The sequence below is a fragment of the Ursus americanus genome, chromosome 11 (assembly GCF_024610735.1).
Source record: "Ursus americanus isolate L20-20 chromosome 11, mUrsAme1.1.p, whole genome shotgun sequence".
NCBI classification, from domain to species: Eukaryota; Metazoa; Chordata; class Mammalia; order Carnivora; family Ursidae; genus Ursus; species Ursus americanus.
Window position 1 is genome coordinate 60,763,176 of NC_142137.1, and position 235,714 is coordinate 60,998,889.

The window sequence follows — 235,714 nt, forward strand, 5'->3', positions numbered from 1 at the left end:
AAAATAAAAAATACTTCAGCAGAGAAGCTGTGGCTCTAAAGAACCCATCAATAAATCAGTTTATTAGATGACTACCTTCAATTATATCAATTTAAAAACAAAAAATCATGTACATGCAAGCTGACCATTATGAAATTGGATGTCTCGCCTGCCTTAGTCTATCATTGTCAATAATTACACTTTGAGTGCATAGCAGGTCAAGGATTTTGGTCCTCGTTGCAGTTTGCGGGGAAGACAATAGAGGCAAGACATGGTTTGGACATTCTGAGTGAGGAACTGTCCCCTGGGATTTTAGGAAAACCTAACACAAGAAGAGGAACTAGAACCACTCTTTGGAGGAAGAGTACATCTCCTCAAAGAACACATGGGAAAGCACATTCCAGCCACAAACATAGAAAGTCACGTGCTAATGATATGCTCTGATATGGGATTACTACTTATTGGTGGATTTGGTTGACTGAAAACTTTTGGTGGAAGAAGAAGTAAAGGCAGGGGTGCCTGGGCGGCTCAGTTGTTAAGCGTCTGCCTTTGGCTCAGGTCATGATCCCAGCGTTCTGGGATCGAGCCCCGCATTGGGCTCCCTCCTCAGTGGGAAGCCTGCTTCTCCCTCTCCCACTCCCCCTGCTTGTGTTCCCTCTCTCACTGCCTCTCTCTTTGTCAAATAAATAAATAAAATCTTAAAAAAAAAAAAAGGAAAAAGAAAAGGCAAGATGGTCTGATACGGGCTAGATTAATTGACCTTGAATATTGGACTAAGAAATTTGAGCTTGATTCTAAAACTAGGGAGCCACTGAAGTTTGTTCAAGGAGTGGCTGATATGCATGTAACTGAGGTTCACCCAGCCCTATGAGGGCAGTTGTCCCCGACTTTACCTGTACACTCCGAGTATCAAGTTGAAGAGTGGGGTCCCCATGATTTAGCATCTTCCTTTAACAGTCCTGAGGGTTACTATGAATACATAATATTGTGACATCATCAAAAAAGAAATTTATTGAAAATTAACCCATCCACGTTATAGGATATGCATGTACAGTTTTTAAGAACAATGAATGTGGGCGCATGGGTGGCTCAGGCAGTTAAGCGTCTGAGTCTTGATTTTGGCTCAGGTCATGATCTCAGGGTTGTGAGATGGAGCCCTGAGTTGGGCTCCACACTGAGGGTGAAGCCTGGTTAAGATTCCTTCTTTCCCTTGCCTTCTGCCCCTCCCCCATCTAAATTAATTAATTAATTAAATACAAGCAATGAATGTAAGTAAATATATAGACAACATACTGCCAATAATATGCAGAAGTCCCAGCGTTTGAACCCATCTTACGAAGAAATCTGTGAAACAAGACTGATGGTGTGAGGATTCACAACCATCACCTTCTTTTAAGGGAAATATCTTTGCTCCGAGCCTGTCAAGTTCTTCTTTTACCTTTCTGCTTTAGGATAATTAGGTGGTCCTTGTAGGTGTCTCATGGGTCCACTTTCCATGATAATCCACAGTGGGTTATTTCCTTACATCAGAAATAAAACAGTATAATTGAAAGATCAATTCCCAGTCAAGCCTGCAATTACTCAAAGCTAAGCTTTGAGCTAAGAGCCACTTCCTCAATTATAATCCCAAACTCTAGCTACATCTTTTTCCACTTAACCCCTGTGCGAGTCTGGACAACACTGACATTTAATTAGATGTGTTCTCCTCCAGTGTGTGCTCCACGAATCCACTTGTCCCAGCCCCAAGTGACTACCCAGGGAATAGCTTCCCTTCTGGACAGCAGTGGTAGGAGTGGGGGACTGGGGGGGGGGGCGATACACCTCACACCTTGGGAAGAACAGTGGCCAGGAGTTAGCATCATAGAGAGAGAAAATGCACAGGCTGCAGGCCACTGGGCAAGTCGCCCCACTACTCAGAAGTCTTTGAGTCTTTGCTTACTCTCCGGGTCACACTCTCAAAGTCCTTCCTGAGCACACAGTCTGGTTTTGCTTTTAACCATTTGGGGGCCCTTTATGTGTTGTTAGCTGTGCAAACAGTATCCTGCGGAGATCGGGCTGGCAGCAGGTTATGTAAAGAACAGCGGAGCCAGAGAGCGGACATACCCTGGTCAGGGAACTACTTCATGAGGACTTGAACTAAAGCGGGAGGACGAGGACAGAAAGAAGAAATAGACGTGGGTGCTCCCAGGAGGTATGTGGTTATTTCTGCTTTCTGTATTCTATTTTGCATGGTAAGATTACAGTTGCTTGTTAATTTAATTAGCCCACAGCAAGGCTATCTTCTTCTTTGATGGGTAGGTTTGTTTGTTCGTTTGTTTTTACTTACCGAATAGTTTTAAAAGACCCTTTCTGTTCTTGAAGGGATTCATTTCCTAAGAGAAATAGGAGCTCAAAACATCTTGCTTGGAATGTGGGAATCAACTCTCAGGGAAGTATTTGGTTGCTGGAAAGTGATCATGAAATTGGGTTCTTCATAAACAAAGTCCTGTAATTTCAGAAAAAGTTACTTTGAAACTGGTATATGGAATGTGCCTGAGGTTAATCGCGTTACAAAGGACTTGAATCTACAGAGGCAGCTGAGTCCCTGTAACCCGTGAGGTCTCTACCTTCTATCGAATCTCTGTCGAGGTATTTGGCAAGCAGTTTTCTTCTATACCCATGCCTGCTATCCTGCTAAGGTGAATAAGTCAAAGGAAATTTTAAAAATAAGAAATTAATTTTTAAAAGAATGACCTTTTTTTGAGATAAATTGAGAAAAAGCATGATGTTTCTTTGGCTTCTGGTTTAATTTATTCTATCACAAAATTCCAAAGAAAAGTGCAACATCTCAGAATTTATATGCAACGTGTTAATATTATGTAATCAGGTTTTGCTGAATTCAGCTGGAAGAAAATGCTAATGGGAATAAGGATTTTATAATGTGAATGAAGTTGAGCCTGTTGGCAGAAGCGGGCTCAGAAATTAAGAGAAAAAAGAGAAAGGAAGTCTAGAAGAATGGACCTGTACAAAGAGGCACAAATACGTATGCAAATGGGATTTATTTCTGTTCTGAGAAGGCTGATACAAGCGAAAGAGCTAGATCTCACCAGTCTTTAGTTGATGCAGATGTGATTCTCCATATTTGGGGTGTATTCACTGAATGAGCATGAGGAACTAATATGTAGTAAGAATCTTTCATTTATTCTTACTAAGTTTATCCAAGATCCTCCATATTAACAGAGTCTGATTGCTAAAGGTGATGAATAAAATTGTTCCCAAGTTTAATAACAAAGAAATTAGGAGAAAAAAATGAGTTTGAGATATTTTATTATAAATTGCCTCTATGACAGGGCGCCTGGGTGTCTCAGTCGGTGGAGTCCCAACTCTTGGTGTTGGCTCAGGTCATGATCTCATGGGTTGCAGGATCATGGCCTGCATCGGGCTCTGTGCTCGGTGGGGAGTCTGCTTGAAGATTCTCTCCCTCTGCCCCTCCCCCCACTCACTCATGCTCTCTCTCTCCCTCTCTCAAACAAACAAATTTTTAAAAATAAATAAGTGTGTGTGGATGACAAAAACTCAGTCCACCATATTTTACCAAATCAAGAATCTTGGTCATGCTCACTTGAAGAAAGGATCTTGGGGTGAGAAGGATACTGTCTCCAATCCTCTCTTTCCAAGGAGCTCCCAGAGATGAAAGAGAAATCTTAGCTTTCTCCCTTGGCTGTTTAATCACCCTTCCCTTGCTCCCCATATTGTCCCGCTGTTCTTGCAAGACTGAGCACTATCAGCCTACTGATAACTTCTTCCTTCATCACTAAACTCTGTTTAAATTTCAGGTCTTCATATTTCCAAGTACCAATATTCCCCAATCAAGATGAATTTTCCTTTTTTTTTTTTTTGAGAATATCGTAGGACTTAGTTTTATTTTTAATCTTGCATTTGTCTTAAAGGACTGGGCTACATTGCACTATATTTCAAAGTTTATGTTTTAACTTAGTATATATGTAATATGAAAACCCAGTTCTAGATCATTGTATTCCTATTACCAGATATTTGAAAGAACATTTTGCAGTTGATGTGAGAACAACCTCGAAAGCCTGATTTCACTGGAACTTTGCTTAGAATAAGGTATGTTTTATTCTTCAGGAAACATAGCCTGCCATCACTTAAAATGGAAATGAAATAAAGGAGTAGCATTTCATTGAATATCGCAAGTCTCTAAATTTACCAGTAGCTTCTAAAGAATTGTTGTAGAGACCTCAGTGATGGCCCTAGATCATTATTTCTGAGATGATGGTGTCTGAAAGAGCACTGCCAACTTATAGTCTCAAAGACCTTTTTTTGGTGTAAATGAGTGAGAATAATTATGGGGCTTTCCCCCTTTCTGCCGATCTCTTTGTTCTTCCTAATTATTCAGTTCCCTTTTTATTCCTTTCTGCAGCATGTGCGTTCAGATCTTGAGTGTAAAATTCCTTTCCTTTCAGGTAGCGGAGTTAGCCTAATGATGTAAAAAAAGGAAAACTGGATAATCACTAAACTCCATTTGAAGGTAGCAGTGTAGAAGGGTTACTTTGGGCTAAAAATCTTTTCCCTCCAAATTTGTGTTGGTTCCTGTACGAACTGAGCCTCCCACGTGCTCTTGCTTCAATCCATACGCTCCCCGTGGCCCATAAGGTGTAAACATCTTGCCTGGTCGAGTGCAGGAGGCGTGGGACCCACAGAACCCTTGTGACTGGCAACTTCGTGAAGCCTTTGCTCCGCCTCTGCACACACTGCAGAGTCCCTGCATTTCTAGTGGTTTTTGGTGAACCATCTTTACATGGTAAAACCTTAATTTGACTATTTTTCATGTCTTCCTTTAAAAGAGGCAGAGAGGAGGACGAGGAGAAGATTCACACCTCGATCTTTATCACAAAACTCGTAAAACTGAGATTGCCCCAACATGGTAGTAATAATTTTTCACATCAGTGAATTCCCTGGGGAGAACTTGGATGGCCATTCTAAGGCAATTCCACAGGATCTCCTTTTATTGATGTACCAATAAAATGCACCTCAAATACGTAACTCCTTATTCCCTTGTATCTCCAAATTCCTGCTGCGTCTTACTTGTTATGAAGCCTTGGCCACGTTACCCAAGCCTCTAAGCCCTTGTTTCCTGCTAAGTCTCAATCAATGCACTAACAGCCTTGTTCAGCACTGTTGAAATTATCCCCAAGACAAAAAGATTAAGAGAGTCTATGAAAAGTGTTTTGCTCCCACGAAACCAACACAGCATTTTCTCTTCATCCTGGACCGTCCCTTAACACCTTCCAACTTGCAGGGAGGGCAGACTGGGAAGAGCTCACAGCGTGTCATTTTCCCCCCTCTTATCTCATCCCTACTTCATTGGTGTGCTGGTCAATGCTTAACAATGAGTTTGAGGGCAAGACAGGAGCTTTGGGGCAAGGCAGAGGAGGGAAGTCTGATCTGTAGCATTTGCCACTTTCTGCAGTGTAAATATTCCTACCACGGCTGATTTCAGGCTACCAACTTGACATCCACTGGCTTACAAAATTCTGGAAATGTTAACAACCAGCTCTTGCAAACTAGTACAAACCAACTCCAACATGCCCCTGCTTCTCACCATTCAGAAAACAGAGTTTTAAGAGTATCTATTCAATATAATGTGGGTTTTTGAAGCTCCAGATTCATTATCCCTAATTCAAGATTTTAGGGGTTTTTTGATGGGGACTTTTCGAAAGACAGTACAGTGCATATACCATATATTATGGAGTAGTCTTGCAGGAGTCTGGGATGGCACCCCGAAATCCATCACCCTCATATTTCTGCAGCTAAATGAAAAATGCATACCCAGTGGAATTCAAGCAAAAACTACAAATAGTCTCCAGTCACTGAAGGTGAGGCTTTACTGCATAATGAGTTCAGGGCAGGGCAGGGCAGGCTTTGGTACAAAGGATTTCAGAAAAACTTCCATTTGCAGAGTTGTTGGATTTCCAGTTGGGGGGGAAAGATTTTGAATTGCAGTTGTTTACAGCACCTCCTTATCGGGGCACGTGTGTGCACTAGCCCATGAACTTCTGTGTAGAAGCCATAGACGTCATGGCCACTGGTCGTGAACTTATAGAAGGTGACCAAAATGGAGAGACAAAGATGGCTGATGCACGGAGAAGCTCATCTCAGTGGTACGTGGCCCTTCATGCTGGTTTGGGGTCACAGACCTGGTTCCACATTCTCGTGCTGCATCTTACTATTTATAAAACCTTGACCACATCACCTGAGCTCTCTAAGCCTTGGTGTCCTCACTTATAAAATGGAGAAAATACACTTAATTGTGAAGATTAAATAAGATGCAGAGCATCTTAGAACACACTAGAAGCCTCTGTCATCAGTTAATTATTTAAATTTTTAATTAATTTTTCGTGGTTACAAATAGTCTGATTTCCCCCCATTTTATCATTTCAATTATAGCATCCATGGCATTGAATTCTTAGAGGAGAAAAGCATTTTCTATCAATCTTTCCCCATGCAGTTGATTATATGTCTTTTAAAAAGATGCAGGAGGAGACACAGAGGAGGGAAGAAAGATCTTTTCTTTCATTTTTGTCTGAAAAGTTATCCAAAGCAATGGAAATGAAAGGGAAAACAGAGGTCCTCGAGAAGCTCCTGGATTTAGGGAGTGTATGTTTGGCCAAAACAGTGTTTAAGAAAATTTGAATGATATGTCTGAAGTGTGCACTACATCTTAACAATTCTGAGCTGCTGAACAAATTTTTTTACTGGCCTGGCCCCCGAAGGCATTTAAATTTGTGATGCCCAATCTACAGGGACTCCTCAACAGTGAGTGCTTCAGGAGACGCTATTGGTATCGAGGATGGGACCACCCTTCACGGTGCAGGACTGTCCTAGCATTGCAGAAAGTTTATCGACCATGGCACCCTCCCACCAGTAGACCCCAGCTCCCATAGTAACAACCGAAAACACTAACCCCAACACATACATTTCTAGAAGATTCCAAGGGCTGTGGTAGTGCTCTTGTGGAGAACTTCTAAACATCATATTTTTGAGAAATAAAGTTGTAAGCAGCTCCTCCCTCAAACACATCCGACATAGAGAAAAAAGCTCAAAAAATTTTAAAAGCTTCCATACCCATACTGTTATAAACTTGAAAATACAGCTAATTTTGAAGCAGAAGTGTAAACTGTTCAGTATTTCTTTATTTCATATAACACAATGAAGAGTGTTCTCTAAAACAAAGATGCTCCGGCCATGTGCCAAAAATAATACTGGATTTCATTTAACCAAGACAGATAAAAACTTTCAAGTTTGGGGGGAATTTTTTTCTGCAAATATGAGTATTTATAAAGCATGTACACATATGTCTTACTTTGTTATATTAGTCAAAATTGAGGAAATTTAGGCCAGTAGAGAAATAGATAAAATTATGATGTTGACTATGAGCAATTTACATTCTGCTCACAGGTTTCTGTCCTCCGGACACATTTCTGTTGTCCTTTTCGGCATTCGTCGGTGCCCCTTTGCTCTCTTCTACCCTGACTGGTAGCTGGGGTCCTCTTCTTCCCTTGGGGCCTTCTTTCCCAGCGGGAAATTATGCTTTTTAAGAAGATCTGGTTCACTCAATAGACTAGTTCAGTAATGGGCAGGATAATCCTTCACTATATTATCCTTTGATAGAAAATGAATTTGCACTTGCCTCCTGGACACCAGGTCTTAATCCACTTGGCTTCTAGGGAGGGGAATTTTAGAGACTGTGCTGCAGGCCAGCCATGGAGATATTATTAAATGTCAGGATTGCCGAATGGCCTCAAAATCCGCTACGTACTTTTAGACCCAATTCAGCAAGCTTCTAATAATCATGGACATTTCTTATTTTATCTTTCACTCTTTTGAGATCAGCAGAGTTTCTTAATTTTTAAATCTTCTAGCTAATTTAAAGCTTGAGAAGGATCAAATTAAGCATCACCAGCACCAACACAGACACTGATCTCCGCTCCTGGCTGGAGAGAATTTGAAGGTGCGTGTCTCTCTACCATGAACTTACACTCTTGGTTTTCTGTCTTCCCTACATGAGACTCTATACCATAAGACCCATTGCTTACCCTGATCTCTCTAACATGACCAGAATATTCTAGACCATTTCCTGAAAGCCTCACAAAATCAAATTTAAATTGAAATCACTTTTCAAAAAAAACAAAAAAGAATGAATCAATGATACCTATGTTTTTCCTGAGGTACTTCGATAATCCAATGGACACGATGTTTCTGATCTTGTGGGATCATAAATTCAGCACAACCATCATCAGCATCGTAAAAGTTATCACCATAAGTCGTAAAATAAAAGCAAAGGCGTGATCCAGCCTTTTAACTCTGTAAGCTTTGCAAACATTAACTCCCATATGTGCGTGGACTGGTGACCCTGAAATGTGATTCCGTATGAGACTGTGGATGAGTGCACTGCTTTTCATTAGAAACAGCTGAGTTAGTGGGACACGCAGGAGAGCTGAACAGGCTCTGCCATGAATGGCTGTGTGGCCTTGACCAAATCACTGAAACTTCCTGAATCTCTGTAACCTTATGTAATTTAGGGATTTTAGTATCTATCTCATCAGATCTGCGTGAGGAATGAATGAGATGCTATGGGGGACACTCAGTAATCTCAAAAAGCAAGAGCATTTCTTCTGCAGAAGTATAACCGGTAGACCCAATCTTATTTGAGAAGGAAGAGGTAGGCGTTGGGGGATATGCTAGGCCTAGGCTGGCTGTCCTCAGATCCTCCTGGCCCTTTCTCTGCTCAGTATCACAGGATTACAGGGGTGGCAATGGGGCACCCCTACATGCTGAGTGTTCCGGGTTCCCCTGTCAGCTGGGTTCAATCCATGTTGGGTTATGGGGCAAAGGAAGGGAAAAAACAGGGTGTTTCTCCCCCTCTCTGCAAGCGTCTAAGGGAGTGGCTGTTTCTCCGGCTCTCAAAGACCGCTTCCATCTGTAACAACCCCCTCCCTGCCTCTCCAACCTGGGGGAGTGAGGCGTGGCTTTCTGCTGTTGATAATTTCTGGACTACCTCATCATCTCTCCTTTTGAGTTCTTGGTTCTTCCATCACTTGTGGAGTCAAGTCCTTGCATAAAATCTCTCTCTCGTAAGTACTTCAAGTGGTTTCTTTTTACCTCTTTTGACCTTGACTGATATTGGAATTAATAATAAGAAAACCTCTCACCCAAAGAATTTTCCTGATATTAGATGTGCCATTAGAAAGTCATTCCATTGGATCCTTTTCCTTAAAGGGGAGAGTAATATTACTAACATGGAAGGCTACATAGCAGCATGTTCACAACTCTTGCATTGCCCTTCCTTTCATCCATCCATCCATCTACCCACCCACGGAACTTGTTATATCTGTTGTGTTAGGAGTGGAACCAAGTGCTGGACACATGCAGATAAACTAGATATATAGTGTGATAGACCAGGTGATTTCAAGACCGCTCTTTCGTCATCTGAGAGGTGGAGTGCATTCGTTTGGGAAATCAGGAATGACAATGCAGATTAGGTGCCTCGTGCTGTACTTGGCACTCAGTATCAATAGAAGAGATTTCATGCACCTGTTTCTACTTCCTACCTCCCACCTCTCACCTCATTAATAAACTGAGGTGAAGGGAATCATAGCCATTCCATAGATAAAGAACCAAAGTTCACAACTCTTATCTGCCTGAGGGTGAGCAGCTAGTAAGTGACAGAGTCTGCGGCTGGTGGTCAGATCACACTGGTTCTGTAAGTCATCTGTGCAGAGAAACGTGTGAGTATGTGGGGGCAGGGAGCAGAGCAACAGAGAGCATGTTCCAGGAATCAGGAAAACCTAGTTCTCGTCCCTTCTTTTCCAAGTTGTCCCCAACACCCTATCCAGCACACACACACACACACACACACACACACACACACACACACACACATCCATTAGCTGCTTTGAGCCTGAGGCCCCTTCAGTGTCAAGTGAGACCACAGGAGTGATAAAGACCATCAGTGTGGTACCAGTTCACAAATGTGTTGTATACGTGTGAGGTATTCCTGCTCACTTCTGTTGTAACAACGGAGAGAGATGGGGGGATAGGCACGGTTTTGTGTGAGCTCCACGTACTGGAAAGGGTCCTGATTAAGCCTCCTGAGCCTCCATGTCCTGTCTGGGGAAAGAAGCTAGCACCTGTCCTGTTGACCTCACAAGGTTATTGCAGGACCATCTGAAACGATGCTTTGAAGATGGCAAAGATCTGTTTGAGTCCCATTGCAAATCTTCCGTGGTAGCGTAGTCCAACCATAACCCAGCCTCATCGCTTTAGGTCATACAAGTCAGTCGCGGAGACAAAATAAATTGTAAAACTGAACATAAACTGGGCCTTGTAGGGAGAGAACTGTGACACTGGATAGCCTTACTGCACAAAACCTTATTTTGTTTCAAATCTTTATGACAATCTCCACAATCATGTACATGCATAAAAGCAGACCAAAACAGAAAATCAACAACAATAACTAATATGTATCTCGGCTTTATTATCCAGGCTTAGACTCTTAAGCCTTTCCTGTGCATTACGTTGTTTAAATCACATGCAGCAGCTCTGGGGTAGACACTACCATTACTCTCCCCATTTTACAGATGAGGGAACTGAGGCACAGAGAGGTTAACTGATTTGCTCAAGGTCACACAGCTAATAACTGGTGAAGCTGAAGGTCTGTAAACAAGTAATGGGAGAATGCAGTCCTGCAAATTGCAAAACCTAATGGAGTCAATAGGCAAACAGGATAGGTCTACTTTTGACGGGATAAGTGTTAAGAAATCACTTTGTATGCCTTTGACGGTCATAATTTTACTACGGAGCTGGTGCCTTTCAACATTCATCAGGCTATTACAAAGGTTAGTCTTCTTCGCTCCTTTTCACTTTTACTTTCTCTAAGCAAAGGTTATTTGGTACATTAACTTAGGTGGTTAGGGTAATGATGCCTGAAAACCTGAGCTTCCCCCCTCTTTTTACATAGTATTACCCCAAAACTTCTGTACAATACTAGAATGCTGACTTAAAAAAATGATTTTTGGTATTGTTTTAAGGAAATGGTATGGGAAATTATCACATCCAAGAGAAAGCTAGACCCAAGGATCCCGGAAAATGAAGAAAAATGATGTGTCTGCGAAAACGGTAGCTGGGATTAAAAAAAAAAAAAAATTCCCCCAGGGGTTGTAATTTGACTGCGCTGTTTGGCAACGCTCCAGTGACAAGTCCAAGTGCTTAATCTGGCTCTTCGGCTCTCCCCCTCCTCCTCCCCACCTTGCTCGCCCGGGGGCCGCGGGGAGGAGGGACCGAAGATCCGCTGCTCTCCGCGGCAGAGCCGGCGTCTCGGCGCTGGGAGGGGCGGGCCGGGGCGCGGCCGAGCCGGGGAGTGCGGCGGAGCGGCGGGGCCGAGCCGAGGAAGAGGAAGTCCGAGCCCGAGCGGCGGCGCAGGGCGCTCGGCGGGCGCGGGAGCCGGAGCCCGCGCAGCGCAGCCGCACCTTCCCCGCCGACCTGCGAGCGCGGCGCCCGCGCAGGAGCCGCCCCTCTCCGGGTAAGCGCCGGGTTCGCCCCGACACCCGGGGTCCTTTTCCAGGGATGGGACCGCTCGCCGGGAGCCCCGGGGAACGGGGAGGGGACCAAAGGACCCTGGTCCGGCACCCCAATCCGCAGGTGGCGGCGGGCGGAGCGTGGAGCCCGGGCACCCTCTCCCCTGCGCGCTCCCTCCGGGGTGGGGGCAGACGGTGTTTCCCGGAGCGCGCCCCCGCCTCCGGGACCGGGGCCCGCCGCTGCCCGCAGCCGCCTGGAGGGGGCGACCCACCGCCGCCCGGGCCCGCGGCTCTGGGTCCAGGAGTCCCGGCCCCAGCCCCGGCGCAGCCTCTCTCTGCCGGCCCTGCTCTCCCTCCCCTCCACCCGCTCCGAGAAGGGGTTTCTGCGAGCTACAAAACCCAACCCCACAATTCAAACAGGATCGTCCGAAAAACGGGACGCGACTGCCAGACACCCGAGGTCACCTTCCCAGCACCGGTGCCGGCGCCTGGCCTCCCAGGACCGGCGAACCGCGGCGGCAGTCGGAGGCTAGGGCGCTGCGTTTGGCTTGGGGGACCCCTGCCTTTGTAGGAACTAGCCTCGGTGCCTCGGCTCCGCAGATATGCTCTCTGGGGGTGGGGGGCGGGGGTCGAAGTGGTTCCTCCGTCATGGGGGTAAATGGTAGCACCTGGTCCGCTGGGACTTTGCCGACCTCCTGGCCTCGGAGGACAGCCGGGGTCTGCGGGTGATGCCCGAAGCCCAGCCCCTCTTTGTGTCCTCTGTTGAGAGTCTGGTTCCTAAACCAGAAGCCTAAGGACGTTCTAACTGGGAGAAGTTAAGCTGTTCCATTTCTTTCGGTTCCTTGGGAACAATGAGGTGGATGACTTTCTTAAGCGCGCGCGCCGTGGAGTCTTGTTTGCAGAGCCGGTATTGTGTTAAGTGCGGGTCCTTAACTCTCCGTTTGTACCAGCTCAGGTGGCCCGGGCTGCTGCACAGAGTTCTGAAATCCTTGAGTGGAGTCCCGCGGAAAGGCTGTTTCCAGCCGGCATCTATGTGGAGCGCAGGGGGGAGTTGGTGTGGGGGTTTTCCGACGGGGTGGATCCCGAACTACCTCGCGTTTCGTATTTGAACCAGGAGTCCAGAATGTTGACTGTAGGTCAAATTTGTCATCTCACAGAATTCCAGGCCTAGATAGGTCGTGTAATGCTATGAAAATAGTTATCAAGTGTTAAAATCGGCTTCTTCGGGCTTCTCAGTTTCTGTAGTTGGCTGACTTTTAAAGAATTTATAGGCTTTGGACTTTGATTAGACGCTATTAAAACATTTCCAAGCCGGTCGTGTCCAGGAATAAGAAAACTCCGTTCTAACTTGAGCCCTGAGCAGGCTTCCCTGAGTACAAAGCGGTGTACAAGAACTAGGTAGTTTCTAAAGCTTCGTGCTCTCTCTCCCTGGCGCCCCCACCCCCCGTGACATTTACTTGGGCCACAATATTCAAGACTTACATAGAAAAGTGATGGTTTGACATATGACCCTTTACTGCCTCTGAGTCTGAATTCCTAATTCTTCACTTTCCTTTTTGTCCTATTTGAGGCCCCTGTCAGTCCACCAAACCACCTGAAGAAGTGTGGTCCCCAGAGTTGTCCATCTCGCTGACCTCATCATCAGTCCCTCATCCATAGCCGTCACTGCCTGACCTTCCCTTTCCGTCCTGCGTCCGCGCTCCGAAGCTCCCTGTTGAGGGGCAAAGTGAGAAAATACAGATGGCAGTCCCATCTGTGACCTCATCATGCTTTCTTTCCTCAATCCGTTTTCCCTGCTCATCTCCCTCTTTACCATGGGCACGGATTCTTTCGGTGACTTGAATATGGGTGATGCTACCAGATAGAAGCTTAAATATTTCCATGGGGGACTCAGTCTGTGCTTCAGAGAGGTTAAGCAATCACTTTTAAACAAATCAATAGAAAGCAGCAATGTGTTTTTTCAAAATCAAGAATAACTCATACTATTTTGTTCTCCTTTGAAGATATGACTTTTGAGTGATTTAATTAAGATTTAATGGTTTGTAGTCTGACATATGCATATGGGGAATGCTTGAGGGACACTGAATCTTTTGAGCTCTTAGTAAACTAAAAGCGATTCCTGGATCTATGCTCTGATTCTTTTTCTTTCTTTCTTTTTATTTTTTTAAGATCTTATTTATTTAACAGAGAGAGCACAAGCAGGCAGAGGGAGAAGGAAAATCAGGCTCCCCGCTGAACAGAGAGCCCAACTTGGGGCTTGATCCCAGTACCCTGGGATCATGACCTGAGCCAAAGTCAGACGTTTAACCAACTGAGCCACCCAAGCACCCCTATGTTCTGATTCTTATTGGCTGCAATCCACTTTTTGCAGGCTTCTCCCTCCTGTTTTCATTGCTAGTGATTGGTCTTTCAAACAATTATCATCTTGTAATTCTCCTGCAGGGATGTTTAGATGCATGGACTATTAAAGCTAGAATGAATCCTGGATGATCTAGGTCAGCCCCTGCATCTTAAAGATTTGGGAAAGCGTGAGTGATGAAGAACCAGGTGGTCTGGAATTAACTGACGTGTGAATGAAATCGGCCTCTCTGCTGCTCATTAGCGCTGAGACATTGACCCCTCTAAGGAAATTATTTAGACGTAGATTATTTTATAATCAGGAAAATGTAACAATTATAGGTGGTCACTCTCTCTGGATTATCTCACCTTTACTCATTTCTTCCTCTGTAAATTTAGGAAATAATGACTCTTCCCTTGGAGTCATGCTGAGCATTGATGATTATTAATGAGACACTCCATTGTAAGTGTTTGCCCCATTGTATGCTTTAAAGGTAATTGTTGATAAACCAAGTCCCAAGACTGAGTGTTTTTGCTGGAGGTTACATAGCTCTCTACTAGCACAACTGTGATTTAACCCAGGTTCACTTGTGTTTACCCCAGACTGTACCACCTAGAAATGATGGTGGCATAGGCACATATTTTTTATTAAATGTAATGGTTCATTCTTTCAGAAAAAAAAAAATCACTTGTCTCTTTTGTCTTAGGAAAAACATGGTTCCTAAAGCAAAATGGTCATGTATTCAGCAGGGATGGCAATGGAAACATTTTCTAGGCAAGGCTGTAAGCAGCCAAGTACTTGTAGGTGGCAGGCATCTCAACTACTAATGTTTCATCATAGCCTGCATCAATCTTGCTTAATAAAATGAAAAGCTGACCCCAAACCATTTGGGCAGTCAGAGCTGTGGGTGTCTGTGCCAAGTAGAACCTATGACCCTAGAGCCAGCTTTCAAGTCATTAAGAGACGACTACACGTTCGGCTTTATATTGCTCTCGCTGATGTAGAGCGGCAGATGTTTTGCAGAGATGATGGAAGCGTAGGCTAATCCTCCGAGTGAGGGGGCCCAGGTTTGTTCGTGGGATAACTGGGCCACAGGGTCCCTACATGCTGCAGAACTTCCAGTACGCCTGGGTGATTCCTCTCCCAGTGATCAGGAGTTGACTGTGTATCTAGAATAGTTTTCAGGTTTGAGTCATGCTTTGCTATCTTTTCAATCTGTATACACAAGGTTACCCAAAAAAATGTTTTTCTGATGAGATAGAAGCCAAGTAAAAATTTCCAAGCCTAAACATCTTCTTTTGGTAAATATTGAATTCCTGATTGATGGAAAGCTGAAGTATGTTACATTCGTGGATCCACAAACCCATAACGTTCTTCTTCCTTCCCTCGTCCCATACAGTCCTAGAGAAAAAGTCAACTTGAAGCACGCGAGGCTAAGTTTTGAATAAGATTCCAGCTACACCCGCTTGATGTACTAACCCAATGGGAGGAGAGGCCAGGTTTTCACGGGTCTTTAATTAAGAAAGTTGTTTTGGTAAAGCTTTCATAACCAGGCTGCAGCGGGGCATGGGGAAGGTTAAACCGTTCTAGCAGTTGGCCAAAAACTAGCAAGCCCTTAAGTGGAAGGAGGACATCTTTTCAAAATATCAAAGGCAAAGTTGAGATAGGTGTGAATCTAACAATTGGCTAAAAATTTAGAATTCTCATAAGAGGAATTACTAAAGCAATAAATTATCATACCATTGAATTGGCTTTCATTTTTGAGATGGTAAATAGATCTAGTTCTCGACATGTCTGGTCACATTAGACACTAACTCAAATGACCTGTATCAGATAGAGCTGGAGGAGGACGATAAGAAGTTCAGATGGTAAACCTTTTCCCATAAAGAGCCAGATAGTAAGTATTTTCTGGTGCCTGTATGCCTCTGCCGTATATTCTTTTGGGGGGAAGGGGAGTGCTGTTTGTTTACAGTCCTTTTAAAATATAAAAACCGATCTTTCCTCGACTGCCACGTAAGACAGGCTGCAGGCTAGCCCTGACCTGTAGCCATGGTTTGTCACTTCTGTCCTAAACGGAATAGGCTATTTTTAGTCTCCTTCAGTATTTTTGCAGAAACCCAAAATAACAAATGTCATAGGTTCTATCTAAGATGGCTCAATAGAAATGGACTTAAAATCAAATCTCCTTTGCCATTCCTTTTTCCAGGCATTCTCTATTTTCTCTTTACACTAGTCTTAGAAGCCTATCCGACAAAGCCATCAATTGACATGGGAATGGCAGTACCAAATTTCAGTATTTTTCCTTGAGTTGTATGTTGAATGGGAGAGAAGCTCGGCTGAGATGGAGTAAAGCCCACATTAAAATGGGTTATTAACGAAGAGTATTGATCATATGAAGTGAAGTTCAAACCTCCCAGCATGGCACCCAAGGCCCTTGTACCTACTTTTCTTCTAGCACCTGCCATGTATACTCTATGTCCCTATCAGTGCAGGTAACTCACAGAGCCCTAAGTGGGCTATGCTGTCCCTTGTCAATGGTGGAATCCTTCCATGCAAAGTTTAGATATCCATCACTCCCATGGAGACTCTTCTTATCAGGCAGAAATGTAGACACATGTACTTCTTATTAACACAGGACCTTACACATGAAGCACTTGGAAGGTCAGAGGATTGCGGTGATCCCCAGTAGACAAATAATACTTTTCAAGGGTAGGGGAAGTTTTATTTTTCTCTGTAGCTTCAGGGATCTTCCCATATAGCTTTGGACAAGCACAGAACGGTTTCCAGACTTTGTATGTGTCACACAGAATGGCATAGTCCTTATGGGTCTAGTTTTTGAAGTCAGGATGTGCCGAGGTCTAGTCCTTGCTTTTCCACCTAAATTGCTATCTGCTGTCCCATCTTTTAAGTAGATAATAAGAATGACCTCGAAATTGCTAGGATTAAATGAGATTTGCCTCTGAAAAGCATTTAGTTCAGGGTCTGACATACAGTAATTGCTCAATAAATGGTAACTTTCCTTCATTCCAAAGCCAGTTATTCAGAACTTACCATGTCTAGAATGATGCTTGATCTGGTTCTGGGCATAGCGGTGAACACAAGAGATGTAGTATCCATGAAGATGGGATGACCGAGGGGGAAGAATCAGGGTGATGGGTGGGCCACCTTAGACCAGTGCTCCAGGAAGCTTCTCAGAGAAGGCAATGTGTGAACTGTGACTTGAATGATAATTGAGTTCCTGTCTCAACAAATCTAAAATACTTGTGAAATATACCATCTTTTAAGGTCCCACTAAGAGGAAATGGTGTCAATAACATTGACACCCTCTCCTCTAAGATACATCTGTAAGTTGTGAAAAATGTATGTCTTCACATCAATGGAATTTATTGATACTTGTTGCTAAGTAAATATCCATTGAATACATTAGTGATACTCTATGGTTGCATACAAGATTGGGCTCCAGTGGTTTACATTCTTTTTTTTTTTAATATGTATCTTTTATTTTATTTTTTAAAGATTTCATTTATTTATTTGACAGAGAGAGAGAAAGACAGCCAGGAAGAGAGGGTACACAAGCAGGGGAAGTGGGAGAGGAAGAAGCAGGCTCCCAGGGGAGGAGTCCTATGCCGGGCTCGATCCCAGGACTCCAGGATCATGCCCTGAGCCAAAGGCAGATGCTTAACAACTGAGCCACGCAGGCACCCCTCCAGTGGTTTACATTCTAACTGAGTTTCTGTCTTCTGTTTCATAGCTCGGAAAGGTTGACTCGGATCCACCAAAGATAAATTAAGAATATGGTAAATTAAGACCTTGTGAGACATGTAAGACATTTGTGATCTGATGTGTTTTTAAAATAGTTTAGAACTTTCACTTTGGTCATTTAAGTGAACAAAGCATATTAGAGAATCCTGTCTATGTGGAATTGACCTACACATACCTTGGGTAGGAGTGAAGTCGAGCAGCTTCTGCATCTGGATAATTCCTTTTGGCAGCTGTCTGCAGGGCTGTGTGAATCTTTAATGCACATAAATGCCTTTCTAGGGGCAATGAAGGCATTAGCTGGAGCTTATGTCCTTCTGTTTTCTGGAGTTAATTTAACATAAATACTTCTCTCCTCTGTCTCCCAAGGGGCTGATCATTGCTCTGACCAACTAGGTCCTTTCTGATAATGAAGTGCAAGGGGCTCCATTTAGAATCAGCCCCCTTTTCCCCTCTGGCCAGTCTCCAGGTTTTCACACTCCAAGGAATGTTCTGTTCTCTTCCCATATTTCCCCACCCCACCTCCCTGTTCAGAGAGTAAAATACTGCTTAAGTCTTTGCTTTCTGACCACCGTCTGAACTCTGAATCCTCGCTCATCAAGGTCTATTTCTGCACCCAGTATGGACCCTTCCTGTCTCTCCTTATCCAGCTCTCCCCATCTGTCCAAGATTCTTTTAATTCCTTGGTTTCTGAATGGGTGACTCCATGGGAGCTTTGACAACACGTGGCTGTTTCTAGCTGTCGTGAAAGTGTGCTTTCATGCTGTTTGGTATGAGTTTCATCATGTCACCCAAATCCGTAGCACTCAGCAGCAGGCTGTTCCCCTGCACACAGTACCTTCCTGGGGTCTGTTCCTTTGGGCTCTACCCTCTCCCAGTGGTTGGCTGAAGCCCCAGCAAAGTCCCCTTCCATGTTCCGTCTGACTGGGAGGGGTGGTCAGTGCTTGGCCAAGGAGGAAACAAAGTGCAGACCTTTTTCTCTTCCAGAGCCACCCTCTTCCTCCCACCAGCTTCTCCTGGGACAGAAGCCCTCATGTTTTAGGAGGTCTTCAGAATCGACACCAACTCTAGCTGAAATATGAGTCTTCGCAAACAAGTAGATGCAAAGGAAAGGTCATCCGTAGGCATTCCAGGGATGCACATTAACCACAGTGAATCTTAGGATGATTTAAGGCCGCTGCAACCTGGGACTAGAAAGCTGGCTGGGGTGGAGGGGGAAAGGGGGGAGATGTGAGGCCACGAGGAAGGGGTGGGGGTGCTGAACTGAGGCCGTCACAGAGTTCAGCTTCCCGGGGCTGTGTGATTACACGTGGTCCTCAAACACTAACATCTGAGCTTCTCTGACGTGCTGGCAGAGAGGGAAAACTATAATCGCAGCGTAAATATACGATCCTCTGTGTGTTCCCTTTAAACCATGTAAACCTGTTATTAGTTTAAGCATCTGTGTTGTGCTAAACTATGATCGCTGCCTCAAAGGAGGATGCGGTAGCTGGTCTGAAGCAGCTTACGGTCTAAATAGTCAGGTGCCTCACACTTCTTCAAACGTGAATCAGCTGAACACGTGAATTACGGAGCCTAAGAGTCAGACTCCGGAATATACGATTACTTCGTGGGGGACAGCAGAGCATAACAGAGACATAGACGTTAGAAGTTAATGTTTTAAAAAGAAAAACCTTATCTTACCATATGCCTTTCCCATCATAGATCAGACTTTTTAGAGATTCATTGGGGAATAATTAGGGGGAGGCTCTAAGGGTGTTGAAGTGGGCAGGAGACAGATGGGAAATGGGCACGTGGATGGGTTGCCTGGGATTGGCCGTGTCTAGGAAAGTGCTTGGGGAAATATTTGGAAGCTTTCGGAATATAGTTATGGAGCAAAATCTTGGTGGTCTTGGCTTTTTTCCACTATTCTTCACTGTGTATATGAGATAAATGCTTATTTTCCCCTCTCTCCTTTAACTGTTGTTTGGGTTAAGCTCTAAGGAATGCCATTTAATCACAATATTTAATGATATCTGATCTTGAAGCTAAAATGGTAAGGAAAGTAATGTGAAAATGATGTTTTTGTGGACATGGAACCCTGTGGCCCCTGGCGCACCCTGTCACAACAAGGCATTACCTCTAGCAACTTCCAATCCAGATGACGTCCAGAAAGTGTCACCATTATAAAGCACCCTTTTGTTGTTATTTCTTTCTTTTTAGAAGTTACCCTGATATGAAAGCAAATATCATGAAGTTCTAAGAGTTAATTTGTTATGAGCCCCACAACAGCAATGCCTTTCAAAATCCAGAATGCCCCTGAGGAGCAAAAAGAGATTTATTTCACTTTATGGTCTGCCATATTAAGATGCAATACCATCTAACCTAATACTATAGTTTAAGAAATTTCCAAATAAGAAGTCAACAGGTATTTGTTTTGACCTTCTTATATAAATGAAAAGAACACAGGTCTGTATGAGCTAAAGACGTAATAGCTAGCAACAGCTAGCCTAAAAATCCCTTTGGCTTTGGATTACTAATATATGCAATAAACATATTTTGCAAATGTTCAGAAACTGTGTACCGTATACCAATGAGAAGATTCTTATTTGATACTCTAAAATGCAAAATAGAAATGGCAATCAAATGTCATACTTTTCTTGCTCTCTTTGCTTCCTTATTGTAATACTAGTTCAAACACTCTTTATGTGGCATCAAATATGGGAAAAATGGTGTGCATGGAAAAGATTAACTTGCTTTTCTAAGGTTTAATTCCTCAGAGTTGAGATGGGGGAATAGCCTGGAAGTGGGCACTCTACGTATGTCATTTAGAAGTTATTTGAAAATGCCTTCAATAATGGGAATAAAACCATGTAACAAAGGTGTTATGAGATTTAAACGTGCAATGTATGTACACTACCTAGTAAATAATAAGCCCTTGCTCTTTTACTGTGTTCACTGGGTATCACTCTTCAGTTTTATTCCCTGCTACTAGACGCTGGAACAATAAACCAACATGAGTAACCGAAGCAAAAGTCAATGCTAAGACAGAGGGAAAAAGAACACATTTTTTTGGTTTGTTTTACTGTAGCAGAGACATGATACTCATTATACTTGAACATTCCAATGAGAATTCGTTTATTCAACAAAGATAATTTCCTAAATTTGGGGGATACATTGAACAAAACAGACCAAATCTGGAGTGAAGAGAAAGCTCTAAAGACAAGAAGATAGGAAAAATGGGATGGGGGTGGGATGCTGTCTTTGCCTGGTGGCCCAAAGGGCCTGTCTGAGCTGGTTACATTGAGCCAAGACTTAAATAAGTGACCCTGAGAAGATCTGAGGGAAGAACATTCTAGGCAGAGGGGGAAAAAAAGTGAGGAGGACCTAAGAAAAATAAGCTTGGTGAGTTCTAGGAAAAGAAAGGCAGGCTGTGTGTGTGAGATAGGAGAGCAGCAGTAATGGGGAGATGAAACTGGAGAGTAGGCAGGACCTGGATTGTGTAGATCTTTATATTATCAGAGGTCTTTACCGTGGCTTAAAAATGCAATGCAAAGCCACTGGAAGGTTTAAAGTAGGGAAGTGACATATGATTAATGCCCAATTATCACTCTGGCTGCTGTGCAGAGAAATGACTGCAGTGGAAAGTTCTGGAAACAGGTAGAACAATTGGGGCGCTATCACAGTGGTACAGAGGATGCTCGCAGAGCAGGTGGTGAGAAGTGGGTTGGTTCAGAACCTGAATGTGAGCCAAGATGGTACAGCTCAAGGAGAAGGAATTTATGGGGATTAGGAAGCATCCTGGCTACTGTTACTTGTGTTGACCTACGGTCTTACCAGTCCCCATCTTCAGTTCCTTCACCCTCTCTTTTTCGACTCCCCTAGGTGGGGTGACCAGAGCTGCACATGGCTGCTGCTCTCCGTGAAGCCATGATCGATCAGCTCACCTCCCTCTGAAGCTCTTCACAGCCAAGTACCCCTTCCTCACAGCTCCTTAGTATCCTCATTACCTCATTTCTAGCACTTGCAATGTGGTATTTTTGATAACCATTTAGTTGGTCTGTCTTCCCTCACTAAACTGTGAACTCCTTGGGAGCAAGTATTTGAACAAAATAATTTTTCTTCTACTGGTTGAGATGAGCATTAAGAAATCTGGGCAAAAATCTTTGTTTTCACAAATTAGTTGAAAAAAGGAAATTCTGAGTAGGTGGCTAAATATTTGAAGGAAAAGGAGGAAGGAAAGGAGAAAAGAAGAAAAAATGAAAGGAAGAGGGAAACCCACTGGAGAAATTCAGAGGTTTTCTGATTTAACACTTCATGAAGTTTTCCTTAGGAAAGTGTTTGTGTTCAAATGATTTTCTGCAAGAGGAGTCCAGTAGCTATTGGTTTGAAAGCTGCATGGGTCTGCAGTAAATGTGGGGCTCTATAAATATGTATGTCCCTTGCCTGCCTTTCACTGGTTTATAGTGTACTTGTAAGCTCAGCCGTGTTTATTCTGGAACAGAAACAACTATCAGAGAAATTGTAGTGGTAAGAAGTCTCTCTAATGTTCCAGCAGTTGAGTGATGGCTCTGCATTTCCAGACCTGATATCAACCCTATGCCAACTCTATAAACATGCTTCCTAATGCATGGGGAGGGTACCTCAGACCTTTTGGTAGGTCATAAATCTCCTGGGGCATAGAGATTCTGCTGTATTTATCCTGGAATTCCCCGTACAGAGCATGGTCAGTAGGCGCCCTTGACTTTTAATCAATTAATTGTTCATCTTGAAGTTTGGTCCAGTTCTTGATTTCCACTGTAAAGTGGGATTGAGAAGTCTGATGTTCAATATTAATATGTGGGTTTTGGATGAAAACCTTAATTCTGGTTTACCAACTTCAAGCTTAGACATGTAAAAACAAGTTTGAGAAGTCTATTTGTTATTCTCATATTCAGAATTTATTACTCTTACTGGAAAAAAAAAACCAATATGGCTAAACCACATTGTTTTGTGTTATTTTAAGTGGTGCAATGATTGTTCTGTTATTTGCAAATTTAACTTATTAAGACAGGTCTTCGAAGGATCCTGTCATGTTAGAAGGGAATGGAGTCTGGTAGCCTCATTTTAATGACTAGGCCTATTAGGAAATAATCAAATGAAATTTCTTTTAGAATATTCTGATTTAAATTTTCTGACTCAGATAGGGAGGCCTTATTGTGTTTCAAAAGAAATCAAGAGAAAAACTGCAGTGGGCCTGTCCAAACCTCCCACTTATTTGCACGCCTCCTGGGATTTATCTGTTAGCTTTTGCACAATTGATTCAAAGTCACCCACCCAGAATCGGGCTCATAATCTCTGTTTCCAGACCCACCTCCAACTTCCTGGGGTTGTTTTTTTCCCTCCTTTTCCAATTCTTAGTTAATAGCACTCTAACTCACTGGTCACGGCAAGCCATTTCCTTCTTTCTCCTGCCTTGTCCAATCAGCGATGACTTCCTATAAAGTTCTCAATCTGTATTCACTTATGCATGTCCCCATCCCATCCTTTTAGACACTTATCTCTTGCCTAGACCATTAGAATAATTGTTGAGACAGCATGGATTGGTGTATCTAGAACACAAATTTGACCAGTGAATGCATTGTCATTGGGGCCCCTTCTAATGGTTTAACCCAGAGGAAGTGTTGATGGTAGAACTTAAGGTTAAGATGAAAGTCCCAGATAGAGAGCCTTTAGCATTTCTCTGGTCACATTCCCCCCCTCCTATCTCAGGTCCAGTAGGCATGCCCTGCAGGTTCCACCTCCAGAACATCCAGAATCCTACTTCTCACAGACTTCACTGTTCCCACTGGGTCCAGTTCCTTTGCCCTGTCTCCCTGGATTAGTGGTCTCCTTGCTTAGATCCATGCTCTCTATTATCTCTTTTCTACATACCAGCCAAAGTGATCCTGTCCATAGGTTGGCCAATTCAGACTCCCCTCGTGGTTTCCCAACTCACTTGGAGTCCAAAGCAAATCTGTGAAACAGCCTCCAAGAACCTTCCAGTTGGCCCCTGCTCCCCTCTTTCTCTCTGATCCCATCTCCTGCTCTTCCCCACACACTCACTCTGCCTCAGCTCACTGGCTGCGTTGCAGTTCCCACCTATGCCAAACAAGCTCCAGCCTCAGAGTGTTTTCATGACCTCTGCCTAGAAAATTCTTCCCTGGATATCAAAGCCTTACTGTCTCTCTGCTTGCAATTCCCTGCTCAAGTGTCCCCTTATCAAAGAAGTCTTCCTCATCATGCTTTATAAAATAGGAACACCCACACCTTGCAAGCCATATCCTTCTTACCCTACTTCATTTTTATTCATAGCATTTATCAACACCTAACAAAGGATATATTTGTTTCTTATCTGTTCTTCATGGGCAGAGAGGCTTTGTGTTGTTTTCACTGTATTTCCAATGTTTTAGAACAGTGCCCAGCACAGAGAGAAGCTTATACCTTTTTCAAATAAATCAATATCACCATTGCCATCTCTTCCCTCTAAGTAAGGCAGGTTCTGGTTGTCTGATACTGTTATTCTAGAACGAGATCAGCAGCCTAAGGTGTTGTGTGTGAATGTGGGTGAGTGGGTAGGTGAATACTTAGGAGTAGAAATGGTGAGATCCTGCCCTGTGATTCCACCTTTTTCCATTCCTACACTCATGCTCTTGGGCTTCCAAAGATATTTCCTTAGGAGGTCCCCCTGGGCCAACTGTCTGCCCTCTAGCGCCATCTTACCCAGAAAGCTTTACTCTTGGCTCTTCTCCCATATCTGCCCTCTACTCCGCCCAGGTTGCTTCCCCACGCCTAGCCTTCCTCCTCCGCAGTGCCCACAGAACCAAATAACATCTCACGTGTCGCAGACACTCAAAAAATACCAAGTCACTGCTTGATATCTAGGTCCATTCATTTGCCCTTCATTATCCAAAAGCTACATATCCACCAAAATAGGCAGTCTGGTATGACAGCTAAATGTTTAGACTCTGGAGTTGGACTACCTGGTTCCACACTGGGTTCCCCCACTCAGAGTTGGCATGACTTTGGACAAACTATCTGGCCTCCCTAGCTTAGCAGCAGCACCTCACAGACAAGGGAGACAGTACCAGCTCCCGGGCTTAGGATGAGGATCAGATCCGGTCATTCTTCAACATGCTTGCGAAACCTAGTTCTAGCATCCAGAAAACGCTAGTAAGTTCTAGCCATTCTTTTCTTTTTTTTTTTTTTTTAAGATTTTATTTATTTATTTGACAGAGACAGAGACAGCCAGCGAGAGAGGGAACACAAGCAGGGGGAGTGGGAGAGGAAGAAGCAGGCTCATAGAGGAGGAGCCTGACGTGGGGCTCAATCCCGGAACGCCGGGATCACGCCCTGAGCCGAAGGCAGACACTTTAACCGCTGTGCCACCCAGGCGCCCCTAGCCATTATTTTCATTAGCATTTCTTTAAAACTGACATCTTTCAGAAAACTCAAATTGCTCTCTTTTTTCTCAGAAAACCAGATGTCCTTTAATTACTGTGTTAATCAGCTTCATATATATTAATGCCTAAGCCTGATATGGATTACCAACTCCTCCATGTCTTATTAATTTATATATATATATATAATATTACATGCATTTAGAAATATTTTATTTATCCACCTCTTCTCAGCATTTCCTCCTCCCTCCCTTCCTTTATTTTTTCTGCATAGCACGTATTTCTGTCTGATTGACACGCCGTAAATTACTGTTTATCTTTTTAAGCTCCTCAGGGAGGAATGTCTCTTCTAATTGAAGAAATTTCCAAATAAACACAAGTAGAGAAAATAGTATGATGAACCCCCATGTACCCATCTTGCAGACTGAACAATTATAATGGCCAATCTTGTTTCATCTGTTTCCCTATGATTCTCAGCAAATCCTAGATATCATGTTCTTTAACTCGTAAGTATTTCAATATGTATTTCCAATGGATAAGAACACTTCCATAGTAATCACCAATTAATATGCCTACTAAAAATAGCAGTAGTTCCTTAATATCTATTCTTATTCTGTCTGTACTCGAGTTTCCCTGTGGGAGCAGGGGCGGGGTGTGTTATGGCGTTTTTTGCCTGTTTTGTTTGCTGCCACATCGCAAGTACCTAAGAGGCCCTGCAGTATTTAACTGAATGAGTAGAAAAGTTGTATTCCTGAATTTTATTTTTGAAAGACAACGCCATAAAGATATTACAAATAGTGATTGCGATCGTGGGCCAATCAAAGAAAGCCCACTAGACTCCTAATGTAGCTGAGGCATAATTCTGTCTAATGTTTGCACGTCCTATAGAACTAACACCGGTGTCTTTAATGAGTTCTCAGTTGGGATGGGCCATCTTTGAACCCACAGCTCTTGCCTCAGAGGATGTGAAATTCCATCTCTCTTCGCCTTCTTGAACAGGGAATGAAGATGGCCTGGTTCATACTTCTCTATCTCAATGAACTGTCCATGAATGTGGACTGTACTACTTACCTGCTGTTTCTTCTTCCACAAAGTGGGGATAAGGAGAAATACTACATAGGATTATAAGGAATAATTAATGATAGTAGATAAAGTGTTAACATGGTGCTTGGCCTTTAGCAGCTGTTTAATGAACAATCGAGATCGCTCCCTCATCACCAAGCCACTGTTGTTGGCAGTCTCCAAGGCAAGAGTCCCCAGGAGAGAGAGAAAGGACCCCAAGGGCTGACTGGGGGCAGGCGGCTACTGAGTGGAAGCTGGTCCTCAGCAGTGTTGCTTCCCCAGGACTTCCGGCCCTTCCTTCTGGACTCTCTCTCTCTCCTGTTCAGGTTGGCCCTTTAGGGTTTCTTACTTCTGCTGGGGTCTCCCGCAGAATGGGAGATTTTCAAGCACAGTGGTCTCCCTCATGAATTTGGAGCCACAACTGGTCTTGTCAATGACATGTTGGCAAATCACTTCTCTTAATGAGTTTAGATACAAGATCAGTTCTTCTCTCCATCATTCACCTAATACATGGACATGTCTTCTTGGTTTCATGATTTGAAGTAGTTTCCCTTCATTTCCAGGACTGCACCTTGCCCTAAGGCAGATTAACTTGGTATTTGAGGTGAATGAGGCTTTGTATAACCTACAACCTCTGTAAAGCTCAATCTCTCTCCACAGCAGAGAGAGGTTCAAAATGTTATATCCAACACTGACGGCTTTACCAGAACATACAATGGTGAGCCCTCTTCTGCATTCTGCGTCTGTGGTCCCTCCCCTCACACCAACCCCAAAGTACAATCCAGAATCTTCTGTTTGCTCTCATTTAGCCAATTTCACCCTCTGAGAGCTGGCATCTGCTTTATTTCCTTCCTCCTCCATTGCAACGTTCGTCTTTTCCAAATCTCAGTGGAAATTTTGTAATATGCATATATTTAAATTCTCACAACAGGGAAAATATACAGATGTAAATTCACAAAGGCTTGAATTTGTTATGAGAAGAATCAGAATGAAGAGGGATTACAGTGGGCGAAGTCTCCTATGAGGAGTAGAATGGAAATTCTAAATAAGCAGGAAGAAGATGGGAAGGGCAGGACATCTGGGGAGTGAGCATGGGGGGGAAGGTAAGGTAGTGCAAGGGCTAAGGTGATGGGGATGAAGCTTTGCCTCCTGATTCCCATTTGCCTCCTGTTAGAGCGAGGAATAGCAGACCCTGGAGGGACGGCCGTGGTGGTGGAGGTGGCAATGGAAGTGATAGCTAACATTGACCAAGCACTTACCAGCCCAGGGGAAGTTCCAGAGGCTTTGCATACGTTTACTAATTCCATGCTCACAAGGGCTCTGTGCACAATCATTCCCATTTTGAAGAGGAAGAAACAGGCGTCAAAATAGTTAGATTTCTGGTCCAAAGACACCTAACTCATCAATGGCAGCACTGGGGTCAGTGCCCAGAGACCGACTCCAGATCTCATGCGCATAGTATGCTTGGTGTGTGGGTTGGGATTGGATTCAACTGCCAGTGAGGGTGGGGGACACAGATCTGAGTAAGTCCAAGATCAGTAGGTAGCTGTCTACTCATAGAGACCCAAATTCCTTCTATCTTATTGTGCTGAAAGATATCATCTTAAGCCTGGGCAGCCATATGCCCAGTTAAAATTGAGGATTGCATTATTGCAGAAGAAAAGAGTGGCTAGTTGGGGGACAACTCAGCTGCTAAGAGAAAAGGAAGGTGACATTTGCAAGGTGTGGCATACCAGAGGGAAGGAGCGCCTATGGCCAGAGTCACTGAACTCTCCAGCTCAAGCGCCTTGCCTAGCTGTGGCTCACAGAAGCTACTAAAGTACTTGGGTGACAACTGAGGTATTTTCTCTAAAAACCAGAACCGTATCTAAAATATTTACCATCTGGCAGGATGCCTTACTTAAGTACAAATAAATCGTAGATTCTGGTGTTTGATGAACAACTTGGCATTTCCAACGAACACTTCATTTTGGCAAGGGCCGTTTACTAACAGGGTCAGAAGCAGTTTCTCCGGGAGAGGAAGCGTCTACAGATGCTAATCGTCATAGGGTGTCAGTCATTCATGGTGACATCAGGAAACACCTGAAAACTGATACGGGCTACTTACTGCCATCAGCTTAATGTCTCATACGAACTTGACTTCCTGTCAAAGATCTAGACGAATCAGACACTTGCTGGAAGGGCTCCACATTTGGAATGAATCAATTAACCAACGAAATGATTGCAGTTTCAACACTCTCGATTTACTGTGGTAAATGCAGAACTTCACTAGAATTAAGACCCCCGTTGAGGGTGGGATGATTTCGATGTTATTGACAGGATTAGAAAGAAAATCAGAAAATCCAGAATGAGGATAGCAAAGATTTTTGCCAAGAGGAGGCATTTGAAGAAGTATAGTCGAGTTAAATTGTATATTCTCAGAAACGTAGATTCTGTGCATTTTCTTCTATTGCACATCCCCAGAGAATTACAGGAAATCCTTTGTTACAGGGTATCCTGAGTTGGAAGGTTTGTTAAGTTAAAAAAAAAAAAACAACCACTCATTTGGTGGCAGGCGTCTGGTGAAGATTATAGAATCCGTTTCTGCTCCGCTGAGTTTGAGGAACAAAGCACTTTCATCACACTCGTGTGCACGGCGGCCCGGAGAAGAATTAAGAGACTTGCTTTTTAAAACGTTTTTGCGAAGACAGCACTTTTCTTTTCCAGTTGAGTCAATGGGATTGTCTTCTATTGGCATTCCAAAAATCAAACTTGATGTCCCAGTGAGATTTAAAAGTCAATTGATGAGACGTCATTAACTAGTTAATGACCAGTGTGGCAAAATAAATGTGTGCTTTAGAAGTTGTGAAATTACTCAAATGGCTGGGACTTTCAGGAGAAGGTTGTTTGCTGATGTCACGAAGCCTTTGGCAGGACTGCGAATGCCCTTGGCGACGTTTCCTGTAGAACTCAGTACGGTTTTCGGTCTACTTTAAAGGTGTTTGTCTCCGTCCAAGCTGCCCAAGAAAGTTAAGAACGGTGATGCTGATGGTAAGCGGTGAACAAAGCTGCCAGCTGGTGTGTGGGCCTATGAGGCCGGTGCAGAGCGCTCACCAGGCCGTCTAAATGCAAAGGATTTCCTTCCATTCTCTGAGGCCTTTTGACAGACAAATGATTACAGCTTACGGAGGGGCATATCAGCGAGCATTGTTTCGTGGAGGGCCTGGGGTGTGGGAACAGGTCTTAGGGGGCGAGGGAATATATCCAAGGACAGGAGGATGGAAAGCGAATATGGTGTGTGTGCTGGTCAATGTTTAACAACCTGCTGGGGTGGGGGTGGGCTTGGGGGGCTCTGTGTGTGTGTGTGTACAGTACACATCGCACAGTTTGCAAATAATAATACACGTGCAAAATGATTTTCACAGAATGCTTTTGTTAATGTTTGCCAAACTTCTTACATTTGTAAGCAACCTGTTAATAAGCGAATAGAGTCTCGATGTGAATATTGTTATTTTCTTTCACATTAATAAGACAAAAGTGAAACAGCGAAGATGTGTGTCAGAGTGTCACTCACTCATCAATGACGTGAGTGACTCGTCTAATCGACTGAATTGAAAGCTGGATGAATATTTCCACATTTTTTGTGCTATTTATATAACAGCTGTAGACCCTTTTACGTTTTCATCTGCATTATTAACATTTTCTTCAGCGCTTTCTTAGACAGGAAGAGAACAAATCGAGCCCAGATTTGTAGTGTTTGCCAACTTCCAAGGCGTAACTATCCCCACTGTGGCTACTTCCCTGCTACTGATGTGACATCATTGAAAGCAGCCTGGGGCAGAAAGGGGCACTAGCCCACCGTTAATACAGGATTTCTGCCGTACAGACAAACTAGATGTCAGTGACCTCAAAAGCATAGGTAGCAGTAACATAATTAAGAAAGGATGAGTTTGGGGCATTTATATCTTTGCTTTTAATACAATTTATTTAATTTTAAGTTTCTATTATTTGTTTTTACTGCTGCCTCTAACCATGGGCTCGCAACATTCCTGAGAATTAACACTGGGCACTGGCAAGCTGCTGAGGAAGAGTCTTGAAAAGGAGAGTGCCTCCTCTCCCAGTCTAGGGAAGAAGGGAGGAAGCATAGCTGGTCATCCACACAGTTTTTGGCCTGACAAAACATATTTGAAAAGCAGCGGCTATTTCCCTTCAAGTGTGGGGCAAACTAAATAAAGGTGGCCTCTAAATGACTAAGGGCAACTCAGGTCCAAAGGGTGGTGCAGAGCCTCTGCCCAGCCACTGCTAGAAGTTTCCCCACTGGTTACCCCAGGCTTTTTACTTGGGAGAGAGGGTAGCAGAGCAAGAGGAGGGAGTGTCAACATTGTGAAAAACCTACCAAATCAGAAATCAAAGGGAAGAAACTATGGAGAGCAAAAACACAGTTTAAACGTGCTTTGGGAACTGATTCTAGATAATTTGACTCAAGTGATGACTTTTCTCAAAATTCTACCTATTTGAGAGATCCAAATGATTCAAGACTCAGGGGTGGGGTGGGTTCAAAGGTCACATCTGTTGGGTGCCCAGAATTCCTCCACACTCCTGCTTGCTTTAGCAGGTCCCCCCTCCACACACTCCTGCCCCCCCCAGACCCCCAGAAATTTCTCACATTCTTGCAAATTCTCCCTTCTTCCATCCTTGCAGACAGATGTTCAGCTTTTCCTGCCCTTGGTTGGCTTATACTCATCACCCAGCTCAGAGTAGACCCTCAGAATCCATGCATCCTTCTAAGGCAAGAGAAGATTGTAAAAATAGCCATATTTCTGACACATTTTCATTTGAATTAATTCAGTCGTAACCGCTTTATTCCTAATGCCCACTGAGACCCTCCATACTAAAGGAGCAGATAGGTAAGTGGGAAGGGAGCAGGGAACTTTGAGGAGCCAAGGGAAGCTTCCCTGGGACAGTTGGAGGGGTAAAGAAAATAAGACGCGTGCTTCTAGATGCTTTCTCTCCTCAGACTTGAAAGAAGAAATGTCTTTTTTTTTTTTCTCCCTCCTACTTTTTGCTGCCCGCAGCTGCTCCAGACTTGGGCTCCAAATAGCACCATTCTCCTTCTCATAGGAGCAAATCGTGAAAACCAGCTCTGAGTTCTAGGTGGAATGACAGAACTTGGACAGGACAACCCATTTGCTGCTTGGACTGCTTACAGGTTTTAGCATCAACTGATCTCTTTTTCCCAAAGGATGTGTTTTGAGAGGAGGAGCGTGGTTTGTAACATTAACACAAGCATTGATGCCACCACATCTTGGGTATACGTTATGTTTGGTCACAATCACACAATCATTATCATCTTTATATTTTTATGATGCTTGTTTATTTTTTTGGCCTTTGTGTTTACTTTCACTGTTTCTTTATTGTGCGTGTTTTTACAATTTTTACCGACTTTTTAATCTGAAAGAAGAATTTCATGTATGGGAAGGGAAGGGAAAACACTGATTCAGGTTGCATCATTAGAAGTCATTCCAAACCTGTACTCCTGAAAAATCCTTGTCTGGCCGTTGGCAGGTAGCCCCAAACACGGGGCAGCCTGACTGCACTCTCATGACAGGAAGACACCCTGACTCGGTGGCCCCTCTGCTCTGCCCGTTCCCGGCCGCACCCGGGCCAGACCTGGCAGGTCCTGATCCCACAGGAGTTTGCTGCAGCTGCCTGGCCTGTCCTTTGTCCCTCCAGACCCCTTCAGTATTTGTGCAAGTGGGGAAGGGCTCTATGTAAACACCGTCACTCCCTCTGTGACCACTGGGCATTCCACACCCACTTCATCCCAGTGAGGGTGAACAGAGCCAACTGTGTGCTCTATTTTGCTTGTCTTTTAAATTGCCAGATCTTTTTGACTGACTTGGCTATTTTTTTTGAGGTTGTCTAGACTTCTGCTGTAATGATGAGTATGTGTGTGTGTTCATTCAGTAAATATCTGTGCGCCTGCTCCGTGCCAGGCGTCATTCCTCTGTCATGTGGGCACAAGGGTGAGCAAGGCCGAGGATCTGCCCTCTCGGAGTTTGCATTCTCTGCAGGAGACAGATACCAACAAGTAAACATCAAATGCTATCGGGACAATGGAGAAAAGTAAGACAGGCTGACGGGACAGAGAAGGAATACGGATTGGGAAAGGAGGGCACTTTTTCTTAGTGTTACCCAAATAAAGCTCATTTGTCGATGTTAAAAAGTGGTAGTCAGGGAAAGTAAATAAATCTGTGCAATTTATCCTGCCTCCATAAGGAGAAGACCTCTGGCTTCCCTTTCTCAGATCGAATCTCCAGAATTGTGTTTCTGTGCCTCAGTTTCCTCGTTGTAATATGCATTAGTAACACACCCTTGGAGTCGCAAGGAGTAATTGAGTGAATACTTGTAATGTGGTTAGACTGGCACCCGACAAATGGCAGGTCCTCAAATGTTACCTCTGATTCTGTACGATGGCGTTTAGTGGGTGTCTAGCGTTCTCGCAAGGAGGCTCTGTCCCAGAAGGGCAGGACGCCGGAGCTGCTGCTTCACTGGGGGATAGGAAGTGAGCCACAATCCCTGAACCTCAGCTTCCTTCTTTGTAAAATAGGTCCACCTCGCCACGCAGGGGTTTGTTGGGCTGATCAATTGAAACAAGATGAGAGCACAATTTGAAAAGTGGGAGATAACATGACTGTCGGTGGTGGCATTGATCACTACTAAGGACCAAGAATGGCCTATTTAAAATACCTAATTAGGAATGCTATCAAAATGCCCATCTGTAGACATTTATGCCCCATGTCTGTCCTCCTTAGTTTCTGATGCCTGTTTTGTATTTCGCTTTCCATCTTGTCACTTGCACACCTGACAAGTCACTGTGGGGTGGCAGGTGTCCCACCTTATCATGCTGTGCCTCTGGCTGTCCGTGGCCAGCTGTGTTGCATCAGTGCCGTTGACCCTGAGCTGCAGATGAGAGCGGCACCTCTGAATCCAACTCACATTTGAGCCTCTGTTTCCCTTCCGTGTCCCTGGCACGATCCCCTCCTCTGACAAGTCTGTCAACCTCCAGCCAGCACCTCACATTATACCAGGTGGAAGGAAGCAAAGAGCTGCGTGAGAATATCATATGATGGGGCGTCAGAAGGATACTTTTGTTAAATGAGCAAATCTCCATGAAAGCACAAATGTTATAGGAGCATTTATTATGTGTGAAGCACTATCCTAGCTGCCATAGGGTGAGCGGAAACGTTAGCCCAAGGGTAAAGAAGAATAGTTTGTTATATGACCTATAGTAACAAAGGGGAAGTCTTCCTGGTGTCAGACTTTTCTGGAAATTTTCAAAAATTAAAATAACTGGAGATACCAGGCTGTGTTCCAGTGTCGGTGGAGCACTCCCCCAGGCCCTGTCTCCCCGGCTCACCCCACCCATCATGAGGCAATCTTTGGTACCAGATCCTCTCAGGCAGAGTTTCCCCAAGAATCCTCCCCACTGTGCCACACTTGTTGAGCCAGAGGCCTGAGTGGGACCCGGGGAGCCCCCTTCAGGAAGGCCAGTGAGGTATATATTCCTCAAGGCATTCCACACAACCCCCCCCCAGCCAGCTCTCCTCACCGGAGTGTAGAGTCCGCAGGAACCCCTCTCGTATCCTCTCCAGACAGGTTTTGTTAAAGGAAGTTATTCCCAGAGGATGTGTTACTGGGGGCTCTTGTGGTGTTTTATCGCCACAGAAAATTGGAGACTTTTCCCTTAAATTGAAGGAAGAAATCAACAACTTTTTGTTGTAATACCTCCCAAATGCTATTTGTAGTGTATAAGTGTCTTTTTGGGGATTGAAGAACAAAGCAGCAGACCCTCTTCTAAGCCGCACACCCAGTCAGGGCCATTGTCTCAGCCCATCCGTCAGAGAGGAGCTGGCACTTCCTTCTGTGTCCAATAGATATGGAGGCTTCACTAGAATCTTTTTCTGTTGTTGTTCTGTAGGAAATGAGTGAGCAAGCTTGCTGAGGCCACTTCTGTCATCTGTTAAGGGTCCTGTGTGTCAGGGACACATTCTTACAGTTTCACTTCTTTTTACCCCAAACCTCACTCCAGTGTAATTCATCAAGTGGCACTGAGGTCACATTTGATGTGATGGTGCCTTCAGCCGCACAGGTGCAGCCAGAAAGAGGAAGACAGATGGGAAGATTTTCCTCCCCCATTTTGCAAGTTAAATAACCTTGGTGGTGGTGGGGACAGGGGGACATTATATCGTTTTGTGAGAGCTTGTGCTGTTGAGGTCAATGACAGTGCCATCTTTTGACAGTACTGTGTTAGGATGTAGGCACCATTTTATTTTTTTAAAGATTTATTTATTTGAGAGAGCATGCGCACGCGCACCTGAGTTGGGAGGAGGGGCAGAGGGAGACAGTCTCCCACAGACCCCCACTGAGTGTGGAACCCTATGTTAGGGCTCCATCTCATGACCCATGCGACCATGACCTGAGTAGAAACCAAGAGTTGGAGATACTTAACCAACCCAGCCACCCAGGCGCCCCTGTAGGCAACATTTTAAATACTCCTTCATAAAAAGCATTAACAGGGCATTTTGGGTTTTGTTTGTAGTCAAAGTTCCCCCACTCCCCATCCCCTAGAATCATTAGGTTCTAGATCAGCAGTCTTCAAAGTATGGTCTGTGGTTCACATGTGGGTCCCTAAGACCCTTTCAGAGGGTCCATAAGGCCAAACTATTTTTATAATAATACTAAAACATTATTTGCCTTTTTTACTCCTTTCTCTCACAAAGGTCCTGTGAAGTTCTCCAGGGAGTACATGCCATAGGATATCAAAATATATTGAATGCTGAGGTAGATATGAGAAGCCCTCTGTCTTCTTTCTATAAAGCCAGACATTCAAGACACTAAGAAGACTGTAAAACAACACCAGTCTTCTCACTAAATGTTTTTGGCTTAAGAATTTTTATGTTCCATTTAAATGTTATTTATATCAACATGTAATGGGTTCGTGAAGGTTATTTTAAAATAAATTAATACATATTAAACCCCAAAATTGGGTTTAGTTTCTAATATGATAGATATTAGAATGTATAAGCCACATAATCAAGAGCTCTTTGGGCTTCTCAGGAGTTTTTAAAGATGTAAAAGGGATCCTGAGAAAAGTTTGAGAACCACTGATCTAATACAAGAGCTCTTAACAGAAGAGTAGGGAAGATCTGTTTTCCACAGCCAGCAGTGCCTACGAGGGTATGATACTGGCCTGAAACCTGTGCTGATTGCCTCTGTCTGCAGAATGCATTATAGATTTTTCACTCCAACCCTCAGCCCCTGAGATAAGAGCTTTGCCTCTCCTTCCAGCCCTTTCTCCTCTTTCTCCCATCACTGCCCTGTGCTCCAGGTGGGCTGGAAAAGCCTGTGACTTGGGCGTGCTGATGCCTTCCTACTTTATTCATCACTGCTCCTTGTTCTTGGGTCCTGCCCTGCACCCCAAAGACACCACTGCAAGGGAACCCTCCACCTCCCCCATACCCTCAATACTTGAACCTCAATTTGCCTCCCTGTTGTGCCCCTATAAGGAGAAAACAGTGCCTATCTCACAGAGTTGTTGCAGAGAACAAATGAGCTCATTTCCAAGGTGTTTGACACGGGATCCGACACAAAGGGAGTACTCAAGTATTACCTTCTGTTATGAATAAAAATGCTTTTATCGTGTACATTTCGCCCCCATTCAGATTATAACTCCTCGTGGGGAAAGGAGGCCGGTGGCACTGTGTGGGACCTGGCCCAGCGAGTGCTGGAAGGCAGTCTCTTGTAAGAAACCCAGCCAGGAAGGTGGTAGTTTGCAAAAGAAAATGGAGGAGACTCTGTTATCATCATCATGATTCTTATAGACACAGTGATCTATTCTTCACCCTTCCTTCAGACAGAAATGTTGGAATTTCTGTTTGAATTAAGGAATGAGAAGGACACTTACTGCAAACTTCCTATGCACCAGACACTTTCTGTAATTTTGGGGTTTTTTCTCTAGTTTTTCCCACAATCAGCCTAACCTCAGCAGTGGCAGGCAGTGTTTGCTGTGCGCTGATGAAAAAGTGAAGCCCAGAAATAGGGACCTTGCTTCAAAGTGTCCTGCACCAAGAAGCAGCTCTGTATTTGAAATCCAGATTGTCTCCAATAATTGCCCATAATTTTTACATAATGGGGTGCATGGGTGGCTCAGTTGGTTGAGCCACCGACTCTTGGTTGGGGCTCAGGTTGTGATCTCAGGGTCCTGAGATCGAGCCCTGCATGGGGCGGTACTCAGCACAGAATCTGCTTAGGACTCTCTCTCCCTCTCCCTCTGCCTCTCCCCACTGTGCTCCCTCTCTCTAAAATAAATAAATAATTTTTATTTTTATTTATTTATTTTTTTTAGATTTTATTTATTTATTTGACAGAGAGAGACAGCCAGCAAGAGAGGGAACACAAGCAAGGGGAGTGGGAGAGGAAGAAGCAGGCTCCCAGCAGAGCAGGGAGCCCGATGCGGGGCTCAATCCCAGGACCCTGGGATCACTCCCTGAGCCAAAGGCAGACGCTTAACTACTGAACCACCCAGGCGCCCCAAATAAATAATTTAAAAATTTTTTTCCACAACAACCAGATGCGATGAGTGAAACTTGATTGAGTCATAGATCAAAAAACTATAAGATAATCTTAGGATAGTATGTTAACTTGTTAAGGCTGCCTTAAATTACCATAGACTCAGTGGCTTGAACGAACAGAAATTTATTTCTCACAGTCTGAAGGCTAGAAGTCCAAGATCAGGGTGTTGGCAGGGTCGGTTTCATTCTGACCTTAGCTTGTAGATGGCCGTCTTCTCCCCACACCTTCATGTGGTCTTCCCACTGTGTGTGTTCATCCAGATTTCCTCTTTTTACAAGAAGAGGGGTCGTATTGGATTAAGGCCCACCCTAATGACCTCATTTTAATTTAATTACCTCTTTAAAAACCATGTCTCCAAATGCATCACATTCTGAGATACTGGGGGTAGGACTTCAACCTATGAATTTTAAGGGGACACAATTCTATCCATAACAGACAACCAGGTAACTTTGGAAATGGACTGCGTATCAGATGGCATTATGGAATTGTTGCTTTTCCCAGGTGCAACAATGGGTTGTAGTTCTGTAGGAAAATGTCACTTTGGGGGATGCATGATGACATATGTAGAGGTAAGGTGTGACATCTGTACATTACTTTCGAACAGTTCAACAACAACAACAAATGTTGTAAAGGCAATGAAAAACCTGCAAAAGACACCAAAACAGGGGCAGACTCAGAGGAAGTGTCTGCAACACAGGCAATGGACAGGGGTGTAGTGTCCCAAATATGTCACAATTCCTGCAAGTCATTTAAAAAGGGGAGGGAGGGGACATATTTTGTTTCTGGTAAGGAAAGGTGTGTATTTTATTTTATTTTATTTTATTTTATTTTATTTTATATTTTATTTTATTTTATTTTATTTATTTTATTATTTATTTTATTTTATATTGCAAATTCGCCCAAAGAGAGAGTGTATTGTCCTCTCTAGAGGTCTTCAGGCAAAGGTTCAGAGTTCCCTGGCCTGGCTGAGTGTCACTGTGGTCTTCCCTGAAGGCTAAGGATTGAACATGGAGGCCTTGAAAATTCCATCCAGTGTCTTGTGATCAGGAGTCAGTATTGATCTCCTGTGTGTTTCCAGCTATGAAGGGAGGTGATGGGCACCTGGGAAGTCAGTTCCGTTCACTGCTTGTGCTTTTGAGTGAAAGGGAAAGCTTCCACAACCACTGCATCCATTTTGGCAAACTCACTTTTTCTGGCCTCACAAGACTCGGACGTACCCTGTCAGCAAGCATTCTTTATGTTTTCAAGGTTCAGCCATGACCCCAGCCAAGTATTATGGGATATGACTCAGATAAGTAAATCTCTTTAAACAGGTGCTTATCCATTCCATTTCAAAAGGCTCTCAAAGCCCAATATCGAAGAATTCAAGCCCATTGTTTGGTATGCCTGAGGGATAATATTCTATCAAGTATCAGGCGTAGATCCATTTTCATCCTGAAACTCTGTGTGCGCGCGTGTGTGCATATGTGTGTGCAGTATTTTTACCCTCCATTTAGGTCAAGGCTATAGAAAACTATTTAAAGTTAAATATCTTTGTGCTCAACTGTTTGCAAACTCAGGAAATCTTATGAAAGAAAAATAGCAAATCAACCATGCTTTATGGTGAATGGGACATTTGAGAGGAAAGCAAGACAGAAAAGCCACTGTCTAGACTCCGCGGTGGGGCAAGTTCCCTTGTAATAGATCAAGGGAAGGGTGTGCTCATGGAGCCCAGTTCTAGAGATGTGATACAACAGGTCAAATCAGCAAGTCCATAAACAGACATGTTTGTTTATACCATGTCAAATTCTGGACAAAATATTTATTTGAAAAAAGGAAAATATTTATGTCTTGAAAGGTGTTTTTGTGGCAGACAGAGATGGAAAGAAAGTTTTTAATCATTTTTCTTCCCCAGGCTCTATTATAAGCTACAGAATCTGCTCTTAAGTAACGTGCACTTGCAAGAGACTCAAAGACATCATTATCTCCACTCCTGAATTTTGCTAACATCGCAACAATCCCTGCTCCAAATTGAAATTTTTCCTTTGTTCAAAAATCAGGTTATCGTGGTTTCTTCCTTTAGGACAGTGAACACTTCCACGGATGCAAATCTCAGGCGTAAAGAGAAATGAAACTTAAGCTTACAAATGATAGTAGTCTTTTTTTTTTTTTTTAATCAACACTAACATCATTTTTGAGAAGAAAACTTAAACATCTGGTTTCCTTCTGGGAAATTGCACTGGTTTTTTTGACCTTCATCTTAAAAAAAAAAAGTCTTTCCTCGTCTAGTCTCAAATATGAAGTTAAAATAATTACCACATACCTGAAAAACGCAACGTTGACACATAGATTTTGTTTATTAAGATGACAGGTTTAACAAAATTGGATATAACATGTGCCCTGCCTGGCAAAATTGAATATAAATATTTGTGTCAACATATGCTTGCCACAATTAGAAAAGATTTCCATCACGCTCTTGCCTTGAGCACTTTTGAGGGAGTTGATTGCCATCTGCGATCATTAGAAACTTAAATCCCAGATTAGAGAGATAATAATGAACAATTACCGCTTTGTTGCCTTCCAAACATGTTGCTGTATGAAATGCAAGGAGTTTTGTGGAATGCAGGCTTTATTCTGTTTTAAGTACAGACATAAGCCTCCATTAATATTGATTTTTAATGATATCCTTGTAACCACATGATAATGGGATTTTTAAATAGAACCCGTCCTTGTGCAGCATCAGTATTTGCAAATTTAACTATTCTTGCGTCTGACATGTGGGAAACAGATTGAACCCACAGTAAATGTTTTAAAGGTTTGGTAATATTGGAATGATGGAGGAAATGCTGTTTCTGTAGTAAAACTGAACAGTGAAGCAATGATTAAGGCATTTGCACTCCCACTTCGAGAGGCTTGAAATGTAATATGTTTCAGGTTGTTTTCTTCTCTGAGTGGGATTTTCTGTTTTACTGTAAATTGCCACTGTTGTTTAATATGTGTGTATTTTTCTTGGTATAAACTTCAAAAAGGATGTTGACCTCGTAGAAAACCCCTCGCCTGAAAGAATAGCTTAAAGTAGCAGCCTTCCACCCATAGCATTTTCATCCTGGTTTCTCCTCAGATTCCTTTGAGATCAGTTTTCAAAGAGCCCTCAGCAAATGGATGTTGGTTTTGGGCTCGTATGGAGGTAGGAAAATACACATGTACGCACACACACACACGTAGTTGTCCTTGCTCTGCTGTGCTGTACCTTCTATATCTAGATTATGCATTAACTTGACTCAATTGGAGGGACTTGGGGTTGAATTCATTTAGTTTGGTAGGGTTGGTTAATATTCTGCCTCTGCTATTAATGGCCTTACAATCCAGCAGAGACGGTAAAATGATTGCACAGTCATTGTCTTTACCTGTGGAATAAGGGGCTGTATGGTAACGATATCCCCAGGTGACTGTCAGGCCCATAATGGTAGAGAAGTTCTTCCACTGACAAGTGGGCATGTGGTGCTGTCACCCACGTGCAGATCATGAAGCCTCGAAGGAGACTGGGAAGCAGTGGAAATGGAGCCATTGATCCAAGAGAATCATGTGTGTACATGTGTGTCTGCGCATGTGTGAGACCATTCTTCGATCTGAGCGGCACTGTCCATAATGCCCTCTTTGAGCAGCCTCTACCTTGTTCAGCTGGGAGGCCACGGGAAGAGTGGGACTCAGGGACCAAACAGGTCCTGGTTCGGAACTTGGCTTCACTCTGGGTGTGGTGGAAAGCCCCTGGAGGGGCTTGAACCTACAAGTGCCATGATCTGGCATATGAGTGGATTTGCTCTGGCTTCTGTACACAGAACCAGGCATGAGCATAGCAAGATTAGTTACAGGAGGCTTGTAGCAGTCCAGAGGAGAGATGATGGGTGCCGGGACAGGGTAGGAGCTGTAGAATTGGGGCACCATGGTTGAATATGTGCTGAGAGTGGACCCAGTGGGATTTGAGGGCAGCTTAGTTGTGGGGTATTAGAAAAAGAATAAAGGATGAAGCCAAGGATCAAGCCTGTAATCAGAGTGCTTTTGGCATCATTGGCTGAGGTGGGGAAGATCTGGGAAAGGCAGGTTAGCAAGAGTGAGAAGGTAGGAGTCTGTGGTCATGCTGGACCTGGAATGGGCATTTCAGCTCTAAGTAGTGATATCAAGTAGGCACTTGGAAGTGTGAATCTGGTGTTCCAGAAGGAGGTCCAGGAAGGAGACATACAACTGGAAACTGTCAGCAGATCTATGGTATTTACAACCACAGGGCTATATACGATCTCTTAGAGTAGGCGGAGAAGAGGCAGAAAGGCTGATCCTGGGCCACCCCAACACTGAAGATGGATGAGAAAGAAGACCCAGCCCAGGAGACTGGGAAGGAGCAGCCAGCAGGGGAGGAAAGCCAGGAGTCTGTGGTCTCCTGAAAGCCAAGTAAAGAATGTAGATCGTAATAACTGCAAAGTAAAGCAAGATTCTGAGAGTTGATCACTGCATCTTGTGGTGAGGAGGTCAAACAGTTGAACAGTTTCAAGGTGATGGACAGTTTCATCAAGACAGCATGGAGGGAGTGAAAGCCTGATAATTCCTCTTACTTGCAAGAGAAAGCTGAAATTCTCAAAGATTTTACAAACCACTATGGAAGAGTAAGAAGGGCAAAGAAAATCTCATATGCCCAGGAATTCAAAAGCTCATGGAGTACAGGTTTCTGGATTTTTTGTGGTTGTGGCTTCCCAAGCCTGTGATCACACCACCTGCTGACCACCACGATCTCTTTTCTCTTTCCCAATTAAAACCACGAAGCCCATTCCACCTGCCCTCCAGCCAGCAGCCTCCTTGCCAGGTCTGCTTTCGGGTGATAGACAGGACCACGGGGAGTGACTCAATGGATATGTTACTCTTTTGGGAACACCCCGTCCCCTATACACAGGGCATAAGTGGACCCCTAGGGGCCCAGCACGACAGCCACACCTTACACCTAGTCTCGTCTGATCAGGTCTCGTGGCCACTCACATGATAATGACAGCATCTTTAGGTCACCTAGCAAGATGCCCAAAGTTACTGAACTGCCATATGCAGAAAGAGTGCTAGGAGAACACAACTTCTGAGTTTGCATTTCATAACTCTTGTCCCCCTGTGACAATGGATTTGGGGCTTCCCTTTCCTCTTGCTGCAACTGCTCCCCACTCGGCTGGCAGGAGACTCACAGATGCTTCAGAGCATGGGTGGAGGCTTCTGAAGATGGGGGTGAAGGGTTGAAGTGGCTGGTAAAAAGAGGATTTGGGCTTGTGGAGGGAGTGCCTCTAAGGGGAAGGCCCCTAGGAGCAGGAAACAGGGCTTCGGAGGGGTCAGCCTCCTGCCAGGGCTTCTCTGCCACAGGTGCTCCCAGGGGCCAGCTGCCTGCTTTCTCTGCCACCACCGCCAGGCTGTCCACCAGCTTCCCGGCTCTCGGGCCCACTGAGAAGGCAACAGTCCCTCCACTCACAGCTCTCTGATTCCTAAAACAAGCATGTGGCATTTCTGATATTTTCGGAGGAGTTTTTGCTGCAAGTAGCAAAAGGTCAACGGTTTAAACTTCTCAGAAATGCCTCTGTTATAATACTCAGTGGGGGAAGAAAGGAAAAAAACGTCAGAGTGCACTAAATTATTTCATCTCCATTCTCCTTATAAACAAACAAACAAACAGGCAAGACTGGAAGGAAAGTACCCCAGGATTAGCCATGATTGTCTCTGAGTTATAAGTGATGCCTTTTCCTCGTTTTTCTTTACAGTGTGCATCTATTATTTGTATAACTAACAAAATGAAAATTTAAAGATCTCTTCCAAAGTTCAGCTCTCTGTTTGTACACTTTTACCATCTGCCTTGGCCACGTGGGCGCCAGCAGGCTCCTATCAGAGTCTCGGGTGCTATAGCGGCCGGTCAGATGGTTAGCGGACACACAGAGCTGAAGCTGCTGCCCAGGCCGGCTCTGCCTCTCCTCCTGGCTTCTCCTCCATCCTGCTCCATGCCTTGTTCCCCACAGGGTGGCAGGGGCATGTGCCTGGGGTAGAGAAGGTAGTCCAATGGCCATCATCCATTAGGGACATAAATGGCAGGACTAATGTGCATTTTCTGTCATGATCGCCAGGTAGCCCTGCAAGGTAAGCAAGGAGGATTCTCTTGTAGAATCTATGTAGAAACAACATTTTGCGTGAAAAATTTTATATGCATGTAAAAAACATAATATTGAACTGTTTGGAGCAGGGGTGAGAAGTAAGGATTCCCCTCCTCCACAGGGAAGGGCACTTTGTGATCGCCAGCGCTCCGGCGGCAAAACTGGAAGCCCACTGGCTCAACCCATGCTGAGCACTGATGATGGAAAGAAGCCACCAAAGCCAGCAAAGGACTTGGAGAAGATAATAGAGCCCTGGGAATGCTTCAGGCAAATTCAGTGTCACACAACTCTAGAGGAAACTTTCGTGAGGCTTAGTGTTGTTAAAGGATGTCTCAGAAATGTGTAGATTGAAAATTCTCTGCTCGTTCAGTGCTTTCCTTTAGAAACAAACCGAAATAGGACTAGCCAGAAGGAAGAGCAGGCATTAAGACAGGGTGGCACTGAGTCCGATTTGGGAGTTGAAGAGAAAGAGACTCATGAGAGGAACCAGATGAGGGACTGGGGGAGTCACTGGGGAGACAAGAAGAGGTGTGTATTTCTGTGGCAGGGCGTGCTTTCTGACTCACTGTGATGGAGAGAGAAACCCCTTCCTGTGAGAACACCTGTAAGGATAAGTAAAACTGGAGGGTCTGTTTGTTGAGGCAAGGTCCAGGGTGCCCTGGCCTGATCTTGTCTGAAGTCAGAAGTGAGCGCATTCACGGAAGACAGGTGTGCAGGGGGAGACATAGAAGTATTGAGGCCTGAGGTTCTCCAGCATGTTAGGACGTCCAACACAGCTTTCTTCTGCCCGCTCAGCTGGACAGAATTTATGTGCAGCTCCGCTAGCTTGTCACAGGTCTCCTCCCACCCTGTGCATCCTCAGGCGGGAGGCTGTGTGTTTGTGTGTGCCCACGCAACTAACTCAAAGGCAGCTTCCAAAGCTTTGACTGCGGGTATCCTTGACGCATGTATCCTTGACTCTGTCCTTGACGCATTTATCCTTGACTCTGTCCATTTATTGAATTCCAGATGTGTGCTGAACCCATTGTCTGTCCCAACCTCCAGAAGCTATCCGTTTTTAAACTCTCAGCTGACTCTGTGACTCCCTGACCTGTTTTTTCCCTAGCTCTAAGTTCCTTCAGATACCTTATCTTTGCAGAGCCTGGCTTATTAATCATCGCTAGTGCTTTGGTCTCAGGCCATGTTGGAGGCCATAATCCCCAGTCTTGACTATGGTCTGACCTCTGCTTGCAGAACTCACTGTGGCCACCAGGGCCCCAGCAGGAGACAGGCCTTCTTCCAGGGGATCAGCGCAGCCTGGGAGCCCAAGGGAGGGAGGGTGGCCCAGGACTGCGGGTTGGCCTTGTAGGTTTGGCACTAGGCTGGGTGCTGCCTGAGCAGCATTACAGGAAGTGGAAGGAAGGTCTGTGATGGGCTGTGTAAAGGGAGATGACTCTTGAGTTCTAGAGAAGAGAGCGAGTAGATATCTGGGTGTATCATGTGCTCGGGGTTTCTGTGAAGAGGTTGTGGTTAGAGAGTCTACTTTGGATCTAGGGGCCACAGATGAAGCCCCGTCTCATGTGGAAAAGTCTAGAACAACACTTCTCCACTTTACTGTAGGTCAGAAGTGCCTGGGGAGCTAGGAGAAATGCAGGTTCCCATTCAGGGGGCTGGGGCAGAGCTGAGGGCTGCAGCTGTCACTGCAGCTGACGACGCTTGTGCCGGATGACCCTTGGAGGAGCAAGCCTCTGAGGGCACCCTGAGGCGTGGCCGGTCCCTCAGTGGAGGCCTGTCTTCAGTGTGGGGGCTGAAGCTGTCCAGCAATGGCTGGAACCGGATCGGAGAAACAGGGGAACCCGAGTGAAGAAGGCAGAGGGTGCCCATAGGAGCCCTTTGGTAGGGACCTGGACTGGGAACATACATTTCCTCTGACTGGGGAGTTGTAGGAACTTTCTAAACACTCGTGTTCTTCATTACAGTCGTGATTCCTTTTTGACCAAAAGTCACACAATGAAGCTCCTTGGCTTGTGTGCGACTCTCCATTATTTCGGTGCAGAGTAATACTGTCACGGGGGAGCCCGTTTATGAGTATAAAGAGCTTGTTATTGCTGGAGACAAGCTTGTGCACGCTGCCGATCCAATGTCCTGACTTTGAGACAAACCTCTTGGCTGTTTGTGTCTGTACCATAAGCTTTGACTTTCAGAGAAGCAATATAGTTGCGTAGATATGTGGTATGTAATATTTAATATATGTAAATATTTCTACTTTTATATAAATATTATATATACATAAGCACCACAGTATATAAATCCCAGCATCTTGGAGCTAAATAGTAATTTACAGATTAGTCCAATCCTCTTATTTTTATAGGAACCATTAAGGTACGAGAAGAACAGTCAGGATCATGGGCACACTCGTGTTTAGAGGTCTTATTGGCTCATTTAAGATGTAAAGGACTAACCTAGACCTCATTATCACATTCCATTATGAATGGGATGAAGAGGGGTCACTTTCCTTTTGAGAAAAGAAAAAGCGGGTTGAGTGTCACATTTCCAAGGTCTCCATGTGCAGGTGGCCCCAGCGTCGAGTCCCTGTGAAGGGTCATCTTTTGCACAAATAGTATACACAGGCTGTGATATTGTAATTTTTAGTATTTTTTTTAAAAACCTTACTATTCATTCTTATAAATACTTTTCCACAAAACCTCTCTTAAATGATTACAAAACAAAACAGTCCTTTATTTGTGTATAGAATGGACATTTGAGAGCAACAAGGGATCTCCTGGCTCTGATTTGCCCTGAGGTTTGTGTCCGCTCATGAGTGTCAGCTGCCTGGGAGGACGTGACTCAGAGAACAAGATCTGTCTTTTGAATAGTTTCCTTCTATTTACTTGCTTTTCATTAATGGCAACAAAGCTGTTCATGGTTGCAAGCACAGTGTGAAGTTGTTCTAATAAATATATGCAGGGCAACTAAATGAATAAGTGAGAACTCCTGACTGTTTAGCCGGCAGAGATTAGGGGGAAGGTAAGGAAGGAGACGCCTCTTTGACAATAGTTCTGCCAACACTGAGATGTGACTTACCCACCAAACAGATCCAGAAACCATGCTGGTAAACTCACTAGGCTTCTAACAGGCATCACAAGGCTTATGTAGGAAAGCAGGAATGGTGGCTGGCAGAGGCAGCCTGCTCAAGTGCCACGTGCCCCTTGATCCAGCAGAGCCTGAAGGTGCATCCTTGACTATGAAAACTGCCCTGACCAGGGTTCTGAGACCCAGCAGCTGCACGGTTCTGTAATAAGCTTTTGACTCTTGCATGTTAGGTGAGATTCCTGTTCAGATGTGAATCAGCCCAACATGTTTGAATGCTACCATGTGACTGGCACTTTGGAAACCCCCCAAATTATAGTTACAACACTGTTCTCTAGCATATAGATAGTAGGATAAAGGACATACCACACATATCCATCTAGTAAATAACACAAGGGTATTGAGGGGCACACATGGTTTATAGGAAGCATAGACAGTGTGTAGAAAGTGAATTCTGAGTTAGATGGGAGAGGAAATCCCTGTTGATCTGAAGAGGAATGACACAGTCCCGGCTCCACGAGTTCTCCATGCAAGAGGGGGCAAAGATGGAGAGAATAAGGACCATAAAGGCAGTGGAGGAATTAGGCCAAGAGGGAAGCATGAATTAGTCTGGAGAGATGTGTAATCTTCTTATTTGTGATGTGTCTTCATCTCAAACACGCTGTTTTTTCCTGCCTCTGAGCCTTGCTGTCAACATTCTCCTTCTCGAGGTTCTTCTCCTTTCCATCTTGAAGATCTGCATGAGCTGTCAGACACACCCCTTTCAATGCCTTCCCATGGGCATTGCTGGGCTATCTCAAGCTAATGAAAAGGCCTCCTGCTCGTTTCATAGACCAGCCCGTTGGGTGTTCTGTCCCCTTTGCTTCCTGGGAGCCAGAGAATGCATACTCATCGTGGAAGGGCAGCCCCCACTGTACCCAAGATTGAGCAGAGTACTCTCTATGGGTGGCTTCATTCAGTTAGTCAATGCCTACTGAACATCTAGTACCACGTGTCAGGCGCTGTTCCTGTCGGGTGATGAGCAAAAGAGGAAAGAGAACCCCCTTGTCACAGAGAGTCTAGCTGGGAATACAGACAGGAAGGACTAAGTTGTTGCAGTACAGTGCAGGGAATGCCCGACTCGTAGAAGTGTGCAGAGTTCAAATCACATAGGAGGGGCACTTAGCTGAACCCAGACTGAGTGCGAAAAGATTCCCAAAAGAGATCACATATGGACTGAGTCTTGATGAGTTAGACATTACGTATAGATGAAGAAATATCCATTGAACATGTAAAATGCATTTAGAAAATCTTGCCAGGCACACATACGTAAATACGTGAGTTTCAATCCCTTTCCTACACTATTACATTAAGCCTTTGCAGCCCGGAAATATTGTCACTGTTTTCTTATGGATCCAGCTGCTCTCAGGCTGATCTCAGGGCCCAGGCTGATGCTCCTCCAGTGAACGGTGCGAGGAAGGCTTAGAGGGGATCAGAGCTTCTGAGGTCCATGAAATGTATCTCAGGTTACTTATTACTTAAAAGACTTTTAATGAAAAAGTATATAAGGGATACATGATGACTGGGGACGGGAAGGGGGGGAGCTCATACACCTAAATCCCACCAGCCAGAGGCCAGCACATGTACATTTTTGTTTTCCAGGCTTCAAGATATTTTCCCGAAAACATGTCTTTTTTTGAAAAATGGGATCCTACCTACTATACATCCTAGTCTGCAGCCACTGTCTTGGGACCACATTGAGCATTTCTTGGAATATAAGCTTTGTATAAAGTATCTTAAGTACCTCACCCGTCATAATACCTACATTTAGCTCTGTGAGTCCAACTTCGGGAAGCAATAAATGGAGATACAGAGAATCATTTTGCAAACTTTTTATCCTGACATATGCAGTGTTGGTGGTCAGGACATTGGCGGTAAAAAGACTAGGCAGAGGAGAATAAAGAACTCCACTTCGAAGTGATGTTTTCAAGAATACTTTCAAAACACTTTGTGATGAAATGATACATATCACTGATGGCTGGTTTTATTTACCAAAAAGTTTCTGGGGAAGCTAGCTGGCTTTCAGTTAGAGGTTACCAAATACTAAAGTTTGCAGGCACTTCTATGATTTCATTTGAATTTCCTTTTTCCAACTTAGTTGATATTTTGCTAATGACTTACTTATTTATTTAGGCTTTTAAGCCATTCTGTGCAAATACCTTATGCAATGCTTTTTTCTTTCTTTCTTTTTTTTTGTTTCCAAAGTTTATTTATTTTCACTAAGCCAAAAAACACAACTTCACATCTGGGAGCAACTGACAGATGGATTTGCTCTCCTTTGAAGACTCATAATTCAGCTTCACATTTTTGAATAGTGACTCTGGGCCTGAGGTCCCACAGATGAGACCGTGGTTCTGCCCTTGAGCTCACAGTTCTAGCGAAGAGACAGAACAGCAGCACCCCCGGGAAATGCACTGTGTGGAGGTGTCCTCCTGAAGGAGGTCATTGGTGCTGGAGCTGAGCCATGAGTGAGAGAGAGCAGGCTGGGCACAGAAGGCGGGAGTGGCTGGCGGGCAGAGGCGAGGGCAGGACAGGGCCCAGAGAGGCAGGGGAAGGGGCATGAGGCCACGATCCAATGAGGTGGGGGTTTTTCCCCTACTGGGGAGTCAGCCGCACGCTGTCCGGGAGCTGCTGCACTGGCAGCTGGAGACACAAGTCTGAGGACTTTGCGTAAAGCCGTAAGGAGAGTTCAGGAGCCCCCAAACACCCGGGCTCACCCATTTCTCTTTGCTCATTTCGGTGGCAGAACAAGAGAAGAGAAGCATGAGCAGAGTCATTGAGAGGCGAAGAAACAGGGATGCTGGGGGCGCCTGAGTGGTTCAGTGGGTTAAGCGTCTGCCTTTAGCTCAGGTCATGATCCCGGGGTCCTGGGATCGAGCCCCATCTCGGGCTTTCTGCTCAGCGGGGAGCCTGCTTCTCCCCTTCCCTCTGCCTGCCACTCTGCCTGCTTGTGCTCTCTCTCTCTCTCTGTCAAATAAATAAATACAATCTTAAAAACAAAACAGAACAATGACCCTAAAAAAGCATGGTCAAGGAAGGAAGACGATAATAGCCAGGGAGCAGGGGTACAGGATCCAAAGGGGATAGCTTTTAGCAGAGTTGAGATGCCATCGTATGCATGGGCCAAGAGAAGATAGGCGATGGAGAGAGAGAGAGAGTTGGCTACATGGGAGACAGTGAGGACCAGACGAGGGGGTCAGTGCTGGTGCTGAGGTGTCCCTGCTCACTTCTGACCACCCCCCCTCGGAGCTGGGGGAGCCTGGGGGAAGACTGCAGAGCAGAGTGAAGCCACAGGTGCACTGTAGTGCCAGGCACGGGCAGCAGAGAGAGTTCATTCCTGATGGCCTCATCTTCCTCAACGTGGGGGAGCGGGCTCTTGTCTGACAGGAGGGGTTGGCGTGAGCGACAAGGGCTGAGGGACTGCAGAGAGGAGCCATGGAAGGAGGTGACCAAGGATAAAGGCAGGACCAGCCTATCCCACCATAGAGTCTGACACACAATAAATGTTCAATTAATATTCAGTTAAAAAATGATGTCAAGGGGCGCCTGGGTGGCTCAGTGGGTTAAACGTCTGACTCTTGATTTTGGCTCAGGTCATGATCTCATGGCCCTGGGAGGGAGCCCTGTGTGGGGCTCCTCACTCAGCAGGGGGTCTGCTGGAGATTCTTCCCCTCTGCCTCTCCCCCACTCTCTCTCTCTCTCTCTCTTAGATAAATAAATGAATCTTTTTAAAAAAACATGTCAAAAGATGGATGAAGAGCATCAGGAACCCAAGTGAGGTTGGCAACTGTGGATTCATCGTGGTGTCATTATGCGTGTGTGGTTGGTCTTCAGTTTTCAGCCTCGGAGATACATTACTTAAAATAGGAAGATGGAAATTACCCCCGTGTGGGTCTTTTCCTGGGCAGCTGCAAAATTCAAGAATGGAAGGGAGGGAAGGATATCATTCAGAGAGTGGTTAGGGGTGAGCCAGGCAGGATCTGACCCACTAGGAGAAAAAGGAGGGGTTCAGGGTTTGAGGGAATGAAGACAGTAAGGGTTGGGAAAGTGGGACTGTCACTTTTTATTATATACCCAAAATACATACCATAAATACAAAAGTTTCCTCATTTTTTAAATGATGATATTCATATGTTGTTCATTCTAGGCTCTGTAAGGTAAAATGAGAAGTAGTCTAAACTTCCAACAACAAAATACAAGTTCAAGGTGGTAGTGAGAGAAAACCACCCATGGTATCTTTGGGAATCAGTGATGGTATCACATTTGACTCAGGTAAATACATGTGGCTGGGAGAAGTGTCAATGTCCAGCACAATTAACAATCAGATCTGGTGTTTTCTCCCTCTGAGAATCAAGGATTGTGCTGACTGCAGAATGATGGCTAAGATATGCACTCACCCATTCAAAAACATGTGGACCTACTATGTGCCGTTCAGTGTCTGGGGTACCATTTATGTTCAGAGTGCCACGAGTAAAGAGAAGCCATGGGAGAGACTCCCTGACCATCAGGCTGGTTTCCCATGTGATTTAGGAGAAAGGGTCAACTAACCTATATGCCTTTTAAAACAAAGCGTGTGATCCAGTGGCCTCATGAGCGCTGGAGCATAAGTACTGTAGGAAGAACGTGTAGTCTAGGAAAACCTGATGGATTTGGAGAAATGTTAAACAGTAGCTGGAGAGAAAAAGGACGGGAAGCTCAGAAGGCACACAGTCTACCCCCGGTTCATTACCCATTGCCACGTTGACTTCTGTCATTGAACCACATTCAAGGCTAACTTGAGAACTGCACAGAAGTCTAAAACTTAGCTTTGGGATAAAGTTTTAAAATAATAATAATAAAGTGAATAGAAATAAACACTTAGAATATCTTAACTGAAAGAGTAAATCAGTTTTTCCATGACTAGATCAAGTGGTTTAAATTCAGACATATGGAAAACATTTAACTTTCAATTCCAGATTCAAAGCCTAATTCAGGGAGAAAACCCATTAAAGTGATGAAGCAGTTGAACAATAAATCTTTATTTTGTAGAGAATACAGTGAGTGCTTGGAGGTGTGTCATCATTTCCGTGCTTCGGGATTATTACAAACACCAGCATCTTTTCCTAAGAGTTACAAGGCTGTGATTTGTAACTGACTTCAGGGCAAGGGTGGGTAGGAATTTATGGGATGTTATCCTTCCAAGAAGAATTAGGACATTTTTTTTTTTTTTTGGATGAAGATACTTAACCCAGGTTTTAAAGTAGTTGAGTGACTCTTCCCCTGGAAAAATAATTAGTTCTAAATCCTGTTGAATTTGAGCATTCAATAGAGCTGTCACTGGAAATGGAAGGAAATGAAAATGTGGACAGATACACTCCCTCCCCAGGAAGGGTTTATAACAGAATACTTTGGATTTCACACAAATGTTTTACATTATTTCATTAAGTTAACTCCAGTACATTTCAATTTGTTGCCCAGAGTGTGAGTAAATTGCAGCTTTTACTGCTTTAAAAAAATATATTTTTTTTGTTTGGGGGAGTCATGGAGACTTAATGCACTGCAAATTTCACTTTTAATAAATGACACTGAACTATTTTTAATGCCCTGAAATAATTGAATGAGCATTTTAAGAGTCCTGTAATTAAAATAAGAAATATGAAAGCCATGGGTGGATATGGTAAAGCAATCGTGGTTCTGTTGTTTTTTTCTTGCTGGAACTTGTGGATTAACTGTACGCAATTTGTAGTCACAAGAACTGGAAAGTGTGTCTGTTTAGGTCTGATTTTGTCCTTTTTAATGTTTCCAGTCTCAGTGTCTTCACTCATATGACCAGCATCTCAGCTTCTCTGGAGCTATATTTTTTTATACTCCTTTCAAGGGTTCAAACATGTTTCCAGGGGCGCCTGGGTGGCACAGTGGTTAAGTGTCTGCCTTCGGCTCAGGGTGTGATCCCGGCGTTATGGGATCGAGCCCCACATCAGGCTCCTCTGCTATGAGCCTGCTTCTTCCTCTCCCACTCCCCCTGCTTGTGTTCCCTCTCTCGCTGGCTGTCTCTATCTCTGTCCGATAAATAAATAAAATCTTTAAAAAAAAAAAACATGTTTCCAGCGTGTTATGGAAGGGATATTTTTGGATTTTCTCAGTTTCTGCACTCTGGGTTTTTACGAGACTCAATGGATCGAACAGCTTCAGGGAACCTAAGTAAACCCAGCCACGTTAAATGTTCATGTTGATTATAAGCTATGTCTTGATTTCAGGTATGTTTTTAAAATGTTAAATCAGTCTTAAAATAAGGAAATTTGATAGATGTGTGGTGATTTGGGAAGCACCCAGTAGCTGTTACACGCATCATGGGCCCTCGTTCCGTGCACGGGATGCCACTTATAATGGATTTTGATTATGTGCTTGGTAGGTAGTGACTTCCAGAAGGCAGGATTATGGGCTTTTTCCATTTTAAATTTTAAATAATGTATCTTTGAGGTGTTAACAGAGGGCATTCATAAGTGGAAAGGAATGAAACAATCATTATCTTTCAGGGTTGTGTTATCCTTTGTAGATAAGTCAATAGCTTCCTGTGTAAATAATCGACTTCAGTATACCTAAGATTTGCGTTCTCTTTAAAGACAAAAAAAAAAAAATCTATAGATATGAATCCCTCTTCAGGGTCATTAGACAAACTTCAAAGTGTTAATGCTCATGGAAAGAAGCCCTATTTTGAATTTTTTAAAAGATTGTATTTCTTTATTTGAGAGAGAGTGAGCACGAGAGGTGGGGGGAAGCAGAGGGAGAGGGAGAAGCAGACTCCCTGCTAAGCAGGGAGCCCGAGCGATCCCAGAAACCGGATGTCATGACCTGAGCCGATGGCAGATGCTTAACCCACTGAGCCACCCAGGCGCCCCTTGAATTTTTTATATGAGTTAGATTTTTGGCATAAAAAAGCCAGATCATGGTATATCATTCAGGCTTTTCTTTTTTTCTGAAGTTAGTGTAATATACACCACCCATAAATAGTCACACTTCTAGAGAGGGAGCAGAATGTCTCTTGAGCAGCTGTTAGGTGGAGGGACCAGGCTATGAGGGTTCACCCAGCAGCAGTGTGGCTTCTAATGGCCTGTTACATGATTAACTCGGCTCATTCGGTCCCTTTTTCTGGTTCACTGAAGACTTCCTCCTCCTGTCCTTTCTTGTGACCATCCATTCTCCACGAGAGGACAGGCACTGCTTCTGGACAAGGGAACAGATCTTCCCGTCCTCAGCTTTGTTTATACTTTGGCTTTCCTCTGGGAGTTTGGATAAAAATCCCTTGTCTAATCATTCTTAGTTAGCTCCCCATGCTCGGAACCTGAGGTTTTGCTCATTTTGAAACGTCCTCTTTGTTAGAAGTTAGATGGCTCATGAGTAAGACTTGACTTCTTCGACTCTAAATGGATGTATTGTTTTAAAAATCTAAATCGTTTGGAAGGGGTTGAAATCAAATATAAAAACCTCATTTGCAAGTTCGGCCACTGCTAACAGTTGCTATATTGATGTTGGTTGTCACCAACTTACTTCTTTTCTAAAGCCTCTATTGAGCCTTGACTCTGCAAAATGGGGATATTAGCATCTTTCATTCACCCCTTCTCCACTATGATTGAGGTGACAAACTAGTCCTGACTTACCCTGGACTTTCCCCGTTTTAGCACTGGAAGTCCCATGCCCGGGAACCCCCTCAGTGCCAGGAGGGTGTCAGCCCCCACCTATAACCTCCCAGCGTGTTAGACTATAATTTTTTATAGTATCATGGTTTAATACTTCTGTTATACTTAATGTCACAGAATAACTGTGAATGTTTATTTTTTCTATGGATTGTTTCTAACCATTGAAAGCCAATATGCAAATATTATTCACTGTGGAGCCAAGTAATATACCCAGATCTAGAGAGAATGCAATTCCATTCTGGATCACTGAATTTTGCTGTTTGAAGGAGATTTTTTTCCAACAGTTTCATTTATACACTCCTCTACTTTGTGGTTATATTCGGCTCCTACTATTTTTTTCATGCCATGTTCTCTTCCTTAGATTCCCGTCTTCATTTGGTAGACGATTCCTTGGAGTACTTTTTATATATAATATGTATGGATGGTGAGCTCTGTTACTGCATGTTTGAAAATGTCTGATTTTGCCTTCACACTTGATTGATAATTTCAGTCTAGATTCAAAATGATAGTTCTTCCACTTTGAAGGCATTGCCCCTTGGATACCTACAATCTAGTGCAGCCAGTGATCTGGTGTTGGATTGATTCTTACAACTTAGTTGATTGTTTACGCCTCTGTCTGTTTACCTCTTTGAAGCTTTTGGGAATTTTTACTTTATCCTTAGTTGTGATATTTCACCAATGATCTTTTTTCAATGAATCTTTTTTGTTGACCTTTGCCATCTGAAGGCTGCTCAGGCTTAGCATATTTTCTCCCCACTAATACTTATGCAGTCTTCATGGAGAATTCCAGTAGATGGGTTTAGGACCTCCTGGAATCAATTCTCCATATCGTTCATATTTTCTTTCTCTTTGTTTTGGCTATATGTTCTGGAGATTTAAATTTTGCAACCTACTGGGTGCGTCTTTAGCCATATGAATTCTATCATTGAGGCCATTGGTTTTCTGTTTTAGTGCTTATTTATTTAATAATCTGAGAACGTTCCCATTCTTGTTCGTCTTCCCATGAAAGGAATATGAATACGTGTGAGCATTATTCCAGCTCTTGTGAAAGTATTGTTCTTGACAATGATGAACTTAACAGATGATCTTGGATTGCTTAGAATTTTTCGTTTCTTTTCCAGCCTCAAACACTCCTTTGTTAATTTTTAGGTAGAACATATTACTGTTTCCCACCCAAACCCTAGCTCTAACTAAGTTACCTATCTTGTTTTTTTTGGAACAATCTGGGCTTTCCTACCTTCCTATGCTCTCTCGTTGCTTGTGAATGGCTTTCCTTTCCTTCCATTTCCCGACTCTTCCCTAGAACTTACTCTGATTGCCCTCCCTCCACTCCATTTACATAAAAGGGTATGGGGCCCTGTCAGCCACAAGCAGTCTCCTCTTTCTCTTAATACTCCTTGGCCCTTGCTTGAACCTTTCTTGTCACTGCCTGTCTCTCTTGCTGAGGTCACCACTGCTTCTGTGTGATTCCTGAAATGAAGGCAAATAAGGGTGTCAAGAGGACAAGCAAATGCCCAGGCATGGGAGGGAGAAGATGGGGAGTTCTAGTGACCTGGGTAGAGGCTGTCCCTGCCGGGTACCTCTTGTGTAAAAACAGCTAATCGGTGGTTAGGGGCTTACATTTCCACCTCTCACGTAGAAACTTCATTGGTTTCAACAGTTTTTCAGATTATTTCATGTTGCAACATTCTTTTAAGTAACAGTTAATCAATAGATGACCAAAATAGAAACTATTGAGATTTCCTTTATATAGCTGAGAATAGAATAATACAACCTGGATGCATTCCTGAAATTTCTCTGTGGTTCGGCTTCAGTAAATTACTACTTTACATACAGCTTTTAAAATATATTTAGATTTAAGTTTAAAGAGCAAGAACCACTTGTGTAAACATCATTGAATACCATTCTTTTAATGAACGGGTAATGTTATTTATATTCTTTCTTCACTTCCTCTGGAAAGTCCATTTCTTTTAGGAAGGCTTTAACTTATATTGTACTCACCTTGAAAAGTGAAAGGAATTCACTTTAGTGTATTTTAACTAAACCACAAATCCTTACTGTTGCTACTGAGAAGTGCTTGGCCCAAATCTCTGAGTCCGATGTTTCTAAATTGGACTGTCTGTCTTAAAATAGCAAATAACAATACACATATCCCTAAAGTAGTGAATAGGAATGTTTAGGGGATGAAGAACCCTTATTTTATTTTTGCTTTAGTAGAGAAAATGCTGTTTTTCTTTCTTTTCTTTTCTTTTCTTTTCTTTTCTTTTCTTTTCTTAATCCATTTTGTAGTTTGTGTTTCAGGGAAGTCATAAATGAGGACAGAACCGATGACGCAGGATTTCCTGAGCTGGACTGACGAATGTGGATTCACCCAGACAGCAATTGGGGGGACCTTTGGAAGGATTGAAGCAGAGAGGCAGAAAGTCACACGATCATGTTGGTTGTATATATGACAAGGATGAAAGTAGGATTAGAGGCAGAGCAGAGGGGAGGTCGTGGTGTAATCCATGCCAGAAAGTAATGAAGCCGTGAGCCAAGACAGTAAAAATTCTAAATTTTTATTCTGTGTTAATTATGCGGCCATTAGACCATTTCCTGGTTGTTTTATAACAACTTAGCCCCTTTAGAGCTAGAAGGGACCTTGGAGATCTTTATGCCACCCTGTCATTTTTACAAATGGCAGAAACCTAGGAGCTAAGGAAACAAAGTGATTCCTCCACATTCAGCAACTCATTGCTAGCAGAGCTTGGGCACGGACCCAAGTGTCCTGATGCCAAAGCCAAGGCTTTTCCTGTGATGCTGCCTATGCTATGCTTCCTACCTGCTCTCTGCCATGCACGTGCCCAGGCCAGCATCCTACCTAAGGTTCCATCACCTGGTGACTGATGACACAGTGTACGTTACTGATAGACATGGTCAGCTCACGCCCCACTCTTCCAAATGACTTATCTCGTCTTCCTCACTCTTCCCAAATACACATTCTCGCTCATCATATTCAGAAGATGATCTCAGCTTGTACTTCCCAGGAAAAAAATCAGAAATCACCTAAGAACATGCCGGCCACTGCCTGCCATCAAACCCGGTTACTGCCATGTGCCTGTCCCTTGTCATAACAGCCAAAGTAGCCCAACCTGATTTAGCCCTGGGTTCCCGGCCCTAGGTCCCAGTTCCTCCTGTCTTTTCAGAGGACTTTCAAAGATTTCCCTATTTCTATATTTTCAACCCCTTCTTCTGTAAAAGGTCTGTTCTGTCAACATTTACGTAGCCTCTGGATGCTCCCACTGGAAACGCTGCTTACCATACCTACTCAGCCTTTTTTTTTTAATAAAAAAGATTTTATTTATTTATTTTTGTGTGTGTATGAAAGAGAGAGAGAGAGGGTGCATGAGCGATGGAGAGGGGCGGAGGGAGAAGCAGACCCCGCTGAGTAGAGAGCCCGATGTGGGACTCAATCCCAGGACCCTGGGATCATGACCTGAACCAAAGCCAGATGCTTAACCAGCTGAGCCACCCAGGCGCTCTCGGTGAACATATTTTACTCAGGCATTCGTTTAATAATGACTTGGGAGCAACTACCCTGGGGTAGGCATTGGGTGTGCTGTTCCACACAAAGGAGACGGGGTGTTCTGTGGTCCAGTGGGGCAAATGGATGCTAAACCAGGATCTGTAGTTGCCGAACATTTAGATTGGAAAGTGCAATTCTAACTAACCTTATGGCGGTAGATACTACATTTCAGTGTTTTCATAGTTACCGTATCTCAGTGTCATAGTGCAAATTGTGGCAGTGTGTCCTGTCCAGTATATCTCTGCACTGCTAGAGCGCCTTGTATATACCCAAGTGTCTGGGCTAAGAATGCATCTAAGAGAGGCCAAAGAAATATTTATCTGCTCATGGGGTTAAGTGCAGACTCCCTGAAGTGTTTTTGTTTTTGAAATAGCATTCCTGTTAAGTTTGAATCTTTTTAAATCAGCAAAATAACTGTCTAAGCACATGCTACGTATGCTAATGGCGTATTTAATAAAAAGACAAATAGTTTTCTCAAGTACAGATTTAAAATGACAAGGTCTCTATGCATATGTCAGTTATCACCCGTCTATTTTCCTCATGGGCTACATAATTCAATTTTAGCATTTCCCCTCTTTTTAGAAGTAAAAACAGACCACATTTGCAAAACCAAAGATTTCCAGGAAGTCCTAGTTGCTGTAACGGCCAGGAACAAGGAGATGAATAAATCACTGTTTGGTAGGAACTGTAAAATGTTTTATTGGAAGTCTGCCCTCCACATGCATGTTTCCTTTTTTTTCTCCCTGAACCTGAAAGCTCATTGAAATATCCTCAAGATGGATGTTAAATAAAAACTCTGTGATATATTTGGTAGTTCATTTTTAAAAAACTGAAATCAAAGCCTGTTTTTCTTGACTGATGTGGAAAGGTTAAAAAAAAAAAAAAAGACCTTCGGTGAAAGGAAATTACCTTTCTAAATATAACATTCTGAAATGATGTAACAGTTTTTTCCATATGTTGCCTGAATAAAAGTAGTGTTTTTACAGAAGCCTGGTTTAAAAAAAAAAAAATCAGTACTCTACCATTAAATAAGCAGGCAACCCCAAATTCAGATTTCTAAAGCTACTCCCAAAATATCAGATTATTAAATAATTGGTGTAAGAAACATGGTATCTTCTGTTTCCTTATACTAAAATCAACATCAGTTATAAAGTAGGCCAGTGTTAGAAACCACAGTATCCGAATTCTGTTCATTTTACGGAATTTGTGTTAATTACCATGGTTCATTTTGCCTGCTCGCTAACACATCTGAATTGCGCCAGTTATTGCTCTAGGTTGAGAGAGGCTCATGGAGTCTATCTATAGACGGTATTCCTTATAAAATTTTTCTGCTTAGAAATGTTCATCCAGGGGCGCCTGGGTAGCGCAGTCGTTAAGCGTCTGCCTTCGGCTCAGGGCGTGATCTCGGCGTTTGGGGATCGAGTCCCACATCGGGCTCCTCCGCTGGGAGCCTGCTTCTTCCTCTCCCACTTCCCCTGCTTGTGTTCCCTCTCTCGCTGTCTCTCTGTCACATAAATAAATAAAAAAATCTTAAAAAAAAAAAGAAATGTTCATCCATTTCCATGACTTCCTCCATTTTATTAAACACAGAATCGGCCAAATCTTACAACTTTCCTAGTCACCTCCCTGCTTCTTATTTACGTCTGGACTTGAAGATCTTTGGAAACTTTTGCCTTACCTATAGTATTCCTCCACTGATGTGTTACCAAGCCCCAAGTTTTACTTAAAATTGTATTACCTTGGACACCTGGGTGGCTCAGCCTGTTGGGTGTCTGCCTTCGGCCGGGGTCATGATCCCAGGATCCTGGGATTGAGTCCGGCGTCGGGCTCTCTGCTCAGTGGGGAGCCTGCTTCTCCTTCTCCCTCTGCCACTCCACCTGCTTGTGCTCTCTGTCTCTGTCAAATAAATAAATAAAATCTTTTTTAAAAAACTGTATTTTATGCTTTCAAGAGCACACTGTGTAACTGCAGCTGCCTCTGGGCTTTGATGTTAGCTAAATCTGTGACCCCATCCCCCCACCCCATCCCATTGACTGGAAGGTCTGCGAGGGTAAGGACCAAATCTATCCCTGTCCCTGTTGGATCGTCAGCACCTGTGCCTGGTACCCGGTTGGTACTCAGCTGTTGGATGCCTTCCGGGTACTTCAGGAGTAGCGTGGCTTGCTGGGGTGATAGGGAAGTAAGTTAGGAATGTGTTGATAGCTGGACAGTAACACTTATGATATAGCTACTATCCAATCTGTTCACTGATGTGCATCCCTCGGATGCCTGCTGTCTTGGGCAAAGTCTCAGTATCTCTCTTTGTAACCCTAGTGCCTTTCACCACACTTGAATGAAGGTCCTTCACTCAAGAATCATTCACTACTTCACATTTTTGCCCAGTGTCACCTCCAACATTGAAAAATAAAACAAAATGATGGTGAAATCCCCCATTCTATTTGGGCAGCTTTCCTTATTAAGAGGTCCACTTTGCTGTAAGAATGAAAAAAAGAGAGGAACATCGGGGAAAATATGAGGAAGGGGTCACCTGCTGGAACTCCTAATTTCTGACTATTAGAATTAACAATCCTTTGGTAAGTAATTATGCCAACTGTTGGTCTCTTCCAAAACAAAGCAAAACAAAAACAAAAAGTGGCAAAATCTAAGGTCTGGGCCATCAAAATCTGGTATGCACAGTTGTTGTTGTCTATCTGCTTTTGGTTTCTTTTTTAAAAAATTCACAGCCAACTTACCATGAAATATAGCTCAGAGTTGGAAAGTATCCAGTATCAGCCTACCATATCTTAATGATGTATAAGGAACTTTAATCAATCCAACCCAATATTGGTGTGTGATCCTGTGGACCCCAGGAATTGATACAGACTAAAAACTGAACTTGTCTTGAAAGTTCAACTCACTTCTAAATTTTATTTATATGCGGCATGCAGTGCCTGATAAGACATGCAAACGTGATATATAACATCAGGGTTGAGTGAGTAGAACCTTCATTTTGACAAATTTTACCTGATGTATCTGTTAAAATGCCACTGAAAATATTCAACTTATTCAAATTCCTTGATGTGTATAGTTTTTCCAAGAACACATTATTTTGCGATAGGAGATTTTCTTGGAGACACTGTCCTTTACTCACTTTGTAACTCTGCACCTGGCAAATGTCAGGTACTTTCTACATAATTTAATCAAATTGTAGGTAAGGGTGGCATATTGACTGGTAAGGGAACCAACAAATTTTAGCTATTGTAATAGCTAATTTGTACCCCTTTTCCATAGTTTCCACTTCCAAATTCTAGGGTTTGGGTTTTTTTAAGTGGTTGAGACCCACTGTATTTTTTTCAAAGAAAGAAATGACCAATTAGACATGTCAAATTAGAAATAAAAATTGACTTGAGCTTGCAAGGAAAGCTATAGAATGTCTGTCTTTGGAGGTTTCTTTGAGAATAGAAATGTATGTTTGTATATAATAGATCCTAAATACTTGTTGAATACAGGAATAAAAACCAAGTCTGAGATATTTAAATAATTACCTACATGAATGAAAAATTCATGGATGGGTAAAAGATGTCAATTCTGGGGCGCCTGGGTGGCTCAGTCATTAAGCATCTGCCTTCGGCTCAGGGCATGATCCCAGGGTCCTGGGATCGAGCCCCACATCAGGCTCCTCCGCTGGGAGCCTGCTTCTTCCTCTCTCACTCCCCCTGCCTGTATTCCCTCTCTCGCTGGCTGTCTCTCTCTCTGTCCAATAAATAAATAATATCTTAAAAAAAAAAAAAAAAAGATGTCCGTTCTCCCCAATATAGGTCAAGCACAATCCCAATCAAAATCTGACAAGTTTTTGGTGGAACTTAGGTTGATTCTAAAATTTATATAGGACAAAGATCCAGAAATAGCCAAAAAGAATCCTGAAGAAAAAAACGGGTAGGATTTAGAGATGTTATTTATATTGTTATAAAGCCATAGTATTTTAGACATTGTGATTTTAGCAATAGAGGTAAACAATTAGACCAGTAAAACAGTAGTTCTGAAATGGGCCCTTGTTTATATAGAAACCTGATATGTGACAGAGCTGAACTTGAAATTAATGGAAAGAATAAATTAATAAATGATACTGGGGTAATAGGTTATCCTTACGGAAACAAATGGAAATAGGTCCCTGCCTCACAGCATGCGTAGTAACTTCAAATGGATCAAGGACTTAAATGTGAAATACATCATTTTAATGTTTTGTTGAAAATATGATAGAATACCTTCATATCCTTGGGGTAGCAAAAAAAGACACAAAAATCATTACACCATAAAGAGATACATATTAGATCATCATATTTAAGAACTTCTGTTTGTCAAGCAAGAGACTGAAGATAAACCATGATCCAAATGGGTTTATATATTGGGGAATATATAAAAAGCTCCAATAAATTCATTAGAAAAAAATAATCCTATAGTAAAATGGGCAAAATGTATGAACAAGTTTTTCACAGTGAAGGGAACATGAATGGCCAACATACATATGAAAATATGTTTAGCGGCGTTAGTAATTGGGAAAATACAATTTTAAACCACAAAAATATCATTTCCTACCCAGAATAGCTATAATTAAAATATAGTATCAGATGTCGGCCATAATATGGAACAAAGTGAACGCTCATATACTGTGGGCAGAGTGTAAATTGGTACAATTACTCTGGGAAAAAAATTTGGCATTACCCAGTAATGTTCGTGTGTATGATAAATATCCCAGCAGTTCCAATTCAGATAAATACAAGGTAGAAATATGAAATCAAGGACCACATCCAACTTTACGTATAATAGGAAGGAAAAAATGGAAATAGTGTGAAGTTCCAACAGTAGAGAATATAAATACGCCACAAAATAGCCAATGAAATGTAAGGAAATACTGTCCGTCAGTGCAAACAATTGCACAGCATAGTTAGCAAAGTAACATGGAGGAATCTCACAACCTAACATTGAATGGGAGAAAGCCTGGATGGCTGCAGTATCTCTGGCCTCTAAATCCCCTCTCGTTTGTGGCTGGTAGGGACAGTAAAAAGTCTGTTTTGCTGGTAATTTTAATAAAATACCCCGGATTAGGTCTCATTGACCCTGGTTGGTCTACTTGGGCCATGTTCTATTCATGAACCAATCACAGTAATCAGGGGGATGAGACATGATGAACAGCTTCACCTAATTAATGTCATTCAGAGCGCAGGAGCTGGGAGGAGGGTGGAGGAGAGGAAAACGTGACTGTGGTTGCTACAAGGAGGGGAGATAGATGTTGGGTTTCTGAAACCAGCAGATGATATCACTCCACCCACTTTCAGCAACCAGTATAAGAAGGTTTGAATTGCACTAGCTGTTGTTACTGGCTTACGGTCTATGAAGGATAGGAGGTGGCTCAAGGCAGGGCAGGTAGAAGTAAGAAGAGGGTTTTGTGTTGCATGGACCTAGAGTCAGAAGTTACCTCGCCTTCTCAAACCAGAATGGACAGATGTGGAGTGGCACTCCAGGGAGGTAGGTCTGGGGCAGAAGCAGAACTCTAGTCCAAATGCAGAGATTCCCTTTGGATTTACGTGTTCTAATTGTGTATCGCCTCAGAAATACTTTGTTTTTGTCCATTTGACCATTTGTGTTACTGATTTAAAGACTACTTTCTAAGGAGAGGGAGGGGGTAAAAAAAAAAGAATACTTTCTGGATACTTACTGGAGGAACTTTGGAAGATTTGCCCTTTGTTGGCATAATTATTATTAACTACATTATGGTCTACACTGGTCTAAAGTCTTATGATTTCTGGTAGCCCCTTAGTGTATCTCCACCCTTACTTTGTTTCTTCTGTGAAGTTCATGTATTTCACTGAAGAAATAAAGATAAGAAATGTGCTTATGTACAGATCTCTGGGGCTCCTGTATTTCAGATAGTTGACATTTTAGGGGAAATGTTTATGCTTTGGGTCTCGCAAAGTTATTATCATGAGTACAAGTGTTTTATCAGATATGACTTTAAATTGTGCCTTGTTTAAGCCACGCCTACTCAGACCATTAAAAGCTGCTTTTGCTAGTCACTGGGTATCACAGTTCTGCAAAGCTAACAGGCCTTTTATTGTGTCCTCCATATAAAGAGCGAAGTTGGTCCCTTTTGTGTATAATTTTTGTTCACATTCATTCTGATTAACTAGAATTGATCATGTAGTTGTTGTCAGGGCATTCAGCTTTAGTCTCCTCGCGCTGTTTAACATTAAAGGTAAACTTATTTTAGACACTATAGCTAAAAGGACATGGTGACATATTTTGGACTTGTGCCTCCTTTTCATAAGACCAATCCTGACATTTTATTTATTTTTATTCTTAAACTCACATTACTTGTATTTTGCCTATATAACTTATTTTAAACACCACCTTGGTGTGTTCCAGAAGTTTAGCATTGTTCTTTGGCCAAAAGCAATAAAACGTGACCTGTTTAGCACGATTCAGTGATGTGCAATCAGCATTTTCTTTTCACAAATATAACATCAGTGGCTATTTATAACCCTTCCCCAACCTTTAAAAGTGCAACGATGTGTTTTAGGGTTTTTTTTAAAATATCAAATTCTATCTGTTTCTAATGCCCTGAGTGGGTTTTGCACTTAAGGCTGGATAATCAAATATTCATAATGTGTTTTTTTCTAGAAATCCCATCTTGAATTTATAGAATAGCCTCTGAGGTCTGCAAGTATTCACCTATAAATAAGCACCTCTGATTGTAAAAGTCCCTTGCTGTTCTCATATTCTTACACGATCAGTTTACCATCTCAGACTAAAACTATAAATACATTGGTTTACCTCATATTGAATTTCCTGTCTAAGTACGGCTTTTTTTTTCCTTTTCTAAAAAAGCATATTTGTGCTTTTCATCATTTCTCTTGAGGAAACCATTGTCCTAAAGATTTCCTTAAATGTGCTCTATGTAGATTCTTTACTGTAAGCATCATGTTTCTGACTCTGATCTATTTTCAGACTGTCTCCATTTTCATTTATTTGCGACTGGTCATTGCTGCAAATGAACAACAACAACAAAAAAAACCATTGCTTTTTATGTACTGTGCTTCAAATAATCTTATGGTATCTTCTCTATTTCCGCTGGGCTTCTTTTAGATCTTTCTCTTGACTTTTCTGAGTATTCAACCTTGTCACCTGCTGATGGGGGTCATTTGACCCAGTCACTTCCTTTAATATCGCACTGTGAGCATATTTTATGATCGACTTTTTAATAAAAATGTTGTTTGCTGTGTTGGGATTTTTTAAAAAGATTTATTTATTTCAGAGAGAAAGTGAGCATGCGAGGGGGGAGGGGCAGAGGGAGAGGGAGAGAGAACCTCAAGCAGACTCCATGCTGAGCGCAGAGCCCAACTCCAGGCTCAGTCCCACAACCATGAGATCATGACCCGAGCCAAAACCAAGAGTCGGACACTTCACCTGCTGCCACCCAGCACTGCTGTTGTTTTTAGATCTTTTCAAAAATCACGGTCAGTGATCTTTCAATTTCTAGGTTACCGAGAGGTTATCAGATAGAGGTGCTGAGCTTAATCCTGTTGTTTTAGCATCTTTGAACATAGGAATATGTGTTGATCTCTTGTGACCCACTGAAAGAACACAAGAGAGCTAATTATATAACATTTCCAGAATAAGCCCAATTTATATCATTGTGTCATGATTTTAATATACTAGAAATTGAGTTTTCTGAGCACCTTATTTCGTATTCTTCTGCCTTATTTATCTAAGCTAAACAAGCCTCTTCTCTCTTTGTGTCTTGTCAGGTTTGCTTATCAGGCTTGTACTAGTTTCTTCAAACAAACTGGGGAGCCTCATCTGTTCTATATCCTAGAGCTTTTTATGTAGTTTGGGAATCATTTAATCCTTGCACTAATCCCTATTTATTAGTTCTGTAGCTTTTATAGTTCCGGTTCAGTTGTAATAATTAAATACCATCTGAGAAACTGTTTCTATTGAGATGTTAAGGTAGTCACAAGGATATTTTTACATAACACTCAGTTTTTAATCTCTTCCATATTTGTGGTATATTCCTTTAGTAATTCTATTTTCATGTTGCATTTTAAGACTCGATTTGCCTGAAAGCTGTCTGTGGGGTATTTCATTCTGTAATGCCTCAGTGACTGCTTTTTAAATATCTACATCACAAATTCCTGCTTTTATTTTTATTTCTGCCTTTCCTATATTTCTCATGTTTTCAAACTTAACTAAGCTTAGATACGTATTTCACTTCTTTATTCTCTCCAATTTAAAACAAAACAACAGTTACTAGTGCCACAGTAAAATACATTTTTTATCCCTCATATACAAAATATAATTAGCTCACTCTCACTATCTACCCCTACTCATTTCTCCACTTTTTATAACATGATCTAAGACTTCAGACTTAGATGGAGCTAATTATTATAGTAAAGTTTTTTTTTAAATAATTTTTCAAAACTTTTTAAAGTTTTCACTCTATTTGGACTCTTCTTAGAATAATTAGCATACCTCACTCCTTGTTTACCTGCTTGTAACACTTTCCACCAGTGCTACTATGTGACTACTTTTTCTCCTAACTTTTTATTTTGATTCATCCTTCAATCAACTGGAATATTTTAAGTTTTTATCTTGATGATATGCAGCTGATACATTTCTAAGCACATTTGGTTTTTCCTTTAAAACTCCACAAACATGGAAATATCTGTGGCTCCTTCTTTTTAAAAAGAGTGACCAGGGTATTAAGGAGGGCAAGTATTGCATGGTGCACTGGGTGTTATGTGCAACTAATGAATCATGGAACTTTATATCAAAAACTAGGGATGTGCTGTATGGTGACTAACATAATATAATAATTTAAAAAAATTATTAGTAAAGAAATTAAAAATAAAAAATAAAAAGAGTGACCAGAAAAAAAGCCACCTCAAATTTTATCAGATGTAGTCACCCCTGTGGACTTCCACCCCCACCCCAACTACTTTGCAAAGATAGAAAGGGGCGGAATTATGGGATACGCCATGCAGAAGAATCAGGGATAGAGTGGCCATGACCTTAGAAAGTTGTTCATCCAATGGACGACTTGGGCTTCAGGGAGAGGGATAGTGTGGTTGAGACTGAGTAGAAGCACCCACTCTCCTCCTGCTTTCATCGCTCCTCCAGGAAGGAGAAATTCTTCCTTGCTTCTGGGAGGTCATTGAACTTAGTTTTTTTGTTTTGTTTTGTTTTGTTTTTTGTTTTTGAGAGAGAGAGAGAGAGAGAGCAAGAGAGCACAAGCACAGGGGGAGGGGCAAAGGGAGAGAGAGAGAATCCCAAGCAGGCTCCATGCTCAGTGCTGAGCCCGAAGCAGGGCTCAATCCCATGACCCTGAGACCATGACCCAAGCCAGAGTCAAGAGTTGGACACTCAACTGACTGAGCCATCTCAACAACCCACAGTCATTGGTCTTAGTTTTTAGTGCTATCGGAAGTTCACATCTTTTTTTGAACTTTGTGTGGATTTTGAGGGAAAGGGAAAATCAGTAACTTTCCTAGTACCACATCCTGTAAGTTTTTGTTTTTTAATTAAATTGTTATGATTATTGTTATGGGTCTATTACAGACCAGTAGCATAGATGTGGCATTTTCCTCAGAAAATGCTGACCTTTTTGCAGCCAGTGTTCCTTTTGCCACTTAGAATTAGCCCTGATATGTTATCCATGTTCCACTGAAATATTCCGGAAAAGTAATAAGAAACAAGTTAATTTTTGTGTTTCTACTACAGGTGAAGACGGACCTTGGGAGTCTTGAGTGCAGACACTGGAAAGGCTTCAATTGTAAAAGTGAGCTATTTTCTTTTTTTGTCACTTGAATATGAAACATGTTAAAAGATTAATATATTCATAATTTAGGCTTGTTAGGTATTTTTGTGGAGTGAGGGCAAAATTTTTCTTACTTTTAACTATTTTGCGAGCCAGAATAGCAAATATGGTAACCACAGGATGAAATACAAAAGAAAACGTATACTTCAAGTATATATATATATATATGTATATATATATATGAAGTCAGGAAGAGTAAGCCACAGTGTGACCCAATTTGGAGTCATTTATTCCCAGTGGCCTTCAGCTATTCATGAGTTGGTCTTTAGGTAATATTTTAAATACTTTTGATCAGCGGGGAAAGTTCTTGTCCTTTTAACTTCTAGTTTTTCTTCAAGATTTAAAGTCTCAATCTAATTTTGTGGTGGTGGTATTTGAAAAACCACAGTGAGTGATAAAAGGCAAAGGAAGGAAGGGACATGCCTTTTTTTTTTTATTATTATTTTTAGGTCGAGGCAATTGTTTTACTTTGCTTCTTTCCTAAGTACTTGATCATTCTCTGACCACATGATAAGCTATTGGTCAAGATGCGGAATGTTGAGCTACTGTTGCTCGATGATGTATCAAATGCTTACTAGAACCATAGGAATAGGTCAAGAAACTCAGTCTGCTAAGCATAGCATTATCATTTTTTACTCATAAGTTTATACTTTAAATTTTATACCAGGCCTTCTTTTTCTAACCAAATAGACAAACAAACAAAAAGAAAATTCAAAGCAAAAGTGCAGCAGTGGGTTGGAGTTTTGTTGCCTTTAACTAGCAAAATATTGGGGTGCCTGGGTGGCACAGCGGTTAAGCGTCTGCCTTCGGCTCAGGGCGTGATCCTGGCGTTATGGGATCGAGCCCCACATCAGGCTCCTCTGCTATGAGCCTGCTTCTTCCTCTCCCACTCCCCCTGCTTGTGTTCCCTCTCTGGCTGGCTGTCTCTATCTCTGTCGAATAAATAAATAAAATCTTAAAAAAAAAAAAAACTAGCAAAATATTAATGCTTTATTGGAATCATAAATATTTGATACACTGCATTATTGTTCTTGAAGTACTCAAAGTTATTACAAGGACAAATGGTATTTTAATGGAGTAAAGATGACTTTGCTGTGTCAGAGTTCAGAATTCATCAGTGTTTTGTTAACTGGTAAAAACAGTGGTTTTCTTGGTGCAGATCTTCATTGCTGGCAATAAAGTTCCAGAAGTTCTTTTGCCTAACTTACGATAGAATGCTGAGTAGCTTAAAAATCAAGAACCTACAGGTACCTGGGTAGCTCATTAGGTTAATCATCCGACTCTTGACTTCTGATCTCAGGGGTGTGAGTTCAAGCCCTGCATTGGGCTCCATGCTGGGGTTGGAACCTATTTTTTTTTAAAAAAAATCAAGAGCCTGTGGTCCAGAGCTGACTTACTCATTGGGAACAGTGCCCAGGACCCATGATATTTTTAAAGGCTCATGAAAATGTTTTAATTTTAATTTCCTTTAAAAGCAGGGGGTAAGTGAATATGATAGTGGCTATATGGTAATGAAGCTCAGGCTGGATGGTGTTTTTCTTTATAACAATGCAGTCAGAAAATACAATTTTTGGTCTTTTTTTTGATGGAGGAAGGGCTCAGAGTGCCCACAAAAGTCTGAGTCACAGCCACGCACTCTCTACATATGTGAGATTCAGTCATTTGAATGCTTTTTTTTTCTTTTTTGGAAGAGCAGTAATTATTAATTTTTAGAAATGATTGTCTTCTCTCTGAATGAGTCCATAGGCTTCTCTGCTTACCAGAGAGAGACACCATTCTAGCTACAAAGAAAGAAGTGGCATGTTGGTAGGTTGAGTAGCTGTGATTATTTGCACTGTTTTTCTAGGTTAAAATAAATAATTTTTTCCTCGAGAGTTCCATTGATATTCTGTTTGCTTTGTAATATGATAAGGAAAAGTAAGGGAAGGGAAAGCAAGACTTGACTCAAGATTCTTTGGTCCATTTCAGACGAGTGTTTTTGCCCAGGGGGCGTGTGCTTATGAGAACAGTGGCTCACCCTGCCTCCTTGCTGCCGTGGAGTCTAGAATTTTAGTTCTTCCCTAGTTGCTGATCTCTATTACTGAGTATACAACATTTTCAATTACCATGACTGATCTGGTTTTGTTTGTGTCTGAAGCCATGATCTGGTTTTGAAGAAAATATTTGTGTTAGTCTTCAGCTGTACTGACTATATAAATTGTGTCCAGAGTATCTTCTGAAAGTCACTTGTTGGTTTAAAGTAAGTGTGTTGCCTGTCTGAAGAACTTTTTTCAAAATAGGTACTCACTCAAAGATAAGCTTCCCGAGAGCTAGGATCTTTGTCTGTTTTGCTTGTTGCTATATACTCGAGAAAAAGCCAGACGTATGAGAGAAGCTCAAATATTTGCTCAAAGAATGAATGAGCTAATGTCCTCCTTTAGAAAAGCCTCGTTGTACCTCAGAAGTGTTCTGAAATTGCTTTGGGTGTATACGTGAGCTGCTAACCCTCCACTCCTCAGACTAGCAAGTGTCTGGGCATATACACAAAAGTGTACCTAGCACGTTAATATAAAATTGTGATCTACCAGACCGTTACCCACTAACCGGAGGTAAGAGCTGTCCTCTCTAGATTAACAAGCTAGTATATGCCATTGGACACCACTTAGTCACATTAAGCTAAGCAAGCAAGAGAATTCTAGAGAACGGTGCCCCTCTCCCCAGCTATTGAAAACGTAAGTCTAGGATTATAAACAGAAGAAATCAACTGACTTTTATTAATAGTACTTGGTTAGGTGGAACTGGTTTACCGAAAAATCAGAGGAGTGTCGGTCTATTTCACATGGTTTGTTGACTGCAGGGGAACTAGAATGCATGATTTTTCTGTTGATGTGACATGTGTGTGTGTGTGTGAGAAAGAGAGATTCAGCTTCAAGACTACATTTTAAAGTCAACCCCCCCAATATATGCATATCACACACCCAGATGTACGTAACTTTTTTCAGAGTAAACTTGCCTCTGCATTTTATTCTCTGCGCCTTCTTGCCCAGGGTTTCACCTGCCCTCTGACAGAAGTGTGTTGGGGCAGAGCTGCTGTGACGAGTGCACAGTATAGAGCTGCCCAAAAAGCAGAAAGATGCCAAGTGAATGTCCCAAGGCACGCGCCAAGGCACTGGGGGGCTCCAGTGTCCTGATCGTTACTGTTCTTGCAAACAGTTTCCAAGCCCCTTACACTGTCAAGTGGGGGCACAGGATAGTGGGATGGTTTTTGGTGGAGATCTTGCCTGCCAGCTTTGCCATTACCAAGCACTGCTGTGAGGGTGCCTTCGGGACCAGCAGTCTGGCCGTGCTCTTCCCTGGTGGGCGAGCATCTCCCCTGGCCGGCATCCCCATCAGGGCACTCACCCTGCCCTTATGGGAGCCATTGCGGGAGGTACACACATGGAGCCCAGGTCAGCAGCTGCTTCTGTGGTACCCCAAAAGTGTCTAGTCTTGAAGCTGAAGGCTTTGTGGGTTGAAATGTCGGGGCTTATTACCCCTAGGACTTACGAACAGTACAATGCAGGCACACTCGGGGACAGATCGGCTCTGCATAGCCCTTCCGTGTCCGGCCTGTGTCCTTGCCACTGTGTTCCCAGGGCCGGGTGTCTTACTCGGGGCTCACAGATTTGTCGGAAGGCAGCTGATAGAAGGCTCATCAGCGGCTGCAGCATAAATGATTTCACATCGTGGATAGCGAGCTTGCTGTCTTGAGCTAGACACTGCTAATAACATGACCACCCAGCGCAACTCTGGGCCCAGTGCTAGACGACTGGGGCTCAGTGCGGTATGGGGATCTTTAAAAAGTCATTGAGATGCTTTCCTTCCGTTTCTGCCATTGCAGAATCCCCTGAATCAGTGTCATGAAAATGATTTTTTAATGTATAATCGAAGATTAAAGGTGTTATAACTAAATATAGCACAAAATTACAGCACTCAGAAAGCTGTACCAATTTGACTCTGCCCACAGAGTGGACATCTCCCCCCCATTAAAAGAATATCTTCTATTAAAGGATTCTTGAGACTAACCAAACCGTACCCTTAAAAATGGCCAAGAGGGCAAATTGTATGTTACATGTATTTTACCACAATCAAAAATTTAAAATTATTTTTAAAAAGTATCTCCAGAAGTTTTCATAGCTTACACTGGTGTAGAGATCAGACATCCTTTGAGGGGTGAAGGGAGGGTGGAGGAGGAGGACTACTTCATTGTAGATCTTTCATTAGAGATGGTGAAAGGTATGAAAGGGTCCCCAACCATTGTTGAGAGAAAAAAAAAAAGATATTAGTTTAAAAAAAAAGGATTTGTTTTCTCATGAAAGGATGACCTTTGGAATGAAGAACTAGTTCCTATTCCTGGCATTGAGCATTAGGGGATTCTCAAGACAGAATGACCTCGACTTTGTAGAATTATGGGAATAGGTTCCTGTCAAAAACTAGGAGGGGGGTGGGAGGCTTCCTGGTCAAGTAAGTTTGGGATTTAAGCAACGCTTATGAGTTCCTTTTTCTGCAGAGCCCTTACCAGGCTGCTCTGAATTGTCTGTCTTCAACGAGGCACTGCTACAGGCAGACTTTCTCAAACGTACTGAAGCTGGAAGGTCTCCCCACAGCCCCTGCCTGTCCTTGTGGCTTTTTAATCTATTAATTATGTTGTTCTGTGGAAGGTCGTTTGGTAAATACAGATGTAAGGTAAAGTATGGAACACAAACACAGAAATCAGTTGTAGGAAGTAATAGAGATGTGGGACCCCCTGGGAGGCTCAGTCAGTTAAGCATCTGCCTTCAGCTCAGGTCATGATCTCAGGGACCTGGGATCGAGCCCTGCCTTGGGCCCCTTGTGCATCGGGGAGTCTGCTTCTCCTTCTGCCTGCTGCTCCCCCTGTTTGTGCTCACTTCCTTTCTCTCTCTCTGACAAATAAATAAAATCTTAAAAAAAAAAAAAAAGAAAGAAAGAAATACAGATGAACTGAAGCCATAACTGTGACCTGTCCCTGTGGGAGGAGCTAGGAGAGCGGCCATTTCTAGAGCGCAGAGCCCTGTACCACAGCTCTGTACCCTCCATCTGCATACCCGGTAACGGAGCCAGGCCTCGGGTGTGCTCGTTAGGGGTCCCTCCTCACCTTTTGCTCTCCCCTCAGAGTGACCTGAAGGTTCCATGCGTAAAACTCGTGGGGCATCTTGAAGCATTTAGCTAAACCACTGGCCCAAGGTTCAGCAAAGATGACATTCGGTGATCTGAAATTCTAACGTGGAAGAACGTTTCCTTAGATCTTTCACTATTAAACCACCGCCAATCTAATAACATTTGATAGATCCTGATGGACTCCTTATGTAACACATGATTGGAAGTAGCATACAAGGACTCAGCCGAAGTTGTAAGTGGTACGCTGCTGAAAGTGACGTGTGTAGGGGGATCAGTTCAGAAATGAGCGCCCCCTTCGTCTGAAGCGCTAAGCATGAGGCACTGAGCACTGTGAGGGGCGCCAAGGCAAGAAGGCAAGGCCTCTGCCCGTGGCGAAGTCAGAGAGTGAGGCAGAGAAGGTAAGATGCGTCTCACAAGCAACCTTTCTGTGAAGCAGCGTGTGATAAAAGGTGGTATCAGGAACGTATGATACCACAGAGGTTAGAAATGTGATCCGGAGAGATGTACCTCCCCCAGAAAACATTCACTTGCGTACGTTCTGTGCCTTGAAAACGACGCTCATTTTTTGTTGGCTGGGTAGGAAGTTATTAATTAAAACAAAATTGTTTTAGTTGTTATTCAGGTCATCAATATCCTCACTTTACCTTTTTCCTACTTGACCTGTCATTTTCCGAGAGAGCTTTATAGAGTTCTCACTACTATGTTAGTGGGTTGTCGGTTTTTCCTGTTAATTCTGTTTTTCCTTATATGTTTCAAAGCTGTGTTACATTACGGTTCCTCAGTTATTTACTTGTTATACAGTTACGCAGGTCACTGGTGTATTTTAGGAAGCAGTTAGACTATCAGATCCCCATGAAGCATGGGGCCCCAGAGGATTATGGGAGGTTTCGTGTTCTTCACATCTGCCGCTGACGATGAGCCACAGCTAGGCCTGCCAGGGGCTTGCCCGGGGACCATCTAATAGGCACGAAAAAGCTGTCACGTAAAATGTCAAAAGAACCACATGCACCCAGGGCTGCCAGATCTGCTTTCAGCAGTTGTGGATAATGAATCCAGTGTCTGGAACAGACTGCTAGTTTTAATATTCGAGAACTTTGTAGAAGCACTGGGCCGGATTCACCACGCGTAAGAAGTCAGTAAAACAGAATTAGCCCCCATGACTGGGGGGAATCAAGGCCCACCTTCCTGGGGAGCATCATGCCGCCCACATCACCTCCAGCCCAGCCTCGGCCCCTTCCTTCCCGTCTCACGGCAGGCCCCAGCCATCTCTACGGCAGCGGCCTTTTCCAAGACATACGCGCTTTTAGCAATGTGTGTTTTATTGCCTTTCCTGCCATGGCTTTTCTACGCCGTCAGGAAAGCCTGTTCTGGAGAAAGATTACATTCATGATAAAGACGTTTGAAAGTGAAGTTGGGTATCAAAGCAGTCGCTGTGTTTAAAATTGCATGACATGGAGTTGCAATTGATTGTAAGTCCTGCATGAAGTATTTTCTTTTAATATTCTTTGTCTCAGAAAAAAAATGGGGTCTGGTTTCTTAAAATGTTGTAACTTCATATATATTCCTTTGATTTCTAAAGCATGGTCATTCAAAGAAAAACAGAGCTGAGCAGGTTCACAGGTCCTCAGAAACGGAATATTGGAGCCGCCAGACTCTTAGGCAAATGACGGGCGAGTCCTATTTCCTGGTTTCCCTGTTCTTCCTAAGCCCTCTGCCTTAGTTCTAACTCTTCTCTGGGTGTTTTCAATTGGGGATCTCCCAGTCACCTTCCTAAAACTAACTCCTAACTCCTGTTTGAGGAAATAAAGATAGTTTTGTGCAGGCTTTTCATTTTAAATGCATGTTCAACGCTTCTTTCCCTCCTTCTCCCCACTCCCCACCCCAAGCCCCAATATCTTTTGTCACCAAATCTCACTAAATTTACCTCACCATCTGTTCCATCCTTTCTTTTCCATTTCCACAGCCTTCGTACAGGAAAAAACTGAACACTTGAGCACTACCACACGCAACACATAGCAGCTGACCCTTGAACAGGACGGGTTTGAACCGCATGGGTCCGCTAACACGTGGATTTTTTTCAATAAGTACAGTACAGCACTGTAAATATATTTGCCTTATGGTTATCTTAATAAGATTTTCTTTTCTCTAGCTTAGTTTATTGTAAGAATAGGGTACCCTTTTAGCTCCTTCAGTGCCTCATGCACCCTGTAATCCATGCCCCCATGATTGGGTTAAAGAGCCTGAAAAAGACTTTATTTTAAGAATACAGTATATAATTCATGTACAAAATACGTGTTAATTGACTGTTTATGTTATTCTTAAGGCTTCTGGGCAATAGTAGTCCATTGGTAGTTAAGTTTTGGGGGGAGTCGAAAGTTATAAGCTGGCATGGGGGGTGGTCAGTGCCCTTAACACCCACGTTGTTCAAAAGTCAACTGCATATACTTTTCCTTAATTCTTTTAGCCTTGTGCAAGTTATTATCATGAATTGGATTTCACATTTTAGGAGACTGAAGCTCTCAGAAATTTAAGTCATTGCCCAAAGTCACAAAGTTAGTAATTTATAAAACAAGACAAATTATAAATACCCAGGTGTAAGTCCAAGTCCAGTATCTTCTTTGCTGTGCTGTCAAATGTGAAATGCCACCAGCCCAGCTATGTCACGTGCCTCTGTGTTGCCACATCGGGGCAGAAGGACCAGATGCTCTTTCGCTCTCTTGTTTCTGAACTTGCAAACCTCCTGTTCCTTCTGCCTACCAGCCTAGCTACCTTCCACCCAACATGTACGTCAGGTGTCTGGTCTAAAATTCACAATGACATGTTGCTTGCTCTGTAAGATCTGACCTTTCCTTTTTTTTTTTTTTTTTTAAATCTTTAAGTCACCTGTTCTAGAAAAATGTATTTTGTACCACCCAGAACTCTCTCTGCTCCTGGGAGTTGGTCTGCAAGAAACACAGTGGGCTCTGGGGTCAGCAGGACCTGAGGGTGTGTCTCTGCTCACCTCTTCCTTCGGACCTTGAGCAAGTGTTTTGCCGTCCTTATCTGTAAAATCATGGCAATAAACTCACTTCAGTTTCGTTGGGAGTTTAGAGAGTGCATGTTCAATGCCAACTGTAGTGAGAGCCTGGCCCTTGGCAGGCTCTCAAATAGAGCTGGAAGGCGGTAGCAGTAATACTATTATCTGGCCCTTATCTATCCTTTCAAACTCAGTTCAAATTCCTCCTCCTTTTTAAATTACTCTGACCTGATTTTATCTTTCCGCTCCTCAGAGCTACTATATATATCAGTTAGACTCTGAACAATGCATTTAGCAATTTTAATTATGTGATGCTGCTTTGTGATCTTAAAAATCCATCTTGAAATGCCTTCTCAAGTGTTATTAATTCCTGCTCTAATGGACTGAGGTAATTCAAAGGCAGAACTAGGTCTTAGGCAGGGTACGTAGCCTGACCTCTGACCTGTAACTATTTACAAACTTTTTTGATTCAAAATTAAGAAATTTTACAAACATTCAAAAGAAATCAATAAGCTGGATTAGTTTTAAATACAGAGATATTTAAGACCAGGTGGATGCCTCTATCTTACATGATGAACCCAAATTTCTTTGTCCATAGTTCTGAATGTGAAGATGATTGGAGAGTAAATTTTAAAACTCCAAGACATTTTACTATCCAATATTCCTGATAAAACTGTCTTTTAAATCTTAAAACCTGTATGTATGTGTGGTTATTTGTGTTTCTTGGAATAATTCCAAATTAGGAAATACTCTAGTTTTTCCCATAACTGTTCTTTTCCAGGCTTAATCTTTTTTTTTTTTCTTAGAGCTCCACCTTTCTTCGTTGCCTCTTGAGTCCAGATCACTTTTTCTCCCCTCCCCCAACCAGGTTTTCCCTGGAGAAAGTCTAGTGGGAAGGACCATGCTGTTCTTTATGCCTGAGGAAGAGTCTTAGAGATGAAAATCTGGTGGCAGTTGTAAACTGAAGGTACGGCTTGGTTATTTATGGGCTTTTTAGCTTCATTGAATCACCTTTAATTCAGAGCAGGTTTTTACAACGCCATACTTTATTATTTTAACTGGAGGATTGCGGGGCCTTCTCTAGGCAACACAAGGATTGGTGAAAGACAAAGCATTTGAAACAAGTTGCAGACAAGATGTTTGTTCCGTCCTAACGTCCCACCCTTTTCAGTGCGCTTGCACAAAGACGATTTCCAAACAAAATATATGTGACTAATTTGGGTAATCTTTTGCCTCCATAGAAAAAGTTGTTGAAATATTTATTTAAGGATGGGGCGCCTGGGTGGTTCATTCGGTTGAGCGGCCAACTCTTGGTTTTGGCTCAGGTCATGATCTTGGGGTCCTGGGATCGAGCCCCACGTCAGGCTCCACACTCCGCGTAGAGTCTGCTTGAGATTCTCTTTCTCCCTCTCCCTGCCCCTACTTCTGCTCATACTTGCTCACTCTCTATCTCTAAAATAAATAAATAAAAAAATTTTTTAAGATATTTTTTTTAGGCAAAAAAAATAGTCTTCTTGGTCTGCCGGGTCTAAAGTTGTAAAATTGAACGGTATGAAATCCTTTGGAAAAGCCCTCCTGAGGGAAATGGCTTTCTGGCTTCTTGGGATTGGGGGGTTGGTGAAGAGTTAGAAACGACTCCCCCAGCTGTGGGGATGTGTCATCCCATCCAGCGCCCAGCTCGCCGAGTGATTCCTTTCGTCTGTGCTCACGGTCTCAAAGCCTGCCTGTAAGGCGATCCTGATAGAGCCTCAGAGGGAACAGAGGCACAGACTTGCTCGCCCGCACCACTATTGGGATCTAGTAAGATCCCCCTCTCGGCAAAATGCCCTTTCCAAAAATCTTTTCAAAATTTCTGAAGAACATTTGAACATTCAAGACTAGGATTCTGTAGGGAAAGACTAGGAACTAATAAGGATTTGGGCAGTAAAACCATGTACATAACAGCACATGTTATGTGTAAGCAATCTTCAATTTAAGCTAGGGTTGTTTTCCAAAAGTTCATTTGAAAAATATATATATATTGTGTGTGTGTGTGTTTCATGAAGGTTTTATTTTTTTTATTATGTTCAGTTAGCCACTGTATAGTATATCATTAGTTTTTGATGTAGTGTTCAATGATTTGTTCCTTACATATAACACCCAGTGCTCATCACAACACCTGCCCTCCTTAATACCTATCACCCTGTTACCCTCTCCCCCCACCCCCTCCGCTCTGAAATTCCCAGTCTGTTTCCCAGGGTCCATAGTCTCTTGTGGTTCGTCTCCCTCTCTGATTTCTTCCCCTTCAGATTTCCCTCCCTTCCCCTATAGTCCTCCATGATATTGCTTATGTTCCAGTTATGAGTGAAACCATATGATAATTGTCTTTCTCTGCTTGATTTACTTCACTTAGCATAATTCCCTCCAGTTCCATCCATGTTGATGCAAATCGTAGGTATTCATCCTTTCTGATGGCTGAGTAATATTCCATTGTATATATGGACCACATCTTCTTTATCCAGTCATCTGTTGAAGGGCATCTTATTTCCTTCCACAATTTGGCTATTGTAGACATTGCTGCTATGAACATTGGGGTGCATGTGCCCCTTCTTTTCACTAATCTGTATCTTTGGGGTAAATACCTGGTAGTGCAATTGCTAGGTCATAGGGTAGCTCTATTTTTAACATCTTGAGGAACCTCCATACTGTTTTCCAGAGTGCCTGTACCAACTTGCATTCCCACCAACAGTGTAAGAGGGTTCCCCTTTCTCCACATCCTCGCCAACATTTGTTGTTGCCTGTTTTGTTAATTTTTTGCCATTCTAGTTGGTGTGAGGTGGTATCTCATTGTGGTTTTGATTTGTATTTCCCTGATGGCTAGTGATGTTGAGCATTTTTTCATGTGTCTGTTAGCCATTTGTATGTCTTCTTTGGAGAAGTGTCTGTTCATGTCTTCTGCCCATTTTTTGACTGTCTTCAAAATATTTTGTATTTTTCCCTGATTAGACATAAAACTATGCATGGGAAGTCCTCAAGCAAACAGAATCTAGTTAACACATACTGTTCCTGCAATGCAGTTAGGGCCATTTGAAGAGCCAGTTCCTGTTACCTATATTCTTCCCCACTGTTCCTGCAGGCAATTGAAAGTCCAGTATGTGTAGACAAACCTCATCTCCTGGAGAACTTCTTGCCTAGAGAATGTGGCATCCACATCTTGTACTAGGTCATGAATCTTGATATTGGAGTTTAGAGATAGGCATATGAGGTATAAAACTGTAGTGATACAAACATGAGTAACCGTGTATAAGAATGAAATAGGAGAGCTTCAGAGCAGTAACAGGAGCATATTACAATTATATAGCACTTTAAAGTTTTATGCATTTGCATTTTACCCCAGTTTTAACTTTGAAACACTAAGACCTAGGCATTCTCATTAATTTGTAGCAAGGGCTTACATGGAATGCTTTGGAATGAGCAATAAGACAGGGCCTCATATGCTGAGAGGTGAATGAAGAGATGGTGAGGATGGTGCCTGTTTGAGCCTCACGGAGGTACTGTGCATATCGTGGAAGAAGAAAGGAGAAACATACCCAATGTGACAGTACATCCCAGGAGGGAGGATCTGCTAGTTATGGGAGATGCGAGGTTGAATGAGAGAAGAAGAGAGAAGACAAGGAAATCTTCTTCTTGCCCTCCTCCTTTCAACTCCTCGTCTTCCCAGTGTGGGTTACCCCTCTGGCCTCCTAGATGTGTTCTTTCATAAAGACACTGATAACCTACAGTTGGATCCCCCATTGAGGATTCTTGTGCGTTAAAAAGCTTTTATATGGCTTTTTTATATACCATTAGAACCTGGAACACATTTTCCTGTAGAAATAAACAACCATTTACCAGGAGTCTTTTGGAACGCACTCCATTTTTAAATTGGTTCTGCCTGTACATGTACAGTTGAGTGAGCCTGGGAACAGAAGAGTAGAGCACTGGATTCTCATGGGGGATGGAGGGCTTCTCACCTTTGGAACTCAGTGAACTGGTCTACCACTTGGTACACCTCGAGGCCAGTCTCAACTATGTATTTCTTAGGCACAAAATACAATTTCACAGTTTTCCCTGTGATTTTTTATGAACATGAGCTTTCCTATCTGAGAAACTTTAAACACTTATGAGATGATTATGATGCTCATGGGGTCACTTACGAGTACAAAAAACAGATGGTAAAAAGGTTCGTTGACATGACCAGCTGACCTGCTGTGAGATATTGAACACATTAATTTATTTTTCTTCCTCCGTGATCGTTCTTCTGACCATCTTGAAAGACAGCCAAGAAAACTTTTTCTTCTAATTATTTCCAACCACTTCTGGGCAGTTCATTCAGACTTACGATTAAATAAATCTCCTCTGCTTTGGGAGCACCAATTTAAACATCAAATGTTTGCATTTGTATTGTAGGGAGAGGATTAATTCTCTCCCGCCACCAGATTTTAGCCTGAAAGGCAAGTTATTTACTGTTGCTCACTCTTGTATACTGAGCAGTTGTTGAGTAAATGGATTAAATAATATGGTATCTTGATTCAGGAAAATGTGTTTCCCAAGAGAGCCATTTAGAGAAAATGATGACCATTATGTATTTTAGATTTATAACAAATTGAAGACTTATCTTCTCAAGAATTTTGATTTTAGCAGATCAGTGTTTCAGGAAGAGAATACGAGAGATACGTGAGGCACTTTCTTTCCTAACATTCAAAGCAAATTCACATTTATTACATCTTCTGTCTCCCACTATCCTCAAGGTTTCATACTTTCCCTGGTTTACTAGTTTCATTGTTTCCCCCCCCCCATTGGTTTTTCATTTTATGAGATAGAACATTTTCAACTATGATAAAGACTCTAATTCAAATGTGCTAAAACAAAAAGAAATTACTAAACTACTCTTGAGGGAGGATGTCCTTTAAGGTTCATTGACTCAGTGACTTAGGAACATCACTGATCATGCAGTTTCTCCTCCTCTTTCTGCTCTGCCATCTTTCTTGACTTCTTTCTCTGGAAGATTTCCCTAAACAATCACAAAATGGCTGCTAAACACAAATGGATTAGCAGAGTCCCTTGTCCATCTGCATGAGGAGAAAGAGGGGGGTCTCTCCCTAGCCATGGAATACGAGTCCCTTTGTCCAATCTGATAAGGGCTCTTACATCACAGAGAGGAATAACTGTACTACGAATGCTATGAACTGATTGGCTTAGATTGATCGGGATCCGCCAGGACAGTTGGGGATGGGATCCGCTACTGCACCTATACCATATGACTGTGACTAGAAGAGATGAAGAGGCCAACACCTCAACAAACCAAGGGGTTGCTGGGAAGGGAGAAGCGGAGAGTAGATGTTGGGTAAGCAGCCTACAGTGCACACGAAAGTCTGGCTGTTGTACTTAATTGTTGCATTCTTTTTTTCTAAGTAAAACTTTGTCCTGAGTATAGTCTGTCAACCCCTGCTGTATCCCTTTGCAGATGGTCCATTCTTCTATAAAGTTATTCCTTGGCACCTTGGGGAAAGGGGAACATGTCTCCTACTATGAACAACTGTAGTGGTGTCCTCATCTTCTGGTCTGAAGTTGCTGAGGTCTCCATGACTGGAAGGTACCCACAGTCCAGCCAGCCACGGTGTCCAGAATCACTCATGCACAGAGCCCACCCTGGGCCAACTGGTGCTTTGTTTTCTGGAGCATGTGCCAGAGTCATACTGTATTCTATGCAGAATTGGAGATGTTCCCTTTGTCTTATGGAGTTTTAAGTGAAAATTATTCTGTTAGTTAGAAAATACTGTCTGCTCCCCATTCCTCTATCTTTAGGACTCAGACATAGACCATAGGGCCTGTGGGCCCTGAGGACAGGAGACCAGTAACTGAGCTGCTGAGACGGGTTTCTAGGCTTCTGGCTTGGACTGCTGGGTGGGACTAGGTTGCGGTCAGGAGGGCAGGCTCCCTGTGCTGTTTAGTGCCATGGTTAAACAGACCAATGTAGGCAATTTTGTTATCTACTTATCCCTTAGAATGTTATGTCCATGGGAGAATGTGTTCCAGACTCCAGACTTTAAGTCTGGGCTCCAAGTGATTTAGAATGCAATCTGTTTGTAAGTTACAAGTTACTTAAACTGCAGTCCTTTGTGCCTCTGTCACTGGGAGACAAAATTCCTTGTTGTCCTCCTTTTCCAACAACATCAAGTCATTGGAAGAGAAAGTTGTAGGGGGAAAAAATGGAACTTTTTTTCTGCCTGTGTCAAGGCTTTAATGATTTGATTTAATAATTAATGTCAAGGCTAGGAACGGGGCTTTCTTCCTGCTGGATCATGTTTCTCAGTTCCTTAAAGGCACCCAGCATAGACCACTAGGGAAAGGCTGCTGTTTCTCTCAGCTATAAAACAGATGGTAAAACCCCCAGCTGCTTCTGGCATTTGTTTCTTCATTCCTTAAGGTTTGTGGATCCAAGAAAATTGGTGAAGGTAGCATGGGGAGCCCCACTCTGGAGCTCAGGTAATAGTCCAGTTAAAACCAAAGAAATTTATAATCTATAAACTCGGCCTCAGTGGGCCTGTCTGCTGTAATGGGGCCATGCTTCCACCTCTTAAGTGGAATTGGTTATCTGGCAGATGATCTGACGTTTCCTTCCCTTCTTTCCACATTGAGAATGCCCTTGTTTGAGCAAGAATTCTTCGTTTAAAGCAACATCAACAAAACAACAAAACATTGAACAGAGATGCATGATTTTTTTCTGAGTCTTCCTTCACCCTGGCAGTGCTCTGGGTAAAAGAGGCAAGTTATATAAATATAATGTGGACAAAATCTGTTAAAAGGGTCAGATGTTCCACTCTCTGCAGTTGGGTGGAGTTGTGGTTGTCTGAAGTAAGCCAATATATTCAGATTGGAATGTTGCCCAGAAAAGAGAGTTTAGGAACAGGGTAGACTTGGCCTTCCTCTCAACAAGCCGAGGTCACCACTATCTACCATTGATTGGCTCCCCCTTCAAGGGCTTCTGTGGTCTGGCTCTGTCCAGCCATATCTCTGGTTACTTTCCCATCCCGGATCCCTCTGCTAACTTGAGTCTGTTTGTCATCTTGCTCCATTCATGAAACATCTGTCTTCTCTGCTTGGGGCAGAATTCTACCTTCCAGATGACCAGTGAGTCGAGTATGTCTCTACCATTCTATGCTCAATTCAGCTGTACTAGGTATTAATTTTAGACACCAAAAGACCGAGTCCTAAATATCTCATATTACTTATGAGAAAATTGAGGCCCAGAGGGAGTTGGTGATGCCACCAAATGCACACAGCATATATGCACCAGCGAGGAACCGGAATCAAGATGCCCTGTCTTCTAGCTTAGCATAGTTGCCATCAGACCAAATGTAGAGTCTTTATTTTCTTCACAAAGGATGTGTGTGTGTGTTGTGTATTTATTTATACGTCTACACACATATATATGTAGACACACATATTTTACACTAATAAGCAATAAGAGAAAGGTGGATTTTTAAAAATTGATTTGCTAAATTAGTCTGGAGCTGGGGATGCCAACCATCTAAATCTCGCAATGCAAAAATTGGGCCTATTTAAACATATATTAAGGCTGGGTTTGTATCACCTTTGGTTACCTAACTACTAAGATTTCAGGTTTCTAGTATCCCTAATTTTTTATCACTAGGCTTTAAAAATATTGTATTTCTGTAGACATAACTTCTTAAAAGAATTTCCACACATGACCTCAAGGACTCTCAGTCTCTGACTGAGGAAGTCTGCTTGCTTCTACTGTCCGTTCAACTGAGTCTTATGTTTTCAGCAAATTTACAAGAGACGGCATTATGTTGTCTTAATACAACTCTAAAATGGGGTGTGTGCAGAATGGGCTTCTGTTTGTTACACATAATCTAACATTATAAAGTATCTTGGAAAAGAAAAATTTGAAGTACAGAATCCAGTGACAACCTCCAATAATAAAATTTTCCTTGTTCATAGCAGTCTAGTTTTTCCTATTTGCAAAAGATGTTGCATATGCAGACAGAAGCAATACGCTTCACTAATTCGGGCAGAAATATTTTCCTGCGTTATAATTACTGAATATCATGTGGCTTTTCTTATACAGCCTCTATTCTGCTTAGGAACTTTTAGAGACACTGAATTCAGAAGTACAGAAATTAATGGAGCCGTGAAAAGCAGCACTGAACCTCCCTTAGAACCAATGGGGATATTAAATCCAACAATAACAAGGAAAAATACTATCTTATTGTTGTTGAGTGTTAACTGTTAAAGATTTCTCAGCCAGTCAGCAGGTATAAAAGGTTTCAAGACCTCTTGTCTATTTGTGAGATGTGTATCTAAAGACACATAAAGAACAGAGGTATTTGAAAATTGACTTATATATAAAAGTGGCTAAAATGCCTGTCTATAAATATGTCTTTCCAGGAATATAACAGTGATGCTGGGTTGTTGTTGTTTTTTTTTTTTTTAAGCTGGTTTCTGTTGGGTGTGAAAGTTTGTCTATGAACTAGAAGCTTCTTGGGCCCAAGTATGCCAACACATGGCCCGTGTGAGGTCCTTGCTGCCACCTGTACCTGCCAAGAAAAGACATAAAGCACTGGCTGCCCTATCATGACTTTCCTAAGAGCATAACAACAACAACAACAAAAAAACCATGGAAGCATGAAACAATCAGAATACCTTCTAAACAAAGTGCAAAATGATTGGCTTTTTTATGGCTCCCTCAAATATTTTTCAACTTCTCTGTAGCCTAGTTCCAAAGAAAGAATTATAGTTTTCTTTGAAAGCCAACAGTTCTCTTTGTAAATTTCTGGATTTGGGGTGATATTTTGAGTTCTATAATAAAATTTAATGGTCCATTTGAGAAATTGTCCCTTATTGAGCGTAGTTTCTATTATTGGGTTGTTTGAGGCAATTCTTGAGTGCTAAACTCTTCTTTGATCTGTTAGGACTCACTGGTTTCCATGGAGTCTTGCTGGCTCATGACCAAAGGAGAGCTCAGTGTTCCAGTCAGCTGGAGTTCAGTGTTCCTAATCGGCCCTGACCTGAAAAACTCACACAAAAGACTTTAAAATCAGAATGTTTTATGTGGGATCATGAAAATCAGTTGATTATTTGGGGTGGGGGGAAGAGTACAGTAAAGGTTTAAAAACTTGTGTTTCTTTCATTTAGTAAAATTCTGATTTGTTTCTGGAAAAATAGTCTTCTGATGATACAAAATACAGGTTTTCCAGTCCTCCTACTTTGCACAAAGTAATACAAAACAGAATGTCTTATTTGACCTTAAATGTAAATAAGATGAGAGCTAAATTATTGTGACCAATGTATTTCATACATCTGGCAGTAATCTTTTTATTTTATGGCAGTGACGACTCAAAGCAATTGTTAATCCTAATTTATTTTTAAACATTTTAACTTGAGCTTTCTTCTCAGGGCTTCTTTGTTTCTCCCCCACCTAGTTCTGGAGGACGGCTAAAATAAGATCACTGTAAATACCGACATTCATTTTTTTAACTCAAACATTTGCACAGCTACGCTGTGGATTCAGAAGAGACAAAAGGAGATCCGTGGCTTAGATGTAGCCCTCAAATAGAGGGAGCGAAAGCCTTCAAGGCTCTGCTTGCAGAGAGCTGGGATGTGTCTTTATTGCACAGAATGAATAGGAGCAAAGAGAAAGAAAAGGTGACTTTTGCCTGGGTGGACAGGGATTGAAGAGGCTTCTGAGATGGCATTTAAGCTTCTACAGAAGTTCTCTGACCTAGTTCAGTGCCTGACTCCCTTGCAGTTACTTCTGTTTGAAACCATACGGCTATAATATAAGGGGAGAATTAACTCTTTAGTAAACATATAAGATCATGAGAGGCTCTTTGGGGTAAACTTTTGCCTCAATTACTTTCAATGCCATACTTGTTGTCAAAGTTGCTTGAACTATTGATTTAGGTCCTTTGGCAGAATCCTGTGAAGCAACTGATGCTGTAAAGAACAGTCCCGTATAGGGGCGCCTGGGTGGCACAGCGGTTAAGTGTCTGCCTTCGGCTCAGGGCGTGATCCCGGCGTTGTGGGATCGAGCCCCACATCAGGCTCTTCCGCTATGAGCCTGCTTCTTCCTCTCCCACTCCCCCTGCTTGTGTTCCCTCTCTCACTGGCTGTCTCTATCTCTGTCGAATAAATAAAATTAAAAAAAAAAAAAAAAAGAATTGAAAAAAAAAAAAAAAAAAAAGAACAGTCCCGTACAGAATTGTAAAGACTGATTCTTAAGCTCAATCAAGTTCTTACCAAAGGTGTTCTTCATGTTGACATTGCACTTACCCAGATTTTGACCTTAAAATGTATGTCTAATTTCCTTTTGAAACCATTCTTGGGATTACTGAGGGATTTTTGTATTTAAGGAAAGCAGTGGCTTTATTAATTTTTATCCCTGCTCCCTCAATGAAATAGACATTTATTTTTCTTCATAAGCCCCATGGATCTTGATAGAAATTTCAAGAAAAATAATCAAGAAAAAATTTTATACAGTATTTTCATTTGTGCTTATGTTTTCAAAGTAAATAAACAATGAGGAATCAATGTTCAAAAATCAGTAATGTTAGGGGGTGTTTTTCTCATAAAAAATTAACTTAAGTAGATTCTCTTTTCATAGCCTCTCAGCTAATTTCATTGACTTTATAAGGAATATGATCCATTGAATCATATTTTTAAAGATATGTATAAGATAAATGTTGAGTTTGTAACAAAGAATCAACCCAGGAGCAAAGCATAGGGCTGGAAGAAGAATCCAAAATGAAAACATTGAGCAACTGAGCAGAGCCACACCTGGGGCCACATAGACCTGCTCTACACAGGGGGTGATCACAAACCCCTCTGGGAACAGAGCCCCTGGAGTTGTGCCAACACGTCAGCCCTAGAGCGAAGGGTTATAAAAAAATATTTTCGCATTCTTGGGTTCTTTCAATAAGCCATGGGGTTCCCTAATTATCCTGGGAATGGGGGCACCCTGGATCACATAAGCATTGATAGCTAAAGGACCTATTAGTCGTTGACTCCAAATAATAGTCCATATGGCCAAGGGAAATGACATAATGTTGTAAATCTCATGTTGCTTCCCTTTCACCAGCCTACAGAGTGCTCCTTTCAAGAGGAAAAGGCAGAGCCATTATGGGAGAGAAGGAACCAAAGCCCAAAACCGTGGAGGAATTGGTCAGGTCAGGAGTCCTCTCACTCCTCACGTGCTTAGGCTTTCGCGCAGCCAACACTTACGGAAAGGCTCCATATGCCAAGCACTGTTGTAGGTGTTGCGGCCGAAGAGGCGCTCACAGGCTGCTTAGAGTCTAGGGGAGCTGAAAGATCTTTTTTTTTTTTTTTTTTTTTTTTTTTTACAGAGAGAGACAGCCAGCAAGAGAGGGAACACAAGCAGGGGGAGTGGGAGAGGAAGAAGCAGGATCCCAGCAGAGCAAGGAGCCCGATGCGGGACTCGATCCCAGGACCCTGGGATCACGCCCCAAGCCGAAGGCAGACACTTAACAACTGAGCCACCCAGGCGCCCCTGAAAGATCATTTTAAAGACCATTAAAGTGTATAATTACAAATCGTGGTGAGTGCTGAATGAAGAGAACAGGGTACTCCCAAGCACATAGACTTCCATTGACAGAGGGAGATTGGGGAAGGCCGATGTGAAGTTGGACTGTGAATGAAAGAATGAATGAATGAAAGCCAGAGACACTAGTGAGCAATGGACAAGAGGGACAATGAGGTGCAATGGGAGGGGTGGATGGGGGCACTATCGTGTGTAGCCTGCAAAGGCCACATTAAGCAGTTTGGCTTTTATTCTAAATGCAAAGAGAATATATTTCCAGATTTTAAGCAGGGGAGTGATGCAATCCAGTTGGAGTTTTTGAAGACTGACTTTAGCTCTTGGGTGGAGATTGAATTGCAGATAAGAGTGAAAAAAAATGGTAAGCAGTTAGGAACCTTTTGCAGGAGGCTAGTCAGGAGCTAATGATCCCTTGGGCTAGGGGGTCCCTGATGCTAAAGAAATTACCCTCTACGTCACACAGAAGATGTGCAGAGGCTATCAAGGAACCGCTGTCTGAGTAATGGAGAGGGAGAGTGATACCAGAAGTCTTCATACAAATATTTCTCTTGCCTAACTCATCATGGAAGTGGTGCAAGGACTCTCTGGGCCTGGGTTCTCTCTATACCATGGAGAAAACAAGGGCCCAATGCCATGGATGGTCACATGAATAAATTAATGTTACCAGGTGCTTTGCGGTACTATGCAAATTCTAGAAATTGCCGCCGCCTCCCCTGTTTTCCCCTCTGTTGCTTTAAGTTCCTGGGAGAAGCCAGAGGGCATCTACATTGTTTGATCTTAGAGATGTGCACATCAACATTAAGGATCTTCAGTTGTCTTAGAAGTTGAGGCCTTTTAAAAAGATCTAATTAATTGTTCATTTTAACTGGAAGCCTATATTAAACGGATGCTGTATTTCACCAATAGCATTTAGGTGAAATAAAAGAACACAAAAAAATTTAAGTCATCATCGCTCGGCATGTGTAATATAATTTATATAAACTAATATATAAATATACATATTAAATTATATTACATATATAAGATATCACTAATATATTTATACTTATATTTATATATGATATGCATACATTAAATTATTTATAAGATAGAAGACATAGTCAAGGAATGTTTGCCATCATTATTTTAAGTAATATTAAAGCATTGATACTTAATACCTTCAGTTCTTTGTTAGTGTGCTATGATTTTTCTTCTGAATGTTAGAACAGAAGATCGTATCAAAGACTTCCTATTTAGAAGGAAGGAATTTTTAAAGATGAGTAGGTATAACAGCCCAGTTTGAGTTTTTTGTTTGTTTGACAAAAGTAAATGACATAAAAACACTTCCTTATCCTAGGCATTTCCTTATTATGCTCTTCCCCTCCCCGGGAGAGAAAAACAGGCACAGTCCAACAGTCCAAACTGAATGAAATTTTAGTTGATAACTAATGAAAAGAGAAAAATATGATTATTTGATTTTTTCTTTGTAGATGGTTTTTGTTTTGTTGGTTTTGTTTTGGTAGCTGTTTCATTTCATTTCCACACAGGTAATTTTATAATGAAAGGAGAGAACTCTTCATTTTCCAAGTTTGGGTGGGAAGAAAGAGCACTATTTAGAGATAAAAAGTAAGATAAGATTTAATAAAGTAACTGCCCCTCTGATGCTCTCCTTTCTCTTTCAGTATTTCTGCAGGTAGTCTGGGTGTCTGCTTCTGAGTAGCATGAAATAAATAATTCAGCATTTTCTGCTACATATCAACCCTCTGCTTATTTTCCCCCTCAAATTACATATTCTGGCAAGATTTCTCCCTTGTTAAAGCATTTAATTATTGTGTTTGGCAGTCATGGTTGGTTGCATTATATAAACAAATGCCTACTTCAAACATTGAAACTGATTTTTTTCATAGTCTGCCAGAAAGCGAGACTATTTGATGTGCAGTTCGAATGCTCTATTTTTGATTATATAATTTAGGTCTGGGAATAGAATGTTGTCATTTGTCTGCAGCCCTTATGCCATAGAAAATTAACCTTTAGCATCCTCTTTAAAAGGGCAGATCATCCTGCGTACAAGTTCCAGAAACACTTTTAAAGTAAGCTCCATTCTATTAAAAGGTCCCTTTATCTTTAAGCAAATGCGCATCTGTCTGGTGCTGCATTGTTTTTAAAATGTTCTGTGTAATCCGTGACCTGTGCTGAGCTGTAGCTAACTCAGCTCCCCCTTCTAGTCAGCATTTCGGTGGAGAGCCTGGTAGACAAAGCAGATATTCTGCTGCCTCTCTGTAGCCAACGCTTGCTATCAGATGCTTAAATATATTCAAGAACACTCCTCAGGGCTTTAGACTTTCAGTTGGGCATTACAGACACCGGTAGTCGAGCAAAATGGAGGTAAGCCAAAGCCCTTAGTGGACTATTTCTTATAAACTCGGTTCTTAGGAGAAAATCTAACCCTCCCTCTCTGATGCGCGCACAAAGTACTTAGACGTGAGGCATTTATTTCAGGAAATAAGATAATCCTGCCGAAGTGTGTTGTCCTAGGTCTCCATTCAACCCAGCTCCCTCATCTTTCTCTTCGCGGAGTCCGTGGGGATGCTCCTTGTGCAGAGCTGACCCTGAGGCAGAGCGAGAGCGTGAGTCATCAGAGGAAGGTTAATTGAGAGTTTGGACACCATACTTACTTAGAGAGGTGGGAACTTGTATGACCTGGTCGAGAGAAAAAGAAATTTAACAGGGGTTAAAGGAGGGTTTTATTGTTAACCCTAAAGTGACCAGAAAGTTCAGTTAGGCTGAACTTCTCATCTCTTGAGGAATTTGGATAATTGCTATTTTGCTCTAATAATCGTGACAGAACCAATGACCTCAGAGGTCAAGCTCTCTTCCCCCCCTTCCTTTCCCAGAGGCAGCTTGCCAAGGGAGGGGGGTGATAAGGTCATCTGAGAATGGTACCCAAATGAGGAGCAGAGAGCCAGCCATTTTTGTAGACCTACATTTATGACACCCAGGTTTTGATTTCACATCGTGTCATTTGCCAGGTTATACCTTGCACATTTCCTAGAAGAGGTGCACACAAAGTGGAACTGTTCCCTATTTGAAAAGGGGAGCACTAGGGGCGCCTGGGTGGCACAGCGGTTAAGCGTCTGCCTTCGGCTCAGGACATGATCCCGGCGTTATGGGATCGAGCCCCACATCAGGCTCCTCTGCTGTGAGGCTGCTTCTTCCTCTCCCACTCCCCTTGCTTGTGTTCCCTCTCTCGCTGGCTGTCTCTATCTCTGTCAAATAAATAAAATCTTTAAAAAAAAAAAAAACCATTAAAAAAAAAAAAAAGAAAAGTGGAGCACTAAACTCAAAACTTTCATAGCAACTGATGAAGGGGCCTCACTGAGAAATGTTCAGCAATCGCGAGCGCCATTTTGGGAGCTGACTGGGTACCAGCAGACAGTGTGCGGTAAGTGCTTCATGTGCACTTTGTCATTTCTCCTGTACCGCCCTGTGAGAGCAGCTCCTGCCCGGTCTTCTGTGCTCATTCCTGTCCCCTTCAGTGCACTCTCCGTGACGTGATGTAGGAACTTGCCTAAGGTCACACTGCTTAGTGCTAAGTGGCAGAGGCAGGATTCGAACCCACATCTGTTGGAGACCAAAGTGCGTGCCTTTGACTCCTTGAGCTGTCTGTCTCAGGAGTGTTTTCTCACGTACTCATATGTTCTTGCTGTTTTTCCAGGTTCTTCTGCCATGCTTTCCAGGTCAGGGTGAGGGGTTGAGAGTACGGAGGTCCTACCCCTACAATCTTGTCTTTCAGTTTTTCAGATTTCCAATGTATTTGGAGATCTTGAGTCTTTTACCCCCTTCCTAAGATAGTTTTATATTGGCCTCTTATCTTTAATAGTAAAACTTATTTTTCTTAGTGGAAGAATAATTATGAGGATTACTTAAATCTAAGATGATAAGATTAAATAGCACAAATGGATCTATATCTATTTCTTACAGATATCATGATAAAATATTTATAAACTATAGATGAATCAAGTAAAAAACTAGTAAAGATAAAGTTACGTACCACAAGATATAATATAAAAGAAAAAATATCGAAGATCCAGCCCACGTACCACCAAATATATAACTCAACAGACTCCCAATAATTAAGGAACAGTGGACTTCGATAGCAGTTTCAGCTACAAAGGAGAAATTTGGTTGAAGGGAAAAAAATCAAAAAGGGAAAGATGCCCAAATGTATTTATATAACATTTTAAAACCTTCTAAATCTAGACAGAATAAAAGCAAAAAATGGGGAAATGATCATAGCAAAAAGTAAAGACTTGATAACACACACAGGCGAATTTATATAACGTGAGCTCACTATCAGATTCTAACCGCATGAGTGGCCCAAGGATACAAACAGCCATTTCACCCAAAAGAAAACAAACAGGAAACCAAATCTGAAGACGCATCCAACTTCAGTCAGTTTTTAAAACGAAAACATTTTACACCAACCGAATGAAGGAGTGTCAAGGGCCAGAGCTGGAAAGGCTGTGGGGCAAACGGGTATCCTCACGCGTTATTGTTGACAATGTAAATCGATTCAGTCTTTCTGGAGGAAACCTGGCAGCACATAGTAAGAATTATTAAAGCCTTCCCTCCGTAAGCCTGCAGTGCTCTTTCTGGGAATTGAACCTGAGGATATCACGAGACAAGCATTTCTTGAGCAACGGCAGTGTTAGAAGGTGTGAGAAGTGGGGATGAAGGAGATAGCTGATCTGAAGGAGTAACTAATGCAATTCGAAGGCTCTAAAAAAGTACATATTCAAAAATGCTTTCAAAGGATTAGCTGTAATGGAGAAGAAAATACTAGAGTAGCCTAAATGTCTAAAAACGGACAACTCACTGTCTACCTGAACCACCGCCCCACAACCCAAACTCCTCTGCCCTTGTGCGCGTACCCCGGTGCCAGCCCCGGAGTGTCTACACCACGGGCCTCAGCCCTCCCCCTGACCCCTCCCCCTCCTTCACACCCACCCCAATCTAACCAGCCCCAAGCCATAGGCATCCCCACTCCAGGCCACCCGCTGACCTCCACCTCCAGAGAGACAAGCCTTCGTACTTCCTCATCTGTTCTCCAACTTCATCGAGAGTCTTCTTCGAGAAACACGGATCTGATTGTGGTATTCCTCAATTGAAAACCTTTCAGAACCTTCCCATTGCTTTAGGAGAAAGTCAGACTCTTTGTTAAGATATATAAAGCCCTTCGTGGCCTGGTTCCTGCTTACCTCTGTTGTCCTCCTCTTGTCGCTCACTCTTCGGCCTTACAACTCCTGCACGCACGCACACACGCACCCCACAGTTCCTACTTACTGCATTGTTTGGAGTTCTCCCAAAGAGGCACCACGGGTCTTTGCACATGCCATTCCCTATACCTGCTCCTCACCTCTGCCTGCGACTCCGGGCTGGCTGACTCCTGTTTATTTCTACGTGTTCTTCTGGGCTCAATTGATATAGGATCCATCAGGGAACATCTTCACGACATACACAGACATAAGACCAGGTTATGGGGGAGACCTACCTGTGTTCACCACAACACCTGATTTATGCCCCTCATGTAAAAGATTCTTAATTGGGAAAGAAATTCTAAATTCTGATGTCTGAATAGTCTGCTTTTTATTTAACTGTATATTGGGACAAAATATATCAGCCTGTTTAATCCCCAATACGGTGTAACATTATCTTTCAGGGTTTTTTCCTTAAGATTTTATTTATTTATTTATTTATTTATTTGAGAGAGAGAGAGAGCACGAGTGGGGGAAGGGCAAAGGGAGAAGTAGACTCCCCACTGAGCAGGGAGCCCAATATGGGGCTCAATCCCAGGACCCTGAGATCATGACCTGAGCCCAAGGCAGACGCTTAACCGACTGAGCCACCCAGATGGCTCTATCTTTTACTTGTTATGGGTAGTTGTTCCAACCATTGAAAACTGTGCATAGGAACTGTATTCCTCTGCTCACCTTGCTGTCTGCAGAAGCAAGAACAGATTTCTGGGCTGCAGATTTGGGAACCTTCAATGACCATAGCAGAACAGGAAGGAGAGGAGGAGCATACTTCCAGTGGCATCGAGGGGGAGGTTTAGACCATGGGGAAGTAAAAGAGAGCCTACTACCTGGAATTGACCAGGGTAAAGATACTCTGATCTGGGATTGCCCAAATTCTGTTTGCTAGAAAATCCAATTAGCCAACTGTTTGTTAATTAAAATGTCTAATGTCAAATGTTTTTAGCAAGAGTAAAGAGGGGAGCCTTATAAGGTCTTTTCAGTGTATTACCTTGTCTTTAATGTAAATGGTATTTATGACCCCTTAAATGTTGGTATGATTGATATCTGATATTTAAACACAAAATGCAACCAATAAGGTAAATATGTTTCTTCACTTTTTCTAGTCAAATGTTTCAGAACTGTTCCAAATGAACACCTAAATTCAGCAGTGTCTGAAGAAGTTTTAATAATTCTATAAAGTAAGCATGGAGAGATTTCACTCCTAGTGCCATTATTAACACCCCATATAGAAACAAGAATTATTTCCTAACAGAAGTAATCCATGTTAACTTCAGATGCCTTAGTAAAAAGAAGTTTTGATATTAGGTTCAGCCCAAGTTACCCATCTTGACCCAATCTAATTGATATAAGTGGTAGGAATTAATTTTGTGCAGACAGGGATCAAGACTAATCCCAGTCAATCAGCACCTTATAATTAATCTACCTACTCTTTTTATAAGAGAGAGAGAAATGTTGGCACAGTCTCTGGTTTAAGGTTCTGCACCAATCTAATATAGAGGCCAAACATTTTACGGGGTTCAGATTTCAGGGTGGAATCACAAATGACAAAGGTTTTGTGAGAGCAGATGGTTATTTTCAACCACCAAATGTTGAGGTTTTCTTGGGACTCTGTTCTCACCATCCATGAGTGAATGAATGAGGATGTGAATTAAGGATAAAACATGTCTAGGTGCCTTTTAAGTAGGGTTAGAAAGCCTGGGTTTTATCAACTGGGCTAGCATTGATATTGTAGTTTTTAAAGCCTGAAATCTCTAGATACTAAGTAATTATAAAATGGAGTTCAGTCTAAACCTGTCGCTTTTCCCCTCCACCTGCTCACGTGCTCTTTCTCTCTTTCTCTCTCTCTCAAATAAATAAGTAAATATTTTAAAACAAATAAATAAAGGGCGCCTGGGTAGCTCAATGGGTTAAGCGTCCAACTCTTGATTTCAGCTCAGGTCATGATCTCAGGGTCCTGGGATTGAGCCCCGTGTTGGGCTCCACGCTCAGCACAAAGTCTGCTTGAGATTTTCTCTCTCCCTCTGCCCCTTCCCCGCAAATAAATAAATCTTTTAACCTGTCACTTTTTATGTCTGAGAATATAGATAAATCCCTGAAAAAATAAAAGGGAAAAATATTAATAAATGATTTTTCTACAAAATCAATATGTTAAACAAATTCTTAGTAAACTGTAGTTGTAAGTGAGGGTCCCACACTACTGTAGGGTACAGCCTTCCTTACTTCAATGTAGACCGCAAAGCAGCATGCCCTGGAAGTGCACAGGTCTCCTTACACACTGTTGTGGTTTTTTTAATAAATATAGCACAGTCCTGTAAATGTATTTTCCCCTCCTTGCGACTTTCTTAATACCATTTTCTTTTCTCTAGCTTTATTGTAAGAATACAGTATGTAATGCATATAACATATGTACTTAATCGACTGTTTACGTTATCAGTAAAGCTTCCCATCAACACTTAGCTATTAGTAAAGTTTTGGGGAGTCGGAATTTACACATGGATTTTCTACTATGGGAGGAAGAGGGGGTACCCCTAACCTCCATGTCATTCAGGGGTCAACTGTAAATGTGAAAAATCATTTTTGCAGTTTTTATTAAGAGTTAGACATGAGAAGGCTCTGCAACCTTAATTTTCTTAGTTGTTATGTTGTTCATAGAATGCAAGTTCAACAGGTTTTTTTTTTAATATGGTTTAACCTCGGTTTTAATCTTATAATGAATACTAAGCTGCAAAGAGGTATTTAGTCGTTTGTTAAATTTCTGGAGCTTTATGGCTATGGACAGCAATACAGATAGGATTTCTAGGGGCCCAGGAGATGGGAATCTTAATTCTGAATAGGAGCCAAATAGAGACAGCCCACTTTGCACCACAGTGCTCTTTGAAGAATTAATAAAATAAGGTAGGTATCATAAAGTAGATCATGTTTTCCCACGGGAATGATTTTATAATTATGGGCTGCTTTCTTGAACAGAACTTAGTTTCTAATTATAACAATAGCATGTTTTTTTAAAATTACAACAGCTGTGATAGAAATATCATGCACACTAATTACACCAGTGCCCCAGCACACTATAGTAGTTCATTCATTCATTCAAGAAGTACTCATTGAGTGTGTACTATGTGCCAAGCGCTATTCTGGGGTTTTGGTGTGAGCAAAAACACATGACCCTCCCCCCCACCCACATCAGTATGACAGAGTGGACTCGTAGGTGACATGACTCTAAACCAAGCATTCACTGCAAATTACAAATGCTAGAATGGAAACGCACAGTCACTGACTTGGGAGGTGGCAGCTGGACCGAGACGTAGCTGCTGCGAAATGTCATCCGTCGCAGGAAAGCAATGTGTTGGGACCCTGACTCCCTAGAGATGCTCAGACACATGCGATGATGAGTCTGGAGCCATTCAGGAGAGAATCCAGTAGGTTATCAAGGAGGCTGGGCCCGGGACCTGCCAGGTGTTGGGAACCTGAAAGATTTAATCATTGTCCTCGATGAAGTGAGAAGAGTTTTCAGGGCATGAAGTAAGGATGGGGTGACATCACATCTGCAGTTTGCGAAGCTTGTGGGTGATGGTCCTGTGCCCTCCAGGAGAAGGTTTCGGAGAATATTACACTTGTATAGGTGAAAGACGACCAGGACAGAGATGGGGAGAAGTGAGTGACATTTGGGAGTGAGCTAAAAAGTAAAAACAAACAAACTGAAAGGCTGGTGGGGGTCACGATTTCAATATCTGGAGCAAAATGGTGGAAAGGATGGCTCCACTTCCTGGCTGGTGTAGCCACATAAGTGGGGTGGCATTCCCTGGAAGAGGACCAGATTTGGGAGGCAGATGGCATTTCATTTTGGGTATCTGACATTTCGGCTTCTCATGAATTCTCAGATATCAGTCACTTGCCTGTGCTGGTCTGGTGCTCGGATTTTGGGCCACAGACAAAGATGAGTCATTGGTGACCCTGCAAAGGAGACTGAAAGGGAATGTCGATACAGGGAGGAGGAAAACCAGGATAATAAGGACCATGATCCCCAAGGGAAGACAGTGCTTCAAGAAGAAAGGAGGGGCATACGTGTCAGGCACTGCCAGAAATTACGTGAGAAAGAAACTGATAAATACCATCTGGATTAAGCAACAGAGCTGCTCTGATGGTTGGGAACTAGGTTGGAATGAGTTGGGAAAGAGATGAAGAGGTGAGTGCAGATAACCTTGTGTGACTTTTACCCTTGGAGAGAAGAGAGCTGCCCCCTGAGGAGCTGAACACTGAAGAGTCAAGGGAAGGCTTCGTACATGGGCAAGTTGGACCACATTTTCCGGTCACTAGGGCGGATAGAGAAGAGATGCCTTCGCAGCTAATAAATGTTTCGAGACTGCAAGACATGCTTGTGTATGTGAGAATCCGAATTGTATATGAATTGACAGATAAGTTTTTCCAGGGATTGATTCATAATCACAGACACCACCCATGCTGATATTTTCCCCATCTGTGAGCGCTACCAAACTGAGGTCCATAAATACAGCCTTTGGGAGTTAGTGTAGTGTGGGCTGAATTTGTACAGCGTCCAGTTTGGAACAATTCAGCCTGGGTTGTGGTTATTACTTCAAGAGAAGAAATGACCCTAGAGCATCGTCTTTTTCTTCTCATTTTCTTTTTTTTTTTTTTAACTTTACAATTTCTTCCATGTTCTCCATGTTGAGAACTAAGCAAACACCCATGACTCGAAGCCCTCCAAATTTAGAAAACCAGTTTTTATTTCCCATCCCCTGGAGCAGTTAGTTATCTTCCCAACATGCAGTACTTTGATCCAAAGACCCTGGCCAACTCCAGAGCGGAGTCTCAGTGGTATGTGAGTGAGATAACCAGTTGATCTAGAACCAACTTAAGGCCCGTAGGGTGGGAAGACTCTCAGACCTGTGCATGAGCCACCCAGATCCAAATTTTGCCCCCCCCCTTGGCCTTGAATACAGAATGGAATTTGGGGCAGCTGATCTAGTGCGGCCCGCTGGGCCTGGCAGTAAGCACTCGAGGCTACACCCGACTCGGCAGTGTGTGTAGAACTGGCTGCCTTGTAATACCATTCCACCCTTGACGTCTAAAAAGCTTATAAACACAAGGATGCTCCTTTTCCTATTGTTGATTCTTTGCCTCAATACACCTGCTTCAGAAACCTGCACCTTTGAAGGGCAAGGGCAAGCAGTGGTAGCCTGCCTCCTAAAGGCTAAGCCGGCACTTGCTGGGGCCACCTAGCCATCTGCTTGGGGGAGTGAGGCCTGAGCCCTGCTTGCGAGGGGCTGCTGCCTGCAGGCCTGACTGTCTATCTATTTATTTCATCGCAGTATAGTTGACGCACCATGTTACATTGGTTTCAGGTGTACAACATAGTGATTTGACTGCTTGACACATATGCTGTGCTCACCACAAGTGTGGCTACCCTCTGTCACCAGACGACACTATGACATTATCATTGACTATAGTCCCTGTGCTGTAGGTGTCATCCCCGTGACTTACTCATTCCGTAACTGGAAACCTGGACCTCCCTCTCCCTCCATCCATTGTGCCCACCCCCTCACCTCCTGCCCCCACTCTGGCAGCCACCAGCCTGTTCTCTGTCTGTAGGGCCTGTTTCTACTTCTTTTGTTTATTTATTCATTTGGGGTCATTTTTTGTTTTGTTTTTTGTTTTTAGATTGTACATAAAGTGAAATCACATGGTATTTGTCTTTGTCTGACTTATGTCACTTAGCATAATACCCTCTGGGTCCATCCGTGTTGCCACAGATGGCAAGATCTCATTCTTTTTGTGGCTGAGTCGTATATATACTACCCATTGTATATATACTACATCTCCTATATCCATTCATCCGTTCATGGACAGCCCTGATACTCTAGAAAGGGCCACGCACCTGTGGGCAAAGTCATCTTAAGCTGACTCAGCTGCCAAAGTAAAAACTGCACACGGTATAAGGCATAACGCTGGCCACCACGTTACAAAAATAGCCAACTGCGGGACCCTAAAAGCTAACCGCGGCGTAAAACAATTCACTGTAAGTTGCCACACAAACACCAGTGGCCCGCGCTTAGGATATTGGGAGACAGGGCAATAAAGATGCTGTCCTCCCACCCACGTTCTGAACCAATTTGAAAATTTAAAACAAAGGAGTAAGGCGGAGAGAGGCTACACCGTCACCTTGATTACCGATAAAGTGGACATTGGAGATTGTGCCTTCCGTTGGTGGGCAGGTGGGCATCCCCGTACTAAACCCAGCATCAGAAGCTCTCCCAGCAGCAGGGTGAACGGGGCAGCCTTCCCCTCACAGGAGCGGATTTGGCTTCTGTCACACTTACGACATCAAGAAGTACAGCAAAATGTGTGCTACTTGTGGGCAGTTCTCTGCCGAAAGAGCCAGAGTGGTGCCAGATTATGCGTGCCCAGTTTTCCCTTCTACCCTTGTCGATCAAATTTCCGATTTCTGCCCCAAAGAGAAGTCCGAGTGTGGGGTCAAAGAGACTAGAAGCTCCTGGAACCCCACCCAGATGGACAAGAACAATGAGCTAGGAAGAAATTCCCCACGCACGGCCCCGCCCTCAGCCCCAACAGCTCCTTCCTGACATAATAATAGGAGAGCAGATATTCACTGACCAATAGAAGTCCTACTTAATTCTGATGGCTTCATGCACCTTTTAACAGTTGACAGCCATCTTACAGCCTGACCTGCTCTTCTAGAGTCTGCATTTGCTAAGTGCCCTCTGTGCACCCTGGACTGTGATAGGCCCGAAGAGATTACAAAGAAGCAAATAGCTGGATTCAGCCCTCATCCTCTGTAGTGGGTGGGTGGGGACAATATTTATGTTAATGAAATTTCGGGACTACTTGGTAACTCATAGTCACCAGAGGAAATTAGAGGCGAACATCTATGAACTAAAGAACCATACTGGCCTTCAAAGAGCCTTCAGCAGGATTCTGGTTTTCGAGGACCCTTCTAGAACGCAGAGGCGATCTGAAGAAAAAGTGTGTTTCCTTCCTCAGTGTGTCCTTTTTCATGAAGAAGGAGAGGGTATGTCATAAAAGACTAATTTGGAGGAAAATGACCTCATGGGCTCGCAATTAAGCTGTTTCCCTTTGCATCTTGGTGGAAGAACTCCATCGGCACACGGCAGGTCTGTTTAAGGAAGTATATGTGTATGAATTAGGAAGGGTGGGGTTGACCTACACAGGCAGGACATTACTCTCCTTCCTCTTCCTGACCACGTTTCCCACAGTAGTCATGGTCATTGCTCAACTTCCTGTTGGGGAAAACCTTGGCTATGGAGCGTCCACCTGCTCCAATGGGCAAACTAAGGACGGCTAAGTGTTCGCTGCTGCTGGGAAACCTGAGTTTTGAGCTTGCCTACAGACCCCTTTTCCGTAGTATTTGAAGCAAAGATGGAGCCCTTCTGCATAAGGCAGAAGGGACCGGAAATGGCAGCCTTGACAAACCATCACCGCCTGGAGTAAAACATGGCAGCCTGAAATGTGGGGATTCGGAGGGGCCTGGGGCACAGACAAAACAAGGGGATGTCCTAAGGTGGCGCCTGCGGCCAGGTTAGCGTTGGCGGAAGTGGCGAGCAAGAGGTGGATGGGAGGACAGGGGCATTGGGCCGTTGGCTGTGGGGAACACCTCTGGGCCCCTGGCCACAGGGCTGATGCTCTTCATCCAGCAAACCGTGTGCTGGCTGCAACACTGCACTGGGCACCACGATTAGTAAAGTCGTGGCCCCTGGCTTCCAGAAGCCCACAGTCTGGTCAGTTGATTTCGTACCCTCCTCAGCTGGATTCCAGGTTGGTAAGGGAAGAAAGTGTGTTGGGTGGGGGGGCCTAGAGGAAACACAGCTCCCAGCACTGTCTTAGACCTAGTGGGCAAGCCCTGGGAATCTGCATTTTATGCAGAGGTACTGATGCTCGGTGAGGTTTGGGGGTAGTCGGCTGCATGGACAGAGTAAGTAGAGTGTGGCAGGTGCTGTGCTCATGGGCCCTGGGAACCTTGAGAGCACGAAGAAGGCAGAGCTATGGGGACGGTTCAGGTGTGAGGCTCAGGGAATTTTATTCGAACAGTTGGTTCCATTTACCTACTTTTTTGCCTTTATATCACCTCCGGTGGCTGGTAACAGCAGCTGTGCGGTTCTCACTGTCTGAATTTCAGCATCTCACTGTGCTTCAGGCTCTGGCCATCCATCCTGTGCCTCTCATCTTCCTTGGACTTCTGATTCGCCCACCAGGGACCGATGACTGTTGTTTATGGGGATCTCAGATACAGGGCAGCAGTAATGATCGAAGCCTCCAAGGAGAGGTCCATTTGGAGAATGTTAGTTCTTTGTCGTCTTCACAGCAGATCTTTTGCTTTTTCAGCATCGCTGTGTTCTCTCTGCCACCCCACCCCAAGGACAGGGCCAAGGTGGCTTCTGCTTGTCCTGATAGAGCCTCCCCTGGAATCCCTCCTATGCCTCATCCCCAGCCCACTCAGCCTCCCGCAGCCAGACACAGAGTTCCTAAACAAAATGACTCAAGGTCAGTGCCCATGCTGTGCTCCCACCTCCTGGTCCTGTCCCCTGATAGGGGGCCCTGGACCATCCCGCAGGTTCCTGCTTCATCCCCCGCCTCCAAGCCAAAATCAGACCCCAGGCTTGAGCACCTGGTTCCCCTGCTGTCCTTCCTGGATGCCGCTCTACGCCCACAGGCAGTATCCCCTGCAAAGGCATTTTCAGCCCGTCCTTGTGACATTGGAGGTCATGGGAACTAAAAGACTTGAAGGCCTCTTTGGCCTTTTCCCTACAGGGCAAGTAGCATCACACCCTGAGCAGCTCTCTGCTGACCCCGTCAGAGCCCAGCTCAGCCCTCTGTGGCAGAAGGCGTGCTCCAAGGCAGAGGGAGTCCCCACTCTGGGGTGCACCACGAGGAGAAATAGGACCCATAGCTCTCATCAAGTGCTGCCCCCTGTAATCACACACTGTGCCCCAGCTTCCTGGCTGAACCCCACCTTGAGGTTGGGATGAGGCGGGACGAGGGCCAACAGCTTCCTACTCTCATACCATTTCAAGTCCCTATCCCCCATTTCTATCATCTGCAGTGATACTAAAGTTTTTTCTAAATTTGGGAAATGTCAAAATAATGAGCAAATGAGGGAAATTTCAACTAAATGAATATGTAAAGTGTGTATCCTCAAAACTGCTGCTTTTTAGTAAACTGTAGGCATTTTTTTTATTGTGAAGAATATGGAGGGATTTGGGGGATTTGCCTTTTGCAAAAAACAGCCTACATCTTGTTAAATAAAGTGAAAGTGGGAAGGGAGAAAAAAAAGTGAAGTCAGGCGTGGACATGGATCATGGGCATGAGCCACAGAAGTCATAAGACAGTGAATACTATCAAATCCTCTTAGGCTAGCTACAATTAATTCAATTTTAGAACCACCCAGGGTGAATAAACACTGTCCAGAGACACTCAAGGGATTCTAGAACTTTCTGCTATTTGCCCCTCCCACAACTTTAATGCAATCCTTGCTCTCCAACTAATGTGCACCTGGTATCTTGACCAGTAGGGGGCATAAGTGAGCAATGTACTAAATGAGCGGTGCTCAGGTCCCACCTCCTGGGTAGGAGGCAGCTCCAGCCAGCTCACCAGGAGAGAGAGAAGAATGAAGCCATTGGAATCAATTCATTTTTAAAAAGCCTTTGAGAGTTTACATGATTGTGAATTTTTATTAAATTCCCTTAATCAACTTTCCTCAGCCACAAAAGCTGATACAATTCTGTGACTTGGACATTCAGAACACTAGAAATGTTTTTCATAGATTGTGAAAGAATTCTGTTGATACAGAAGAAGGGTTCTCTCTGGAAAAGCAATTGCCCCAAAGCTGTTCCAGTTCAGAAGAGAAATGGGATGGGAAAAGAGAAATAGACACATAAGTATTTGACTTCCACCTCCACCCCAACACACACATCGTCTTTTTTTAAATGTTAAAAAATGAGGTTTGTTTAAGTGAGAAGGGAGGATTTGAAAACATGTTCCCTCAAGGAAAGAAGGCACTTCTGAAGTCCTGACCGTCCCCTCCTATTCATTGGCTCTATTCATATCCCTCAGCTTTATTTTTGCATTGTCTGCTCTTCTCATCCCATCTCCCAAACTTTCCAAGGGCCTCCTGAGGGAGGGCAAACAACACAAGCCAGGGAGAATGTGGGTGGAGGACACAGGCAGTGGAACTGCCCCGACCTGTCTGCCTTGGGTGTAGCACCTCATCCTGCCCCAGATGGACATGGTTCTCCCGATGGTGGCAGCCTGACGGGGCTGTCCACCCCTCCCCGTCACCCAGAAGGGCCACAGCTGCCCGGGGAGCATGCTGTCCACAACCATGGTGGGGACCCTGATCCGGGGGTGGAGGAATCGAAGTGCCCCTCGAAGGCCTGAATCCAAACTCCTTACTCCACGGAGCCAAGATGGATCTCCAACTCAGGGTATGTTGGACACTCAGCTATGACTGGGTGATTTTTTTTTTTTTTTTTAAGGGTTCAGGGAGGTGATGATGAGCTTCGAAGCTCACCCCCACTTCAGATTGAATCGACAAACCTAGAGTCTGTTTTTCTCCTCAGGTTGTTATAAATTATGGCTAGCTCACTTGTGGACAGTCTATTTCTATTTTCCTAGTCAAAGACATTGGTGCCTTCAGTGGTCACCCAGGAAAAGGACATTATTTCCATCTTATTTCCCTTCCAAAGCTTTTATTTTAAGATGTAATCCTTGTTCTGTGATATTTATATTTGACTAGTAAGACAAAAGGTGTACTGGCTTTTGGCAAATTCTAGTCTACATCATTTTATTAACTCCAGTATGGAAAATGGTAAAACTGAGTTAGCTTCTGGGCTTCCCCATCAATTATTTTTCTTTTCTGTTACTATTGTTTTGAGGCGACAGTACAGTAGAGCTAGTGACCAAATCGTCGCTCTCCTGTGAACTGAGTCCAGAATGTTACTATGGCCTTTTCTGAAACACATTTTCATTGGAATGAAATAGTATTGAAACACCTGACCTCATTCTGTTCTGTCTAGACCTTGAACTTTTTAATGATAATTATTTAGAAAGGAACTCTTTGGTCTTGCTGTTGACTGACCAAGGAGAGAAGCACAAAGCCAGCACAGGAAGCAAGCCCAGAAGTCATAATCTCCCAGGGGCTTTCTGGGCTGGCCCGCGGCCCCTCAAAGTGCTTTATCTGACCCATAGCCCTGAGAGCTGTCTGAGCGGTAAATGCAACCGTTCTTTCGTTTCAACAAATATGTATCAAAAGTCAGTATGTGCCAGGCATTTTTCTAGATACTGGCATGCTCTGATCTGTAGCTAAACTATGACTGAGTGGTACAAACACTAAATGTGGTCATTTGTTTGGCTCTGATGGGGGTTTCCAGCCATAGTTTTCAGGCTGACTGTATTCAAGAATCAGGCCAAGAGATGATTTTGAAAAACGTCTGATAAGTATTCGTTGCAAGATAGAAAAATTAGTGATTGAACCAGGTATGCAAAAAATAGAAGGTTCTTCTTGTTCTAAACTGCCAAAAGGATTAGCGATTATTTGTAGAACCCAGGTATTCAGCAAGAAGTATGAGTCATAGTATTTCAAACACTGATCGCCCGGTTCTGCTCCTGGTAAATTTCTTTAACAATACTCAGAGCTGTAGGAGCTGACAAAGTAATATGCTAACGTGAAAGGGATGGTGTGGGGTGTTTCTAACAGGTTTCTTGAGATATAATTTATGATTTTAATTCACCCAGTTAAAGGGTACAAGTCCATAGTTTCTGATATGTTAGATTATTCATTTTTTAAGTTGTGGTAAAATATATATAACATAAAATTTGCCATTTTATCCATTTTTAAGGGCACAATTCAGTAGCATGAATTACAGTCACGATTTTATGCCACCATCACCACGTCTACTCCCCAAACTTTTTCATCACCCCAAACAGAAATCCCACAGCCATTAAGCAGAAACAACTTCCCCTTGCCTCCGCCCTTGGTAACCTCTCATCGACTTTCTGTCTATAAATTTGCCTCTTCTAGATATTTCATATAAGGGCAATCATACGATATTTGTCCTTTCGTGTCTGGCTTACTTCACTTAGCCTAATGTTTTCAAGATTCACCCCAGCACAGATCAGAACTTCTTTCCCTTTTATGGCTGATGAGATAGTATATTTTAATTCCCTCCTAGTTTAGTCTCCCTCCCTTAAATATACCTTAACTTCTAACCTACTCATGAAGAAATCTTCGGGTGTTTTCAGCCTGATGGTATTTTTATAGTTAAGTTATTTAAAGCGTGAAGAGACTCTTAAAAAGATATTTATTTTCAGTTATTTCTTTAACGGCAGGGGCCATAGATTCATCTTTTCAAAAATCTTTTTATCTAATGCCCAGTCCAGGTCCTGGTGCAGAGTAATTATTCAACAAATTTCTCTTGAGAGGGACTGATGAGTGGTTTTTAAGGTTTTACTTTTAGGTACCGTGAAAGAGATTTTTAAATGAAAAAGAATATGTTTTTTATGTTAGTTCTTTGTTCTCTGGAGCAGTGGTAGTTTCTTTTGACATAAAATTTAATAGTTGCGATTGTTTCACATTCCATAGAATCACTAAGTATGAAGAGTAGATCTGTTATATAATATAAATATTTCACTGGGACGTGGTCAAAGTTAACTCAGGAAACCTGACAACACCTACTTTGTGCCTTTCATGAATGTTTAGTGACATTTTTTAATGAGAGGGATCCGAGTGTCCCAGCTGCAAAGCAGTGTGACCCGGGACAAGTCTTTTCAACTCATAACTGCTCTTGGCCTTGCCTACCCGGCTGTTCTTTCTCAGCGCTGAGCTCAGAAATGGAGAGGAAGTTGAGGCAGAAGCCGCTATAACTCAAGGAGCCCTTTTACACCTCCCAGGGGTGAGGAAACTGAAGGCGAAGGCAGATTTGGGTCATTTCACAGCTTTGATCTTTAAATACAGAATGTACTATGTTGCTGCCAGGGCTGCCCCAGTAAAGTCAGGAGGCGTATTTTCTATATGGGCAGCCCCCCTACTCGGCATACTAACACACGCTCTGATTGTGCTTTGACTGTTTCAGAAGTTGGGAAGAACAGGAGAGGAAGGTCGAGAAGTGCAAAATGTTGTCCTTGATCCGGGCTTGAAAACTCATCAAAAGATATCTTTGCTATAGGCAATTTCCCTACCCGCTTTCTCAAAACCTAATCAAGGAGGAACACTTGCAAATTTTAAATTGCAACTAAGTTATTTGCTTTGTTGAATGTTTAGCACATGGGTTCTTTCAGAAATTCTGCTCTGTGTTGAAGCTCCCAGGAGCACCGAAAAGACTCGGCTAGGAAGCAGCATGCATCATTCATTCACTTTCCCTGTGGTCCTCCCTCTTTATCCAGATGGCGCGCCCAGGTAGAGCCCCATGGCTTGCTACTCTCTGAGTCCACCATGGCCCGATGTCCTACGTAGAGCAGGCACTCAATGACTGTTTGATAACCAGTGACTCCAGAACCACGAAATGCAAGATGTTATAAAGCAAGGAGCCTGGTTTGCTTATATGGCCCCTGGAATCTATCTTGATGCTTTGAAAGTCATACCAGGTACTTAAGTTATTAGTGCTTTTTACATTTCAAAGGCATATAGACTACCACTGGCCTAAATATAAAATAATAATTTCTGTCTGTAGAGCTACACACCCTATAGTCGAAAAGAAAGCCCTTCCTTCCTCATTTCTCAGTGACAGCCTGTAATCATCTTTGAGTAATTTTTAAGATTCTTTCTTAAGCACCATTCCCTTCATTATGTCAGCCGGGACCAGCGTCTCCTTGTATCAGTGGAATGATTCTCATTCCTTCCCAAGCCCAACCACCACCTAGTAAGAAGAGGTAGCCGTAAATCTCAGCCAACTTTCTTTTTCAACAATTAGGCTGGGTGAAAAGTCAGATGATAAAGTCAGATAACCCACCAAATATTTCTTGAGGACCTGGGAGGAGTTTCAGGTAGCCATTAAAGAGGATATGACTGAGTTCTACCCAGACCTGCTTTCCTCATTCAGATCTAATGTAGGCTTGAAGGAACAGAGACCGGGGTGCAACTGGGTTCCTGTGCAGCTAGGACATGGCCCATTTCTTTCTTCAGGACCGGGAACTGTTTAAAGAAGCCCAGTTAGACTTCTATAAATTCCAACTGAAATTGTTAACCTTACCTCATATTTGGCCTAGCAACTTCGGGCATGGATAAAATACACACTGAGAAACTGCATCTCACAGCTTGGTGTATGGTTTGTTTATAAACTAAAAAGTATTTTGTCTTTGTAAGCCAAAATTAGTATTAACCCTATTATAGAATTAATAGTTATGACTAAATATGGCAATAACACTTTAAAATGGTTTTTATATCATCACTGTTTTCTGATAGAATTTAACAGACTCTTACACTGTGACCTGTACTAATTGTTCGTCGTTTAAATGAGCCTATATAAGCCTTTTCCCATATTTCCCCATGATTAACTATGTAATTACCACTTGATAAGAGCCCTTTATTTTAATTAGAATAATCACAGGGCTTACGATTCTATAAATATTCACTGAGCAGTTGCTATGTGTAAGACTAATGGGCATGCCAGAAAGATAAAAGAATTACTAAGGCTTGTCCTTCTTTTACTGAGGCATAATTGACATATAACATTATATTAGTTTCAGGTGTACAACAGAATGATTCAATATTTGCATATATTGCAAAATGATCACCACAGTAAAGTCTAGTTAACATCCATCACCACATATAGTTACAGAACTTTTTTTTCCCTTTGTGATGACAGCTTTTAAGATCTATCTAAAGCTTACCCTTAACCTCAAAAAAGTGTTTGTGATCTAGGGGAAAAAATGTAAAGAAATGCAACAAATATAATATGAATAGACAGAATTAAGTAAGTGCAAATGGATATCAGAGGAATAAATGATTAATTTTAAGAGACAGTATAGAGTTTCCCAAGGAGGTAGAACTTAAATTGGGCCTTCCAAACCACTGAGGGCACTTTCAAGTCTGAGATTAGAGCTAATAGAAAGTAAATATTTGCTCCTGTTATACTTTCAGTCTTTTTTTTTTTTAATCTCTTGAAGATTCTACCAAGTCAAACTGAAGATTTGAAATGAATTTAGTTATATACTCTGAGAAACCATTATATAAGCAGATTCAAAGCCCTCCCCCCCCCCCGCCCCGCCAACCCTGTGATTTCCCTTATTTAGAGAACAGTGGGAAACATCCCAAGGGCAGTAACTAGCTTGAGCAAAGACAGAGAGGAGTGAAAAGCTGTGACCTTAGTGGGCAATGTTGAGTTGTCCAATATGGCTGCAGCTCTGGGCCAGACCCTGGAAGGTCCAACTGCCAAGATAAGGAGTTGGACTGGATCTTTAGACCAGAGGGAACTGTATCAAGCTTTCCTGGCAGAGAGTAACTTACATCCTGAGTTTTAGAAGAGAGCCATGTGAAGAGATGGTTTGAGGAAGCAAGAGATTGGATTTAGCAAGATGTACTCAGAAGGTTATGGCAATGATTCAGGTCAAAACCACACAAGTAACAGTAAGGAGAAAAGGGATGGAGAGAAGAGACATGAACTGAACTGATTTATTTTATGACCTGTGGAGAAGTTCTCATGGCTATTGTTTACTGGGCTCTATTGTCTCAATGGTTGTACCGTGGGGTTTTAATTTATAGAAGCAACTGAGAGAAGAGACAGACTTACGCCACTCAAGGGAGATGTTTTTCATTACTTACATTTGCCAAGAGGAGCAGCATGGCATGCCACCCAGGACCACACGGGGAAGCACCAGAGTCAGTTGGGAGGCAGAAAGGAGCAAGAGGAAAGCCTAGGCTGAGCCTTTATTGGGGTTTCCGTGGGGTTGCCCATCCAAGGCAGAACAGGCTAAACAGATTGGCTGGTCTGAATAAGGCCCTGGGGCATAGGGGCTGTGCCCAGCTGTCTGGTCCCTGGCCCTGGGATGAGTAGGGCAGGGAAGTATTGGTTTGGTGCAAAGGAGTTAGACAGAGGTAGTTCCGAGTGTGGGCTCTGGATCCCAGGGGAGATGTGAACGACTTGGGCTATTAGTTTGGCCCTGTAATGAATGGATGCCAAATAGACGAATACAGAGGCTAAGAAAACACAAGTCAGAAAACGCATCTATGTACCAGGACTCTTGGCTAAATGCTTTATGTTCTTTATCTCATTTAATCCCCTCAGCAATCTGCAGTAAGTGCTTAATCATCCCATTTTACACATGAAGCAACTGAGACCTAAGGCAGGTCAACAGTTCAACAATTTACGCAAGTTCACACGAGTAATAATGATTTTTCAAGCTGGATTCAGTCCTAGGCATTACCACCTCCAACCCCCTGCTACTAACGTCTGTGCCCTAGTGCACATGGCCTTCTCCACCTGGTTATCCTTCCTCACTCTGGGCTCAGGACCTGAGACAAGCCCTCCTGAAAACGGAGTGATGGAAACTCACAGAAGCTTCCCCAGAGCTCACTGGACCGAGGAACAGAGGTGAATTCACATGGTCCACGGTCTCTCCACAAGTCTTTCTCTTTCTACCTGCTTTGTCAGAATAGTGTGAAGACGGATACTGGCAGCCTTCCATTCAGCATGTTAAAATTAAATAAATAAAATGTGTGACTTAATCACCGTCTTCTCCATTCCTGGAAATTGCTTCTTGACTTTTGGCTTCTCTCTCTTTCTGATCATTCTAACTCTGGGAGTTGGAAGCTCTCATGTCAGCAAACAAAGCCCTTGGCAGATTTCTTCCTCCCGGGTGTCATTGGCCAATGATCCTAATTGCCTATGGAGTAATCCCCAAATTCCCTGGGATAGGCTATGGGGTCCTGCATCAGTAACTGCCCTGTTTGGTCACAGTCCAGCCCTGTTCCTTGGTTCACGCCAACCACTCCGCATGAGTTCTGTCTCTTTACAACCTCTGTGGCTTTGTTCTCTTATACTCGGGGCTGCCTTCTCACCCCCTCTTTCCATTCTCTTCACACATCACTTCCCTGAGGAGTCAGCTCAGGGCTCAGCCTCCGTGGGAAGATGTCTACAGCAAACGCAAATCATGCAAAAGCATCTAGGAAGCATCTACTTCACGCAGACTGTGGGGGCGGGGGGGTTACAGAGCATGAGCGGCCCAGGGCAGGAGTTCAGAAAGCTCATGACTAGTTTGAGAGGTGGGATAAAATGGAAGAAGATGCAAAGAACACATCAAGAAAATGGAGGGTTAGAAGTCATTCCCCACCAGACTGGCCCCTCTTTGTATGTGATTATGACTTTGCTCATCTTCCTCTTTCTCCCTGCTGCTGAGAGTTCGCCTGGGAGCTCAGGCTCTCGCAGCACTGTGAACCATCAGGGAGAGGCACCACAAGACCAGCTCTAAGAGACTTTGCTGGAGGAACATGGCGGAAATTCCTGTTTTCTTTCCACCATTAGTTCAGTTCTGTGGGGACAGTCCCTGTCCTCGTGTGCAGGGCTTTGCCCAGAGAGTTGTCAGAGACGAGGACTAGAAGTCTCAGTCCCAGACTGTCTGGTTCCAATGGTTCCAGTTTTACTACTTCCCAGTTGTATGACTATGCATGTTACTTAATCTCTCAATACCTCCCTTGTCTCAAGTAGGGACAATAGGGCTGATAGTAATCCTTAGCTTTTAGAGATGTGAGAATGAGGTGAGTTAAATTTTTTTTGAGAATCTTCAAAATGGCACCTGGCACATCCTGAGAAATCAGAAGTGTCAGCTCTCGTTATTAGCTGTTACTGTGTGGGCCTCATGACTTCTAGAGGCGGTCTTGTCAATTCCTAGTAACTGGACCTGCCTATCCTTAGACATCATTGCTTCCATCAATCTTCCTTGCTAGTAAATTTTTATAAAACCAAAGTTTAAAAACTTCAGCATAAACATTTCCTCTGGAATACTAGAGTTATTGGTATTTTATGATTTCTACATTGACATGTTAATAGCCAACAATGACTTTTAAAAGAATTAGGGAGACATGCAGCATCTGTTGGTCTCCATATTGGAGTTCCTGTTGTGTTTTTGTTTCCATGTGAACCTTATTTTTTCAAAAGTTTATAAGCCTTTTGCTCCATGGTGAGATTCGGCAACAAGTTTCCGCTCCAAAGAACAATATTTGTTCTACTTGAAAATTGATCCTGGTTTCCATTTTCATTACAAAGAAGTTGCTCAACGCTTTGTGCTTCTAGAACTTGAATTTAGCTTGATGTTTTTACATATGTAACTTTTCATATTTGACCATTTGGAGAAACTTCTCAAAAGCTGTAAATACAGCTCATTGTCCTTTTCTTTTTTCTTTTCTTTTCTTTTCTTTTCTTTTCTTTTCTTTTCTTTTCTTTTCTTTTCTTTTCTTTTTTCTTTTCTCCTTTGGTTTTTAGATGCCGAGTTGTCTTTAGTTGGTCTTTATTTGAGGTAAGGGTGTAACAAGTGTTAGGAATTTACTGGAAATATGTCTCTGTTCTACAGACTAGCATCCTAGGCTACAAAAAGTTCTTTCTTCTTTACAAAGAAAATTGCTGATTCCCCTTCCCTTGAAATTTTCAAGTACAGGGCAGTGGTTGAGAACATAACATTAGAGTAAGCAGATCTGGATGGAGCCCCGGCTTTGTGTTTACCAGTTGTGTATCTTAGGATGTGTTACATAGCTTGCACGAGCCTCGAATTGCCCATCTTTGAAATGGGAATAATCAAATTCTTATGAGGACTGAATGAAACAGTGCATTTCAAGTACTCACAACACTGCCTAAGAAACACTAGAGTGCAAATGTTCATTGCTGTTGTTTTGCCAAGATCTGACCCTCAGGTTTCTGTGACGAATTATATCTGGTTGTTGAAGCTTTCTTGAAACAAAATGTGCCCTCCTTGAATGAAGGAGGATTTTGTCTGAAAACGTCTGTATGATGACCAAGTTTACTTATCGTAGTCACAGTATTTAGGAAGAAACAAGAGAGAAAAACCATTAAAGTAATAATTCAAATTTAGAATTTTCGCCTTAAAAATGTGAAGTTATGATTTCTTGGCCACTTTCACAACCAGTCAGGTGAACTTGGGGTACTCTTTATATAACTTATGCGGAGAGTACAGGAAAGTGGTTATCAGCCTAAACTGGTGGCAAAAGCCCTGGCTCTCTATCAAGACTGTGATGAGGAAGAATTCAGATCACAGAGAATATTGTTGAGCACCTGCCCTCTGCAAATATTTTTTTGAAGCCCATATACCCTTTAAATTATTTCTTTGATGGTTTAAGTCGAATGTCTAAGAAGTCTGGCCGTGGAATTCAACCTAAAACCAAGAGACCCATGGTAGCACGGTGGGAGGGAGCAGCAGGGTGCCTCGTGACTGAGGTCTCGCCCCCCCACTCCCCAAAGTCACGAGCCACTTTAGGCCTGCAGGGATGGGAAGCTTCCAGCTCTGAAAGAAAATCTGCAGATTTTAATTTGAAATCTGAGGATGGCATTTGGACCCGTTCATCTTGCACTTCATCTAATGCTCTGAATCGCTAGTTACACGCGCACACGAACGCATGTACACTTCTCCTGTCTTTGGGGACACGTGAGTCTCAATGCAAACTGCACGAAAGGAATCTTAAGCCAATCAGGGTTTTAAATCTGATTCACTGAGTCATGAGCATAGTTTTATAAGCACTGTTTAAGTCCAGAGATAGAAAAATCTGTGCAGCAGAGAAAGGACTCAGGGTAAATATTTTAAAGGTATTCTTTGGATGCATGAGACTGAGTCCACTGATGGCGTGATGTGGTTTTAGAAATCAGTTTGAAAGCTTTTACATAGGTGGTTTTCTCCTTATGTGTTATCTATTAAATAGAAGACTTTGTTGTATTTCAAAGAATAAAGTTACTTTGTATTCTACTTCAACAAAGACCAAAAAAGTATGCTATGGTCCATGGAAAGTTCCTTGGTTACTTTTTATTCTACTTTAACAATGACCCAAAAAGTATGCTATGATCCATGGAAAGTTCCTTGATTTTGATTATATTGGTGGTTTTAATCTTCTGTGTGTATACATTTGTATGTGTATACACACACATGCACATATATGCTCACACACACACACACACACAAACACACAGTGTGCTACATTTTGCTGAAGATTGGTTGTAAACCGTATGTTGTGGGGCACCTGGGTGGCTCAGTCGGGTAAGTGTCTGACTCTTGACTTCAGCTCAGGTCATGATCTCAGGGTCCTGGGATCGAGCCCCAAGTCAGGCTCTGCACTAAGTGTGAAACCTGCTTAAAGTTCTCTCTCTCCCTCTCCCTCTACCCCCCACTCCCCGCTTTCTCTCTCTCTCTAAAGGAAAAGAAAATGTTACTATCAGAAGTACTTTTAAAAATAAAGATACTTTTAAGCATTTTAAAATTTCTCTGGGAGCAGAAATAGAATGCATCTGGTGATTTGATTCTGAAGAAGTAAGGACCATCACAAACATTGTAAATTCTTAAGCTTAAGAAAAATGAATAAAATAGTCAATTTCCAACTGCTTAGACCTACAGAGCCATTCAGCACACTGTAGGCAATGGACAGAGCACTGACCTTGGAGTCAGGCCTGCAGCTCTCTAGCTCTGTGCCTTGGGCAGGTTATTTGAGGGCACTCCCAGTGTCCTCAGAATCTTTGTGAGGTGGCCAAGCTTAGGGCACCAGCCCTGGAAAGAGAGAGTCCCAGGTGGGCAGGGGGAGAGGGGTGGGGAAAACTTCAGGACACTTAACTAGGGATGAGTAGGGATGCCTGGGGTAGGGAGACTACACCAGTGAGGTCCAGAGCAAGCTTCTCCTATTACAGAGCCTTGCCCAGGGCTGGCCCTAGAAGGAGTGGGGGTGGGGGGGTGGGGTCCTGCAGAAGTTCTGCTTGGTCATTTAGAATTCAGATGACCCCAGCGGGGGTCATCAACTCTGTGTGTACAATGGAGGGGAATTTGGCTCCTCCACCTAATGAAACATCTGTTTACTCTGGCTGGCCTTGCTGATGGGAGATGCACACAGACAACTCCCCACCGCGCGAAAGGAAAATGCTGTGTTTTGTTTCCTAATGCCAGAGCGGCTTTCTTAGGGTGAGTAATCAAAAAGGTTACCACGTCGTTACCTGCTTAGGAAAGTAATGCTGGCCCTTTTTGATCAACCTGGAGGATCTGCTTCCTATGAGCTTCTGGAGACATTGTGTTCTTCACGGGCTGCTGCTTTCTTAAAAAATATTTCAGCTAAAGACCAAATACTGGCAAATGCATCAAGCTAGGAGGCCCATTGTGAACTACCTCGCGGTACATCAATTTTGAAAGAAGTTGTTAGTTAAGGAAGATGCTGGCATATTAATGGTTTGTTATCCTAACCTGACTATATATTATGAAAATGAGACACATAGTAAAACTTTACCTATTCCAGCTAATTACAATATTCAATTTTAGTATATTCAAATGTATATAAATATAAATATATTTGAAAATACTAAAATTGAACATTGTTATATATATTTATATATATTTGAAAATACTAAAATATATATATGTATATATATATATTTCATATATATATGAAAACAAGAATGCTCAAGGAAGAATATTTGTGGAACCTTTAATGACTTGATAAGACTCATTTATAATGAATACAAGAATAGGGGCTTCTAAAGGTAACTTAGGGAAAGTAGCAAAATCCAAGTGCAATCTACATGCCATTCCAGGCCAGGCAATATATAGCAAGTTCTAAAGCTCCTCAGGATGTAATCATTTTATGAATTGTAAAGATTGTGAAGATTGTGTGTGAGTTTGGGTGGGGCTAGGAGCTGTGTGTAGTAACCCCCCTTATCCGTGCAGATACGTTACAAGACCCCAAGTGAATGCCTGAAACCCCAGATAGTCCTGAACCCTATATATAGGGTCCCATATGTACCTATGATAAAGTTTAATTTAAAAAATTAGGCACAGTAAGAGATTAAACACCAATAACTGATAATAAAATAGAACAGTTACAACAATATACTGTAATAAAAGCTCTGTGAAGGTCATTTAGAATTCACAATATCTTATTGTACTTTACTCACCTTTCTTCTTGTGATGATGTGAGATGATGAAATGCCCACGTGATGAGATGAAGTGAGGGGAATGACATAGGCTTCGTGACCTCATGCTAGGCTGCTATTGACCTTCTGACGCTGCATCAGAAGGAGGGTCACCTGCTTCTGGACCTCCATGGACCACGGGTAACTGAAACCACGGATAAGGGGGAACTACTGAGTATCAAATCTGGGATTCACCTCTCACATCACTAATACGTGTTCCCATCTACAGAGGATTTGAAAAACAAGTTAATTTGATTATAATTGTTAAGCTTAGTCTCGGGGGGAAAAATTTTTTTAAAGGTCTTTTTTTCAGGAAGAGTCTTATTTATGTAGTTTACCATTTATCTTCTTCTGGTGACTAGTGAAAAGGCAGATTTCAAAGGAACACCAGATGATTTGACATGGCTGACTGTGCTCATTGTCTTTACATCTCCTTTCTGTTTCTTTTTGTTTTTGTGTCCTTCACAACCAAAATGCGCCTGTCCTTCAAATGATAAGGTTCGAATGTACTTCATGGTCTGGATTGATCTCAGTGTCCTGGTTTTGTGTCTATGCTATGGTTACACAAGTGTTACCATTGGGGGAAACTGGGCGAGGGTACAGGAGACCTCCTTGTATAGTTCTTTGGTTTTTTGCAGCTTCTTACGGATTTATACTTATTTCCAAAAAAAAAAAAATTTAATGTAAGTGTTCTTGAGAACCCTTACCTGAAATCTCTAGCCTAGCAGGAATTCTGAAAAGATGCTTTAGTTCAGTAAGTGATGACCAAGTATTAAGTCCTGTGAGGTTTTGTGGGTGACAGATGGTTGCCTTGTAAATGTAGGCGCCCCATAAATGCTTCTTGAGTGTCATGCTCTTTAAATCCCCTTGCTTACGGGGAAGAGAGAGTTCTGATTGTGATGTCTGTCTGCTCACTCAGGTCAAGCCATTTCACCCCACCTGCTTACCCAAGCAAATGGGCGAACCCCTGGGCTCTCTTAAACCATGGAAGCAATGATCTTTAGAGCTGGCTGGCACTCTGGATGCACTTCCTACGTGCCAGGCTCGCTCATCCCTTACACTCATAAGGGGCTCAAGCCTCAGAGCACCCCTATGACAGCGCAAACACCAAGCAGTTTCAACTGTGGCAGATTTGAACAATAAGTAATGTCCCGACTTTCAAAATAGTTCACTGTACCAGGGATCCTAATGAGAGGCGAGGGATCCTCTTAGCTAAACAAATAAGCAAAAAATTTCCTTTTGAATTATAATGTAAACCAAAGAAAACTTTGAAACTGTCTCATCGTCCTTTTCTCCTGAGAATAAATACTGGCAGATTGTTCATGACCCCTGCTCCTCTTGCTAAAACTCCTGCTGTGTCCGGCATTAAAAGAGCCGCATTTTAGAGGGTAAGTTTTGGTAAATAGCTCAGAGTGAGAAGAATACTCTTGGCAGTAAGCGGGTCTGTGTTGTTTCAGATGGGGTATGTGCAGAGGTGGGTAGAGAGGGTCATAATAAAATACCAGCATTATAGTGAATCATGGTGTAATGATGCTGGAAAGTAGCTTCCAGATGTCTCAGCTGAACTGGGAGGAGGAGAGCATTCCACACCTGGGTCCGGGACTGCTCTAGCAGGCTGCCCAATCTCCCTCAGAATTCTCATTGTTACAGAGCAGCTGATACCCACCATTCATGGGGAAGATGCAAAGTGAGGAGAGCAGAAGTTTCATTCTGGCTCACACAGGGAAGTAAATCAGTCATTGGTTTTTAAACTGTGTTCCCAAGACCAGCAGCATCAACACCATGTGGGGACTTGTTAGGGATTCGTAGGCCCCACCCCAGACCCACAGATTCTAGGGGTAGGTCGCAGCAGTCTGTGTTCAGGAGCCTCCCAGGGTCTTTCTAATGCTAGCCACGCTGTGAGAGCCACTGGCCTCGCTGACCTTGGGTGATCTTCTTTCCAGGCTCTGGAATGTCTTCTTCTATAAAATGAAAGATTTGTAGTAACCATTTCTAAGGCCCCTCTCTGAACGTCCAGGGCACACATCCCAAGCTCTCGAATTCTATGAATCTGTGGCGTAAATATACACATCTGGCAGAATTGCATAGTGAGTAAGAGGACAGGCTCGGAAATCTGATGGCCTGGCTTCAAATTCCGGTGCCTCCACTTGGTAGCGTCGTACACGCAAGCAACCTACTGAAAGTTCCTGTTCAGTGAAATCTTCGATCATACAATTGAGATAATAGCACCTATGTCCTAAGGGGGTTGTGAGGAATTGACCCAAAGCATGTGGAACAGCACACTGCACAGGGAAGTAACTCACGCATAGGGTACTAGCAGACCTACCTCTTTCCCCCTAGAAAACTTTGGGACTTCGAGGATAGGAATCATAGCTTGTAAACTTTATTTCTTATATAGGAGCAACAGATATTTTTTATATGAGCTATATATTAAAAATGCTCTTAAAACACTTGGTAAAGAAATAAGATAATAAATTAAACCCATCAAAGATGTTTCAAGGCAGATGCTTAACCATCTGAGCCACCCAGGTGCCCCTAGATGGCCCCTGATTTTTAAGGAACCAAGATTGATTGAGATTCAGGTCCATGATCATACAGTAAGTTGTAGGTCCAAGATTTGAAACTGGTAGATTTCACTCCATAATTCACCCTTCAGCATCCCTAGTGTAGCCATTATACTTTTAAAATATAAGCTTAACTTTCAACAAATGAGACCCAGACGTCTTTTGCTACTTCACAAGCAAACCTGGACAGCACAGCGGTTCTCTAGAGCTCCGGTGTGTGGAGCACCTTCTGTAGGGCGCTGGCAACTTCTGACCATCCACCACGCTTCTCTCGTTTGTGCCTGCAAACATCAAAGGACCGCACTTAGACCTGCGTTTTGGTCTTCATCATTCTCCCTCTGTCTGTGTGGCCCTCAGATGAGAAAATGACTGGTGTCCTTGGAGAGTTACCACGCTAGCGGGGAGGGAAAGCCACACCCAGGGTTCCAGCCTTACAGGGGAGAAAATCATACTAACTCTCTCCTTACGGACCTCCTTCCCATGATTTTAAGATCAAAGCCAGTTAGGATACACAGATTATCTACTAATGGCTGTTAGGGTTTTTTTTCTTTTTTGTTTTAGAGAGAGAGAGAGAGAGCACACACATGGGGGTGGCAGGGGCAGAAAGAGAGAGATTCCCAAGCAGGCTCCACGTTCAGCATGGAGCCCGACACTGGGCTTGATCTCACAACCCTGAGATCGTGACCTGAGCTGAAATCAAGAGTCAGATGCTCAAATGACTGAGCCACCTAGGCGCCCCAATGGGGCTTTTAGATTTTGGCTCAATACCTAAAATATAATTTTATCCTGTCCATTAGAAAAGCCCCATTCCACCTGAAGGCTACTACTTCTTGTAATATTTTTTAATCTAGAAAATATTCCGCTCTTTGCTTAAATTTTACCTTAATTTGGAGTATTGTAACATTCTTACAGTACAGCTATTGCTCTCTATCTTGGCAATAGATAAAAATCACTTTAAGAAAAAAAAAATCCTGGTGCCCTGGGCTCACCCTCCAGAGGATGTCGTTTTTAAAATAGTGTTTGATTGTTGTTTAATATCATAGTTTTTGAAGATCTGCAGCATTTTCTGCAGCATTTTTACATAGTCGAATATACTTGGTGCCTTTTAATTTGCTTATATATTCTTATTCTTAACCATATAACTCAATTTGAAGTCTTTTTGGGTTGACTGACTTTGGAGAATCTTCACTGTAGTGATTTTTCATGAGTGATTTTCACAAGAGTGTAACAATAACCAAGGTTTATTTTCTATAGGCCCTTGAATTTCAGAGTCAAAAATATCCTCAACGGTTGGTGGCTCAACTCCATTTTTTTACCTTTTAGGATGTCAAAACTCAATCTTAGTTGATTCTTTGAGGAAAGGGAAGAGACAGCCAGGGTCCCAAGCATGAGCCTCTCGTATCCAACCAACCACCTCCACTCTGGCCCCTGCAGGCTGGTGTGACCGCAGCACAAGGGTACTCTTAACTTCACCTTTGCTTCACACCAAATCTTGATGTGCTCTCCTTCCAGTGGAATTGGACTGATCTCACTGGGTCTCAAGGGCCCCTCTTGTCCTTCTAGAACCAGCCCAAGTATGAAACTGATGTGGATTTTCCTACAAGGTACTTCACCTCTGACTCCAACCTGATTTCTGATGAGTTCTAGTCATAATCTTCTGTCCGCCTTTTGGGGAGCCTTCTTTTACTTGCTTGAGATGTCTATTTTATCATTGATCCCATAAGCTTTTCCTCTTTGGGGTGGTAGAATAGGGGAGGCTGAGGGAGGGGCTTGGGGGCTGGCGGCAGCCTTGAGCGACCCCCCTGACATAATGATTCTCACCCTTTACAATGACAACTATCACCCAGGGAGTTAGTGACTACTGCCCATTCCAGGTTCCCATCCCTAAAGATTCCTCTGTAGCATCAGGGGCCCAGCAATCTGGTTGCTTTTTGAAAACAGAGGCTGGCGGTGGTTGTATGAGTCTGCTCAGGCTGCATGCAGGGTACCCCAGACTGGGCGCCTTAAATAACAAGCATTTATTTTCTCCCAGTTCTTCCTTGGCAGGAAGTCCAAGGTCAGGGTGTCAGCCAGGTGGTTTCTGTGAGGCCTCTCTTCTTGGCTTGTAGATGGCTGCCTTCTCTCTGCATCCTCACATGGCCTTTGCTTTCGATGGGAGTGTAGACAGAAAGAGATCTCTGTTGTCTTTTCTCCTTCTTAAAAAGACCCCAGTTCTGGGGCACCTGGGTGGTTCAGTCCATTGAGCATCGGCCTTGGGATCAGGTCACGATCTCAGGGTCCTGGGATCAAGCCCAGTGTTGGGCTCCCTGCTCAGTGGGGAGTCTGCTTCTCCCTCTGCCTTTGCCCCTCCCTCTGCTCGTGCACTCTCTCTCACTCTCTCTCTCTCAAATAAATAAATAAAATCATAAAAAAAAAAAAAAACCCACTCCTATCAGATCAGGGCCCCACCTTATGACCTCATTTAACTTTACCTCCTTCAAGACCCTATCTCCAATTACTGTCATGTTGGGCTTCACCATATGAATTTGGGGGTGGGGAGCACACAATTCAGGCCTTATCAGTGACTTAGGAGGTGCTGTGCCACTCCTGAAAAAAATGTTGGGTTAGGGTTTGTACTCACAGTCACCAACTTCGTCAAGTATTTGGTTTACAACACCATTATGGTAACTGGTGTATTAAAATATCTAAATAGATTAAAATCTCTAAATGTCTACCAGAGAATGAAATGCAAAGTATATGTGGAAGGTAGGCCATTAGAACCGTCATTTTCATGAATTATAAATGGTTTAGCTCATCTTAGGCAGAACATTTTGTTTTTTTAATAAAACCGTGGAATGGGATTTATTGGCGCAGGAGAGGGAGAGAATCCCCTGCTCACTGACACTTTCTTGTCACACAGGCTTTCCAGAGAAGCACCCCAGAAAAAAAAGACATGAGTACAAGCCAGTCCTCATTTGGCCTGGATTGGGGGTTCTCAGGCCTTCCTCAGCTCTGGCCCTCACTGTGAATGTCTAGGCCCACCTGAGCCTGAACCCTGGGTGGGGTGGGGAGTGGGGGGGCATCGAGGAGGTAGCTGAAAACACGTGGCCTCATAAACACATTTCAAAATTGCGCAGAGAAATGTAAGCAAGTGAAGTAGTCTGAAGTTGGTTAAACTTGCTTGATCCATCTCCGTCTGGAGTGGCTTTTTCCCTCAGGGAAGCTTTTAGCTCTCTGCTTTTCAGCCACATCAGGATTAGGGGAAAGTAGTTGGTTTTGTTTTCCTATCCCCCTCACCCATTCCCCCTCCTGGTCCTCCTGAGGGAAGATATCACATATCAGAGACATTTCTTCTTCAGAAAGACTTGGGTATGCGCGCAAATCCTCACTGAGGCCTCTGTGTATTAAAATTTTTATCTCCAGGGTTCAGAGAGAAATAAACACCGGTATGGGGGGCAGGATGGGGTTTTTTCCCCTTTCTAGGAAAAATGCTGATGATTAATGCCTCTGGGTGTCTTCTTAAACGCTCAGTGTCAGAATGCACAAATGCTTTTCCACGTGAGGCGGACTGTTTATTTCTTGTTTTTTCTTGCCCGTAAACCCAGTCATACAGCCTTCGTTTGTTTTGATGGGACTGGGATCTCTGCTTCTAAGTCTTAACTTCTCCCCTATTATTTTTTTTCAAGTTACAACCAAACTAATGTTTTATGAAATGAGGCTGTGATATGTTAATTTGGACATTTATAGCTGATCTTGGCTTGTTCAGAAAAGTATCAACCAACAAGTCCCCTCTGCCATCCTTGTGGGAGGGTCTGTGGATGGCAGGGACCCCTGCGTGTTGCCAGCCAACTCAGTGGGTCATTCTTCTGGGGCTGTGGCTTTTGTCTTACTGTCACGGGGTTTTTAAATGTCAAAAACCCTGATAACAGTTATTTGGGTGTTTGGTTTGGCAGAATTACAATTAAATCGTTTCTTCTGTCGTAATTCCTTCCTAAAGACCCTGAACAAATTCTAAACTTTATTGATCTGTTGTAGGCTTGTGAAAGACCCAGAGGGATAAAGATTTTGATTAGTAGGAAGCGTGGAAAAACAGAAACAGGAGCTGAGAAGGTTAAGTGGTAAAGACCTGCAGTGAACATTCTCCCCACCGTCCCCTGAAAACATTTCCCCTCACTCCCTTCCCTAAATCTTTCCACGGTGATTTTTGGTCTTATAGCTCCTTTCTCCCCAGCCCCCCACCCCTAGCTTTTCTAGAACAACACACAAGTGATACTTTAAATTCTTTATGTTTCATTTTTATATGACTTACAAACTGTAGAGAAATACACTGTTCTCACCAGATTATTTCTCGTCGTCGGGTCATTCTAGGACTACTCACCTATTGTACAGGGCGGCGTCCACGTGTGTCCGTGTCTGGAAGCCAGAGTCAGATGGCTCCAGGCCCCAGGGCCAGGCAGGTCATGGAAAGGAGTGAAGGGAATGGGTGTAATACTGAAGGGGGTGGTGGGGACTGGGACAAACAGGAAGAGCGCACGGCCAGAGTAAGGGAAGCAAGCTCGGCTCCCCTGTTCCTGCTAAGCAGAAATGTCCAACCAGTGGTGACTGATGGTAATTGTCCCTTTATTTGGTATTCTTTCTCCCCAAGCAAAAAAAGTCTGGATTTTAATGGGAAATATCCTGATGTACAAAATTTGGTTCATCAGTTCAAAGAAATGTAAAGTCTTCAGGTCACACTCTGCCTGCTCAGGCTCAGATCATAACTCCTGGGGGAGTCTTCAGCTCATGCCAGGCCTCACCAGCCCTAGGGGTATGGGTTCAGTCACATTAAAAGACTAAAATTTGCCGCTACGGTGTCCCTTCCCACTGGCACAGGGACAAGACCTCACTCCTGTTCCTTCTACTCCCAGGCTGTGCCTCCCTGGCTCCCTGTTCCCCCTCCTTGCACTATCACTGGCCTTTGTCCAGGATGCCTACCCTCCCAGGGACCCCAGAACTCCGATATTTGAAGTCTCCAAGCTCCCCACAGGGGTTCACCTGGTTGACCACCCATCCCTCATCTCCAAGCTGCTGGTGCTCACCTCTCTCTCCTTATGGGGAAAGGGCTCCCTTCCTCTTATGTTGTCTTCACTTCAATAGAAGAAGCCCAGAGCTAGGTTGCCTGAGATGTTACAGCTGTCCTCTCCCTCCCTCCCTTCTCTCTTTCTCTCTCTTTTCTCTCCCTTTCTGTCCCCCTCTCTCCACCCAGTTTCCATGGAGGCTCAACCAGGACACCATTACAGTGAATTTGTTCTAATCACCATAATTGCCTGTATATAAAGTATATGAGCTCCTAGGATAATTTAGAACTAGCCATAACTTTTCATTATCTGTGTATTATAAGAGCATAATTTTTGCAGTGATACAGTTATATTGACTTTCATGTTACCACTATTCTGGGGGTATATTTGGGCTGGTACTTGGTTGGGATGCAACCCCAAATTATATACCTCTGTGGTAAAATGAGCTATTTCATAATCTACATCCTAACCTGGTTTCCAGAATGCAATTTTGCAGAAAGTAGAGATGATGTCAGTGAATAAGTGGAAAGCATGATCTTGATGCTAGACATTGGTCTACTGTCAGATGATGTTGTTAAAATTTTTTGTGGGGAAACTTTCTGTTGATAATAGTTGAGTTAAGGTATCCACACAGTTCTACCACATAAGGGATTACAGGTAATTTAAGGTAGTTTCCTTATACAAATTCCATATGCTCCTGGTTTTTGCATCAACTCATGGTTATCTGACTATAATAGTGGGACCACATTTAAGATCCTCAAGTCATATAAGAGCCTTGGGAAAGACTGTCGAAGGAGTTAAGAAGAGGGTCATCGTGTCAACATATCCCCCAAAACCATGGAATCTTAGGTTTATAGATTTTAAAAGCATTCTTAAATGTCATAGACTCCTAAGTTCTCATTTTACTAATCCAGAAGGAATTTGGAACCTAGAGAAGTTAGTGACTTGCCCCAGATGACACAATCGTCAGTAGAGCTAAGATACCACACATTTCAACTCTAGGTCTTGTGTCCCTTCCACACATCATTTCATGAGCAGTAAATGATGGTTGGGACTGAACAAAGTAAGTTCTGTTGGGTGGATGGCTTTTATAATTACATCACTAGGATGGTAACCAGCGGTCATTGTAAAAATCCAATTCCCCAGTTCTCTCAGAGCGGCTTCATCCTTTGGGGTCTGTCATTTTGTTATGTCCTAATTTACACAGACTCCTAAGCAGATGCCATGTCTGGAATCATACTGGCACTGGGAAGTGGTCCTTGGCTTTGGCTCTCATAGGAAAGGTGACCAGTTGGTCCTGGGACGTACTCAAGGCTCAAATGTACATGGTCAATCCATAAGTCCCCTGGAAGTAGTAAGACAAACCGAGTGGGGTGACTCCCCTCCCCCAGTCTGTCCTTTTGTGACCCTTCACCTTTTAGGGCTTCTCTGATGTTCACTTTAATCTGATTATACTTTGATGAAAATGCTGGGCAGGGAAACTTACATTGTGATGCGCTGTAACGACACCTTATAAGGGACCCTGTCCCAGTGACTGGGCAAGAAGAGAGTCATGGTTACTGCCTTAGCAGCTCTGCCCAGTGTCTGGAGGGGGCAGAAGAAAAGCCAAGAAGAGAGAGGCTGATCCATTAAGATTGGAGGATGGGGTCACCCCAGAGTAGAGAAGGAAGCTAGAAGATACTTTAATAAGGAGGCATTGTTACACTAAACATAGTTATGTAATGTAACAGTATATTTGCAAACAAGATTGGGGAAAAATCTAGGCTCAGTGATGGCCGTGGGCGAAATGCGAAATATACCAGCTGTCTGCACTCACAGGACGTAAAACCACCTGGACAGTCTCTTCTCTCTGCCTGGTTTCTGCAAGTTACTTCTCAGCCTTCAGATGTCAGTTCACACATCCTCCCCCCAACAAGGAAGCTTTCCCTGAGCACCCCAAACCAGCCTGGTCCCCCCTTTATATGTTTCCATAGCACCCCATGCCTTCCTTGTGTAGTATACATCTCACATAGAATTCAACACTTCCTCGTGTGATGGTCCAGTGTCTGTCTCCCTGGCCACACTCTGTGCCTTTTGGGGACAGGGTGTTGCTGCATCTAAAAGTATGACTTAAGAGGAGCAGGGAGACCATTTACTTTCCAGAGGAGTGGTGTCTTTTCAACATTTTTTATAGTAGTAAGTTGGTGTAAAAGTTAAAATCCTGTAAATACATTGGCGGAAGCCACAGGAAAGCAAGATCCTGAGACACGTGGAGAAGGTGGTCACAGGGGAGTGCCGCTTTTAAGCGTGCTTCCCACAGCACAAGGGGCAAACTCCCCACTTTCCACCCCACTGAACCCTGCCCCCAGGAATCACGTACGGTAGCTACTAGATAAATATTGGAATGAAGAGGCAAATATGTATGGGCGACCTGATAGCATCTCAAATAATCAATGAACTTCAAAATGGAAGTGAGGGGTGATTTGTCTTATGTTTTCCTGAAGTGGTCCTTGAAGAACTTCCGCTAAATGTGAGAAAATACTCTAAAGATTCGGACTGCCCAAAGTGTGATGGGCTGTCTAAGCAGGGATCAAATGGCAGGACCAAAGCAGAGACTGGGTGTCCTGTCTGGTGAGCTACTGTGAGGTGGTCATTTGAACACCAGATAAGGAATTAGATTAGAAAAACTCCCAAGTTTCTTTCCAATACTAATATCCTGCTGTCCCAGGATTAAAATCCATATATCCCCCACTCAAAAATAGATTCCGTAAGGGCAGGAATTGGTAGCTGTTCACTGGTGTACCTTTTGCGTGTCAGAGCGCCTGGCACAGAGCGGCTGCTCGATAAATATTGTTGAGGAAATGAGTTATGTCAATAGATAGCAAATTGAAAAATATGTTTCTGGCATAGAATAGGTTCTAATTAAATGTCTATTTTGTTAAGAGTCAGGCAGGCCATAAACCAAAAAAAAAAAGGCTAGAATTTGGCAGTATGCCCCCCAGTAAAAAGCTGTGGTCCACATTCTGACTAAGCATGTGAAGTCAAAGTGTTATCAGCTTTCAGACCAGAGATTCCGGGGTGAGTATAAAATTGTGTCAGCCAGGGACGTGACAAGAAACTGAATTAGTTCAGCTGGCTCAAATGGAGAATTTAATGAAGGGAACCAGCAAGGAGTGTGACCGCACTCAGGGACTGAAGCGATGGCAGGCAACCTTAACCACAGCTCTTGGGGACAACCCACAGGGACCCCCAAGGGATAAGGGGACCCAATGAGAACTGGAACTGTGGGTGTGGGGCTGCCTCAGATGCAGCCACTGCTAAGCACCAGGCCTCTTGTCAGCAGGAAGAAATGCCCCCTTTTCCATCTCCTCCTTCCTCATACTACTGGGGCTTCCCAATAGCCGAACCCAGCAGAAAGCCAAGCAGCAGAAAGCCAGGCATGCGGACCTGGGCAGAGCAGGGCAGAAAAAGATGGGGGGTGGGTGTCAGCCCAAGGGGAAAAACTATCACATAAATTAATTTTGTTCTTTTTATTTTATTTTATTTTATTTTATTTATTAGAGAGAGAGAGAGAGAATACACGAGGGGGGAGGGGCAGAGGGAGAAGCAGGACCCCCCCGCCCTGCAGGGAGCCTGATGCGGGGCTTGATCCCAGGACCCTGAGATCATGACCTGAGCAGAAGGCAGATGCTTCATAGACTGAGCCACCCAGGCGCCTCTGATTCTACTTTGATTACACCAATAATACATATTCATTAAAGAAAATGTGGAGACTAGATCACAGTGGGTAATGAGGGGTCTCCCCCATAATCCCACCTCTCAACTGTTAGTATATTTTGGCTTTTTCTCCTTTTTCTTTGTCCTTGTAGAGGATTCGAAATTTTCTATTCAGAATAAACCAAAGTAAATTGGGTTACACTTGTTCCTTGGCCTCGTTAAGATTAAACCTGCAGCCTAACAGAGAGCTCTGTTTCCCTTCCTTTGTTCTCTCAACATAAACAAGTTACTTCATGTATCTCTGTGGGAACTGGGAAGTAGGCAAGTGTTTAGACTCACAAAAACTTCCAGCAAATTTGGCTCTCAGCTTGGTTACCTTGTAATTAAATATAAGATGAAAGATGAACCCAGTGGGGCTCACTCTCCGAGACTAGAAGGGGAGTCTAAGCGAAGGCAGCCTCACATAGCTTGATTGTGCTGTCAACAAAAAGTTACTCTCCGCTTTTAATATCACTTGAAGGGCAGCTTGAATAGGAGGAAAGGCAGTTGAGGAAAATAGAGCAGATACATATGTATATAGTTCTTGTTACATCGGATTCATGACACTTGTCACACCTGTCACTCTCCGATGCTTATCCAGTCCTGCTAGGCAGGAACGTCCAGAAGGCAAAGCCAGTGTCCATTCATTCACTGAGCCCAGCACAGAGCCCAGCGTTGACTGGGTTCCCAGTTAGTGAGTGTGAGTGGTTGGTGCTGTTCAAGCAGAGAAAAGATGTGAAGGAAGAAGGGTCAGCAGGATGTTGCTATGTGAGCCGAAGCTCTAAAAGGCCAAGATCAGTACGCACGGTGACAGATGGGTGTTTACGACCATTGTAATAATATACATCTCACTCGGCAGTCCTCTTTGCCTTCTTGGTTTAAAAAAAAATTTTTTTAATCCTGGAAAGTAATAAATTATCTCAACTCCTTTAGAGAAAAATAAGTTCTGCTTTCCTGGAGAGGGATCTGTCCTTGACCTTTTAGAAATTTCGACGTGAAGGGGATGGGTCTCGTGACTTGGCCCAGGAGGCCACAGGAATAGCCCAACTGACCCCTCTCCAGTTTGAGAAATGAGGTAGCCTCCCCTGTAATAAATCCATTTGCTCTTAGAGGTTAAGCTGTCAGCCACTGTGACATTGAAGGTAGCCCTGGGATTGGGGGAAGGAGATAGATGGTGGCGACCCCAGAGGATGGCAGGAACCATGCGGAAAATTCAGCAGCAGGTCAGAAGAGATTCTGACTGCCCTGTGCAGCTGGGCCGTGACTCCCCTGCAAGCCCAGCGCTCACCCCTGCTGCTTTTGATCATCGTCTCTCTGAACCCACCAACACATCACTGAGTCTACAGGCGAGGGGTGCAGCTGGCGATACCTACCTGGCCGCGTCCTTCCCTCTCACTCCATTGCCTTGGAGCTGTGGGGGAAAGCCGGCCAAGAGGGTTTGTCTCTGTCCTCTGCCCGCAGGTGAAATGGTTTTGCAAGCTCACATAAAGGTTATGAACCTCCATGGTTGTTACTCTGAAACAAGAATCGATTTTTGCTTTAATTATTATTTTGGAAAATAGTACTTCAGGGTATCAATACAATATCCAAGCCCTTTCTACAAATTCAAGTACATTTTTTTGAAGAGTGTTTTCAGAAGGATAGAGTGTGTTGAATGCCTTTCGTTATGAATGGATTAGATGTGTGTTATCTCCTGGAGAAAAATGTGTCTGGAAACATACTGCATTCTTAGAGGGAGAATTAGTTCATTGTGCTTAGCACAGCGAGTCCTCCCATGGTGTCCTTAAAGATGGGACTGATCTAGGATCGAAAGCAAGAGACGATTTGTAACATATTGCTTGCTTGATATCTAGAAATTGTTCAGTTCAGAAATAGCTAAGACTTGATTTCATCGTCTCTGGACAATAAAGACCGAAATATCCTAATAAAAAAACAGAGTGAAAAACAGAGCTAATGATTGTCATAGAGTCAGAGAAATGAGCCCACAGAGGAGTTCCTGAAACAGAATTTTAGAATCCCGGAGTATGAGCCCTTCCTGGCGATCTCCGCTAGCTTTCACGGCCGACTAACATATGATCGAGGAGTTAAAGCATGACTTGATTGCAAGGTAAGGGTTCACTGTCAGAAAGTGTTGTGAATAACGGGCTTTGTGTGTTTGTTTCCTAAAATTCTTATGACCATGACTCGACACTGACATTTTAGTGCAGTAGGGGGTGAGGAATTATTTTTTCAGTTGGATGATTTGAGTCCTAGAAACCATTTATTATTTATAGCTTGGTTTCTATGATTAGATTCAATACTTCAGGGCTAACAAAAAAAAATAATAATAATACTTTCATATAATTTCACCTATACGTGAGTGCTTTTGTCTGCCTCAGATCTATATCTTTTGTTGAGAGTAAACACTTTTTAAATTTGCAAAGACAAACTCACTTACCATTAAGATTATTTCACTCTGAGGGGCGCCTGGGTGGCTCAGTCGTTGCGCCTCTGCCTTCAGCCTAGGGTGTGATCCCAGGGTCCTGGGATCGAGCCCCGCATCGGGCTCCTTGCTCTGCTGGGAGCCTGCTTCTTCCTCTCCCACTCCCCCTGCTTGTGTTTCCTCTGTTGCTGGCTGTCTTTCTCTCTGTCATATAAATAAATAAAATCTTGGGGAAAAAAAAGATTATTTCACTTTGAGAAGAGTCTTTTAGAAAGGAAAAAGCCAGATTAGCTTTGTTTGTTTGACAAAGTATATAGTTTGGTTTGTGTAAGACTGGCGAGGCAGAATTTATGGTTAGTGACATTTTCTGGGTTTAGCGTAGGCTGTCTGGAAGAGCGTATATGGATTTTTAATAAACACCCGTGATGCAGAAGGGTGTTAGTACATTATATCTCACTTTCAGGAGGAAGGTCAGCGTGTCCTAAGGGACATCAGTGAAGCCGTGTGGCACCTTGTGGCAGGTAACTGGCTTTACTGTTTGTCATATTTATTCTGTGGCATGCACTTAGAAAGAGGTAATCTTGTGCCTTTTTCTTTCAAAGAAAAGAGTTCTCATAGACTAAAAATATCAAGAACGTCTTGTCAATGGCCTGTGCTTTAGAAAGCGGTTGGTTTTACCCTTTGTTTTGGGAAATGTGTTAACAGTGGCAATATCTCAAATCGCAAGATAACCAGGCTGCCCCCTCCAGTATGTCAGTTGCTCTGTTCATGTATAAAATATTAGTTGTGTTTTGAAGCAAAGCCCCTTGTAACTTCTAGTACCCTTGTGTCTGAAAATGCAAGATGATTTTCTAAATCTGCCTTAACCGGTATTGATTATATAGAGCAAATCTTCCCTGAATTAAAAAAAAAAAAAAACCAGGGTGCGTGCCTTTGTCTTTCTTCCTATCTCCAGGACATTCCTTCACCCTTTGTTGCCCAGCTTCCTGGCGTGTTTGTTGCCTGGCTGCAGAGACAACAGAGTATCCCAATTAGGTCAGACCTCGTTAAGCCCCTAGAACTGCATGCTCTCTCTGCTTCCCCCCTCAGCCTCCCCAGCCCTCCCCACAATCCCATTCTGGCCTCCTTCCGAAAAGGCCCATACAGTTCCTTGGAAGCATGCGGCGGCCCAGGCTAACTCACGCCACTGTGGCAGTGATTCCCTAACCCTTCCCAAGGGGGATGAGCACGTTAACTGACAACTTTTACTTTAAACCAAAAGGAGCTCTTTCTCAGAGTAGAAGCATGGGCCCTATGGCAGATTTCTGGGAAAGGATGTTTTTACATAGTGGGGCTTTCTGGTCCTCTTCCAATTAGGCCACGGGGCTGGACTGCACTTGGCTGGCTGGCCGGGTTGTGCCTGCTGGCTGTAGATCTGTCCTGTGGGTGCTGTTCTTCTACCCCTGGCCCCCCACCCCTGGCGGGGATCCTGGGAATGGTTCCTGCACTTCCCGATTGTGTAACTAGTGCTGCAAGCCAGTGAACAGGAGCCACTTTCCAGTAAGAATATCTTTTTCACCCGACAAGGCATCAGTGTGCAGTTTATCTGCGGCCAGTCGCACTATCGTTTACAACGAGATTTTGCTGAGCAAACACAGTCTTTTTACCTGCTGGTAATATTGGCAAATCAATCATACAGGAGAAGCTGCAAGGATGCTAGTGTTGGTGCCTTTTGCGTGTCTTAGGACTTACTTTGCGCCAGCGGGGCACCTACAAGAACTGGTACCAGCTGGTGTGATCGAGGTGTGGGATCAGAGATGGGAAGGAGTGGAAAGTGAAACCCTGGCAGAGTAAGGTAGAGCAGAGAAAGGCCTTAAGAAAACACTGGGGCCCAGAAGGCTCCTCTGCTCTCAGGTGTGAAAGAACCTTGAACGTTGCTCAAGAAATGTTCTTTTCCCTTCCATTTTCTCTTCCTCTCTGCTCTTAGGTCTCTGTATTGTCTCTCCCTAGATCTTATGCTCTGTTCATTTGTTAATTCATTTAGCAAATATGTGGTACTAGGAAAAATAGAAAGGTTAAAAAGAGCATGTGTACACGCGCACGTGTGTGTGTGTGTGTGTGTGTGTGTGTGTGTGTGTGTGTTTCCTGCTCTGAAAAAGCTAGATTTTTTTAAAGGAAGATTTCAAGAGACTAGATTCAAAATCCTATGAACCACCCATGTGTGCAGGTGTGATAGAGAGTGGTTCCAGTTACTTGTGAGTAATATGAAAGGTATTTCCTTACTTAAGTTGATGATTTTGCTAAAACAGGAAACACAGGTGAAGTGACAAATAACTGACCTGTGGGACCAAATACGCCCTGTGCTGTCCCCACAAAGCCGTCCTTCAAGTCAGGTCACTTGTCTATCCAATGGAGACGTTTACAGACTGCCCAGCACCTGTGCTGGATACAGCCTTGCTGTTTTGTTCGCTTATAATGTACACAGCATCTCTCAGAAATGGCTTTTAAAAAATGTTTCTTGGCTGAGCACCTGGGTGGCTCAGTCGGTTAAGCAACTGCCTTCAGCTCAGGTCATGATTCCTGGGTCCTGGGATCTGGGATCGAGCCCCACATCAGGCTCCTTGCTCAGCAGGGAGTCTGCTTCTCCCTCTCCCTCTGCCCCTCCCCCACACTTGTTTTCTCTCTCTCTCTCTCTCTCTCTCTCCCTCTCTCCCTCCCTCCCTCCCTCCCTCTCGTGTGCATACATACACGCACAAAAATAAATTTAAAAAATCTTTTTAAAAAAATAAAAAATATTTCTTGGCCAAAAAAAAAAAAAATCCAAGTACAATAATATCTCAGTGGAAAATGGAAAATAAAAGTAGTAACTTGGGATCCGAAGACGTGGACCCAAAACAAATGAGTCAAGCAATGCCAGGAGCCTCCGTGTATTCTACCTCGTCTAAGAATTTCGCTCTTGGTATCGTCCACATGAAGATCAAATCTATGGTAGAGGAAGGCTCCCTGCTCCCCAGGCTGCCAATCCAGGGGAGAAGCGAGACAATTAAGCAATAATTAAATACGAGACCGTGTGATTCTCTAAGTGTAATAAAGAGCGATTTAACAAATGGAAGGCACAGGGGACTGGAGTTGCTGTGAAAGATTTGGTGGAGCTGTTAAGAGTTGAGCTGACTCTTGGCTAAGCAAAAACAGAGGTCTTGGGCATGAGTCTAGGGGACGTCATCTGGGGGGCAAGAGAGAACACTGTGGAGGTCAGTATTGGAGGATGAAGGGAGTCCCCACAGCCCGGGGAGGACCCTTCCTCACAAACTGCCTTTTCAGCATCTGTGATTTAGTGATTTCCATCAAACTGGTGAATTCTGTGAGAGAGAAACCATTCCAAAAGTTGTCTTCTGAACTGACTGATCAATTCCCATCAAAATGGCTTACTTAAGTGGCTTCGCATATGTTCAGCCTTATTCGAGAGGAAATAGGCATTAAAGCAAATTATCCTATTATGTTGTTAGTTTAAAATCACTTAATAGGTATGATAGAAATAGCTGTATTAAAGATGATCAGCTAATGTTATTTTCCATAACCACAAACGAATGCTTTAAATGAAACTTCTGTTAAAAGGATTTTGATCCTTTGAAAGAGTTTAGGTTTCTGTGTCCATATGTGGGCGTAATCCATAATTTGAGTTTTAACTCCATGATGGAGTCATTTCAGTTTTTAGTAACATTTTGTACTTTTGAAGACCCTCCATCTAAAAAACTCATTATCTTTTTCAAGTATGAACATTTTGAGTCTTTCTATAAAAATACATAGAGCATTTTAAGAAGGACAGGTGGCCTGAAGGAAATCGAAATCCAAGATAATTTGAAGATCTCTTGTACTAAAGTGTTGGAGTTCGATCATTCTGTCTTTCCTACCTCGTATTTATGAATTATAAGATCACAGAATTTGACCGTTTTTCTAAAAAGTGCCTATGAGCTTCCATCTTAGGTGTTTTTCTTCAGATGAATTTTTAAACTCTGTTTTTTAAAAAAATCAAGCTTAAATATATTCATGTTTAACTTTCCCTACTTGAAACTGTATTAAATGTCTCGTTAAAGGAAACAAAGTGCCCAAACTTCCTCCGACTATGTAATTCACTGCCACCCGCAAACTTCACTTTAAAACTGAAGTTGGAGATGTGTCCACTTACTCTGGAACGCGCTTACAATTCCGGAAGTGAACTTGAAAATATCAGCACTCCAGAGATGTGTATTCTTTTGTGGAATTTCATGAGAGCGGTGGCCAGAGCCAGGAAGGTAAAGCCCAAGCAGCTCTGGGCGAGTGTGGGTTGTATTTGATGTTCACAAAAGAATGGCAGGCGCGGGGCGTTGCTTAGCGAAGTGTGCATTTTCAAGTTACCCACAGTGGTGTCTATTGTCCTGCTTCTCAATTGAATGATGTCATGTTTCATTTAAGGCTCTGGGTGATGCTGAAGTCTGTGGTCTGCACACTAGGGGGGAAAAGGCAGTGAGAAAGTTGCAAATCAGGTTTTTGTAAAGCCTTTGTGTGTTGGGTTTTGAGAGATAAAAGCTGACTCATGCAATATTTCTACGGAAGGAGCTGCACGGACTAGTAAAGCCTTCTTGTTTTACCTGACTGAGCTGCCGGTGAGGTCACCGCATCAGCTGAAGGTGGACGATGTGGCTTAGCCCGGGAAGAGCACAGGTAGGTGTCCACGTGAATGTGCCCAAAGCACCGATGCTCAGTGCTCGGGCGGGGACAAGCTCATGCCTTCCCTCTTGGAGCAGCCGGGACGGTCCACCGTGGGGCGAACCGGTTGCAGGGGCTTTTCTTCACAAGGCAGTGCGGGGGGCGGGAGAGGGGGGACAGCAGCTCGCTGGGATAGGTTACAACAGTTCTGTTACAAATGCGATGTATGGAAACAAGTTATCCAACAATGGAATTAGTCCGGAAGGTGATTTCTTTTTCCCTCCATCTGAACTGGTGTCTGAAATGGTTTTTTGCCTTGTTTGATTTGGTTTTCTGATCTTTCCTTAAAGTTAGTTGAAATATCTAGAGAGCTGACGTCTGTGATTCTAGGGAGAAAACAAAAATCCCAGGTTGTTGTGCATCGAATGCCCAGTATTTTAATATGCTTTCTTTCTGAGGTTCACTGCAGGCTGAGCAGGGGGTGGAGGGACGGAGGGGGGCGTGTGGAATAAACGTTTGCAAATTTTGCCCTTAGCAACTGTACTGGTGTAATTTAGTCTGAGTCTAGTGGGAACAAAAGTTGACGAAGTAAATGCAATTTCCATTTTGAGTATTTGTTGGTAAGAAATACTTCTGTTAGGAGGAATAATCGGGGCGAAGGAGGCATGCATTGTATTCAACACTGGTGCACATTGGAACCTGATTTTATTTTGTTTTATTATTTTAATGTAGTGATAGTTATATATTTCAAAGAAGATATATGGCATTCTTTTCCTTAAAATTATATTGAACATAAAAATCAATTATTTTACTGTAAAATGCTTAAGTATTTGATACAAACTGAGGTTGTGGTTTTAATTTCTTTAGATAACTTTTTACAGAGTATAAAAGCAATATACACGTGGAGGAAAGTGATATTTACAGATAAATATCAAAGGGAAAAAAATCATCCATGCTCCTGGTTGGTAAAACCAGTACTAATATTTTATTATTCCTTTCCATCTTTTTCTAATGTGGATAATAAGTAAGTGGCATTTTAAATTCAAAATTGGGATCCCATTGTACATATAAGCCATCCATTTCACCAAACTGCACATTATGACCATTTTCTACACCCTTCAGAATTTGAAAGGACATGACATTTAATACTTTTATATTGTTCCTTCTAGATGAATGTATTTACTCAGATCTCTATTGTTGGCACTTTGAATTCTCTTCCTCTTTTTCTCTAAGAAAATGTTTAGTGTACTTTGCGGATGGATTTATTTACTCAGAGTGCTATTGTTGGTCACTTGAATTTCTCCTCTTCTTCTTCCTCCTTCCTCCCCCTCAGAAAATGTTATTTAGCCTAATGCCTCCCTTTCAACTGTACGGAAATGTTTTGGGAACTGAGTACGTTCAATACAGATAGAGCCTTAATATATAGCTATCCTTGTTTAGTTACTGGCCCGAAACCAGTATTTCTACACTAACAGGAAAGTGCTGTTCTAAGTGAAGCTGAAGCATAGATTTTTAATCTAAATTAAAACTAGAGGTTTTTTAATAGCCTTTGGCAGAGTCAGTGACATATGTTTTGGCATCCAAGACCCGGCATTGGTAGGATGTAGAAGAAAATTGCTGTTTTGCAGTTCCTGCTTATGCTGTGATTCCAGCTAGGAATGGACTTAGTGTTTATTTCAGGCCTGGAGTCACACCCCGAAGGTTGGCTGGGATCCGGGAAATCAGGTAGTCCGGCTACTTACCTTACACGTGAGGAAACCTGAAACCCAAAGACTGTAGTACAAACCTTGATGGTACAGAGCCAGGGCATGAATGCAAACCCTCCAACCAAAAGAGAGACTGTTATGTCATAACCTAATTTCTGGCCCATCCTCTGAGCTCTTTCTATACACACGGCTGGGTACATATTCATCCCTCTACCTACACACACACACACACACACACACACACACACACACACACACACTGTGTAGGCCCTTTTGGCTTTTAGCACATGGGGACCGTGTGCTTTGTGCAAGGAGCTTATGTTTAGGGCATTTCCTGATCTCTAAATGCCTTTTCTGCCCTACTGTGTTACGCATCTATGTCCAAATACAAAGAAGAGTGGACGAGCAATCAGAAACCATAGTCTCTGATCCGCAGTCCAGCTTTGAGCCCTCTTGTTGACTTTGCTCCCCTGTAAAATTTTAAGAAGTAATGACACATGTGAATGAACTTTGAGGCTTTAGTTTGTTTTGATTTGGGTTGGATTTTTTTAGGATAATTTCGATGCAGAGTTGAAGCAGTGGCATATTATGGGAAAGCTAATCCGTTATCATGGAGACTGTTCAGGTTATCTCTTGCTGCCTAACAAATCATTCCAAAGCCTCGTGGTTTGGAACAACAACAATCATTTCTAATCTCTCCAGGTTTTGTGAGTCAGGAGTTCAGAGGAGGCTCTGCTCTGTGGTTCTGAATCAGGGACTCGTGAAGTTGCAGTCAGACATGACAGTGCTGAGGTCCCCTCGGAGGCTTCTTACTCACACAGCTGGTACAGTGGCAGGAAACACGATCGGAAGGCCCCGGTACAGCTAGGGTCGCTTGAGCGTCTCTCTACATGTCAACGTGGTCTCACCACATGGTTCCTCCAGCCTGTCAGCTTCAGGATAACCAGACTTTTCTGTGTGGTGGTTCAGGGCATGTCCACACCCAGTTTTAGTGCAAGCCTCCTTCTGTCTTCATGCTCTGCCATATTCTAGGTTACTTGTGTCATGTTCATGGTTCCCGCAATGTCCCTGCCCCAGCTGGGTTCCTGTGGGAAGGGAAAGAATGTGGAGGAATGATGGTGAATGCTTGAGAAATGGACCCCCAAAGGGGCACTTATCACTTCCACTGGTGAGGAGAACTTGACCGCCATGCTGTTAGGTTTGGTGGGAAGGCCAGGACATGTACTCGGCCGAGCCTCTGTTCGCGAAGCCGACCGTAAAGGTAAAAACAGCTGCATTTATATCAAAAGCCTTAAGGGAATTCCCTTTTAACCACACTGGCATGTTGGTGCCCTTAAATGTAGAAATTCTAGAGTCACCGCGTAGCGGAGGCCCTTTATCTATTAGCTGCATTAACTATCAACTACAGTAGCCACTGTATCCCTTCGTTTCCATCCACTGGCCTGAGAATCCATTAGTAAATTCCCTGAATATTTAGTATCAGACTTTACAGCTTGAAAGAATCTTTGTTTTTGTGTTCTCATTCAACCTCTTCTTGTTTGAACAAGGGCATTTTTGCAAAACATCTTTTCCCATTCTTGATCTTGTACAAATACTGACTTAACCCACTCTTCTCTGATAACACCATTTTTTAAACTATTTACTTTGGAAAAATTTTAATTTACAGAAAACTTTCCAAGATCGTCCAGAGTTCCTTTACATCTTGCATCCAGCTTTTGCTAAAGTTAGCATCTTGCCTCACCATAGTACTTCGGTCAAAACTAAGAATGAATGCGGTAGTCTGATTTTTTTTTTTTTTTTTTTTTACTTCTTTATTACCAAAGAACTGCAGGTAAGTATGAAAATCATGTTATCGGGAGTAAGTACTCTGAGCATTAAGGAACAGGTGGAATTGCGGTCCTGGCCTTGCTATTAATGGAAGAATCGTGGGTATTTTAGAAAACCAAGAGGGAGAAATTCATGTTGCTCTCGGTGGCTTTTATCTACCAAACTATCTACTATCTCAGAGGTGTGGATTCTCCTCAAATACCAGGGGTCGTATTTGACATATAGAAATGTGCATTTCTTATAACCTCAACTCTAAAAAGTTTTTTTCATTTACTTTGTCTACAACTTTGAGGCTCTACCTAAGACCGGCTGAGAGAAGAACTTCTTGCTTATACTTAGTGTCTCTACTGGTTTCCCCTTTTTGAGAAATTCACAGGCAGTATAATAAGGAACTACATAATTTTAGTTATTCATTGGTCTTGAGCTCAACACGTTCTCTTGATATCCATGACTGCCCTGCCAAGGAGCTCAGACTAGCTATTTGAAGTCTAGAATAGCAATGAGCAGAGCTTGGAAATCCTGATCACGCATCAGCCCCCGCTGTGCATAGAATTCTGCCTTGCCTCGTAAAGCTCCCCTTGGGGGTTGTGACAGGGAGTGGTCGGCTGTGGACCCCTCGGTCCCCCCTTCAGCATGTAAACATGGTCACAGGAAGCCTGGGCTTTACTTGCCATGGAAAGTTCTGCCTCAAGCCTAAGTCAGCCTGAGACAAGTTAGAGCCAACAAGTGCTGCTTTTGATTCTAACAATGACATTCCAAAGGAGAGCAATTAAAATGATGGAAGTTTGAGGAGCAAACAAAGAAAAGCCGAGGAATTAAAGCTCTCCCACCTAGAAACAATGAGAGAGAGACTTGTCATGAAGTAAAATGTGGGAAAGCATACCTACGTGGAGCTCTATAGCCACTGTTTTCTTTTTCTTGAGGATGGCACGAGAAGGAATATTTTATGTTCATGGCTTGGAGGCTGACAGTACTTCTGGCTGTAAGAGTCAAGACTCCAAGATGCTCGACTTGGGTTTCGAACATCACCTCCGGGTTTCCCAAGGATCAGACGGACCAAGACCCTCCAGGCAGGCAGAACCAGCTTCTTTTAGGATATTCATGGTCAAAAGACCCACTGACATGGGCCATCAGCAATGTGCAATTCTCAGAAGTTGCTGTGTAATAGCCCAGTGCTTGGGTTTTGGTAAGAAGGAAGAGAGGTTACAAGAAGAGAAACAAACATGTTAGCCAAATGTTAGTACAACTTGTCAGCATCCTTCACTCAAGGTGCAGGAAGAGGCTTTCTTGTTCTACGGCTTTCTATCTGGGTGTTTCTGTTTACCAGGGGAACGATGACCCCAATATCTAGTATGCAGTGACTGTCTTGCGCCTCTGTTTTTACTAACTCATAACAATATGGTGTATTAATGAATGGAGGCGAAGAAAAGACAACGTTGGAATTGTACGCACCTCTCCACTCACTATTATTTGGATAAAGATTGATAAGGAAGTCAATTTTTTTTTTAAAGATTTTATTTATTTATTCAACAGAGACAGAGACAGCGAGCGAGAGAGGGAACACAAGCAGGGGGAGTGGGAGAGGAAGAAGCAGGCTCATAGCGGAGGAGCCTGATGTGGGGCTCGATCCCAGGACGCCAGGATCACGCCCTGAGCCGAAGGCAGACGCTTAACCGTTGTGCCACCCAGGCGCCCCAAGCAAGTCAATTTTAATCTTACAGAACAGTGTAATGATCTAGAGGACTTCATTGTCCAACTAAAATACAATGCAGGCCACATATATAATTTGTAATTTTCCAGTAGCAACATTTAAAAAAGCAAAATGAAACCAGTGAAAATAATTTTAAGAAGATATTTTATCCAACTCATTATCCCCAAATATTAGTTCACCGTGCAATTAATGTAAAAATTATTAAGGAGGTGTTTTGTACTTTTTTATTTCATACTAAGTCTTTGAAATCTGGTATATAGTTTATCCTTACAACATGTCTCATTTTGGACTGGCTGCATTTCAAGTGCTCAGTGGTCACATGTGGCTCCTGGCTCCTGTTTTGAATAGTACAGCTCTGGAAAGAAATATCAGTAATTGGTGGGCTATATTAGGAAGGATAAGCCAGACAGGGTGTAAATTTTAAATTATTTCGAGGGAGGTGAGAACAAGACGAGGCAGTTTTTATGAGGTCCATTTCCTCATGTGAGAAAACTATAATTATCTTCTAAGCAATGAAGCAACATGAAAATGTGGTCCATTAGCAGATGCAGTCTCATATTATATACCATTATGTGACTTAGCATTCAATGTTACTGTCCTCGGTAATTTTGGAAGGTGTTTAATTTGGGGCAGTAAGCTTGGTTACATATTACAGATACCAAATATCTCAAATGTTCTATTTTAAAAGAGCCTGGTTGGCAGTCTGAAGAATAGGCTGGCCCAGCGGCCTAGAATACATGGCCTGGTATTAGAATATATGAAGCCCTACCTGGAACAGGGCCCAAATTCATGCTGCCATTTAAGATTTATCCATGAAGGGACCCCCCTGTTGACCTGAGTTTCATATCCCACTTTTTCCTGCCTTTGAAAGTGTAAAAGGCACTGCCATCCCTTGCAGCCCATCATGGACTCCTCTGAAACTCCTCGCCACTTTTGCTCCCCTTTCATCCCTCTCAGTCCCAGTATTGGCTGGCTAACCTGACATAAAAGGAAAGAAATGAGTCTCTATTGTGTTCATTTCCACCAATCCTGATAATGGATATGTGCCAAGAGTTATATAACTGTTAAATATAGTTTTCCATACTGGAGAGAAGGTGTGTCCAGATCTATGGGGAGTAGGCTGATCTGGACCTTTCCAGATGCCCTGGCTTTCAGGGACAGTATATCCAGTTTATTTTCAGTACTAAATCATTGCCTCATTGGACCTTTGAGACCTTAAGAATAATCCAATATACTTCCCAAGGTAGTACCCATTTCTGAAAGTGAGGTCATCCTCATGGTTTTATGGTTATGATGGATGCCATCATGAGGGGAAGAAAATGCTGGGTCTACTCCTACTTTCAACTGCCTAGGACTTTCTTAACACCAGTCCCAAATGTGGGCAAGTGTGTCCTGCTGTAAGCACACCTACAAGCCTGGCTGATTCTTGGATTTTTGCCATACTCAAGTTGGATCAGGCTTTTTAGGGCAAGTGCATTTTAACTACTATAACCAATCCATGTTTTATAGGCCATAAAGTTGTTATAGAGCGAGCAGAAAGAATATTGCAAAAGCTTTAAAAATTTGTGGCAAGTTTATACCATGTGGTAGTGGTTACGCCGATAAATTACTCATTTCCTACACATTTCTTACCATTCCTGCTTGTTGACCCAATTGAGTTCTTTTATATTTATAATTGTCATATTTGCATTATAAGTTGGCACTCATATTTGCCATGAATATAAACTATCTAGAGAAAGTCAGGATGTGGAAGGATACAGACCTGATGGATTCTTTATATTCTAGAAATATCGCTACCAGCTGTTTGATAATCTTTATTACAGAGCCAAACCAAATTCATGTTCCTTTTGAAAAATGATCATTCATCTATATTCTTCTTATTGTGTGTTTTGTTATAAACTTCCGAACATAAGTTGTACTCTTGTATTTTTCTAAGAAAACCCGTAAACATGGATCCTGGTAGTAAGTTAACCTGCGGAAATGAAGCAAATATCTTCATTTGTCACACTCTTCACTGCAAGGCATATTGTTCCATAAACTTGGGATCTCATGAGGGGAAAACAATGTTGGTCCTGCCTTGCAAATGAAGAAGATTGGCACTTGGTGTGTTTCACCAAAATAGCTTCTGTGAGCTTCAGTTTCACGTAGGGCCTCAGGATTTAAATGCTACATATATTAAATGAACTTTTGACTTTGCAGTGCCCACTTCAAAACACTAATGGGTCTGTCTCTTTAAAAATACATCATTTTCCTCATAATTGAGTTTCTGTACTATTGAATTGTGTATTTACACGGCCGTGTTGTCTAGCTTTATGTGGGGAATGTTGTGGTTAAGTATCTCTGTAATAGTCTAACTTCATAGGCACCACAAATGGGATGTCAACTTTCAAGGAGAGATTGAGAGAAATGTTGTGTTGAGAGAGAAGGTTTGAAAGAAGGCATGGATCTTAAACAGTTTGGCTTTTGTTGTCCAGTGTCAGAAAGTTATTGTCCATACCAACACTTTCTCTTTCATGCCGTATCCAAGTAAAATGTGAAATTGTCAGCGTCCGTGAAGCAGTGGTGGACCCAGGATGGCAGCTTGAAATTTTGTGGACCGAGGGTGGGCTACTTAAACTGTAGAACAGTGTTCGGTCAGATTCTATACGAATCACGGGGGGTGTGTTTTCAAGCACATAAGAATCACTTGTGGTGCTTGTTAGGGCCGTAGAGTCCTGATGCCCTGACCACTGAGCCTTTGATTCAGTAAATCTGGACGAGTCTGCGTGCACGAGTCATCCCAGGTGATCCCACTTGGAGGCAGTGGCTGCAGGCTCTCTCGAGCTTTAGTCTGTGCACAAATGGCATTGGCGTCTTGTTAAGAAGCAGACTGAAGTTGGGGAGGTCTGGGGTGGTGCCTGAGACTCTGCATTTCTCACATGTTCCCAGGTGATGCTTTAGAAACTCTGACTTTGCAGCTTGACCTACATGGGTGCCTTTGCATTTCCTTCTATAACGAACCCGCTCCCTTTTTACTTTTGACCCTGTATACATTTGGGCTAGGTTTTAACCCTGAAACCTTGTCTGATGTAATTTAAAAATACTTACCTTGTCCTTTGTTGTTGTTGTTCTTTTTTTTTTTTTTTTTAATGACTATAGATGTGCAGCCGTTGGGTCCTGAAGTGCCATCAGCTGTAACAGAAACTCCAGATCGCAAGACCATCGGCAGGCAGCCCCGCTCCCAGGAACTGAAGGCCATGGAGCTCTCGGACAGTGACCGCCCGGTCAGCTTCGGCTCCACGTCGTCCTCAGCCTCTTCCCGCGACAGCCACGGTTCTTTCGGCAGCAGAATGACCTTAGTCTCAAACAGCCACTTGGGCTTGTTTCACCAAGATAAGGAAGCCGGGGCCATAAAACTGGAGCTGATTCCAGCCCGGCCGTTTTCTAGCAGCGAGCTGCAGCGGGACGGCCCGGCTGGGCCACAGAATGTGGACGAAGGCGGCCACATTCAGCCCCGGGCCCAGCGGAGAATGGAAGCAAACGGGCCGGGTAGACCAGGTGCAGAGCCGGCCACCAGCCCCAAGCTCCTCTATGTGGATAGAGTCGTTCAGGAGATCCTGGAGACTGAAAGGACTTATGTGCAGGACTTAAAAAGCATCGTAGAGGTAAGGCACACTTTTTTTGTTTAGTCCTTTTAAAGCTTATCGTGCAGGATAAATAGGCTTGCAAAGTAAAGAGCAAAGCCAGGTATGGGGGAGGTTTTGTCTCCTAAGACGCAGAAGTAGGGTGAATGTTGAAACAGATCATCACTGAAGAGGAACCCGAGGGCCATATTCGTTGTGTTAAAAATCCTCTTCGTATTTGCAGCAATGCACTGATTACATGTTAGAAGCCAGAATGAGGGTGCCAATGCGTCCCCCAGTAGATCGTGTTAAGAACTCCTCTGTCTGAGCGCTCCAAGTGCTCCACGGGGGCTCCAAAGCAGGGTGTGAAGCGTCCTGACTCGCAAATGTCAGGTGTATCCAGACAGAGTCCGTCTGGCTATCTTCACCGTAATCACAGTTGTCTACTGGTGTCTGGGAGCTTCCCAGACAGGTACTGATACCTGCGTCCCACCTCCAGAGACTGGGATTTCACGGCCCTGGGGGTATGGCCCCGGCAGAGGGATGATGGAGGATCCCCAAGTGATTCAAATGAGCTTGGGAGCCACTGTTGGGTGCTGTTCTCTATTGGTTGGTGTTTGGGGGAAGGAAGGGAAGGGAAGGGAAGGGAAGAGAAAAACCATGGGCTTTGTCTTGTCTCGGGCTTTGTCTTGTCTCTATTAAAGACTTCACTTTAATAGTGAACCAGTGTGCATAAATCATTCGACTCCATGTGAATCGGGCTGAGCTGATGGGCCAGATTAGGTCCTCTGGAGATTGAGTTATGAATTGACTTTGATTTATAGATAGGTTTTTAAGGATAAAGTAAAAATTACCAGAGCAGCTCAGATGTTAACTCATTCTCAATTAATGATTAAAAGTATGACTATTTCAAAGGCAAATTTATGTATTTTAAAGCTGGACCCACTTTGCTGCCTGGGAATATACCAAGTTCTTTGAGTTGTTAGTGCCCACTTCCTGTTTTAGACTTTTAATCTAAAATGTTTCAGGGTGTAGTGGAATATTTGCTGATGAGCACATTCTGCACCAAATACATGCATTCTTAGAGCCTTAGAAAAAAAATTCTGAGGCATAATTGTGTGTTGAGTTCCATAAATGACAGAACCAGACACTGTCTACTAAAAATAGTTATGACATAACTTCCTGGTAAAAATAGAAAAATCAATTGATGCTCAACCAACAATATGTGATCCCAAATGTAGACTGCAGCAGCCAGTTTTCTTGGTAATTTCAACGATGATGTCATTTGTACTTGCGAAGAAATACCTGTGAAACTGCCCAAAATTTTCAACCTCTCAGGAAATGCGCGGTTGTCAAAGCTTTCTTTGGTGTGTCCTTCTCTGGTGTGTCCTTTTTCTTTTCTTTCTTGGAAATCTCTCCACCTACCTGATCAAAATTCACCATACTGAGAGAGAAGCCGTAAGTTACTAAACTGACATTCCACGAGCACTGTGGTTTTTTTCTGAGACTGGTTGATAAACCTTGGTGAGAGGAAGTGGGTAAGATCTGAACAAAAGGGGACCGATAAAGACAGGATATTTTTTGCTAAGAAAGTGGCAGTAGAAGTTCTATTCCAAGCTGCCCAGATGTTCTTGCCCTTTTTTTTTTTTTTTTTTCCCATGATCGGTGAAATAACCATGTTTTACACTGGGGGTTGGTGGACGTTTTCTATCAAGAGCCAGAGCGTAAATGTTAGGGTTTCTGGGCCCTAACGTCTCACTTCTAATCGCTCAGGTCTGCTGTTGTAGCTCAGAACAGCCGCAGACATTATGTCAATGAATGGGTATGGGTTTTCCGGTAAAACTTTAGGGCTATGTTTGACCCAGGGGCCATAGTTCGAGGCTATGAATTGGTGCCTGTGTTTCATTAGCTCTAAAATGAGACTAATAAATAGTAGCCGCCTCATAGGATTAGTATGAGAATGAAAAAATACATGGAAAACCCTTCGAACAGGATGTGCGGCCCACGGGAAGCAGTCAGTAAAAGGAGCGCATCCGAATTTGTTGGTTGAGAGTGGTCACCATTCAGCTATACTGTGTTTCACCTAAAGTCTTTCACGAAAGTAAACAGATGAGTCAGTTCGCTACAGCAAGAGATTTAATTAGGAAGAAAATTTAAACCGGTGATGCCGGCATTACTATTTTCAATGCAATTGGATTATTTCCAGTGAATCCACCGAAAATCTGAGGTGACACCTAATTAGGGTGAGGAAAGGTGAAGAAGGATGTTGGGAGGAGGACTATTTGGGGAAGAAAAGTCCCAAATGTAGTGGGAGGCACCCATGTAGGTCCAAGTAAAATGGTGCTTTGTTCCAGAATTCACCAGAATGCTTTGGCTTATTTACCCTTTCCACCAGACTCTAGATGAGGGATTGGTTGTCACAGCCTTTTCTTCACGTACTTTGGTTATGGGGCCACCTCTGTTTCTCAAGATCACAATTTTCACAGACTGGGTAAACTCATTTTATCTAGTTCTTTCCTTGATGAAGAATAACCAATTATTTTTCCACTTGCAGCAACTCTACCCGATAAAGACTGTGAAAATCGGTATTCTTTTAACATACAAAGTGTCCATGCCATTCAAATCTGTTTTCCTTGATCCATTTCTAACATATTTTTACAATTCTGTAGCTGATTTCTCACAGACCCTCAGTTTTTCAAATGCAGAATTTTAAAATGGGAAAAGAACTGTTCGTTAACAACCTGCTAATACAAGTTCTCACCACACCTAAGGGGTGGAGCTTGTTAGCTGGCTTCTTGTGGGCAAGAATTACCTCTGAGTAGGAAAAAAAAAGTCTAAGCATTTATACAGATACTGGTAAGTCACGTCTCATCTGTGCAGGAGCACATTTCTGATTTTCTGCACATCTACCTAATACACTTCCACGGCCATCGTCAACTGAATTTCCCTTATCGGTAGCACATTTTATCCATATACCATGTTTATCCATCAGCCCCACAGGTCAGGTTTAGGTTTGTGTGTAGGATTTATAAATGGAAACATTTTTGTAAAAGATCGCTGATATATACATAGATTTAAGAGACATTAACACAGCGGCACCTGGCTGTCTCAGTCAGTGGAGCGTGCAACCCTTGATCTCAGGGTTGCGAGTTCGAGCCCCACACTGGTGTAGAGATTGCTTAGAAATAAAATCTTAAAAAAAGAGAGAGAGAGAGAGAGACATTAACACCATGTGCGTTGACCTGTTCAACCTGGTCCCACCGTAACTGACTTCAGAGAAGAGGTCCTTTCAACCTTATTTAGGCAAAAGAATCCCCAGATGTTGGTTACACAGACAAAGAAGGTTATCTGCCTTTTGTTCCCCTATGTAGAAAGATAGTATTAATCCCAAATATGTAGGTCTTTTTCCTTTCCCATTTCCTGAACATTTTAAAAATGTTATTGTTTTTATCTCTATTGCTCTTTATTTCTTGCAGTCCTCCCCAGGTCCTTTGTTCTGAGCCCCCTGCTCCTTCCTCCCCACCATGGCTGCTTCATCCTCTGCTTCTTTGCCAGACATGGTAGTCATCTAATTTTGTACACTTCACATTTGATAGAGCGAGAAAGAGGGAAAGAAAGAGAGGTGAGATCTTGACTGTCCCCCCCACTCAAAGGAACAATGCAGCTGTTATTTTCATTTCTATATATGGCTCCTAATAGCATTCACAGACAAAATGAGGTAATAAATAAGAAAGCAAGTTTTAGAAGTTAAAAGTAAAATAGCCAATGAGACAATTTGTGGAGAGATAGAAATCCATGGTTGGAAAGTAGAAAATAAGGGTCTCTTTCATTTTTAATGGAACCTTACAATGACTGAGTGGGGACCCTCATGAGTAGAGGGAGTTTCTTTAATCTTCCTAAATGATCTATAAAAGAGCCTTTGAAAGCTTCATAAGATTTGGCCCCAGATAGAGTTTATGGCCTGTTTTAACCTTTTAGGAAAGTTTTTAAATAGGTCATAATGTTATATAATGCTGTGCATTTAGAAGTTAATTCCCTACTACAAAATATCATCTTTGGAGATGCTACGTTAAATCATCTTTTGGGACATTGAGGACATGTGTATTTAGTAGAAAACAGGTAAAAGACTAAGTGTAACATGAGTTTATTTTTTCCTATCATCTTCTAGAGTGCTAACATTCTTTTCAAGCACCTTTGTCCACACAGTGTGTTAAAAAGCTGAGAAGTGAGTATCACAGCCTAAATGTTTAAAACTTAAAGAGCCAAAGCCTTAAGCATAGCTTTGTTGAGAGCATTCAGCATTGTTCAAAAGCTGTAGCTGAACAAGGATTAGAATGTTGATCTCCAACCCCCCAACTCTTGTGTTTATCAGCCTACAGGGACCCTTTGTTTACTGCGTGATAGTGTAGACAGTGTCAGGGTAGGTGGGGGAAAGAAGGATGCTTTTCACATGCCTGGTGACGTGAAACACACTGAAAGCCATTCTGTCCATTGCCATGGCTTCGAGAAGAAGTTGCTCTTAATACTGGAGGCATCATGTTAGTTGGAAGGATAATCTTCTTGCACTTGGGAAGCAAGCCTTCTCTCCCATCTGCAGAGGGAAAGAAGGAAACCTAGGGACCAGGCCTGAGGAGTCTGTAGGGCCTGTCCACCATTTTCTCCGAGTAGAGACTTCACTTAGAGACTGGACTCAGAACGGAATCTGAGTTAGCTTTTGTCTGGGGCCACCCCGCCCTCCAGGACAACGCTGTCGATTTGGATGTGGTTTTCTTATGAAGTCTGGCTTTCTTTGGATCCTCTTGGAGAAACAAGACTGTTTGGCATGGAAAAGGGGCAGTCTGTGTCTCTGCCGCTCTCTTCCCTTAGCCATGAAAATAGGATTCTCTGTGGGCATTCCCTGGACCAGCCGTAACTGCGTAGGACCCTGGAGAAGAGGAGAAGGGTCTTGAACCAAGGGAGAAGGCTGTTGAGAAGAGGTCAACGGTCATGGCTTTTATTTCCTTTTTATTTGCAGATGTCCTCACTCAATGCTTTCCCTCCAGTTTAAATAACATTTATTATACTGACACTTTTTATGAGGTCGTGTAGAGTTTTTAAAGAATACTGGGGGAAATACGTGTTCAATGCTGGAGTGTAGGACTTGGCAGGAATTGTTTTTAATGACGGCTTGTTATGTGGGTGGATTTCATAAAGAACTTACACTGTGGGATTTGGCACAATTTAATGTACTTTTTCTTTTACGTGGCCTTTGAGTACTTTTATTTGAATGTCTCTATTTGTTTTTCCCTTGGAGGGCTTTTATCATAATGGGTGAATGAGATCTTTCTTAAAACCATTTAAGATCTATGATAATTTAGAAGCAAACCTGTTAAATAGTGTTCTGCCTGTGTTGGAGCTATTCCTTAAAGAGCACATCTAATCGCTGTACATTATCCCCCCAATCTCACTTCGACTATGCATGGCCAGATCTCTTTGTTATTGTTGTTGTTGTCATTGTGTTCCTTCTTCCCTACCCTACCTCATTCTCCTCTCTCTCCACCTCAGTGACAAAACCTTAGAAGGAGGAATACAGTGATTTCTTTCCACTTCTCTTTTTGTTTGTTTTTATTGGAGCATAATTGACATAACAATATCCTGCTAGTTTCATGTGTACAATGTAGTGATTTGACATTTGTATACATTGTGAACTGATCACAATAAGCACATTTACCATCTGCCATCATACAAAGTTAATACAGTATTATTGACTGTATTCCCTGCGCTGTACATTACATCCTCATAACTTATTTATTTTATAACTAGAAGTTTGTACCTCTTAATCCCCTTCACCCATTTCACGCCCTGCCCCCAACGCCCCTTCCCTCCGGCAACCACCCCTCTATTCTCTGTACCTGTGAGTCTTGGTTCGATTTGGTTTTGTCTGTTGTTTTGGGTTTTTTTTAGATTTTATTTATTTATTTGACAGTGAGACAGCAAGAGAGGGAACACAAGCAGGGGGAGTGGGAGAGGGAGAAGCAGGCTTCCCGCTGAGCAAGGAGCCCGATGCGGAGCTCGATCCCAGGACCCTGGGATCATGACCCGAGCCAAAGGCAGACGCTCAACAACTGAGCCACCCAGGCGCCCCTGTTTGTCTGTTTTATTTTTTATATTACACTTGTAAAAGTAAAATCACATGGTATTTGTGTTTCTCTAACTGGCTTATTTCACTTAGCGTAATACCCTCAAGGTCCACAAATGGCAAGATCTCGTTCTTTTTTGTGACTGAGTAGTACCCCATTGTATATGTACACCCCGTCTTCTTTATCCATTCATTTATCGATGGTTGTTTCCATATCTTCATATCCGTATATAAACCATACTGCAATGAAATGGTGCCGATATCTTTGCAAATTAATGTTTTCATTTCCTTTGGATAAATACCAAGAAGGGGAATTGCTGGATCATATGGGAGTTCTATTTTATATTTTTTGAGGAAACTCCATCCTGTTTTCCACAGCGGCTGCAGCAAGTTACGTTCCTGCCGAGGGCTCCCTTTTACCCGCATCCTTGCCAACACTTGTTGTTTCTTGTCTTTTTGATAATAGCCATTCTGACAAGTGTGAGATAATTTCTCATTGTAGTTTTGATTTGCATTTCCCTGATGATTAGTGATGTTGTTTATCTTTTCATGTGCCTATTGGCCATCTGTTTGTCTTCTTTGAAAAGTATCTATTTAGATCATCTGCCCGTGTTTTAATCAGATTGTTTGGTTTTGTGTTACTCAGTTATATGCATTCTTTATATATTTTAGATATTAACCATATCAGATACACGATTTGCAAATATTTCTCCCATTCAGTACACTGCCTTTTTCATTTTGTTGATGGTTTCCTTTGCTTTGCACACGCTTTTTAGTTTGATGAGTCCCGTTTGTTTACTTTTGCTTTTGTTGCCTTTATCTGAAGAGACAGGTCCAAAAAAAAAAAAAAAAAAATCCCTGAGACTGGTGTTGAGGAGCTGACCACTTACATGTTCTAATAGCAGTTTTATGGTTTCAGGCCTTACATTCAAGTCTTTAATTCACTTTGAGTTAATTTTTGTATATGGTGTAGGAAAGTGGTCCATTTTCATTCTTTTGCATATGGTTGTCTGGTGTTCTTGACATTGTTTATTGGAGAGACTGTCTTTTCCCCATTATATATTCTTCTTCCCTTTCTTGTAAATTAATGAACTATACACACACACACACACACACATACGTATTGTGTGTGTGTGTGTGTGTATGTATGACTATAGTGTTTTAATTACTGTAGCTTTGTATTATAGTTTGACATCAGGCATTGTGATACCTCTGGCTTTTTTTTTTTCCTTTTTCAAGATTACTTTGGCTATTTGGGTTCTTTGTGGTTCCATACGAATTTTAGAATTATTTGTTCTAGTCCTGTGAAAAATGTCATTGGAATTTTGATAGGGATTGCAGTGAATCTGTACATTGCGTTGGATAGTGCAGACATTTTAACAGTATTAATTCTTTCAACCCATGAGCACAGACTATTTTTCCGTTTACTTGTGTCTTCAATTTCAACACAGTGATTCTGGGTGTTCATCTGTCCTACCCATTGTAATTAATGTGGGAGGGAGGGCAGAGACCTGGGTTTTCACTTTTGTCCAGTCCTAATGCGTCTGCCCATGTTGAAGGCTCTGTTCATTTGCAACCAGTCAGAAGGTATGAACAATGCACATGTTCAGGGTGGACAGCATTTAGTGAGAGCAAAGTGAGTAGAAGTTTGCAGAGTCGATATGTAAACGTAGCACAGAAAAGTAGCTGTTGGTCTTCACAAGAGTTCACCTGTGTTTAATGACTGCTGCCAGGTTGGGTTATTCTCTCCAGATCTTTGTGGTTAGATCTTCAGTGAAAACTTAGGAACATTATTTAAAAGACCTGTATTGTTCAGATTCTCCTGGGAGCACGGTAGACAGTGACATCATCAATGTGACAGCCTTGAGCTTTGTGACCGTTCCTACCACCTCGCTGGTTTCCAACAGCTATAAACACACTATGTATCTAACACTTGTAAATTTTCTAAATATGTGCCTTGATAACAACAACAAAAATACTAGGAAATGGACATGAACAGCAGCTAATATTTGAGTACTTACTGTATATCGGGCACAGGCGTGAGCCGCATCTTCACTCACAGCCCCATCATGTGGGTATCAGTATAATTTTCCTATTTTAGCACAAGAATATTGAGTGTACAAAGGGCAAAGTAAGTTGTCTAAGGCCACATAGACAGTGGTAGAGCTGGAACTGAAACTTGGGTCTCATTCCAGAGCCCACTCCTTTTGCCAGTAGTCTGCACTGTTATTGGAAATCTTCTCTTAGAATCTAGTGAAGGGTTCAACGTTTTTGCCCTCTTCTTACTCTCTCTGGAGCAGGGCTTTGCAACAGGAGTACCTCTGACAGTTTGGATCGGACAGTTCTTGGTTGTGGGGACAGTCCTGGGTGTTGTAGGATGTTTCATAGCAAACCTGGCCCCTACCCACTAGGTGCCAAGAGAACCGCCACCATTTCCTTTCGTAACAACCAAAAATATGTCTAGACATTGCCAAACATCGTCTGAGGGACAAAATCACCTCTGGCCGAGAACCTCTGCTCTACAGATTTGGAACATGTCTTAGATGCCTGTGTAAGGATGGGCTAAGGCACAGTCACACATAGAAACCCCCAATGTAGTGGCTTAATAGAACAGGAGTGTATTTCGTTCTTCTGGAACAGTCACGTGTGGGTGTGAGGGTTGGCAGGAGCGGTGCTCCGGCCTGCGCTCGTTCGAGGACCCCAGCTGATGAGGCTCTGCCGTCTTCAGGACCGCTGCAGTCTGCACCATCTCCTCCAGCTAGAAGCCCGAGGAGACAGGGAGACATGAGGGGGAGATTTCTAAGACAGGCACCGAAGGGGCTCACCCCCCGGCCTCATTCCCCAGGTGACACTCTTCTCAGGTGGCCACAACGAACTACAGATGTAGTCTAGCTGTGTGCCCAAAGAGGGTGGGGAACATTCGGTGAACAACTGGCAATCTCCAACAACACGTTGTTATAGACTTAAAACATCCTCGCTGTGAAACTACACCGTGTGTCCCTCCTCCCCTCTCCCCGCTGACCACCACTAAAAATAAAATAAACAGGGAAGAAAGCAAGAACGATTTTGGTGATGCTTACCGCTGAGATTATGGTGACTCCCTTTCGCCACGTGGCGTTACAGAATGTTTTAAATGAATTCTCCACTTCGGTCTTGGAACAGACACAGACCAATGTGTCTTCTTTGCTCCTCTCTCCCTTCTCACATATCTTCATCACCCCCTCTTTCTTTACCCTTTCTCCCATCATTCTACTGATTCCCATCGACACAACCAGCAAATAGGGCTCTTTGGAAAAATTGAACACGAGAGGTAGTAGTTTAAAAACAGGGCTGCTGGGTCTAGCAGTCATTCAAAAGCAGGGTTTGTGCTTATCTTGCTAGTGTTCTGGAAACCTTGTGAGCAGAAGGCAAATCAATGAGGATAATGGACTGAAGCCATTAACCACTTAACAGAATGAGGCTCGGGATCTGCAGGTTGATGGTCACACTGATAAAGTTTACAAGAAAAGGGAATGTTCTCCTTTTTATTGCCCTGCCCTTCTTTAAAACTCATTTCTTAGCCATTCTGAGAAGCCAAAATGAGAATTATGGGTTTTGGGGCAAAAAATGAGCAGTGAAAGACCAAACTGTGAAAATTGTGTTTATATATTCTCAGTTTTGTATGCCCCAAACCAACTGATGTTATTATGGATGCCTTTCTGTAAGAAGTTGAAATCAATTTGCATCCTTCCAGAGGGGAACTGATAGAAAATAAATTTACCACTGATAAACAATAGTCTATTTATATTGTTAACCTTCACCGGGTATGGTTTTCAAGTTACTTGGTAGCAATAGCATAATGGTCACCAATTCTTATAATAATTGTGGGTGCAGTGATGGTCCTCATTGTCTCCCTGAGAAATATTAAACCTCAGATAACGGAAAGGTCACCCCTGAGTTCCTGACGGTCCTGATTTGTGACTTGCTTCTTGAAATGTGGGGCAGGATGAAGAGTTGAGGTCAGTCTAAGGATGTCAAAGGTAATGGGGCCCTGAGTCAGGCTTTGTAGGGTATTCTTACTGGGTTACAAGAGTTTATAATTTGAGAGTAGATTATAGACAGGGATTGTTTTAATGCCCATATCGAATATCTAAGGCCCAAGAAAGAGAACGTACAGATGAGAGAAGAGCTATATGCATGTCGAAGTGCCTACAGTTGGTTCTGCTGGAATGTGACATATGACATGTGTGCTCCTAAAAATCCCTCCCTGTGAAAAATCACGTGGGGGGGGAAACATAAGACCTACAGGAAAAATGAGTTTTGAGTACAATATTCAAAAACCTCATTCGTGATAGTTAAAAAAGATAGGAATCTGAGGAAAAATGGAGACAGTTTCAGACATGCTAAATGGTTAAGAAAGACATACCTACTCTAGTAAATATGACACTTGACCTTGAAGTTGCTTGTGGAAGCCCCGTGGTTGCCACACCTGCCACCCTCTGTAGGAGAGGAACAGTATGAGAGGGACCGAGGGGGAGTGAGAAGAAAGAACAGAGAGAAAAAAGAACAGAGAACAGAGAGGGAAAACACAAGATAGGCTAAGAGGAAGGAGAAAAATTGAAGAGGGAGGAGACCATCCAGAGGGTTGCCCTTGAGGAGTGATCTTGAGGTAAGATTGCCTGACGTGGATGGGTGTGGCCCACGTCGCTGAGCAGGTGGACTGAGTCCACTGGTGGGCATTTGAGGTGAGTGTGCGTGGTTTTGTATTCCTGTGCTGCTCTCTGGAACTGGGGGCATTTTTTTTGCATCCACCTAGTGTTTCTCATGGATGAAATCCTGCATAAGCAAAGGCAAAGTGAAGAAATTGGAGTTAAGTTCAAAGTGTTCCTTTGTGGGACGCCGGCGTGGCTCAGTCAGTTAAGCGTCTGCCTTCCGTTCAAGTCATGATCCCGGGGTCCTGGGATTGCGTCCCGCATCGGGCTCCCTGTTCAGCAGGGGGGCCTGCTTCTCCCTCTGCCTGCTGCTCCCTTTGCTGTGCGCTCTCTAACAAATAAATAAAATCTAAAAAAAATTGTTCCTTTGTATATTAATCATGTTGGGAACAAATTCATGTTTTCACAACAAATGATATAGCAGAACTAACTGTACTTTTTGAAGTAGTATGGCCTATTTCAAGTAAGTCTCCCCACCATGACCCTCCCCGCCATCTTTGCTCAGAGTAGAAGATTGAAGAACAGTATTCCTGCTGTCAAAAAACATGGCCTTCCATTTATCTTAAGTGAGACTAATAAAGACTATACAAATATCCTTAAGGCTCTTTTCACTTCCACCTTTTAAGAAAAAATGGTTTGAAAGAATTTCAAGTTCTCTTCACAGTTTGACAGTTCATTCACATTTCTGGAAACTAACAAATGGATTTTTTTTACCCTAATCACAAACCAACAAATATGATTACTTATGAACACAAATAGTTGTAGGAACTTTTTCTTTTACTGGAAGGACTTGCAGAATTTGGTCAAATGTTCTTGCCCAGACGATAGCATTTTCTGTCTATGAAACTCTTCGTACACCAAGGAGATTTAAAGGGTAAACCTTAGTGTGTTTCTGATGTTAAAATTAGAATGATTTTTTCCACCCACACTTGCCGATTCAGTTAGACAATTTATTACAGGAAAGTATAGCCTTACAATGCAATTAGGGGGGAGAAAGAAAACAGAAACTGTCCTTTTCACAGACCTGAGTACATTGATTTCTTTTGCATGATCAAGCACTTCTAGAAATACCTGCAACCAAAAAAGTCCTTCCCATTCTATTAGGCTTTTCTTTTAAGGCAGCATTTTGATTTTTAATAAAAAGGCATTTCAGAAACTTGAGTTAACTCAAGTGATTGAGTAGCTATTATTACTGGCCAGCTCAGGAACTGCTCATATATTTCAAAGACCGCCCGTGGGCAGAATTCTATTGAAGATTTGCTAAAACAGGTCCTGTTCGGTTGGGTTAGAATCATGCTGCCTTTTGGATGTGTGCCATCTTGAATATTCAATTATACTGAGTGGGTAGAAAATTATAGAATTCAGGAAATTATGCTCTAAACAAACCAACCTTCAGTTGGAAGAAGTTTCCCATGGCCAGAAATATCTTCCAAAGATGTTTGCACCTTGTGAAACTAATCACATAGAAGAATTTTACCGAGATGATGCGATAAGCCTAAAGCCAAGGGCATCCCTGCTCTTTAACACCGAGAAGAGGAAATGATAACTCAGGCTGATGCACAGCTTGTCAGCCTCCGCAATGTCGTAGTTAACTGTTTTCCCATCATCTGTGTCTTTGGATTCTCCTTTGTCCACCAAGACTACTTTGCCACTTACGGGGCACAGCATTGTGCTGTATAGTAGCTCACTTAGAATTTTTTCATCTCTTTTTTAAATTGGAAAATATACATAAAATTTATCATTTTAACCATTTTAAGTGTACAGTTCAATGGCACTGAGTACATTTACGTGGTTATGCAACCCCCACCACCATCCTTCTCTAGAACTTTTCTATCAGCTACTGTGTACCCGTTGAACAGTAAGTCCCCGTTCCGCCCTCCTTCAGTCTCAGGCAACCCCCATTCTGTTTTCTGTCTCTATGAATTTGACTACTCTAGGTAGCCCATATAAGTGGAGTCATGCAGTATTTGTGCTTTTGTAATTGTCTTATCTCATTTAGATCACGTCTCCAAGGTCTATCCTTATTATATATAGTTTGCATCAGAATTTTCTTCCTTTTTAAGTTTACATAATATTCCAGGGTCTACATAGACCACGTTTTATTTATCCATCTGTCTGCTCATGGCCAGTTAGGCTGTTTTCAATTGTGTAGGATTTTTGATTAAGTAAAATCACACCAAATTACAGAACCAGGAAATAGGTCTAAACTGACTGCAGATCCTGCAAGAGTTGAGGTGTGTTGGTATGTTTTCCTCCCCTGCCTTTCCTCTCCTCTCCGCACTGTGTGTGACCCTCAACGGGCCATCCCTGAATACCTGCTGAAGGAATGAGCTTGTCTTTCTACCCAGTCACTGTTATAGGTGAGGAAATAGAGATTCAGAGAGCCAAGTGATTTCCCCAGCTGGGTGCAAATGCTGGTTGTCACTACCTTTGATTTTAAGCAGTTATTGAACTTCTGTTAAGTGGTTTCTTCATCTTAAAAAGGAAGCGGTATTGCATACTTCCTAGGACAGCGAGAGGATTAAATGAGGTAAAACCTGTAAAATGTGCAAGCGCCTGACAGCTGATAGCTGCTCAAACCCAGACCCTGAGGCTAAGTATTGGCAGTGCTGGGAGGTACCCAGGTCCTGTCTCCTGCCCATTTCACTTAGAAACAACTGGAAAACATAAGATTTAAGGAGCGTCCCCTAACAGACCAAGGAAGGAGAGTTCTCACTTGTTAATGAAATTTTCTGGAAACCTATTACTTTCATTGCCCAGTTTCCTGTATCTTGGCCACTGATGGGCATAAAATCAGCATGGCCACAGAGGGCTGGTACAGAGGGGAAGTGGCAACAGGTATAGAGTCCCCTCCTTGGTAACTTCTTGGGACAAGTCTAATGCAAGTGGTGAACTTGCCCTTTTCCCCCAGCACAGGTAGAGGTGGGCTTTGGAGGGTCCCGAGAGTGTGTCTGGGCCCGGCCACTGGTGCTCATTGTCCGGTTGGTGCTTTGGGGCCCTTTTTTTGCCAACCCCCGCTCTGAAGCAGGAGCCGGCTTTGAAGTTTGCGTCCTAATTTTTAAAAAGTATAAGGTAAAGAAGGTTACAGATTAAATGTATAAATTTACTTAATATTCAAACTCAGCCAGACTCCTCAAAAACCACTCTTATTAAGAAGACCCACTAGAAGAAAACTTCTACTTCAAAAATAGGAAAAAGTAAAGCATAATGAAGATCCCTTATGAGGAACGTGCAATTACGAGGTCATCAGCCAGATTCGTACCAAGGATAGGAAGCCTCATAAACAGGTTCAAAGGGGCTATTATTAGAGCAATTAAAAGCTATCACCTCAGAAATCTGGCTAGGAGGAGCAGCTAAAAAATCGGGATTTTTCTAAAGCAGAGGGTGCACTTGAGTATCCCCTGGAGAGCAGGAACTTGTCCCAAGCTACACCCTGGGCTAATGAAATCTGTGTCTCTGGGGGCAGCGTTGGTTTTCCTAAATCTCTCCAGATTCCCAAAGGCAATCAATGTTGAGGTCTACAGTCCTAAAGGGAATTTTTTTCCCCATTGTTACAAAGCGAACAACCGACATTTAAAGACAGCATAAATTACCAACCCCCTCACCCTTTGCAAAATACAACAAAATGATGAAAAGCCAAAAATCTGTGAGAATTGAACCGAAATCCTGACTCTGCCATTTTCCTGTGTCGTCTTGGACAAGTTACTGAACTTTTCCACGTCTCTACATTTTCACCTATGAAATGGAAATAATAATGTCATTATGAAAATCTGTAAGGTTTTCCCTGTAAAGTGCTTAGCACAGTGCTAGGCACAAGTAAACCCTCAAATGAGAGTTGTTATTATTATATGATTATTCATCTAATTGGCATTGTTTGGAAAGGCCAGTAATTTCTGGTAGGTTTTAAAGTATCATCAGTTGTTGTGCTTGTGAATCTAACGTTATTATTTCCAAAAATTATTTTAACTGTGCAATTTAAAAAGAGGATAGGCTATATCTCGTTGCAGTTTTTAGGTTACCTGACACACCTGCAGGTAGTTGGAATTCATTTCCAATACAAAGGGCTGCAACAGTGGAAGGAAAGCATTTTCAGAATTTTGATTTGAGCTAGGTGAAACCGAGGTTGATTTATGGGACAGAGCGTTGGCCTGGGCCCTGGTCCCATAGCTCTGTGCCCGTGGATGGCCCACCAGTCTGACCTCAGCTTCATCCTCTAAAATGAGTTTAATTCAAAAAACCGAAATCTAAAGATGACTGGAGATCTCATCTCCTCCAGCCTCAGTTCTCAAGAACGTAACCAGGAAATAAGCAAGTCCTTTGAGCAGCCAAAATAGATTATTTCACATGCCAAACAGTAACTCCTATGTCTTTACCCCAAGAGAGGCCCCAAGCTCTCACTGAGAGCCTATTTACCCTACATGTTTAAAATAAGTTAATTATTTGGTTCCCTCACCCACATCAAGGGGGGGTGGGGGTAGGGGTGACAGCTCTAGGGAGCCAGAGGAAGGAACTCCTTAGTAGATCAACTAATGTAAGGCCATCTAGAACTCACCTCGGTCACCCTGGTGAATTTTACTGGTGAATTAGGGCTTAGAGCATAACCAAAGTCCTTACTGATGTGCCGGAAGAGCAAGAAGAAACTTTCCTTATGTTTGGTATAGCATCTAAAATCTATGGTCTGATGCCTGGCCTTCATAAACAAAGTGATTTTCTAATTATAGTAATTGACTCTTTCAACGTCTTCTGCTCTTGTAAAATATACATTACGTAAAATTTCCCATTTTAACCATTTTTAAGTGTACAATTCAGTGGCATTAAGCACATTCACAATATTGTGCCGTCATCACCACTACTCCTTTCTAGAACTGTCTTAGCATTCCAAACAGAATTCTGTATCCATTAAATGATAACGCCCCATTTTCCACTTCCCCCCGCCCCTGGCAACCTCCAGTCTGCTTTCTGTCTATGAATTTGCCCGAATTAAATAATATTTGCCCTTCTGTGTCTGATTTCTTTCACTTAGCATAATGTTACCAAGGTTCATCCATGCTGTAGCGGTTAATTACAACGAACTTTTCATACTTAGAGAAGATTCTTGTACAATAACCGATCCATTAACAAAAGTGAAATGACGCTTCCTGAAAAGTGAGAATCAACCTTGCTCTGCAAGCGGACGTTTTAAGAAAATAATAAAGACATGATGAGAAGTTCCAAGCGTCTGTCCCACCCCAAGCGAAATGGAATGCTTGTTCTAAATGTGAAGACTCTTGTCCTGTTAAACTAATAGGAACGAATCCATAATGCTTCCCGTGTTTGAATCCCTGACACCCCTCTTCCCTAGTGTGGGCCCCTGAAGGAGAGGGGCTGCAGCCTACATCTGTGGTTTCGAATGGCAAATGGCAAAATCAAAATCACATTGAGGCAAAATTACTCCTCAATTTTCTCGGCAAGCTGCCTAAAGGACGTTATGGGTGGGTGGGTGGGGGTGTGTGTGTGTGTGTCTTGGAAGGAGGCAGAACAAGCCATTCTTTTAAACTGCACTTTAAAATACTTCTTTCTGAAACAAAACTTTTATTTTTTGGATCAACAAGAAATGTTACAAGAGTCCCTTCAGTTTTGTAATGGGGCTTCAAGTTATGCTGTTAACCTTTCAGAAGCTCTAAGTGAGAGATGAGTCGGGAGGGGCTCCCCAGCACTGGCCAGAGGGCGGCCTGCAAATACAGAACTGCTGAAGAGACGCAGCTTTTGTCCAGTTTTCCATAAAGCAGTGGATAAATCACGCAACGCAGGGGTCTGTTTGTAGCCTCCTAAATGGTGTTCCAAATGCAAATGTAGGTAGAGAAAAAGGGTGTGAGTTAATCTCCTTTTGATTAGGGGAGCGTTTCTTTTCTTGTGCTAAGCGGGGAGTTACCCATGGGTGGGAAGCGAGTGGAACATGAAATGCATCTTCCAGAGGTTGGTGGTAAAAATCGCAGTTGCCGGGACAAAGGGAGGGGAGGGAGCAGGAGAGGAATGCCGGGTTGGGTTACAATTCAATACAACTTCAGCCTCAGGGAGTTTGAGAGCAGCCGGGCTCCTTAACCCTTGCCTTCCTGGCTTGGCTTCGCGCAGTTAGCAGACAGACGCAGTTTCAGGAGTTCACTGCCCTCAGTCTGAAGACGCTAGGGGCTGGGAAAGCTAAGGGGAACACCTGCAGTTGCTGACGTCAGTTTTGAGGGAGAGCAGGAACTACAAAGAGCAGAGACTACAAAGGCATTCTTGCAGAGCTGTGTGTTCATGACTCTAGCTTCCCCTCTCCTGGAATTAGAAATGCAAATGCTCAGAGGAGCACCTGACCCTCAAGGAGTGGGAAGGATCCAGAAGGATTCCTGGGAAGAATCTTGGCCTGGATTTGCCAGTAGGAGGGACCATCTTGGCAGTAAAAGCAGAATGCGTAAAGACAGTGAAGCCAGGGGACAGGGGACATTCCTGAAAGTACCAGGAGTGTCTGTGGGTTGGGGGTAAGGGCGGGAGGGGAGGCAAGAAAGTGGTAAAAGTTGAGTCTGGAAAGGTAGACAGGGGTGCAGGCCTTGAAGGACCTCCCTCCATGCTGAAGACTCTGAGAAGTCCTTAAAGCATTTTTTGCAGGAAGCATAACATCAAAGTTGAGTTCTAGAAAGATCACACTGTCTTCATTCTGAAAAGTTGGAGGAATCAGAGCCCCACAGAGGGACTAGTTAGGGTGCCCACGCAGTAGGCACGGTGGGGGATAACCAAGACCAAAGGAGGGAGGGGAGGGAGGAGGGGTCTGTTTCAAGACAGGTAGGAGAGGCGGCATTTATTGTCTGGGTGGTCATAGCAAGTGAGATGGCCAGGGTCTGGGAGACTTCTGAGTGTCCTGGAGACCTTGTATGCGCATGTCTCCTCTAACCATCCTCAGAGCCTGTCCCCAACACGATGGTTAATAGGAAGCAGCCTAAGTACCTCCGGCTCCCTATGGCGCTGTGAGTGCCTGTGGCAGAGAAAGGGGGAGGGGGGTTTATTAGAATTTATCTGTGCGGATAGAGTTCATTTGCTTTTGAACCAAAACAGGTTCCAATCTGGCTCCTTCCTTGCCCTCCTGAGGAGGAAGCGGGCACACAGGAGGCCACATGTTAGCCACAGCTACCAACCAGTGTGTGCTGGCCATCTTGGGCAGAGAGGCTCCTTGGATGGGCCTGGTCGTTGAACCCACGGAGTAAAGACGAGGTACGGATGTTGCATTATCCCTACTCAGAGGCTGAGGCAGTGGGGTCTCAGTAAAGCCCATAACCCTCCAAGGGGCAGCTCCCAGCCCCAGGCCGCCTGCCCTTGTGGTCCGGGCACTTTCCACCATGCTGCAAACGGAGCCCACCCTGGAGCAGAGGACTTCGTGAGGAATCTGCTGGGCCTCTTGCCCCTGTCATGCTGTGTCCTCCTGTGAAGCTACTGTCTTGGGAGAGCAGGTGTGCAGCGGATCGAAACTGTATCTATTACAAGAAAAGCACGTAGTGTACTTCTGTTCAGATCATGAAAGTGCTCTGTAGAAACTCATTCTACAACCATCTCTTGACAATTACGGAAATTTCATCCTAGGAGGTCAGTCTCCCTCCCTCCTTCTCACTTCTAAGTACCAAGACATTGTGCCTGAGATTTAGGACTGGAGAAGAATTCCTTTTCCCCAAGTCACACAGTTCCCCCTGTGGGCACGAATTGAGATCAGGCCTCCAGGAGGACAGAAGGAAACTGCTGGATATACCCCATTCAGGAGGCCCAGCACTCTGAGAAAGTCAGGTTTCTGGGGAGCTCCCCATCATGCTGGCCCACCTGCACCCCCATTCTACCCTCTGTTCTGCTGCAAATCTCCAAGCCTGGGCTGTTTCTGTTGCAATATGTAACTTCTGGTTGATTCTACTGTGATGAGATCAACAACAGTGTAGCCAGAGAAGCAATGAGATATGTCCTTAGGGCTACTCATTGTTTTTGGTACAATGAACGGAACAGTTTAGCCTATGCATCTCCATATTTAGCCGTGGATTGCCTAACGCAGCCAAGGCATAATCACATTCATCCGTATTGAAAAACTGCCCATAAAGGGATCAGTCCTTGCGCAGTTCTTTATTTTAACATATACAGCCTCGTTGCATTGCAGTTTTCAAATAGAATAGCTTGACCTTGAGGGTCATTATCCAACTGTGTGACTCAGTGATGGGAAGTTGAGCTAATGTCTTCCAGCTTTTTGAGCTATTTAATATCGCCCAGGTAGCTCCAGCCTCTTGGCCTCGTGGAAGCTCGGTTTCGGGGTTAGAGCTCCAAGGAAAGTAGCACAGATAGCACTGGGCTTTTGTCTCCGAGGCCTTGTTTCCTCTCCCTCAAGTGTGCGCTCCTTGAGCACCTACTGCATACAGATCCATTGCTGTGCACATTGCCTATATTACAGTTCCCGTTGCAGTAAAAGAGAGTAAAAAGTGTTCCGACTCATTCATAAGTCATATAGTTAATTACTGTCCAATACGTGATCGGGTTACGCGTGCGTTAACCAGTGACGTGTCTGTGGCAAAACTGTGTTCCTGTTTTCATGGGCCATTATTTGGGGTCCTTATTTCACAGTTTCTGGTCCTCTAGAATTCCAAGCGGAGGGTGGACGGTGATATGATTCGTGCACAGGAAATGTTTTTGCTGCTGAAAGCACACACATTCCGATGCTGAGTGACGGCTTTGAAGCCGTCAGTGTGCTGACGTGATGTGCAGAGTGCTGGGAAGGAAGTCAGAGCCCCACGATAAAAGTCCAGGCTGGCTGTCATGCAGAAGAGCAGGCCAGAAATCACTCGCAGAAGCTTAGCACTTCCACACGCTCCCATGGGAAGCAGTAGGACACCTGCCTCGATGGCCGTGCCCACCTGCAAGGGAGCTTTCTGCCCTCCGCTCGCCCTGCCCCTCTGCGTACCCACATGCCGCTCCCGTCCATCGGCCTTGCCCTGTGGCAAAGCCCATGCTGGCAGAGCTGCTCGTCTCTCCGCATTTCTGACGGATCTTCATTTTATAGCAGTTGCCAGTTCTATCGCTTGTAAATGCTCTGCGTTCCAGGCTCTCCATCGTGTAGCGTTTGTTCAATAGACTTAAACGTCACGTGGTCCTGGGAGATCTGGAAGGATTCGTTTGTGAGGATTCCGCATGACCGGTTCGGAAAGGCGCGTGGTCCTCTGGGGAGAGCTACCCCGAGTCGTGCCCCTAAAGAGGAATGGAGTGACTGACCTGGGGGGGTGGCTGGTAAGGGGAGGGGGACGTTCGAAGGAGAGGGAGAGGGGAGAGAACTCGTGAACTGAACGGGACGGGAAGGTGTGCGCCCGTGTTGGAAGTCAGATGCCGGATGGTTGAAAGCTGGCGGGCTTAGCTGCTGGAAAAGCACGCCCTGGGATGTGTGTGGATGGACACACGCGGGAGGTGGGCTCGGCGTGTCCGCGGACTGATACTGATTCACATGCGGTCTGTGACGATGCTGGAAGGTGGCAGGTGCCGAGTCCGTGAGAGTGGTTGTCTTTGGAAGGCTCCTACCTCAAACCTAACAAAAACCACATTGAGCCCCCCGATGATGCCCACGGCAAACATCTCCTGCGGTGTAAAGATGCCGCATTAAGGACTAAAGCCTTGGAAGCAATAGTGCAGAGCTCCGGAGCCCAGGCAATCATCAGCCGGTCCCAGTTTGAACGGGACTGAGTCACTCACTCTCTGTGTGACCTTGGGAAACAACTGACATTTTCTAAACTTCCGGTAAAATGGGACTACTAATGGGACCCACCCCCTAGGTCGTTGTGAAGATTAAATGAGATAATGCATAGCTCAGCACCTAGCAATAAACATAAAGGTAATGACTCGTAATAGTAAACGGCAGTAAGGAGGCGTTAAACTTCAGATGATCTAATAACATAAATTTATTTTACTGATCTTTTATTTTATTTTCTTTCCCATATACAAAATCCTTTGGGCTTTATTTAATTTTCCTTAATTACCATGTTTCAAATTATACCAGCAGTACCGTGATTATAATTGAGATGAATCAGTTCTCATTTTAAGGTACTTAAAGCTTTGCCAAGACACCACATCTCTTTGCTGTTTTCCTCCTTAAGGATTATAGCCACATCTAATTGTCTCTGTCTGCTTCCTTCCCTAGCTTGGGACCTGGAGAGTAAAATAGCAGTAAAATAACGATGCTGTATTATTCCTGTATTCCTTCTCGAGGAAGTGTATGATAAACTTCCTTCGCTTTCTTGTCTCATCAGCCCCCTCTGGAATGGTTCTGGCAAATTCTCTGGTTGCCCATTCTGAAGATGTTAAACATACTTTACATTAATGCATATTCAATAAGCACGTGGATTATCCCAGAAATGCTTTACTTTTTTTTGGTAGTTAGAAATGATGATGGGATTAAAGAGTACGGAAAAACAAAAAGCAATGGTGGGTTTCCAATAAGTATGGAAAGCTATCTCAGTGTGAGCAGGACTTCTTCACTGGCATGTGTCCACTGCTCTTATTTTAAGAAGAGCTTTACATATGAGAATGCTGTCAATGTGATTTGAAAACTCTAAACACGGTTTTTAAAAATAAATATTTAACAAAGCCAATAGGAAATTAAGTTTCCTGCCATGTTTTTATTACAGAAGGGAGTCTTGCAAGAACTTTTTTGTTCTAATTTGGTAAGATAAGAGATTAATTGTAGCATTATATTTGCACCAAACTTTAATTTTTATGACATTTTTAGATTTATTTACACTTACATACATCAGATTCTTCCTCTGGATGTCAACATGAAGTAAATACAGACCATTGATTTACATAATGGTTATCAGAAGCACAGGAAAAGATGGGCATCTAGCTGCTTGGAGAACTCTAATATATTAATGCTAATCCGGTTTCTTCTATCATTCGAGTACTGTAGACTGCCAGTTCATGTGTATTTTCTGCTTAAGTCTTTGGGGAAAACCAAACAAAGATACCCAGTTGTCTTCAAGCAAAGATCTGTATCTCTTTCTACTCAATGTTGCTGTTTTTAACAGAGAATTCCTGTCTGCCCTTCTGGGAAAACCTGTTCAACCCCCCTTCCCCCCACCCACCCCTTTCCAGGGCAGGCTGTTCCATCTCCTTCCAGAAAGGAACCTCCTAGCTCCCCTTCTCTCAAGAGGGAGACACGAAACAATGGAGGGGACAGAACAGGCTGTATCATTTGTCACAGCTAAGCAAGAAGGCCATTCCTGACATTTTTTACTGATGTCTTATGTATTGAAAGTATTATACTGGGTAAATGAGGCTGAAAGCTCTCAGTTTTTTATGATTCTTTTACTCAAATATCTCAGAGCCATTAATTCTGACTTTCACATATCGTCAATTGAGATCAGCCTCTGTACCATCAGTTAGGAAAACTGAATGAGAACTGATATCACAGCAAGAACAGAAGCTGCTTTGAACTCTCCCTTCTCCACTCCCCTTCTCCCCCTCTCCCACGTGCCTGTGGGTCTTCCTCTCTTGTTCTCTCCCTTTCTCTCCTGGTCTTCTTTCTCCTCTTTTACTTTCTACTCCCCTTTTTCTTCCGTCTCCTCTTCCCCCCTTTTGCTCCCCTCCATTCATTCTCCCCCTCCCCCATCTCTGCCCCCTCCCCCACCCCACCCCCAACATGGTTGGCAGAAGAGTTTGCCCTGGTGATGATATATTGCATTTTCGGTGCAGTTCTCCGCCGTGTGGGGGCTACATTATATAGACTCAGGGAAAACACTGTTCCCACAATAAGAGCTTTGTTTCCAGCTTGATGAGTGGCCAGAGACCCCCAGCTCCCATTTTAGCTGTACCTTCCTCCCTGTGAATGTGGACAGAGAAATAAGAGAAAAGAGATCAACTGGAAGATTCGACTTCTGATACTTTATCTGCAGGCTGCAGAGGGAGACTTTACTATAAACCCTGATTAGTGGCTTCTTTGGAAGAAAGATAAAGGGTTTCTTTCATGATAGCCCCACAACACTTTGTAAATAATTCTTATAACCCTCCCATTGTCATACTCTGTATGACATACACATGTCTCTCTCCTGTCCTCTCTTGTGAGCACCTGGAGCACAGGGATCACATCTTACTTGTTTCCAGATGCACCTGCTTGATACAGAAACCCACCCATAGGACGGGACCCCCGAAAATCTTCTCGAAGTACATTATAATAAAACTGTTGGATGGAATACAATGCAGCCACTATAAGGAATGAGAAAGAATTCTATTGGCATATAGGAATCATGTGTGTTTATATACATCAAGTGGAAAAAACAAAGTTGTGCATCAAGCATAGGTCTCATTTTTGACAGATGTCATTATGCCCCCGAACATAGCTGAGAAGCTTGTCTACCGTATCATTAACCACAGTTACCTCTGGACAGTGATGTCTGTGCAGAAAAGGAAGGTCCTGGAGGAGGGAAAGGGAACTTTTTACTCTATATGCTCTGACTCATTAGAATTTTATTTTTCTATGGCAAAAAATGAAGCTGACCCATGTCATTTTGGCCACTCCCCCCCCAGGGGCTTATCTTCCTCTCCTCTACATCTTATCTTGTCCCCTGACCTGGCTCTAATTGTCACCTTGCCAGAAGTTCTTTACTTGTCACTCCAAGCTTCCTCCTTCTACCTTCTAGCTTCTGCTTCTCTTCACTTTCTCCTTCCCTCCACCCACCGCCATCCTGTTCTTAGAAGCCTGAATGCCTGTGTGGGATGCATGGGTGTGTGGGTGTGGGGGGGTGTGCCTGTGTGGACAGATCAAGCAATCAATCCTCCCTGGTCCTACATCTCTTCCAGTTACTGCTCCTTCCTGGGTAGCCCAACATCTCAAAATTGATATTCCTCTTACCCACTTCCAACTCAGTCTGCAACTCTCTCCAGTCACTGCACTCAGGACTTGACTCTACTCCCTCAGTTTTCCTGAGACTGTCTGGAAGAGGTGGGCTCGCCAGGCTCTGTGCTCCAAGATCTTGGGACCCCTCCGGAAGCCCTCACCGCCGCTGCACTCGGGGGTGCGGTCTCGGCAGCGTGAGCCCCGGCCTTCTGTGCTGCCCCTGGCCTGGCAGCTCATCATCTACCTTTCTCACTGCCCTTGCAAGGACGCTTTGGTGTCCTCACGGCCACGGGAGACTTCCCGGGGATGCCATGGCCTGCTGACCCTCCCCGAGGTCGCAGTTTGCAGACACTGAGCTACTCCGCAGCCTCTTCTGTGTGGCCAGGTGTTTGACGCGGCCGCGGACCCCGAAGCATGGGACAATATCTGTCCATGTCTCCGAAGCCCAAAGCTGCGCAGGCACGCGCTGCTAGCTCCCCACAGAGCTTTCTGAGCACACTGCTGTTTTTCTTCCCGGATCCTGTGCCTGACAGACCTCTCCTCGGAGATGTCCTCCAGTTACCTCTGGCTTCACACATCCGAAACAGGCCCATCTTTGCGCCCAGACCACCCCGGCTTCTCTTCAGGTCTCTCAGGAATGGGGAGAGGAGCTGCAGCAGTGGGGTCTGGGCAGGGCCGGTGATTCTGAGCCAGTCACTAGCCATCGTGATGTTTCTGAGGGCACTATTCGTGCAGAGGACAATGGCTAGAAAATAAAACCCATATTTCTTTTCAGAGCTTGGACTCTAAAAGGAACAAGATGAGCCAGCTGTAGTCGCATGAAGACCTCCTGTCTAGATGAGCGAGGCCAAAATATAGGCCTTGTCTCCTTTTCACCGTAGATCCTTCGAGGTAGATTTTCAGTGTTTTATCTGGGCCCGAGGCAGGCCAGTACAGCGGCTACCAGCCACCCAACGAGGCCTAGAACCATCCTGCCCAGGCCTCTGTAGGCTCGGCCAGCAAGAGCAGCCCTGGGTTAGTTTTACCTCACCAGCCACCTGGCAAAGCAAGTCAGAAGGAAGGATGAGGAGGAGAGCTCCCTCCTCTTCCCGGAGGGAGCATTCCAGCTCTCCCCATGCCAAAGCCAAATGGATGGGGAGACGAGGGGTTGGTCTCACTGCCTTTTAATTCACTCACTGCCAGGGAGGATAAGAAGAGGTCTTGCTGGGAGTGAGGGGAACAGTGCTGCTCCTCTTCAGCATGGAAAGAAAGAGAAGTGCAGACTCCCTTCTCCTTGTTGGGGAACAAGAATTCCTGTCTCCTTCAAGGTCCTTCCAGCCAGACTAAGAATCAAAATGACACGAAACAGATTAATAGCATATATACAGACAGAAATTCCAAAGACAGGCACAATGAGGTCTATAAGTCATCCTGAACCAAGGAGAAGGGGGCAAGGGTCTGGGACTTCGGAGGAAAGGAATGCAATTTACAGGAAGGTGAAAAAAAGTAAATGATTGGTAAACAAACGTTTGCTGGGCCACTCAGAAACAATGGGACAAAGGGAGGACTTTGCTCAGAGTGGCCTTGCTTAGGCCCCTCTCTGTCTACCATACCTAGTTCCTATCATAATGGAGTTCTCGATGGTGATAGCTCTCTTTCTAGAGCAGGTCATCTCTCTAAATTCTTTTTAGGCATTTGAGGGGGGAGGTACAGTTTTTCCTGAAATTGCAGGGTTTTGATTGCTCTAAAAAAATTATTTATTTTTTTATTTATTTGAGAGAGAGAGCTCTGGGTGGGGGAGCAGAACCAGACACCCCACTGAGCAGGGAGGCCGGACTCGGGGCTGGTCCAAGGAAGCCCCCGCAGACATTTAACCAACTGAGCCACGCAGGCACCACAGGTTTTGCTTGCTTTTTAACTCAAAATAGTCTTCATGCCAAAGTGGCCCATCTTGGGGCAGCCTGCCATTGGCCTCTACATCCTGAAAGCCAACAATGTCCCTCACAGCGTGACTCTCGCCCTTGACTGGCGCCTTTCTCTCCTTCACGCCTCTCAGCAGAACCTGTGGAGGGCTTGGTCATGGTTTACCTGCGCTGCTCTGCGGGTCTAACTGGCCTCCCCGCCCCAGTTCTACAGCCTCTGGTGGGTTTCTTCACGGATGCCGGGGTGGTCTGTCGTCTCCCTCCATCCTTCAGTGGTTGCCACCACCTACAGAGCATGGAAGATTCTCCACGATCAGCCCTGTCCTCACCCTGCAGCCCACGTCCAGGGCTTGTGTGCGCATGCGTGGGGGCCGGGCTCTCCTGACCCAGCTCAGCACCTTGAAGTGACTGATGGCAGCCCGGCAGCCCGTATAACTTACCCTGTGCCTGTTCGCACTTTTCTGCTTCTTGGATGTTGTCTCCTCCCTTTCTCCACGTCCAGAGAGCTGCTTATCCTTAAAGGCTCAGGTCCACGCGCACCGCCTCTAGAGAGCCTCTCCCAGCCCAGGAATCAACCACTTCTTTCTCTGCCTCCCCTCCCCTTTCTCTGCCAATACTGAATATTTATCAGCCATGCGGCCTAAACACTGTATTGTACTTACTTGTTTACAGTTGTCTTTCAACTACACAGGGAGCTCCTTGGGGGGAGGGATCATGTATTATTCATTTTTTTTAATTCCTAGCTTGTAAAACAGAACTTGGCACACAGTCTTATGTCCTCAAAAAAAGGGGTGGGGCGGAGAGGGTTTGTATGAATGAATGTGAATGCTTTTAAACTGTAAATTGATATACAAGTGTAAGTTATTGTGGTATCAATGGCGTCCCAATGTCATACATGGCATTTGTAGGGCAGGTTTGGGGATAAACAGATGACCCGTTCTAGTAAGCTGGAGGGGTTGGAGAAACAGGAAAAAAAGCTTCCTTCAAAATAAAGACAAAAAAAAAAAAAGTCTTACATAGGAGTTTTATCAAAGGGTTTGGAATTTGGAAGCGCTAAAAAGAGAAAAACCAACCAGAAAGAATAAACTATAAAATCGCTAGGTTGAACTTTGAAATGTCAGCAAGAGGATTCAGGAATGGAATCTTTTTGTCTCTACAACGGACTCTACACAGGGGGTGGGGGGCAGGGGAGAGTCAAAGGGATGTAAGCTATGAAGAGCTGTTATAGTTCTAAATCCGTATTTCTTCCCCTCGTGTGGTTTATCTTCATTATATCAAACAGGTTATAATTTTAAAACATTTTAAATGTTGTTTTAGAGGAAGAAGGGAAACGGGGGGGGGCAAGGACATTAATTCCGTAGGCATCTTAGAGAAAGAAGGCAAACTACCAAGAGCGTTGAATTTGAGTTTAAATCTGAATTCGAATTCTGTCCATTTCTCCAGCGTCTCTGCCGGAGGTTTGACTAGACCAGCGCTTCTCTGTCTGTGGTGAGGGACAGGGACGTGCATGCGTGTGTGTGCACGTTTTCCGCCAGTCAGTCACACACAGACACTTTTGGAAAATACAATAAAAAATGAATTGCTAGAAAAAGAAAAGAGAAATTGGACGTGCAACATGAAAACCCAAATTGATCATTAGAGTCAACAGATCTCCATCTGTCAAAAGGCTGTAAGTTTCCATGCGCTTAGTCTCAATTTCTGCACTGAATTCGCTGTAGTTCCTAACAGTTTGCAAACTGGCTCCTTTTCCATTTGCCACACTTCAAATGGCACTGAGTTAGTCTTTACTTGGATGTTTTCAGTAACAGATATTACAGGCAATGAAAAAGTTAATGCGAGGAGGACACCCACGCACAAATCTTGCAATCTTAAGGAGATCCTAAGGACATGAATTATTAGAAAATAAATAGGCAGAATTTGAAATGACATAATAGCTATTTTTTCCACCGGTGGAAAGCTTTTTTTGTGTGTAGCTCCCTGCCTCATCCCTCTCCCAGTCAAGTGAATTCTTTGATCTTCTTGGCAAATAATTGTTTTCAATGCAAAAGTTTTAAATTGATCCTTCATTGTTAACTGCAGGGTAGCCATAGATGCTGACATCAAGTCAATAAAATTAATAAGCAGTGTGACAGGCTGCAATAAATTTCATGGGTGTCTTTACTCTGTCATTTGAGCACAGACCCAACTGTTATTATCGCTGAGCTTCGAACCTCTCATTTTGGCTGGTGATGATTACAGCGGCTGATGCCGTGCCTGCTGCAGTAGTTCTCAGTAACTAGTTTAGGGTTAAAGTATCATATTTAAAAGACTTAATTATGATCAGTGGGGGAAACAAGTTGTGGCCATAGGACTTTGATCTGTTTTCTAGAGTGGCCTACAAAAATTTGGACTCCTCACGATCTGTTTTCTCAACAATTTCAGAAAACGAGCAGCCTTTAAAATGTAGTTTCCCTACCACGGACTGGGGGGTTTTGAAACTCTTTCATTTGGAGAGGGGCCATTATTTGTTGGAAGTGGGCCATGGTTCTTTGTCTCTAACCCCAGCTGAAATTCTTCAAGCCCCTTAACTCAGTCTTTCCCTCACATGAAGAATTTAGGATCAGGTTTCTGCAAATGAGCAAGCACTTCACTTGAAGTGAGAAAAAGGATTGTTCAGTTTCTCATTTAAACCCCATGGCAGCCAGCAAGGTGAAATTGGCGTGTGTATGTCATCTCTGTCCTGCCCTTTATCCTATTTGGTGCAGCTCATGCTTATCCATATCCTTCTGTTTAAGCTCACGCCCATCTAGAACCTTCTGTTTTACTGCCTTAATTTTGCATATGATGTGTCCTTTTAAAATGTTGATCAAAGTATAAACAGCTATCAAATATAAGCGTTCGATGCAAGTTAAATATTAGCCCATCTTTTTGTACCATGTGTAATTTTATGTAACTCTCAATGAATACATTTAGGTTTACATGTTCAAAAGGCATTCATTTCACTTCTAGTTTTCCTGAGCATTTTTTATTTAGGCATTAACTCTCTAGCCTATACAGATACTTAAGCTCCTTGTAATTGTTTCATTTATGAAAGTAGGGAGGCTATGTCTTGCTGTTGTTGGGTTTGGGGTGCCGGTTACACTTAAACCTTATGAATTTAACTTCTTTTTGAGATGACCGCTGTCTTAAGAAGAAAAGATATTCCCACAAAGCTTGTTAGAAGAGGGAAAAAGGGGGATACCTGGGTGCTCAGTTGGTGAAGCGTCTGCCTTCAGCTCAGGTCTGATCCCAGGGTCCTGGGATCGAGTCCCGCATCGGGCTCCTTGTTCAGTGGGGAACCTGCTTCTCCCTCTCCCTCTGCTGCTCCCCCTGCTTGTGCTCTCTCTCTCTGACAAATAAATAAAATCATTTTAAAAATAAAAGAGAAAAAAGTTTATAAACATTGGTTTGTGCATGCCAGTGATTTCAGTGTTAAAGAACTAGGAGGTGAGTTGTGTGATGCAGTCTGGGAAACATGCTCCTGAGAACTGCCTGCTTCTCCTTTGAAGAGCAGAAAGAGCACGAGAGAACGAATGTGGCATATTAAAAGAGAAGAAGGAAGAATTATCTGATGGTTCTTAAATTTCAGTTTCTCCTTTGGCTGGTTGCGCCTAACTGCTATTGTGCTTGTGATGGGACTTTGGAATGTGGCTGTAGCCTGGGATTTGCACAGGGTCCGTTCCTCCCCGGGGTTGCACGAAGCCGTGTGACGTTTGGTCAAGGGCCATAGTACATTGTGCAGCCCGGGGCAGGGGATTCTATTTATTTTTTATTTTACGTTATTTCAGCTGCTTTCACTTTTTTCTTTATTGTTTTCTTGCCTCCTACCGAGTTCTTTTTTCAAGCATTGCTGGGGAAGGGGGCACACTCAGTTATGAACTCTCACACCCAGGGTGGAAAACAGCTTTCTCTCAGCACCTCGAAGCTTCCAAGCCACGGACATTCAACCCACAGTGGATCTAAGCCCATCTTAGCTCTGCTTGGGAGCTGTTGCTGTGTTAAAAGATATAAAATCATTTCAGAGTTTTCCATGGCTCATTAACATAGCCTACTAGAGAGAGTGAGTTATGTGCTTATTAAAATAAAAAGGGGGGGGTTCTTATAAATTGGCGTTTGAGAAGGAATTTTGTTCTGCATTTTAACAACTGATAGCTTCCTGATTTCAAGGTTATGTTTAAGCAATGCTTTCTTTTCCCAGTTTATTGAGATATAATTCACATAGAACATTGTATTAGTGTAAGGTGTACAACATAATGACTTGATGCGTGTGATTATTGTGAAATGATTTCCACAATGAGTGTAGTTAACAGCCATTAGCGCACAGTTACAAATTCTTTTTCTTGTGATGAAAAATTTTAAGGTCTGTATTTCTGGCTTTCCACTAAATGAATTTGAGTATCTTTTTATCATATAAATCAGTCAAGGAAACAGAAGATAATGTTGTTATGCCAAAAATCTGACCTTATGAGAAACTATGATCATATTATCCATCTAAGGAAGCTTTAATACATTTGGGGGGTATATAGCTTGATATATACCATACTCCTTCTTGCTTGAACTCCCCATTCTACAAATAGATGAGTATTATCAGCATTAATAAAAGTGACACTCTGTATTTCATAGTACAATTAATGAGCACATTAGTGTAATAATTACTTGAAATTGTTATGAGAGATTCGTCTCGCATAAATAAAGATGACTTGGAGAAGGACAGGTGTGTTTAAGACATCCTTCTCATTGATTTCCCAGGATTACCTTGACTGCATCAGGGACCAAACAAAACTTCCTCTGGGGACAGAAGAAAGATCAGCCCTCTTTGGAAACATACAGGATATCTACCACTTCAACAGGTAAGTTCATACTCAAAAGATCATTCTCACCTAGGAATGTATGACTTTCTCTCAGATGAATGCAGCCTAAGAGAACTTCACCTGTATTCCTTGATTCAATTTCATACATTTTTACGTGCTATCATGCCATGAAGTCTTCTACCTGGAAGCATCCTTGTTCTAGAAGAGTTTCACAGTTATTTACTACTCCATCCCAATCCATCCTCCTGGCTCAGAGAAGAGACCTGTTTAACCTGACAGAGCAGGGACATTGTTCTACAACACAGCGTGAACAGGGCATCCAAAAACGTGTGCACACTTAGTCTGCAGCTTCCCCGCCTCCACTGAATTTTCTAAAAATTTTCTTCTGCCTAGGGAGTGGGCAGGACCCAGTAAACACACAAACACTTTAAGTCATAGCATACTCATTCAAATTAATTAATAAGTTAAATGATTAACTCCAATATATATTAAGTACCTATGACGTAAAAGACACCGGGCTTAGGAAATTTGCTGAAGGGGCTGGGACCAGCCAATCGGTTAGTATTTTATATTGTGAAACTTCTGCCAGGCTGTAGGCAAGTGTAGAGCACAGACTCTCATTTCCAACATGTCTGGGTTTGCATCCCAGCTGAGCCATGTAGATCTCCTTGGGTGAGTCTTGAAATGAAGTGGAAAAACTAACTTCCTCCCCGCAAGTCTGTGCCCATGTCTTCCTTTCTCAGTGAAGCTTGCCGGACACCCACATAGCACGTCACCTGCTCTGCCTTTTCTTTCTGGCATTTATCCAATTCTGTGACACACTCTATGTTTACATCTGTTGTTTCTTTCCTCCTAACCCCCACTCACGGAACACTCCCCAAGGCCTGGGTTCTGTTTTGTTACTGCCCAGGTGCCTAAACAGTGCCTGGTCCATCAGAGGCATGCAAGCTTTTGTGGAATGAATGACTGGAAATAATAAGAATATCTATCTGTCTGGTTATTGTAAAGCTTCTGTGCTCAAACGCTGAAAGGGCCTACTTAGCTCAATGCTGGCACAGAGGAAGCATAAAAATATCAACCAGTGATGATGTTGATTTTGTTATAGTAAAATCCCATTATAAAATTCTACGGTGCCCTGTCATTGCATGACTCAACCATAATGCAAATTATAAATCTTATCCCTCTTTGTTTAATGAAATTGGTATAAGTGACACCTGGGGGGCAGGATCCACATCTCCTTTTCTACCTTTGAATCCCTAACACCTAAGACAAGCCTGGCCTCTGGGAGATCTGTGTATAGAATTGCATCAACTCCTCCTTTCATTTGGAAAGTCTAGGATATAAAAACTGCCAATGTTGCAACATCTCCCTGGTTTGACTCAGGAGACTTTGGAAACCAGTCTGCATGTTCCGAGACTGTGATTTTCAACCTGAACTACACTACTAGAATCACCTGGGAAGCTTTTTTTTTTTTTTTAATATGATGGATCCCACCCCTAGATATTATAATGAATTCGTTTGGGGTGGGGCCAGGGCATCAGAAGTTTTTAAAACTTCTCAGATGTTTGCAATGTACAGCTGTGGCTGGGAAACACTGTCTACCTAAAATAAACACAATAATAAGAAAATAGAGAAAGGGCATACGAAATTGAATGAGGCTGGGACACCTGGGCGGCTCAGTTGGTTAAGCATCCAACTCCTGATTTCTGCTCAGGTCATGATCACGGCATCGTGAGATCGAGCCCTACCTCTGGCTCCTTGATGGGCATGGAGTCTGCTTAAGATTCCCTCCTGCCCTCTCCCTTTCCCCCTCCCACCACTCAGGCGTGTTCAGTTGCTCTCTTGAAAAAAAAACAAACTGAATTAGGGAATTTAGAGTCTACATGTTCATTGGTATTAAAACAGCCTCCCATTTAGCAGTCGCTGATGGTAAAATCTCATGAACCCCCAAGTGGCTTCTCCTTCCAGAGCCGAGCAGTGGCACTGTAACATGGGGAGAGCATTGAGGCATATGTGCTGGGAGGCCCCTGGCCTAAGCCTCTGCTGGTTTGGCTGTACATTGATGGTAATGACTGTTTGTCTCCTGCTTACTTCATGCCGGAGGCCGTAGAGCTTTATGCTCATTATCACCTTATATGCCTCATCTGGGCTTCTCTGACCCCAAACCCCAGGCATTTAGCCACAATCCCTCTCACCAGAGTGGAGCCCTGCTTTTCAGGCCATGGTTTGGGACGTGGTGGCATAGTCCAGAAGGGCTTTTCCTTTTTTTTTTTTTTTTTTTACTCCCTGAAGTTTAAATCTTCCTGTGTCTCCTAATTTAAAGAAAGGTAAAAATGATGTAGCCCCCTAGGTCAAAAAGAAGGGACCTTGGCAGTGGAGCCCATTCTGCAAAAGTTGGAAGACTGAGAAGGTCTTTGTATTCCTGAATTGGTTCTCTGTTCTTTTCTCTTTGGTGTTCTCTGGACAAGGAGGTCAGACCTGTCAGCCTGAGTCAGAGTGAATGAGTACCCGGATGATGATGTGTCAGGGATCTATGTGGTGACACAACATGCACGCAGTAAACACCACGTGTTCATGCCTGGCCCTTTCGTAGATCACACTTATCTACCCCTGGCACATGCATGATCTCCTGTAATCCTCTTAACAGCTCTGGGAGGCAGATAGAACGCAGATTTTATGCACATCTTACAGATGAATCAGGAGTGCAGTATGGAAAGTCCTTTGCTCAAGGACAAAGAACTAGGCATCCAATCCAGCCTATTTTGAATACCTGGTTTTGTCACATTTCGATTGGTAATCCTATTATTTCATTTCATTATTTTCATTTTTAAAAATTTTATTTATTTATTTGAGAGAGGTCAAGAGAGAGACAGAGAGCATGAGCAGGGATGAAGGGGCAGAGGGAGAGGGAGAAGTAGACTCCCTGCTGAGCAGGGAAGTCCGACGTGGGGCTTGATCCTCGGACCCCAGGATCATGACCTGAGCCTAAGGCAGATGCTTAACCGACTGAGCCACCCAGGTGCCCCAACAAGCAGATACTCTTGGAAATAATAATGAAGAACACCTGGGTGGCTCAGTCAGTTAAGCGTCTGCCTTCGGTTCAGGTCATGATCCTGGGGTCCTGGGATCAAACCCTACATCGGGCTTCCCTGCTCAGCAGAGAGCCTGCTTCTCCGTCTGCCTCTCACCCTGCTCGTGCTGTCTCTCACTCGCTATCTCTCAAAGAAATAAATAAAATCTTAAAAAAAAAAAAGAAAGAAAGAGCATCTGCTTGTTTAACTTTTATAGCTGAGCTGTCCACACTATTATGTCCCTATTTGTTTTTATTTCCTTTCCCTTAGATCTGGAGTCTACATTTAGAGCTCAAATATCTTTGCTATTATATTTGCTTAAGTAAGAAGTATTGATGTGACTTTTTATGTTAATGCCTCTTATGAATCTTTTATTATATACCCTACATCAGTTGGTTTCAAAGGTCTGACTCTAGCAAATCTCTCGTTGGGGCTTGAAATAATTTTAAAGTTTCTATTATTAGTTCAGATCCAGGTTTTTCAACATATTATAATATTGTGACCAACTAAGCAAGATTTAAATCTCTAAAATTAAAGAGGGGAAAAAGAAAATGGTTTTATGCTGGCCCAAAAAGCTCTGCTGACTAGATTGTGTTTTCAGAGTATATTTCCAAAAGATAGAAAAGTAGCATGATAAATAGCCATGAACCCTATCCCCACTCTATCAAAGCCTTTTCTTGTGTGATATTTACTTTAGAAATTCTTTAAAGCATAAAGACATTACAAATTCTGTTGAAGCCCCTTATGTGTTCCTCGCAGTTGCATCTCATTCTGTGGAGAGTGGCACAGTAAGGTGCTGGTAAACCAGTTCTCCGGCATTAGGACGCGAGAGGGGAATCTGAGATGTATATTGTTTGCCAGTTTCTGTGGTGTAAATATTCCATCACAGCAGATTTCAAGCTATTAGCAAGACATCACTGAACATGGAATTAGGAGGAGGTGCACAGAATTGGCTCAGGCAAGCCAGTATAATCCGGTTCAGTATACCACTAGAACTGGAACTACTACTAGCCCAGACTTGGTGCGTTACTCCCAGGTATGATTTTGTTGTCATGACTATCTATGTAAGCATTTATTTAAAATATGTAACTCACTTTCACTTATTTCAAACATGGCATAAAATGTGCCAACCTTTCACAAAATTTTTTCTCTCCACATTGCTTTTGAGATTTATACCTCTCTTGTTTATTTTCACTGCAATGTAATATTCCATTGGGAGATACATTACTTTGTGTTTTGCCAATTACAAGTAAGACTGAGCATCTTGTTTGTTGGCCACTTAGATTTTTGTGTGTGTGAATGTCTGCCTTCTACTCACTGCCCATTTTTCTGTCAGGATATTTCTTGTTCTTATTGCTGTGTAGGCTTTCTTCATGATTTTTGGCTAGTGATCTTTGTGGATTATTTGAGTTGCAGACCATCTCCTACAATGAGACTTGTCTTTTCACTTTAATTACAGTTTCTTTGAAAAGAAGTCATATAATTCATAGGTTTGACCACACTAAATGTACATTTTATAATATGTGGATTTTGTGTTGTATCTGAAAAATTATCTTATGGGGTGCCTGGATGGCTCAGTCAGTGAAGTCATGATCCTAGGGTCCTAGAATTGGGCTCTGAGTCAGAGCTCCGTCTCCCTCTGCCGCTCCCCCTGCTTGTGCTCTCTCTCACTCTCTCTCTCAAATAAATAAATAAAATCTTTAAAAAAAATTATCTTGTAATCTCTGTTCATAACTATGCTCTATTATTTTTCTAAAAGTCTTAAAATGTTGCCTTGTCTTTAACCTTACTACCGTTGATGTAAGTATGGTATATGGTAGGAGATCCAAATTCTTGTTTTCCTATGTCTGGCCAGTAGCCTGATCACCACTAGTTGAAAAGTACATCCTTTCTGTGCTGATTTGTACCTCCACATTAGGAATCCCATGTGAAGTTTACATGTATGTATGAGTCTGTTTCTGAGCTCTGCATTCTGTTTCATTCCTCTGTTTGTCCATCTCTGCCCCATACCACATCTTCTTCATTATTAAGCCCACATTTCTCTTCCGTATTGGCTTAGCTTTTCATGACTCTTTGCACTGTCAAGTGATTTTTTTTTTTAATTAGTTTGTCAAGTTCCCTGAAGAACTCTGTTAGGATTTTTATTGGAAATACACTTAATTTAGATTAATTTTGGCAGAATTGACATCTTTACAATATTGAGTCATCCCATGCATAAACATATTTCTCTTCAACCAAGCCTTTTTAAAATGTCCTATAGTAGTGTTTTATAATTTCTCCATCACATTCATACATACGACTTTTAAAAACTTATTCCTTTTGATGTTATTTTGACCAGAATATTTGTTCTATTTTGGAATTGACTATTATTGTCCTCTAGGAATGCTGTTGATTATTTTATGTTGATAGTGTATCCAACTAACTTTCTAAGCTTTTCCATTAGTTCTAATGGTGGTTTATAGATCCGTTTGGATTTTCTGTATAGACACTAGTATCTGAAAATGAGGAAATTTTTTTGTCTCCCTTTATAGTTCTTCTACCCATTATGTTTTTTCGTATCTTATTGTTTGGGTAAGTCTTCTCGTACAGTGTTGATTTGATGTTATATCTTTATCATCTTTCTGACATTAGCAGGAATGCTTTAACTCTCTTACCAATAACTATGATGTTTGTTTTGGGATTTACATAAACACTTTTTCCTATTTTGCTAGGATATTGTGAATGAATATTAAATTTCATTGAATGCTTAATCTGTCTTCAAGAAAATTAGCATATGATTTTTCTCTTTCTATTCATAATACGGTAAATTATATTACTAGGCATTCTATTTGAATCATACATTCATTACTGAAATGAATCTTACCTGGTAATGATGTTTTATATATTTGTGTCCTGATAAGTTTAATTCGTTTGTATTTTTTAAAGAAATTTTTCACGCATGTTCATAAATGACCATAATCTATAACTTCTTTCCTCATACTATCTGTGTTTAGTTTTGGTACATGACTAGATTTAAATTGTTACTTCACAAAAACCTTCCAACATAAAACATTTTGGAACGCAGTTGATACTTCATTTTTGTTTTCCTTTTGTAAAGCCAAATCTCTCTTTCCTCTCGTAATCCCTGTGATAGCCTAGAAATTTAAGTCTGTGGTTTGGTGTCTGGAAGAAATCCCTAAATGGTCAGGAAACTAGGTCAGTCAAAAGAAACCACTTTCCCCCTTTTAACATGCCCCTAAAATCTCAAAACTTTTTTTTTTTTTACTTCCAATTAAAGAAGAATTTATGCCTACTGTTTTATACAGTCACCCTTCTCTTGGAATAGAGAAGAGTTACCTAAACTGTAGTTTGAATCTTTCTTTAAGAATGAAGAGTGAGGAAAGAGAGACCATTCTTTATATTGAATTTCTATTTTAAAATTATTAGCATATTAAAATCATCTAAGCTCTCTTCCTTCCTCAGAAGATGAGAGTAAAATCTTCCCTTTCCCTTTAACTTTTTCTCTTTAGTCTGTAAATGTCAAGTCCCTGCTTATAAAACATTCAGCTAAGTCTAGTTTAAGTCTAAAAAAAAATTATTTGGGCCATCCTTTTTTTTTCCCTTGAAATGTAATTCAGAAAGTGAATCATGGGATACATAGAACATGAAGACAATGAAAGGAGGGGGAAGTTTTCTTTTCTTTTAGTGCATTTTCCCACCACCAAAATCTCTTTAACTTCTGCACGGTGGTAACAATGTTTTTACCCGCAGGCTTTCTTCAAGTGGACTTTCAAGGCCAGTATTAACGTATCAGTGAAATTAATGGAACATTTGGTGCTGTTAACCTCATTCCATTTTCTGTTCCCACGTGCACATGTGCCGGTGTGGATGCAACAAGTTAGAATGGCAGCTGACCTAGTTAGGTAGGTGGGGAAAGGAAGTGGTGCTGAGTCTATTGTACACCGGAAGGGGAGAGGCCCCATTCCTGTCTCTTATTCCATGTGAGGCAGTAGAATCTTCAAGGTCAAAATACAGTTCCTGCCTTCAAGTTCACATCACTGGTCAGAGAAAATTTTACATGTAATATGTTCTGTAAAAGAGAACAGTGTTTCCTCTAACTACATTTCCTCTAATTACATTTCAAACAAGTAAGAAATGTAAGTAAGCAAGTATGAAATGTTACCTTCTTTTTCATAGTCCTACTCAAAAAGGAAGAAATATTTGGAACTTAGGGTATGGGGGAAATACCCAAAACCCAAAGGTGGGATGACTCTAATTTTAGCTGTGAGTACAAAACACAGTCTATGAATCATTCCCTCCTGCCAATGTACAGGTAGGGTTGTTCATTAGATACACGGATGCAATGAGAAACCTGGTCCCCATCCTTAGGCTGTAACTCTAGGACAGTCCTGGTCTTTATGGAGTATCTTCAGTGGCTGGTATACCACATTCCGTGGTCGCATCTGTGCTCCCCTAGTACAGGGCATATTATTTTTTTAGTCAGTCGTCTTCCTGTATCTCCCATGCTCCTATTGTTCACCAAACTCCAGCCAATAGTGGCTTCCTTTCTGTAACCTCACGCCAGTGAGTCCAGAATGAGCTTGGTGTGCTCAGCGGATTTCTTAAATGACTTTCTCTTTCAGCCCTCCCCATGCTCCAATATCACCTCTATCAAGAGCCCTCCATGACTGCTCCAGTGCTCTTCCACCCCTACCCAGCCTCAGCTGCTCTCCCCACATTGCTCTTTTTGCTTTGTATCACATAGGATAGTGTCATATTGTGTTGTTTTGTTTCGTTTTTCAGTAAAACCAATACTTTATTATTTTTCACATAAACGTTTCTCATTAAGTGATAACGTATTATGTCATGCGAGTTTCTATTGTAATTTCTTTAGGTTTTTCTGCTTTTAGCAAAATAGTGCTTTCAGATTTTATTTTATTATGTAAGAATGCTTAACGTGAAATCTACCCTCTTAACAAAATTTTCAGAGTACACTACATTATTGTTAACTTCAGTACTGTGTTGTACAGCCGGTCTCTAGAATTTGTTCATCTTGTTACCTGGAACTTTTTGCCCATTGATTAGCAATTCCTCCATCTCCCCCCATCACCCGTCAAACCCCTGGTAACTACCATTCTACTCTGTGAGTCTATGAATTTGACTACTTTAGATTCCCAAGTAAGTGGAATCATACTGTATGTGTCTTTTGTGACTGGCTCGTTTCACTTAGCATGATGTCTTCAAGGTTTACCCATGTTATCGCAGATTACGGCATTTCCTCCCTTTTTAAGCCTAAATAATATTTCATTGTATGTAAATACCACGTTTTCTTTATCCATCCATGGATTAAGTTGTTTCTACATCTTGGCTATTGTGACTAGTGTTGCCATGACCATGAGTGTGTTAATATCTCTTCAAGATTCTGATTTCAGTTCTTTTGGATAAATATCGAGAAATTGGATTGCTGGCTCATATGGTAGTTCTATTTTTAATTTTTTGAAGAACTGCTTTTCACAGAAGCTGTACCATTTTGTATTCCCACCAACAGTGTACAAGGGTTCTTATTCTTCACATCCTTGCCCACACTTGTCTTTTGTTTCATACTATGTTCTTTATGTATTCTGTTATTAACATTTACCACCCCTGATCAGGGCATAAGCACCATAGGACAGGGCTTTCACCCACATTCTTTATACCACACCTCCGTACCTGTAACGATGCCTGTCATGGAGGCTTTCAATAATTACTGTTAAATGGAGAGCGAACAAGATGGTGGGCCAAATACATTAGGACAATGGCCCTATGACAAGGGCATGAAAGAAATCTCATTACTTCTTCCTCACTGTTCCCGTTCTTAGCATTTGTCCTATTTTAGAAAATGATTGTAAAGGAAAGCTAAGCAGGTGACTCAAGCTAGGGCTCCCAGGTAGACAAGGTCTTGCACCAAAAACACCGTAATGCAGAGTCCAGCCCTCGGCTTTCTTGAGTCGGCCAGGAAATAAATCTTTCAATAGATGTGTTTTTAATAGAGTACATGACTAGGATTCAGCAGCCCTGATACTAACCCCAGCTGTGGCCATTAATTATTAGCTGTGTGAACTAAGGTAAGCTACTTCCCTTGTAGGAGCCATGATTTCCTCACCTTAAAATGAGGGGTTGGACTGGAAGGTGTCTGAGCTCCCTCCTACCCTGTGGTTTGAGCAATGAATGCCAGTCATTCATTTACAGGTGAGCTATACCTGGAGCCTGGGTGTGTCCCCTGAGACACTTCCTCCTACCAGGTAGTTCACTCTGGAGATGAAGTTAAAGCTCAGAGGAAGCTGGATTAGCCTAACATATAGAACACAGAGAGTTGGATATTTTCAAGGAGTATTTCTGTTAAGCCATGACGGATTCTGCTCAAAATTCTTTTCTGATCAGAAAGAGGATTTATATTGAAAGACCTGGACACAAAACCTAGATCTTGAGCCCTCCATCCTCCAGTAATGGAAATCACTGGCCCAGAAATGTTGCTTCTTTGACTATTACTTTTCTTTTTTTTTTAATAATAATTTTTTATTATGTTATGTTAGTCACCATACAGTACATCATTAGTTTTTGATGCAATGTTCCATGATTCATTATTTGCGTATAACACCCAGTGCTCCATGCAATACGTGCCCTCCTTAATACCCATCACCAGCCTATCCCAATCCCCACCCCCTCCCCTCTGAAGCCCTCAGTTTGTTTCCAAGAGTCCATTGTCTCTGGTGGTTCATTAGACTATTACTTTTCTTTAACTGTTTCTCTTCATCCAGTGTTTAGGTCCCAATGATTAGATTTCAGCTGTGTTTAATTTATTCATACCCATCTATCTGTAAGAGATATTGGTACAAGTATCAGGATTGTATTTTCCAAAGTAAAAATAATCTTACAAAGGGAATATTTTTATAGGACTCTTAGGAATGAATGTTTGAAATTGGGACTATCCTGAAATCATGCATTGGTAAAAGATCCTTTCAATGTGCAAGATAGACCAATGGATTTTAACGTAACAGGGTATAGTGTATTGGTATTGGCATCAGGCTCCAACAGATCTCTAAGAAATTATCATATGTTCAGTTTCAGTGTAATATCAAAGAGTATACACACTTTTCTGAATAGGTATTCAAAGACTCCTCTCTTTTCCGGTGACATATCTATGTGAGGTTGGATTGTTTTCTGTGTACTTCATCAAAATAACGGGTGCCTGGGTGGCTCAGTTGGTTAAGCATCTGCCTTCAGCTCAGGTCATGACCTCAGGGTCCTGGGATCGAGCCCCCTACTCAGCAGGGAGCCTGCTTGTCCTTCTGCCCCTCCTCCTCCACTCATACTGTCTCTCTCAAACAAATAAATAAAATCTTTAAAAAAATAACAGATTGTGACAGATTGAATGTATAAGCAGATATGAGAATCCATCTGTGTTCCATTAAGGTCAACATTAGAGATTTGCAAAAATGTAAAACAACCTTACTCTTCTCACTAACTTTTGTTTTATAAAATCTATTTTTCACAAAAGTTATTTATATTAACATGTATTAGACTTATTAAATGAATTGATCTATTTCAAAAATATTTAATTTTAATTTCTAATAAATATCCATAGGTATAATCCACATAAAGAATTTTTTAAAGTGTATACAGGTCATAATAGCACAAAGTTGGAGAACAGCTGCCTTGAGTGAAGAGGACCCTGTGGAAAGCTCCACTTCTCACGTAGTTTACAGTCGGCATTGTCATCTCTCACCTTCAAATAGGAAAGGACAACTGAAGATCCTGGGTGTTTGGGGAGAGCCTCTAGCATGAATGACAGAAGCCAAAAGGATCAAACAGAATAAAGAGAGCTCAGGAGAAAGCAAAAGGCAGGAAAGAAAAGCCCCAGATAATTAATAATAATATCTTTGAAGAGAAGAAATTTTGCACTCATAAGAATGGAAACATTAAGAACAATCTAAAGAGCGTATTTCTAAAAAAACACTCTGAAATTAAAAATCAGATAGTAGAAAGGAGAACGGTTAATAGAGGGGACAGAAAATAAAATTGAAGTCTCCCAGAAAACAAACAATAAATAAGAAGATAGAAAATAGGAGAGGAAGAATAAGAAAGATTAGGGTATTACACCAAGAGATCTAAAATGTGAATAGTAGGAGATTCAAAAAGAGAAGAGAAAGTGGGGGGAAGGAAATATCAAAGACCTAATTTAGGCATGGAGTTTCCTTAGCTTTTTGGTCCCAGGATCCGTACATACTTCAGATTTACTAAGGGCCCAAAAAGCTTTTTTTATTTATGGTGTATGATGTTTTTTGTTTACCATGATAGAAATTAAAACTGAAAAATTGTTAAAACTTCAATTTATTCAATAATAATGAACACACATTCTTAGAAAAATAATTTTACTGCTTTTTCCCTAACATTTGTGTATATATTGGAATTGGTTTACATTTTTGCAAATGTCTTTATTGTCTGATTTACTAAAAAATCACTGGATTCTTAAGTGGGCTGCTTTTTTTTTTTTTTTAAGATTTTATTTATTTATTTGACAGAGACAGCGAGAGAGGGAACACAAGCAGGGGGAGTGTGAGAGGGAGAAGCAGTGTTCCCGCCGAACGGTGAGCCCAATGTGGGGCTCGATCCCAGGGATCCCTGGGATCATGACTTGAGCCAAAGGCAGATGCTTAATGGCTGAGCCACCCAGGCGCCTCCTTAAGTGAGCTTCTCCTTTCCATCTGTTACCTCATCCCAAGTCATGTCACCTGGAAAAGTCCACTGTACGCTCATGAAAAAATGAAAGTAAAAAAGCCAATATTGCTTAAGAATTTTTATGAAAACAGTGACCTTACAGACTTCTGAAGGGGTCTCAAAAATCCAGGGGTCACTTGGAGAAGTGATGCTTGAGAACATTTCCCAAATAGTCAAGTTGGTTCTGTGCATGAAAATACTCATCCCTTCCCTCCTACATTGTTGGTGGGAATGCAGGTTGGTACAGCCACTCTGGAAAACAGTGTGGAGGTCCCTTAGAAAGTTAAAAATTGAGCTACCCTATGATCCAGCCATTGCACTACTGGGTATTTACCCCAAAGATACAGACGTAGTGAAGAGAAGGGCCATATGCACCCCAATGTTCATAGCAGCATTGTCCACAATAGCTAAATTGTGGAAGGAGCCGAGATGCCCTTCAACAGATGACTGGATTAAGAAGTTGTGGTCCATATATACGATGGAATATTACTCAGCTATCAGAAAGAACGAGTTCTCAACATTTGCTACAACATGGACAGCACTGGAGGAGATAATGCTAAGTGAAATAAGTCAAGCAGGGAAAGACAACTATCATATGATTTCTCTCATCTATGGAACATAAGAACTAGGATGATCGGTAGGGGAAGAAAGGGATAAAGAAAGGGGGGGTAATCAGAAGGGGGAATGAAACATGAGAGACTATGGACTATGAGAAACAAACTGAGGACTTCAGAGGGGAGGGGGGTGGGGGAATGGGATAGACCGGTGATGGGTAGTAAGGAGGGCACGTATTGCATGGTGCACTGGGTGTTATACACAACTAATGAATCATCGAGCCTTACATCGGAAACCGGGGATGTACTGTATGGTGACTAACATAATATAATAAAATATCATTAAAAAAAAAAAAAAGAAAAGAAAATACTCATCCCTAAGTCAGCCGTCACAGAATTTCAGAGTTCATGTTAACAAAGAGACAACTCTAAGAGCTTCTAGAATAGAAAATCAGGTCCCATGAAACCTGGACCACGGATCAGAATGTTCCTGGACTTCTCAGCAGCATTGGAATTCATAAGGCAACAGATAGTTTCCCGAATACTCAGAGAAAATTATTTCCAACCAAGAATTCTATATCCAGTCACATGATCAGTCAAGTGGGAAGGGAGAACATTCTAAAACAGGAAAAGTCTCAGAAAATGTATAGCCTATTACCTTGACTCAGACAGCTACTGTATGTTGTAATCGCCCAAAGAAGAATACATCTGAAATGGTATCCAAGAAACAGGGCATCGAACACAGAAGGCAGGTGAAGCGCATCAAGATGGTGTTGGGAGAACCCAGCAGGTGTGGCGTGCAGGTTAACCTGTGGAAGGACTGAGGGCTGCATCAGGGAGATAACCAAGAAAGAATACAACCAATAGATGATCTGATGTTTGAACACAGGGAGGCGAGAGTTATGCTTCCAGCACAAAGTTTGAGGATAAGTTAGTGGTGTGTACTTTGAAAACTAAGCAAAAAAAAGGGGGGAGGATGATTTTAAGTCCAGGGAAAACATGGTTGTACAAGAAAGGAAATGTAATTATGGTATAGTCCCAGGCTCAGCTGAGAATAATATTTATACAGTCTTCAAAATGTAAGCTCTGACTTTTAATCTAATCAAATTTCATAATAGAAATCATTGAGATCAGACGAGGGGAAGTTTGGGAAATTAAGAAGTAAATAATATCTCAAACTGAAAAATACTGAAAATGCTGTATCGGCATGTTTAGACCCATGGATAGAAACAGCAAGAAGGGGGCGCCTGGGTAGCGCAGTCGTTAAGGCGTCTGCCTTCGGCTCAGGGCGTGATCCTGGCGATCCGGGATCGAGTCCCACATCAGGCTCCTCCGCTGGGAGCCTGCTTCTTCCTCTCCCACTCCCCCTGCTGTGTTCCCTCTCTCGCTGGCTGTCTCTCTGTCACATAAATAAATAAAATCTTTAAAAAAAAAAAAAAAAAAAAAAAAAGAAACAGCAAGAAGGTGAGAATGCTTCTGGAGAGTGGCAGTAGAAAATGGGAAAGAGAAAATAAGAAACTCCTTGTTTTTGTTGTAATTCCTGCAGAACGATTTAACTTTTTATTTTTTTAAAGTAGGCTCCACACCCGATGTGGGGCTTGAACTCACGACCCTGAGATCAAGAATCGCATGTTCTACTGACTGAGCCAGCCAGGCGCCCCTATTTAACTTTTTATTAAATATGTAATATACCTCTAAAATAAACACTTAACATAATAAAATATGTATTACTACAACTTATATAAAGTGCAATTTGGAAATGTGTTACCATTTAACTCTGTGATGCCCTTTGACCCAGGAGTTCAATTTATAGAATTTTGTCTAATAGTAAGTTGGTTACATTAATTATACTATATCCACACAATGAAATATTTTGCAGTTACTTAAAATAATGCCACTGCCATTAAAAAATAAGACAGGTTTTCATCTGAGGAAAGATATTTCCTCCCAGCATATCTTTCCTTTACAGCACTATCTCCATTTATAATTTTATTTTATTTATTTTTTTTAAGTAAGCTCTATGCCCAACATGGAGCTTGACATCATGACTCCAAGATCAAGAGTCCCACGCTCTACCGGCTGAGCCAGGCAGGCACTCCCTCTCTGCTTATAATTTTAAACTTGTTAGTGTGATCTTTCATGGAATGTCTGACTCTTCCAATGGGTTCTGAGCTCCAAGCACCCAGGGACCGTATCTCCCTTGGCTCACTGATGTGTTTGTTCTTAGGCCTTGCCTGGCATTTGGTACCTAGACAGCTATTTGATGAATGAGTAAGTAAGTGTGTATGAACATGTGTACAGACAATGCCAACCGTCTAGAAGACTTAAATGTCAGGCAAGTCTTATCTCTAGGTGGGAGAGTTAAAGGTCGGACCTGTGTTTAAATCCCTGGGGTACCATGACCTTGGGCAAGTTCCTAACCCAAGCCTTGGATATAATGACAGTAGGTCCTCAGTTATCCAATTAACTATGATTCCTTGTGGCAGTTGCCACGTCTGGGCCTGCCTGCTCTCCCACCTCGAAAGTGTACTTCGGCTTTGACCACTATTGAACACTTTAAAAAAAAATGATTCCTTGTAAATGCCATATAAATATGTAGGCCTCTGAGTTACATAAAATGTTCTCAATCATCAGACTATAATCTAATACTTTCTGACTATTATTTTTTTATTAGTGAACTTCTACAAGATTTGGAAAACTGTGAAAATGATCCTGTGGCCATAGCAGAATGTTTTGTGTCCAAGGTAAGCAGGGTTCTTTTCTCTGAGCCAACCAAGACAGACGCAGATTGCAAATTATTTTCATTTTGAAGTTAAAATGGCTCGTTTGTTCCATACTAGATGAAGTTAACCACTAATCTCTCTCTCTCTCTGTTTTTTCTTTTTTTTCCACTAGCAAGGGAAAAAAATAGTATTACTGTCCCCAGTAAGTTAGGAAATACAAATTTAGGTGTCCTAGAACTTGTATCGTTCCTGAACGATGTTTACGCATATTTCCTAAGAAAAATGGTGGGGAGGAAAATCCAGGATAGAATAATGTTTGAAAAATAAATACTCACAGAATTCCTCAAGACCAGCTACAAAAATCTGTTAGAATCTAGGTATTTTATCTATAATCTATGTGGCACTAGCCTAGGCTATATAATTATCCTTGGAGGGGGAACTAAATAGAAGCAGAATTAATCTCTTAAAAATGCATTCTCATTTTCCTACATTTTTCTTAAGCTGCATTGATAGTTTAGAAAAATAGAAGAAAAGGATCTGACCTTTAAAGCTTATGTATGAAATGGTCAGCTCTGACCCTGCACCAGGGTTCCGAAACATACAAGAAAATCCCTTTAGGTTGTTTTCCCACATGCTTCCTACCCTATATAGAATCTCAAGTTTCTCTTAAACATGCAACAGCTTTTGTTAGGAAAAGGTCTAGTGGAAATTATTTTGCAGCAAAATGTCACGTGATTTCCACAGTTGTGGTTTCAAGGGTACAGAGGTGTAAGCAAGGTTCATGATGGTGCTCGGGACCGACCGGGTATGAGCACCTCCCTGAGAGCTGCAGAGTGCACTGTGAACTTCGAGATGCCTGACCTGGCTCAGGACTTGTTTCAGAGCTGTTTCTTATAGCCACAGATCCATCCAGTGGTTTCAAATCCAAACATAACACTCTGGGTTTTATTGAAGCATGATTCCTTAAAGGCAGTGGTTGGGCTTGCGTATCAAACCCTCGTGACTGTGGGCGGGTGTGTGGATGTCCACGCGTTACCGTGCTCACACACACAATTCTTTCATACGTTGCCTGTGTCATAATTAATTCTCGTAAAGGGTAGGAATTTGAAAGAGGGAAGGAAGAGGGAGGAACGGGTAAAAAGATGTGCCGCGTAAATCAAAGAAGATACGTTAGAATAGCCACGGCGCGTAAACAACATGGGAGCGATCGGAAACGCTCAGGCTTTTACTGGTAACTGTAATCACAAGTTGATTAAAGACGGTCCAGCATATGCTTAGCTCCGGCTTAATTATTCACATAAAAGTTTGTTGATGTGCCACGTTGCCAACTCCCAGATCTTATTTTTTCATTGTAATATTGCCAAGTTTAATTAGAAGACTGACTTCAGCACTCCACACTTTCACATGGAGGCAGGGCTCTGTGTGAGTGTTTGGTTCTGGCACAACCTGCTTCTCACTCAGCACCCTGAAATTTAGACGATGTTACGTTTTCTGAAACGCAACCAGCTGCTCGACTCTGGGGAGGAATGGAAAATTGCTTTAATTGCGAGGCCATTAATGAAAGAGGGAAAGCTGACGGTTGACTTCTGCTTTAATCTGAATCACTGGGGCTTACACAGAGATTCATCTTTGACCTTGTTTTTGTGGCATGTGGAGGTTACAGAAATCCTTCCTGACGAAAGGAGAATACAGTACTTCTTACCTGCTGCTTATAAAAGAACAAGGGGCTGCAGAGACCATTCTCTCGAGGGACAGAAATAAAAGTTCCCCAGGGGGGCAGGCCAAGCTGTCTCCTGGCTGATTCAGCTCCCATTTGTCTGCTCGTAGGGCTCTAGAAATAGCTGGAACAGGTTTCCTGCTTCCCTGCCTTCACCTCCATCCTCATTTCTGTCTCTTATCTCGGATATCAGCTGGGCTGACCCGAGGCAGTGTTTAGGAGGGAGACAGAGTTTATCTTTGGAGACCCCACCTCCTCTGAACCCCCTCCTCTCCCCTCCCATTGATGCCCTTCTCCCTTCAGTGCCCAGGCATGCACCCCCATGCATGCGTGCGCACACACCCTACCCACTTACCGAGATTATCCTCAAGAAAGTGCTGCCATTGACTATTCATGTCACTGGAATGAATTCAGGTCCATGTTACCTCTCCCAGATGCTACTTACATATTAACCCTTTCTCAGGAATCAAAGTGTGTGTATGTGAGAGAGAGAGGGAGAAAAAATCATCCAGATCTTTGCTTACTCAACCAATAAACAGCTGAGTGCCCCATGTGCCCAATTGGCCAGCCCTAACTCTCTTTAATTTTGGTTCTTTCATAATTAAACATCTCAGTTTTACATCTGTAATTACAATTTGACAGAGTTGAATCAGAAAGAAATATCTATTTTTATATAATTTATCATTGTCTTCTTTTTCCCTAATCATGTCTAAAAAGCATTTGGGGTAGCATATATATTGAATAAAAGGCATTTAAGGATTAACCAACTAGGGGCTATTGATTTTTGTATAAAACCATTGTTTGGATTGTCCACAGAGCTTATAAATCTAAGATCAAACATGCATTTGATTCTACATTGAGAACATAGAGCTGATTTAAATCAAAACCTAATTTAATATTGGGTTAAAGCCAGGAGATCACAAAATGTACAACAATTCAATTGTGCAGAAGTCTTGAGGCTCTGTTAGGGATAGGTGCATATAGGTCAAGTATATGATGTAATTTAGATATATTTTCATTGAAGCCATTTTTATAAAATTAATATATAATGTATTATTGGTTTCAGGGGTACAGGTCTGTGATTCATCAGTCTTATATAACACACAGTGCTCATTGCAATGCATACCCTCCCCAATGTCCACCACCCAGTTACCCCATCTGCCCACCTCCCTCCCCTCCAGCAACCCTTGTTTGTTTCCTATGATTAAGAGTCTCCTATGGTTTGTCTCCCTCTCTGGTTTCGTTTGTTTCATTTTTTCCTCTCTTCCCCTACGATCCTCTTCCTTGTTTTTTAAATTCCACGTATCAGTGAGATCATATGATAATTGTCAGTGAGATCATATGATAATTGTCTTTCTCTGATTGACTTATTTCGCTTAGCATAATACACTCTAGTTCCACCCACATCATTGCAAATGGCAAGATTTCATTTTTTTGATGGCTGTGTAATATTCCATTGTATATATTATATACCACATCTTCTTTATCCATTCATCTGTCAGTGGACATCTGGGCTCTTTCCATAGTTTGGCTTTTGTGGACATTGCTGTGAAGCCATTTTTTTTAAAGATTTTATTTATTAGAGAGAGCATGAAGCCATTTTTTTTAAGATTTTATTTATTAGAGAGAGCGCGCGAGAGTACAATTGGAGGTGGGGGAGGGGAGGGGCAGATGGAAAGGGAGAATCCTAAGCAGGCTCCATGCCCAGAGTGGAGCCCGACGTCACGTCACGATCCTGAGATCATGACCTGAGCTGTAATCAAGAGCTGGATGCTTAACTGACTAAGCCACCCAGGAGCCCCTGAAACCATGCTTTTCAAGTTTGGCATTTCAGATGATCCTAAAGGCCCCTAAACTTAAGGAGAGTCACCCTGATATTATTCAGTCCCATGTGAGTGCAGCAGAAGGCAGGAAGGAAGCGAGGAACTCAGAGTGTGTGAGCAAACCCAGAGAAAGGCTCCATACGACATTAATTTACCAGACAACCTTGAGCAAATCACTCTGCCGGTATTGTGCACAGAGCCAGGGCCGGGCGCTCCAGTACCTTCAGAGCCACACAGGGGAGTGTAGCACATGTGTGGGCCCAGGTGGGGGCGAGAGCAGCCTAAGTACAGGTACTGAAGGCAGAAATGTCACGTGAAACGGGGCGCCAGGTCCCGTGGATCTAATACTTTTTCTGGAGAAACCAGAAATCAAGATATTTTGATCTGCCAACTTTTGGAAACTGGCAACTAATTTAAATTTTTAAAAAGTACTGTGTTTGAAAATTGGGTAGCATATGCAGGTGGAAAGGCCGTGGGGAAACAGGCACTCCTGTAATCATGGAAGAAAAGAATGGCACAGGCCCTGGGGAGGAGAATTTGAGTATATGTAGCAAAATTACATTTGACTTCATTCTGTAATCCAGCAGTCCTCCTTCCAGAAATCTGCTCCAAAGATACAGTGACAGAAACGCAAGCGTAGGGACGCCTGGGTGGCTCAGTCAGTTAAGCATCTGCCTTCTGCTCAGGTCATGATCCCAGGGTCCTGGGATCGAGCCCCACATCAGACTTCCTGCTCCACGAGGAGTCCGCTTCTCCCTCTGCCTGCTGCTCCCTCTGCTTGTACTCTGTCTCTCTGACAAATAAATAAAATATTTAAAAAAAAGAATCAACTGTAAAATTAAAAATTGATCACTGATAGAGAATGGAGGGATAGACCAGAATGGAGAGGAATAGAAGCTAGACTTCTTTAAATATGCATTTTCTTATAGAGTTTACCCCGAAACCATGTAATTATTTTTTTCATAATTATAAAACTAGAGTTAAAAAGAAATTGAAAACAAAATGAAATGATGAGCCTACTGATATAGCGGCTTTGTGGCATAATCGCACAAAGGAAATCCCGATTGATTTTAAAATAGACAATGGAGAAAATACAGCAAATACATTTTTAACTGTTGTCAGTAATGATATCAAATATGATGGTGTTGGTATGGTTATGCTGAAATCCAGTGTGTTGTGGGATAAAGCAAATGAGTAGTTATGTTAGTGTCATTGAACTGGATTTGGTAGGAGACAGGAAACACAGGGTAAGCATGAGGCTAATGAAAAACACTGTAATCCTGAATCCGAATTGCATGTTTGAACCATGGATGTATTTTATGTTTGAAAACACCATGTTCCTAAGTCTGTCCACTGAAAGGGCCTAGAAATAATGATTAACTCAGTGGCAAGACCATCTCGGATACCCAGACCGTGGTCTCCAAATACTACTTGCAACCGAAAGGAATCAGGGCCCCGTGAAGAATGGGTGTGGGGCAGGAAATGTACGAGGTGACCTGGAACATCTTGTCATTCCAGAAAACAAGGAAGCTCCCGGAGTCTGTAGGTCAGGTCACGAATCCTAAAGAAGAGGCTCTACCAGCCAAAACTGGGATCATTTCAGCATCAGTAAAGATAATTCATTAAAAACAACTGAAACCCATTAAATATGTTTATAGTCATGAATTCACGGTGATTAAAAAAAACCCAAATGGTGGCCTTCGATGCTAGAAAACCAATGTGTTATCTCGAAAATGAAGGAAGAGAATCAAGTGTTCGTCTTGCCTTTCCCATACAAACTACAAACTGCAGAGTAACAGTTAATAGGAGGAAGTTCCTTTTTTTTGAAAGATTCTGGCTAATAAATGAGGAAGGAATAGTGGAGTCAGAGATCTCACCATCTGGCATTTCCTAATGAATTAATAGATCAGGCAATAATTACCAGGGGTGGTTAACATCGCAAAGAGAGAGACAACCAGACATTCTGTGCCTCCTGACGGAAACGCGATACAGTTATGACGTATTCCTGCCAAACTATGGAAGCTAAATCTGTTCTAGCCCCCCCGAACCACACCAGTGCAGGGGGCAGGCGAACATATCAGAGGAAACCATAGGGATGTAACCGGCAAAGCAGATGATGAGAAACTGTAGGAAAAACCATCTGGTTTCTTCAACTACAGCTGCAAGGGGAAAAGGGACAAAGGGAGGAATTTATAGCTTAGAAGAGTCTTAAGAGATACCACCCGGTTGCTTTGTGTAGTTATTGGGACTCCAAATCAAATAGGCCAACTGCTTAAAAAAAGAAAATTAAAAAGATAGGACATTTGAATAGTGATGGTTGAATATTCATATTACAGAATTATTTAAATGTGATCGTGAGCATTATGGTGATGCTTCTTTATAAAAGTCCTTATATTGGAGATATATACTAAAATATTTACAAGTGCAGTGATCTGATGTCTAGAATTTGCTTCAGTGGGATGGGGAAACGGGAGTAGTGGGTATAGATCATGAGTTACTATTGAGGTCAGGTAATGGATACTTGGTGATTCGTTATACCATCCTCTCTACTTTTACGTATATGCTGGAGACTTTCTATAATATAAAATTTTTAATCTGATCCTAGTCAACTGAACAGAAAGGATTCTAAGTAGACTTTCCTTTTAAATAAGAAAAAAAATTAATTAAAGCATTAAAATTACCAAAAAAGTCACTGTCTTAGAGTCACATGTGAATCTAGCATGAAGTAGTTTAAAAAGTAAAAAAGAAGTGAAAGGAGCAGAATATGAAATACCACCAAGATAACATAAGGTCTCTTTTTCATAATGTAATACGATGTTAGAGTTTGCAAGAACAATGAATCCTGCTCTCAAATGATTTTCAGTTTAGTAGAAAAAAAGAGGGATTCGGTGGTCCAAGGAGCAATGTGTACCAGATGAACACAGTACAGCCCCGACCTTGCAGGAACTCATGGGCTAGAGCTGGAGACACGGAGGCAGAGAAGATGTCACTGTCGATTGGTAAATGCTCCTGGAGATCTGGGTGTTGCGGAAGCCCAGAGTAGAAGCAGCTGGCTCCGCCCTGGCTCCGGGGAGGCTCCTCGGAGGAAATAAAGCCCAAGTTCAATGTCAAAGGATGCACAGTGGCCATCCAATGCAAGAGGTGGGAAAGACAGCTGCAGAGATAATTGTATACACAAGGGCCTGAAAGTATACAGTGGTTTTCCTGTGCCCTGCACATACTTCCACCATGTTCTTACCACCATAATTAAATTATCTACTTCTATTTCTCTTTCATGTTGCAAATCCACCATTGGACTCTATGTACCTGGGGCAGAAACCTTATTTTCCTCCTCTTCCTTTCCGCCTTCAGATTCACCTAACACAGCAGGTGCTCAGTAAATGTTTATTGACCTCAGATGAATTCAAGTCTAGGTGGCTTCTAGTATGAAACAAGGTAGATAAAAAGGCTTAGGCTATTGCCACAGGGGCTCAGACAGGCCTGCGTGATGGGAAAGGCAAATTTATGGGTATGAACGATATTTCTTTTTATTGTTTTTAAATGCTTATTGATGCCTGTGCTTTTTTGCCTCTGAAAGTCTCTTCTGTTTCCTTGCAGAGTGAAGAGTTCCACATTTACACGCAGTACTGCACCAACTATCCAAGGTACGCGTCATAGATATGCAGCAGTGCCTCTCTGAGTTTTCATCCGGGTTCAGGCAAGGGGTCCAGTGCATGCTGGCGGTAGGCGTTCTGTGCCTGGCACTGCGCCGAATGCCATGGAGAGACTGCACGGCGCGCTGAGAATGGATTAGCAGGTACCCAGATAGTGACGCATTCAGCTTAGGGACTCCCGGCAGAGCCAGTGGGGGGACACTGTGAAAGACCGTGAAAGAGACCAAAAAGATCGTGAAGTGTCCTTCAGGGGAAAACTAGGAACCAGTTGTGTTCAGCTATAATTCTTGCCCGTTACCTCTCTTGTATGTATGGCGTGTTTTGAAGAATTTGGAATGCACTGAGCATGAATTTATATAATCTAGCTGGGGATAAAATATCTTATATTTTTACTATCTAAGCTCTGAGAACTATGTAAAAAGGACTTCTCATCTCATCTGGATTGTGGCTTCAGTTTTGCTGACCCGGGGGCTGCATAGGAGGGCGGTTCAGGGAATGCCATATGGACAATATCATGACCATTTCAGTAAGGGAGCCGGGCCTAAGGTCACTGTTGTCATTTCTTTTTTTCAGCAAAAGACTTTTATTGAGCATTTCTTGAGTCCTAATCACTGTGTTAAATGCTATCAATGTGAAATGTTGAATTTAACTTGCACAATAATCCATAGATGTCCAGGGATTCCAGAAAAGAGAAGCATCTATCACAGTGCGGGTCACGGGACGATGGGTTCTCAGCCATTGCTTCCCCATCATCACCCCTGCCCCAACCCAGTGTACGCGTGAAGGAGCTGAGACTCTCATAGGTTTGTTGATTTTCCAAGGACCACATAGCTAGTGAGTGGACCAGCTAGGATTTGAATCGAGGTTTCTCCAACCTCAGACCTCGTGCTACCCCATCCTTGTAAAGTTTCTCAACAGAACTTGAGTTGTTATCTTAGGGGACCAGCCAGGAAGATAAGAGTGACATGCTCTGTTGTCTGTCTTGGTGGAAACACGTCCCTACGGCTAAAGTGGGTGGCAGGATCCACCTAGAAGAGAAGTCAGCAGGCTGCCCTCCCCGCCCCCACAGCTACCACAGCAAGGAAGAACAAATGGGAATCCTGCTCGGAAGTGGACCCAGAAAGCCAATTTGGATTCAAAGGCACGAAGCCAGAGGCCGAGATTTATGTACAAATACTTTCCATTGGAGGATTGTAGTCTCCCTCCCTAAACACTGGTCAGGATATTGTGCTGTGGGGATTTATATGGTTAGTGGTCAACCTCGCTTTTCCCGGGTTTCCCTAAAAACCAAATGAAACCGCCAAACCCCACATGCCAGTTAGTACAGTTATCACCATAGCCTTATCAGTAGACACACCCATCGTTTACGCAGTTTCGCTTAAGCAATGTTCTCTCCTACAGTATTTGTTTCTACCTCTAAGCCGAAGGTAGTAGAAAATTGTCGGACGCACCAACTAAATCCCATGAACCGGAAGCTAAAATCCAGCATGGCATCACACCCTAATCCAGAGAAGACTCGGCCCTCAACTTCTCCACTAAACTCCTAAGGGAAAGGAAAAAAACAAAAACAAAACAAAAAAAAAAAAACATTCAAACTCTGAAGAATCAACACATAACTAGACCCAATCATCAGCATGGGAAACACTAGCCGGGCTTGTCTGGGGGATTGTGTCTGTATAAGTTTCATTATACACATGTCATTTGAAGAAATAACTTCTGAATTTGCAGTTTGGGAATTTTATATTAAGATTTGTTGAAGTTAGTAATAAGAAAGAGTACAAAAATAAAGGCAGCTTTTTCTCTATGAGGGTGCTTTAGAGTCAAAGGACAGGCAAAGTCATTCATGCAAGAGCACCATGGAGTCTGGTCCCAAGCCCGCTGTGTTTTGCCAGGAAGTAGGAACTAATACCCTTGCCTTCTAGCAACTTTTAGCTGTTTTTTTGAGCATCAAACTCAACTAAATGCAATGACGGAATAGGATGTTAGGGAAGATCAAATCGATAAATACAAATTAATGTAGAATGGACTCAGTCGTGTGACTAGAAGCTAAAGATACACGAGAGGAAGGAGTAGGAAGGCCCCGGGAGGAGAGTTAAAAACAGTTTCTCGGAGGAAGTGTTTTTTTCTATTTTGGGTTTTATTGTACTTTCATGTTTTCTTTTCTTTTTTATTGTATATCTTCAACTGTGAGGAAGGAAAGAAACAGGTTAGCAGAGAGATGTTCGCAAGGCATGCTCAATGAAGCAGGCATGTCCGGCTCTTGCCCAATTGTGTGGTTTTCATATTCATAGAAAAATATTTCCTCTTGGCCCCTTGTCTCCAATCAGTTTGCTTTCTGAAGCCCCGCTCTCCTTTCCCCTGTCTTAACAAGCCAAGAGTGCCAGGTGTTTCAGCCCATCTGACAACATTTCTTCTCCCTTCGGATCCAGGCTGGAGATATTAAATGTCGCCGGCACACCTTGACAGATGTCCACCTTCTTCATACCAGTCACGCCCCAGCAGTTTCGCTGGGAAGAGACACAAGCCCTCCCTCCTTTCCCCAAGGAGGGGCCCAGGCCCTGTCAGGTCATTGTCCTCAGATGTCTCCCTGGGCCCTGAACCTGGAGTTCAGTGCGCTCTGAATTTGTTGCAGATGTCCTGTCCTTGGGCACGAGCTCAAGCCTTCAGATGGCCAAAGGGCAATTGGGCAGCCGATTCTGGCTCTGGAAGAACCTTTAAAAAGACCCTCGGCTACATGATGAAGAGTATTTTTGAAATCTCAACTTCTGGGGGAAATAAACCTGTTTGGACAGATAATTCTCAAAGCAGATGGGCACAAAAGCGATTCTAATAGATTTATTAGGAGACCTCCATTTCACTTCCTTCCAAGGAGTCTTATTTTGTTGTTTGGCTCTAATTTTCTAAATTAATCCTGAAAACATGTTACTAACTTGGGGAGTGAGGGGCTGAAATCACTTCCACCTGCTTTCTTCCAAGTTATGAGACCATACGATTTTAATTTACGAGTGTGTGTGACTCCACGAGCCCACTGGCTTTCATGTATAAGATATGAACGCTGTTTCAACTCTTCCTCTGGGACGTTAGGGGGTCTATACTTACTACCTTTGGGGGAGCTGGGATGCAGAAGGAATTCGGACCTACTTCCCTAGTCCACTGAGGCACACTCCCTAAGAGGTGAGGTTCCCTAGCTGTTTCAGAAACTGTCTTTGGAGGGATCTGTCCAAAAATTCTCAAGGGCTGTGGGCCATGGTTTCCAAAGATCTACACGGAGTGTCATGCTGTTTGTGCATTCTACAAAGGCAACCATCAGAAGGGGTGACAAATGTCCAGCATGGGGCTGGCTCTCCTGAAGAAGGAGCTCCTTTTTCCTAGTACCGAGGTGCCCCATCCTTGCAGTCTGACCTGTGGAGACTGAGTACAGATGTGTAGTTCGAGCACTGCACAGATACCCATTTGGGAAGCAACTAGGGGCTAACATCTGACTCAGGCCCCCTTTTTGCCAAGCCTGTGTCCGGGCCGGGGCCTGCATCCCTAGAAGGAAGGAGCTTGCTGCTTAGAAGCCGTGGTCCATGTCATCAGCTTTTTCTAGTGCCTTTTTCTAATCCATCCACCCAAAGAGACACCTTTTTCTAATTTGCCCAGAGGCATTTTAGTCTAGCTCTGGCTCCGTTGCTATGCTACCTGGTTTAGGGCATTTAAAACTTGAATACCCATCTCATTATTACAATTTAGGTAAAAATGTATCCTTCTTGCAGGTCAGTAGCTGTGCTTACAGAATGCATGCAGAACAAGGTGCTGGCCAAATTCTTCAGGGAGCGTCAGGAAACTCTGAAACACTCACTGCCTCTGGGGTCCTATCTCTTGAAACCAGTTCAGCGGATTCTCAAATATCATCTCCTTTTGCATGTAAGTTTCTGCCTGCCCTTGAGTACTTTCCAGGGGATGGCGATTTTGTGCGTCTATTAAGCTTCGGGGGGAAAAATATCAGAAAAGGCTGTGGACATATGGAAACGTTTTTCACAGTCATACTTTACAACAGACCAATCTGCTTTGAGGAATTAGAGATATTTATATTCCGGGCCTGCAGCGCCATTGACACCAGCCAAGTGAAAAGATTCATTTTAACTCTGATTCTGATAGGGCTTAGGAGTACCTCGCTCTGGGCAGTGAACAGTTTCAGGCACAGAGCTATCACCTTAATGAAAAACAGATTTTTGTGTGTTTTGTTTTATCTCCACGAGCCTAGATTCAGTAAGCAGTTGGGCAGGAGAGCTATCTGTCAGAGATTGGCTTTTGTAGGAGCAAAGAGAAGGGGCTGGAAAAAGAGAAGACCGATGAGTGGTGTGAGGAATGATCTTTGAGCTTAGTATCACTTCAGGGTTTTTATTGCATTTCCCATTATTTGTACACAATGCAAGGAGGCTTTAGAAACAAGGGTAGACATAGCTCTCACAGACTCATGTCTTCCCTTTAAGGAAGTTGATAAAATTGGGGGAAAGTTTTGTTGCAAGTAATTTTTGTTGGGTCGGTAGGATTGGATTGCCCTCAAAACACAAGAAAGACCTCAAGCAGTGGTCAGGGTCCAGGCTCTGGGTTCAAATCCTGTAAATCATCCACGTTCACTGTGGCTTATAGGCAGTCCATCAAAATGAGCTATTGTTTTTGTTTTATTATTTTTAAACTACATTAAAATCTTAAGATTTTAATCCAGAGCTCTTACCTGTATCACCATGCTTGCAATTTATATGTATCTCTTTTTATTTTTATTTTTTTATTTTTTTATTTTTTTTAAGATTTTATTTGTTTGACAGAGATAGAGACAGCCAGCGAGAGAGGGAACACAAGCAGGGGGAGTGGGAGAGGAAGAAGCAGGCTCACAGTGGAGGAGCTTGACGTGGGGCTCGATCCGGTAACGCTGGGATCACGCCCTGAGCCGAAGGCAGACGCTTAACCGCTGTGCCACCCAGGCGCCCCTATGTATCTCTTTTTAAATGATTCCAGGTTCCCAGCTTGGATAATCACTCCAGTTTTGCTCAGTTCACACACATCTACAATTTTAAGAACGCTTATTGTCCAACTTTGCTAGAAATTTCTCAGCTCTGTCGGTTTGCCTGGGTGGCTCATGTTTGGAGAATCGTGTGTCCTGTGAAGCCACATCAGGGATATCACTCTAATTGTTCAATTAATACTCATGACCCCTTAGATTAGTGGGATTAATTGGCTAAACCAGTGTCCAAATCATGCTGAGATGATACCTGTACCAGGATAGATCTCTGCTGGACTGTGCTAATATGGCATTTAAGACTGGTGTGTCTCAATAATCTCTAAATATAGCCTTCTAGATAGGTGGCCATGAATCAAAAGCAAAGTCTAAGATGGCAGTTACTTAAGCATGTGAAACATAACAAGTCAGGATCCTTACAAAACGGTAATTGATAGGGGAAAATAGCCCTTACCCTCTAAATTAGGAGCTGGTGTCTTAGTTTAGGCTACTATGAGAAAATACCATAGCCTGGATGGCTTCAATAGCAAACATTTATTTCTCACAGTTCTGGAGGCTGGAAGACCAAGATCAAGGTGCCAGTCTCGTCAGGTTCTGATGATGTCGCCGTCCTGGGTTGCATTCTTGTTTCCTTAGGTGGTGGAAAGAGGCAAGAGAACTTCCTGGGGTTTCCTTTTATAAGAACACTAATCCCATCCGTGAGGGCTCCACCCTCATGACCCAATCACCTCCCAAAGGCCCCACCTCCTAAGACCAGCACAATGGGCGTTAGGATTTCAACATGTGGCTTTGGGGGCTGGGGGGAACACACACATTCCATCCATAACAGCTGGTAATGAAGAACAGTGGTTAGATTAATCAGAAACTAACTTCTGGTTGCCTTTGAAGTATTTTTGCTTTTATGGGTGATTTAGAGTGTTCCTTCTGTGTCACTTACATCACTTCAAAGTTGTGTAGCCATCCATGAAGATCCGCACTGAAATACGCTCTGTACTCCTAAACCTGTTTGTTGTTGAACAGGATTGCCTCTCAGACCAAAAGAAGAAATTATTATTTTTTTTAATCTGCTCTTGATCTGGAGCTTACCTGGGAGCTGTTATTTTAGCAGTAAAGTTTCATAGAACCTTTCTAATAGCTGAGTCCGAGTGTGGAAAAAAAATGCAAATTCCTTCCCAGTTTCTAGCTAGATGGAAAACGTGAGTATTTCGTAAAAGTAAACAGAGATTTACAAAGTAGGACTATAAAATAATGGAACTAACCTTCGTAAGTTATACCATAAGATTCAACCTCCATCCTTTGGCTTAATGATTATGCACATCATCGATGTCTCAAAAATGATCTAATGGACTATAATATCTTTTTACTATTTTGCCTGTTTATATAGGTTACTGTTATCATTTTAAGAAGATAGAACTTCAACTTAATAAGCATTTATTGACCACCCAGCTCTCTGGTAGTTACTATTAAGTAGATAAAGAAATAAATGATACAACAGTCCCTCTCCATAGGGTCTCGAGGGGTCTAGGGACATGTGTCTTATGTGCTGGAAAGAATTAGAGCAGAGGGGCTCCTGGGTGGCTCAGTCGTTAAGCGTCTGCCTTCGGCTCAGGGCGTGATCCTGGAGTCCTGGGATCGAGCCCCACATCAGGCTCCTCCGCTGGGAGCCTGCTTCTTCCTCTCCCGCTCCCCCTGCTTATGTTCCCTCTCTCGCTGGCTGTCTCTATCTCTGTCAAATAAATAAAAAAATTCCCATAATGCCGGGATCACGCCCTGAGCCGAAGGCAGCGCTTAACCGCTGTGCCACCCAGGCGCCCCTGAATAAATAAAATCTTAAAAAAAAAAAAAAAAAGAGAGAGCAGAGATCACGTCCCTTTCGTGTCCCTGGGATTGTGGAACTCCAGTGCTAAGCTGAGTGCTGATCCCCAGAGAATAGTTGAATCATGAGATCGTCCTCAACACTGTGAAGACTTGTCTTTCATGAACTTCGTTTGGGGCTTTAAAGCCTTGACTACATGAAAAGACACTTGCTATAAGACATACTTTTAAAGGTAATGTCCACTCTGTTGTTCAGTCTGTTACATAGTCCTGTGTGACACATTTTATTTCCTCTGGGAGAAAAAGGAAGTATGTCTTCTATCCTGTAAGGGTGAGAACTCTATTACGTTGGCCACTAGGAAGCTCCAAAGTCTCCAACCGTAATAGCAGTCTTGTATCTGTTGTAAGTGTAGCAGCTCTATGAGACTTAAGGAACTGTATCATGTTTTCTTTTATCCTCCTCCTCGTGAAACTCTGATCCACTTCTATGTTTCCTCCCCCCATTTTCATTCCTATCTTACCATTTCTTTGCAGGTCTATTCTGGTACGTTCTCTCAGACTCTTAAGGCACGATGGTGGTGTGTAAATAAACAGGCAAAAGGGAAATATGAGGAACTAATCACAGAGATGCTGTGTGTGCCATTGGTGATATGAGAAAAAAATGAAAATAACTAGTTCTCTCTCTCCTTTTTTTTTTTTAAGGAAATAGAAAATCACCTTGACAAGGACACAGAAGGCTACGATGTGGTGCTTGATGCTATCGACACGATGCAGCGAGTGGCCTGGCACATCAACGACATGAAGAGGAAGCACGAGCACGCGGTCCGGTTGCAGGTGAACCCTCGAGACAGCGGCGCCTGGCGGTGCTGCGGGGGCCCTGGCTTAGTACCATTCTTTCTTTCTTTTTTTTTAAGATTTTATTTATTTATTTGAGAGAGAGAGAGAGCACGAGCAGGGGGAGGGGCAGAGGGAGAGGGAGAAGCAGACTCCCCACTGAGCAGGGAGCGCGATGTGGGGACTCGATCCCAGGACCCTGGGATCATGACCTGAGCCGAAGGCAGATGCTTCACCGACCGAGCCCCAGGCCCGCCTGCCATTTTCCAAATCAGATATTAAGGCTGCCCAAGTGTTGCATTTCATCCATGGTCTTGATCGTAGGTCTCTCTAAAGAAAGATCAGGACGTGGCTAATTCTAATCACTGTGTAAGGTGGAATTTAAGAGAAGTCACTTGATAACTTTTAAACGAATCGTTCGCTCGTAGCCCCTCCAATTCCCCAAGTTATAAGTTGGAGTCTCCTGCACCCTTACCTTATGTTAATTACAGATAAGTAATTCTTGTTGGAAGCCACTTTCTCAAAGCTGTTGCAAGGGTTTTTGAGCGTCACTTCCTGTCTCCCTAGTGAATGCAGAATTGTGGGTTGGTGCGTGTGCGATATGGGGCGGGGACTCAGAGGAAAGAGAGCCTGGAAGCAGGTTCCTCGCAGTTCCACTTGGTATGAAGCTCACCAGCGCACGCCAAAGGCCTCATTTCTAAAACAAGACAGACAAGAGCTTTGCTAAGGCTCTTTCCAGCACCAACATTTTGGACCCTAAATCCACAGAGGCATTTGATAAGTGCTAAGCCAATGATCATGTCCCAGGCACTATTTAAAAAACAAAAGGTCAGGCACCTGGGTGGCTCAGTCAGTTACGCGTCTGCCTTCAGCTCCGGTCATGACCTTGGGGTTCTGGGATGGAGTCCCGCATGGGGCTCCCTGCTCAGCGGAGAGTCTGCTTCTCCCCTCTCCCTTTGCCCCTCCCTCAACCCCCACTTGTGCTCTCTCACTCTCAAATAAATAATCTTTAAAAAAAAAAATAAAAATATAAAAACAAAAGGTCATGTGGACCTAGAGGCTGGTCACGGGCTCCTGCGTGTCCCTGGAGTGAGACATGAAAGCCCAGGTGACTCCACGCTGTGCAGGGCACCTGTGCCCAACTCAAGAAAAAAGGTACAGTATTCAGCTCATAAATTTAAACAAAACTCTAGGATTCATCTGTAGGCGGCCAGAGTATTGTGTGATGGAATTGACGCTCAAAAATTGAGGGAAGGTGACATTCTCATCTTCCAGGCCATGTCTGGTTTTTATAACAGTCAGAAAAGGTTTAATGTGTCATCAGCCACGTGCTCTGTGGACATAATGTCCATTGCATATTCAGAAATGGCTAAATGACCGGTTTTTCATACCTTATAAATCTGTTTGGCATTCTGAACACACTGCTAACTCAGGCTCTGGCTCAGACATCTGTCTCCATTTCTATCTGTTTCTACTTGCAACCAGTGAAATTTGAGGTTGTCCTATGGGCTGCTTAATTAAATGCTGTTTGTATTTTCATCTTTCAAAACAATAAAAAATCAGCTTCCTTAAAACACATTAATATGGATGTACAGTACATCCCAAAGATACTTCAAAGTCATGTTCTCAATTTATATGTATCAAGTACCATTTAAAACATAGTGGCTGACGAACTTCATTTCCTTTCTCCAAATAAATGGGATTAATATCAGGGAATTTCTAAGATGTATCTCCCGTGACTTCTCATAGACCTTAGTTTTGAGTTACTTATATGTGGTTTGGATTTCAGTTTCTGGAAGAAGGTTTGTGCCTCAATAACTCTGAAGGTTTTTGTGCAGAGAATAGGGGTGACAAGGTCAAGGGAAAGATGCCTATTGGAGAAGGTCACCTACCTGTGGCCTCTTCACCCAGCTTTTGAGAGACATAACTGCTGTCGCCAGCCATAGAAGAGGGGTTATCACGGAATGGAAATAAGTAATTGGCAACTCATCAACTAAGAGCTTGATTGATTTCTGTTCAGCCTTTAGTGACAGCCCCCATAAGTGTGGATTTAGGTCAGGGATCACTGGACCCCATCGGACACCAAGTAGATCCGTTAGCCCCGATCAGAGACAGTTAGACACCGTTCTTGAGACGCGGCAAATGGGCCACGTTGCCCTTGCCGCCAGGTCCTGCCACCTCCTGTTTGATCACACGGAATGGTCACTTTTTCAGGAGATACAGAGTCTGCTCACTAACTGGAAGGGGCCAGACCTGACCAGCTACGGGGAACTGGTGCTGGAGGGCACCTTTCGCATCCAGCGGGCCAAGAACGAGCGCACGCTCTTCCTCTTTGACAAGCTGCTGCTCATCACGAGGAAGCGAGACGACACGTTTACGTACAAAGCCCACATCCTGGTAGGTGGGAATGTCGGTCAGGGGCCAGGGCTTCGTTCCGTTCTCTCCCCGGCGTGCCTCACGCTCTCTCTGCTCTCCGGCTCAGTGTGGCAACCTCATGCTTGTGGAAGTGATACCGAAGGAGCCGCTCAGCTTCACCGTCTTCCACTATAAGAACCCGAAGCTGCAGCACACAGTGCAGGTAACAGCAGGCCCTCCCCTCCCTGCGGGGCTCGCTCTTGGAAGTGAGGAGCGCCGTGGGCTCTGGCCACACGGTGTATTTCCAGCTTGTCGAGGGCTATCGGAGGGTCTGGATCTTGTGAGTTGGTGGAGGCATGAGTCGTCTCACTGTCCGCATTGCCGTCTGGTAGGCTAAATCCCAGCAGGACAAACGCCTGTGGGTTCTGCACCTGAAGAGACTGATCCTGGAGAACCACGCGGCCAAGATTCCGGCTAAGGTAAGACGATGGGGTCAACAAACAGTAAAACGTGAAGGAGTCCAAGTCCCAGAAGGCAGCCTGACAGTAATAAATGTTCGCCTTGAAAATAAAGACAATTGAGAGAGAGGATACGAATGGGATCAGCGAAAGCAGTCAGGTTTATTAAGATGACTCACATATAGGGAGATTGTCAAAGGTGTTTGTTTGTTTTTAAATTTAATTTATTTGAGAGAGAGAGCTTGAGGAGGGGGAGGGAGAGAAGTAGAGGGAGAGGGAGAGAATCCTCAAGCAGACCCCTACTCAGCATGGAGTCCGACGCAGGGCTGGATCCCAGGACCCAGAGATCATGACCTGAGCCAAAACCAAGAGTCAGACACTGAACCAACTGAGCCACCCAGGCGCCCCAAAGGGTTTGTTTCCTTTTTTATTGTTGTTGTTATATTTTCTTTTTGGGCTTGAGCAAAGAAAAAATAAGGAAAAGACTACAAGAAAATTTCTAGAGAACTAGTAGGAAACAGTTGTGAGAAGTATTCAAAGCTACACCTATTGTGAAGAGAGCTAGCTTAGGTTCTGTGGGAATGTTAGGGAAAGAAGATTCCTCAGCTATGAAGGAATTTGTAGATGAGGGACCTAGCCATATATACAACAAACTGTTTGCCAAAGAGGATGAATTAATAGAGGTGTAAGCCAGGTGTTGTGGAAGGATAAAGTATTCAATTACAGTTGAATGGGGAAAGGAAGGAAATACCTTTTACCTCAGTCTTGAAGGATGAGGAATATTTTTATTAGATGGAGGAAGAAGAAAAACCAAACTGAGAGAACAGCATAACAAAAAGAGATGTGACTGGGTGCACCGTGTTCGCAGCACACAGACCGTGTGTAGGTGGAAGGGCTGGGTCCTCAGGAGGTGGAGCAGGCGGGGAGGCTGGAGAAGTGGAAGGCAGTCGCTGGGATACGAAGGCCTTTGAAGGCACACAGGAAGGAGTCTGATTGCATTGGTGGTAGGAAACTACCGAGGGCTCTGGAGGAAGGCAATGGCGTGGTCTCTCCTGTGTTCTGCAAGTGTAACCTTAGGGACAGGGTGATAAAGGAGCTGAAGGAGTGACACTGGGGGGAGGAGAAGAATTGGCAAGCCACCACAGTACTCTAGAAAAGAGATGAGGACTTCAGGGAGCCCCAGCAACAGAGGGTGGCAGGTGCAAAAGCTCCCAGAGAGGCAGAGGGAACGGGATATTGCCCACTAGGTGCACGAGAAGAGCGAAATAGGAGGCAAAGATGAGTCAGGGGTTGGGCCCAGAACACAGTGTTGAGCTCTGAGAGAAGCTGCCAAGGGGACGAACCGGTTGGATGGGAGCGAGGAGGAGCTCTCACTGTTGGTGTGCGCGGGCGAGTCAGCCCAGGTGGAAATTCAGGTCTTGGAAGCTGCGGGTCTGGAGGCTGTCTTGACACAGACAGTCACTGAAGCCCTGAGCTTTGCTAGGACCGCCCATGAAAGTGTGTAAAGGAAAGAACCCCTGGGAATCGCAACATCTCCGTCACCTGCGAGCCAGTGGGGACTGAACCACCAAAGGGAGAGGGACCAGGGAGGCAGTAAGAAAACCGAAGGAGAAAGGCGTGGGGACAAAGGAAAGAAAGGAGCTCAAAGAGGGAGAGGGTAAAAAGAGTCTCAAATGCTGTGGATGTCACAACAGATTCAAACAGGGACGTAGATACTCAGTTTGGCAACTAAGAGAGCAGGGAGAGCTTGCAGGGCTTTGGAGAGAAAAGCGGAAATGAGAAGCCCCAGACCGAGTGCAGACTTTAACCAAGTTCAGAAAAGATGCAAGGACTCAGTCCTTCCACCTTGAGGAGAGGCGAGGTCAGAGCAAGACACTGGTGTAGGTAAAGAACACCGTGGACGTGACCGTGGGCGGCGGGAAGGAGAGCGTAAGGATAAGCAGTGGGGCGCTCTTTGGACTCCACCTTGGGAAGCCGGAGGGTGGGATCAGGAGCTCAGGGTGAGAGGGTCACCTGGGAAAGCTGAAACCTCCTTCCCAGACCTGGGAGAGGAGAAAGATGAGACAGGACCGAGGACCTTTGAGATGGACTTGGGTGAAGATCTAGAGTTTGATTTCCCTGGAGTTGGTGATGATGTCATGTGTCGGGTGGGGGGAGCCCGGGTGGGTTTGGGTGCCTGAGGGAAAGCAGCAAGGCTCAGAACACTTGCTGAAGGAAATAGACCAGTCTGTAGGGGTGACTACAATAATTTGTGCATCCACGACCTGAATGAAGTAGGCCACCACGAATCAGTGTGATGAGGTCGTTTGGAAATCTGCTCAGCAACTTGGACACTAGCGTTGAGGAACCACAGCTCAGGGGGTGGGCGCCAGCAGAGCCACTAACGGGGACGATCAGCCGCACATGGGAAGGTGGGCGCCAGTCAGCACAGCGACCGAGCGTGATTCCCAGGCTGAGCGGAGAGCGAAGCCAACAGAGGGAATAGGCGTGGCCTGAAGGGCCGCTGGCCTCGGAGAGTCCAGAACTGGCTCAGCCGAGTTAAAGGCGGGGGGATGGAAATACAGAGGTCTGTAGTTGAAAAGGGGACTTTTAGAGTTCTGGGTGCTGCTGAGGTCCTGGGGGCCGCGCTGATTGTGTGCTGCTGTTCTGGAATGGAGGAAAAGGTTGTCAGAGATAAAGTGCTAGGAGCTAAGGTGAGGGTGGAGAATGGCTCGTCCATGTAGGTGGTGAAACGGTCCTTGCGGGGCTGGAGAGGGAGGGACGTGGAGCTGAAGGTGGGATGGCGGTCACGGGAATCGAACTGGGGGCTGAGGGAGAATTAGGACCAGGGACATTTCTGAGAAAGGAGCGTCTGTTTGCTCTGCGTGTTTTGAAAGGCATTTGAAGCTCGTTCTCAGGGGCTGTCAGCACTGATTTGGTGCCCAGGAAATGACTGTGCATAGGTGTGTGCTTAAGTTAAGCAGGAGTCTCTATTCATCAGGGTGTTGTGAGACGGAGGGTAGCTCATGCAGAGAAGTGATTGCGTTTTCTCCATGGTTAGTTCTTCGGTTGCTGGCCCTGTGCCTTGGAATGACCTGAGCAATGACAAAGTGTCTTTGATATGCCCCACCCACGGTTCACCTGTCTCCTGGGAAAATCAAAGCTGCCAAAGGATTCTGAAAGGCCATTACAAAACCAGACCAGCTTGCATACCTGTCCTCTTTCTCCCACACAAGACGTGGTATTCCAGCCCCTTCTCCCTTCAGGCGTTGAAATGGTTCATCTAGTCACCACAGATTGCACTTTTTTACCCAGATTCCTGACCCTTTTTGAATCTAAACATTATTTTTTCAGCTACAACTTCTGGAGCACACATACAGTGTGCTAACTCCTTTGTATTTCGCCCTCAGCAAAACACCTTCTGAGGAAGGTTTTACTCTCCCCATTCTAGAGAAGAAAAACAGAAGCTCAGTGACGTTTAAGTGCTCTGCCCAAGTTTATACAGCTCCTACGTGACTGAGCCTGTCAGACCCAGGTCTGTCTGGGTGCAGGGAGCAAGCCTTAGCCACACTGCTCCCAGTGGCAATGAAAATACACTTATTTAATGTACTTGATCCACTATGATGTTATAATAATTTTCTACTTTATTTAAGCAGGTTTATTATTTTTTTAATGATTTTTTATTATATTATGTTAGTCACCATACAGTACATCCCCGGTTTCCGATGTAAGGCTCGATGATTCATTAGTTGCGTATAACACCCAGTGCACCATGCAATACGTGCCCTCCTTACTACCCATCACCGGTCTATCCCATTCCACCAACCCCCTCCCCTCTGAGGCCCTCTGTTTCTCATAGTCCATAGTCTCTCATGTTTCATTCCCCCTTCTGATTACCCCCCCTTTCTTTATCCCTTTCTTCCCCTACTGATCATCCTAGTTCTTATGTTCCATAGATGAGAGAAATCATATGATAGTTGTCTTTCTCTGCTTGACTTATTTCACTTAGCATTATCTCCTTCAGTGCCGTCCATGTTGTAGCAAATGTTGAGAACTCGTTCTTTCTGATAGCTGAGTAATATTCCATTGTATATATGGACCACAACTTCTTAATCCAGTCATCTGTTGAAGGGCATCTCGGCTCCTTCCACGATTTAGCTATTGTGGACATTGCTGCTATGAACATTGGGGTGCATATGGCCCTTCTCTTCACTATGTCTGTATCTTTGGGGTAAACACCCAGTAGTGCAATGGCTGGATCATAGGGTAGCTCAATTTTTAACTTTCTAAGGGACCTCCACACTGTTTTCCAGAGTGGCTGTACCAACTTGCATTACCACCAACAATGTAGGAGGGATCCCCTTTCTCCACATCCTCTCCAACAATTGTTGTTTCTTGCCTTGTCTATTTTTGCCATTCTAACTGGTGTAAGGTGGTATCTCAGTGTGGTTTTGATTTGAATTTCCTTGATGGCTAATGATTTTGAACATTTTTTCATGTGTCTGTTAGCCATTTGTATGTCTTCATTGGAAAAGTGTCTGTTCATATCTTCTGCCCATTTTTTGATTTATTTGTTTCTCGTGTATTGAGTTTGAGAAGTTCTTTGTAGATCTTGGATACCAGTCCTTTATCTGTAGTGTCATTTGCAAATATATTCTCCCATTCCGTGGGCTGCCTCTTAGTTTTTCTGTTTCCTTGGCTGTGCAGAAACTTTTAATCTTGATGAAGTCCCATAAATTCATTTTATCTTTTGTTTCTCTTGCCTTTGGGGATGTGTCATGAAAAAGGTTTAAGCAGGTTTATTATTAAGTTGAAATTTTCACTTCTCTCTTCAAGACTTTTTCTCAAATCTTTTTCTCCAAAGCTTTCAAAATCTGTTTATTCCTATTAAATAAAAGAAATGCATAATGGGGAATTTTTGTAAACATCAAAAAAAAGTCTGACCGTCTAACACCGTTACCACAAGCTGCTGGAAATTCATCTGTGTGGCTCCCAACCTCCTTCCGGTCTTTCAATTCAGGGATGGTCCCTGGCTGACTCCTAGAGGAAAATGTGGGAATAGTACATTTCTGAAATTAAATGTCAAGATGGGGAAAAAAAGATATTGAGTTCTTAAAGCTTACGTTTAGAGATACGAGGAAACTTCTTGGAAATAGCCCTTTTGTTTATTCATGTACATGATACATACACTAATCTCCTCTAGATTGAGAATAAATCTGAAAGTAGAGCCTTCTGCATATTACATATCCACCTGGTTCGGGAAGTGCACTGCACAGAAATTGAGCTCACGTCTGTGTTTGAAATTAATACTAACTAGTAATCCCAAACTGACTATATGATAAAAATATCAATGTCATAAAAATCTAACCATTTGTTTTCTCAAACTTAAGGTGGTTGCATCAAGGCTTTTTTTTTTTAACCTCCCTCCTTTTTTTTTGTAACTAAGTATTACCATTTAGCCTAAATATTTTTACTGTGCTATCAGAGATTATGGCAAAATACAATTAAATTATTTTTAAGGTGATTTTAGCCCAATGTTTGTAGGTTAGGTCACACGACCCTTGAACTATGAAAATGACACGGGGGAGCAAGATAGGCTACCTAAAGTAATTTTTTCCCCCTCTTTGAATCCTCAGGCGACATGGTGCATGTTAGGGTGATTAACTTTCTTTTTGTATTGCCCTAAACATTAATACCATTGGCAGCAATAACAATAAAAAGAAGCCTCAAAGCATTAAAGCTGCAAAGGTTGGGGTTGAGGGGAGAGGAAAGCCAGAGTAGAGGATTATCCGGTCCAATCCCTTGGCAGGCGGGTGGTAACTTCGTTGGGTTGAGTGCCTGTCATCTGGGCCTAGCACCAACCCTGAAAGGTGGGTCCTATCTTGCCGTTTGCGGCCTCCTTCCAGATGGGGGCGGTAAGCTTAGCTCCCCACAGGAGGGCGCTCGTCTGCTTGAAGCCCTTGAACTATGTGTTAATGCCTCAAAGAAATAATGAGTTCTTGAAAGCTTTTCGTAAATCCCTTCTTCAGGTGGGATAGTATAGGTAATATAGGTCTTCTGTATGACGATGGGTAATTTAAAGAAGAAACAAGAAGTAATTGCAATTTATAGCTATACTTTCTTTCTTTCAGGCCAAGCAAGCGATACTTGAAATGGATGCCATTCGTAAGTTTTGTTCTCTTAATACAATTTGAAATTTTCTCGTCTCCTTGCGTCTCTCGTATTTTCTAGCTTAGAGTTGATAAAAATGTCAGTCGTAAGAAAGGGACAGCTCTCTATTCACCGTGTTAACAAACAGAGCCGGCAGACAGTATAATCTCTTCTTAACACATTCACTTGTTTGTTCACTGATTTCTCCTGGTTTATCTATGAGTCACCTGATGGCTGGACACATGTCTAGATTTCTGTATCAACGAAGAATGTGAGACCTGCTGCCAGGGTCAATTCTTACCCTCCCCTCCACCACCACCAGAAATTAAGGTTTCGCATACAGTTCCCACCACACCCCATTGGAGGGAGATCTATGTTGATTACCTGCAAGAATCATGCCAACGAAATAGTTAATGGTTTCCCTGATTTCAAAATTACAACTGCCCCACAAATGTGATTGTATTTCTAGGCTTGGAAAACAGGCAGAAAATAAATAGAGGTGAGGTCTGTCCTACAAAATAAAACCTCGTTCAACAACATCTATCACATCCTTGTTCTCTCCCAGATTAAACAATAAAAAGAGAATCGATGGCTTTGAAGACTTACAACCGGGTCTAATAAAAACTTTTACCTACAGCATTTGAAATAACTTACTTTTGAGGAATCTTTCCCCAGGTGCAAAGGGTGATTCACATACCGTCCACACAGCTGGTGGTTAGCTCTGCTGGGGAAATAAAGATAAGCACCCCACCACGTGGCTGAGACCCCCCAATGTCATGAGAGAGGACATGAGGTGACCCCTGTGAGAGGTCTAGGCTGGGGCCCGCTGCCCGCTTCTCTAAAGCCCCCCGTTTTATTCAGTGGAAAAGCTCTTTAAGATTTTTTTTTTTAAATGAAAACACTCTATAAAGAGAAGGCAAGGTCAAGGATGAGCATGTTAGATTTAAGAGAAAAGGTGGGAGGAAGATGGGGGTCTGCTATTTCTGTGACTGACTTCATTCAACAGAACCGAGTCCTCGTTCCCAGCCTCTGCGCTAGTTCGCGGACACCAGGAAGTTCTGTGAGGGCGCAGAATGATTCCAAGCCACTGATTGGTGCCACGTGCCTTTCTTCCAAGCCCAGGACTAGGCCAGAGCAACCCAGCCTGGGAAAATTCCCTCATTTGCCCTACGTTGACTTTGGACTTGGCTGGGTATGAGCAGAGCAGACCAGTCCATTGGGCCAAATGACCTCATTTATGTAACTTTGCTACTGGCAGTGGACAAATGTGTGGTCTTTACAATCCTCGGAACTCTCTCGAGCTTTGGACACCCTTGAAGAGCCTTAACCCTATTGCAGCCACGTCCTAACACTGTTTACCCTCAGGCTTCAGATGATCAATGAAAGTGCTAGAGTATTTTAGGATTAGACCCAATTTTCTTTCTTTTTCCTTTGTTTCATTTTTTTTTTTTTAAGTAGGCTTCATGCCCAATATGGAGTCCAATAAGGGGCTTGATCTCACAACTCTAAGATCAAAACCTGAGCTGAGATCAAGAGTCTGATGCTTAACCAGCTGCGCCAACCAGGCACCCCCTAGACCCAATTTTCTTAATCTGAAGTCTGTGTACCCCTTAGATAGGTAGAAAGACATAAACTGTGAAATGAAATGAAAATCCCTTTTCCGGTAAGAGAACCTAGAGCATTCATCAGATGTTCAAAAGAGCAATGTCTAGAAAAGTATGAAGAGTCGCTGCACCGGAGGACAGCTTCCGTGGCCAGGCATAGCTCGACAGCCTCCACCTCCAAGCCAGGCACAGACGCCTCGCAAAATCGCACCTGCAGTGAAATCTCCAGACGCTTTGCCCTGACAGAGCCCCTGTTGTGGCCCATCACGGCGGTCAGCCTGTCAGGGGCCGTGCTCACAGTTCAGCTGCAGTGGTGTTGACGTCGGTAGAATTTTCTGACCTCTGTGGGTCATTGAGTTGCAGATGACCCTGAGCGGCAGTAGGGGGTTAAGCACACCTTCCACATTTGAACGACTTCCTACAAAGGGTTAAAGACAATGGTTATGGCTCTTTTCTGCTAGTGAGGGAAAAAGGAGAATACGTAGGAGAGCGTGTGTGTGCGTGTGTGTGGGTGTGTAAGAGAGAGCCCGAGAGCACACACGTGTGCGAGAAAGGCAGCTTACCTTGCTCACGGACCCCTGCAAGTCCCAATGTAAACAAAAAGTCCTGTGATATATATTCAACACCAGTTATGGAAAGGAGAGATTATACCATGTATGATGGAAAAGAATAAATCCAGAGATACCCAAAGCAAGTCTTTCGGATCTGAGAAGTCACCGAACACCTCCTTCTTATCGGTGCGTGTGGTTATCTTTTCAGATTACCCTGGCTTCTGTTACAGTCCCGAGGGAGAGACGAAAGCGTTGTGCACTTCTAAAGACGGTTCGGCTCCATATCGGCTAAGAAGAAAATCTGGTAAATAGGATGTTGTGATCAAAATTTAATAATCTGGGGGACAAGTAACGAAAGAGCCTTTCAGTCTGCCTGTCAGGCTTTCGTTCTAAATTTTTCTCTATTACTCTCCATTTTCCGGGGAATGTAAAACATACCAATCAACTAATTTTGCTTTGCATAGCATCTTACCACTAGCATGCAGGTACTTAAAACCTGTTGACTAACACTAGGGGAAAATTGTATCCTATAAATGACACATGCAAAAGATGATTCAAACCTAAAACCTTTAACACATGTTTGCCGAACCAGACTCCATGTAGTATTCTCTTAGCCCTCAGATCTTTTTTCCATTTGAATCAGTATTTATTGAGGACCTACCTAAGCCCCTGCACTGTGTAAGGACTGGGAATGCAAGAATAAATAATAATGAGATAGGTAATTGTTTCCTAGGAGGCTGTAGTCCAGTGGGAGAGTCAAAAAGGGCAAATAAGTACTAGTCCGTATAATGGACTGTGGTAGAGACTGAGTGGGAGGAAGTGTAGAGAGACAAAGGAGAGAGAGGGGGGCCAACTCTCTCAGAAGGAGAGAGAAGGCTTCCCAGAGCAGAAGACCTGGGATGGAATCCGGTTGCCAAGGAGGCAGATGGGGCAGGACTAGCACATGCAAAGGCCCTGAGCCAGCATACCTTAGATCAGACCAGTTCTACTGCCGGTTGTTCAGCCTGGCTGGAACGTGGGAGGGAGCTGTGGGTGGAGGTGGAGGCGTGCAGGGTAAACCAGAGAAGTGGCTGGAGCTGCAGAAGGGTATGAGCCTGAACCTGCAAGCTACGGAAGGATTTTCAGCAATGAAATGTTTGCCTTCTAAAAAAGCGAATTTTGGCTTGATGTGGAAACTGAAGTAGGCTGTCCATCTAGTCTGGGGAAGAGAGGATAAAGGCCTGGATTAAGACAGTGGTGAAGGGGGGCGGCGAGGGGGGTGGTTATTAGGATCCTGCAGGACTGTGATGGATGAAAACAGGAGAAATTTAGAATGCTGTCCTGACAGCTAACTCGGGCAGGTAATGTCAGTGACAACCAGGATAGGAACTTGGATAAAAGAAGAGTTATGGGGGGAGACTGGTGACTTTGAGGCATGTTGGGTTGCTCGGTCTGTGGGCACATTGGGGAATCGTCAGATGGACAGTTAGCATCTGGGTCTGAGGCTTGGGAGAGGGGTCTGGCTTAAGGACATAAAATTGAACACTGTCACCTTATAGGTTGTGGTTAACGCTAAGGAAATTGCTCTGCTAGTTGATGGTAGGGTAGTTTGCCGTTATGTGACCCTTGATTTGCGAAGCTTAAATTTTATCCTAGAGTTTTGTCAGAGTGAATGTCTTGCTCTTAAGTGTCTCTAAGTGATGGAGATTTAGGTATATTTGATTTTAAAAAATTGTCTAGAGCTCAAATCATTTGCCTGTAAACTAATAATTCATCTATAAAGAAAAAAAAAAAAACCTTGACTTGGTTTTGCAAATAATGTCAGCCTTATTTTTTCTCCTAGAACCTTCCTCAAGATCACATAAAGTTTTGAAGACCAGTGGTAAGTCCTAAAATATCTTTTCTGTTTTCATTCTTGCTTCTTTCCACTAAGTCAAACTATACAAAAACATAAGCACCAGATGATTTACAGATCGACAAATTGTATTAACTTCTATAAGTAGTAGTGCCCCATTATATAATGTAAAGCCAAATGACATAAAATGTCAGCAATATAGAGAACTGGCATAAAAAGATTAATATCCCCATTATGTAAAGGAACCCCATACATCAAAGAGAAGAGAAAAAGGACTCTCTTTTAAAAGACAGAGGGGCACCTGTGTGGCTGAGCTGGTTAAGCGTCCGACTCTTGGTTTCGGCTCAGGTCATGATCTCATGGTCATGGGATCGAGCCCCGTATCAGGCTCTGTGCTCAGTGCAGAGTCTGCTTCAGAGTCTCTCTTTCTCTGTCAAATAAATAAATAAAATATTTTTAAAAGAATAATAAAAATAAAAGGCAGAGAATATAATTGGGCAGTTTCACAGAAAAAACACAAACCGTCGATAGATTTTATAAATGGACATCATGTTCGTAATCAGAAAAATCATACATTCACAGGAGATAAATAGAGAAGGGAAAGCTGTGAGCTCAACCAAAAAATACAGAAAAACAGGCGCTCCAAAACGAATGGCGTCCACATTTCTGCAACCTTTGTGGAGCAGAATTTGGTAACGCCCATTTAAATCTAAAATCCACATTTGCCTTTGACTCACCAATTTCACTTTTTTCACTTTGCATTTCACCGTGTACACTGCCTCTGTACAAGTGCTCCCCCAGGTGAGGCTGGAGCCCCGTGTGTGTGCTCTTTGCAGCATTTGTAACAGGAAGCGCATAAAATGCCCATCTGTTGGGTAAGAGTTAAATAAATTGTAGTATATCCTGGAATGCTATGTGGAATATTCTGCAGTTGTCCGAAAGAAAGGAGCACCTTCCTCCCTACTGACAAGCGTGTCCACGCACACGTAGCAGGAAACGCAATGCTGCACGTTACACCTTTATTTTACAGACAAAACCGTGTGCTGCGGTGGGCTAGGGTCAGTGGGTTTGGGAGCTGGAAAGAGGACCATCAGACTGCTGATATGGTAACTTCCACGGGGTGGGATTTGCAGAGAGGATTAGGTCACTGTTTACTTTATATGCTTCCGTAACTAAGCTATGTTTAAAGATGAGCCGCGCATCATCGAGGTATCTGAAAGGGCGTCTGTAAGGATGTGGCTACGTGCACCTGCCCCAGAAACCCACCTGTACGGCTCCTTAGCACAGCGCCAGGGTGACCCCGGTGATAAATGCTGTCTGCATCGTTCAGGGAAAACCAATAAGATGTTTAAAAATTAACAGAAGCATAGTCTTGTGTTTAAGTGATTCTCATGGCTTAGGGCATGTATTTCAGATAATACATATTTGGGGGGAGGATTTTGAAACTTATTAGCATGAATTGGTCTGTTGCTCTCAGGGATTAAGAAAGGTACTTGACGTTCAGATGTATGTAAGGTTCGGTTTGTGTGTGTGTGTGTTTCTTTTTACATATACTACAGGATATATAACGAGGGTAACTGAGAGGCATTTTCTTAGAATTAGGTCTAAAGGGCCCAAAAGCCTCTCGGGCTTCAGTTATTAACAAGTTTTAAAATCCTATAAAGTACGGGTGCTTGCCTATGTATGAGATATATTGTTAATCCTCAAAAATTCCTTTAAAACCCTTTTATTTTTCAGAAACAGCACAAGACATCCAAAAGGTAAGCACGATTACATTTCTCATTTTGAAATGTTTACTTAGGCATCCCTTCTAGGTACCCTTATATATCTCATCTCCAGCCTATGTTCCAAATGTAAACAATTATTTTGTATTTTGAGATGGATTTAAGTAAGGACTCATCCTTATTCCCTCCTCCCTCCCCCGGCGTCATTTCTCAGAAGTAAGGCAATGATTTCTTCATCCCCCTCTCACCCCACCTCTCACCTCGAAAGCTGTAAGGTTATCGAGGATGTAATACGTGCGCCCTAAGTGCTAGTGTGGTACCCCCCACATTGCCCTGCCCCTCTGCGCATGTAAGACCGAGGCTCCTGCCTCCCGAGTGTTGCCCCCTTCTCAAAGCGTTAGCCTTCGGTCGCAGAGCTCCCCTTCTAAAAATATGGTCCTGATGCTGAGAAGTATGATCCTATGTCCTATAATGAAACTTCATTATATGAAGTTTGGATTATTCTTCCTCTGATAAAAGGTTGGGAGAGGGGGCATAAAATGGTATGCCCTAGTAGAAGATGTATACCCAAACGTGTTACCTATGAAGAACGGGTACTGTGTCCTCACCTGCGTAAACCGTGTCCAGCTGTCTACAGACCAGTCGTCTAAGTTACCAACTCTTAAAGAACTGATTGTGGTTTCTTGTTTAATATTCTTAATCTGTAAGGATGTAGTTATGAAACTCTCTCCCCACAATTCCACTGCATCACTCCTTAGCACAGGGCCCAAGTAACCCTGTTAATAAATGCTGTATCTTTCCAGTAAATCCAATAAAATGTCCAAAAATCAATAGTCTTACCACAAAGTAATTAAAATTAGAGCATGTGAATTTCAGCTAGTACATATTTTTGTTTGGAAGCTTTTGAAACTTAGTTGGTTATTGTCCTGAAATATAGCATGAGATTTTGATTTTTTAAAAATCTGCATTGTTTTCATAAACAAACACTGCAGAAGGGGCCCGGCTCTTTAAGGCAGCCACACCAGGATCATGGTGCTAAGCCCTGCTCGGTACCAGGTGGGGGGAAGGCTCCACCAGCCCTAAAGATGGGATCTCAAGAGCTGGTTGGAAGTGTTCAACAATAGTGATCCAGCCAAGTCTCCCTATGGGGACCAACTAAACCTTATAAAATTTGAAGATAAGAAAGAAGTAAAGCAATGTACTTTTTTCTTAGTAGTAAAATTCCATCTCAACACTAATAAATAATACCAAATGCAAGGAGAACAGATTTACTAATCGTTAAAGAGTTTATAACAGGAGATATTCCTTAATAATAGATTCACATTTCTCCCAGAACACGTCTTCTAAGGACATGCGTGTGTGTGTGTGTGTGTGTGTGTGTGTGTGTGTGTGTGTGTGTGTGTGTAAAGACAGAGAAAGGGGAAGGAGGGAGGGAGAGAGGGAGCAAAAGCAAGAAAGAGAGGGGGGCGGTTAAGGTCATATACATGCTGTGGATTCAGACGTGGATTCAAATCCATTTCTGTCAATCCTAAACTGTATGACTACAAGCAAGGTGGTAACCTTACCAAAACTTAGTTTTCTAACTTACAAAATTATTATAAAGACTAATGCAGAAATATGTTTTTAAAAGTGCTTAGTGCAGGAGCGCCTGGCTGGTTCAGTTGGTGGAGCCTGTGACTCTCAATCTCGGGGTTGTGAGTTCGAGCCCCACGTTGGGTGTAGAGATTACTTAAAAATAAAATCTTAAAAGGAAAAAAGTGCTTAGTACAAAATCTGGAACAAAGCAAGTGCTCCACAAATGATTGCTATTATCATATTATTATTAATAGCCATAACGCTAAGAATATAGAAGGACAGTAGGGAAGAATGTTATCACTGCCCTAGTGAAGTTGAGGTATCTAAACCACACCCTTCTATGTTGTGCATAATCCGCATACTGATTATTTCTCAATCTAAGGGCTTCTTCACTTCTCCTGATGATTTATTTGATGTAAAACATCAGTTTCCAAAGTCCTGCTATCTTCCTTTCAAGTAATTACCTTAAAAATATTTTTTGATATTAAAAACTCAGGTTTCCTAATTTTATAAATGTCTGGGAATCTTTCTGGGATGGAAGATTTTAAGAAGGTATTACTTCTGGCTGTTCACAAAATCCTTTTGTTACACTTTCAAAGTGTTTTGTCACAATTTCACTAGTTAATACTAACTTCGTTTATTTTCTTAAATATAGTTCCTGGGTGTCTGTATTTTATAAAAATGGTACCAGTACCATCTGAGTAAGAAAAGGGAAGAGATACTAAAGGGTGAAAAAAAAATAGAGTCATAAATAAAATATAATCCTATATATGTATGTGTGTATGTCTATACATATGCATATGTATGCATATTCATACATTCCTAGACCTCAAATAGTCCATGGTTTGACCATGTGAAAAAAAGCAAAAGATTAAATGACATTTAGATTCTTTTTAGTTTCAAATTTTAATGGAAAAATAACATTCAGGATGAAATTTTATTTTTGCCCTTCCTACGCTTCTCTTCCCTCCCTGATGGACATACAGGCAGGCAGGCAGATAGAAAGACATATTGATAGGAGCTTATTTCAAGGCAATATGTATCCCAGTTTCATTGACAACTGAGGAAAAATTCTTGCTAATTTAACATTTCTAATAGGTTAGTGTTTGGGTCAGAAAATATGTTCCTGGTACTAATGAGTTTGAACTGATCTTAACCCTTTCAACTCTTTGAAGCCAATCCTTATACCTACAGAGGGCATCAGAGAGCAGTCCACTGCCTGTCTGCAGAACTGAGCTCCATCAAGAAAGGTTCCAAGTTATAAAACACCTCATTGGTTTTCGATTAGAAATTGCTAACGTCACTCATATTTTATTTCCTAACAGGCATTTAAGTATTACTTAATTAAATGTATTTTGAAAGAAAGTAAAATGTTCATTAGCTCAATAGTGGATTAAGTTACAGTTCTGTAACAGAGACTCTTGGCCTAGAATCTATAAACAAAGGCAATGCCAGTCAGGTGTATGGCAAGTCTGCATATTTCAGGGAAGGCCATAAGGTGTGCAGTCAGATTACTGACAGAGGCTTCTGGTATACCAGAAACCACAATAAAACTCCTAGGAGTCAAGCCTCATGTAGAAACCAGATACAATGGCCCTTGATACCTATATATGTTCATTTATAGAATGTTATTTACCAAGTGCACATCGGAATTATTTGAAGTATTTAAGAGTTTTCTGTATTTTGCTGATTCCCTGCATTGGAGTAAGAGATTTGGAGCCAGACTTAGTTTGTGTCCTAGCCTTTTTACTGACTGGAGAGAGCCTGGATTTCCTTTCTGTGAAATTAGTACAGTTGTGTCTAATTCACAGAGTGATTATGAATGTTAAGTGTGGAGAATGTCTGCACACGGCCCAGCCTATTTCTAAGTAAATAAATCAGTTCCTGTCCTTTCTGCCCCTTTTGCAAAACTCCGAAGTGCCTTTCAACTCCGTGAAAATCAACCACATTGACTGACCATTTGCTTTAAGACTATTATAGTCCAGTGGGAGAGGCAATGTGTAAAACAAGGAGAGCGTTATGTTATGTGTCCATGTCACTGCAGTTCAGTCAATGTTTCTATCCACCTCAGGTTTCCAGAGGGGACGGGTCTCCCCAGCGGACCTCAACGGGGCCATCTCCCGCCCAGAGGAACAGCCAGCCGAGCAGTTCTGCCATTATCAGCGTGCTTCGCGGGGGTGGAGCCATCAGAAACATCTGGACGGACCACCAGATCAGACAAGCCTTGTTTCCGAGTCGTCGGTCCCCTCAGGAGAATGAGGATGATGAAGATGATTATCAGATGTTTGTACCATCCTTCTCTTCCTCAGATCTGAACTCTACCAGACTGTGTGAAGATAGCTCTTCCAGTCGCCCTTGCAGTTGGCACATGGGACAGATTGAGCCCACAGAGACCACCAGCTCTGGCCACCGGGTGGTCAGGCGGGCCAGCAGCGCTGGCGAGAGCAACACATGTGCTCCTGAGATAAGAATTAGGGACAGTGGTGGCTCTCAGTACAGCCCCCGACGGGAACTGCAGAGCGACCCTAAAACAGAAGGGCTGGACGGAATGACTCCCTTTGGGTCATCTATAGAGTTGACTCTTGATGATATAGACCACGTCTATGATAACATAAGTTATGAGGACTTAAAACTAATGGTTGCTAAACGGGAAGAAGCTGAATCCACACCCCCCAAAACAGCCAGGGACTCTGTTCGCCCCAAGAGCACGCCAGAGCTCGCCTTCTCAAAGAGGCAGCCTGGCCCGGAGAAGAGCTCTCTGCGCTCAGAGAGGGATGGAGCTCTAACAGGTCGCCAGGCATCAAACCAAAGCACACATGAATTCCAGATGGCTGAGGAAAACATCTATGACACCATAGGGCTCCCAGATCCGCCCTCCCTGGATTTCAAATGCAGCAGCCTGAAGCGTCCCAGGAGGAGCACCTTCTTAGGTCTGGAAGCCGACTTCGCCTGCTGTGACAGTCTGAGGCCCTTTGTTTCCCAGGATAGCCTCCAGTTCAGCGAGGACGAAACTCCTTACCCCCAGGGACCCTCCGATAATGATTATTTGAGTTTGCTCTATAACTCTTTCAGCTGTAACCTGTCTATAGGTGATAAATCTGTATCTGACAAACTGTCTGAAGAAGTAGACGAAATCTGGAATGACCTGGAAAATTACATCAAGAAAAACGAAGTCAAAGCTAGAGACCGGCTCCTCGCAGCCTTTCCTGTCAGCCAAGATGACGTGCCAGACAGGTTGCACTCCGAGAGCACCCCCGAGCTGGGCAGAGACGCGGCACATTCTGTGTCTACGCTCTCACTTCCTGAGGGTCATGCTTTCCTCACGCCGCTGAAAGACAAGCCTGGCCGAGCTAGCCGGACCAACTGCCCATTTGAAGAGGACCTGATTTCTAAAGAAGGCTCCTTTATGAGTCTTCACCGGCTGTCTCTGGCCAGTGAACCACCTCCCATGGAAAACCCCTACGACTTGGCCAACACCAGTCTATCCCAAACAGACTTGGAAAACCCTGACCCAGGGATGGATGCCACAGATAAGACAAAAAGCAGGGTTTTTATGATGGCCAGGCAGTACAGTCAGAAGATCAAGAAGGCAAATCAGCTTTTAAAAGTGAGAAGCCCAGAGTTGGAGCAGCCACTGGCCAGCCAGCAGCATAAATCCACACACAAAGACCTGGCAGCCATCTTGGAAGAAAAGAAGCAAGGGGGTCCTGCCATTGGTACGTTCCTTCACACTGCTTTCCCTCCTTCTTGAAAGTAGGATGCAAGGGCAGCTTTCAGGTTCTAAAAGTCCTTGAAACCGTGTGAACATTGCCACTCAGACGTTCATTCTCTCAAATTGAGACCACAACCTAACTAACAAAGATCGGTGAGGCCGGTCCTAATTCTTTTCCCACGTTAGCTCACAGAGTCACCCAAGTTGGAGCAAGATTTGGTCTCGGAGGGTTTTGTTGTTTGTGTAACATTGTCACTACCAGACTTGATGTTTTAAGAAGTTTTCTCTAATCTGAAGTGTGAAAATAGCAATCAGTTGAACTCGTGGCAGGTAGAGCTTTTCCCTGTGTGTCACTGTGTCACGGGGAGTCATGGCTCATGTCAGCTTTGAAGATTTGGAAGCATGTGGAATAGGGTTGCTCCAGAATCCCAGCAAACATGCCCACTCATCCTAACAGATGACAGGGAGTCTTTCCCCACTTTTTAAAAGCTGGTCAACACTATATCCTCAGGTGTTTTCTCACAGATTTCTCTTACCAGTTGCCTTTTTGTTTAATAGTCACTGTAAAATAGCCAGTGTCATGCATTTAATACTGTCTCCCCTGGTATTCTCGGGTAGCTTGCAAAAAGTGTGATTCTTTCAGTCAAGCCTCCTTTGTGGGGCAGAAAACTGGGATCTCAGCTATGACATTGGTATGATTAGGGCTGAACGTTTGACATCTTTCTCCCTTATAAAGAAGTGCAGAGACAAAACTTGACACTGAGACACCGAGCTTGAGCTCGGTTGAAGAACACAGGTGCCAATAAAACACATGATTGTCGCAGGAAGAAGACACCCCAGAGTCCTGGCTCTCACCTCCGGAGCTTTTCACCTCTAGACCCAGAGAGATTTTTGGGATTAAGTCCCGGAATCTGCAATTTAAAACAGTGTGGCCTTTTGATCTTATGTTAAAAATCCCTGGCCTTGATTTTCTGACGAAGGACCACCTTGGTATCCAATGAGAGGAGACCTTTCTCCAGTTAAAAGTAAAACCCAGATGGCTCAATATCAGGGCACATCGAGACAGCAAGACAGAGACAGGGTTCATCTGGCCAAGTGGATGCTGCTAACCCCCTTTCTTTGAGATTGATTTCTTTATCTCTGCGGAAACCAGAGAATAAGAAGGGGATATCCAAATCCTAAATGAAGCCACAAGTAACAACTTACATGACAAGAATCTATAGGGGATTTTTTTTTTTTTTTTAAGTTTGGGAGTATTTGCGAATTGTCTAAAGCTTTACTCTTTTTCTAGAGCTCCTCTTACAGTAAAGTTTCCTAACAAATAGGGAAGGTAAGCGCTGGAATTGCTACCTGAAGGATTTTACACACTCTCGTGAGTTGTTCTTCTTTTTAAATAAAGGTGAAAAGTGAATTTTGTATGAATGGGAGAGACTAGATGGTGTATATTTTTCTCCTGGCAAGAATATGCTGGAATTCATTCGTGTCCCTTTTCCAGTGCTAACGTTGCTAAGCTGGTTTGTTGTCACCCATGGAAAAAGTGACTGAGTTGCAGCTGTAAAAGAGAGTAGCTGGGAGCATAGATGGCACTGGAAACGGTGGTGTGTGGGCAATGCAACCACCGACTGAACCTGGGCTAGAGAGAGAACAGAATAAGGGTTTCTGATGATGATGGTTTATGCCAGCAGACTGTTGTTTCAAGAGTGGTAATCGTCTGAGCCAGGTTGTTTTGAATATGGACCATCCATTAAAATGCAGAACTCAAACCTTGATAGAAACATGTCCTCCAACGCTGAATCATGGGGGCTTCCAACTACTTTGAGTAGTCTTCTTTTCTACCCACCTTTTACATATTCATACATGTCCCTTTGGGGTTTTCTTTTCTTCTTTTTACCTTTAGTTTGTTCTCCTTTTGGTTTTGCCTCCTGATACCTTCTTGGGATCCCATGGGATCTTTTCTCAGCCCTGTGTCTGGGTCCTTTCTTGACATGGTGGGCTACTACCGACGTTCTCCCCAACCAAGAGGAGGAGATCTCTCCAAAGTCATCTTCTGAGAGTGGGGTCTCCCCCGCTACCTGGCAGGAGCACGTCCCTAGGGCCTGCCATCTCTCGGACCTGAGGAATCTTCCATCTGGGTGGATCGAGCCCACTTCCTGTGCCCACTAGGCTTTCAATCAGTTGACGTGATGACTCCTTTTCTCTCTCTTGTTTATCTGGGCACAGGACGTCGTAATCGAACGGACCGATTCTCCAGACTTCTTCGTATGGGCCTTGCCACTTTGCCAGGAGCTTGCTCTCGGTGTTGTACGGAAGGAGGAACGCCCTATTCACCTGCTGAAACTCTCGAGCACCTTTATTGAACTCTCTGGCGGGGGTCTACAGGCCCCGGGTCAGATTTCTGCCTCTAAATCACCCCTCCAGGTCTAGTTACTCCCACCGTCCAGAGCCTGTGGTAGCATGCCAACATTCTTGTTCAGTCCGACCTCCCTCCTCATATAGTCTTTGAGGCCAATGAGGCCTTTGGGTTCCCTTTTTTGGTGATGTTTTACACGGGGGAAAACTCGATACAGGCTTGAGGGGTTTTTTCCTTTTTTGTGTGGCGAAGGCAAAATCAAATTTTATGCTTTGGTCTACGTCTCAAGCAGCTTTAGAAGCTTTGATTTTAATCCTCTGTCTTGAAAACAGTTTATTTCATACTTTTCTCAGCAAGGATCACTTCCAGTTTTTCTCGGGAATCCTAAGAACGCCACCTTTTAAACTTACAAAAGGGAAATAAACCAGAGACAGCCCTGAGGTTGTCCCATAATGATACTATACATACTCTATAAAGGGTAGTCATACCAGAACTGAGGGTGTTGGGGAACTTTGATCCACCTGACTGACCAATAAGCTTTTTAGGCTGGGGTGTCCTCTCGGGCTGGCTATTTCCTGCACATCTGGTTAAAGAAAGCTGATGACAGCTGCTGCTTTGGAAGTATTCTCTTGTTCACATTGCCATCAAACAAGTTATGGATTCTCTTAGAATGCCAAGCTGAGACAAACAAAAATCCCTAAAACTTAGGCACTGTATATCATCTACTCATGAGATACTTTTTATTCCAAATTTATAAATGGTCAACTTTTTACGATCCAAAGATAAATTGTGTCCACTATGAGTTATCTATAGGAAGCATTTTAATCAAAGGCTACTTACTTTCCTGCTTCCTCTTTTTTTTTTTTTTTTTTTTTTTTTTTTTTTTTGCTATGCCCCTGATTTTCTAGGCTGCCTGTCACTCTCTGTGGTATGGTCTTAAGGAAATCACGTCCATTTTAACACTATGCTTAAAATAAGAGGAGGAAGTCAGTAGTGCTCGAGACAGATTTGTATCTAGAATTGTACTTGGTGCTCTGTGAGGATTGTTCTCCAAGAGTAAATGCTCATGGACTACCTGGAATGATAAACTAGCCCATGTAAAAAAAACAAAACAAAACCTAGCAACACGAGATTGTGTGCGTGTGTGCATGCATGCCCGTGCATGTGTGTGCAGCTAATAGCTAACTATTATCGTCCACACTAAGTACATAAGACTTCAGAGAAGAGAAATGGGTTAGAAAATGATTCGTGGAAGGGGTAGGGCTTATAGAGGGTCTAGCACGGTAAATAGGATTTGATTAGGCAAAGGAAGAAGAAGAGAGTGTGATTAGGAAGAAAGAGGCATGAGAAATACTTTGGATATTTTGAGTAATACATGGTTTCAGATCACCTGGGCTATCACGGTCTGAAGTCAAAAGCTCACTGTTCATACACGACTTGGGTGCTGAAATAGTTGAGCCAAATGTTTTAATTAGCTCTCATTGGGTCCCGCGAATTGTCATCATATTGGAACCTTGTGAAAGTTCGGAGCCTTCCTGCCTTGGCTGCGGGATGACGTTCAGGGCCGTGATGTGGATGAGAATGGTTTGGGCAGAAACCGGTGGATGTTCAGGTGGGACCGCTAACCAGTGACTCTGTCTCAAGGTCCAGCTGCCTTTGTTTGGGCTTCATAGTTAATGAAACATTATAGGTTTCAGAATGGCGAACGCAGGCACTTCGGTGGTGTTCACACAGACTTTCAATCTCTTAAGGGGTTGCCAATTGTAATTGGTATTGAGAGTCTTTACTATGCCATTTAGGGAATAATAGCTCAAGTTTTTGTTACTAGAAATTCTAAACTAATATTCTCTGTTCTTCCAAGGAATTTGGACTTGAAAACCTGAAGGATCTGAATATAGGAGCTATGAGAAGTTAAACAGACGATTTACCCTGATTTGGGGGATTTGGGAGGCAAACAGTTGGAGAAGGTTGCCATCAAAGGCACACAGAATAACAGCAGGTGTCTCTGTCCTCATAGAAGATAGAGTCGAAAGAAATGGCAGAAGCTCAACTAAATATTTTGTTTAAATTCAAGGAAGAATTTACTAACAATAGGTTACTAAAAATCTAAATAGCTTAAGAAGAAAATGCAATATCACTTGCTGGTCATCGTACATGGGATAGATCCCTTTTGTAGAGGCTGTGTAGTCGTGGTCTGGGCAATTATAGGATGCATGGAATTCTTTGATTCTAGGGTGGTGGTCATGTGGATACCTGGAGTGGGGTGATGGTGTGGGAGGCAGCTCTTGAAATTGACATCTCTGGGCTCTGTCTCTTAAATCAGTCCTGGCCCAAAAGAATATTCTACCCATAGCAGCTTTCTGTTAATGTCTTTAAAAATGTAGAAATGCCTGTACTCAGAAGTAGAGAGGAGAATGGCCTCCTAGCTGAATTTGAAGTGGCAGTAGCTTTCATGGATATAACAGTCAAATCCTTTTCTGGACAAATACCAGAGAGCATTACATTATCAATTATATGCACAGATGATTCATTCTCAATGTCATGGGGGCATTGACTTCAGTGCCTGGCTTCTTGGGGACGGGAAAGATGATGTGGCTCAGTGCATACACATGGTTTTGAGATCCTGGAAGGGAAGGCCTCCTGTAGACACTGGCTTGCCAGACAGTGGCAGTGGATGGAAATATGGAACAGCCACCAGGAGCGGACTCTTCTGGGAGTCCTTATCTGAGAGCGATCAAGACTAGTGAGAAGCCAGGGACAGCCGCTGCATGGTGGATTGTGTCATCTTCCTTTTAATGACTACTTGAGTTATTTGTCATTGACCAGGTTTAAGTGCTGACCTTCTTGTTTTTATGATGCCTGTTTTTTAGCACTGACACGATTTCATGCTTGTAAAGAACACTAGAAATTTTCATTACAAATAGCAAACATTTGCAGACCTAAAATAAAATAAGCCAGAGTTTGATCAAATTAAATGAACCCGTAGGTGACCTTTTTTTTGCATTTTTATGTTTTATTAAACTATGGATTATTTTATTAGTTCACATTGCTTAGTATTCAATGATGACTCATCCTCAAACTTAAAGGTCCTGTCTATTTAAATTTTTAAAATCTGTCTGTTAGGATGTTAGATTTGGTTTTTTTTTTAAATCTTTGCATGTGGAAATAATCCTCTGTATGTTTATTGTTTCCATATTTGCCTTCCAGGGGCCAGGATTGCTGAGTATTCCCAACTGTACGACCAGATTGTATTCAGAGAGACTCCCTTCAAGACTCAGAAGGATGGCTGGGCCAGCCCTCAAGAGCCCTCCTACAACCTCAGGTCCACCTCACCTTCCCAGGCCCAGCAGAGCAGCGAGGATTGGCTTTTGCATTCAACCTACAGCAATGGAGAGTTAGTGGATTTCTGTCCCCGGCCAGAGCCAGACTTGAAGTCGAAACATCCTCCTTTAGAGATCAGTACAAAAAGCACTCCGAGACAGCTGTCTGCGGCTTGCTCTGTGCCTTCTCTTCAAACTTCCGACCCTCTGCTGGGCTCCTTGCAGAGACACAGCGTGATAGTCCGTCAGCCCAACAAAGAGGACTCTTTCCAGGGCCCCTTTTACAACTCTTTGGGTCGGAAAGGCCTCAGTGCTAAATGTCAGCCTTATAGCAGGTCCCAGTCCTCTTCCTCCATCTTGATCAACAAGTCAGGGGACTCCATCAACTACCCTGGGGAGATGGGAAAGAAACAGCTGCTGTCTTTACACAAAAGTTCGAGGTGTGAGAGTCACCAGGACTTGCTGCCAGGTACGGCTGACTCATGTCAGCAGGGCCCAGAAAAACGCTCAGATCTCACGCTCCGAGACTCACAGAAGGTTCTGGTAGTAAATCGAAATTTACCCTCAAATGCCCAAATAGCGACCCAGAACTACTTTTCCAATTTCAAAGAGACTGAAGGAGACGAAGACGACTATGTGGAAATCAAGTCAGAAGAAGACGAGTCGGAGGTCGAGCTCTCCCACGGCCGGAGGAGGAAATCCGACCCAAGGGTTCCGGAGGCCGACGGTTCGCAGAGCGCCTGCCCCAACACCCCCTCTTACTCTGGGAGTAGTCCGTGCGCTCCAAAAAAGCCGGTAAGCGACAAGCTTGGCGTGTCCCCCTATCTGACGTCGTTCAGCGACTCGGACAAACTGAACGACTATCTCTGGAGGGGGCCGTCTCCCAACCAGCAAAACATCGTCCAGTCGCTGAGGGAAAAATTTCAGTGTCTCAGTTCAAGCAGCTTTGCCTGAGTTCTTCCTAGAAGCCGTTTGAGTCAACGTGGCCTGATGCTCAGGACAGACACCGAGAGGTGTCTTCTATGAACCAGATTCCAACAATTTCGTAATAGCCGGGAGTGTCAACCGTGCTTTCTTTGACGGCACAACTTTCTGAAGCGGCCGCGCAGCCGGCCGGGATTATACTGTCTGCCGGGGCCGGTGTGCTGACTGCCGTCGTGTTTCGTGTAAGTCAATCTTACTTGAAAATTTTAGGCTTTTTTTTTTTTTTTTTTTTTTAACATCATGGCCATGATATTTTCTCCCGTATCCTGGCAATCGTGCCCAGAGTCTAAGAAGCGCAGTAGTCCTCTCCGATTGTCCAGAAGCCGCGAGTAGTTTGATTCTGGGACCCAAAGACAGCAAGGAGGCTTTTCCACGTGTTTTAGAAAGGAAGGGAAACCAACGCTGTTTAAAGGATTATGCTTAGGATACCTGGCATTTTGGTTAACATTCGGGACAAGACCCTAGGATAACTTACGCTAGAGATCTGTGATTGCAGCGTAAGTGCACTGCCCGTCTCACTGTGCCTCGGTTACTCCCACAGCGGTTCACCCGCTTGTAGAAATCGGGTAGCTCTGGGACATTAGAAGGGAGCAAGACCGATTCTCTACAAGCAAGGAGTCTCACCTGTATTCCTGGACACGTTCTGGAGAATGGGCTGCTTATTAAATGTTTATTTTTGATTGCTGGAGTAAAATGATTTCCTCCAGGGCTGAAAGGAAACTACGAGCAAGAAAATGCAAATTGACTTCACTGTTAGAAAGGATGCGGACAACTTGGTGATCTCCTCACATTACGGTGGAGGCCGGGGGTGGAAATAGGACTTTGTGCAATTTTTCCATGCATATCTCTAATCAACACAAAGTAAACCATGAGCTAAAATAAAACACTCTAGAGCCACCCTTTCCAGGGCAGTTTTTCATGTGTCCTTTCCCAAGTTTTGTACCTCAGCCAAATGACCTGATCCCAGCCTTGAGGATTTCGTTGGCTGCAATGAAATTTATTTTCTAAACTCAACATAACATGGGGGCCTTTTGTCATTGTTTTGAGGCACATGAAAGAAAAGAATCTTTGGCTACCAAGCTCTGACTAATGCCATCTTTGATGTTGTTGTTATGGTCTTCAAATAGCGGTCCATTGTGATAATCATGGACTAATCTAAGGGTTTATGGAAGGAAACAGAAAATCAAAAGCAAGACCTTGTGAGTAAAAAGCAAAAATCAAAGAAGTGAAAGAGAAAAGTGAAGGCCGATCTGTTGCTATTTTATAAAAATGTTGTATTTTATGGAAGACTCCAGTCAATGCTCAAAGATGTTTTCTCAAAAAAGAATGTTGTATTCTCCTTTCAAGCAATTTTACATTCTGGAACCCCTTCCCCAGTGGGCTCAGTTTTCTTTCTATCTGTGTAGGAAAGGGGATCCGGGCTTTCTATCTGAAGGCAAGCTCAGATACTGATTTCAGTTGGTGACATCTAACCATAATTCTCCCAAGCCTCTCTTTCTTAACCATGAAACATCAGATGTGACTGTCCTTTACAAACAGGTACCTACGACACTCATTTTTCCTTTTAAATAACAGAAAATAACCCAAGTTTCTTGTTTCTCTACACTATTCTTCTCGTAGCTTACAAAACCAAGTCCATGTTGAATGGCATGGTTCTAGAAACATTCCTGCTTTCACTGCCTTTCTTTTAAACTTGATACAACTTTTCAAGAGTAAGAGTATCAGAAAAGACAAGCGCTGTAGGAAGTATGTTCTTAGACTTGCTAGGGGTATTCCCAAGTGGGTTTGCAAAACAAAGTTACCTGATTCTTCTTGTCCTAAGAATGCAGTTTCCTATTTTTGCCTTTCAGTTCGTATGACCCCCAACTCTGTATTGTCCATATATTACTGTGGTGTCTTAAACTCTCAGAAATTATTAATTCTTCGCACCAGTGTCTCGTGGCACGACTTTGATGTCGCCTATAGGAACACACCCTGCTGTACGAAGGTGGATGGCTTGCTGTATAAAATGTCCGTGTGGTTGTCTTCAGGTTCTAGGACGAATCTTTAGCTTTATAGACCACTGCTGTCAGCCAGGATGCAGATTTTGAGAGCTGTGTGTATATGTATAATCATGTTTGTATTTGTTCCTCAAAGTTACCAATTAAATGCTTTTGTTTAAGATAGTTTCTTTCGGAGGTGGGGTAAGATTGTATATAATTGGGGGGAAAGTTCTTATGTACTTCAAAGTATGTCAAGTTCTTATTAGGTCTCTGTACTGAAGGTTCAATTTGTTTTTAAAGTTCACTTTTCACCTACTCTTTGTGCAAAAAAAAAAAATGCATCTAGGAATAGTTTAAATATTGTATATAAGATAATGAAAGTTAGTAATGCTCATTATTTAATAAAGTTTGTAAAGTACAAAGTAAATTATAGTGTGAATTCATGTGTTTGTTCTAGGAAGGTCAAGATTTTTCCAGACTACATTTAGTTGTAATACTTTGTTCTGCCTTATGAGCCGTGCAGGCAGTGGTTCAGGGTTAACGATGATACACCATGTTTCAGTGACAGCACATTTTCTGTATCTTTGGATTACTTTTAAAATATTGGATTTAACATCTGGGATGGTATGTGTTTTCTTGATAAGCAGCTAAGTTAGATCAATCACTAGATTATCGGGGGTTTTTTGTTTTTTGTTTTTTGTTTTTACTTTGTAGTAACAGAAGACATCTTTTTAACTATTCTATTATTGAATCAAAAAAAAATTAAAACTTTGAGGGCACAAATTAAGGTGGGTTTTTTTTTGTGTGTGTGTAACTTCATGTTCCAAATTTTTTTGACAAAAATTTTACAGAGAACAGAGGCGTGTTAATATAAATTGGTAATTATAGACCATTTCTTAAGCAATTCTATTTCCAAATATAAGCATACACCCACCCCAACATAACGAAAATATATGTTGCCTAACTTTCTTTATACAGACGAAAATAACTTTAAAATTTTTCTTCAGAGTGTTTTAAAGTGGTGAACTTCTAAACCTCACACTGAGAATCCATCAGATTTATCTTACTTTTCTGCTTGAGATTGAAAGTAGGTGGGGTTTTCTGTAAGTTATGGAAGGTCAATTTATTTTTGTTAAGGTTTTTATTTATTTGATACAGAGATTGAGCAAGAGAGCACAAGCAGGGGGAGCGACAGTGGGAGAGGGAGAAGCAGGCTCTCTGCTGAACAGGGAGCCCAGTGTGGGGCTCGATCCCAGGACCTTGGGATCACGACAGAGCCAAAGGCAGACGCTTAACCAACTGAGTCACCCAGGTGCCTCTTGAAAGGTCAATTTAGAGAAGAAAATGATAGTAAAAAAAACATGTCCTGTGTAAATTCCATACATAAATCCTTAGGGGAAAGGCAGAAAAATCTTAAAAATTAAGCTTGTAATGAACTATAAACACAGCTGTTAAACATGAATATTTATTAACATTTGTTAGGTTTTCTTTTGTTAAAAAGGATTTTCTTAATCTCTATTTTGAAGAGCAAATGTTAAGACTTCAAGATCTCTTCCAGATGTCTGGGTGGCTGTCAGTTGAGCATCGACTCTTGATTTTGGCTCAGGTCATGATCTCAGGGCACGAGATCGAGCTCCATTGGGCTCTGCCCTCAGGGCAGAGTCGGCTTGGGATTCTTCCTCTCCCTCTCCTCTGCCCCTCCCCCCCAAAAATAATAAATAAATCTTTTTAAAAATACCCTATATTACATAACTTCCACTATCTAGACAGTGGTAACTGCACTCAATTGTATCAGCCAAAAACAGATGGCACTAAAAGAAACTGCTTCAACCTTTTTGCTAATTTACATATGTCTTTAACATAAACCTTTTCCTATTGATAAGGACTAGAGCTTTCTTAGGCATATTTTTTCAATGTTTTTGGCTTAAAAAAATATGCATGTAAACAAGCATTCTCTCACATTTAGCTTCTCACATTTTTCTTACAAGTGATTTGGAGCATGAAACACGAAGATAACGTGGAATTATGTCGCATTAAAAAGGTTAATGCAAAACATTGCACAATCATTCCATGTAATCATAAATTTAAAATTTCAGAATGTGCATAGCATATTTGAAAACAACTTCTTTTAGGGGTGCCTGGGTGGCTCAGTTGGTTAAGCATCTGCCTTTGGCTCAGGTCATGGTCCCAGCATCCTGCGACGGAGTCCCTCGTCACATCAGGCTGCTTGCTCATGGGGGAGCCTGCTTCTCCCTCTGCCTCTGCCTGCCGCTCCCCCTGCGTGTGCTCTCTCTCTGTCTTGCTCTCTGTCAAATAAATAAAATCTTTTAAAAAAATTTTAAACCCCTTTTTTAAAAAAGATTTATTTATGAGATAGTGTGTATGGGGGGAGGGGGGCACCGAGGGAGAGAGAGAATCCTCAAGCTGACACCCCCACTGAGCTCTGAGCCCAATGCAGGGTTCAAGCCCAGGACCCCGAGATCATGATCTGTGCCAAAATCAAGAGTCAGCCACTCAACCGGCTGAGCCACCCACGTGCCCCTGAAAATGACTCTTTGATGGGAGAGTTTAAGTTTCTTTTTGGAAGAATGTTCTAAAATTCAGCACGTGCGTCATTTGACCCCTTGAGATGGAGATGATTTTACCAGCTCTGTACAGTGCCTGACAATTTGTAGGTGTTCCATAAATTTTTAATGATTGAACAAATAGAGTAAAAAACTTGCATGAGCACAAAACATGAGAAAAACATTCAAATCGGAGACACGAAAGAGGGAAGAACAACAAGGACTACGCTGCTTTTTAAAATTCACAGCAACTCCCCTCAGAAACCCAACTTCTTGGAGTTTCTACTGCGGGTCAGAGAAAAGCCTGCAGGCCCCTTTCCCGTCGCTTGGCTGATAGGATTCCAGGGAAACTCACTCTGCGTGAGATTTCCAGTCACCTTTTCAACTAAGACTCTACGTGGTCATGGGAGAGTCAGATATCAGGCCGCTCTCTAAAATTCCATTTAGACAAAACACGTTTCCCAAGAACTGGTTTTGAGGATGTTAGGACAGCAGAGAAGAACGAGAGTGCCGCTGTGGGGCTGAAGCCTGGGGAGGGAAAGGGGGAGGACCCAAATGCTGAGACGTTTTGGGGCCCAAAGACCACCTTGCCTACTTTACAATGGTGGTGCTGTGCCCAGGAGCAAAATCCACCTTATCTGAAAAACAATAAAGCTTGGTTTTCCTGACAATGGCTTAGACATGATGCATCACACAATAGGAAAAAAAGAAGCAAGCAGTTCTACTTCATTCCTTCTAAAACCATGTTTATTCAGCTGAATTTAAAAGAACAAGGCTTGGCCAGTGAGCAAATCATCTGCTCTGTGGGGCAACACAAGCTCCTAAACGTCCTATTGTTTGGATGGCAATGTATGGCTCTCCCTGCGGTCCTCATAGACCCATTCACGGCAAGACCTTGGCCCACACGCTGAGCCTCACTTGCACATTTTTTAAAAAGTTTTAACATAAAAATCCCAATTCCCAGCTTTTTTAAATGAAAAAAAAAATCTGGCCTGTTTGGGCCTGGACTCTGGCGAGGCAACTCTGCAAGATCTGAGAGAATCTAAGGGCAGAAATCACCCGAGAGCCTAGTGATTTTTCTAAACGTAGGGGAGAGTGTCCCTTTGTTCTCCGTTATAGACTCCATCAGCCAGTTTGAAGCAGCCACAGAGCACTTGCACGCAGCTGTTGTACATAGAAAGTAAAGGCTTTTTTTTTTAAAGATTTTATTTGTTTATTTATTTGAGAGAGAGCGAGAGAGAGTGAGAGAGAGGACAAGCAGGGTGAAGGGGCAGAGGGAGAAGCAGACTCCCCACCAAACAGGTAGCCCAATGTGGGACTTGATCCCCAGAGTCCGGGATCATGATCCGAGCGGAAGGCAGACGCTTAGCCCACTGAGTCACCCTAGGTGCCCCAAAGTAAAGGCTCTTAACGTAAAATTAAAAAAAGGATGACTGAGAGGTCAGTGACAACCCCCCACTCCCCCCATCCCCATCCCCATCCCGCCAACCTTCTTCCCATTCCTCCCCCCACACACAGAAGGATCTCATTACAGAGCTATTTACAAATGAATGAAAGGATATTCACAATTCACAGCAGCATTGTCACATGGAAAATGGGAAACAATACAACCAGCAACAAAGAGAGGGAAAATAAGTTATGGGCTACCCACAAAATAGATTATAATATACAACCATTATTTCAAATGCTCTCCTTTCCAACATCATTATATCAGATATATAGTAAGTGAAGAAAAGACCTTTGCAATAAAATTGCAAATGGTTGCAATTTTATAAAATAATTTCAAATAAAGAGAGAAAAATTATTACTTATGTTTCAGTGATAGTGTTATGATTTTATTTTTTACTTTATGCTCTTCTGTAGATTATAAATAAATCGTATATATATTTTTAAAGACCACTCAGCTCAAGCATCAGATCCTTCGGTGTTGTCTGATTCTCCTCCAGAACAGTTAAACCCCAGCACTCCCAACACGTTATCTCACAAGCCTTTTTTTTTTTTTTTTCTGTAACCGCTTTATTGGCGTAGAATTCACATATACAATTCACCCATTTAAAGTATACAGTTCAGGGGCGCCTGGGTGACTCAGTTGAGTTGGTTAAGCGCCTGCCTTCGCATCAGGTCAGGATCCCAGGGTCCTGGAGTCGAGCCTGCGTCAGGCTCCCTGGCTTCTCCCTCTCCCTCTGCCCCTCCCAACTCATGTTCTCTTTTGCATGCTCTGCTCTCTTTCTCAAATAAATAAAATTTTTTTTTGTTAAGGTTTTATTTATTTATTTGACACGGGGCGGCGGGGGGGTGGGGGAGCACGCGCGCGCACACAAGCACGGGGGAGGCGCAGAAGGAGGCTCCTCACGGAGCAGGGAGACTGATGTGGAACTCGATCCCAGGGTCCTGGGATCATGACCTGAGCTGAAGGCAGATGCTTAACCAACTGAGCCACCCAGGCGCCCCTAAAAAATCTTTTTTTTTTTAAAGTGTACAATTCAATGATTTTCATAATATTCATGATTTTGTGCAACCATCACCGCCATTTTAGAACATTTTCATCAACTGTACCCATTAGCCATCACCTCCCCATTCCCCCTACTCCTAGCTATAAGCAACCACTAATGTATTTTCTGTTTCTACAGATTTGCCTCTTCTGGACATTTCCTGTAATAAGGATCGTACAATACACGGTCTCCACTG

General features: G+C 43.0%; 1 protein-coding gene across 2 annotated transcripts; it reads left to right on the forward strand.

The window, feature by feature from the left end:
• Positions 1-11,354: 11,354 nt before the first annotated feature.
• On the forward strand, positions 11,355-229,742 carry PLEKHG1 (pleckstrin homology and RhoGEF domain containing G1). Of its 2 annotated transcripts, XM_087865582.1 has the most exons (19): positions 99,757-102,618; positions 106,098-106,122; positions 106,171-106,196; positions 117,032-117,051; positions 141,095-141,600; positions 171,895-171,995; positions 186,992-187,061; positions 194,178-194,224; positions 197,989-198,139; positions 201,753-201,884; positions 204,099-204,281; positions 204,367-204,462; positions 204,632-204,718; positions 210,808-210,841; positions 213,190-213,285; positions 214,804-214,842; positions 216,553-216,575; positions 220,186-221,830; positions 227,384-229,742. In XM_087865582.1, the coding sequence occupies exons 1-19, from the start codon at positions 102,497-102,499 to the stop codon at positions 228,448-228,450; spliced, it is 4,470 nt and encodes a 1,489-aa protein (XP_087721708.1). In that variant the 5' UTR covers positions 99,757-102,496; the 3' UTR covers positions 228,451-229,742. The 2 variants fall into 2 exon arrangements, with proteins under 2 accessions (XP_045661303.2, XP_087721708.1); XM_045805347.2 differs by lacking the exons at positions 99,757-102,618; positions 106,098-106,122; positions 106,171-106,196; positions 117,032-117,051 and adding exons at positions 11,355-11,560; positions 66,977-67,034.
• The last annotated feature ends 5,972 nt before the right edge of the window (positions 229,743-235,714 follow it).

Bases quoted from the DNA above. Each gene is read 5' to 3' on its own strand.
- PLEKHG1 (XM_087865582.1), top strand. From the start codon at position 102,497: ATGCTGTCCACAACCATGGTGGGGACCCTGATCCGGGGGTGGAGGAAT. The intron at 216,576-220,185 runs GTAAGCACGATT...TATCCACCTCAG, and splicing joins CAGCACAAGACATCCAAAAG to GTTTCCAGAGGGGACGGGTC. The intron at 221,831-227,383 runs GTACGTTCCTTC...TTTGCCTTCCAG, and splicing joins GCAAGGGGGTCCTGCCATTG to GGGCCAGGATTGCTGAGTAT.